Consider the following 261,862-nt stretch of genomic DNA (forward strand, 5'->3'; position numbering starts at 1 on the left):
CTCACAAACACCAGCAAAACCAGGGAGATCATCGTCGACTTCAGGAAGCATGGCGCCGACCCAGCCCCCCTCCATTTCAACGGGGAGGACGTGGAGAGGGTCCACACCAACAGGTTCCCCGGCATCATCATCTCGGCCGACTTCTCCTGGACAGCCAACAGCAAAAAGGCTCAGCAGCGTCTGCACTTCCTCAGGAAGAACAACATCAGCACCGACCTGCTGCCGACCTTCTACCATCATCCATCCAGATCTGCTCACAGAACCAAACTGTTCTGCAGCTGCACCGTGGCGGATAAGGAGAGACTGCAGAGAGTCGTAGAGACGACTCAGGAGATCATTGGACGCCCTCTTCCCACCCTGACTGACATCTACTCCACATGCTGCATCACTAGGGCCCAGAACATCTTTAGGGCCCAGAACATCATCAAGGACAGTTCACACCCCGGCTCTGACCTGTTCCACCTGCTGCCCTCTGGGAGGCGCTACAGAGGCATCAGAAGCAAAACGAACAGACTCAAAAACAGCTTCTTTCCAAAGCCAATGACCATCCTCAATTCTAAACGCACAGATAAATCTGCCAAATCACAGTCCACTTAGGAGTCTACCCAACATCAACAATGTACCTCATTGCTGCCTGTACATCTGATATGTTTGCACACAATTTTGTACGTAATTTTGAACAGAAATCTTGGACATTATTATATTACAGTTTTTATTTTGCACACTGTATATGTGATTTATTTAATATTATATTTTGTTATTCTTGCAATGGAATGGCGATGCTTCAATTTCATTATACAATGGCCAATAACAATAAAAGCAAATCTAATCTAATAATGAAGAATAGTCCGTCCACTCCATGCAGAAACAAGCCCTGATGGAAGCTCCTGGGAGCTAAAGCTAAGCTAGCAAACTCAGAACGACGTCATCGATACCGAACCGGATATACACGCGGGGAATTCTTCACGAGGTTCTGGACCTGCACGTACTTATGAGTGATGAATGTCGCCGTGAAAAACAGACATGAACTCTCCAGCTTGACCTCAAACACTTTGAGAGCGGCGACATCTTGGCTAGATGTCTGTGGCCGCGTTCGCGAAGACCTCTCACTCTGATAGAAATTCCTAGGACCGTCTTTGTCCTTCCAGCCGCTCCCTTTAGGGGGCGCCATAGCGAACCATCTGATGGTCAATTCACTTAAACGCCATCAAAACATCTAATTATACTTCTACAATCTTTGTTTTGATCATTTTCCCCAAACAAGTCAATATTAAACTTTATTTAAGTAGCACTTGTCCATACAGACTGAGATAAAAATGGATTAAATGGATTAAAAGTAACATTTTTTTCTTTACAAATGCCTTTAGCTTAATTTGTTATAGTAATAGATTGTGCATAAATGATCGTTTCCATTAAGGACTGCAATTTAAGGTATGACTGTTACTCTCAGAAAATGACCTTGTAGGGTTTTTTTTTAAATAAATTGTTCAAAACAGACAAAAGTTTCAACTTTAATCAATTATTTCACATTTTAATGCATGTGTGTGGTGGGGGAGGGGTATTTATTTTAGGTTTTCCATCCAATCCTGGAGGTTGATTTATTCCTGCCCATTTTAACATGATCGAACAAATTGAAAATGCCCCCCCCCCCCCCTTCTCACTTTTTGTTGATTTAATTTATAAAGTTTAACACAGATCCTTCCCGCCACTCGAGTTGTAAACTAACCTTCCGCTGACGTTCACCGCCATCTTGGAGTTGGCGCTGAAAAAGCTTCAAACACGCTCAAACCTTTTGAAGTTAAAGATGCAAACACTACTGGCATTTTATTGATGCTGCCTTACAAAAACAATACACAAATTTCGTGAATTTTGAAATGAAGAACGCAACAGGAAGATGCAAATTGCTTTAATAAAACTCAATGAAAGGCAGTGTAACAAAGGAAGAGAATCAAACGAAGCAAGAAGAGAACATTTACAACCACAACAGAAAAAAACTGTACAACTCTGGCTGGAGTCATTTCTATGTCCAGTTTTTTTTTTATTCCAGACAAATGAAGATGAAATTTTTGGAGCGACAGAGGGGTAAAAGAGGTATGAAATGAATTCTTGCCCCCACCCCAAGTACTTGACTCAGAAACTCATATACAGATGTATCAACAATGTGAACCTTTTTTTTTGTTTGTTTGTTTGAGCGCGCTGCAGCCGGCAGGTGCAGCGGGACGATGCAGGCCTGTGGTGGGGAGTGTTATTTGTACAGGATGTCGTAATGGCCGGGTCTGTACAGCAGGAAGATGCGAGGGTCGCCGCCCTCTGGGAAGACGTGGTGATTTACAGTTCCTCCTTCCCCTCTGTCCATGTACTCCACCAGGATGGACACGTTCAGGGCCTGGGCCAAGGCGATGATGTGAATGTGGTCGCTTTCTTTGGACATCGGCTCCACCTCCTGAATCGAGCAGAGCCACGCCCACACCCGGTGAGAGGCGTCGTTCCTCATGGAAACACGAATACGGCATCCACAGCTGCCGTTCATTGAACGAGTGCAAAGATAACCGCGCGAGTGGATTCAGGAACCGCGCTAGCGCAATGCTAACCGAACGACCCTGCGTTTTGCAACTGCGCGGTTGCAATCCGAGCTCCTGCGCGCTCGCTGGGTTTGCAGTGATGTTCAGGGGCGGTGTTTGTCACTTGGGGGCGGTAACCTTCCTGGTTGGTCTGATTGACCGTCAAATCCGGCATGGCATTGGGGCGGGACTTCCAGTTTTTTTGAAGGCTTTAATAGAAAAAAAGACGGCCAAGAACAAGATTAGAAAAGTGCAGTGGGTTTTTTTGTTCTGCAAGTTTTTCTCATGTTAAAATCACATTAATAGTTTATATATACATCTACACTTTAGTTAGGCCCGAGACAGAGCTACTACGCTACAAGTTCAGGAAGCGTGTTAGCATGTGGCTAACAAATGCTAACAATGAAGCAGCATCTCACCCGTGTATTATGAAATGAATCTGCAAAATTGTTTATTTTTGGTTTTAAATGTTGCTTCATGTTATATTATTTTTTCATTTTTGTAAGGTTTATACATAGTTTTATCTGTTAGTTACATAGGTTCATTCATTCATTCATTTTCTTAACCGTTTTATCCCTTTCGGGGTCACGGGGCTGCCGGAGCCTATCCCGGCCACTTGTGGGCGAAGGCAGGGGGGACACCCTGAACAAGTCGCCAGTTTGTTGCAGGGTAGAATGTCCTCACTCACACACCCATTCACTCCCGCACTCACACCTAGGGTCAATTTAGAGTTGCCAATTAACCTATGAAGCATGTTTTTGGATGGTGGGAGGAAGCCGGAGACCCCGGAGAGAACCCACGCATGCACGGGGAGAACATGCAAACTCCACACAGAAAAGTCCCCCATTGATGTTCTGTTTTTCATGTCCCCCAGCCGGGACTTGAACCGGGGGCCTTCTTGCTGTGAGGCAAGAGCGCTAACCACTGCGCCACCGTGCAGCCCTTAGTTACATAGGTGTCATACTTAATTTTAACCATATGCTAACACACGCTTCTAGTACTTTGAGTTGCATCGTAGCTCTGTCTGTAACTAAAGTGTACATTTACCTAATTAAGTGATTTTCACACGAGAAAAACTTAAAATACAAAAAAAAACAGCTGCACATTCTTACCTTGGTGTTGGTCGTTCATTAACGTTTTAATCGACGTTACATCCGCCACGCTGCCTCGCCAGATTTGACATGCAAAATTCAGCCAATCAGATCCACCAGAAAGGTTACCGCCCCCAAGTGACAAACACACCCCTTGAACACTGCTCGCAAACCCAGGAGCGCCGCCCAGTTAGTGTTGCAACCGTGCAGTTGTAAAATGCGGGGTCACTCGCTTAGCATTGCGCCTGCGCGGTTGTAAGGTTCACTCGCTCAGTTCCTTAATCCACTCGCTCGGTTGTCTTTGTGCTCGTTCAATGAAAAGCAGCCGTGGAGCGCCACACACAAACGTTCTCACCTGCTGACAGAATTCCTTGATGGAGCGTCCGCCCTCGATGAAATTCAAAAAGAAGCCGTTCTCGCGCTGCAGGTACCCTGAGGTGAGGAGCCGCAGGTACACGACCACGTAGTCCGACACGTTCTGATCGTTGAAGGAGCTCAGCAGCTCCTGCAGGCTCGGCTGCTTCTCGCACAGTTCAATCAAATCCATGAACTGCGAGAACAAACGGAGATAAGTGAGTCTTCAGGTAGAAGTCGCTTGCGTTGGAAAAATAACCAGAGGTGGGTGATTCTGCAAAGTAGGGTTAGAAGTGTTTTAAGGCTGTAAAACTCCTACATACACGGTTTCTACACTTTTCTCAGACATTAACTTAAGGACGACAGGGATGGAGGTGAGTGACTGACAAAGTCTACAGCCAATCAGGATGCAGAAGAGTATGTGGTTAAAAAACAATAAGACAAAGAATGCAAAAGGAGATACTGTAGACACTCCACGATCCACTGACTAGGACTTTAGTGGACTCATTGATCCACTGGTCAGTGGTCAGCGGATCATGGAGTGTCTAAAGCAGGGGTTCTCAGGATTTTTGTAATGGAGGGCCAAATTTAGAACTCGACATTAGACTGGGGGCCAATTGTGGTGAAGTAAAAAATGGATAAACAGAAAAAGTTGTTTTTAAAAACTTTAATGTCATTTGTACAATTAACCAGAACCTCCAGATGTTTTCCCAGTTGCAGTAGGAGGTTGCTGTCCAGATCTTCTACTCCTCTAGTATTTGTATCATTTGACAGACTTATTGTCTCAAAAACTTTCGGTTGCTCTGGACAATGTCAGCTACTTTCAGCATTCAAACTCTCCTTGCTACGCCGCGGCATTTCTAAAGCCACACCGTAGCTAGCTTCTGATACAGCTTCACTGGATTCAGCCATTTTTGTGAACATTATCTGCTGTGCAGCATAGCCTCGTTGTAGTAAATGGTGCTTTACATCAGGCACATGACGATTCTATCCAGCCCATGAGGTACGACTAAGTAAACATTTGTTCATTCAGCTTGAAAGCACCTTTTCTCCTTGCCAACACAACTGGCTTTCCTCAAAGAAACCCGCTCTGGCTCTCTGAATCCTGCTCATCCTCCGGTTCCACTGCCGTCCTCACGGTCCATCCTTTCTCCACACAGGCAGTGGCATAGAAAATGTTGTCTGCCCTCTTGTGGTAAAATTAATACACTGTACCATTGACACCCGGGTGTGATGATCTTTCTTTCCTGTAGATGTCGCCAGAAACCATGAAGCACTATTTATCCCAAGCAATGGCCCCATTAGCCCACCACGGGCCGCGCTTTGAGATCCCCTGGTTTACAGTGTTTCCTTTCAACATCAGACATGTCCGTCCGTCACACGCGTTAGTTAGACAGTAAAAAAAATCTTCTAAAAACAGCAGAGCTTGTTGGGAAGATATTTAGGACAGTCACCCCGACCCAGGGCTCAGTGGGACACTTACGGTGTTGTGGAAATCTTCAATGGTGAACTCGGTGAAGCCTTCATTAACCAAGTCCAGTTTACTTTTGGCGGCCACCGCTTTGAACCTGCAGACGTGCAACACGCAAAAACGGGAGTTCATTAGAAAAAATGAATGAAACATAAATGAGTTATAACACTGAATCGATGAAGAAAGAGGCTTCCAACTGTTGAGGTAAATGTGTAGCGCGATCCCTTTTACAGGCAGCAAAGGAAAGTGATGTGTATATATATATGCCGATGATCACGATGTGTTAAATAAAGCATCAGTTCAGAGAGAAAGTTCACCTCTTACCGCATGTTTTTGTCCAGAAGATGAAAATTAAGTTTGTTTTAAAGAAACCGGCGCAGTGATACAAACATTTAGGCTATGTGACCGGAACTTTTATTTTAGTCATGGGGTTGTCACTTTTTCATGCACACCCAGCAGCCAATCATAATCGAGAATTCCCCCGAACCATGGTATAACAAGCAAGATTGCAGAGGTCTGCCACCTGCTGGCAAAAACATGTTTCTACACCCAAAAAAAGGTTTTGAAACAAATGTTCCAACCTTTTGAGGAGAGGATTCTACAACAAATATTAGGGCGGGGCATAAAAACCCAGTTAACCAATCACAGAGACTTAGGAGAATGTCAGGAACTCAACTCAAAGAACTGCCCCTGCCAAACTCCCCTTTGGGGCCCTAATAAAGTTATTCCATCTTCTGATTGGTTAACAGAAAGCCCGCCCTAATAAATGTGCAAGGATTATCTCATTGGGAAAGCTTACCACATAATGTGGTGCAGACCCTTTTCTGGTTTGCCACAAAAGCAAATATTTTAACTTTGTGGAGGCAGACTGGTGCACCTGCGGCCGGAAATCTGGGGTTTTTTTTGGTTTTATGCCTCAGTGTTTTCAGATTTAAAAAATCTGAACTTTGGTGAAAAATTTGCGTCAACCAATCAGGAACTCAGTTTTGACCAGTCAAGTGTTGATGTAATCAGTGGGTGGAGTTCAGGTTCTCCTTCTTCTTCTTCCACTTTCGGCTTCTCCCATCAGGGGTCGCCACATGTTTGATTTTATTTACATGGAATCAATAATAAAAAGATCCTTTATTTTTATTCTTCTCTCCTCGGACGAATGCGGGACGGCGAGTTGTCAAACTGGGTGACAGAGACGGAAGTACCGCTGAAATCGCCCGTCGTTCAGACGCCGCTCTTGCAGCAGACAGTGAAGCTCGCCGAACCGGGAGAATCTCTGAATGATGCCATGAATCCAGTCATGGAGACAGAATTACCGATCTTTAAGTAAAGCTCTTCAAAATAAAGCAGCCTGATCGCTAAAACATCAATAGCCGCGGTTACATGGGCAGAATATCTTGATCGGATCAATGGTCGGGTTAAAATTCAACCGTTCACATGGGATCAGAAAACCTTTTTCCGATTAGAACAACTAGAACATGGCTCACACTTTCGGTTGGAATGAATCATTTGGGCATGCGCAGTAGTGTTGAAAAGGACTGAGCGACATTTATTTCTGCTTCCCCAAACTGGCTGCGTGAGCTGGCGGCTCTCCTGAGTCCTTCAGCCGCTAACCCAGAGCGGCGGAACGCCTCGCAGTCTGAATTCTCCCACACATAACAAAACAAAACAAAAAAAACGCACACCGAACAAGCATCCTCCTCCCCTCAGACACGGAGTTATTAACCCAGCTCCTCTGCTCACTCGGGTGCCAGTGTACCGAGTGAGCGTCGGGGGGCACGAAGAGCTCCTTCCCCGTACCTCCCTCGTGAGGGGTGAAAGAGACGGGAGAGCCAGCGGGGCGAGAGCGGTCCCCTATGCGCTCCAATGCTTTTCTCTCAGCGAAACACCGTCTATGCGTGACTTAAACCAGAGCAGTAGTGACACACGATCGGAATGACCGTTTACATGCTCCACGATAGGATAAACGATCGGTATAACCCACCTATCTCGATCGGAAAGAAATTCTGATCCGAACGAGTCTGATCGGGGCAGAGTTTTCTGAATGGCGCGTTTACATGACGCATTTTCTTTCCGATCAGGCGTTCATTCCGATTACTTTTGCCCATGTAAACGCGGCTATTCATGTCTTCTATGCATTGTGAACGAGATAAACAGTCAATGCTTCTGTAACGTTGAGGATTAAAAATAATTGGACAGTAGCTCCTCCCACACATTTTGACAGTTTGTGGATGACTTTTCCTGAGGAAAAGTCAGGTCTCTCTCCTGACGTATTAAACTCTTATTGTTGCTGTTCTTTAGGATGTGCATTGCTCAAAGGAAGCTAGAATGCAAGGCCACACAGTCTTGTTCCTCTGGGTACCTTTTGTTCTCCTGTTTGAGGATTAAATGATTTTTACCTGTCAAATGCTGTGCTTGTGTGTACTAATAAGATCAAGTATCTTGGGCATGTCGTTTCAGAAGACTTGTCAGATGACGCAGACATCTACAGGCAGTGTCGTGTGGTATACAGCCAAGCAAACACTTTTTCTCGAAAGTTTGGTATGTGTACGGAAGGAGTCAAGGTGACATTATTTAAAGCTTTTTGCACTCCTCTGTATACAGCTCATCTTTGGGCGAACTATAAAAGTGCCAGTACGAGAAAGCTGCAGGTGGCGTACAATGATGCTCTAAGAGTGCTTTTAAATAAGCCAAGGAGGACGAGTGCTAGTGAGCTTTTCATTTCTCTCAGAATTAAAACTCTCTGGGCTTGCATGCGCTCGCTTATGTTCAAATTTATCTGCAGATTAAACGCTTCAGAGAATACTCTCATCTTGGCTATAAGCAACATTAGATTTAGTCCCATATGTTTCCGGTCAAATTTATGGAAACACTGGAGGGACTGTCTTTTTATTTGTCATTGTAATTAAGGTTTTTATAGTGTGGTATGTATATGTAATCTTTTTATCTTTGTATTTATTCTTATCATTTTTAATCAATTTATTTTTATCAAGTATTTTTTATTAACGTTTTTATTAACTGTAACTATACACTGTACCTCAACTTGTGTATTCTTGACACTGTGTATTTGTTTTAAATGTAGTGGGTCTGTGTACTCCTTTTTACTGATTGGAGCATGAGTCTGGAATAAATTCTATCTATCTATCTATCCATCCATCTATCTAAAATGTCGGTCCAGGTACTCCTTAGAAATCCGTCCCGGGTTTCTGGGGCCGTTGTTTCCTGTATCCAGTCCCTTTTACAGGGAGTCCGGTCCAACAGTCTTTCTTGTTTTAGAAGATAAGTTCAGTGTTTTCTTTGAAGAGTTTTTGTTTCTTGGTCCGGTTTGTTGTGCAGCAAATTGGATCCAGGTTTGGAGCAGATGTTTGGTGGATGCTGCATCCAATCGGGCTTCCACTGAAACGATGTCGGTCTTTCAGGTTGTGGAAGCGGGGTTGAGAGTTGGAGCCTCTTTCAGTTACCTCCTCTCTGACTCCCATATCCTCTGTCTTTGTCGTTTTAGGTCTCCTTTTTTCTACAACTGATGGCACTCTAATTAGAGGGCAGGCCTCTCCTCTCTGACCCGCACAGGTGAATTTTGTCAGGGCAATATGCAAACTGTCAGATCGGCAGGACATGGCGCGACCGTCACCTTTATTAACCCATTTCTGGAAAGACGTCCAGCAGCCAATTTGGAACTTGTCGTTTGGTGAGAACGCAGCACATCATGAACCCAATGAGACAGAACCGGTCCTTTAGAAAACACTAACCTCTGAAGCTCTTTGCTGTCTTCTAACAGGGATTCGAGGTGTGCAAAACCAAAGGCCCTGTAGAAACAGTTTCCGTCAGGCCGTGTCTTCCGAATATGAGAGTACTTTTTGTGGAGATCCTGCGACGACATCAAAGGGCGTAATTTTAAAATCTATGCGGCAGTTGGAACATTAGTAAACCGAATGTAAGGAGAGCGAAGACGGAGGCGGAGATGCGTGAGCCCACCGACCTTGATCTTGAGCTGATAAACCATGTCGTCCTCCGCATATTCTTTCTGCAGCACCGACAGCTCCTGTCTCTCCGACACCAGGGGGTTCGTGTTGGCGATCTGCACACTCACACAAACACACATCACAGTTTGTGTTTGCACTGAGAGACTCTCTGCAACTTTTACTACAGGTTTGGATTCACACAAATGCTTTTGTTCTACTGTATTTTTCCGCACCATCAAAGAATGGCCTATTTTAAAACTGTTAAAAACAGTCGCATAGAACAGAAATTGGTGTAGTGGCACCAATGGACCGGTACCGGGCCGCGGGACACTTGGCACCGGGACGCACAGAAAGAAAAAATAATTTCCATTTTATTGCTTTTTTTCGAGAGAAAAAAACGTTTTATTTTGAAAAGTGACCGGATTCTCTCTGTTACATCCGTCACACTTAACGCACGTCAAAGTCGCGACACCAAACATCACGTGATACACCCCGCTAAAATTAAACACAAAAAAACAAAATGAGCAAAAAAACAAACTTCTTTAGAAAGTTGCTTTGACAAGGGGAAACGGTCCAATGAAGGGACAGAAGAGGAACCTGCACCCCCTAAAAGAGGGAAATCTGCCTTTAATAGGCAGCGGTAAACGTGCCTCAAACCCCCCCCCCCGCGGTAAACGTGTCTTGCGTTGTACCGGTCCGCGGTAACAAAAAGGTTGGGGACCACTGCACTAGATGATGCTGCGCTAAAGGGAAGGTCAACGAAAAAGTCAGAAAAGTCAGTTTGTCAAACTTTACGAATAGAATACAAACCAACATTCTGACAGCTCGGTTCACTCCCAAAACAAGTTGGTGCAATCACGATACAGTAACTCTTGAAATAGTGGACAGCCAGAACAATAACTCAACGTTGTCCAGACGTTAATGTCCATATTCGTGTCTTGTCATAAAGGAAAGCACCAAGAAGGGCCGCCTCTAAATTCACTGATGTTCATGTCGCTAGCTAGTTGGGAAGTGTTTTCTCTGTTGTGGGAAGATTTCTCCGCTATCACTTAAAAACTATCTAGAAGTTTTAAACAGCAATTCAGACTCCACGCTGACTATTATTATTATTATGACATCACCGATTTCCAGAAGCAAGAACCTCATAAATAAATATGAACAATTAAAGCCTGTGTCCCACAGCCACTATGTACATTGATATAGCCCGGATGAAAACTGGTCACTGGTGATATAAAAGTTATACAACGGTGGTTCATGCATAAAAAGTATGTTAGACATAAGATAAACAGTCGTTGAAAGACACAGATTTGTGTATGCATCTTGCGAAAATCAAGCACAATTATAGTTTATGTAATAATTGTGTGTACAACAGGCACAAACTGTATAATTCTCAAAATTTTAAACTCAAAACCAAATTCACGTAATGATCCATCAGCTGAAACCCTCGACGGACACCTATGCATATCGACAAACGACGAAGGCGAGAAAGAACAACATTTCATACGAGGAAAATGCTCAAAAAGTACTCGGCTGTGTGACACGACCTTGAAAAAGATTTTAATCCACGGTGATGAAAACATGAACAGTTTATAAAAATAAAATTGAAACATTTTCTCTACAAACAAAGAAGCGTTGCACTGTAGTTTACGTTGGCCAATCTTGTAACATCGATGCCTACTAATTTCTCGTAGAAAGAAATTCCAGGGCACTGAAATTTGGAACTGTACATTCGGAATCCCCCACCAATAAAAAAAGTGGAACGCCCTATATAGTGCATCGAGTAGTGCTTCATGAAGGAATTTGGACACCATCTACATTTGCAAATATACACCACAATGCATTGTGGTTGAATGACTTTTCAAGTGAAAAAAAAAGGATCATTTTCACGATATCAAGCTGTGCAATACGCATATCGCGAAAGTCTGCAGAAATTGCGATTAATGGTTACCTTAAACGTGCACAATGGCAGCTTGAAGTATTTAAAGAATCAAATAAATCCCTTCATGCGTTTGACAATCGATGGACGCATTCACGTTGTTGACCAATCGGATAGACACATTCACGTTGTTGACCAATCGGATAGACACATTCACGTTGTTGACCAATCGGATAGACACATTCACGTTGTTGACCAATTATTTGGACAAATTCACGGTGTTGACCAATAGGATGGACGCATTCACGTTGTTGACCAATCATTCGGATGCATTCACGTTGTTGACCAATCATTTGGACGCATTCACGTTGTTGACCAAAAATTTGGACGCATCCACGTTGTTGACCAATCGGATGGACACATTCACGTTGTTGACCAAGCATTTGGACGCATTCACGTTGTTGACCAATCATTGGCGCATTTACGTTGTTGACCAATCGGATGGACACATTCACGTTGTTGACCAAGCATTTGGACGCATTCACATTGTTGACCAATCGGATGGACACATTCACGTTGTTGACCAAGCATTTGGACGCATTCACGTTGTTGACCAATCATTTGACGCATTCACGTTGTTGACCAATCATTGGACGCATTCACGTTGTTGACCAATCGGATGGACGCATTCACGTTGTTGACCAATCGGATAGAAACATTCACGTTGTTGACCAATTATTTGGACAAATTCACGGTGTTGACCAATAGGATGGACGCATTCACGTTGTTGACCAAGCATTTGGACGCATTCACGTTGTTGACCAATCATTGGACGCATTCACGTTGTTGACCAATCGGATGGACTCATTCACGATGTTGACCAAGCATTTGGACGTATTCACGTTGTTGACCAATCGGATGGACACATTCACGGTGTTGACCAACTATTTGGACACATTCACGTTGTTGACCAATCATTGGACGCATTCAGGTTGTTGACCAAGCATTTGGATGCATTCACGTTGTTAACCAATTATTTGGACAAATTCAGTGTTGACCAATCGGATGGACACATTCACGTTGTTGACCAATTATTTGGACAAATTCACAATGTTTACCAATCGGATGGACACATTCACGTTGTTGACCAATCATTGGACGCATTCACGTTGTTGACCAATCATTGGACGCATTCACGTTGTTGACCAATTATTTGGACAAATTCAGTGTTGACCAATCGGATGGACACATTCACGTTGTTGACCAATTATTTGGACAAATTCACAGTGTTTACCAATCGGATGGACACATTCACGTTGTTGAACAATCATTGGACGCATTCACGTTGTTGACCAATCATTGGACGCATTCACGTTGTTGACCAATTATTTGGACAAATTCACAGTGTTTACCAATCGGATGAACACATTCACGTTGTTGACCAATCATTGGACGCATTCACGTTGTTGACCAATCATTGGATGCATTCACGTTGTTGACCAATTATTTGGACAAATTCAGTGTTGACCAATCGGATGGACACATTCACGTTGTTGACCAATTATTTGGACAAATTCACAGTGTTTACCAATCGGATGGACACATTCACGTTGTTGACCAGTCATTGGACGCAGTCACGTTGTTGACCAATCATTGGACGCATTCACGTTGTTGACCAATTATTTGGACAAATTCACAGTGTTTACCAATCGGATGGACACATTCACGTTGTTGACCAAGCATTTGGATGCATTCACGTTGTTGACCAATCATTTGGACAAATTCAGTGTTGACCAATCGGATGGACACATTCACGATGTTGACCAATTATTTGGACATATTCACAGTGTTGACAAATCGGATGGACACATTCACGTTGTTGACCAATCATTGGACGCATTCAGGTTGTTGACCAATTATTTGGACGCATTCACGTTGTTGACCAATCGGATGGACACATTCACGTTGTTGACCAAACATTTGGACGCATTCACGTTGTTGACCAATCATTGGACGCATTCACGTTTTTGACCAATCGGATGGACTCATTCACGATGTTGACCAAGCATTTGGACGCATTCACGTTGTTGACCAATCGGATGGACACATTCACGGTGTTGACCAACTATTTGGACACATTCACGTTGTTGACCAATCATTGGTGCATTCAGGTTGTTGACCAAGAATTTGGATGCATTCACGTTGTTGACCAATTATTTGGACAAATTCAGTGTTGACCAATCGGATGGACACATTCACGTTGTTGACCAAGCATTTGGACGCATTCACGTTGTTGACCAAGCATTTGGACGCATTCACGTTGTTGACCAATCATTGGATGCATTCACGTTGTTGACCAATCGGATGGACGCATTCACGTTGTTGACCAATCGGATGGACGCATTCACGTTGTTGACCAATCGGATGGACACATTCACGTTGTGGACCAAGCATTTGGACGCATTCACGTTGTTGACCAATCATTGGACGCATTCACGTTGTTGACCAATCGGATGGAGCCCTTTCATGTCAATTTCTGCCTCCTATGTAGATGAGTGTCATTTTAAGTATAATGCATGTTGGCCCTTACTTAAATGAACTGTTGCAGTGGAATAGAAATAATGTTTTCGGTTGTTTTGCTATTTGTTCATGTATTGCAAGTTCCATCGTCAACGCAATATAGATCACTAAAATGGCAAATCTAGAGTTTTCCTCATTCCATTTAAAGATTTTCTTAAACTTCAACTCTCTGAAACGTGAAGATCCAGACGTGATCATCACAGACATCAGACCAGTACCGAGCTCAGCATCTGAGCCCGGTCCAGTGATGGGGTTTCCTCACCTCCTGCTGGATCCGGTCCTGCTGAGCGATGATGGCCTCATCATGCGCGAGGCAGTTCACACCTGGAAGACACGAGCGCTTTTAGCTTTACCTGAGAGCAGCAGCAGCAGCCACAACAACAGCACCACAGAACTCTCTAGAACCTAGAGCCACTCCAAAGTACAAAGCAGATTCAAAGATCGTCTCTGCATCGTCCGCTGCACTGGTTGGGAAATAAAAACAAAGTCGGCGCGCGCGTTTTTGGGGGAAAAAAAACTCACGAAACGCGAGTCAAAGGGTAGCAGCACAGGATGCTGATGAGGGTTCAAAAACAAGTTGGATGTCGTCTGAACCCATCAGAACCGGTACCGCTGTCTGTCTGTCTCTGTGACAGACACAGACAGACAGACAGCTAAAGGGTTTAGCTCATGATGATGCTGCGTCAAAACAAAACTAATTATCAACGAAAAGACATCCGTCCTGCAGAGTCTGCATGGGTTCTGGCCTCCGACGGGTCCTCATCGAGCTCTGGCACTGGGGGAGGGGGGCTATCGGTCGGCCGCTGCACTACAGCGTTTCCTTTGTGTGGCTCGGTTATCGTTAGCCGAGCAGCTGCGACCCGTTTACACTTCAGTCTACCGGAGCATCGGGCGGACATCATCCCGCTCGGAGCTCCGGTCACATCCGGTCCGGATGTTCGGCAGAACTGACAGGTCGGCACGCGGGGTTTTTCGTGCCACAGGGGCTCCTCTCACCCTCCATCTCTCCCTGTGATGATTCCTGCTGTTCCTCCGCCATCTTAGCTGTGGAAATCTGTTTCCTCCTTCTTCATGACCTCAGCGATGACGCACTTCCGGGCGGCCGCTTTGCTCTTTTTAAAACACACAAACACGATAAAGTCAACACAAACTGTTGTTGTTTTTTTATACTACACACACAGGAGAAACAACAATAGTGTCACCGGAACAATAACTTTGTCCTGGACTGAAAAGACCATTTTTGTCTCACAATTCTTCCTAAATTTGACCCGCCATTCACTCAAAAACTCTGACAGGTACAGAAAAAATAAAACAAAAATACAAATTATTTTTTACTTGAGGATGTGACGTCCTCACAGACTTGGACTTCTCAAATTATGAAACCATCCGTTTATAAATTGGAAAAAAGGAGGAACCCCCCCCCCCCCCCACTTAATTTATAAAGCTGTAGTCTTAAGGTCGTGTCAAACAACCACCACGTACATTTTGTGCATTTTCAGTGTATGAAATCTCAGTCCTCCGTGATCCATGCGTGATCTACGTCAGTGGTCCCCAACCGTATTCATGCCACGGACCGGTATGACATCACACAAACTTTCACGGACCGGTATTTCAAGTATAGGCGGATGATTATTGTAGCAATACTAGGATGAGGGAGGATCAAATACGTGACAAGACGAACTCTGTGCTTTTAGTTTGACTCGCTTAAAAGTTGACATCGCACAGGTCTCATCATCATCTCCCCTTCCCACACTCTCGTGGTGCAAAAAAAGGTACTGTCTATTAAATTTAGCTTTCTTATTTTGGAAGTTGAAGGCTCTTCTTCTTTCTCCTGGCTGGGCATTTTCCCCTCGGCAAAGAAACTTTCCAAAGACATTTTGTTTTTTACTCATTTTGCTAGTTCCTGGATTTTATTTTAGCGGTAACTTAACACGTGACCGAGAAGAGCGCCTTGGAATGCGTCAAAAATGACATAGACTGATGTACCAAAGAATTGGGCAATTTTTCAAAATAAAACATCTTTCAGATTCCGAAATAAATAAAACAGAAGTAATGCAAGTTATATATTCTTTCTCTGCAGCCCGGTACCAAATGACCCCAAATGACCCCCGGAGCGGGCAGATATCCGGGAGCCCGGGGGTTGGGGACCACTGATCTACGTCATTCATAAATGTTTCTTGCGTTTGTCGATGTGTTCAGATGTCCCTCGAGGGTTTCAGACGACGGGTTTTAACGTGAATTCAGTTTTGTTCTGTTAAAAATTTTTGGTCGGTTGAGAATTACGCAATTTACGTAGTTTATACGCAATTATTACATAAATCTTCTGCAATTACGTGTGATTTTTGTGAGATACACAAATGTGTGTCTTTCCAGGAGCGTTCCACGTTTGTCTAACAGACTTTTCATGCATGAACCACTGATGTGTAACTTTTAGATCACGTACACGGCGCACAGATCACGTTCAGATGACATCATTGATGCCTGAATCACTAATGAACTGCATGTAATTAGCGCAATAATCATTAACGGTTCATGTTCCACGTTGGGTTACGTCTTCTTTGTGTGGATTATACTTTTTTTTCGTGTTTTTTAACATGTTTATTCATGATAAATCTGTGAAAATTTCACGTAAAGACCACGGCTCTGTCCGATTTCCCACCCTAACCCCTAACCAGTGGCGGTTCTACCCTGAATTACTCCCCGGGCGAGACCCTCCTCTGCCCCCCCCCCCCCCCCCCCCCCCATTAGAGTCACTTTGTCCATTTATTGTAACTGAAACTAAGAAATTGATATAAAAAAAAAGATGTTTATCAGAATTCTGCACTGCATTATAACAGTTATAGGAACATAAAAATTAAAAGACTATCAGCATGGCAAAAATACCGTTAGGAAATATTTAATCAAACACAAATAAATAATCTAAAATAAATATTATAAACTACAAATCACACTAATAACACACTAGAATAAATGTAACTGCAGCACTAAGAACAGAAAACACTAACTAAAACCTAACCTTTGTGGCCTTCCTTGATGCAAGTTTGTCAATAATAAATCATATAAAATCTGCTTCCCTACTGAATGATTGATACTAACAACAGCAGGTTAGTGAGTTGCTCCTGAGACTTTGGTGATCTCAGGTATGACTTGATCAACTGGAGTTTTGAAAAGCTAACAGCTGCAGCAGCTGCAGCATCAGCAGCATCAGCAGCAGCAGCAGCAGCTGCAGCAGCATCAGCAGCAGCATCAGCAGCATCAGCAGCAGCAGCAGCAGCAGCAGCAGCAGCAGCAGCAGCAGCAGCAGCAGCAGCAGCATGCTACCATCACAGCTCATTTAACATTATGAACTAATATACAACAGTAAAACACAACAAAAACTTTGTGACACAGCAGACAGACACACGAATCATAACTAATGTTACAAGTTAAGGCAGAGCAAACATTTAAGAAGAAAATCTTAAAAATGACGTTATTTAAAATATTTGGGCCTACTTCAGTTTTGGTCATGATAGACCAAACAAGAGATTTTTCCTCTGCAACGTTGTTGTTGTTGTAGGGCAGGTAGCATTCAAATTTAGAAAACGTGCATCTAGCTATGCTATATTACCCTTTTCTTTGTCTCTTTTCTCCTCTTTTTCTTTTCTTTTCTTTCTAAATTGGGCACCAGCTTTGACCTTTTTTCTCCATATTTCAGATGTTTTTGCATTTAGCATAAATGTCCTCACAAAAGCATCAAGTCTGTCGACTAAACCAACTGTCACCTTAGTGAAAACATTGTTTTATTTTCCCATTTTTTATTTGGGCATTTCACACAAAAATAACCAAAAAAGCATGATTTTTTATACCTGTTTTATACCCGCACTACTTTTAAAATGGCAAATAGGATGTCATCCATTTCAAGAAGTTAAAATCTAATAAATATGAGCGTTTTGCGACGATTATTTATGAGCCCAGAGTCTTCTAAAGATATAAACGTTGATGGTTTATTAAAAATTATAAAAATTGATCCGTTCAATGCATTGAGGGTTATATTCGTCAATCTAGTGAGCATCAATGCACGCTGGTTTTTCGTAGAGACTTCTGGGACATTTCTAGAGCACTGGATTTTGGAATTGTAGATTCGGACAGAACTACAAAATGGGGAACGCGCTAAATAGTGAGTAGAGAAGGAATTCGGACACAACCCACAACCCCTCTCACTGTTTCCACATCTATTCACGCATGACCAATTTTCATCCGTGTAAAATGTGCAAAATGTACATATTAGCTTTATGACACGGCCTTAAAGCTGAATTTCTCAAGACGCTACACAAAAGGTGGGAAACAGGAAACCAAGCTAAAGTAATTCTGATAAACAGTGAAAAGGTTTTGTTTGCTTAAACGCACTTATTTTCTTTAAACAAACAGTTATTCCCGTAGTAAACCCATCTACGAAACCATCGTTTAATAATGGTGACACTATTTATCTGTGCAGTCTGAGACATACCCGCTCACCTGAAATCAAGATTCTTCTTTTAACTTTTTCCTTCTGTTTTTTTTTTTATTAGGCTGCTTCAGGTAAAACTAAAACAATCTTTTTCTTTTAATCTGTTGTTTTCAAATGACTCTTTTCCTAAAAAAGGTAATTTTGGGTTTAAAAAGAGACAACTATCATCACTCAAACATGTTCTACCCAAATCTCTGGCGTCCACCTGAACGCTAGCGTTTCTTTTTGCATTGAGCTCTGAGTTTATCCGGAGGGCATCTCAGCAGATGTCCCTCCCAACTGGATCCATATGGAAGCATTTCTGTAGCATAATTAAAAATAAACGTCAGCAACAGAAATGCTTTTGAAATGCAGCTGCATTCAATGACTCAAAAATAAAATGAAAAATCAATCCACCAAATCAGTTTTCTTTTTCTTCTTCAATACCGCTCTTTTTGTAACTTATTAAAATGATAAAGAAAATGGTTTTTGACATTTCATTGTCAAAAAGTTCTCTAGTAAATGTGTAGCAAAGTTCAATTATAAATATCTATTTGACAATTAAAATGGATCAACAGAAATGCTTTTTCATTTTCACAATGTAACTGCATCAGATGAGTCAAAATAAAAATGAAAAATCAATCCTCCTAAATGCTTTTTCATTTTCCACTTCAACACTGCTTACTCTCACATAATTAAAGCGAAAATGCAAAGAGGGGATTGCATTTTCGTTTTCACATCTCCCCCTCAAAAAGTGTAGGATAATTCAATGCCAGTCAGCATTTGCAGGATGGAGGCAGAAAAACCAGTTTGGCGGATTGATTTTCATTTTAATTTTGAGTCAACAAACGCAGCTTCATTTTGAAAATGAAAAAGCATTTTTGGTATTGACTTTTATTTTTAATTGTGTTACAGAAATGCTTCCATAGTTTCAGGGTTTTTGTGTGACAAAGATGCTGTCGGAGAAACTCCTGCACAGTACTCAGAAATGGAGTAAAAAACTTTATTGGCTTTATTGACCCTTTTTGTTTTTTATGTTAAGGTCCGCCTCCTGGATGTTCTTTTTGATTGTCAGTGCTTCCCATGTTTTACTTTTAGAGCATTGCGAAGGTGGGCGGAGTAACCTCAGGTCAATGTGCCCCTCCCACTTCAGGCTGCACTTTCACCATGCAGATCCATGGATGACGTGTTTGGTCTAGCGTGAGTCTCCATGTCCGGGTGTTGACTCACAGTTTGGGGTTTTGTGTGACATTTTTGCTAGAAAAACCAATTGTTGGCTGTTTTTGCTAACTCTACCTGTCAGAATGCTTATCGTCTACAGTGGGAGGTATTTTCCCTCCGGGCTTCAACTGACTGCTGCAGAGATAGTAAACAGAACAGAAGCCTCCCGTGCACTAAGGGCTCCAGAATCAACGCTTTTCCTCCTCCCACACCAAACACTCACACACCCAGGCAGTGAAAACAAACAGCCGGCCAGGGCAGCAACAATAAGACGCACTACCACTAATACTGTCCAAAGACAAAAAAAAAGACTCCCTCATTTATTATACTAACATAAATACACATTTACCCCCCCATCTAAGCACTCTTTGTGTTTAGAAGCTTCTGAGCTGCGTGCACTCGTGCAGCAACGTCTTTGGTTTAAATGTATAATGGTTTTGTTTTTTTTCCTCTTTGAGGTGATTGTGAGTTAACCTAACAGGAATCACTCAGATGGGGATTTTTGTCAAATGACAGACAGTTCCCTCCAACAGGCCATTTTTGTGAGAAGAAAAATATATAACATTTCAGGTTCATTCCAAAATCCCTCCCTACACACATCTGGGACACATATGGAAACATTTAGATCCTTTTTAACATTTAATTGGACCAAATGGATCATAAATGCTAAAAGAAAAGTTGTCAGAGGAACTAAAAACTTAAAAGGAACAAAGCGCCCACGTTAACCATTGTGCTATCTTATGGGGTCAAAATGACCCCCCCCCTTACATTGATGTGTTTTCCCTACCATGACAAAGGTGGATAAAGGTGGAGAGGATTTCATGTAATCCATGGACACCAGTGAAGATCACAAATCATTCAAGAAAAAAGGTTCAGAGCACTGTCTAGTGGGTCTAGATGACCCCACTCCCAATGTTTAAGTGCCTAGGATAGCACAAGGGTTAAAAGCGCCTGATAATCAGCTATGATCTCCACTCAGAGACAATGTGGACGTTCTTTTTCTTATTGTATTTTACACTTTTTATGTGTCAACTTCTTTTCTTACATATCATTTAGAGATGGCAACAAAAGTTAAAAAAAGAACACTTTCAAAAACAGAAAATTTAAATATTTTTAAGTAGAAAATATTTTCCAACACCTAGATGTCCCTTGAAAAAGCTGAATAAAAAATACAAGTAGTTTAGGGCAGTATATTCCTGTTCACGTGATTTAAATGTAGAAGTTTACAGCAAGCGTTTAGTAATGACTAATATGTATTTTTTCATGTAAACCCAGATTTATTGTTGAAGAAAGGTTTCCTTTTTCTTTATTTTATTACTGGTCTTCAAAGAAAAAATTTACAGTAATTTTCTGCATAATATTAATATGAGGGTTCAAAGAATTGGTTGGCCCTCACACATTTTCACCTCCTCTATTCTGGCCCCCTGCAAAAAGTTTGGACCCCCCTGGTTCAAGGCTTCTGACTGTTCTGGCTGTGCTCACTAGGGGGCACTGTTTCCAACAAATGTGGTGCATCTGTTAGACTCTGAATCCAGATCTACCACCCTGCCAGTGTCTCAGCTCTCCCTGCACTGCCTGCTGCTGGTTACCTGGACCAGGTGTGTTTCTTCAATCAGAATTTGGAGGCACGTGATTAACCCTTGTGCTATCTTAGATGACCCCCCCCCTTCCATTGACGTGTCCCCCCTACCATGACAAAGGTGGATAAAGGTGGAAAGATTTCATGTAATCCATGGACACCAGTGAAGATCACAAATCATTGAAGAAAAAAGGTTCAGAGCTCTGTCTAGTGGGTCTAGATGACCCAACTCCCAATGTTAAAGTGCCTAGGATAGAACAAGGGTTACATGTTTACATAAAACCTTATTAGCCCTTGTGCTATCCTAGGCACTTTAACATTTTATAATTTTTCTTCAATGATTTGTGATCTTCACTGGTGTCCATGGATTACATGAAATCTTTCCACCTTTATCCACCTTTGTCATGGTAGGGGGGACACGTCAATGGAAGGGGGGGGGGGTCATCTAAGATAACACAAGGGTTAAGGCTTGGATTATGTTTTCTTGGTGTCCTTCAGGCAGATGAATTTGATGTAACTGAATACCGACTCCACACAACATTTCACAAAAAAATAATACTTCATATTTGGCAAAAATAAAAATCCTAAATTTATTACTGGTGTCACAGTGCTCCACATCTGAGAGCTCCAAACAACCTCACCATTATTTAACATAGGAACATAAAAAAACTCCCTAAATACATTAGATAACACCTTTTTTTCCTGGGCAAGTTTGACGTTTTGCAGATAGTTTTGAGCGCAAAATTACGTATTTCCGCCTGTATGGTTGGGGTGTGGGTAAGTGGGTGACCCCACCTGGTGAAAACATATGACCTGACAAAATATGTAACACAAAAATATTATTAAAAAAGGAAAACAAAGCTTTCACAAAATAACAATACACAAAGCAGAAGTTTCTGACAGTTTCAGTGCTTCTGCTGAGAAACAGGGGCCTGGATGGAGGGGAGGAATGTCTCTTCCAGGTGTGGCCAGAGGTTACAAACCAGAAAAGTTCAGGATCAGACGCCAAACCTACACGCAAGTGTTCCAATCAGCATTTCTGATGTACCCACTTTCCCACAGTCTGTGACTCCTCCCACCGCGGCTGATTTCCTGCTGGATGAATCCCCTGAGTGCTTTCAGTATCACCTCCCGGCGTGTGCGACACGTTCACCCGTCAGCTGATCAGAGCTTCCAACAAAACATGGGAAACCCTTCCAATGAACACTGCTGTGGAAGTCTTTTTTTTACACTAGAACTGCACAATTTACAAGAAACGAAACATCGCAGTCAGAGTCCAGACTTATAAAGGTCAATGCTCCGGTCAACACTGAGGTGCTAACCCATCTGGGGGGGTCTCAGGGGTGTGTGGACCATCCAAAGACGGGGCGTGTCCTCCTCTATGAGCTGTGAGCGTCAGACACGTGGAAACTGTTGGTCACACTGTCCTGGTCGTCAGGATGCTCTTGGCTGGCCGGACCCCCCAGGCCCTCATCAACGTCCTCCTCATCCACAATACGCGTGTAGTCGTAGCTCATCGGAGGGTTCTGGAGGTTTTGCAGGACGCTGCCCTGTCGTGATCCTGCATCCGATGGGATAACGGCGCCGCCGTTCAGATGCCTGAAGCCATCAGGTGGAGGTCCCACAGTATAGGTGGGTGGGATGTGAGGATGGTAGTAATGGGCCTTTTGCTGCAATGAAACGAAGCAAACCCCGCTCACACATGGTCTAGTTTTCACAGGAAAGCTTGAGATCTAGCATTCCTCGGCCGCGTGAAGTCAAGCACGGGCATGCCCGAACAACAAGTCAAACGTGATGCACTTACCGCGTGAACCGAGCTTCTCACATATTCTTCCACTCGGCACATGCTCTCATCTCTGTGCACATAGCGCTCCCCTCTGGGGATGGCCGGCCTGCCCAAGGAGTCAAACGCAGAGATGGTGGACATGCTTTCACGGCAACGGGCCTGCCCCTGCACCCACAAGAACGCACACAGGCAACTGTTAGCCCAGTTATATGTTTCTTCTTTCCCTTTAAAGACCGCGTTTCTACAGCAAAGGTGACTCTGAGGAAGTTAACAGATGTTTGGTTGTTTATGTTCATCTGTCCTGTACTGGGATGATGGACGACACCCAGAACATTCAGGAATCCTACTTTAAACCAGAGAAACAACTTTTCCTGTTTCACAAAAGCTTCAGATTCAGTAGAACAATACTGCCAGCTGATAAAAGAGCTCAGTGGCCTTGTGGTAGAGTGACCGCCCTGTGACAGGAAGGTCGTAAGTTCAAATCCAGGCCGAGTCATGGTCATGGTCATCAATCCAATCCCTTCAGCATGATGGGGTTGGATTGGGGGGGTTAAACCCCTGCTCTCCCAGGGGAGGAGTCAGATGTCACACATCTAGAAAATGGGACATTTGACTCAAAAAAACGTTGCATTGTGGTCTATCTTGGCCAATCTTGTGAGCATCAATGCATACTAGTTTCTCAAAGGGAGAAATTTCCAGGGCATTGAAATTTGGAACCGTACAGTTGGACCCCCCCCCTCCCCAAAATAAAAAACACAAACACCATAGAGAGTGCACTAAGTAGGGAGATAATGATTTTGGTTAAATGACTGATTTGGTTAAATATCACATGAAAAAAAAAATGCATTTTTAAACCATCCAACTTATGAGCACACAGTAGATTCACTAATAGTCTTTGTGAAATGATCGTGTTTATTGGGTTTTAAACTTCGTAAAATCAGTGACATCATATCTGCCATTGAAAAATGGGTCTGAATTTTTGTAACCCTTGTGCTATCCTAGGCACTTTACCATTGGGAGTTGGGTCATCTAGACCCACTAGACAGTGCTCTGAACCTTTTTTCTTCAATGATTTGTGATCTTCACTGGTGTCCATGGATTACATGAAATCTTTCCACCTTTATCCACCTTTGTCATGGTAGGGAGAACACCTCAATGGAAGGGGGGGGGTCATAGGATAGCACAAGGGTTAAACACTTGATAGTCCAGCACTAGATAGTTTTTTAGTAGATGGCGATTAGGGAGGGAATTCGGACGGAGCTATCGGCTTCCTTATATCTGTGCTCAGCGGTGGAAAAGAAAAAAAAACAATCTTATGGCAGATTGAAGTGTTTAATGAATCAAATAAATCAATTTATACATTTGACCAATCGGATGGATGCCTTCATGTTGTTGAACAATGGGATGGAGCCTTGACTTTTTAAATTTAACTTATAAAAACATTTAAGGAAGATCTGAGTGAGTTTACTCTCAGAATGGTGACCGTTTAGGCCAGGGGGGCTCAAACGTTTTTGGCGTGCAAGCTACTTTTGAGGTGACAAGCCTCCAAAGATGACAACTTCCAAAGTATTTCTAGAATACAAGGCTAGACTAAGCGTCTAGACTAGAATTATGCACCAAAGTCCCTTTATTCAATTTCAACTTTTACTATGTCTTTAGTCAGAAATACTATGTTTATGTTCTAATAACTCAAAAACTACACGGTAAAAGTACACAAATCTTTGTGAGGAGATATCTTTGTCATGTGAATGAACAGATAATGGTATTATTTAGAGAACAGAAAGCAGCAACAATCACGTTTCATGCTCTGCTGCAAACCGTGTTATTGGGGGGGCGGGTTGACATTTCACTTCTGAGCCAACGGCAGCCCCTGCTCCGTGGGCGCATGCTTGAGGACACTGGACAGCCGGCCCGCGGGCCCATTTGACCCGGCCCCCTGAACAATACCAGAGAGAGACTCATGGAAGCATGGAAAACAGAATCCCTGATACCGTTTCCTCACGTCAATAAAGCTTTCCCATAAAGATTTCCCCATTGTGGGAAAAATAAACGTATGTAATCTTTATTTGTATTGAAATGTGAGCGAGGCTGAACATTTTGCTACTCCAACCTCACTCACAGTCATAGGACGTGAAGCCGTGCGGGGCGGGGCATATTAGAGCATGACACTTAAATAAGATAAAATCAATCAATCAAAATCAGTCCTGACTTTTTATGTAAAGAACCCAGAGAGGGTTTTATGTTTTTAACTGATTTCATAAAGAGTCTTATTATATATTTGCTGATTATTTTAATTTTTCTTTTTTTTTTTGGTGAAGAACCCAGAGAGGATTATTTGAATTCAGATTGGGTTATTAATATTTGGGTATATGAGGCCTTTAGTTTACATTTAGGCCCCCCTCCGACTGACTACCATTTCTGTTTCAAACTGACCCTGGCCCCCGACCAGAGGATGGAAACGTCATGTGGCCCTCGCTGGAAAAATGTTGGGGACCCCTGGTGTAAATATTAGCATGTGTGCAGATTTGAAAAAAATCACAACCATGCAGCAGGTTGTGTTTTTTATAGTGACATATTTGTTTGTAGGAAAGTTTTAAATGTCGTTTCATCTGCTGTACCTTTAACAAAAACACTCAAACCACGACCTGGGGCTTATTTTGATGAGTTTTTTTCTTTTTTAAGTCGGACCAAAGTGAAAAACGCCACGGTCTTTGACTCTATCTGCTAAACCGTGTGTCATTGTTTACCACCTTTCACAATATAGCGGCACTCTTCGCATACATCAATTAAAATTAATTTTATTTCTAAGGCACCTCTCATGAAAATAGAACAGCTCAAGGTGCTGTACATAAAAACAAACAAGAACGCAAAAACACTAATCCCCACTCATGCAATAGAATAATAAAATAAGCCCCTCATGATAAAATACACAAACACGAGTTAAAGAGAAATTAATATAAAAAGAAGAGAGAACCCAGAAGGCGCCGTCGGCCGAGGACTCAGCATCTAAGCAACACAACTCATCCCCAGCACCTCACGTCCCACAGCCCCCCTGGACCCGGGGCTTGGGGGACCCGGCACAAGAGATGCCAGAAGACAAGCAGGGCCAAAGCTCTGGGAGCCCGAACACAAACACCCCAGCCGAGGGTAAGAAAACACTCATGAAAAGTCTAAAATGTAGAAGTGATAAATAGAAAGTTAAAATATAAAACTAATTAAGTAATTAAAATAAGTTAATGCATAAAAAAGACCAAAAGACCTGGAATATTAATTGGAAGAAGCTAAGACCGAAAAAGGGACAACTGGACTAAAAAGCATTAAACAAATAAATATGTGATAAAATATAAAAGTGAAATTTTAGATCCCACATATGAGATCTAATTAATTCAATTCAGTTCAATTTTAATTGTAAAGCCCAAATTCACCTCTACAGTCGTCTCGATCGGCTTCGTATCGGTAATTGAAAAAGTAAAACCTAAAATCATAAGGATGATGAATACATAGAGTTCAATTGGAAAATACTAAAATGAACTAACAAACTGACTAAACTAAACTAGACATCCCTGCCCTTAGACCCCCCCCCCCCCCCCTTAATTAAAAGCTAAATTAAATAGAAGTGTCTTTAGTTTGTTTTTAAAAGCCTCCACAGTGGATGAGGCCCTCACATCCTCAGGCAGGCTGTTCCACAGACGTTTCTAGGCGAGGCCTCGCCGTGGTTTTTTGTCCTGACCTTCAGCAGGCCCACGCCTGAGGACCTGCGGGCTTCATAAAGCGGAAACAAGTCTGATATAAAAGATGGACCAAGACCGTGAACACTCTCATAAACTGCTATAAGAATCTTAAAATGAAGCTGATGGGACACCAGGCTAGCGTAGCGTCTCTAGAACTCATTGGGTCATGCTATGTACCCAACAGCACAAACCGTTGTCTAGTCACTAGTAAGGAAGAGGAACCCCCCCAAAGGAAGAAGCCAAGTAACATTCAGCAAATGAGGGAAGCACGACATTCTGAGTTAAATCATCGCCGCTCAGAACTTAGCCCTCTGGCATCTGGACAGTAAAGCCTCAGCCCCCCAGGACCCCAGGCCCGCATGCAAGATGGTTTCTAGACTGACCGCGAGGGAACCCTGGCTCTGCCTCAGGACTCCCGACACTTTCAGGGGGAATTCTTCAACCTGCAGCCCAAAAACACACTGTCTTGTTTTATCTGTCTATTTTAAACGCTCGTCTTTGTTTTTTCATTTGTGTTTGAAATAAAGAAAATTGAACAAAAGAAGATACTAATACACACCCAAATAATTCCCCCCAAAATCTCAGGAGAGAACACAGAGTTTATTTTACAAAACAGCTGACTACACATTTAGTTCTCATATATGAAGCATATACAAAGAATATTTGTGATTGATATTCGATAAGATGGGCTTTAGACATTACCGGTCCTCTGGAGTCCGGGGTGACACAACTTATTCTCCGAACAGACGCCTGTCTGGTCAGAGTTGTTACTTCTTCTCTGCAAAAATCAGAATTTAAAAGGAAAAAAATGCATTATAACATGATTATCCTCTTCATTTTCCGTTTTATATCTTTATTTAACATGCTTCTTTACCAAACCCCCTCATTTATTTGTATTCCTATGTAATCTGTGCGGTTTAATCTGCCCTGTGAGGATTAGATCACCTTCCATTTGAGTTAATCTCATCTTAATTTTGCTCAGAACATTTCTTACGTCTTCACTTTCAGCTCCTTCTTGAGTTTCCTGTTCTTGCGCTTGTGGTAACATGAGACGGAGATGACGAGGATGACCATCAACAGCAGGATTCCAGACACCACCGCCACGATGAGAATCAACGAGCTTTCAGTCAGAAGAGGAGGTTCTGCAGCAACAGATGGATGGATGGAAGCATGAATTTAACATCTGTGTCCAACAGCGAGGGATCATGGGGATGCAACTCCCAGCTCCCATGATAGCTCACAAGGACGTGTGACCATCTTACAAATGAGAAAGGATTCAGAAAAAATGGCGGGCGGTGGCGGAACAGCAGCAGCGAGACAAGATGAGAGTTCAGGACCAACCGCTGATCTGGACTCACAACTACTGAGGACTTAATATTGACCTAAAAGAAGACAATAGTCAACTCAAAGCTGATCTGAAAATGAAGGATGCCTCTCTGTCCAAGCTCATGCTGTTAGCCTCACTTAGCGGGGGGCTCCAGAACACTGCACAATGGGACCCTTCAACAACCGGCCCACAACCTTCCCCATGGATGAAGAAGTGGTTGTCCGGTTGTCCTGAAGGAGTTCTGGTGACTCAAAAGCTGCCACTCCGACTCCCTCTGCTACAATCACAGCGGTACGGACTCAACCCGGACCTGGGATCATCTAGCAGTTTTCCTCGCTCTGCGGATGGAGGCTACGTATGCTGCAACCCGGCTCATGTCCAGAGAAGGACTGGACCCCCCCAACCTCCTCCTGGTCAGTAACACCAACATATTCCACACAGATGTCCGCTATCGCTCCAGGGGTCCTCCTGCCATGCCGCCATCGCAGACAGGCCAGCAACTGCAAAAGGAGCCCACTGCCGCCACCGGCAGAGATGATGGAGACCAAACCTTTCAGTTCTTTACCTCCACCTGAGTCTCCCCCTTTCCCTGTTCTCCCCAACATTGACAATAATTGGGGACTCCATAATTAAGAACGTCCACTCCGTTAACACAGTAACTTATTGTTTCCCCAGAGCTACTGTTGTTCTGGAGAAAGTCTCCGAGTTCATTTGCTCTTTTCCTTTTTCCAGTTAAGGCCGTACGATTTGTGTATAGATGTATCACCAATGAACCACGTTAAAACCACAGAAGAAGCACGAATAAACCTCGCAAAGAACACGTAACCCAACGTAGAACATGAACCGTGTGATTATTGCGTACTATGCAGTGTCCTCATTTGGAAGTGGTCATGAGAATCAAAAAGGACATCATCCTTTCCCTTTTCTGGGATCTGCCTTCTGACGTACATACTGTTGATCGAAAGGCGGGAACACCCTGGACACTCTCTCAGGGCAGATGGATCCAGATCACCCCGCCGGGTCCCGAGAGGCGAGCCGGCGGCCGGACAGAGACCCGCCGCGGGAGTTCCAGCCTGCTCGGCCTTCTGAACTTTATGATAGTTTTCTTATTTTCTTCAGGCCATAATAAAAACGGATCCCCTGACTTTAGTCTGGCTTTTTATTTTTACCCTCTCTGGCTAATGCGGGACAGCAAGCCTTCAAACTCGGTCAGAAAGAGAACACAAATGCGGAGAACACACTGAAATGATTTCTTATTCCATTTGTTCTCTTTTATGATGTATAATGTAATGTAAAAAAAACTCCAAAAATGTGACAGAAAATAACCTCTGAATGATGTCATGAATCCAGACGTGATCTCCGATTCTTTTGCGGAGCATAAAATAAACCAACCTGACCTCTAAACGTGACCCGTGTCCTCTAGGCAGTGACTGGAAACGAGGCATAAAGGCAGAGCCTCCATGAAGTCATGAGGCTAAAATCGTTCAACATTATCTTCTCTCACACGCGTCTGTAGCATGAAGTGTATGAAGAGTTTTTTGAACAAGGGTTGAGCATTTGCTGCGAGTCGAAAAGGAGGCGTGAATGTGACACGTGTGAGCGCAGCATCACGCCAGGCTTGGTGGATTTGTTCAGAAGCGTTGCTCATTTCTCCCATAAGTCCCACTTCCATAGGATTTTATTCTTCTTTATTACGCATTTTTTGGCTGCTCCGACTTATACTCTGAAGCGACTCATAGTGCGAAGAGCACAGTATGTTAAGAAACAGGGAAAAAACTTTACCTTTCAAAGTAACCTCCACCTGAGCCTTTGCCTCCCCCACTGTGTTTGCCGCCGTACACTGGTATGTGCCTTCATGCATGGAGGACATGGGCTCCACAAACTCAAGTCTTCCATCAGGATGTGGCTTTGCACCCATTGGCAGCTGTCCACCCATTCTGCAGGTAGAGAAAACACATGCAGCGCTTGCTTAACAGCGGCAACAGCAAAGATTCTGCTGGAATAAAACACCTGGATGTATAACCATTCTGTCCTTTTTTCACAGAACTTTTCCCATCTAAAGACAATTTTCTGCAACTTCTCACTACCATTCTTTTATAGAGCAGAGATTGTTGCACTGCTCTGTGAGACACACAAAAACATGGTCTTTAAAGAAAAAAGGTACAAGACTAATAGATCCATGTATTTGTTGGTGCTGTACCATTGGCCACAGTGACAAACCACAAATTACAGTCAGTAATTGGTAAATAATTTGATCACTGACAAAAGTGGGAAGGTTTCCATTCAGAAGAGAAGCACAAAGTGAGATGGAGCACGAACATGGAGAGGAAGCTGCTAGACCGCCAGAAGTAACAGAAATGCCCGCTGCAATGATTTTTTCTTCTGGAAAACAGTAAGAAAGAAGCAAAAGTTAGCTCTTGTTTAGCTTTTTTAATCAAATTGTAAACACAGCCATTCAAAAATATATGCTGTGCTTAATCAAGACCATATGTCATCAACATGTAGACGCCTTTCAGACCTCCCCACTCAAAACGCTCGCGTTCTGACGTCTCTACACAAGTTTTAAAGTCAATTTTCCGACTCTACATACCTAAACGGGCGGCCACTTAACTCGCATCAAAGGTTAAAATAGTTGAACTTTGACCAGTCAGGTACTCGGATTTGGTAGTGACGTATGGACGGAGTCCTTTTCAAAACACAAAGTGTCAACCGTTTGAAAATTGATCACGGAGGAGAAATCCATTTCAGCGGTTTGTGTCCAGCTGGAATTCTACAAAACCAAGTCTTTCATTTATCGAGCTGTGAAAGCAGAGGCCTGGAGGGAAATTCACCAGATTTGTTCCGCCTCCACATTTCCAGCTGTGAGTACGCGCGTTAGTATCGACAGCGACAGTCCGGTGTGAACACTGAATGCTTAAAGTGCATTAAAAAAAAAACACGTTTAGCATTTTCTTGAACACGCTTTAAATGTCCGCTGTGTCGGTGACGGGTGTGATTTTTGTTCAGTTTATTTCTGGGCTCCTTCTGTTGGACTGTACGCCGTGAGCAAGAATTCCAAGTCACTTGAACTCCTCAGTGATGAGCAGCAGGTGCGCACCTGGTGGTTCTCATAAGAGCACCATGTGCACAACCAGAGAGACTTCCAGAAGGGGGGAGCAGAGCCAGAATGGGAGAGGGAACCCGGACGGGGGTCACCCGCCTCCTGGAGCCATGCCCGATTGGGAGCAGCTTGATCATTCCTGGAGAACACTGGAGGATTTGGGAGCGATCCACCTTCCAGATCTGTGCCAAACCAGGAGGCGTGAGGACCGGACGGCCTGTCCCCCGGCGTTGTGACAGCCAAAGTGAGGACGGGCCGCCAGCCGAGGACTGCAGGCTGGAGGGGATCCGCGTTGGTACGGAGAGTACTCCTTTGAGAGTACAGAACCGTGAAAGAGGGAGTGGCCTGAATTGGCAGAGGGGTGTGGTCATGAGACACCCCTCTTCAAACTAAGTACCCCTTTCTTGACCTTCCTGATATCGACTGCTATACAAAGCCTTGTTTAACAGCTTCTAGAAGGAGGTTATGTTCAGAATTCCAGGGCCTGTTTCATGGGGTTTTTTGTGTGCATGGTTCTATGGCTTTCATTCTATAGCTTTTCCCTTTTTTCCCCTTCTTTCATGATTTGTTTTTACTAAGAACTCTGGTTCTTTTTAATGGACCTAAGACTCCTCATGTTGGACTCCAACTGTCAGGGGTCGTGGTTGCCCTCGCACACCTGCCTGAGGATCGGGTCACACGCACCTGTTCTGTATCCAATCAGACAACCTTTATTAGTCCATCACGCCCTCCAGCCGTTGTCGGTTCATCTGCTCCTCTATGCAAGAATTCACCGATCGCTGCTGAAGCCAAGCTAAGTCAAGCTAAGCTAAGCCAAGCCAAGTCAAGTCAACTGCAGTCTCATTTAACCCGGCCAAGCCTAGCCATGTGAAGATCTTCTGGAGTCTTCTCCTCCACGCCATCAACGTCCCCCAGGAAGTTCACTCTGGATCTACAGCCCTCCTACCTGTTCACCTCCTCACCAGACCAACCACCTACGAACATTGCCATCCAGTCTTTCATCTCTACGTTTTATTAAACTGCACTGCATCAAACTGAATCCCCGTCTGCTTTTGGGTCCAGCTAGCTCAATTTTTTTTTTTTTTTTATTTACCAAGGCTGTGTCCCACCAAGGTGGGGTAGCCTAGACAAGGCACACAATTTTAGCTCCCTCTGTCTCTTCCCCAAACCCTCCTCCTTCAGTGCGTGAGTGCGTGTGTGCTAGCTCAATACCCGACTCCAATTGTGGAGTTGAAGCTGTTATTTGCCCTGCTGATCTGAACTGTAGTAGTGGGGGCCAGCAGACCAATTGCCCTCCTTGTGATATGTCCTTTGACCTGTCTGCACGTTGCTCTTTCAGTTTCCCAGTCACCAGAGCTGCACAAACACAACAGAGTCATTGAAACGAGCCCATCAGGAAAGACAAACTGCTGTTTTTGCATATCTATCACACTCAGCAGTTATCTTTCACGAGTTCGTCCGTGCTGCATTTGCTTTTGGCTTGCTCTGCTTTCACGCTTCCTGTTCTCTTCTGGTGAAACCGCCTCATTTGTCTGCTGTGGGCACAAGCCGCAACACGACACCGTGACGCGCGCCATTACTTCATCATCTGCTGACAACAGGTTGAGCCACTGCTGCTGCAGCGCACGCCACCGCCTGCTCACAGGCGTGAGTGAAAACGAAGGAACAGCAGATTCAGAGAGCCGCTTTAGCTCGTAGTCAAAGCGTAACCGGTAAACATTACACTCTAGGAGTGTTGCTGTCATGACTAAGTACAACTAATACCATCATCACCAGCTTGACAAAAACAAAACAACATGCTGTATATTTATTCTTCCTTCCTGTATATTCTTGTCATTTCAGACAAATCTGCTGTTTTGCAGAGAAAGTGGGGAAAACTCAAACAAAGATGGAGTTTCATCAAGGCTGTGGTTGGGCTGAACTACTGCATCTGACAGAAATCATCCCTTTGGTGTTTTGGAGACAGAAAATGACAAAGACATCACGCCCATTGACCGGAGTAGGTACCATAACCGTTCGACCTGGAACTTCCGTTCGGGGTCCTTTGACTAATATTGACGTCACATTATGTGATTGGCTGTCCGTTGGTCCAATGAAGTGTCAGACAGTGATTGGTCTGGACAAATTACGATACTACCATAGAAGAAAATATTATGAAGTCTGTTGTAAACAAACGTCCCTTTATTATTGTTATGATTATTATTGAATGCATGTTTGCTTCTAGTCTTTTTAATCCGTGCGCCCAGTGCTTTACTATTGGCAGAATGGACCCGGAAGGACAACATTTTGCCGTGTTAACAACATTTTCAGCCACGGCTGAACTCAAACTGGAATAACAAGCGGAATGTGGCAACATGTCTTTATTTACAAAGAATATTGTCAGACACAATTTATGAGGGAAAATATCTGTAGGTTACAAAAGGGAACGTGAAATGGAAATTTGTAGAGCCCGAGCAGATCTCCACGCTACGTAGTTTGTCCAAGTGGGGTTACCGTAGTGTGACGTTACCTTCAGTCTAAAGGACCCCGAACGCAAGTTCCAGGCCGAACGGTTTTGGTAGCTACACCGGATGTGAGAACTGGACCCCTCCCCCCTGGCGTTCCAAACAGGAAGTTCAAATGATCCGACTTTTTGTTCAAGTAGAATTTACTGAACAGAAGTTAACAACCAGATAATAATCGTTAATGTAAAAACAAAAAGTTGGGTAAAGCAAATACGAGGATGGGATTAAACAATTTATCTTATATTATTATATCATACATGATTATACTTAAGTGTTATTTAAAATCATAAATGAAATATCCCCCGGAAAAACTCAAAATTTTTCTTTCAGAAGAAATCAGCTCTTTCAGAAAAAACTTAACATGGGTCAAATTTAGCCAAAGTTTATTTATTTTGACTTTTTAACTTTTTTTCCCAAATTCATTTATTTATTTATTTTATTTTCATTATTTTGTTTTGTTTTTTTGCATTTTATTTATTTTTCATTATTTGAACTTTATTTTTTCTTCAATTTTTTTTTTTTTACCATTATTTTACTTTTTTGGGGGGGCTGTAGTTAATTGCTGCCAACCAAAATGAACATATTTCAAAATATTAGAGAATTGTCGTACGTTTTGTTAAAATGCACTACAGAAATTTGCTTCCTATAATCACATATTTACTTGTTTTGCAGAGGAATATGGAACAAAAATGTTTCCCCAGCGACCAGAACAAGCACTGTTTCAAGCTAAAACATTGGCTGAGGAACAAGTACGTCGTACAAAGTTCAGCATGAATTCATGTTTTTGTGTAATGACAGCCTTCTTTTGTCATTTTGTAAAAGAAAAAAAGATTTCCAGTAATAAAAAGGAAACCCGAGTCACTCCATGAAAAGACAAGCTCGGCTGGCCTGATGTGCAAAAACAACAAGATGAGCTCTAGAGATTGAGTGTCAAAATAAACAAATAGCTTCTTTTTGTTTCCGGGTTTGGTCTTTTGATAAAACAGTGTTGACATTTGTGTTTACATATTGGCTTTTCTGCCTCTAAAGGTCATCCATTTGTGTCACGATCAGGGAAACGGACCAATCAGGGGGTCGACTCCTTCGGTCTGTGAAAGCTCGCCTCACCTCTGGTGTGAACACGACAAGCAAAACAGCCTCTTGGGGGTATTGCAAACGAACCCTGGGGTGGTTTTGACTGCTTTCAGGTTAGAATAGCCCCTCAGACTGGAACTACATTGATCCAACGGCACTCATTTGGTGGCAGCGCTGACCATCATGAAAAAAGCACGCAGAAGAAAAACCAGCAAATCCCACTGATACCTGTTCTATGATGTGATAACAGGCTCCTACACTTCCCCATTACTTCCTGTTTACCTAAAACCAGTTTAAAGCTGTTGGTCTGTCTTGGCAGGCCCACAGTTTTGTCAAAAACAGTCGTGACATTTAACAAACGAGGGCTAAATTCGCTTTTTGTTTTTAATTCAAGGAGTCAGCCAGAAGAGCTTAGGCATGAGTCCCAACTGCCCTAACAGGTGGGAATGGGGGGTCTGTAAGTTAAAAGGTCAAAACTGTAAAGGCTACAGAGGTCCAAACAAAATCTCAAGGTCATAGACCATTCAATCCGTCCCCCCCAAGTGCTGTTGCATGACATGATAGACGTGCACTCCTGGCGTGCATTTTGACTTTGAAATGAAGATATTAGTGTGGATATCCTACAGGGTCTTAAGTACAACGTGCTCCCCTTACCAACAACAAGTGTGGCGTAAGGTCACCACACGACCAGTACGTCATAAGTGCGTGTAACTTCAATTATCTCTACAAATACTTGGAGACATATAGGCACCCACGACAATGGTACGTTCCATTTTCATGACGTCACTTAAGGTGGCTGTGCGAGTCTAAAGGAAACTGCAAGACTCACTTGCTCTCCCCCCCTTAGGATGCAGCTGCCCCTCTATATGACCCTCCATGGACCCTTACAAGCCAAAAACGCACTGCACTCAAATGGGGCAACCGCCTTACGGGTCAACCGCCATACGGGTCGACCGCCATACGGGTCAACCGAGGTACGGGTCAACCGCCGTGGGGGTCAACCGCCATACGGGTCGACCGCCATACGGGTCAACCGAGGTACGGGTCAACCGCCGTGCGGGTCAACCGCCGTACAGTTCGACCGCCATACGGGTCAACCGAGGTACGGGTCAACCGCCGTACGGGTTGACCGTCTTGCGGGTCAACCGCCGTGTGGGTCAACCGATCTGCAGGTCAACCACCTTACGGGTCGACCGCCGTACATGTGGACCACCTTACGGGTCAACCGCCGTGTGGGTCAACTGATGTGCGGGTCAACCGATGTACGGGTCAACCTCCTTACGGGTCAACCGGCGTACAGGTCAACCGCTGTACAGGTCAACCGCCGTACGGGTAAACCACTTTATGGGTCAACCGCCGTACGGGCCAACACCCTCACGGGTCAACCGACGTAGGGGTCCATGTGGTTTAAGCTGCTTTCACAGAGAACATGAATCACGCTTCAAGGGTGTCCAGCTTCAATGTTAAGTCAGTGTTCAGACCTGATTAGAGACACAAGGTCTGTCTCCCGATCATTGTAAATGAGATTTTCAGTCAATACTTCCATGTAGCGATCAGGCTAACAACCTTTGGCGGTAGCGTCTGGACTCTCGAGTTTATGACCACATTTTTTGACAAGCAAATTTGACACGCATATGCCGTTTGGTTTGAACACACCTATCATCTTTAAACATAAACAGCAGGATGGTCTCTTTGTGAATCTGTAGCTTGATCTACTGTATGACTTACAATCCCTCCAAAACCTTCCAGTGTGTAAGCCTGTGGACTACCGTCAGTGTTTCCTTTCAGACACAAAGCAAAGCAAACCATCAGCAGTTCTTGATATGAGATGAATCCATTGCAATTGATTTTCTAAAAAGGTCAACAGCAGTGTAACGGTAAAGCTAAACGCTCGACATCCAAACAGACAGAAAGAGACGGACAAGCAGTCAGAAAATGCTCCGTTAGAGACAGCGCTGAGAGAGTTTGTACCTGGTCCAGGTGACATTTTGGGGTTTCGGGTTCCCCCCGCTCAAACAATTCAGAGCGACGTTTTTCATTCCAATAAGCCATGAATTGTTGTATCCCGTCACCTCTGCATGTGGAACGACTGGAAGAAGGAACAGAAACATGAGAGCTCTCTTTAGGGAGACGACAACAGACCAGGTGGTGTTTACTAAAAGAAAAGTCCAAGAAATCCGTTATTATGTTTGAATTTAAGGCCCTGGAGGTAAAGGAAAACCTTTCTGAGGAATACTCACAGTGCACCACCAGGTTGTTTTTAATCCTTTTTGGGGCCGAAAAGGCCGGATGCCACACCAGGCAGTCCAGTTTCTCCCCGTTCATGCTCTTCTTTGCGGAAAGGGAAAACTGAATGGAGACCACTCCACCACTGAAGCTGCGATTGTCCGAACTCCCCAGCAGCTCGGTGTCCCAGGAAAGTCGAGGAGCCGGATGTCCGGAAGAGCGGCATGAGGCGGCTTTCTGGGAAGGTTGTCCCTCCACCAGAATGAAGGGATCAAGGGAGGTGATGGGAATGGCTGGAGGAGAATTTCAGATGATTTGAGATTCAGACAGCTGACACTAAAACCATCTCAACTTCATTCTGTCTTATTGTTCGTTTGGTAAACGTGGATTGGAAACAGAGTTCTGCCTCAAGTCGCTGTCAAGATACTAGAGAATGGATTTGGTGACCAATGGGTTTGCCACCAAACCCTACCTTTCTGACAATGGGAAAATGGGCAGGGCTAAGACAGTTGGTGATTGGAGCACGCCCAATTGTTGGCATGTCAGCCTAAAGGCCACGTTCACATTCCAGTGAGCTTTTCATCCCAAACATAAAATAAAATAAAGCTTTTAGGCTCTTAGTGCAGCTGTCAGGGATCTAACCCCAAGGAACAACAGAGACGGAGACTTTCTTGTCAAATGGCAGCTTGAGTCACAGGATGTGAAGACTTTCTGGCTGACAGCAATTTTCCTTTGCCTTAATGTGACTTTAAACTTCTGAATCAACATTTATGTTTGGGCATTCCCAATGGCATATATGAAATGTAATTGTCAGCACAAAGACAGATTTCGACGTCATCACATTCCGGATAATCCTGTCAGAGGAAACAAATTCTGTTTTTCAATGACTTCTGTCTGAAAATGGATGGAAACACAGTTTAAACAAAAATCAAGTCTCAAGGAAGGTTCTCATGGCGTTGTTGTTAAGTTGATTAATGGCATGTAGAATCTTCTTCCTGAAATGTTCCACTAAACAGTTCGAGGAAGAAGACTTTGAATCTACATGCCATAGCTCTACTTGATGACAGCATTCAAATGTAAGAAGGAAAATTACTTCATAAAGACTCACTCCAATGAAAATAGTGTTTTTAACATGTTTTTTTTTTCATTATGAAGAATTCATTTCAAAATTCCATTTCTGACTATTTCTGTATGCAAATTCATCATGAACAGATAAAAAAAAAGATTGTAGGGCGGGGCCAAAGCCTCCAAGCTCCGCCCCTTTCTGATCATTCACCTGCAGACCAACAGATCCATGAACGTCTTTGTTTTCCTGGTCTGAACTGGAATCTGGATCAGAATTGGACGGATGGATAGATCTGATATTTTTTGTTGCACCAATAATGTTATGTTGGGGGTGTAAGCTAGCAGGAGAGAGTGTAAACAAAGGCATGATGGGAAACGTGCGCAGGCTCCCTCTGCGCCAGCAGTCGCGTCCAGAGTTCTAATGAACTCCTGCCGCTCTGCAGAAATCGTTAAAAGAGCTCTTTTGAAGACAGATCAAACGATGATGGGACTGGGACTTTAATAAAATAACTTTCTTGAGTATTTTTTTTCTCTTATCTCTTCTAAAACGTTTAAAAAAGCTTCACCTCTACAATCACTCAGAAACACTTTGTTTCCACCTGTTTTTCTGCACAACTCAACCATAAAACATAAAAAAATGGACTCACTCCAGACTTTCAGAGAAACCTCGGTGTCAAAGTTTCCGTCTGGGAAGGAGACGATGCGGCAGATGTAGATCCCTTCATCGGAGATGTCCGTGGTCATGATGATGAGGGACGAGTTCTGGAGGGGATCCTTGCTTTTGAAGCCAACCCGCTGGGCCCATTTGGGAAAAACTGATGCGAAAGGACAGAGAGATGTGTGAGGAACCTCAGCAGTAAGCAGCCCAGCTGAAAAATACAACCTGTGTTTCACACCCATGTGACTTGATGCAGAATACGCTGCGCTTCCAACAGGAAACAACAGAATTTTCAGTCTCCTGGTCATTTTTGACTTGATTAGAGCTTTAAAAGTTTGTCTTAAGCATAGAAATATGAATGTGATAATAACTGATGTTAACCTTTTGCTGCCTCGTTTTGTTTTTGAGGCCAAAGTCTCTCTTTTCTGTCCCTTCTTTCTCGTTTTCAGAGAAGAAAACAACATTAAGGCCACGGTGTATGACCCGCCCCCTTATGACACGCCTTCCCTGGCTGGCCACCTGTCAACTGCCCCTCACTCCCCGCCTCTGCCACCCCGATCCAAGCTGCATGTAATAAATTAATGCATAAACACTTTTTTCCTAATTGCGGCTTTCGTTTGTTTTTTTTCTCCATAGCAACCATTTTAGTTTTTGGTCTCCTAGGGGTGTCGTACAGGTCTATGTCATTTTTAGATGAATTGGAAAAAATACATTTCAAGATTTCCTTGGCAACAGAGGTTTTTTGTCAACCACGCCCACATTCCTTCTCCATTAATTTCGTATGTCATATTGTTTCATTCAACTTGAGCCAAAAATTCATGAATCAATTAGAGAAACCCCCTCCCCCTTTTGCGAGCTCACCACACTAACGCCGTTAAAAAATGGACACATTTTTTCCACAGGTAGCTTTTCAAGGGTGCTGGCGGAGTCATAGGAAGCGAGAGACCAAAATCCCTAGGAGGAATTTAAACTTGTAGAAGGTACTAAAGGGACTTAAGCTGGCGGCCTGTGTGTGAAATTTAGTAAAAATCGCGCAAACAAAAGTTTTTCTTTTCCCGTGAAAATGGCCAAATTTTTACACTTTTAAAACGGTGGCCTAGACTGCAGCAAAAAAAATAAAAATCAGTAATCGTACAAACAAAAAAAAAGAAACAGCAAAAAAACAGAAACACTGCTGCAAATAAAAGAAACACTGCTGCGAATAAAAAAAAAAAAAGAAACGGATGCACCGCTGTGAGAGAAGGAGAAAAGAAGAACATGACTACGAATTGGAAAACGAATGAGAAAGAAAGTGGGGGCCCGTCAGGGCCTTCAAGGCCTTCTTTGAAGGCCTAAAAAACATCTGAATCATGTGTTAATTATATTTTGTCCATACATACTCATTAAATCATTCCAAATGGTCTGTCCGTTCTCTTTTATTGTGTTTATGATGCTCATGCTGTTTCCAGACAGACGTATTTTCACATTGGAGCATTTAACCAATCACATTTCAGCTGTCCTTTGTTGCCGGGCAGGATAAGGGCAGTCAATATGAGTTCTGCTGACCTCCTAAAAGGTCAGCAAATCACGGTAAAGTGACACATGCCCTTTTGGCTCAGTTGGTGCGGACTTCGAGTGCAGCGGCAAAGGAAAGAGATATCTATGCTGATGATCACGATGTGTTAAACCGCTTGTTTCTGTCCAGATGATGAAGATAAAGATTGTTTTAAAGAAGCCAGCACAGCGATACAGAACAGTTAAGCTATGGAACTTCTTTTTAGGCGTGCGGTTACCCTTTTAATGCACACCCAGCAGCCAATCAGAATCAAGAATTTACCCGGACCATGGTATAAAATGTGTTAATCTGTTGTTCCCTTGAAAGGAACCAGTAAGCAGAAGAAGAGCAATAAATCGTTTCAACAACAGAATTTCTGCACTGAACTGATTCAGGAGGATTTGTGAGAAAGTGCTGGTGTACTCAACCTGTCTGCCCATCGGTTCTGTGTGCCGTGATGATGTTCTCCGGTTGAGCACTGGTGGTCTTCTTCAGCCAGGTGACTTGCACCACACTATTGCCCTGGCCCGGCTGGAACACACAGGGCAGGACGGTCTCCTTCTCCGTCAAAGACTGGATGGACCGGTTTCGAGGAAGATTCACGAAGGTTTGGTGTGAGTCTGCAACCAAAAAAACAGAGGGACTCAGAGCTTACAGGCTGTCAAACCACTGCACACCCCACGCCATAACTGGGTAAAAACGGCAGATCTTCTGTAAAGACCGATCTGAAGGCAGATTTGCATAGTGTTCAACCTGCCAGAGATGCTCAATTTGGTGAGTCAAACCTTTGGCTTAAATGACAAACCAATTCTTAAGTCTGTAAGTCCTCCAACTTATATTTCTAATGAATGTTTTCCATAACAAATTGTCTCCATAGTAACTTGAGTTTCAAGGGTGCTGAGTTCCAGTCTGGACTCTGAAGTCACGTTCACTCCACCCTCACGCGCTCAATCAACCACTGCAAAGTTGAGGTAAACAAAGGTTTATGTGTGTTTCAGGCTTCTGTGTTCAAAACGCTCACATGTGGCTACACACATTTTCAAGACTGTTGTCGTGCTCAATGTACAAAACACACGACCATCAAACGTACGTTAAATATTAAACTATGTCGAACTTTGACCAATCAGGGACTCCGATTTGGTAGTAACGTATGGACAGCGTCCCTTTTAATTCCCTGAAGTGCCAACCGTTTGTAAATTGCTCAGGAAGGAGAAATGAATAATTGTGGTTTGTGTCTGGATGGAAGTATTAACACAAAGGCCGAACCTGAATTCCCCCCCCGACCCGTCAGGATTCTCCTTATTTTTCGCATAAATGTGGATGACCGGCAACTGTTGATGACATCATAGGGTGGTAGTAACGTCCGCATTTGAAGACACTGGTTGTGTACGAATTCCCGCCCTAACCCCTAACTACTAAAATCTATATAGTGCGGCGATATGTAGTGCCCTGAATTTTAAAAGCAATCCGGACGCCACGCTCACTACTTTAAAAAACATTTCTTTAATAGCTAATATGACGTCATCGATTCCATGAAGTTCAAATCTAATTGATATGAGTGTTTTGCAATGCTTATTTATGAATCCACTGTCTTCCGAAGATAAAAAACGTTAATTATTTATTAAAAACATAAATATAAATAGATTTTTTTTGGTAAAAAATTGTTCTGATGTAACGCATTGTTGCCATCTAGTAAGCACCAATGCACGCTGGTTTTTCGCAGAGACTTCTGGGAAATTTCAAGGGAACTGGTTTGTGGAATTGCAGATTCGGACAGCACTAGAAAATGGCAAAAGCCTGATATAGGAGTTAGGGTGGGAATTCGGACATAGCTACTACTTTTTCTATAACTCTGCACTGGGAGGGATAAATGTTGGGGGGGGGGGGTAGGAAGCCGGGGGGGGGGGGGTAGAGAATGAATTCAGATTCGGCTTAAGACTCTTCCAACTGCAGGTAGCAAACATGCGCTAGCAAACAGTAGAAAAACGAAATAAGAAGAGGAAGCCCCGCCCTGCTCATCCAGTGTGAACGCCACGAGCTAAACACGTTCAAGAAGGGGCGTTTAACGTGTTCAAGAACACGTGTCAGAATTTTAAGCTTTAAATATTTAGATTTTCCTACAGAGTCAGAGGAAAATGCTACACCTCGTACTTTTTGCACATTTTCCACGTATGAATGTTGGTCTTTTGTGATCCACGCGTGATCTACGTCATCCATACGTGTTTCCTGCGTTTGTCGATGTGCTCAGACGTCCGTCGAGGGTTTTAGCCCACGGGTCTTTACAGGAATTCGGTTTTGAGCTGTTCAGAATATATGGTCGGTTGAGAATTATGCAGTTTACTTGTATTTTACGTAGTTTACACACAATTATTACGTGAATCTTATACGATGTGTGATTTTTGTGAGACAGACAAATGTGTGTCTTTCCAGGAGCGTTCCATGTTTGTCTAACAGACTTCATGCATAAACCACAGATGTGTAACTTTTAGATCACGTATACGGCGCACAGTTCACGTTCAGATGACATCATTGATGCATGAATCACTGATGAATTACAGATAAACATCACAATAATCACACGGTTCATGTTCTACGTTCTTAGTGTGGTTTATTAGTACTTCTTCCGTGGTTTTAACGTGGTTCGTTGGTGATATTCACTTTCTCACTTTTTCAACATGTATTCCCGTGTGACCAGTTTTCACCCGTGCAATGTGCACAAAACTGTTCAAAGTGGCTGTTTGACGCGACCTTTAGATGAATGATTTTGTGATGGACAGAAAAGAACCACAAAATAACCACCACAAAGACACTCAGAGCAGAACAGGATGTTTACGACAGGAGCTGAGCCCAAAGACAAGATATGTGGCACAACGAGTTGCTCGAGATTGGCTCTTAAATCAAACGTCGAAGAGTTTGACACCATGTCTGGACCAAACAGACAGTCAGAGGGGCCCCAGAAACCAAAAAAAACCCAACTAGTGTCTGCATTTCCAGCTCCACCGCATTGCAGCTTTGTGGCTGCAAACACTAACGGCAGAAACTGCGAGGCCCTTCTGTCTCTCTGCGTGGACGCATGCCGCCGCTCTCTGACAGCACAGATGCGTCTGAGCTGAAGGCCTGTCGACGACCTCACAGGCAGATAAGCTGCTCCTGACTGTTATTAGATTGCCGCTCTTGACATCAGGCTGCAGTTTCTTCTCCGTGACGCGCATTTGTCGCTGCTTTAGTTCACTGGAGAAGTGATCACAGCAAAACCACTTTTCTACGTCTCACTGGAGAAGCTGATCTAGTATGTTTTAGATCGCTGACATTCCTGCTTTCATTTGAACATAACTGTTTCAAACGCATCAAACTATCATTTAGTTACACATATTTAATGATTTTTTTATTTTTTGATGCAGGAAGAGTGTTGAAGAATCCTGACTTTTACACATTTTCACACGAAGTGGCTGCCAATAATTTACCTAACATGACACACCCTGGAATGTTGACGCAACAACTGTCGGCTTTGAGCTTTACTTGAGAAAAGTCAACTTATTTCTGTGATTTAGTTGTTTTTCTTTATTGTTCCAGGTGGATTCTTTCTGTGGGGAGTTTGCATGTCCTCCACGTGCACGTGTGGGTTTTCTCCAGGCACGCCAGCTTCCTCCCACCCTCCAAAAACATGATTCTATATTGTCCCTCATGTGTGCATGTGGTCGTTTGTCTCTGCATGGTTCTTTGATGGACTGTCGAACTGCTCAGGGGAGCCCCGCCTTCACCCAACAGTGGGTGGAATAGAAACCCCACGACCCCATATGGATGGACGGACGGAGGATGGACGGATAGATAGAGTCAGGACCATAAATATTTGGACAGAGAGAGATTCTTTCTAATTTAGTTTCTGTACATTCCCACAGTGAATTTTAAATCAAACAACTCAGATGCCATAGAAGTGCAGACATTCAGCTTTTATTCCATGGGTTGAACAAAAAGATTGCATAAAAATGTGAAAAACTAAAGCATTTTTTAAACACAATCCCTTCATTTCAAGTCAATTGTCATTGGACAATTGACGTCCATGCTATTGCATGGGCAGGTGTGGGCAATTCCCTTGTTATGTCATTATGAGTGAAGGAGTTGATTAGAGGACTTGTGCTGCATTTGGAAGATTTTGCTGTGAACAGACAACATGCCGTCAAAGCAGCTCTCCATGCACGTGAAAGGAGCCATCATTAAGCTGAGAAAACAGAAAAAAACATCCCAGAAATTGCTACAGTATTAGGAGTGGCAAAATCAACAGTGTGGTCCATCCTGAGAAAGAAAGAAAGCACTGGTGAAGTCAGCAACGCAGAAAGACCTGGACGTCCACGGAAGACAACAGTGGTGGATGATGGCAGAATCATTTCCATGGTGAAGAGGAACCCGTTCACAACAGCCAACCAAGTGAACAACACTCTCCAGGAGGTAGGCGGATCAATATCCAAGTCTACCATCAAAAGAAGACTGCATGAAAGTAGATCCAGAGGGAACACTGCAAGATGCAAGCCACTCATAAGCCTCACGAATAGGAAGGCTAGATTGGACTTTGCTAAAAAGCATCTAAGAAAGTTCTGGAAAAACATTCTTTGGACAGATGAAACCAAAATCAACCTCTACCAGAATGATGGTAAGAGAAAAGTATGGAGAAGGCGTGGAGAAGCTCCTGATCCAAAGCACACTACATCATCAGTAAAACACGGTGGAGGCAGTGTGATGGTCTGGGCGTGCATGGCTGCTAGTGGCACTGGGACACTAGTGTTTATTGATGACGTGACACGGGACATAAGCAGCCCAATGAATTCTGAGGTGTTCAGAGACAGACTGTCTGCACAGATGCAGGTGAATGCAGCCAAACTGATTGGACGGCGTTTCATAATACAGATGGACAACGACCCAAAACATACAGCCAAAGCAACTCAGGAGTTTATTAAAGCAAAGAAGTGGAATCTTCTTGAATGGCCAAGTCAGTCACCTGATCTTAACCCAATTGAGCAGCATTTCACTTGTTGAAGACTAAACTTCAGACAGAAAGGCCCACAAACAAACAGCAACTGAAAGCCGCTGCAGTAAAGGCCTGGCAGAGCATTCAGAAGGAGAAAACCCAACATCTGGTGATGTCCATGAGTCCAAGACTTCAGGCTGTCATTGCCAACAAAGGCTTTTCAACCAAATATTAGTAAAGACCATTTAGTTTACAGTTATTTTATTTGTCCAATTACTTACCAGCCCATGAAATAAAGGGATTGTGTTTAAAAATGCTTTAGTTTTTCACATTTTTATGCAATCTTTTTGTTCAACCCATGGAACAAAAGCTGAAAGTCTGCACTTCAATGGCATCTGAGTTGTTTGATTTAAAATTCACTGTGGGAATGTACAGAAACTAAATTAGAAAGAATGTCTCTCTGTCCAAATATTTATGGTCCTTACTATAGACAGATGTAAAGAGCCTAGAGACTACAACACATAAGGATACAGTAAAGGGTCAAGTAGGTGCGTGGTTTGGAGTTTTCCTTTTCCAACCCCCCTTGAACCCCGCCCACCGTACAAGGGGGCTCTTAGTGCTGTCCATGAGATAAGTGTGCGTTCCTTGAGGAAGTGAGACAATCAGGTTGTAGTTTGTGTGGTCGTCCTACAGGCACTGAGACATCAGCATTTGTGCCCGTCAGTAAGGAGCCAGAACTCGTACCTCACTAACGGCTAGAGCGTGGTGTTAGGACGCCGTACAACAGCCTCACCTGTACGTCTTAAGTGGGTGTAACATATATTTGCCCTTAAGAATACTTAACGATACACTTAAGACACGCACGACGATGGTACGTTCCACCTTCACGGCGCTCCTTAAGGTGGTCTTAGAAGCCTCCAGAGAACTGGACCTGCTCTGTCTTTTGAGATGCAGACGCTCCACTATGACCCTCTATGGGCCAGACTCCCCCTCACCCCCACCCCTCACCACACTGTATGGATGCATGTGACCAAGGCTTTACAAAGAGTTCACACCACTTTTTTTAAAAGGTTTTTGATTGTAACAGAGGAGTTTTCGTAGCAGAACTGGGATGTCTGTTATCAGCATGAACAGTAACAACTGCTGACTTGTTTTGTGTTTTACACGGACCTTGGATCTTTCTGCAGCTTGAAGCCTTATGAGGCGTCTTAATGTGTGAGTGACTGGAATGTGATTCATGCATTTTCCATCAGACCTGATGAGTGTGCTGTGCAGACAGATGATGTGTGTTTTTTTCCCATCAAGGTGTGTGAGTCTGTGGCCCGGAACCTAAAGGCTGCTGTGGAATCAGAAAAAGCATTTTCTGGCATCTGCCGTCGTGTTGTTGAGACCTCAGCATGGTAGACGGCTCAAAGGGCTTTACAGTCACACTCACAAACTGATGGCGGCTCCACATGGGCGGGCGGGATCCAATCAGAGGTCGACTGCTTTAACCCAGTGCCATCTAGTGGGGTCCAGATGACCCTACTCCCAACGTTAACGTGCCAAGCCCTCTGCTGATCCCACACAGCCAGAACCACAAATGATCAACAGCAACTTGTTTTTCCAAAACCTCCACCGCCATGTTCCACCCCAGGAAGTGAAGACAACCCGCCTGTTTGAGTGGCGGGACATTTTCACTAAGAAAATGACACAATAATCAGTGTGACAGACCGAGCCTTACCAAAGATGTGTAGGGCCCAGAGACACAGCCAGAGGATGGTCTGCAGAGAGGTCATCCTCCTCCTCGGGAGTAGCTCCAGGTTCACGCAAGCAGAGGGGATTTCAGCAAACATCATCCGTCCAACCCAGAAATGCAGGCGGCACAAGGCGCTCTCATGCCTGGTGCTGCCAGGTCACAAAATTCTTTCCAGAGAGAAGTCCTGCTCCTGCTTTCTCAGGATTTCTATAGTTGGAAGGACATGAGGCTCAGCTCAGCTTGGCTACCCGTTTGGTTTCCACCTGTTTGAGCTCTGTCTCTCCCTCTCTGCTTGACAACCACACACATGTGACAGAAGTCGCCTTTCCGGTTTGGCGAAGCCGACGTGACAGTTATTTTCTCGCCTTTACATGCTCAGTTTGCAGGAGAGGCAGGCCCCAGGAACCTGTTCAAACCACTTTTCCCTGAATCACGACACCGAAACTTAGCGGGCCTCCTCCCTCTGAAGGAAAAGCCTGGCAGCGGCCCTCCCTGAGCCGGACCGGGAGAGGTTCTGCTCCAAAACACCTGAAAAGACTTTGCCTGTCTTTCTTTTTTTTCATGTTTTCTCTGTTTTTCCACATCATTTGACTTTTTCTGAATGAAAATGAAACAGATCTGTGAGTTGGGGAACTTCCAAGCTGCTTCTGATCAGCAGCATTTGAGTGTTGTGGATTCCTCCAGGCCTTTAATCTGCCTCTGCTGCCCCCCTGTGGTGTACGGGAGGCTCTGCTCTGCAAAGCCACCCACGGTTCTGACGCGTTTGAGACCCAAACAGTTAAAAAATGGGGTTTTAAAATGTTCTAGTACCGTTTTTGTACAGAAAATAAAGCTGAAAATCACGTTTCTGAGTATTTCTGTATTCAAATCATGGTAACCAGGAGCAGACGGAAAAAGGCGGTTGGATAAAGCTTTGAGTGACGCAGACTGAAGGCCACAGGTTCCCTCCTCTGCTCCATTCTGATGAACCACTTGACCAGATCCATGGACATCTTCATATTTTTGTTGCAGCTGTAAATTCCGTGTCACATAGCCGCTACGTACATTTAGTGCACATAACACGGATGTAAGCTGGTCATAGCTGAATCTACGTGGAAAAAGTGAGAAAAGTTTTCATCTTTATGTGAAATGTTCACAGATGTATCAGGAATGAACCACGTTAAAACCACAGAAGAAGTAGGAATAAACACGCTAAGAACACGTAAACCAACGTAGAACATGAACCGTGTGATTATTGTGATGTTTATCTGTAATTCATTAGTGATTCATGCATCAATGATGTCATCTGAACGTGATCTGTGCGCCGTATACGTGATCTAAAAGTTACACATCAGTGATTCATGCATGAAAAGTCTGTTAGACAAACGTGGAACGCTCCTGGAAAGACACACATTAGTGGAGGAACCTCACAAAATTCACACACAATTGTGTAAGATTTATATAATAATTATACATAAACTACAGTAGGTAAAATACACATAAACTGTATAATTCTCAATCGACCAAAAATTCTGAACATTTCTAAACTGAATTCACGTAAAGACCCGTCGGCTGAAACCCTCAGCGGACATCTGAGCACATCGACGAACGCAAGAAACACGTATGAATGACGTAGATCACGCATGGATCACGGAAGACCGACATTTCATACGTGGAAAATTTGCGTAGTGGCTGTGTGACTCGACTTTCAGGTTGGGGGTGAGAGGGGCTGTAAGCTAGTGGGAGTGAGTGTAAACAGATGGACCATTGGGAAATGGGGGCGGGCTTACTTACCGACAGTCCCGCCCACAACTCAGAGGTGGATTTCTCATGAACTCCTGCCGCTCCGCAGAAACGATGTTCAAGAAACCGACACAGCTTTATTCATTTAGGCTTAAATGTCGTAATTATGATCAAAGACCGCTGGGATGCTTTGAAAATTGATTAAAAGACGATCAGAGCGGGACTTCAGGTAAAAGGAAGACGCCCCCCCCCCCCCCCCCCCCCCCTCCACAATGCGTTTCTCATTTGACAGTTATTGAAATATCAGAACACTGATTATCACACAAACACACGAGGCAAAATCTAGATTTTTGTGTTGATTCTTAAAAAATATGAGCAAATAGCATAATTTAAATCCATTATACCAAAAATTAAAGACCTACGGATGCAGAAGTTATTTGTTAATATTCTGCAAATAGTTTTTATGGCAAATTTTTTAAAAAAGAAAAGAAAAAAATTAAAAGAAATTTGAAAAACAGACTTTGAAGGAGAAACCATTACAGAAGCAAATTTAGAACAAAACCTAAAGAATGTTGGAAATGTTTATTTAGAAACTGAAATGATACATTTAAAAAAAAAACACAATAAAATCCGATTTGACAAACTTATGGAGCAAAATAACTGTTTCCCTGGAGGTTTGCATCTACTTTAACGGTTTCATGAACACATGTATTTACAGAGGAATGTAAAGGGAATCCTGATCCCCTTTGCTTTGGCAGTTTCTCTGGACTCTTTCTTTCCATTTGCCGAATGAATTTTTCTTCCTTTGAGGGATAAATTACAGAAATCTTCCTGCGTGTTTGCTTTTATTTGTGGGTTTGTGCTTCAGAGCTCTAAATACGTTGTTTTTGCTTGTAAATAAAGGCTTCTGGAGCATCAGATGTTTGTCAGAGGGAAGCTGCACGAGTGTGAAGTAAAATGGTCGCTAAAAGCAGAGTGGTTAATGAGGTTATTAAAGACAGAACAAAACAAAAAAAAGTGGACTTCCTTCCTTCCTGCAGCGTCACTTCTTCATGCCGATGGTCTCATACGTGTCTGTGGCGTGAGGAGTCAGGCCCTGAACACAGACGGAGAGTTTCAGCGTTCGTCCCCACGCCGCATTACCGCTGCTGCGTGGACTTACCGTGTAGATGCCCTCCTCCACGTTCTGACGGGACAAAGCGGGAAAAAAAAAACAACGTTAGACGGAACCCCAGAAGGACGAAAGAGCTCAAAATGACCGTGGAGTCAGAAACTGCTGAGACTGGCGTCTTTTTTCATTTGCCCTCTGAGGTCACATCTAACCGCCAACATCGTTTCCCCCTGCAGACTCTGACTCCCACAGGTTTAACTGCACACTCTGGTAGATACCTGGCCGCCTTTAGCTCCTTTAGCCTCTCTGGCGCTCATAATCTGCACAAGGAAAACAAAACAGGAGAAGTTTATTACAGACGCAAGGTCACAAAAAACACTAAACAAAGACTTGAGGATACAGTCAGCCCATGAAATGAAGGGGTTGGGTTTATAAAATGCTTTAGTTTTTCAAATTTTCATGCAATCTTTTTGTTCAACCCATGGAATAAAAGCTGAAAGTCTGCACTTCAATGGCATCTGAGTTATTTTAGTTAAAATTCACTGTGGTAATGTACAGAAACTAAATTAGAAAGAATGCGTCTCTGTCCAAATATTCATGGTCCTGACTGTAAAAATAAAACCTATAAGTATAAAAACAATCAAATAACCAAGTGTCATAAAGTGAAACTACTGCTGACTAAAAAATGAAAAAGTTTTAAAAAAGGTGACCGTACCAAAACCTCCAAATAGGGGGGTGCTCTCTAAAAGTGCTGTACCTGGCGTTGGTGAGAGTTCAGAGGATTTTGTTATTTGAAATGTAGAAATAGAAATAGAAAAAAGTTCACTCTGAACCTCTTGATGCCGGATTTTATTTCCAGCTTTGAGAAGAAGAGAAAATATTTTTTTATGTTTTTGCTTCCAAGTGGATGGAAAAAGGGTTTGATGCATATCTGCATCAATAGGTGTTTTTAACAAGCTTCAGACTAACATTAAAGTTTCTACACAGAATCTAGAGAAAATGAAACATTTACAACCAAATTATGGGATATAAAATATAAAAGACACAACATTTAACTGTCAAGTCTTCCAAAAGGATGTCTGATGAATGAAATCATCTTTTTCATTCATTCTCTGTTTCTGCAGGATCAGTCAGCTGAACCTGCGTCACCATCCTTTGCCCTCGTCGTTAAATGCTGATGGAAATGCGCCGAACAGACCTTGATCCGGCAGTACAGCGCAGTCAGGATGATGCCGTACAAGAACAGGATGCCGTCCAGCACGTAGCAGATCTCCGGCTCGGAGAGCGCGTCTGAGGACACACAGGTGAGCGTTGAATGTAAAGACTTCCTGTAGCATTCCAAACAACTAACTACAGTTGTTGTGTTGGGATTTTTCCGAGCGTCATTTGTAGAAGTGATCATCTCAGCAGAAAAGAAAGGAGGTATTTCCCTCCCCATGTAACCAGGGCGACCCCATTCTGAGGGGGCAGACACCCCCAGAGCCATTCGGAGCAGAGAAATTGTACTCGGCTCCAGGCGTCTGTTTTCTTTAATGTCCTGTGTTTACAGAATTATCTTTTTGACTCTTTCAGGAGCTCGAAAAGCGGATGCGGTCAGTTCAAACTTCACTCCTTCTTTCTTTGGCCTCCTGCTGAGGTTCCTCCTCTGCTTTTCCTCATCGTTCACACAGAAAGCTTCACATCAAACTCAGAAGAACCACCCGTCCGCCCCTGAAGGTGTTGTTCTGTAGCTATTTTTTTTTAATGCTTTTTATTTAAGTGAGAGAACTAAGAAAATACACTGAAAAGATAAACCTGATAAACAAAGACCAAAAGACAACCAATACAAACGCAAGAAAGAAAGGGACAAAAACAAGTGTGTGAGAGCGAATGACGGCGAGAGAGAGAGGATTCTGTCCTATTACATACTGACAATCATGCATTATGATTATTATATATATATATCTAGGGATACATTAGTAAAGATTCATAAAGATGGGCTATAGAAATATATATAACTATACAGTCATTATATTCTTGATACAGCTATAAAGGCCTTACAGTCTAATTGAAAACGAGTATTATTTCAATCCCGGTATAGATGTCTAATTCTACGGATATTTAAAAAGTTCTGTAGCTCTTTCTACTCATCTCCTGATGTTCACATCTTGAATTTGACCTCCACCTGTTGACCGGTTGGATTTTATAGCGTGAAACCTTCTCTGGCGCGGGGCTTCACTGCAACTGTGTGCGAATGACGATGCGTTTAGTGTCCTCTACAAAACTGCCCTATAAGGAAATGCGGCTGAGATGGTGAGGCATCAACAGGCGTTGCATCAATGAAACAGTTCGGCTCTGAGAAACGGCGTCTGACTTCCTGAAAACGACGAGACTAAAGACAGAAATACTCAGAAATGTCATTTCAGGCCTAATTCTTTCGAAATAAACGTCACAGAAACATATGAGCATGGGATCGGATCTTTGGCGGCCTTCAGCACCTCAACTTTGGAGCGTGTGGGCATTGTTAACTGAGAGAAACCCCGGAATCAAACCAGCAACCTTTCGAGCAGCAAATACTGAACTCCACAAATAAAATGAACAGAAACCTTTTCATTTATTCATCGAGAATCTGTTGTCATGATCGCTGACGTTCGTCTTCTTAAGCCGCTGTGTTCCTTTCGGGGTCGTGGGGTCACGAGGCCGCCAGAGCTCGACCTGGCTACTGTCGGGCGAAGGCGATGATCTTTTTAAAATAAGACACGCTATAAAATGCTATTCCAGTCAGCATTCAAATAGTAAACCCCTTAAAAAACTCCTTAAACTATGGAGTTTGAAGATCCCTTAAAGGCGTTTGCCGCTGCGATATCTGACAACCGACATCAAAAGGAAAATATGAAACCAAGTAACATTACTTAGTACTTTTGCCCCTTTTGGGGGCTACCAGGGCAGGTTCCCAGTCTGTCGCCGAGGGGCATCTTAGAGCACCCAATCAACCCATGAAGCATGTTTTTGGATGGAAGCTGGAAAACCCACGCGTGTGAGTGGAGAACATACATGTTCTGTTCAGGCCCCCCCCAGCCGGGACTTGAACCATGGGCCTTCTTACTGTGCTAACCACTGCACCCCTGAAAGGACAATAAAGCAAACCAAAAAAAAGCCTTTTTTCCTTCTTTGTGGGACGCTGGTTGAAGAATTTAAAGTAAAAAAAAAGAAAAAAAGCAGAAAGGAAGAAGCTGTTACCAGCCAGAAGAGGTTGATGCTAAAGCAGATGTGAGATATTTCTATAAATAGCTGTTGCACAATGTGGCAGAAATATCTCCAGAATCTGAAGCTCCAGTTAGTTCACGGCAGAAAGCTGCATGAGGAAGCAGATACGTCTGATCGAAGACCCGCTTGTCCTCCTAAACGTCCGCTTGAACGGATTCCGTTCGATCCCAGAGCTTCCTCCACGACGGATCCTCAGGTCCGAAGGGGGATCGGCGATTCTTTGACTAGGGCAGCTCGCGCTCACGGGTCCGGACGCCAGACGGCCTCTTTGGGCGAGGCAGCGGCGGGAAAACCCCCAAAGGATGGGAACCGCAGGCCGAAGAACGGCCTCCGAGACATTCGGGGTCAAATCCAGAGTCTGATCACGCCAACAAGGAGTCACAGCGGGCTTCATGGAAGAGAAAAGCCCCCGATTTAACCCACGTGCTGTCTTGTGGGGTCCAGATGACCCCATCCCAACGTTAACGTGCCTCCTAGGCACGTTAACGTTGGGATGGGGTCATCTGGACCCCACAAGACAGTGCACTGAACCAATCTTCACTGGTGTCCATGACATCCTCTCCACCTTTGTCATGTTACGAATAACACGTCAGTGTAAGGGTGGGGTCAGTTTGACCCCCACAAGATAGCACCAGGGATGACGAGAGAGGATGAACTTTAGCAGGTTTCAGTAGTTTCTGTTCGACCAGTCAAAATAAATTAGTGGCCAACATTTATTGATTAGCCCCATCGTCTGTTTGGAGGCCGATTTCCGCTTCAGTCGTGTTTTTTTTTTTCTTTCCTCTCACCAACAAAAACAAGTTTTCTGTTTAAAGCATAAAAAGAAAATGACATCAGCTCTCCAGGAAACACGCCGGGCAGCTCACATCTTTTCAAATTCTTCCCTTTTTTTTTTTTTACATTTTCAGGTCAGAACTGTCAAGGCGAGTCGACCAGCAGTGACTCTTTCTTTCCACGGCCTTTTCCTTCCCACTTTCTTCACTTTATTTAAGGAAACGAATCACTTCTCTAAAAATGTTGAATCACATGACGGTCTCACTTTAGCTGCTCTTTTACTGGACACTTTTGCCGTTTTCTTTGAGATTTCCTGATCACATTTGGAAAAATATTTCATTTTTGAAAAAAAAATGAAATATTTTTTGTAACATTTAACAAAAACCTTTAAATGTACACACATATATATACTATTTAGGAGTATAATGTACCTCAAAGTTCAAACTGTCTTTGTTATCTCACCCCTAACCGTTGCCTTTTGGACCTTTTTTCCGCTTATAAAAGCTTTTTTTTTTCTTTCTTTAAGACTGAAATTGAAATGAAGCGTTGCTGTTCTGTAAAGAATAAAGTACAGGATGTTTCAAAGAGAAGTCTGTGGTGTCATTTCTATACGAACAGCTGAAGTGGCCACAGGATTCGCCATCGGGGTTAAGTTCTCTTTTCACAGGAACTGTGATGTGGCGGCCTGCTTTCTGCCGCCGGTCGTCCGCTCTGACGAGGTTCCGTTCGCCGGCGCTCGGCTGTAAGGGTGAAGGTTTGAATCTAGCGGACGCCAGATCCACCGGATGCCTTTGAAGTGGTTTTTAGGAAGGAAAAGAAAAAGAGAAGCTCACCAGCTCTCCCAAAGCTCATCCCCAGAAGAACGGCCCCCAGGAGCGGGTTCCTGCCCCACGCGGCCATGGCAGATGAGGCTCGGCTCGAGTATCGGGCTCCTGCAGTCGACGGCAAAGCTCGGCAGCTCGTCTGCGCTCTGAGGTGGGTGTTGCATACTTCACAGCTCAGAGGGGAAGTTGTGGTCTGAGCTTGAAGTCCAGATCTCACGATACCCCCCCCCCCCCCCTTCTAAAACACAATCTGAGGGAAGACGCACCGCGGACGCCTTTTATCTTCTGACATCATTTAAAAACAAAAAAAGAGCTTTACTACGTTTTATGACACCATAAAGAATGGAAACGCTTCAGGACGGCAGCAGTGAGGAGAGCTGAAGGCTTTGCAGAGATAAAACATTTATTGGGTTTGTACACGACGAGCGCGGAAAGCCTCACAGAGAACAGGAAGCGCTGGTCTGGAGATGTGTGAAAACAGCGCTTCTTCATTAGCAGCACAACGCTAACGGTCAACCTCGCCAAACACGATGTCCTGGGTGCCTGCGGAGACGTAAACATGGCGGTAAAAACAGGAACAAGCACACCATCACCCTCACTCGCCCTCCCTCCCTCCCTCACCTATAATGGCCACCACATCTGCCAACATGTGTCCTTTGGCCATTTTGTCCAGACCGGCCTGCAAGACAAAAAAACACGCCGCGTGAAGATCCAGATCACGCCAAAGACGTTTCACTGCATTGATGTGAGGGGAGGGGGGGCCAACAGGAAGCAGGCAGATGGTCCAAGAAAATAATGCCTGTAATGAGCTGTTTGTTTCAGAGTCAAGTCTTAAACGCGCACCAGGTGAGCAAATCCGGGGGCTTTGATCTTGCAGCGGTAGGGCCTGCTAGAGCCGTCAGAGACCAGGTAAACCCCGAACTCCCCCTGCAGAAAGACAAATCCCCCCCCGGCTGAGCACACAGCAACAAACGCAGAGATGTGCCAACGAAACGTCACCAGAGTAAACCCAAAACGCCGTTTTGACGGCCTCACCTTGGGGGCCTCCACGGCCGTGTACGTGGCCCCCGGAGGGACCTGGTAGCCCTCCGTGTACAGTTTGAAGTGGTGGATGAGAGACTCCATCGACGTCTGGAGGACGAGAAGAAAAAGAGGTTTGAACGTCTGAATTATTGAATTAAACTCTAATTGTACCACGGTCCGGGTGAATCCTCCATTCTGATTGGCTGCTGGGTGTGCATTAAAAAGTGATATGCCACAGGATAACCGTACAATGAAAAAGAAGTTCCGGTCACCTAGCTTAAATGTTTTGTGTCACTGCACCGGCTTCTTTAAAACAACATCTTTAGCTTCATCATCTGGACAAAAACAAGCGGTAAGAGGAGAACTTTCTCTCCAACTGATCCTTTATTCACGATCAGCATAAATATATCGCTTTAAATTGCCGACTCTTGACAGCAGCTGTGGTGCAGCGCCTTGTCACGGTAACGTGACAAGGCGCCGCACGTAACAAAATTGTCTGCTTTTTGTGAAAAAAATTATCCAAATCAGAAAAAAAACAAGAAATAAAAACTGGTTAATCTTTATTCCCTTTTGTAAGTGGCCATGGTATAGGCAGGTTAATGGTAGACGAAGTGTGCATTATCACTTCTTAACGCACTTTGCAAAAGCAACTGTCAGTTCGGGCTTCCAAGGCGTAGGTTAAAAAGCGATAATGCACACTTCGTCGGCCATTAACCCTTACGTGCTAATCCACGGCTAAAGAAGTTCTGGTCATGCATGTTCTATATCACTGCACTATATATAGATATATATGTATATTTGGGGGGGGGGGGGGGGTATGGGTTTTGGTTTCTGGGATGTGTTTTCCAGTTTCTCTTCCTTTATTCTAGTATCTTCCTCCATTTCTTGCTGCTTAACTCATTCCACAATTTTTCCACTATTTTAATCATTCTTCTATTCAAAAGTTCAGCTCTTTCAGCTTTTTCCAGCTATGACTTTTGGTTTTTATCAAATCCTTGAACTTTTCAAAATATTCCAGGATTTCTGCCTCCATTGAAATACATTGGGAATCCTTGGTGCAGAAGCTCGCTGGTTCGATACCCGGCGCTTGTGCACTGCTGTTTTCACGTTATTTATGGGCAACTTTAATCATTTCTTTATTATTTTTTGCACCAATTATTCCCCTTTAAGTTTCATTTTCATTCAGCGGTACAGCATTTAACCTGCATTTTCTTCTGGACATGCAGCTCTTTCTAGCCGTCATGGTGGTCTTTAACATCTAACCGTGGTTTTACATTTCAGGGTTGCCGTAGAATTAGGACAAACTTCTCATAAATTTTGCACTGGGTGAAGCGTTGAGCCTCAGGATGACGGATACTCGCCTTCATCTCAGACCTCTTAGGCGGGGCCACTTTGGCATCATCCACCTTTATCTCCCCCTCTGGCATCTTGTTGAGCGCCTCGTGCATTATTCTCAGAGACTGCCTCATCTCCTCCACGCGGCACAGGTATCTGGGTCGCACAAACACAGGAAGACGAGCCAAACTTCAGCTTTCACACCATGTTAACGTTACAAAACCCCACCAGAGACCACAAACGTTGACCGATCGAGCTGAGTGGGAGTGGGGGCGGACGCTCTCTGCAAGAGGCGCTGGGGACACGTGGTTTTGAGGTACTCAGAGGAACCAGACCGCATGCAAACAAAGATTTTTTTAAAAGAAAAGCCCTCCCAAAGGCCAAACAACAGAAAGGGACAGAAAATCGCACTCGCCTGTCGTAGCAGTCTCCGTTGCTTCCAATAGGAACGTCAAATTCCACTTCATCGTACTTGTCATAGGGCTGGGACTTCCTCAGGTCCCACTTGATTCCCGACCCTCGCAGCATCACGCCACTGAAAAATGGAAGACAGCAGGAGAAAGGTCAGAGGTTCAGCTCTAGAACTCATATTTTCAAGCTCCGCCCACAGGCCGACCTGAAGCCGTAGTTCAGGGCCTCCTCTGCGGTGACCACTCCAATTCCCACTGTCCGATTCTTCCAAATGCGATTGTTGGTTAACATCTGCAAAAGATTGGTTCAGGAGAAAGAGGATTCATCTCGTTCTATCCACCATGTTTAAATGACAGACATGTACGGAGTCACTTCTGTGCCATTATTTCAAGAGCGTAAAACATACATTTTGTGTGTTCAAAAATATAATTTGCACTTGAAACAGGAAGAAGATGCACCTCAAACTCAAAATTATGTGCAAACAAAATGTTACTCTTGAAACTTAAAATAGGTGCAAAATTGTTTTTTAACTTTAAGTGAAAAATTACAACAGAGTTTTAGGGCCAGTTTACACATTTCTTTTCTAAATTACGACTTTTGAGTCGTAAATTTACGAGAAAAAAAGTCATAACTGTTAACTTACGAGATTTTAAGTCGTAAATTTACGAGAAAAAGGAACAACTGTTACATTTCGAGTTTTTAAGTCGTAAATTTACGTGATAAAAAAGCCATAAATGTTACGTTACGAAATTTTAGGTCGTAAATTTACGAGGGGGAAAAATGGCGTAAATTTCTGAGAAAAAAAGTCATAACTGTTAAATTACGGTATGAGATTTAAATTCGTAAATTCTCGAGAAAAAAAACTTGTTAATTTAAGACTTAAAATCTCGTACATTTAAGAGGAAAAAAGTCACAATGTTACATTACAAGATTTAAAGTCGTAAATTAACGAGAAAAAAGTCATAGCTGGTACATTAAGAGATTTTAAGCAGTAAATTTACGAGAGAAAAAGTCATAACCGTTACATTAAGAGATTTAAGGTCCTAAATTTATGAGAAAAAAGTCATAACTGTTCAATAACAGTAAGAGATTTTAATTCGTAAATTTTACATAAAAAATATTGTAAACTTACCAGTTTTTTTTTGTACATTTACGACTTTAAATCTCTTAATGTAACAGTTATGACTTTTTCTCTCGTAAATTTACTACTTAAAATTTTGTAATGTAACTGTTACTAACCCTGCGCCAGCTTCTTTAAACAACCTTTATCTTCATCATCTGCACAAAAACAAGCGGTAAGAGGACAACTTTCTCTCTGAACTGATGCTTTATTCACGATCAGCATAGATATATCGCTTTATATCGCTGAATCTTGACAGCAGTGGTGGTGCGGCGCCTTGTACGTGTACGTGCCTTGTCACGGTAACGTGACAAGGCACGTAACACGTAACAAATTGTCTGGTTTTTGTGTAAAAAACCAATCCAAATCGGAAAAAAACAAAAATTTAAAAACTGGTTAATATTTATTTCTTTTGTAAGTGGCCATGGTATAAGCGGGTTAATGGTAGACGAAGTGTGCATGATCACTTTCAGCGCACTTTGCAAAAGCAGCAAATGCTTCCACGGCGTGCGTTAAAAAGTGATACTACACATTCTTCAGCCATTGACCCTTACATAATGCACAGTGTTAATCCACGCCTAAAGAAGAGATTTTATTTGGTAAATTCATGATATAAAATCTCGTAAATTTACGAGTTTTCTTTTTGTAAATTTACTACTTTAAATCTCGTAATTTTCTTTTTTCTTTCTGTGGCCCTAAAACTCAGTTGTACCAAATAATTTTTGGAGCGCATAGAATTTTTTTTACGCTCAGTGAATTTTGGGCTTGAAATAATGGCACATAAATCCCTCCATAGAACACGCTTCCCGTGCGTACCTCCTCCACTTCGTCAATGCGTATGGAGAAATTCTTGCACCACTCGTAGATGTCGTCCATCAGACCGAGGGGCATGTCCTGGAACACGACAGAAGCGTCTTAGTTTCAACCTAGGAATGTGGTCAGGCATCACAGACTGAACCCTGACATTTTTTTTAACCCGTTTACTCAATGATTTCTGTTTGAGTGACAGCATGATTTAATTAGTGCTAAAAGTTCATTTGATGCCAAACCACTTAGTAAAATGGGAGTTCGATTCACTTTAAATAAACCTGGACAGGTTCGGCTGCGCTTCAGACTGAAAAGCAGACTTCTGGTACCTGATGAACTCCTCCGGGCCGGACGTATGCGGCGTGCATTCTGGCTCCTGACACCCGCTCGTAGAACTCAAACATCTAGCAGGAAACCAGAAGAAAACCTCAAACGTCTCGTTTCAGATTACAGCGAGGCAGTTAGGCATCCCCAAACTTTGAACAGCTAAAAATGCATTCAATTCTGGACAAGCAATTGTCTAAATACACTACACCAAGATTTCCTGCAGAACAGGAACAGATTTCCACAAAAAAAAAAAACTCATGAAGGCAATAATAATGCACTAAGCGAGGGATGAACTGAAAAACCTTTTCACACTAATAAGACCCCGGAGCTGACCTTCTCCCTCTCCTCAAACATCCAGAAGAAGGGCGTCATGGCGCCGATGTCCAGGGCGTGTGTGGTGACGGCCATGATGTGATTCAGGATGCGGGTCAACTCTCCGTACAGAACTATCAACAGAACCAGGTTTAAGCTTTTTACCCACAAAACAAACCACATATACTATATCTTAACACATCCTTTTTGTTAAAAAACAACATTTTTTTGTTGTTTAAAAACTGAAATGAATAATTAATAATAAATGGAATGTTCCAATTAATCAAGAAAAGATCATTTGAATAATAAATCACGTGAATATATAAAAAAAAAAAGATTCTCAATTCTAATTGTTTGGGGATTTTGTGCATAAAAACTGAAGGGATGAAAATATAACTAGTAACTAATCGTTACAGGAACATTTGGTTTGGGTGAGACAGGAGTACAAAAAGGAGTAAGAAAGTTCTGATGTCTGTAAGGAAACGTGTGGCGAGGGGGCGGAGCACCTCTAATCCACTGGGCCCGGGGCGGAGCTTGGATGTTGAGCAGCTTCTCCACAGCCAGAGAGTACGCCTGCTCGTTGCACATCATGGAAACGTAGTCCAGCCGGTCGAAGTAGGGCAGAGCCTTGAAAAAAACAACACAAAAAAACCACGTCAAACTTTAAAATACCAAGTTTTTATTTCCCTTTTATTCCAAAAGGCAGCGAGGTAGACTGCCAGTTACCATGGCTACATGTTAGCTAACTTCTTCCTGTGTTGTTATTCTCTCTTCATTAACCTGTTTTGGACGGCCATGGCCCGCTTTTTTTTTTTTTTTTTACATGAAGTGTGTGATGGCGTGCCTGCTCCCCCTTCTTGGACCCTTTCCCACCCTTTCTGGGTCATGAGGCGGTCCGCGGGCGCAGCGTTCACTCGATGGTCATCGGTTGGTAACAACAAAATGACCGCAGATTACAGGAGAGAAGCTGAGGAGACGATGATGGTCGGTCCTCTTCATCCTCCTCATCATTGTCCTCTGCATGACACCATGGGCGAACAGAGCAGCGCATTGGGTCGGAGGCTTCAACACCTCCCTGCAGGAAGGAGCGCCTCTGCAGATCGTTCTTCCGTTCAGCTACGAGACTCTACAGCGCCTCACAGACGCCGGACAATCCATGTCAATGATTTTTTGAGTGAATTTTTAGATAGATTGATCGATCTTTACTGTCAATGTCATACGAACAATGAAATTAAAAGTCTCTTGTGGTCAGTGCAACATTCATCCATTTAAAAAAATGTAAACTTACTACTGAAATAATAAATAATACTACATAAAAAGTGCTTCAAAATGTGTTAAAATTGTTAAAAACCGGAGAAATAATAGTAACAAAAATAAAGATATTTTTAGTGTTAATGAAAGTCTATATCTGCTGCTGTTTTTAATGGAGCTATGCTAAGAAGATCATTTCTCCTTTGTGAGATTCTACTCTACTCTATTCTACATTTTATCCATTTAATTAAACAATTTCTAAACAGCTTAAAGTTTGGACTCATGAATTCAGTCAAATTCAAAATCAACAATAGATTTGAGAACTTTTCCTCAAATGAAAGTTTTCATAAAAGCTATAAATGGTTAACAATAATTTCATAAATCAGTCCATTCATGTGTTTAACATAAAACATTGAGACTTCACGCACGACGTGAGCCTCTTCTGTCTCAACGTGCTTCCTCTCACCACTAACGTTGTTGTTGACTTCCTCTCAGTTTAAGCTCCATCAATTAAAACAAAGAAGCCTCCAAAAGATTCCTCTGCAGGGTTCAGCTTCACCTTTGTGTTTGTCTGTGAAAAACGGCGTCCTCGGAGAAACAGCAGCATCTCCCAGACGGCTGACAGGAAGGAGAATCAGCGAGAGGGTGGGCCCTCACTTCTAATCTCCAAACCTGTTTCTCACACCGCTCCGCTTTTCATCCCCCTGTGGGGGGTTTTCGCTGTGGGGTAGGTGAGGCCTGCGTACCTGCAGGTAGGTCTTGTACTCGATGAGCTTCTCGGTGCCGCGGTGGAGCAGGCCGATGTGCGGGTCGCATTTTTTGACGGACTCTCCGCTGAGCTCCATCACCAGTCGCAGCACGCCGTGAGCGGCCGGATGCTGCGGCCCAAAGTTGATGGTGAGGTTGGACACGTCCTTCTCAGCAGGAGGATCTTTGTCTGAAGGTGAAACAAACACAAAGGGGTTTACAAGAAAACAAGGATTTCTGCTCCCGCATTTAAACCCGAGGATAGCTCTTTAAGGGGCGGGGGTGCGTACCATTCCAGGGGGGTGGGACCCATTTCTCGTTAACAGCAGTGGGGTACATGACGGCCCCCGCATACTGCTCCATCCATTCCACGTCTGGCTGCCATTGTTTCTGCCTACAAGACAGAGAACAGGGATTGTGAATAGGAGGCTTTAGTTTGGTAGTGTAGAGTGGAAATATGACCACTTATGCCAGAGACTTTTTAATGACACAGTCATTGATCTCTAATTATATCACTTCACTTGCCCCCAAAAAAATTGATCCGTCATTTTTTTCTAATGAAAAATAATCTGCATATGTTTGACTTTGATACTTGATCTGCATTTGCTATGAAGATTTCTGAAACAGCGTTATGTCTATTTATTCATAATAATTAAGGTAATTTATCTTTGTCATGTGATTTATTGATACTTAAGGATTATTAATGACCTAAAACTGTGTTGGTAAGGCATAGATATCTGATAACCGCTGCTCTTTCTAGCCAGGTCAAGACAGGTGTGCCACAGGGTTCGCTTGTAGGACTCATTTTGTTCTCCGTTCATATCAACCACCCCAAATGCATCATATCATCTTTATGCCGACGACACTGTTGTTTATTGTTGCTCTCCATCAATCTCACAAGCTTTTGAGTTTTTACAGTCTGCTTTTAGTTTTGTTAAATCTCGTCTGCAGTCACTAAAAACCGTCTTAAATGCAGATAAAGTAAAAGTGATGGTATCTTCAGACAAACAAGAATTACTGGAAGACACTCGGGTTCTAAAAACCGAGATAAGTACAAGTACCTTGGTTTTATGCTTGATAAAGAGCTCTCTTTCAAACTGCATGTTGCCTCTTTGATACATAAAAACTAAAAGTGAAGTTTGGGTTTAATTTCAGAAATAAATTCTGCTTTTCAGCCATCTCTGATAATGGTACATGCCGTACTATACCACTTCTATAACGGTTTTCTAGCTTCCTCGAGGTCCAAAGCGCTTTACAGTCACAAGCCCAATTCCCTATTCACACACTGGTGGCGGCTCCGCTGCCGAACACCGGCGCAGACCTTCCGGCAGAGGCAAGGTGGGGTTCGATGTCTCGCCCAAGGACACTTCGAAACATGGTCTCAAGAGTGCCTCGTCCACCAGTCTTCAATCATCGAGTACCGTGCATCACTGAGGTTCGTGACCGGTTCTAGTCGCCTCACTCATCACTGAGCTGAATGTCAGAGCTGAGAGGCCCTCTCTGAGCATGTAGAGGCATACACACTGAATGCCTCATGTATAAGGCGCTTCTTGGTTTGGTTTCCTCTCATCTCTGTTCTTCAAAGAAACACCATTCATCGCGCCTTGTGCTCTTACGATGTCTTTCATTGGTATGTTCCTCGTGTAAGGATCAACTCTATCCAAACTGAACTGAAATGGTCTGAGCTCGTTTCCTTTACTTTTTTTTTGTTCCACCCAGTGTGGCAGAGAAAAAGAGTGTTTTTAATTGAACTTTGTGACTGATAACTAGTGCACCTTGTAACCCCTAAACTTTAATATTCTCGCTTAAAACCATTGCACCTTCTGTCTTACGGTCTACATTTATTGCAAGTTGCTTTGCTGCACTGTAACTTTAAATTGTACTGACGTTAAGATCATTGTTTTGTTTTGTAACTATATTTATGCGACGTGGGCTGCTTGATCTCAGTGGGTTTTATCTGATCACATAAAGGTCAAAGAAAAATACATGAAAGTGTACGACTGTTATGACGTTGAACAGATCTACGTGCACCAGACTGCTGATCACCAAACCAGTTTACAATATAAAAACGTGCGCCGTAAATCAGTGTTTCTCCACCTCTGCTGCCATTGGCTGATCTTATTGGATAGATGATAGAAAAGGATAGAAAACAGGATAGAAAAGATACAGCCCTCACAAAAAATCCAATCAGTCTTCCCTTTTTATTGTAAATGAACCTTCAACGAATAAAATTTAAAGATTACAAATCATGTTCTAGCCTTCACCTTGAGCAGTTCTGTGCGCACAGGGTGAACAATAACGGGTGCGGTTCTCCACCACTTAAGAAAATATTATAACTAGCATAACTAAATACAGGTGATTAGGATAATCAATGCCTGGAGTTTTCATGATACATTGGATGATGATGATCCACCCTGCTGCTGCACTACAGGTCACCAGACAGCCGGTAAAGCCTCGATTCTGACCAATATTGGACACCATCGATCTCTTATTCACCCCATTCGGCAACAAACGCTGACCAAAAGGAAGCAGCAGCAAAATATCAATATTATAAAACACTCGTAACGTAAGCCACTGTCTGGTCTGGTGTCGTGCTAACGTCGTTAGCCGGACAAAACAGAGTTACGATGACCTAAAACTTGGACAGCGGAGAAAATTAAAAGTCCTCTTTTATTTTCTTGTTTTGGTCATCATACCTGCTCTGCAGCAGCGTGCAGCCGGGGCTCAGCACGTTACTGTTAAGTGCTAGTTTTGCTGAAGGACGTCCGAGCCTGCTAAGCGACCTCAGCACCGCCGCCGCCATCTTGGTTCTTAGACAACAACCGCTGTCACGCTTGTGACGTCATTCACATCGGTCTTGTGGAAGGTCTGGGAGGCACGCGGCTGCCCCCTTCCGGGACGTTTGTGAATGAGCGGGAAAAGCAACAACAACAAAAAACGAAATTTGTCAATTCGTGGAAGCGCCTCGCAATGTTTTATTTAAAATACTGGTAAATTCTATTTGTGAGGCTATAGTTACTTGCTATATTTATACTTACGTTTACTTACTAAAAAAACATCAGATATTCTGCTTTTTGCTAAGGATCTTGAACACTGCTTTTCAAAAACACTGAAGACATTTTTTTTCTGGCTTCTAATTAAATGTGGGCTTTTTGTTTGACCGATTTTGTAACCTATGTTTATTTTAACTTAATCTATTTTAATTATTGTTTTATCCTGTTTTTGACCAGTATTGTTTTCCTGAGACATATGGTACACATATAAACCTTGTTTATTTGTATGATCATCAAATTATTTCATTGTGGTTACACAACGTTTTGATTCGATTTGACTTACAACAATATTTTTTGTCAGCTAATCTCAAATGGTCATCAAAAAGTCATTTTTGTTATCATTTAAAAATGTTGATGTAACTTATCATTTTTAAATGAAACAGGAAGTTTTTATAATAAATGTAAACATTTTTACATTAAAATCATTGAACAAAAAGTCATTTTTATGTCTTGAAAGCACAAGAATAAATGCATAGATTTAGGTAAAAGTTAAGACTGATTTAAAGAAACAAGTTTTTAAATCCAATGTTAAAATAAATATCCTAACAAAATTGTGATCTTGTCTGAATCTGTGAGAACTTTTCTTTAATCCTAGTGTAGAATTTCCAACTCTACCTGACAGAAGCACTTCCCTCTCCATTCTCATTCCATCTTTATCCCTAAACCTTAATGCATTTCTTGAAACATTCACCCACTTCATGTCTCTACTAGGCACGGACACGTATAAGATATCTAAGTCATGTCTATTTCAAGGTTTACAGCCACATATATTTATTATGTATTTGATACATATCGATTCATAGAGGTCTATAGACTTTCCCACAGCTAATCGTGTCATTGTCCCATCATGCTTTGTGCTTTGTAAAGTCATTTGGGTAGTTTCTTCCGACTGGGCTCAGGATGACTGTCAGATAATTAATATACATCAATTGTAGATGTCTACTGAACACATCAGACAATTCTATTTTGTTACTCTACTAGAAGTCTACCAATAGTGTTCTGCGTATGCATCTAATCTTTTGGTTTTGGTCAGGAATAAACTAACCCAAATGGCTCCTTCAGATAGCAACAGAAGCAGGGTGCAGTACACCGGTGACTTGTTTAGGGTCTAACTCGCCTTTGCCTGACAGTACCTAGTTTGGAACCAGCAACCCTGTGGCCCCAAAAGAGATTCAGTGTGTTCTGACAATGAATAGATTTAAATGGATGTAAATTTGCAGCGTTTATTTTATAACTGGTAAATGTTTTAAAAAGTTCTTTACTAGAAATCTAAAAATATCCCAAGTTTAGATGTCTACGGATAGATGTGTAGGAGACCTCTATATGCACCTTACATCTATTGTACTTTCTTAACAGCATGCTGCTGACAACGTTTGCACCCTCCAAATGACTGTTTACATAAACTCCCATATATAAATCACTAAGTGACTTTGTTACACCTCACTTTTAACTTTATACTGTAAAACTCTATAGTCATTGTTCTGTTTTATGTTGTAAATATCCTTGTGCTGCTGACCTCTTGGCCAAGTCACCCTTGAAAATAGATCCTGATCTCAATAGGTTCACCTAGTTAAACACATGCAAAGAAATCCAGAACACTATTGTTGGACCTCTAATAGATCGAAAAAATAGAGTTGTCAGAGATGTCCAGTAGACACCTACAGTACATGTATATTCGGTATCTAATAGACATCCAATGTCTAGTGGGCTTTAATTAACAGAATAAAAGTAGTTTTAATCTGAACCAGGACCTTAGAGTTGACATAACATCCATCACAACAAAGTGCATTTTATAAAAAACAGTGCTTTTATTAATGTAATACTGTGGAAAAATAATTACATACCATTTTTAAAAAATATTGAAGATAATGAAATAAAAAAATGAGAGTTTGATAACGTTTGTTGTACATCTTATGAACAGTTTGTCTCTGCTACGAACAGTACGATAAGATAAACATTTTCTAAATTCAAAGACACAATAATACAGGGTACAGTCCTACCAGAGGTATAAAAGTACTGGAACAGGATCGTGAGAGAAATACACTGAAACGCACAAACGTACTGCACACGTGCATCCCAGAGTCACGCAGCGTGACGCCTTCCCCTCCATTCATTCACACTTCTATACAAACACACTGTACAAATCCATGTGGACACCCACACCCCCCCACCCAGCATCTCACTCTCCCTCTCACACACTCACACACTGTCCATCGTGTGGAAAAGTCTTCACCAAACCTCTGCGTACGCAATCTCCTCTGGCCGTTTCGAAAGACAGACGATGAGAAATGATTCTAACTGGAAATGTATGACATGTCCCCTCCCCCCAATAAGGCCTCTCCCATCTGTTTTCTCTGTCTGTAAGAACCAGGCTTTCAGTTTTGGACAAAAAGGCCTCCAAAGTGGACTCGAGCCCCTTCCCCAGCCTGGTGTGTAAAACAACACCCGCCAATAGGAAGGAGCTTGGTCTGAACAAGTGAGGTCTACGGTGAAGAACAACATGGCGACTTGGCACAAGCACTTCCCGGATTGAGGCTCCGCTGTTGGCACACTCCCCTTCTCCCGCTCAAACGTTTGGTCCGTACGTACGTTACACGTGTAATGTTACAAAATAGAATACAAAGCTCTAGTCTGTTGTGCAAATAAACAGAAGACATAACAGGGATATAGATGTCCAAACATTAACGAATGCTGTGGATGTGAGGAAGCCTCTCCGCTCCACTCAGTCCAAAGGAGGCAACTGTACACATGGTTACTCATGATGTGCTTAATGATTCACTCAGTAAGACAACCAGCTAAAAGAAAACTAGAAAAAATGTTGGCCAGAAGGATTTGACCGGCTGAGGTTTATCTTCTAATCAGCGTGTTCCATGTTCAGGTTCAGACTCTCTTGTCGGTGAACAAAAGGCTAAGGCCTCCACAGCTCTGGGATGTCTCATCTTCAGGCCTACCCCCCTCTTTCCCAGTCTTGATTGTGACTTGCGTTGTCTGCTCTTTCAGAGCGTAGACGTTCAAACACATGGGGAGTAAGGGAATTCCACCCAGGCTGGAATTTCCCTTCCCCGTCTCTCCAAAACTCCCCTGTTCCTCTGCTTTGCTTCTGAGTTTCTCAAGCGCTCCCTGTCTCATGGATTTTCCGTCTCTGTGCATGAATGTGTGTGGGATGGATTTTCTGTGTGTTCTGCTGCGTTTGTGTCCGGCGTGGACTTGTGATTTCGTGTGTTTTTAAGCTATTTATAAGACCCCCCCCTGCTCAGCGGAGACGGCGAGCTGCGTCTCTGTCTCACACGTGAGTCTGCATTCTTTGCGTATGTCGACTGTGGGAGTATTCAGAGTGCTGCGAGGTGTAGGAGAAGCGAGTGGAGCTGCCGTATTTTCCAAGTCCGGTGTCCGATCCGCTGGGAGCTGGGCCCCCTGGGCTGACCCCAACTCCAGGGCTGCTGACCCCAGATCCCACTCCATACATCTCATAGGAGGGGCCGGCCTCCAGAGGAGCCAGGCTGGACGGTGCAAAGCCCATGCGGTAGGTCTGGTAGTGCGACGGGTATCCATAGTCATAAGCCAGTTGGGAGGTGGAGTCCAGGAGGCTGCAGTCCGCTGGGAAGTCGCTGGCTGTGGAAGCAGGATTGGCAGCTGGGGGCTGTTGTGTTTGCCCGCCGCGGGTGAAAGTGTTGAACTGGGCGTAGCTGATGTGCGACAGTCTGGACGATGGCCTGGGGTCATAGCAAGCCTGTGGGCGCCCCGGGGACGTGAGCGGACCAGGGGCCCCGGGGGTTCCTCCACTGGCAGTGGCTCCAGAGCCACCAGTGCTGCTGCTGATTGACGCCGCGCCCCCTGGTGTCCCTCCAGGGGAGCGATAGTCAGAGTAGTGCATGGTGGGGCGGGAGGCAGGGTGGATTTCGTCATGGGTGGAGGCCCGCACGTTGTAGTATCCATTGGTCGGGTCCTAATGAGAAAAACACAATCAAATGTAAAAATGAAGATGAAATCTGCATTGAATGACTGTTTATCCCAGACCAGTTAGGAAGATGTTACTTCCTTGATTATTGTACTTTGAATTCCAGATTGGAGGCAGTTTAAAAGCAAAAGTGGCCATTTTCTCAAATGTCCTCTAAGTGGCTTTTTACACAAGACACTCTTTCCTTTGTAAATGGCCCACTCCAATGAAAATGGTGTTTTTAAACATTTTCTTGTATACAGAGCATGTCTTCTTTAAAGTTCCACTGTCATGTGATTTATTGATATTAGGGATTATTAACGACCTAAAACTGTGTTGGTAAGGCAAAAACACCAACCGCCTTCTGATCATTCTGATGATGCCATTTTTAGGCTAAATCTAAAAATGATTATATAAATCTTAAGTGTTTCTTGCATTCGTCATTTGTCAACATTTGTCGAGGGTTTCATTCTTTCCATGAATGCAGTTTTAAGCTGTTCTAAATTTTGGGGAATTACGCAGTTCATGATTATTTTACGTAGTTTATACGCAATTATTACGTAAATGTGATACAATTCTGCCTAATTTTTGGCGAGATCCATCCACTAATGTGTGTCTTTCCACGTTTGTCTAACAGACTTTTCATGCATGAACCACTGATGTGTAACTTTTAGATCACGTATACGGTGCACAGATCACATTCAAGTGACGTAATTAATGCATGAATCACTAATGAATTACAGAGAAACATCACAATAATCACACTCATGTTGTAGGTTGGTTTACATGTTCTTTGCGTGTTTATTCCTACGTCTGTGGTTTTAACCGGATTGAATCCTGATACGTCTGTGAAAATTTCACATAAAGACCACAACTTTTCTCACTTTTTCCACATAGGTTCACGTTTGACTCACGTTTGACCAGTTTTTATCTGTCAAATATGTACTACATGTACGTTGTGGTTGTGTTACACAGCCTTGATGCTTTGTATTGACAAAAAAACGGCCCTGTTACTTTGTAGTTTGTTTTTCTTTATTTTTGATTTGCTCTGTGCAGTGGTGGCTTTAGGCATGGGTGTACGGGCCAGTGCCTGGGGTGCAAATTTAAATTTAAAGGGGACGGGGGCTTAGTGCTTGGAAACAAACCAACAAAAAAAAATCTGCGCCACCATCGGTTTTCTATTATCTGTTATATCAGAGGTTGGAACGGCCAAAACCTGCGAATTGGCGCCCCCCCCCCCCCCCCCCCCACAGCTGCATGTGCTCCTGTCTTTGAGAAGCCGCCAAAAATGTTTGTGAAGAAAAAGGGGAGGGGTGCAGGGCACCAGGATCATGCCGTGCCTTTAGCTCATGCTAATAATGTCATTCTTTATGAACTATTGTAGACATTTTGATGACGTGTCTTTATTTTCCATCAATGTTTTCTTTGTCTACCTGTGGTTTAGTTGGTGTCAGTATTTGACATAAAGACAGCAGGTAATGCAGGAAAGCAGCTGCACTTTATGACATCATAAATAAACTACAGATTATTTGTCTAGAAGAGTGTTGAGGTTTTTTTTAGAGGATTTTTACTGTTGGTGTTGCACAAAATTAGGAAAATGCCAAATATTTTTATAGAGAGCATAATATCATAAGTAATTTAAGGTTTAACTTGATTTATTCTGGATTAATATTCCTGTCTATCTTTATTCATATTTATGTTAAAAAAACATGAGTTTTAAAGGTTTAAAAGTTGAGCTTTAGTGTGTTCAATAAATGTTTATCTCGTTGCGCGGGGGGATTTAGACCCCGCCGCGCAACTGAGTTTGACCCCCCTAAAATACACGTTTATAAAATTCATGCATTTTTGGTGTAAAATGGCCAAATAAAAATAGGGAACACAAACGGATGTCATCAAATTGTGTGTTTGCTAAGAACCGCCACTGGCTCTGTGTGGGTAAATAATAATGACTTGATAACACGAAACAAAAAAAGAGTACAAAAAAAAAAAAATGCCATTTTGAGCCTAATTTCCTTTATGCATGTCCTTTATACATGTTAAAACACCCAAACCACAGTTTTCATCAGAGTGGGACTTTCCTGCTCCACCTTAAGCAGACCCCTTTATTCCAGCAGATATGTTCATTTCGCAACATTTTGGGGTAAAACATGTTTTTTTTTCAATGACACTTGAGCTGAAGCAGCGAGAAGCCTTTCCTCTTTGCTCAGAGCTTTCACGTGTCGTCCTGCGACCGTCCAGCGGGGTGAATCCCCGCCAGCTCAAACACAGGCTGGAAAAGCAGTGGGCTCCCAGCTGAACACTCATAACCCCCCTCTGCCTCTCCTGACAAGACTTTAACTTTCCCAGACTCTTCTTCTATCCAGTTGTGTTCTACTTTCTGTGCTCCTTCAGGCAGAGGAGGGCGGAGGAAGAAAACGAGCCTGGCAGAGGGAGCCGCCGGGGGATCTAACCACCTCCTGGGGTGGATTCATGTCTGTGTTTCCTCAAAGCAATCCAAGGCAGCGATCCAGCCAGAAGGGTGGGTTTGTTTGCCCCTCACAGATTATTCATGGAGGGAGACTTTCTGGAAGCTGAACTGGTGTGAAACACATGCATCACTTCGACCCGACCCAGCGGTGTCAGAGTTAAGCTGGGGTTGGTGCCGGCACGGGGGGCCGAGGACGCTTTCACCAAAAGCAAACCAAGAGCAGAAAAAACCCGCTCTCACCTTCAGGTCGTACTCCTGGCGGGTGTCCAGGGTGTCGCTCCGGAGGTCAGACTTGAGCTCTATGTCGTCTTTAAACGGCTGATTGGAAGGAGAGAAGGACACAGAGGGGAGAAACTAAACCATCAAACAAAAAAAGGAGAAAGAACAACGAAAAAAAAAGGAGGGAAGGAGGCGACAGAGTATGAGAGGAGAAAAGAAAATTGATTAAAAAAAAGGTGATTCGAGAGGAAGTCAGTGTTTGCTTTAAGTCAAAAGGTGCAGCGCTGCAAAGAGAGGGTTTTTCTACAACTACAGGCTGAGAAAACAAGAGTCAAGCGCTAACACAAGCGTCCCGCCGCTCACCGAGTACACCGCTTTGACCATGCGTGAGGCTGTGGACACGCTGCCCGAGTCCTCCTCCAGGCTGTGCGTCTCCTTGTTTATTGTCTCCACCTTGATGTCGGGTTTACCCAGCGTGACCCCGCGCCGGCCTGGAGGAGGAAAAAAAACAACCAAATCTTTTCTGTACAGCAACGCGAAGAGCGTCCGAAACAGTGCTGCAGCACGCGGAGCAGGACTCACTGCCTTTGCGCTGGCGGTAGAAGATGAGAACCAGAACCAGGAGAAAAATGAAGAGCAGGATGGTGGAGCCCACTGTTCCAACGGCTATAATCCCCACTGGAACCTCCTCTGTGGAAGAGACACACGGTTAAAACAGACCATCTGTAAAGTCAAACCTTTTCATTTTTTCATTTTAAAGCAGTTTATGGCAGATCTATTAGGAAACAACTATTGCCTCAGTCACATGCACCTGTGTGGAGGATGGCCTGTAGACGGTCAAAGACTCGCATCTTAAGCGTCGGTGTGTTTTGCAGCTCCCTTCAGGCTCATGCAGCCGCCTAAGGGACCTTCATGGAAATGGAACGTACCATTGTCCTGCTAGTATTTGTAAAGTTAATGGAAGTTACAGGCACTAATGACGTACGGGGGATCCTGTTGTACGGTGTTGATATGCCACACTAATGCTGCACGAACTGGGTGTGCAGGTGATGCGTCTGTGCCCAGAAGACGCCTGTCATACGTCCAGAAAAACTATTCTCTGACTGACTAATTTCCTTAACAGTCAGGCCACAGCAAGGAGCACACAACCAACCTGGACGGAGTCTGCATTTATCACGAGAACTTCAGGGAAGTAAAAAAAGAAAAGTCTGTGCAACACGCCTCCACCTCACCTGTTTCACCCTTACGTGTTGCGCAAGTGTTCGCCATGACCTGTCGCCTGTAGCATGCCCGTAGAAAATATGTGTATGAACAATCTTTAAAAGTTTCCTGCGGGTCATCTGTGTACAGGTTTGCCCATTTTCCCCCCGCAGACAGCAGTTGGGACTAAGGCGTAAAGTCCTGCTCCCTGATCCGGGCCTGCCACAAACCTGCCAGCCGTCCAGCAGTGGACTGCTTTTATTAAGGAAGTACGGAACCACAAAAACTTTCAGGGAGGCCACTGAGGATTTGTTACTGAAGAAAACAACTTTAAAGTTCTTTCCAAACACAGAGACTGCAGCAGGAGAAATGTGAACCTCTCCTGACTGCAACTGAACAATCCCAGCCCAAATGACATCAGTTTGTTATTTGTACTTTGGGATTAGGTCCTCTAAAATATCTGTGGTATTAAACAGATGGCTACTCTACAAATATGTTAAATGCATAAACTACAGGAGGAACTCACTTTGAAATGTTGAAGTAAATCTGCCTCAAAGGTAGAACAAAAACCCAAACAGCAGAATATAACAATCATTAGCAAAAACAACAACAATTACCTACAGTATTTTGGCATTTGGTCATGGTTTGATTAAAAGCTTGGGGTGACTTTGGTGTTATCCAGCTGTTTATCAGTCATTGCAGAACTGCTTTATGGTATTATGTTTATGGATCATGCGTGGCATTTTTAAAGAAGATATGTGATTCTCTATTCCACTGATAGAGCAGCGTGTCGTCTGCATAACTTTAGATCAGAATAACCAGAGTGCCTCACATAGTCTTAAGGTTTGGTGCCAAAATAGTAACGTAAATCCTGGAGGAGAACGTTTCCACACCTTTCTCCTCCAGCGTGATGATCATGGTGCCCGGGCCGAAGGAATTCCAGGCCGTGCAGTTGTACGTGGACAGGAAGTCAGACTCCATCACGTTGTTGATGGTGAGGGTGGAGAGGACGCCGCCGCCCTCGGCGGACAGTTTGCTCTGCTCCACCGTGTACCTCTCCTGCAGCGTCCCCCTCTCCTTCTCCCACACGTTCTCCTTCCAGGCCCACACCTGCAGCACAACAGGCTCTGTGACGTCACCATCCCACACTCATTTATTCACATTCAGTAGTGGCAGGTCTACAACCGAGGTTCAGTACTGAAAGTAAGCTCATACTAATGACTAAACACAGGGGCGGAGCTAGAACATTTTATTTTAGGGACGGGAGGGGGGCAGAAGACTTTGGAAGGGTGGCAAAACACCACAGTGGGAGGCAAATAAAAGGATCAAAAAAATGTATTTCTGACAGTTATTTTTGTTAAGCTTTGTTAAGCTTTTATTGATGATTTCTTAATTTAATTTAATTTCTCAATAATTATGCTAATACTGACTCAAAAATTGGGGGGGGGGGGGGGGGTAAGTGCAGGGCAGAGCTTTGCCCCCTGTAGCTCCGCCCCTGACAAAACATGACATCCAATGCCTACATGGGGACAAATCGGGATCATCTCAACGTGAATGAAATAAGAACAAATATTTGAAAATTCAAAGACGGATTAAACTGAAATGTACATTTCCCCCCATTTTTTAATATTTCGTTTAAGTTTACAATGTGTACTTTTGAGTTTACAGCCGTTTTCAAATTTTAAATATTTTTTTCAAATCTACCATGTCTATTTTTTACAAGTACAATCTGGTTTTTGTCCATTGTCTTTGGGCTGATGTTGATTTGAACCCATAAATGATTCCATGTACTTTGACGCATTCTCTCTCCAATGGCAAAAGCGGAAAAAATTTTACGTCTACCAGGGGAAATTCAAAAATAAATAAATGAAATAAACTTTAAAATATTTCCGCACGCTGTCTTTTGTGTGTTTTGGACGTGAGGGTTTTTTTAAGACACGATATCGTTTGTCCGGTACACGGTTGAACACATTTAAGTAGTGATGGGTCCGGCAACACCGACGCGTCGCCTCACGTGTGGAGCTCCTAAAGTTCAACCCCGTATCGGTGCGCGTATCGCTCCAGGAAAAGTCACATGACCCATACAACCACTGTGTCAGTGTGTCACAGAGGAGCCAAACAAGGAAGCGCGTCTACCAGCAGTGTCGCCAGATTCTGCGGTCTTCCACCCAGTTGGGTCATTTTGATTTTGCGGGGAAAATTTGATTTAGGCGGTTGTATCAGTTTGACTGGTTTTAGTCCGTTTTATTATGAATCTAAGCTATCTTAGGGGGGGTTGATGTGGGGTTGATGTGCCCAGCTTCCAGCTGTTGAACGATTCTCGCGCCGCCGTTTTCCCCGCCCACCTGTGTTTGACGTTTTATTTTACTGAATGGTGTTGAATGTGGTGTTTTGATGAGGTTTGTGGAATTATTTAATAGTTTTAATAGGGATTTTGGCTTTTTGTTTCTCCACTTCCTCTCAGTTTCTGCTTGATGTGGTAGAATACAATTCCATTTCAAACAGACTCTTATTTGAATTGAATCCTTTTATGTTTTGGAGGTTAAATGTGGCATTTGTTATGCAGAACTGTCAAACTTAAAAGCACCTCCTCGATGCTGGGGCGTTATAGAGACAGACATAGGAATGAGGAACTACAATGGCAAATATTGTAGTTCAGAGTTTCTTTATGCGTTTCTTAACCTGCAATGACGTTTTTGGTCCAGCAGGAGTCAGTATTGAGTGACACAGTATCAGCAGAGTCTCCATACAGTTTGGTCAATGTGCCGAAACGCTTCACGAGGCCTCATCTAGCCATGACTACGTTTAAGATTGTGTGTGTATTTTGGCTGGCAGAGGGAAGATGTGGCAGAAAGTCATGTCAGTCCCACTCAAACACAGCGGTCCACACTCATGCACACTGCATGACTTCCTAAAAGCAGCAACAGTTTTGCAGTCAGGTGGCACGAGGCGGACTGAGCTGGCGCAAACGTTGCTCCTTCCCCACCTTTAGAGCCGCTAAATGCAGCTCGATTATGCAGCATTGAAGCGCTGGACTGGCGTACGTGAATTATGCAAAAGTCCACATGTTCCCATAATCTGCTCACTTAGACTGCAGAGAAGCAGAACCTTGTGGCGTTTACGGGGACATCCTCTCTGGTCCTTTTATATTTCATGAAAGTCTTTTTGTCCCGACCCCCTGCCTCGCCGCTTGCATTAAGGGGGCGCACGCTGCGAGTCAGGATGGATCAGTCATGGAGGCATGGTGAGCAGAGAAGCAAGCACTACAAATGTGTGACGCAGAGCTAAAAGCGGACCGGCTCCGTGTTCGCGTCGCTGTGTCTTTGTGACAGGGTGGAGGAGAGTTCGAGGGTGAGTCACCACTCAGAGGAAGAGGGGAACGGTGCCGTAACACATTTACCAGAAATGGAGCCATTTAGGAAGAAGTAGTGGTCCCGACAGCGTAATGTCAATGGCTGTAGGACTAAAAGCTACAACATGGGCTCTTTGGGACCAAAGCCTTTCTCTGTCCGGCACCGTTTTTGTGTGAATAATGATGTATACTTATATTTGGACTTACTATCTTATCAGGAGGGGGGGTGCTGGCGATGTAGCACTTCACCTCTCCTCTCTCCCCTCTCACGGCATACTGGACAGGGTCACTGGAGATGATGGGGGGGCCTGTGGGACCAGAAATTCCATGAAAAAACAAAAAGACATGACAAGTATCTACTTTTTTTCCCCCCAGCCTCCTTCTGAAGTGAGGAGCAGCAAAAACACGACACATGTGCACTATTTTACATTTCCACCCTTTTAACTTTGACATCATCGTCATTTTTGCACAAACAAAAGCTTTTTCTGACCGTTGACGGTGAGCGTGACCTCCGTCTCTCCCACTCCGATCCGTGGGACGATGGCCTTGCACACGTACTGGCCTGCATCCGCCTGGCTCACTGACTGCAGATACAGCTGGTTGCTGTTACTCAGAACCTGTGGAGGAGTGAAAAAAATCAACAAAAAAAAGGCGAACAAAATAAAGTCCATGCAGAAGAGATGTGAGGAGGAGTGTACGCATCTTCTCTACTTTACACGCTTAAAAGACTCCATGTGATCTACTACAATGACCTTACCTGCCTAACAGTGAACGCTTGAGAAGTAGTTTGGAGTTGCCAAGCAACCACATCGCTCAGCAAATGAGATGTGGGAACATTTTTGGCTTATTATGAGATCACCAAGAGACGGGAAGCCCCTGATCATACAGATGTTGGTGTGAGCCAAGTTAATGGTACTTTTTTTAAATTATAGATTATTTTCATTGTGCTGCAGCTGTCTTACGAATGATTCCAAAAATATTAATTAAAGCCACGCGCGGCGTTGTATGGTGGCCCTCAGTGTCTGAGCGGCTGGGTCGGGCCCCTCACTCGCCCCTTCTGCTCTGGTGGTTAGACCTGGTCAGACCAGCCTAAAAAACACACCGTTTTCAAAATGGCGTCTTTTCTGTTGATTTTATCTCCATAGCAACCATTTTATTTTTCGGTCGCCTGGGGGCGATGAACAGATTGATGTAATTTAAGAAGAATCTGCAAAAGTACATTTTTGGATTTCCTTGGCAACAGAGGTTTTTTGCTAACCGCGCCTACATTCCCAATTTGTTCATGTTGTGTGTTGAATAGTTTTGTTCGGCTTGAGCCAACGAATCATGTCTTACATTTTCACAATACTCAAATAAAAAATGCGCAAGAAACAGGGAAACTGCACTTTCGTGAGCTCGCCAAACTAACCTAGTTCAAAATCTACTAATTTTAAAACCAACATATGTCCCCAAGTAGCTTACTAAAGATGCTTGTGGAATTAGGGAGTGATAGATCGAAATCCCAATGAGTTTGAATTTGTACTAAAGGTAATTGTTGGTCACTCGCCCAAGTCAAAGGTCAACAAAACTTCAGCGGTAGTTGTACATGTTTTTAGGAATCTTTAAAGCCTGCTCAACCAAATTGTGGAGCACATTTTAAAAAAACACCTTTAAAGTTCCAATATGATAAATCTTACGTAAAATTAAGAATAACATGTTATTTCTTTATTCAAATTGTGGTGAATCAGGAGCAGATAAAATATGCAGTTTGAAAAAGATCCTGAAAAAATGCTGGGCGGGGCCACAAGCTCCTGGCTCCGCCCCTTTCTGATTATCCACCTACAGACCAACAGATCCATGAACGTCCTTGTTTTTCTCGTCGAACTGGACGGCTGGATAGATCTGATATTACTCGCCAAATTTTTTAAAGCAGTGGCGTTAAGTTGGGGTTGTGAGGGGCTGTAAGCTAGCAGGAGAGCATGTTAACAGAGTTCTCAGCAACGGGGAGGGGAATAGGGGGTGGGGCTGCTTCACACCCGACATTTTAGTGTGAATTTCTAATGAATTCCTGCCTCCCCCTAGACAATAAGCAATAGCAGAAAACCTTCTCTATCATTTCTCGGTTGGATTCACTAAATGATCTGCTACTTACCATGTTGGAGCCCTTTTTGAACCAGGTCAGAGTGAGTGGGGGGTTTCCAGCCCATTTGCAGTTGAGCGTGACGTCCGAGTTGACATCAACTGTTTTTGGCTGTGGTTCCACTAACAGGATCGGCCCAACTGCAGACAGAGGAGGGAGAAAAAATGCAGTCTTTTTAAGGAGGTCAGAATGGAATCAGCCGCTCTGAGAGACTCAAACGTGGCTTTGGTCATCCTGTCACTGATATGTGGTAAGGGTACATGAACGCCACGTGACTCACACTGAACGTCTACTAGGATGCTGACGTTGGTCTTCCCCACAGCATTGAAAACCAGACAGGACACTGGCTCAGTGAAAAAGGAGTGGTCCGCTTTGGTGGTGAACACACTCTCCCTGGCGCCCTGGAGCACCACGCCGCCTTTCGCCCACCTAGTGTTGACATGAGAACATTGAAGGCTGCAAGGATAACTCGAATGGACACCTATCCCATTCCCATTTAGACTTTAATTTGAAGCTAGAGAGACTCAAAGAAATGAGAGGACACTGACCTGTAACCCATTATGGGGGGGTTGGCATGAGCCTGGCAGGTAAAAGTGACTCTGTCTCCTTCCAGGACAGAGCGCGGCTCAATGGACAAGGTCACTACTGGTGGATCTGAGAAGGTTGACATAACAAAGGCCTCATGACACAGTTTTTCAGGGAATCATCTGATGTCAGCAGGAATGCAGAGTTTACGACTGCATGAAGGATACGAGCATGATAAGATACGAGAAGAGAAGAGCAGAAAAGGTAAGGTACGATACGGTACGGTACGGTACAAGATAAGATATGATAGTCCTTTATTCGTCCTGCAATGGGGACATTTCAATGTTGCAGCACTACAGATCGAAATAAAATAGCAGGATAAGTATGTACAGATAAATAAAAAGAGTAAACGTGTCGCATATTTACAAAAACTTACAGTAAGAGAAAATATATATTATAATAAGTAACCTGTTTCCTAAACTTTCCAAAGCTATTACTTTTTGGTGCATATACAGTACATTCTGGTATAGAGAAGCAGCCTTACGATGCACGTTCAGGGTGACGGTTGTGCTTTTGCCGGAGGGCACGGCCAGGTTGGAGGTCACACAGCTGTAGTTCCTCCCAGTGTCGGTGTCTACCGGGTGGATGGGGAGGTGGCTCTGTGTGGTCACCCTCTTCCTGTCTGCCAGCACCTCCTGCTGAATGACGAAGACCAGTTAACACACACGCAGGGAGGTTCACTGTCAGAAAGGGAGTCAAACTCGCCGTGATGCTGACGGCGCCCTCCACCGGGAGCCCGTCTTTAAGCCACTCGATAGTCGAAGGCGGTTTGGCCCCCCGAGACACGCAGCTCAGATTGTAGGACTCTCCTGCATTCAGCAAGACCTCCGGTCCCCCGTCAATCACAGGATCATCTGGAGGGACTGGAACCGAAGAGGAGGGTCATCATCTCACGTGCACTCCTCACAGATATGTGCACAAAAGCTTAGACCTACTGAGGACGGTGAGTTTGGCTCTCCTGGACCTCAGGGCGGCATCGGGGGCCTGACATTCGTACACAGCGTCATCAGACAGATCGGCTGACAGGATCTCCAGGTTGTACTGACCCGACTCCTGGACCCGCAGCACACGGTACCTGGGCCAGGCTGGAACACAAAAACATTTGGAAAACAAGCAAAATAAGAGCCTGCAAGTTTATTCAAGACCGAGTTTTTTCCAGTTACCAGGGATAATGCTACAAAGCCTTCAACCCATTGTTTTCCTGTTTTTCTTTTATTCTAGTATCTTCCACCTTTTTTTGGCACTTAACGTCCTTCCACAATTTTCCACCTATTTTAACCATTCAACTATTAAAATGTTCAGCTCTTTCAGCTAATTGCTGCAATGACTTTTGATTTTTCAAATCCTTGAACTTTTCAAGATATTCCAGGATTTTTGCCTCCATTGAAATAAATGGGGAATCCTTGAAAACCTTTGTTTCTTTCAACCATTATAACTTCAACATACTTTTAGCTAGAGACACCATTCAAACGTTAAACTGCTCACAAGACTTTAGACTACAACATACGTTTTGATATCATTATGGGATGGCGACGGTTTAGCAGCCATTTTGTGATCTTCAAATTTTTAACTATTCAGTCATTTCTTCAGCAAGTTCAGCTTTCATTCAGCAGTACAGCATTCAACCCTGCATTTTCTTCTGGAAATGCAGCTCCCTATAGTTATAGTATCTTCCTCCATTTCTTGCCGCTTAACTCCTCCTACAATGTTTCATCTATTTCAACCATTCAACTATTCAAATTTTCAGCTCTTTCATCTTTTTCCAGCTGTGACTTTTGGTCCTCCAAATCCTTGAACTTTTCAAGATATTCCAGGATTTTTGCCTCCATCGAAATACATGGGGAATCCTTGGTGCAGAAGCTCGCTGGTTCAATACCCGGCTCTGGCATTTTTCACAAACATATCTCTTTTGTTATAGTGCTGTTTTCACTTTATTTATGGTCATCTTTGATAATTTCTTTCTTTATTATTTTTTTTGTGCCAACTATAACCCTTTAAGTTTCATTTTCATTCAGCAATAGAGCATTCAACCCTGCATTTTCTTCTGAAAATGCAGCTCCTACTAGTTTTTTCAGCCTTTCAATTGAAACTTTCAAATAACAAGTAAGCGTAGATCACATGCCCGAAGTTGCCCCTCTGCCCATGTGGTCTAAGACACCATGCAGCTTGTTACAGCTCCTGCTGATTAGAAAACAGCGGATCTGTGTCAGGAACAGGGTAAAACCTACATCCGCCTGAAGGACCGCCGGCACATGCGGCCACATGATGCGACTGATGCGCGCCCAAATAAACTCTCCGGCACAAACACATTTGCACGCACAAAAACAAACTCCGCTCATCCCTTCCCTCATCCAGCGCCCAGCGGTCTCCCTAGAATTCACTCCGTCAGGGGGCGCCCATGCAGCAGGGGGTGGAAAGATGGATGCATTCTGACGGCGGCATTTATACGGGACTCAGAATGTGCAGAATGCATGTTTGCTGCCTGAATTCCATGGGAAGCTCTCCACTGCATGTGCAGCCGCTGCTGCCCGCCTAAACCTCCACGTCCTGCTGTCTGAATGCATCTGTGCATGCGTGTGCCTCTCGTTTGAGTGCACTTGCATGTAAAAATGTCCAGGGACAAGACCGTGCACGAGTGTGGGGTGTGCACGTACAGAGGGGACTGTGTTCATTCAAATGTTTTTAAAAAGCTGAGGCTGGAAGAAATGGGTCATTATGGTACTAATATGATTAAAGCAAAGTTAAGAGAGAAGGAGAAAACCACACTAACACTAAAAGAGAAAGGGCAGACAAGGACAGGCAAGAGGAGAGGAAGAAGGGACATGAAGGTGGACAAGGTGGACGAGTTAAAAGAAGACTATGACAGAAGACTCAGAGCGCCAAAGGTAGACGAAGAACCGGAGCAGGAGGGACGGATAGAAACACGGAGTATTAGATAAGGAAGTCACTAAGGACTACTATGAAAGATACAGAAGAAAAGGCATGAAGACCTTTCAGAGTAGGACACAATCCTGCTAAATAACCATAACAAGTACTAACCAAACAGTGTCACCAATCGAGCGCCCCCCAACCCAGGGGGGGGCAAACTTTTTGACCCCACAAAGGGTTACTAATAGGCCTGCACAATAAATCGCAAAATGATCGCAATATCAAGCTGTGCAATATGCGTATTGCAAAAGATGACGAAACTTGAAATAAATGGTTAACTTAAATGTGCCAAAACAGTCTTCTGGCAGCTTGAAGTATTTAACAAATCAAATAAATCCATTTATGCATTTGACCAATCGGATAGACGCCTCCATGTCATTTCACCACCAATTACACCACTGGGTTGATGTCCTTCAGGTGAAAACGCAAACCTAGAGTAATGCGTTCATGTGCTGTTGCAATGATTGGAAAAATGCCTGTCCGACTTGAACGACACACATAAACATCGGCAAATATATTTGCTGACATATATTTGTTATTTTCCCACTAACAGCCGGTTGTTTCCCCTGAACAACCGCCAAAGGGCCGTCCACAACCAACATGGAGGAGAATCTGATCCTTCTACTCCTGAACTTTATGATATTTTTCTTATCATAAGTCGAGAAATCATTTTTCTTATTTTAATTATTTTCTGTCCTCTGACTAATGTGGGACAGCAAGTCAGAGATGGGAAGTACCGCTGAAAGCGCCGTCATTAAGAAGTACTATGCCGTCATTAAGAAGTACTATGCCGTCATTAAGAAGGTAAACTTCAACGTACAAAATAAAAAAAAAGACGGAATGATCTCATGAATCCAGACGTGGAGACGTGTTTACTGATGCTTTTGTAGCACGCTTCAAATCAATAAACCTGCTCTCTCAACATCATGTGTGTCTTCCATGCATTGTTAATGAGACGTACAGTCAATGCTTCCATACCGATCAGGCTAAAAAGTTGACGGTAGCTTCTTCTCCCACCAGTGTCTACTTCAAGGAGGGGCAACTCCAGGCCTTGAGGGCCGCATTTCCACATGTTTTCCAACGTACTGCTGCATGAGTCCTGCATGTTTTCCAACGGCCCCTGCTTTGGCATGGTCTAATTGGTCATCAGCCATCATTGGTCATCACTGGGCTTGGATATGTGGAAATCATGCAGACACACCGGCCCCTGAGGTCCTGGAGTTGCCATCCCTGGTCTAGTTTATGAATACATTCCTGGACGAGCATTAAGCATCAGACTTGATGCGTCTTAGGAGGCACCAGACTTGGCGGATTTGCTCAGAAAAATTATATTCTGGTTTTCTTTTCTTCTTCTGCATTTTTTTGATCCAACAATGTAAACTCCCTGGGTAATTGGTTAAAAATGACGCCTACAAGCTTGAGCAGTTACTTCAGATGCTCGGCGACAGGACGCTCGACTCAAAACAAGTTCTGTCCAACAAAATCCAACCAGAGAAGCCCCGAGGACTAAAGAGGGCAACAGTGCGGTCAGCACAGTTGGGGCCCTCCGCGGTGAAGTCTGAGCACGAGCTGATGGTAACACGGCCTTCAATAAGTATTAGCCGCCTGATGTTAGCCGCTGGTTTTCTGTCAGATGAGATGAAAGGATGCTCCTCAACAGAACTGAAGGGTGTCAGTTTGCACATCGTGCCTGCGGGGCTGACACGCTCCCATCAGACAAGTGCACTGAATGTGGGCAAATTTAGCACCGACTTCAACGTCTGCATGTTCGGAATGAGGAGGCATGTGCTGTCTCTGTGCGAGGAACGTGACAGCCGTTTATCTGACCTCACGCTGTGTTTACTCTCTTCAGCTGCAACTGCAATGTTAAGCTGCAGGGACAGCCTTCTACCTGGAGAGGATGGAGAGATTCTGCTAAACTGCAGGGCAGCTGTTGGGCACTTTAACGTTTGTCGTAGTCTTTTTGAACTCTGCACAGGGGCAAAGATGCGTTGGGATGTGTACGCAGCTCTTCTCGCAGCAGGAGCAGCAGCGCCGCTTCTGCAGCACTGTGGCCACACAGGCATGAACCTCCATTATCAACATGTGAAGCCAATGCAGAAGAGCCTAAGGCCAAAACACTCTGGTCTCAAAGGGCACGCATCAAAACAGCCGGCCCAATTACTTTGCATTATTGAGGCAGAAAACAGTGGTCCTTGTGGCTCTGCTGCCCTCATCAACCTTCCACCCCATCCGACAGCAGCTACGTCCACGGTACTGTGCCTAATAACAGGAGAATTCCTCAAACAGGTGAAGAAAAGCAAAGAGGGGGGCAAAAATCTGTCATTTGGGTGAAGCCAAAGCTTAAAAGCACCAACCATCAATTAGTAAGTATAATTTGTAACACTGCTTGTTATCATCTTTTCATCTCCAGATGCATAGAGGAGCTTTAGAGACAGGTTATCTGGAAAACATAAGACAATGGGCCTGCAGTTTAATATCTGTGTTCTACTAGAGGTTCAAATTAATAAGTTGAGTTTGGTCTGTATTATTCATCATGATAGATACCCTTCAAATCTAAGAGACATGCGGAAAAAATCCAATTGTTTGATTTTTAAATAATTTCTTGGTATAATGGAGCTAAAATAAATATTTATCTTCTGCAAACAAACACGAATCCTGCTCCTCACAGACATGTTAGTTCATCTTTAGGAAGCCCTTGTATCCTCCACTGGTTACCTGTATTAATGTCACCTATTTGAACTGGTTACCTGTTAAAAAGACACCTGTCCACACCCTCAAACAGTCTGACTGTGACCTCAACCACGAACAAGACCAAAGAGCTGTCTAAGGACACCAGGAACGAGATTGTAGGCCTGTTCAAGACTGGGATGGACTCAATCAACAATTAAATAAACAAGTAGCCTGATGAGAGGAGTGTTGGAGCAATTAATAGAAAAACGGAAGAAACACAAGATGATTGATAATACTGGTCTTCTTCATTGATCCCAAACACATCGCACGGACAACCAAGAAGTGGCTACATCAAAAGCCTTTTAAGGTTTTGGAGTCTCTGAACTTCAGTCCAACAGAGAATCAGTGGAGGGAGTTGGACGTCTGTGCTTTCCAACAACAGCCCCTAAACATCACAGCTCTAGAGAATATCTGCATGGAGGAATGGACCAAAATAGCAGTTACAGTGTGCTCCAACCTGCTGAAGACCTACAGGGAACCTTTGACCTCTGTCATTGACAACCAGGGTTATTTCCATAGTACTGTCTTGAAAAGGAGTCACGTCATCTAGAGTTCAAATCTTCCTCAGGCGGATGAAGACACAAATCCAGATGCCATAACTCAACTTCAAGACGTCACCTGGATAAAGGAGAACCTTCACAAAGACTAAAAATATTGAGGTTAACTTTGGTTGTTGACCAAATACTTGTTTTCTAAACTCTTATAAAAAATACATTGGTTAAAACTCAAACAATCTAACATTTTTTATCTGTGGATTCTCGTTAAATTTCATTGTTTTCGGTGTAGATTAACAAAAAAAAGTCTGAAAATCCTGAAAAGAACCAGGAGATAACTTTATGATAACATGGTTTTTAGTTAGCAGCTGCTGACCTGACACTGAACTAAGATCATTTATTTATCTTGATTAATTATACAAAAGCATGACTTACATTAAGGCCGCTCCATCTCCGTTCAGTAAAGTTAGGCAGTCCTATAGACTAAATCGTCTGTGGTTTAAAGGTAAAGTCAGCTGGGAGTTTACATTTAAGTCTGCTGATTTTGTGGCTGCAGATGCTGACAAATGCATTTAAAGTATATAGGGCAGATTCTTCGGTGCGTGGGAGATTTTTCTGCTTTCATGAAGCTAACCATCATGACGTTTGACGTCAGGATGGTGGCAGAAAACGGTCCCACTCTGACCCTGTGCTCTGCAAAAACAGGAGACACTGAAATCCTGTTTCAGCCTCATTCTGCCGTGGAGTAAACAACCTCAGACATGAACGCCAGAAATAGGAGGGGGGGAAAAAGGAATCTGAAAACATGAAAACCATCTCAGTCACATGCTCAGAGGCTGAGGACGGCCTCTGAAGTCTTACCCCGGAGGTCCTCGCCGATCCCCAGAGCCAAGCCATCCTTGGTCCACTGAACAATGCCGGAGTAGTTGAAAACAACGCAGGACAGGATCACCCTCTGGCCCCGAACCACCGACTGGTCTGCCGGCTCCTGGGAGAACCTCGCCGTCCTCACTGAGGGGATTGGGAGGAAGGATGCGTCAGAAAAGGTTCTCGGCGTGTTCACATCACAGCGTCAAAGCCCTCCAGCCAATGATTGCATTTGTTTATTTTCTGTGGTTAATTGTTTAAAACCCGCATTGCCCCAGCAGCGATGGACGGCTATAATTACCACCTCAGTGGCTGGCGGCCGTTAACCGAGCGGCGCAGAAAGAACAGGAGAGAAAATCGCCACAATAAAGGAGAGACGAGTTTCAAGCTGACTCAGCAGAGGCCGGATCAAACGCAGAGCGCCGGCCGCAGGGTTTGCCCGTGGCCTGCTCCGCATCGGCCTCAGAACTCCTCCCTCTCGTCTTTCTCCTTCTTCATTCCTGACTGTGAGTCATCTCGGAGGCCTCCATTCCCCAACCGGAGCTACAGGGGCTGTCATTGTCTGCTAGACTCTCTCGCTCCGGTCTATGAGCCACCCCAGGCCCGTGCGAGCCCACCGACCACCCGACACCAAGGGGGGCAAAACGTGAAGAAGAGATGACGAGTTGTAAGTAGCCGTCCCCGGAAGGGACGACGCGCGTAGAAGAGATACAAGGCGATCACTGGAGAGGAGGTGCTTGAAACGTTCATCCTCCTGGTGATTCAGGGAAACTTAGGCCTCTGGATGTCCTCTACCCAAAATGCCTTGCTTCTCCCTCTGCCTTTGCAGGCTATATGTATGCATCCCCACTCGCCTCCTTCACTTGCTGCCTGTGAATGTCCTTTGGCCCGTACCTCCCCCCTCCCCCTCCCACAGCCTCCTCCTCTCTATATTCATATATAATGCCGTCCGTGTATGTCCTTTTTACCCATCATGCTTTCTATTTCTGTGCTCCTCCTGCTCGCTGGTTGGAAGGGGGTTAGAGGCGGACTGTCACAACTCATTTATCACATTAAATATCACCCCTCCAGCATCCCCCCCTCCCTCCCCCATTCCCTGATCCACCCATCTCTTACCCCCGTTTGCTGTTTCTTCACCTCTCACCATTTACATTTCTCACTTGTCGTCTCTACTTTTTTATCGCCATTTTTAGCCGTCTGTTTCCCCCCACACTCTGCCCCCCCCCCCCGCCCCAGTCTCTCCAAAGGTTCCCATCTATATCTTTTTTTAAAACCTGCCATATGCCTCCGCGGCCCCGTCCCTCATTCTCCCCGACGTGCACTTTCTCTGCCGCCACGTCACATTTTTCAGGATTTATAAAGGTGCAACATGGCCGCTATGAGAGAGGAAAGCAGTCAAGCAAAAACATTTCCACAGCAATCACAACCCTCCGACAACGTGGCGCATTAATATTCCACAGATAAAGGAGAATGCATGGGGGGGGGGGGGCACGTCGCTATCGAATCAGTTCATGGAACAAGAAAAAAACACACCAAAGCCTTCATTTGTGTCCTGAGGAACACCTAAATTAACCGAATAAACAAATGAATTCAAGTCAACAAAGTCTAGAGTATTGTAAAAACGATGATGACCTGTAAAAAACTCAAAAGACTACCAAATGTGCATTCAGTCTTTCTAAAAATGATTTGACATTAATGAAAAAATTGTTAATAATGCAGTGTTTTACAGATATCAGACACATAGAGTCCCCAAAATCCTTTTACAGGGAGTTATCGTCTGTCGTTGTCAATCAGAAATGCACCGTTTTTCTTCTTCCACATGTGACTGCTTTTCTTTTTGTGTTTCTGTTTTGCGTTCACAGAAATTAAGGCAGCATTGAGTTTCCATGCGTCGTACTCCCACTGTGTTCAGATGAGGTTTTTTGGGGTTTTTTTTCAGATTGACACCGTTTCTGTGGAGAAGTTGGAACCTGAGCGACGCTTCTCCTTTAGCCTTTAACTTTAAAGACCCACTCTGCTGGAAAATTGCTTTTTTTAACATGTTCTCCTGGCATTTTTCTGATGATGGAGCACGTATTTAAAGAAAATTAAGCTAAAACGAGAATTTCTGAGGGTTTCTTTATTCAAATTGAGGTGACTCAGGTGCAGATGAAAAAAATGCAGTTTGAAAGAACCTGTAGCTCTGGCGTAGAGCAGGGGCGTTTCCGGCCCGACAGATGGCTCAATCCGGCAAAGTCAGAGAGTAAAAATTATAGGGATGTTTACAAAAAAGTACGTTTCTAGTCCATTCCTGTGGCGAGTTATGATTTTTTAAAGAAATAATCGAAAATGCGCAGTTCTGCCACTAGGGGGAGCAAAGGAAAGCAAAACAGGTGAAACAGCATAACTCTGCACGTGCCACAAGGGAAACCCAACAGCTCTGTGTCTGGGTACGATGTAGTTTGGTTCCTCGTGAGCCTCACCATTGTTGCCACCATTGCTATAAGAATAATCAGTAGTGACGCCCTAATGACCAAGACGTTGTCAAAAAGTAAAAAAGGTTGAAGTAAAGTGCTGAGCTTCATGGAGCAAACATCAAAACCATTTTCAGATGGTGAACTTATGGGAAAATGCTGAAGGCTGGAGAAGTCCTGTTCCCCAAAAAGCAGTTGATCTTTGCCAACATGACTCTGTCAAGTGTTACAATTACAAATCCAACATATATAGCTGTCTATAGCTGTGTAGCTTTCCACAGAATCCGGTGTCAGACCGTGGAACAAGTGAACAAAACAATGAAGCTCAGAGAAGCCAGTCTGTCTGCCATCACTACATCTCCCATGATGCATTGGGTTAAAGTGAAAGGGTCTCTGCACTACAATCAGTCTTCCCTGTTAAACGTCTTGAAACCACAACGAACACATCAAACCGTTTTAAAATCTCTTTGATGAAATCAGAGGTCAGAAGTTTAGTTCTCCTTCAAGGTTTGTGTTTCTTAACAGCCAAACATCCCAGAGTTTGGTCCAAGTCATCTTTCTAACTGAAACATTTTCTAATGACGTCTGGATTATTTATTATGCTAAATTTAAGAAGAAGTAATAACAAGATTGAAGAAACAGGATTAAGGTGAAGTGGCCAACAGACACAATTAAACTAAATTGAAACAATTTAATCATCTAAAAAGAAATATAACATTTTTTGTTAAAGTGTTCAAAGACTTCATCTTTGATTAAGATAAAAGAAAAACTAATAAAACTTCAACATGTTCACTTTTTGTGTAGTTGCAGAAAACATAAATATAATGTTAGTTTTTTTTGTGTAAAATTTATCAAACATATTGTGATCATATAATTGTTCAAAAGTTACAGTTGCCTTTGCACCAACATTGAAAAAAATATAATAAAAATAAATAAATCACTATTTAGAAAGAATATATCTGGTTTTGTGAGGTTACATGAAATTACATGTTGATAAACTGGAGGAAAAAACAACTACCAGGGTAAAATGTCAAATAATTGAGTTGAAAAAGATTTCTGAAAACTAACTTAACTTTTATAACTAGGGGTGTGTATTGGCAAGAGTCTGGCGATACGATACGTATTCCGATATTATACCGAAACACATTTTCTTTTTTTTTTTTAAACATGACTTTGAAAAAACTCTACCTTAATTTTAATATGTCTTCCACTGTAATAAAATGGTCAAATTCAGTTTATTTAATGATCATAATGTCAAGCACTGCAACTGTATAACATATATAAGTTGCATTTACCAAAGCAAATTTATAGTGCTTTTATTTTGGTAAGTTAAAATGTAGAAAGGAAACAGTCAGTGTAAGAAAAAACAAAGAATGAATGTTCTTTAACCAATAAGTTTCTATTGGGCAAATAAAATTCTGTTTACTCTCAACATTGCTTAATGTAGCTTCTCCAGTACTTCTAAACGGTTCAGGAGCCTGAATGGTGCTTCAAAAATAAAGGGGGGGGGGGGGGGGGGGCTTCAAAAATAAAGGGGGGGGGGGGGCTGATTCTTTCCAGAAACAATAAAGTGTGATGATGAGGCAGCATGACAGAATGAAGGAAAGTTGCTTTAATGATAATGTGACAAAGGTGCTTTGTTTGCTATCAGTCTTCTCTGCCTGACTGCTGCACCTTTGCAGGCACGCTTCTCACACAACTGGTAACGCTCCTCGCCACGATGTCGGCCTTTTTTCAGAGCGTTGTACACATCCCTCTGATCCATAAGGTCACTAAACTTTAGAATCTATTGCTGGGAGGTTCGGCAGAACTCCTTTGCCGATAGCATGTTAGCCAATGCTAAACGCATTAGCCTATTAGCCGCTTCACTCGTATTTATCTGAGCCGCTAAAAAGCACAGCAATCATCGTTTTCATATCTTACTGGCAGCAACATGGCTCAGAGTTTCTGTTTGGTATCCATCCCAAGTAAAAACGAAGTATTTCATGTCTCATAACAACAGAACCAGCTGCCTCTGGCTGCAGTCTTCCTGTTGTCTTGTGTGGTGTGTTGCTGCTCAAAGAGGCTCCTTGTGCTCTGCTGCTAACTAGCGGTCGGAGGGTGAAGTGGAAAGACGAGTCAGACACTGAAGGACGCTCAGAAATAATTAAATAAATAAAAAATAAAAAAAATTAAATAAATATCGTCCCGGCAGCATTTTGAATCAATACCAGTATTGCCAAATGAACTATCGCGATATTTTGCCGAATCGATTTTTTCTTACACCCCTATTTATTACATCTTTTAGAAAAAAAAACATTGTAAAGGAACTACACATCATTACAGACTATGAGTTTCTCCTTTTTTCAATTTTCGGATGCTGGTGTACCACAGGATTTTTGTCTAGGATAAAGTGTGCCTTGGCACAATAAAGGTTGAAAAACACAGTTCTAGAAAACAACACAGGTGTTTTAATTTTGTCTAAAATACGCCATTATCCTAATTAAAAAACCAGATTGGGACTTGAACCTGTTAACATGCACTTTGATGACATCACATTCTGGATTACATCACTCCAGTAGTTAATTCTGCTTGACTGAAGCTCTGTGACTCTGTGTGTACTGCATATATCCTATAAGGGCCTATATAATGCTAAATCAACTTTTTAAGTGTTTTATACCGTCATTCCTCACTATAAACAACCCCAAAGCAGTATTTGGATCCATTCACACCTTACTAAAAACCCGCTCTCTGAGCACCAGCCCCTCCCATTTATCATTCATTGTCGTGACATCATGAGCCAACAGAAACGTTCTTTCTTTTATTAACAAATTACAAAAAGGATTTGTCTACGTTATTGGTGTTGTCTTGTAAAACACAAAAACAGTGAGCCAAAAATTGAGGTTTGGACTGAATTTTGGGGAAACTGAAGAAGCTAAAACAAACTAAAGACCACCTGAGGCGAGACCTTTACTCCTCAGAAATGTCGACTATTATATGGGGGGGGGAGGCATCACTTGACATTACTGTAGATCTGTCTGTGTTCGTAAATAATGGTTTATCCCTGCACCCAAAAGAAGAATGTATAGCTCCCTTCCATCCCGCTTTGGCTAAATGTTCTTCTCATCAAAGGCTGAATCACAAGCACAGAGTGGAAAATGAAAAAAAAAAGACACATTTAACGTACAACTTTTACTGATTTAAAGCATTTTGCAACCTTGACAGCAGCCCGAGGGCAAGCAAATCCTCTCCTCCAACACCTGAGAGGTGCTAACTAGAGGAATTCCCCCAACTGCCTCCGTAAACCGTAACAACATAATCCAAGCTGAAGGCTTCTGATCGCAGGCTAAACAATCTGCGAAGAAAACAGCCGTGCAAAGGCTAAAGACTGATAACACTGACTCATCCCAACATGTGCTCATCGCCTCCCAATTTCCATATTAACACTTGTCAACATGTAGGTGCCTGAGTGTCTTAAGACGGCGATCCACACATTGCAGAGCGGCCAGAGTGCGGCAGAGAGGATAGGGTGCACGCCAGGGCGCTTGCATTCTTTTATTATGTGGGTTATGCTGCAGTGACATATTTAGAGTGTGTCCTGATTTCCTCCGGTCCTTCATATACCGCCGGGAGGCTCTCAGCACCCTGTCCACACAAAGACTATGGTCACTGAGGGCTTTGGCCACGACCACACTAAGCATTTAGCGTCGACAACCACGGTAACACACAAACACACAACCACGCTGGCCCCCAAGCGTGTAATCAACACACAGAGGTGGTTTCCTGAACACAACTGCGGCGCGAAGCAGCAGGCCGAGCGGAGCATGTTCCTTTCCGTTGAGGAAGGGTCTCAGTTCGGTCCAGGATTAGCCACGACCCTCATTAAAGTTTGGGAAGGGATTAGGATTATTCTGGGACTGTGGCGAGCGGCGCTGGCAGACACTGAGGCATCAGCGGCCGCGTGTCGAGGCAGACACAAAGCCGGGAGGCGTGCGCACACGCCGCCTCGGAGAGTGACTCACCCAAAGCCCAGGCGCACGCCACCGTGGTGGGAACAGCCACGGCGACTCAGCCCCCCCCCCTGGCACCACTCGCACCATGTGATAGCGTTTTAATAACATGGTAATGAACCGTCAATTTGTTCCTGAAAGGGTTTATGCATGCAGCTATTTTTAGCACGTGCTGCAGAGATGCCCTCCATTTCTTTTTTGTTACACTCTACTGTGGGTGGTGGGAGGGGGGGGGGGGGCACCTTTATAGTGCAGGCTCGCCTCTCCTGGCTGTTTGGGGCCAAAAAGGGACATTCCCTTCCCGACGCCGTGCATGTTTCAAGACAAAACTATGGAAATACGCTCATCCATCCCATTCCTGTGCCTCAGGCCCCCTTCCTGTACTCTCCTGTACCCCGAAGCCTCAGTCTCCCTCGCTCCCGTTCAACCAATCCCCTCGCCACGGCTGGATCACAGCCTTACGTCACCATAGCAACAGCTGACGTATAAGGTAATTACCAACCCCCCCAAAAAAAGTTTGTTCAACTAAGGGGTGTCTGCGAGCGCACCCGTGGATTTGCATCTGTGTCTGATGAAACCCTCCCTCCTGCTTGGTACATCCATTTTCCGGAGGAAAGAATGAAAAAATAAAAGAGCTTTTCTCAGTCAGTGACCTCATCCTCCCTCCTATGAATCAATTAATAGTCCAGCAGCCAACGCCACCGTCTCATTATTTCTCTCTCAGCCTCTTTTCACTGTACTCAATCTGCTCCAAATTGATTCCCTTATCTGCCTAATTCCACATCGGCGCTGCGTGTGGCCAACGTGTCGGCGCTATGGAGGGCGGCTCGCGATGAGATGCAGCCACACGGAGAACAAAGCCAGATCCAGCGGCGCTCACAAGTGCGACGGAGGATTACGTCATTGTTTAGGGACAAAGTTGCAGCCATGGCAGCGGCTGACTCCTGTGTCTGCGTTTTTTTCCTGTTTAGTGTGTGCCGCCGTGGCGGCCGACGGATTCGTGCAGGCGTCTGCTCGGGTCGGGATGACGTTCATAAAGTGGGTTTCAGGTTTGTTTCACTTGAAACGGTGTTTGAATGGACAGAGATGTCTTCAATTCATGCAGACCTGATGTACTCTGGCATGCCGAGCATTAGCTGCGTTTCCATTCACTAGGAAATTGCACAAATTGGATTTGAGATACAGTAATAAATTCTCCGAATGGTAGATAAAATTTGCATTTGTCAAAAAAAGAAGAGTTTTTGTGCTTGGAGGAAGTGGTTTTTGAGCTGTATCTAAATGGACATACTTCAACTGCAAGGAAACACATTTTTCAAACTAGAAGGAGCCGCATTCCCAGAAGAAACTGCAGCGTTGAATGAAAATGAAACTTAAAGGGTAAGACTTGGGACACAAAAAAGAAAAATCAAAATTGGCCATAAATAAAGCGAAAACACCACAATAACAAGTTTGTGAAAAATATCTACACTAACTGACGACCCTGTGCACCACAACACACATAACACGCCACTAAGCCACCAACCAGATATAGTGTAGAGGACAAATAATGGATATAATCCATCTTGAAAAGTTCACGGATTTGAAGGACCGAAAGTCATAGCTGGAAAAAGATGAAAGAGCTGAACATTTCAATAGTTTAATGGTTACAATAGATGAAAAACTGAAGAAGGAGTTAAGCGGCAAAAAATGGTGAAAGATGCTAGAATAAAGGAAGAGAAACAGGAAAACAAATGGGTCATCTGTAGCTCCTCCCACGTGTAAGGAGCTCGCCGCTTTATGGTCTGTAGAAGACGCCAACGTCTCTTTTGATGGATGATGATGAGCGCTAGCGCCGTGGCGGAAATTTGAATGTTTCTGCTGTCAATCACATCCGTCGCCGTGTTTTTTTGTTGTTTTTTTTAAACATGTCCTGTCCAACAGTGGAGCAAACAGATGACAGCTGAAAGCCTCTTGTGTTGGACATATTTTACTGGTACAACAAGGTTTATGAATCTTTTGACACACTAGGTGTTTATTTACATAAACCCCTTTTGTAATTTAGGCTAAACTTTATTCATATAACTTATAATTGTAACAATTTCATTCAGTCACGTAAACTTGTTTTTGAAGGACGTATCGTGTGTTTGTTGTATGATTTGATGGAAACAGTGTAATTGTGAAATTGTGTTAATTCAACATTTCAACAATTTCGACAAAGTTTTGTGCATATGTATGATGGCGACACAGCTACTATCATCCACTACCTCTCCATCACATTTCCAAAGCTCAGCTCCAAACCTGTAGATTACCCAGTAGCTATTACTTTAACCCTCAAATACCTCAAATAACAGCTGGATTACAACACTCATTAGATAACTAACCACCAGGATGAACAAAAGCAGCAGATTCTCTTTTATTTTTTGCCCCTTCGCCCTTTGGAAAAACTCCACCTGTGACTTTTTTCACCGCAACAACATGGCCGCCCGGCCCGGCCCGATGCCCATAACAAGCCGTCTCCATGGTTACAGCGCTATAGGAATGAGCAGGAGGCACAGACCAAGCGGCTGAGGCGGTGAAAAGGGGCGACCCACTGAGGTTGCTGACACCGTTGTCAGTCAAACACAAAGGTGTCTCTTGGAGGTGGGGAGGGAGAGGGGGGGCAGAGAAAAGACTCCAATACCCCTCTCTTTGTTTGCCACATTGTCAGCCCGCTCAATCCTGCTTCTGTCATGTTACCTTGCCATCCTCCCCCTAGCTTGCAAAGAGCGACCCCTTTCATTCTTCCTCTCTTATGGCTTTGCCCCCCCTCTCAGTCTCTATTCACCGGCTTTTGTCCGGCTGGCATCATACTTAGAACTACCCTTCCTCTCCCGCCCACCTTTGACCTTACCTACCTTCAAGAGCTCTCTTCCCCTCTCTTTATCCCTCTCTTTATTCTCTGTCTTTTTAAAAACATGGCATGGCATGGCGGAAAAACGGCATGTTTGCAGAGGCTGAGAGGGGAAATGTGTTCCTGTAGCGAGTCTGTCCGTTCTGATAGCATCACGAGTGCCTCTGTGGAGGTGTGCGCACCTATTTTCCATGAATGTTCATGGAGAGCTCCACTCTCTGAGGCTCCCCTCATAATAGCATCTGAAGAGTTTTATTTGTAGTCAACCTCTGTTACATTCGGTTGCCATAGCTACAGCCAGTGAGGATCACTGATACAGTGATAGACATCGTTGGCTTGGCAACCCCAGGATTGGCGTTGGGTAATGTTATCAATCGTGAGCGGCGCATGTGACACATGTGACGGCCACAAATATGCTCAATCTCTGGAAAGCCAGCCGTTTGATGGTAATCCACAAACCTTTGTGTCCCCAGCACGCCGAGCAGTGGACAAAGAACGCTACTGTGTAACCAAGGGCGACCACGCTAACAATAGCTGTCCTCTGGGTAAGCTTGAACAAGGGGATACAATGCATCTGCTTCTCATGGTGTAACCTGCAGTCACCACTACTTTCAACTGGCACAATCAATTTCACAATGAATCCATAATTTCCAGCGGAGGCCCCCTTTCCCCATCGGTTGTGGCAGGTGGTGACCGCACACGGCGCGTCGATGCGCCTTCCAGCCGCACCTCCGTCTACATCAGGTTACATCGCGGCACAGAGATGGAATCCGGTGGCACTGTTTCACAAGCAGCGCCCCAGCGATAAATCACCACTTCCAAGGTCTGCTCTAATTCAATCCAGTGCAATCCCATTTAATTGGTATGTAGTGTAGCTTCTTGCAATGTCATCTGTCACAAAAGCCATCCCATAAAAGCTTGGGGCCTTGACCTCCTGGAAGGCACAGATACATGCAAGCACTGTCAGCAGCAGGATCATATGCCTCCTTTTAAGGTTGTAAACACCTGAGAAACATGAATCTTAGAGTTTGCCTTGTGGTGTTTTTATTTTATTTCAAAGTTGGTCTTTAAATATTGGTGTGTTTTTATTTTCTGAATGTTAATAGCTTTTCTGTATTTACATATGGTGAAAAAACCCTCAAAACAAGAATATTTCTTTTGTTTATTTAGGTCCAGTGTGAGGTTCATAATTTATACCACTAAAGGCCGTGGCCTACGTACATTCCGTTTATAAAGCACGGATGAAAACTGGTCATGTGGTCTTCACGTGACATTTGTCACAGATGTATCAGGAATGAACCACGTTAAAACCAAGGAAGAAGTAGGAATAAACCACCCAAAGAATACGTAAACCAACTTAGAACATGAACCGTGCGTAGGCTGTCTGGGGGTGGGGGTGGGTCCACCATCGGTACGGGACCTTTGAGGTCTGGTGGGTTGGGGTCTCCACTGAGGCAATCGGTGGTTGTCCTAACTGGTCGGCTGCCTCGGTCCCATCGGCACCTGACCAGAGCTCTCCCAGGGGTGACGCTTGGGGGACCTCTGATCTTCTGTCCCTTACCCCATCCCTGGTGGGTGGAACCAGGCCCTCAACAACAGCGGCCGTGGTGCGGCTTCTGGTCCTATTCCCTTGAGCACCAGCCTTCTCCAAGATTCCAACAGTTTGAGTGACCGAATGAAATGTTTTACATGTTAGTCGGAATGCATAAGTATGCCAGAGCGAAGGGTAGTTGGACTGTGTACGTTTTGACATGTTTATATGGGAAGACTTTTGGAGTCAACAGGTATGTTTGTAATATTTGAGAGTGAGTCTGGACAGGCCCCGCCCCTTTTAGATCTGTTATACATCTACACCTGACTGTAATGATTATCAACATCCAGCAACTTGTTGCTTTATGATTGTACCCCCCCCACCCCATCTAATCATCCTCCTATCCCTCCTCCTCTCTAATATCCCTCTCTCTCTTCTTCCCTCCTCCTCTTTTCCGTCCGGTCCAACAAAAAACTGTTACCATTGTAAGTTATATGAATAAAGTTTAGTCTAAATTACAAAATGGGTTCATTTATATATATACCTTGAGTGAACCGTGCGGGATTATTGCGCTGTTTATATGCAATTCATCGGTCATTTGTGCGTGACTTCCGTAATCCTTTATATTGCCGTATATGGGATGGTTCATGAGTAAAAAGTCCTTTAGACATACATGGAACGGTCGTAGAAAGCCATAAATTAGCGTATGCACCTCGAAAAAAACACGCACAATTGTGTAAGATTTACGTAAAAATTGCATATAAACTATGTAAAAAAGGCATCATTTGCAAAATTCGGAACTGACTAAAAATGTTGAACTTCTCAAAACTGAATTCACGTAAAGACCCGTCGGAACTCATGAATGACGTAGATCAGGCATAAATCCGGAAAGACCCACATTTAATACGTGGGAAATGCGCAATATGTACGTCGTAGATGCGTGACATGGTCTTAACATCTTGGAGGTTTTGCCCCGCCCTCTTAATTGAGGTCACCTAGCAAATGTTTTAACCCACAGGAACCTTGACAGGTAAGGCTTTCATAATCATAAAGTCTTTGTATTCCCATGTCCTGCAGGTGTATTTGACAAAAGCCAAAAGCGAAGGACATTTTGCCCAAAAAGACTTCCTTAAATAAGGCTTAGTTTGTTAGTTAGTTTCATCGAATAGTTCATCACTAACAAGATGCAATTATATATATTTATGAACTATATAAGTGAATTTCCTTTCAGAGAAAATTATTTTGTTTGCTTTTCATGCAAAAAATGTTTGTGTTTTACTGTCAGAACACATAATTTACAAATGAAAAAGCTTCCTTTGTTCAGTTGTTACTCTAAAAAGATGAGAAAACAATTATGGAATCATTACAGATCAATCAATATACAAATCAACTTTTATTGAATTGTAGTTCTGATCAGTTCCTGAACATGTAATGGAGACATTTGGCAGGGACACCCCACCGTGTTCTTTGCATTTCCTTTTGAAAAATGTACTCAAGGTGCCAGAATTCTCCATTTGAAACCAAACTGTATGTTGCACCACTGAACCAAACCACAGGGTAAGTGAATCGTTGCATCTCTACTGGATTAAGTCTACTTTACTGTTTTAAAACACGCGTTGTGCTAAGTTAATGAAGCTCATACTATTTACTGTTTCATTACATTACACCAGGCTTAGTATTAACCAACTGAACGGTTGTTCCTCATTGTCTCTTGCTGATAAGCACATTTTTTAAAAAAAAGGATTTTTCTGAATTTTAAGTTTGTTTGATTTCTGTTATTTTGTAAAACACAAATCCTAAATGCTTCGGTTTGGAACCAAATCGTTGGGGAAAGTGTATGGTTGCATCCCTGACTAAAAATGCTTCGGTTTGACCAGACACTTTCCGATAAACAAGTGCTGCCAATAAAAAAACGGAACATGCCATAAAAGCATTTTACAGTTATAAACACTTTAAGGTTGTTGGCTGTTTCCATTGGAGATCTTCCAGAAAATGGAAGCTCAATCTCTAGTTTAGGCTGAGAAAACATCAATTTAGACGAAGCGAAGCTTGGAAAAGTTTAGTTTTTGTAATAAATCTGTGTGCAAAACCAAAACCATAAAAATTGTTGTGTTTTTTGTTTACGGGATTTAATCAGGGTCTAAGATTGTGACCTCAGATCTCTTCCTTTTTACCATTCATTCATCTTGGGCCGTTGCTTATTTGACAGAATCTGGCCGGAACTGGATCGCAACAGCAGTGGAGGCAACAAAATGTTACTCTGCTGCTTTTAGCGTGTCCTTTTCAAAGTAATCATGTTTTAAACAGTAAAAGCCGTAGTAGCAGGAAAAAAATACCAACATGGTTTCCGGAGGTCATCCGTCTTTCTGCAATCCAGGTCAAAATCAGGTAAAATCCTGTCAAACGATAAAATCTCAGTGACATGGATGGAGAGAAACCTGACGGTGGGAAATAAGAACAAACTAGAGAAGTCACATTTACGTTCTTATTGACTTCTGTATCAATGACGTCTGGAAACGATTCTATAACACTCTCAGTTCTTCTGAAGGGATAGTTTTTAAATTTCCAAACTAACCAATCAGAGGCCTCACTAACATTCAAAATGTTTGATTGACAGATTTCATGTAGGTAGTTGTAAGGGTGTGGACTTCCAATAGGCTCACTCCTGATTGGTGAGAGTGGTTGCCTTGGAAACGTCGACACACACCAATCACAGCTTGCTGACGACATCTGGCTCAACATGGTGCCGTTCGTATTGAGAAAAAAATGCCGAATGAATTGATTTCATTTGGTTGGAGCCAGAAGTAAACCGTATCCAGTTCTCAGATACAGTAGATGGTTGTGACACATTTACACTGGCACGACCGGTTCTGGTTTGATCTGGTTCTCATTCTTTACTTTGTTTGTTGGTTGTGACCTGAACTCGGGTCCTCTTGAGATCCAGGGTAAATGAACTCTGGTGCAGTCCACTTCAATTTATCGTGTCAGGACGGAGTCCTGAGACTTAGAGCTCAGCCCAAAATCAAAGGCAGGGCTGCCCAACCCTGGATCTCTAGCTCTACGTCTTACCTTGTTTCCTCTCCTCCCTCTGCCCTACTTGCTGCTAATCAATCAGAACCTGGTATTACACGACTCATCAGAAAGGAATGAAGAAAGCAGTCTAGAAGGACCAGTAAAGCAGCCTGAGCCTGCCTAGCCTGGGTCTACCAAAATGTACACGATTTGCATAAAATGTTTGCAGAACCAAACTCCATCTGACGAAGCATGACATATGGGGACCCGACAAGCTCCTGTCCCGTCACGGGGAGTAACAGTCCCACTCAGCAACCAAATGCAGACAGTCCACTGACCTTTGGGTTCCAATTTAATCCGTTTGAGTTGTTTTCATACAGAACAATGGAAGTTTTCAACAAACTTTGCCTCCAGCTTAAAAGCATTAACTTCACAGCTGCCGTCATTGGGGAAAACAACTGCACGCTTTTGTTTTAATGATGACCATTGATGATTAAAAGATAGCTACTCGTTATTTGTAGACCGCAGCCATGAGGCCCGCAGACGGACGAGGGCACGCGGACCGCTGCGCCGCCGTCTTAACCGCTTTAGTTGACCCTAATGGTATTATCATAAACGCAAGATGGATGGAGCAAGCCAGGAGTCTCTGTCGGAGCCCTGTCCCCCGCTCAGGGGCAGAAACAGGGAGAGCGCAGAAATGAAGTGACATCATCAGCGCCGGCCACATTCCTGCAGAAGAAGGGGGCGAGGAGGAGGAGGAGGAGGAGGGGGGGAGGAGAACAGCAGGAGGAGGACAATGTCGCAAAACCGTTGAGGTTACCGGACAATCGGCACCTCACAAAGTCTGACATGCCCCCACCGCCGCATGTTCTCCAGGACATGCGTGTCACAGACTCTTCATTATGTACTCTATGTTTTAATTCCTGTGCGTCTCCTCCAGTCCCCCCCCCCCCCCCCCCCCAAAAAAAAAACCCATGCAGCCTCTCCAGCGGCCCCCTCCTCTTCTCTCCAACGACCAGAGGAATGCGAGAACCACATCTGGAAGTTATTAGAGAGCTGCAGAGAGAGGAAGGGGTAGATGGAAAGAGAAGAAGTGATGGTGGTGAGGGATTCCAACTGGTGGGGGGAGGGAGGGGGTCCAGGAGGGGACAAAGGGGGAGAAAGAATGCAGTTTGGTAAGCAGAGAAAGGATCTGCTGTGGAGAGACTCAAAGAAGTGAGGAGGGAAGTTAACAGCCCCACCAATTAACGGTAATGAAGCTGGAAGGGGAGAAAAGGGGGGGGGGGGGGCTCCGCCTGCACCTCTGATGAAGAACAATTCCCAAATAAATGACGCCTTTGAACCGGCTGGGGCCAGAGAGCGCCTGACTGACCCTCGCAGAGGACGGTGGGCCTAAAAAAAACTGTTCCTTTTCTCCTGCAGCATCTCTTCATCATTCACTCTTCTCTTCTTCGCTCAAAACTTGCTCTCGATCAAGTTTCCCTTCCCCGCAGTCATACTTTTACCCCCATCCCCATGTGGAAACTCAAACCATTCCTGGAAAATCTGGAGTTTGGGAGAACCATCAGATTGTGTCAGCTTTCCTCTTTGTGTCGGTCCGTCCCGTTCCAACAGTTAACCCTTGAACACCGGAGATGTCACCGGTGACACCGAAATAAAATACCCTCTTTAACGTACGTAACTTCTTCGTTCACGCGAACAACGTAAATCGGCAACATTTTGAGGCGGAGACACGTTACAAAGGCGTTGCACATCGGCACAAACACAACTGCCTCAGCGCGGTGAAGAGGCGTCGACCGAATCTTTCAGATTAGCATATGCAGGACCCAAGGCGACCGAGATCGCCAGATTCTTTCAGTCATCCCTGGACCACAGAGTACCCGCAGATGGTGGCAGTGAGACAGCAGCACAGGGGCAGGGGGGTGGCTGGAAGGTGGCAGTCTGAACTCGGCTGATCATCAGACAATTTTGGGGACTTTGGAGACCGTCCTGTCAGTCATTGATGGTGCCTCTGCCTTCCTGCCACCCGCCTGTCAGTGGATTGCCCCTGCCCGACCTCCGAATGCGTCCAGGCGCACGTCTTGTAATTTGAACTTTTTCTTAAGGCCCGTTCACACCGGGACGAATTTCGTCGGCGATTTTCGCCGACGTTTAACGCCTCGTGACTAAACAAAGGGCCCCAATGAGAGTGTGCACACCGACGCGAAAAAACGCCACGCGACAAAGCGTCAGAAAAAAAAAACGCCTCGGGTTCGTTTTTTTTTTTCGACGCGTCGCGTCGAAATCTACTCGACCAATGAGAATGGCGCTTTTGCTCACGTGTCTGGAGCTTCTGAAGTTACAGTAAAACACAACTTGGGGGCGCTCAAACACAAAACTGCCTTGCTGAGCACACATACCAGCGAAGAAGATAGACGCCAAGTAGCGTCTACACTGCCGCGAAGCAATAATGACGGACATTCTAAAACATCCCCGAACCAAGCACCAGTTGGAGCTACTGGTGCTTGAAATATTCATGTTTTCTTTGTATGATTCTGACAAGCGTGTAAATACTTGCTCTCTTCTTCTGAGTGAAAAGCGACTTTAAGAAGCGTAAAGTTGCGCAGCGCCACCTTGTGTACAGGAGTATTTCTGTTTTACATTAAGCGCCATCTAATGTCAGGGAATGAAATTGCATGTTCACTCCACTCATCGTCAGCGAAAATCGCCTGGGTGTGAACACAAAAAACGTGGCGAAAAACGCTGGCGAATAACGCCTGGCGAATATTCGTCCCGGTGTGTACGGGCCTTAAGAATCACCACACGGTGCATAAAAATGCGACTGCCGCCTCCTGATTACAAATGCCGCCGCTGGTGAACTTGCTGAAAAACTTGCACTTAGGTCACTGCGCTGTGGCATTGTGGGATCCGTGACGTAGGTTTAAGCAGTTGAAGAGTTATAGTAGTCAAAGTGTAAACACTGGAGCTAAAGAAGTTACAACCTTTTGGAATCCACATACACTGGCGTATCCTTGTACTTGTCTGACTCTATTTAAGCACTTTTCAACTACACACACATTCACACACTGATGCCGGCTCCGCTGCCAAACACTGGCGTCGACCTATAACCACCAGGAACTATAACCACCCACACGCAACGTGGGGTCCAGTGTTTTGCCCAAGGACACAGTTTAACCTGCAAGTTTCCGATCAGAGGCCGACCGCTCTACCCCCCGACCACGGCCGTCCCACACCTTACTGAGCATGCCCGAGGGAAACACTCCTGACTGATCTGATTAGGCGCCACAAGTCTGACACAGGAAAATCGACCTGAACGCCTGTCTGAGGTTCCTCCAGAATCACCTGAACGCATCGGGCAGCTCTTCAGAAGGAGAAAGCTTGTTTGAAGTTTAAAGAAACGCTCTTAAACAAACACTTCAGCTCCGGGAAGCAGTCGACACGTCACACGCTGACAAACACCCGCCAGGACAGCCAAGCCACATTTTTCTCAGCTGAACGGAGCCCAGTAGGGGACAACGGGCAAGGATGTACATTGCATGATTACAGAATCCATGCCTCCGTGCGGCCTGAGGCCATGTTCACTGATTACTTTCAGTCGCTAATGTCAATTAGAGAGGCTTTTCTGGAAACGTTCAAACACCGTAAAAACCGTGACCCGAATTCCCATATTAATGACGGGCTGCTGAAGAGCAGCATCTCGCTCGCTCGCTCGTGTTTAAATCAAAAACAGGCGTCTGCCTCGCCACATGTGTCGCTCTGGATCTACACTCGCAACTGGACGAGGATCCGTTCAGCACCACCATTGTTTCGTAGCAGGAATCTATGGCGCAGTGGTTGTTCAAGCCCTTCTGTAGGAAAAAGATTGACTCGGGAACTTCCATAGGCAGAGGTGGCGTGTATTTATTTCAAGGATAACAGAAGTTTCTGCCGCTAAGGGTTAACCTCTTCTCATTTTATGGTCTTCTGACAGATAACGCGACACCAAAAAAGTTGAGGGTTTAAACGTCATTCTCTGAAGAGAGGCTCTTGTTACCCAACCTCAGCTCTTGAGTGTCTGCCCCTCAAAGAGGCCATAAAGCCTTCAGCTCTGCTGTAAATATATGAGTCAGGAGCAGAGCATTCAACATTTGGAACTGCTTGTTTTAATAAGGAATCAAATCTGTGGGTTGACAAGAACTATGGGACTAAACACGGTTGGACTGCGAAACCCGTCTTTGTACTTTTTACTCCCGTTTGGTTCCTCCAACGGGAGTAAAATTCCTGGGCTGGCCATTGACTGTATATGAGAACTGGACCGAGTGAGTGACGTCACCCATGGAAAAGGATTTACTTCCAGCTCCAATAAAAATGAAGTCAGTTCCGTCGCCATTTTTTTCTTGATGCGGACGTCTTCCCGTGGGAACCGCTCCCGCCAATCATTAGTGAGCTTGTTGGAAGCTCACACCCCTAGTGCTCGAAAATGGTGCCGCACAAAATCTGTCAATCAAACGTTTTGAATGCTTGACCGGAAACCACCTACTTTTAACGAAGCATCTGATTGGTCGGTTTGCAACTTGAATACCTTGGACTACAGAAAAAATATCATGGAAAAAAAGAGGATGTATCAAGAGGACGTCTCAGATCCAGAACGGTTCTTCTGACCAATGAGTAACAGCTGTTTATTTCTCTATAGACATCTATGGTACTTCCTGTTTGGAGCGCCAGGGGGGAGGAGTCACTCAGTCCAGTTATCACATACAGTCAATGGTGCCGGTGTTCTAACGATCTGTCCTACCTCGTGAGAGTTTCCTGACCTGTAGCACAAATGCCTGATACACCGAAAAGCAATACACGATTTTGAAACGTGCTCTTTTAAATCGTGAGCGCGGCGTAGGATTTGAATAAAACCTTGGCTGAGCGGTTCCGTTCCAGCATAAATTCACCTGGAGTGGTTTGAAAACAACTTAAAGAGTCCCAGAAGTTAAGTAGTGAGCTATAGCGTAAAAGGCCAGAACTAAGTCGACAGGTGTAGCATCGCGTTGGTCGCATTAAGCAACCAAACGTCACAAAAACAGCAAAAATCAGTACAGTAACCACAAGATGGAAGAGGCAGCAGAGATTTATGGGCGGTCCGCTGAAACTTGAAAATCCTAACATAAGTTCGGACTACACGTGTGCAGTGAGCGCTGGTAGGAGAATCTCACAGGTAGAAAGGATTTATGGCAGCGGCAACGATGGTTGACGTCCCAGATCTCCACTAAAGCGACTGAGGCCAATAATCGGTCACACCTGCACCGCAGCCTTTGTGCCAGTCAGCAGCTCAGAAGAGGGTCGGGCTGCAGGGCCAGAACTTCAAGTCCAGAACTGGTTCTTTGGACCCAGTTTTCTGCCATTGATTATCACCACGTAGCAGCGTTTAAACGGTGGACTTGTGAGTAGATCCCATCCTAGAAGGCTAAACCAATGGCTGCTAAGCTTCTGCTAGCACAAATCCACAACAACCAGTTAGAGCCGCATCTGCATGATTGACTGGAGACATTCTGATAAAGCTAGTTACCTTTCTGACTAGTGAACACCCAACCGCTACCAGCCACACATAGTTTGACCTTAAAAGGCAGCCGGGAGGGAATAACAGGTGATAAGAGCCTGACATGGGTCGGAGTTGGTCCTCTGAGCGCCAACGTTACATCATTTTAAATCTTATGGAGCAGAATCAGCCCCACTTTCAGCCCGCTAATCTTTCCTCAGGAAAGCCTTTGAGAGCAAATGTCTTTGTGTTTGACGGCACAACGCTAAAGGATTACACAGCTGTGGCGGCACTGCCAAAGACAATGGGGACACATGTAAAACGGGCTTTGTCCGTGTGACGGACGCTCCACCACAGGACGGAGAGGGCTGCGGTGACGTTTGGGCGCATCCCGGGGTTTGTTGGCGGAGGGGAAAGGTGTGTGAACCCTTCGGTGGGAGGGTGTGAGCCCACAACATCCGCCACAAAGCCAGGCAGACAAGGTGACATCATCCTTTTTCTATACCTTCCCCAAACACCCCCCCTCCCCAACAAAAAAACCTATGATGGAGGGGTCGGCGGTGCCGGCAGACAGCCGTGCGCGCTCCCGGTAAGCCAAGGTGAGGGTGGGTACGGTGGGGGTTTAACGTGTCTGCAGCCACACAAACAAAGATGCACCTCAATCGAACAGGTAGCATCCTCTCCTCCTCCTCCTCCTCCAGCCTCCTGTCTCCTAGCAACTCAGCCCCAGCTGTGATTAGCATAAGCCAATAGCCTACCTGCGACCCCACAGGTACAGGGGGAGGGGTGGGGGGCTCTAAGAGTTGCCTGAAAATGAGCTGTGGGTGAGGACACAGGTAGGACGAGGAGACGGGGGGGGGCAGGGGGGGGGTCTGCTGGCATGCACAGCGGTGCAGGTCAATCACTATCATTCCCGTCACGTCCCGTGTGCGCGCATCCCCAAAGAATAACGACTCCACACACAGACACGGGCATGCGCAGGAAACAAACACTGTAAATTTAAACCAGAAAAAAAAGAAGGAAAAAGTGACGGTCCAGTGCTGCGCGCGCGCGCGCTGTGACATGCGTGCACGCGCTTCTATGGTGATCTATTGCTGCGGCGTGCATGGGAATGCTGGAAGCTCGCCGCTCCTTCGGCCCGCGCGGTGCCCCGGTTGGTCGGTCGGTGTGGTGGAGGAGACCTTACCGGTTGGAAACGTGAGCGCCAGACTGAGGAGCAGCAGCCTCTGCATGGTTCAGCCCGGTCCGTTACTGGCTCAGAGCGCCGTGAGGACAGCATGAAAAAGCGGGACTTCTCTGACTTTGACAGTAATTTGACACACGCACGTAATCCTCCGCCTGTGATGTCCTCTGCCGGGCTGCGCGCGCGCGCCACTTCACACCATTTCACTCCTTTTTCTCCTTCTATCTGCCGTTTCTTGGCTCTCCACTCCGTTTTCTACTACGCTCCGAACGCGAAAGCACGCGGAAACGCAGTGTCCACTTCCGTTCCGGACCTTCAAAATAAAATTTGATGCTTGAAATGAAAAACCGTCTCTTTCCTCCTGTAAAACCACATTAAAGATTTTCTCATTACATCATTTTAATATGTATTGCAAGTGCATCAAAAATGAAATGATTCATTTATTTGAAAATAATAGAACACTCACATTTTTTATCATATCGACAATATTATTGATGGTTTATAGAAAATTACATTTTACATTTTATTCTAAAAAGGATTAGCGGAAGCTCAAAACATGAATGAGAAATAATGTTTTAAAAACATTTGGAAAGAATTATGCTGAATGTGGTGAAGCTTTACTTCCGGTGTTGTACTGACTAACTCTGGCTTGACGTCATATTCTCATTAACGGAGTATCCCTCTCTCTCTCTCTCTTTTACGTCAGCAGCATCACAGCCCTGCCCCCCTTTTTTCCCTCTCCCTCCCTGATCAAATTCTGGTCCAGAGGCGGTTCCACCGTGGACAAACCACCCCACATGCCCACATGACACCCCCCCCCCAACCCCACCCCAACAAACACCCATGGGAGAAATATAGCTAGTGGTTTAAGGTTGAAGGGTTTATTGCCTTTTGTACATGAAAGACTTTTTCTTCTGCAGCTCTCGGGTCGGGGTAAATACAGAAGGATGACAAAATAACAAAACTAACAAGGTTCATAAATAAGATGAGGACAGAATTTAAGAAAGAGAAGAGTAGAGTAAAAAGAAAAATATAAAATAAAAATACAAAAGTACAAATCTAAAATATTGCAGCGTCCCAACCTCTTCACTATTGCACTTTTGTCATGTGTTTGACATATTGTGGTAGTTAATTGTTCATTGCACTTAGTGTGTCCCAGCTGGTTAGCATGTTGTGTGGTTCAGTCCAGTCTTCCCTATGTCCTGCATTCTGATTGCAGCTGGGAAGAAGCCGTTGTGGAAGCGTGTGGATGGATGCCTTCAGGCCTGAGGTTGTGGCCTGAGTCCACACACTGGATCCGTGCGTGGGCGGGGTGGTGTCTGTCCCTGATGATCTTCGCCGCTCTCCTCCTGCTGTGTTGTCTGTAGATGGTCTTGATGGATGGAAGGTTGCGACCGATGATTTTTCCCGCTGTGTTGATGACCCTTTGCAGCATCTTCTTCTCTTTCATGGTGGTGTTTCCAAACCAGGCTGTCAGTCCGCTGGTGAGAATGCTTTCCACAAGCCCCCTGTAGGCTTGGGCGAGGGTCCGGCGCTTGAGTCCGGCCTTCTTCAGCAGCCTGATGAAGTACAGCCTCTGCTGGGCTCTCTTCATTGTTGCAACAGTGTTTATTTCCCAGCTGATGCTGTCTGTGATCTGCAGACCCAGGAACCAGGAACCGTTGGTCCGCTCCACCACAGTCCCATTGACGGTGAGTGGCTGATGTGGCAGGGCTTTCTTTCTATAGTCCACAATTATTTCTTCATATCACGTAGCACAAGTGCTGAAGAGACACAGTCTTGTCAATGTGTGTTATCAGAGAAAGAGTCTTGCAACTGTAAAGAAAATGCACAGACACAGCAATTGAAGAAAAAAGAGGCTTCTGCATTGATTGCACACATTAAAGCTGCTCTCTCAGCTGATGGGCCAACTTATGACAATGTTGAAGATTTGTTTGGATCTGTTGGGTTAAACCAAAGCACATTTGAAACTGCATATAACTGTTGTGCTCGGAAAACCCATGTTGTGCTGAAACGTCAGATCAATGAAGTTTGGATTAATCAATATAGCAAGCCACTGTTAAAATGCTGGAATGCTAATATGGATATACAGTTTGTTGTCGACGCATACGCATGTGTTGTGTACATCATTTCTTACATCTCTAAATCAGAGAAGGAAATGGGTTTATTATTGCAGTGTGCACAAAAGGAAGCAAGCAGGGATGGAAATGTTTCTGCCAAAGAAAGTCTAAAAACATTAGGCAGTACATATTTGCACAACAGAGATGTATCTGCTCAAGAAAGTGTTTATAGACTGACAAATGCACATTTGAAAGAGTGCTCTCGGAAAGTTGTGTTTCTTCCTGTTGGTGAAAATACTGTTAAAATGAGTTTGCCGTTAAAAGTACTTAAAGAAAAAGCATCGAAGCATTCTGTTAGTACAGATGATATGTGGATGACAAGCATTGTGGATAGATATAAGAACAGACCTAAGAGTGATGATTTTCCTTCAATGTGTTTAGCAGTATTTGCTTCCGAATTTCGTGTGTTGTCAAAAAATGAAAGTGCTGCTAAGCGAATAAAGTTGAACAACAACACTGGATATGTTGTGAAAAGAACCCGCACACTACCTGCTGTTGTACGTTACGTTAAGTTCTCTGAAACAAAACAGCCTGAACTGTTTTATCAAAGCAATCTGCAGTTGTTTTTGCCATACTACAGCAATAGCCAGCTGAAACCTCAAGGTTTTGAAACGTATCAAGACTTTTTTCATAAGGGCACGATAAGACTTGGTAATTCAGGTCTGCAGTTGGTAAAGTCCGTGGTAACATTAAACAGAAGTAAATTTGAAATTGATGGTGATAAATTGGTTAATGCTCAGCAAGGGATAGATAATGCTGGTGTAGTTGAAGATGCCTGGTGTGAATTATGCCCTGAGCAAGAATTGGAAAGACTTGAGTGTCAAGAGTTGTTGCAGAACCAAAAAAGTGTCGATGATGAACAGGAATTTGATATTCCTGATTTAAGAGTTTCTGCTCAACATAGCCATTTCTTTCAACTGAATAACACAAAAATGCCTCGTAGTGATGGCTTGGCTTTAATTCGCTCTTTAAATGAAATTCAGATGGATATTTTTTACCAAGTGAGAAAATGGTGTGTGGAAAAGGTTTTGGGAAAAAAGCCAGAACCATTCCACCTGTTCATAACAGGAGGTGCAGGGACTGGTAAAACTCACCTAATTAAAGCAATACAATATGAATCAAATAGACTATTGTCTCCTCTTTGTCGTCATGTAGATGACATCTGTGTTTTGTTGACGGCTCCCACAGGAATTGCTGCGTTTAATGTACAAGCAAGTACTATACACAACACTTTTTGTATTGGTAAAGATGTCCGCTTACCTTACACACCACTGGGTGAGGAAAAATTAAATTCTTTACGTGCCATTTACAGCAGTTTACAGATTTTGATAATTGATGAAATATCCATGGTAGATCATAATTTATTAGCATATATTCATGGGCGTCTGAGGCAAATAAAGCAAACTGGTAACTCTGCATTGTTTGGAAATGTTTGTATTATTGCAGTTGGGGATTTCTTTCAATTACCTCCAGTGAGAGGAAAACCATTGTATGTAGAAAATGTGGGTATGGATCTTTGGTGTGGTGTGTTTGAAATTGTTTGCCTAGAAACCATTGTACGCCAAAAAGATCAGGAATTTGCCAAATTACTCGGCAGAGTTAGGACACGATGCAAAGGTACTGAAATGTTAAAAAGTGATATCCAACAATTGAAGTCACGTGAAACGGGAGAAGGCAGCTCTGCTTTACATATTTTCCCAACTAATGGTCAAGTAAATCAACATAATTTAACCCATCTACATTCATCCTGTCCAGAGTATGTAACTATTAAAGCTCAAGATTATGTAAATTGTAAGGAAACAGGTAGACAAGTGTTACTAAGTGGTAATCATTCAAATGCTAACAATACTTGTCTAGCAGAAAGACTTCTTTTGGGGAAGAATGCACGTGTCATGCTCTGTAAAAATGTTGATGTGGCAGATGGTCTTGTCAATGGTGCATGTGGAATTGTGACTGATATTGTCTATAGAAACTCTGACTTTCCACGAATTGTTTTTGTGAATTTTGATAATAAAGACATTGGAAAACAACGGAAGAAACAGTATGAAAATCATCCAGGGCTTGTCTCAGGTTCTGTAGCCATTGTTCCAGAAGAGGAACGAGTCACAGGAAGAGGTGGTCTGAGACGTCAGTTTCCTCTAAAACTTGCTTGGGCTTGTACTGTTCATAAAGTTCAGGGTCTTACCATTGATAATGTTGTTGTGTCTTTGAAAAAAACTTTTGCTCCTGGGCAGGCTTATGTTGCATTAAGCCGCGTAACAAGTTTGTCTGGTTTAATTATTCAAGATTTTAAGGAACAGGCCATTTACTGTAACAAAACAGTTTCTGAATATGTGGCAAACATGCCTCAATATCTGATAAATAAAGAAAATCTCACTTCTAGTTCATGTGAATTCAGCATTTTCCTCATGAATGTGCAAAATTTACAGTGGCATGTAAAGGACTTAGCTTTGTGCACAAAACAGTTACATGTTAACTGCATAGCTGTAACTGAAACATGGCTTCCAAATGCACCTTTAACTGATGCATTGAACATCAGTGGGTATAATTTTTATAGTATGCCACGCTCACTGTCTTATAGTGGAGTAGATCCTAGACTGAATGTGATTAAAGGCTTAAAACATGGTGGTGTTGGAATGTACACCGTTGAAAATATCCTGTTTGAACATGTAGAGATACAAAATGTAGATATTGAATGTTTAGTGCACAGATTTATTACATCAAACATAGTCGTGGCAGTTCTGTATCGTCCACCATCATATGCCATTTCATTATTTAGAGAGAACCTTAAGAAATTAGTTGATCTTTTGGAGCCCCTGGGTGATACCATTGCTATAATGGGTGATTTTAATGAAAACTTAGTAAACTCTAAGACAATAACTGATTTCATGGCACATAAAGGTTTCATTCAACTGGTTTCTGAAAACACAACGTTAAAAAATACGATAATCGATCATGTGTACTTAAAAACAACAAACTATAAAGTCGAATGTACAGTTGTACAAACATACTTTAGTGATCATGATGGGGTTCTTTGTCGTTTTACACATGTAAGTGACTGTTGATGATTGTGGCAAAGGAGAAAGGGAGAGATGGCGACATCTTTATCTCTGTTAAGTCACAAACGTCTGACTTAAATTAAAACGTCAAATGTTTAACCAAATACATGCTGGTGTCAGTTGTTGTGGCGAAGGAGACGGGGAGAGATGGTGACATCTTTATCTCTGTTAAGTCACAATCCTCTGACTTTATGGAAATATGGTTTCTTTTCCTGCATCATGAATACATATAAGGCATTACAAATTTACATTTTTTTCTGTAGTTAGCAATTGAGTAAAGAATCAAAATCCTTTTTTTGCATATTTCTAAATTTCAAACCATCTGATTTACAAACATATTCCAAGTACTCAAAAAGTACTTCAGAAAGTAATTGAAATTTATGTATCTATTGCATTCCTATGGCCTAGTTATTCATGATGCAGGTTTTGCTTTCCTTGCCATGTGACTTCAAAAAAGCAAAAGACATTGGTAATGGTACTCCCAGTTACTGGGATGGGGTTCGATTCCCTACAATGTCCATGTTCTGAGGTCACATAAACATTTTTTTAATGTCAGTGCATAAATGTCTTCATGAATTAACTTTTTTAATCAGAGAAATTTCTATAAATCTCGCCATAGGAGAATCCCCACAGCACCCACCCAGATTAGAACATAAACGGGGTCCACTTCACAGCCGTGAGGCTGCAAAGTTAAACTCCAGCTTCCCCAGAAAGGGCAACAACCACAGACCAAGCCGACAAGCCCTGGCAGAAAAAATCCGCACAAGAAACACTGCAGTCTGTTCCAAAAAAATATAGTTTTGCCACTGCCTTGCAGATCACAGTAAAAGTGATTTAGTTTTCCAGTAATGTCAGTCAAAACTGCAAGTTCAAATTTACCATATTCATATTCACCATATTCAGCAGACATCTCCTCTAATAGCACCTTGAAAATCCTGTGCTGTTTTGCTTTGCAGCTGAGGTTTTTTATGATTTTCACAATAGGAGTCTTTATGTGTCCAGAACCAATCACTTCTGCACATAAGGCCTGCTGGTGAATGAAGCAGCAGTAATGCAGACATTTTGGAAAGTCTGGGTCAGCTTTACAGTGAGTAATGAAACCTGTTTGTCTATTGATCATAGCAGGAGCCCCATCTGCAGTCACTGCTACCAGCTTTTCTAATTGTACCTTTTTCTGCACAAAAACTCCTTCACCGTGTTATACATTAAAACTCCTTTTGTAGTTGTCTGTTAGGGCAGTTGTGTCAATCATGTTAAATGTAGCTTGCAGCTCCAGAAACCATAAGGAAGAATGAAGCCAAACGGTTCGAGCAGGGCGTTGCTCTTGGGGCGGTCGCCCATGCCAGGCGGTCGCCCGTGCTCGGGCCCGCTAAATGCTACTTGTAGCTTTAATTTCTTTTGTTTTTTCCACCCTGGGAACAAGGTGGTTGACCTCACCGTAGTTGGTGATGCTGTGCACCAGGTCTCTGTAGGCGGACTCGTCCCCTCCTCTGATGTGCCGAGGACGGTTGTGTCGTCTGCATACTTAATGATGATGTTGTTGGAGTCGGTGGAGGTGCAGTCGTAGGTGTAGAGTGAGAAGAGCGTTGGACTGAGGCGGCACCCCTGTGGTGCTCCGGTGCTGACTGCAAGTTCTGCAGAGACCTTCTTTCCCATCCTCACCACCTGGGGTCTGTCCGGGAGAAAGTCTAGAATCCAGTTTCGGGTGGGTGTTGGTACTCCCAGTTTGGAGAGTTTTGCAGTCAGCTTCCAGGGCCTACTGGTGTTGAAGGCGGAGCTGTGGTCCAGGAACAGTAAAGTAGTCAGTGAAGTGAAGTGCCAGGGCCACCGCTTCTTCTGCTGATCTGTTCTGATGGGGGTCTATTGATTCGTCGACCAAGGAGTTGATGTGTGTCACTACCAGCTTTCCCAGAACATTTCATTGCTACAGGAGTGAGGGCCACAGGTCTTGGGTCATTCATCGTTGTGATGTTTGTTTTCTTCGGGACCGGCACGATCACTGAGGACTTGAAGATTCGGGGGAACCGTTTCCTGCGAGAGGGAGAGGTTGAAGATGTCTGTGTACGCCTGCTAGCTGCTCCGCAGGCTTTTAGAACTCTTGGTGACACGTGGTCCGGTCCTGTCGCCATGTGTGGGTGCAGTCAGAAATAAGGAAAAGAAGCTCAAAACACACTCGTACTGGTAGCACTTGTCTGTGTCTGTTTTGTTGTTGGGGGACTGCAGATGGAAAACCAGACACATCTTGGAGGTTCAGGCTGTGTGAAGAGGGACCACAGTGGCTCCTCATGTTGAGGTCCACTTCAATTACACTTAGAGACAGCCAACACCAAATTTGAGGTAAATTATCGAATCTTTTGCTAAATTATTTGGGTTGCTGTTGGTTAAATAATCCAGTTAGATCCAGTTATCGCACATTTTCAACACTAAATAGTGGCAAAAAAAGTAGCATTGGATGTGGATTTGGTTTATTTCAAGCAATCAAAACAAAAACAAAAAGACTAATGCAAGAGAGATACACTGACCGGCCACTTTATCAGACACATCTGTCCAAATGCTCGTTAACACAAGTTTCTAATCAGCATATCATATAGCAGAAACTCAATGCATTTTCGGCACGTAGACATGGTCCAGACGGTTCAAACCGAGCATCAGAACAGAGAAGAACGGTGATTGAAGTGACTTTAATGATTGTTGGTGCTAGACAGGCTGGTCGGAGGATTTCAGAAATTGCTGATCTACTGGGAATTTCACCCATGACCACCTCTAAGGTTTACAGAGAAAAAGAGAGAAAATATTTAGTGAGCAGCAGTTCTATAGGTAGAAATCTCTTGTTGATGCCAGATGTCAGTGGAGAACAGGCAGACTGGTTCCAGCTGATAGAAAGACAACAGGAACTCAAAGAACCACTGGTTCCAACCGAGGTCTGCAGAAGAGCATCTCTGAAAGAACAACACGTCCAACCTGGAGGCAGATGGAATACAGCAGCAGAACCCCACACCGGGTACCACTGCTGTCAGCTAAGAACAGGAACCTGAGGCTACAATTCACACAGACTCACCAAAACTGGACCATAGAAGATGGAAAAACTTTGTCTGATCTGATGAGTCTCAAGTTCTGCTGCCACATTCAGATGGTAGGGTCAGAATTTGGGGTCAACAACAGGAAATCATGTGCTGTGTCCCAATCCCCACTCTAAGCCGTAACTACTAAAAAACTATATAGTACAGGTCTATGTAGTGCCCTGGATATTAAAAGCAATTTGGACACCATGCTCACTACTTTTTTTTTTTAAACAGTGGATATGACCGTCATCAATTTCACAAAGTGAAAATCTATTCCAACTTTTTTTATAGAGTTTTTAAAACACATTAACATACAGAGCATATTTTTAAAAGGTAAGCGTATTCAAACGATAATACAACTCTGTGTTTCCCCACATCCCTCCCAACCCGAATACAGTTCCACATATCCAGGACATGTGTTTACACACCAAAAAGTGAAAATCTAATTAAAATGAGCGTTTTACGACGATTATTTTTTATTCCACTCTCCTCTGAAGATAAAAACGTTGATGGTTTATAAAAAAAATATCTTTAAATTCTAAATACATTTTTTGGTCAAAAATTGTTCCAACGCAGTGCATTGTGGTCCATATTCGCCATTCTAGTGAGCATCGACGCACACTGGTTTTCCGCAGAGACTTCTGGGAAATTTCTAGAGCACTGGATTTTTGAATTGTAGATTCGGACGGCACTAGAAAATGGGGGAACGCACTACAGTAAACCCTTGTTTTTCGCGGGGGTTACGTTCCAAAAAGACCCCGTGATAGGCAAAATCCGTGAAGTACAAACCTTTATTTTTTTAAACTATTATTAAACAATTAAATCCTCTATTATACATTGAAAAGAAAGAACAAACCAATTTGCAGGCTCAAGCATTTGTTTCACAAATAGAAGTACTTTAGAAACCTTTTTTTCAACAAATAACTCTGTACTGTACTGTCAAATAATAATTTTAATGAATGTGAACAGAAGGCTTCAAATCGCGGAGATTAGCCCCGCCCACCGCGACCCGAGTATTGGACTAAACGGGAGAAAATTTAAAAATGATTATGAAAAAAATACAAAGTACAGTTGGACAAATAGTGACTCAGGTGTAATTCACTGCTCTACAGACTGAGCCGCTGCATCCTGACTCCGCTCTGCAGTGTTTTCTTCTGTTGAAGCCCGCGGTGCAGCTGTGTTTGTTCGGGAGAAGAGCAGTTGTTGTCGCTCTTTTTTCTGCTTTGCAAAAAGATCCTTATACACCGACATGCCACCATCAAGAGAATTTGTACATAGTAGTGAAAATTTGGCAAGCTGATTTACGTACGTGCACATATTAAACTGCAACGTTATTGACGCACAGGTAGAGAGGAAGCGGAGTGACTTTTTAGCCAATCAGAATGCAGAACACAATGCACGATGCAAATCCGTGAAGTAGCGAAACCGTGAAAAGCAAACCGCGTTATAGCAAGGGATCACTGTATATAGTGCAGTATTTAGTGAGTAGGGAAGGAATTCAGACACAAACATGGATCCACCCTGCTTTGTATTATCAATGGTTCAGGCTGGTGGTGGTGGTGTCATGGTGTGGGGGATATTTTCTTGGCACACTTTGGCCTCTTAGTTTCAGTTTAGGATGATTCCAACACCACAGCCTACCTGAGTATTGTTGCTGACCATGTCCATCCCTTTCTGACCACAGTGGACCATCTTCTGATGCTACTTCCAGCAGGATAAGGCTCCATGTCATCAAGCTGGAATCATCTCAGACTGGTTCCTAGAACATGACAATGAGTTCTCTGGACTCAAACGGCCTCCACAGTCACCAGAACCCAATAGAGAACCTTTGGGATGTGGTGGAACGGGAGATCGGCATCATGGATGTTCAGCAGACAAATCTGCAGCAACTGATGCTGTCATGTCAACATGGACCAAAGTCTGAGGAATGTTTCCAGAACCGAGTTGAATCTATGACACCAAGGGTTGAGGCAGTTCTGAAGGTCAAAGGGGTCCAACCCGGTTCTAGCAACGTGGACCTGATATAGTGGTCCTGAGTGAGCATCATGCTTAAGGTGATTATCATTTATGGATTGGAAAAAAATGACAAATTAAAACTAAAAGTGGTAAATATCCATATATCCACATGTAAATGATAACATTATAACCACTCTAATTCATAAATAGACATATTTAAAAGTATACATTCAGTACATGACACAATGAATCCATTAAATGTAAAGTTTGTGAAAAACTGTTTTCTGAAAAGGAGTGGAAGGGAGCCTACTGGTAAATTCCCAGCGCTATCATGCTTAAATTATTGATTAATTGCTTGAAAGATTAAAAACATTAAACATGATTAAAAGCATAAAATGGCGCACTTAGTATACTAGATTGATTTTTTTCCATTTTACTCTTCACCTTTTGTCCTAAATGAATAGACGGATTAGCTTTCTATTGTTTCCATTGCAATGTATGCCATTTATTTTTCAGTGTCACAGTCAGCCGTTCCTTCTGTTCTCCTTCCAGCATCTGAGGTCTTTTCTTCTGGTTTTTAGTCAATCAAAATGTAAACAGCTACGTATTGTAGAAAAAAAACTAAAACTAAAATTCCTGAAGTGATAAAGCCGACCAAAAAGCAAGAAAAAACGGATTATATGATTATATTATTGTGATGTGATCAGGATAAATTGACGTAAACCAGCAGAACCACAGAAGCGGACCCGGTCCACATTTCTGACACAGACTCAGTGGATGGGTCGGCAGCCGTCTGGGCTCACTGGATCCTCACTACGGGTCTCCTCAGTCCATCCATCCTGATCCCAGCCCGGATTAGAATTAAATATGTAGTATTTGGTCTCTATAAATATCAAAATGGATGTGAATTTGGGATAAAAATACCTTTTTTTCCCAGTGTATTTTATGTTCACAAAAACACGACTATAGCCCACCACTTCAACAATGTCAAAAAAAGCTTTCCTTCATCCTTCATCGCCTGTACCACAACGAGAAAGCAAAGCTGTCCTACAAAACGCACACTCAGACCCATCGCAAAACGAAAAAGACACGCAATCCTGCGCGTGGCATACAGAGTGACCCATCTCTGCCGGGACTCGAACCCGGAGCCTCTGGATTAGAAGTCCAGCGCGCTATTCCATTGCGCCACAGAGACTGCGCCAGGATTTCGTGACGTTGTTACAGTTCATATACTGCGCAGCCTCACATATCTGCTCATCCCTGCAGCATCAGGACCACAGTGAGCCTACTTGTTGTCTTTACCACCGATGACCACTAGAGGGAGCCGGTGTTACGCTCTTTCACCAGACTGCGTTAAGTTCGCAAGTTTAACCGGAAGTACAGTAGAAGTACAGGAAGTCGACTTTAAAAGATAAAAGCAGCCTGAAGACCATTCGAATTTAAGCTTTTTATTTTGAAGTCCATTTAAAAATCATAATTTTATTTTAAATAGCTTAACTTTTTTCCCTGACGGTCGATAAACCCTTGTTGTCATGATGTGTATTTTGGGCGGGGGACAAATATTCGGAAGAATTAAACCCACAGAACGATGAGCCGTTTGATTTTTTTAATCTTCGCAGAGATCAAACATTACGGGCAGCACTCGTTGCATCATGAGACTGGAATTAGATTCTGAATCAGCTTTTTTTTTTTTTTTTGCACACAGCTTTATCGATATCCGCTATCTGCGGCTGAGATGGGTCGGTTAGACTTTACATGGGTGTGATGTCTGATACTGCGACTGAGTCAGATCCTTAAGTAGCCTTAGATTGTGTGCTGGAGACTGAAGATTTAAAAGTTTTCCCGAAAATACCAGTAAAAAGATGATAAAAAGCCACCAACTGACAGTGAAATCGGTTCACAGACGGTTCGCCCTCTACTGGTGGAGAAGTATAACTGCAGGGGGAATAGATTTTCCTTTTAGGTAATAAACAATGATGAAACATTAAAAACATGATGATGTTGTTGTTGTTTTTTTAGTTTTGTGGGGATTTTTTCGTCAAACAAGAAAGAGCTCAAAGCTGAATCTTAGTGCAGTCTCACCTCCACTTTGACCTTTTCTGCTTCACCTATAGAGCATCTCACCACCGTCTACCAGTGTTCTTCTCTGTTACTTTCTCTCCCTGGATCCTGTCATTGACTTTCTCTAGATATACAAAAGCACGGTTTAACTCTGTCTGACCATCTCCAGAAATATGCTCACACCCAGTATTAGGTTCTCTCCCCTTTGCGTGAAACAAAACTGTTGTCCACAAATGTCCCTCTTGACATCAGTCTAGCTTCCACCCCTCTTTCCCATAATTCAGTGTGTCTCATCGGTTTTTATCCCTCTGTAGTTTCTCTGCATGTCTCCCTTTCTCCTTCTCTGCTCACCTCCTACCTGAGGAGTAAACCCACAGAAAACATTCACCATCACGGTCTTCACCTCCAGAAGATTCTTATCAAACTCCTCTTGCAGGATTTATCCTCCGTCGTTCCTCTTTCCATCCTCACCATGACAAAACATCTCCTTCTAATCTATAAGCTTTGTTCTCTTTCCATCTGGTCTCTTCTCCACCTTTCTTCAGCCCATCACATTGTCCAACTCTGAAGTTTCCTGTCAGTCATTCGAAGTTGCCTCTCCTCCTTCTCCTCTTCTTCTTCCACTGACACACTGTGTATCAACAGCACCAGAGGCGGTAGCTGTTAGCATGACTGATCCAGTCTGAAAGTTCTGATGGTGGTTCCATCCAGTTCCAGACGCAACCCTTCAATGCGGTCATAAAAACTGTTGGATTTATTGTAGATTTGACAGTACCCCCCCCTAAATGTTTCTTTACGGATGCAAAAAATAAGAAAATCATTTTTCATTGTAACAGCACTACTTTTCTGTTCTCCCAGAAAATTAACATAATGAAACTAAAAGGAATCTATTCACGTTATCCAGCTGCTGTTGGGTGAAAGCATGGTGCACCCTGAGCGGGGCCCCCACCTACTGCAGGGCCACACACTACCCTAAAGCCAATTTAGAGACTAGCCTGTGAAGCATGCTTTTGGACTATGGAAGGATGCCGGAGTTCCTGGGGAAAAACCACAAAAAGGACCCAGTCAGGATTTAAGCCTTGTGCTATCCTAAGCACTTTAACATTGGGAGTTGGGTCATCTAGACCCACTAGACAGTGCTCTGAACCCTTTTTCTTCAATGATTTGTGATCTTCACTGGATTAGCTATAGGATTAGGACTTGCATTACTTATGACCCCCCCCCCCACACACACACACACACACACAACCCTCAATCTTCTTCTTTTCTTTGAAATCTATGAAGACAGCAAATACAGTTTTCCACAGAGTAACACCATTTCATAGAAAGAGGAATCTATTTTAGTTTCATTTCTGGGGGGAAATCCTTAAATGTTCAACATTTTGCAACTTCCCACATTTTGTTTTTAATTCACCTTGTGTATCGCTTATGACAACTGTTTTTTAAAAAAAAAAAAAAAAGCACAAGCAGAGAGCTGTCAGTTGTTGACGTCGTTAAAAGGTAATAGTTAATCTTTTCACTGCGGCATCGATCACATCAGAGGCTGACAGTCTGGCAGAAGTGGCATTGTGTAACATTCTGTCACAAACTTTCATCACAGTTCCTTCTTTTGGCTGTGTCCGTACGGCTACCAAGCATGTCTGCTCTGTTTTCCTGTGGCCTGTGGTGGGGTCTGAGGTTAGACTGTCATGTCAGTCTGTGGACTTTTCTTTGCTTTGTCATGCGTCTGGACTTTGTCAGTGGCTTTTGGGGGTTTTCTCCTGTTTTGATGTATTCTCTACTGTGTCATGTTCTTCAAAACTGCACATGTTTTGATGTAATCTGACTTTATGCTGAAATACTGGACAAATGAGGAACGTACACTCCTGCCCATGATATTGCGGCATATGAAGGAACTTAACAAGTGGAACATTTTACTTCAGCTTGCTTATGGTTTTGCCACGCTTTGCCGCAAATCGGTTTGGCTCACCTGTTGCAAATTACAAATAAGGGCCACCTGTGAGGACATGAATTAGTTGATGACTAATGACTTTGTTGTTTTAAAAAGCTACCTGTTATTCCCTCTCAATGTGTGACAGTGGTAAAGACAAAAGAGCTGTCTGAGGCAAGCACGGGACTTCTACGGAGTATAAAATCATCTCCAAAGACCCCTGTCTCCCTGTTTCAACAGTTGTCAAGCATAAAACTGTCAAGAATCTCCCTTTGGGTGGGGAGGGGTTGATGACAGAGGTCTGGAGCAGTCCGGTACAATTGTCTCAACACCCACAGCACGGTGAAAAAAGCTGGGGTTTATGAACGGAGGCCAAGGAAGACCCCATTGCTGAAGAAAAGACATTGACAAGAAAAGATTGATCTTTATGAAAGTCAACCTGGCCTTGATCGCATCACAGGCATCCAGTAGTTCTATAGGGAAATGTCCCTCCAACTTGGTTTTTAGACGACGGTCATGGGTCCTCCACCAAGATAAAAACCCCAAAGTGCACTTCCAACAGCGCACGGGAGTGCTTGAAAGGAGAAACATTGACTGATTTAATACAGCCACCAATGAGTCCTAATCTGAATCTCATTGAAAATCTTTGGGGGGAGCTAAAATTGGTCATTTAGAAAAGTACCCAAAGAACAGGAAAAGGTGCCAACAATAGTGAGCAGGACTGTTTGATTCTGCAGGCCGGTAGTCCTGGTAGAGGATCCAGAGATGACAAGTGTTTGAACAAGGAGTTGGGCTGAAGAAACGGAAAGTTAGAGGGATCTTCCTGATGTTCCAAGGAAAAATCTGCATGGTTGGAATGTAACAAAGTTTTCTGTAAAGTTAGGCCGGTCACCAACTATGACTTCCAAATTGTTTGCAGAATTTCCTGGAAAACACATTGATGATCCAACGCTGATGAAGAAACTGTGACCACTGGATTTGGGAACCCCTATTTCCTAGGTTAGTGTGGGTGGAAAGAATTTGGAGGGAAAAGCCTCCATCTGGTCTTGAAGGAGCTTGTGAGTGAGGAGTGGGTGGAGTTTGAGTTAGTTTCTACCCCTAATTTGTCCGTCGTGGGTTAAGGTCTTTATCTACTTTCTGCCCTGAACATTCAGGTTCTGCCGTGTGAGGGTTTGTAACGGACACGCTCTGCTTTTGTCTCCAGATCGCCACATTTCCAGCAAAACCTCTGCCTCTTTGTTTAATGTGGCTTTGGTGAAGAACCGATACCGTTGTGATTCGCGGTCCATCTGTAAATGTTCTGTCTTTGAACGGCTTATTTTACAGAATCCCTGGTGGTTTTCACCAAACCGCCTTAGATCTGCACATGTTAGAGCTCTTCGTCAACGATTCAAGAGCTGATGCTCTGGCAAAGAAAAAGGAGGGGAAAAAATCTTGATTTAAATGCACAACAGCTTTATTTAAAATCAGAATGCATGACAAAAATGAGACACATTTACAGCTGCCAAGGAAATGTTAAACATTACAGGTTTTGAACTCTGAGAAGGTTTCATTGAGTTGAATGCATCATTTTGTTGATCAAACACAACCCAATCCGGAACTTTTGCTCATGCCCATCGGCGTTTGAGGTGCACAGATGTTACATTTGACTGCCATCACCCACTAGAAGCACAAGACACAAACCAGGCCTGCAAACATCAACGCTGCTCCCTGGAGCTGCACTTCTACCTTTGGTGAAATCCAAGAAAAGGACGACTGAGACAACCAAGGAAACCCAGGAAAGAAGGGGAGCCACAGAAACATCACTGTCCTTCGTAAGTGTTGAAGCATCTTCAACTAACAAAGTTCCTGTTCCTTTTTCTAACCGAGCAGCACAGACTGCTTCCTCCCCGACGACAAAATGGGAGAAGTTGGAGAAAAAGTCAGACCTGGACTCTGTAGTTCACCCAGAGAACAGACTTCTGGGGTAAAAATGACCCGATGACTGAAAATCTGCACGGATGCTCTGATGTGGTTTGTGTCAAATCGATACTCTGCGCCTTTTTCCAGTTCGATTCTTTCAGTTTTTTAAGAGTTTTGTCCAGTGGGTCCTATAAGGCGACATTTCTTAAAACAAAAAACAAAAAGAATCAAACAAGAGAGTGCAGTGAATTTTCAAATGTATTTACAGTCACACTAAATGAGTCCTCTGAGAAACAATCCGCCCCAACATAAAGGAGGGGAAGCCTTAAAAACACACCAGCGGGATAAGCAAATTCTAAAACGAACGGCACAGCTTTTCTGCTGAGGCTCAGACAAATGAGGACATGTGAGCGAGGAGTCTGTTCCAGAAATTTACATCCATGCAGTGACGCACAAACACCTCCACGCTCCTCAGCAGCTTCAGTGGATGCAGTTCAGCAGCTTTTGTGCAGTCAGGTCCTTCCGATGGCCTGCTGCAGACTCACAAAAAAAACAAAAAAAAACAAGAACTAAGATCCTCACACTCCCAAACTTCCTTTTGAGGTCTGCTCTGTACCCACAAGTCTGCACAAACGCTTTATTCTACACGCACAGCAGTCTGATAAGCAACAAGACTTCAGTCTCGAGTCAGCAGTTCTGCAGCAAACCTTACTTTGTTTTCAGTTTCTGGGTAAAACATTTATATGGAAATGCTTGACTGTGGTGCGTCTCGGCGCACAAACACTCTTCTGTCCTGCACACCTGTACATCCAGCCGTTACCACTCCCCCGAAATTCCCCAAACTCCTGTTACACCCAGACCCAAATGGAAGTAAACGTCATTCTTGACCTTTATAGGACTCTGTGCAAATCTCAACAACCCCCCCCCATACACCAGCAGGAAGAGCAATGGACCAACACCTCCAACCATGCTGTAGATGTTTTCTCTTTGCCAGCCTTAGATTCACATCAAAGGACAGTTTTCAGTCAATTTCTTTAGGCTGAATTCATTTGGAGTCTTAGAATTGGAGTTTAAAGGCTTTATGGAAACCGCAAACATTCAAAGACAATAACGTCCACAAAAAAGCTGAAACATTTCAGGCCAGAAAACAGTAAAGACTTTCCTTCCTTCCTTCCTTCCTTCCTTCATTAAAGACTCCGGAAACGTCATCTGCTTTTGTGCAAAAAGGATTTCGGATCCTTCTGGTGGCACGCAGGTCACAGTTTGCCTGCACCAAGGCAGCTCCTCACGTGGAAAACTTCTCTGAATCATCAACTTCCGGTCCCGGCAGTTTCTGTTCCAGCTGCTGCGGGACTGTTAGGAAAATTACCGCTGGTTGCCTCGTTTGCATGAATCCTCCTCAGCCTGGGAACTGAACGGACGTGCACCCGATTACCCTTCAGCTCCTAAAATACACATCCAAGGGTCCGAATACAACACTGAGAGGCCATTGTATCGCCAAATCCTCTGAGGACGACCCTTTAGCAAGGCAGTAGTCTATTAAAGCGCACTACAAGTAGTCTATACTAAAGGTGATACCTGAAGTTTATTGTGAAATTAGAATGTTCCAATTTAGTCTGAAGAAGTATTCAGTTACTTCCAACACTACATGTACTTTGTCTATGGTACAGGAGCTATACTTTTACTCAAGTATACTTCATAAGTGAACTGCTTTTTGCTACATTTTCACAAACAGAAATGGTTTTGATGCTTAATCCATGAACTTCTCTATGATCAGCAGCAGCTGATAAGAAAAAACACCTCCCGCTGGTTAAATGCAGGATTCTATGTTTGAAGCAGGAACTTCCACACAGCAACCGCTTTTCTGGTCCCTTTTTTGAGCCCAAGTAAGGGTTCGCTTTCTTAAAAAAAATAACAGAAGTACTTTGGCCTGGTGACATTTAGAAAAGTGTGAAGTTCGACTTCAGCTGATGGAGTTTGTTCACAGACATTTGGCCGGTTGGAGACGCGTCAGCAGTGCGGTTCGCCAGCCTGCTTATCTATGAGCAGATTGATTTGACAGCAGCGCTCTTCCTCAGCTGGGATGTACAAGTTGCTGAAAGTGCTCTGAGCGACAAAAGAAGACAGAGAAAAAGAGTCAGAGCAGAAAAATGGATTTAGAATAGAATGTCTGTCATGCCTCAGTTTGCATTCGTTAACAAATGAGATGACAGAGATTAAAAAAAACAGACAGAAAACAAACATTTGTGACAAAAAGCAGCCTGACAGCTGCTCGGTTTAAGGACAAACATCGCTAAGTGCAACTACAACCCCACTGGAAGAGAAAAGTTACCTTATTGTTGTTGTCTGTGATGAGATCCCGCGGCTCTGGGACCTTTAGGAAGATCTTGTCCTTGTTTCTGCACAGAGCTTTCAGTATGAGCCGAATGTAAAGCCTTAAAACAACATTACATCCCAAAAGACAAAAGGGAGGAGATTTTTACGCACTTTGTGCAGCACACAAAGGTCAAGGTTGCCACAAAAGCCACCAAGACAGGGATGGTAATGGCAGCGTACAGCAGCCAGTTATTCTCTGCATCAGCCTCTGAAAGAACAGAGCAACAAGTGATGCAGCAGAAAAAAAACAACCAAACATTTCCAAACAACGCAGTTTGAGGGGAAATTTGTCTAAAGACACAGATGGAAATGCTGTTTTTAGTGTTTTAAACATGTCCTTTTGGCATTTTTCTGATGGTGGAGAACACGAATAAAGAAAATTAAGATGAGTGTTTCTGTTGTGAATCAGGGTCAGATGGAAAGAAAGTAATGCTTTTGGAAAACGCCTGCTGTAGCTTCCTGCTCCGCCCCTTTCTGATCATCCACCTTGCAACATGAACGTCTTTGCTTTCCTGGTCTGCGCTGGAATCTGGATCAGAACTGGACGGATGGTTAGATCTGATGTTGCTGCCATTTTTGTTGCACCGCTAATGTTAGGTTGGGGGTGTGGGGGGGCTGTTAGCTAGAGGGAGAGAGCGTAAAAGATGCATGATGGGAAAGGGGCTGGCTTTACTGCACCTGAGTCGTGCTCCCACCACAACCCCGAAATGAATTTCGGATGAACTCCTGCTGCTCTGCAGAAACTACGTCTAAGACACAAAAATAAAATTGGGGGGGGGGGCTCACATTTCTGCATTCGTCTTGTTCTCGCATGACTTCTAATAAAAACGTTTATTCATTTTCAGCACCGCCGATTCCATGTGGAGCCAAAACAGTCCGAGCCGATTTGTGTGTTTGTAACGTGTGATACATTCTGTGGAGAACTGTGTGTCCTTGCAATTGTGTGTTCACATGTACAAAAAAATGACAAAATACGTAAAAAAAAGTAAAAATACACAACCCAACTGTAACTTACAGCAGCTTAAAACTAGCTACACATACAATCTTTAAAGTATAACACTATAAACACACTAAAACGGCATTTACTCACGTCCATACGTTTTGGTTGTAAATGATGCGTTCAAATGCTGCTAGGATGCTGGGTCATTAGAGTTTTCCCGTAAGCCATTTGAAACTTAGATTGTGAATAAAACCTTGTGAAACTCTCGACATTTTATCCACTTTCATAAACAGATACGCCATCATATAGAACACATTTATGTTCAGGCACATGTGAATACACAACTGAAAATACACACAGTTTCGCACAAAATGTAGTGTCAGAGTTACAAATCAAAAATGATGCGCAGACAAATGGGGGGAGACTGTTTCGGCTCGACAATCCCAGCTACCGTTGGGTGAAGGCGGGGTTTACCCGGAATGGGTCACCGACCTGCCTGTTAAGGTGCCACACACACACACAAATTTACACACACACATTTACACACACATTCGCACACACACCTAGGGACAATTAAGAGACACGCATGAACCTATGAAGCATGTTGGGAGGAAGCCGGAGAAAACCCACACAGGCACAGAAAGACCCAGCTGGGATTCAGACCAGTGGCTTTTGGCTGTGAGGTGCTGATAAAAATGTCCGACTTTTATGGCGGCATCCATCACTAAACACTGGAAAACACGTAGCTCTTCGTGATTTTGAAGAAGAAAGCTTCAACAGTTCACGGGTAGATAAAGAAAAGCGGTTCACGCACCAAAGCAGGCCTCCTGGCTGGTTAGGGAATTCCCCTTACGGCTCTCAGCTCTGATCGTCATGCAGTAGGCGCACTGACGCTTCACACCCAGCACATAGGACGTCTGTGCTTGAACCCTAATATCCTGCAGTACACACATGACATGTCAGATTCACTGTAAAAAAAAAATCACGGCTGTGTGCAGAGATGCAGACATGTCTCACCTTTTTTTCGCCACATTCGGTGAGATTTATCAGGAATTTCCACTGCGTCAGGCTCAGGACGCTCGGAGGAATCCAGTGGATCTGGAAGTTTTTTCCGCTTTTTGTGACGGTCCAGTTGAGAGGAGGAGGTCTCACTGCAGAGAGACACAGATTACAGGCATCCGAAGACAAAAAAAACAACAGCTTCTGTTTTGACTGAGGCTGCGAATCATGGACGACCAGGGCTGCAACGGATAACAAAAAATGAGATGTCTGCGACCCGTTGCAGCCCTCACATTCCATCTTAACCATTACAACATTTCAGAGAAGAAGCAGCTTTACTCGGAAAGGCAGAACAATCACGTACCAAGCGTGTAGGAATGCCACCCAAAGCTGTTCCTGACCGCAGTGCTGTTCAGAGTCCCATTAATCAAGATGAAGAACTCTTTGTTCTCTGAAATCTGCACATCGCAGCCTCTCTTCTGGTCCTGGACTTCGCTGTACGACGAACATTCTTGGAGCGGCGAGGAGCCGGGAGCGTTAGTCCTTTAGGACATGAGGATAAACACTTTTTATTCACCCAGAACAGATCGACTGAAAGCTTGAACAGTGGCATTTCCTGCAGCAATTCACGTGAATTCTGACAGATCATGAAGCTGGACATGGAAGACGCTCTTCTGGAACGTTTTTGAAGTCCCACTCGGACCGTCTTTTGGTCTGCTTTCAAAGTGTCCTTATAAGTGATGATGATGCCGTTTTTAGAGAAAATCTAAGAGTTTTTAGGACATGGTGTCTGCAGGAGTTCATTTCAAATTCACCTCTGGGCTGTGGGTGGGACTGTCTGCACGGAGCAACCCCGCCCCCCTTCCCCTCCTCTCAGAGCGTATGTTCTACGTCACAAATATGATCTTTTTCAAATGCCATTTTTTCGTTAATTCCTGATTCACCACATGTTGAATAAAGAAATACTCAGAAATGCAGTTTAATCTTAGTTCACTTTCTCTAAAGCATCATGTTAAAAACAGCAAAAACACAACTTTTATCAGGTCTTTAAAGGGTTTTAGACTTTACCCAATAACTTTAAGTAATATTTTTAAAAAGTGATTAGAAAGTACTAGAAAGTACAAGAAATCGAAAGAAGTTTTTAATGATTTGATACCATAATGGCACATAAAAGATTCTAACCAAAAACCTCTCAAGCGTTTCCACAAGACAATGAAGAAAATCCCATTAAACAGAAATGTGACCGTGACATGATGCATGTTTTTCTGGAGTGGATTCCCATTGAATCTCTCTGAAGTGATACTGAAATTGATTTAAACTCCAACAGTCTCCTTAACCTCCGTACTGGACGACGTTCTCCAACAAGAACAAAACATTCTGAGCACCATGGAAATCCTTCCATCTTCTAAAACCAGGACCTCACTCACATGTAGGAACGACGAAGAACGACCAGCTGACCGACGAGGATTGTGTGTGTGGGAGGAAGTGTCCACATACAGACTCCGCACACGCACGCGCGCACACACGCACACACACACACGCACGCGCGCACACACACACACACGCACGCGCGCGCACACACACACACACACACACACACACACACACACACACACACACACACACACACACACACACACACACACACACACACAGTGGTGGGTCTTCTGACCGAGAAGCCAAGCTGCTGACCGCTACACCTCTATGCAAACTGGCATTTCCAAATTCAAAAGGCCTCTCCTCTTTCAGACGCACGTCCTTCCAGATCCGCCTGCGTTGTCTTTGGCAGAGGACAAAACAGTCTGGATGACAATCGGGGGAAACGCACAACTCTGGCATTTCAGACGCTCACTCACCTATCTAGTCAAATCAACCTTTATTTATATAGCACTTTTTCAACAACATATGTCAATCAAAGTGCTGTGCATAAAATACAATACAATTTTAAAACAAGATAACAAGACAAACCGTGCGATAAACAGTGCGACAACCCCCCCCCCCCCCAAAAAAAAAAAAAAAACCACACACACACACACATACGCACACCACGATAAAGAAAAATAAATAAATAATCAAAAAATGATAAAATGATAGAATGTAGAGACCAGGCTTTGTCCTGAAGTGGAGAAACGATATTTTGGGGACATGTCCACATCAGCGACCCCCCAACCCAAGTTCACGGAGAACACTACCACAGAACCCCCCAGATCCGATCAAAAGAGTCAGACCCAGGAGATCCCACTGCAGCGACCCCGCTCACTGAGAAGGGTCAGTCGCTGATGTGGAGGATCCCTCAGAGGAAAACACTGGAGTGTAATAAAATGTAAAAGGAATAAAATTAGAATATATTTAAAACATGAACAACAAACAAATAATTACATAAACCTTAATAGGCATATGAAATGGTAAGAGTGACTTAAAAATAAATAAATGTATTTACATACACATTTAAAACTAGTAAAAAGAAAAAATAAATAATTAAAATATCAAATAAATTCCTAAAATTCAACTAAAAGCTAAATTAAAAAGGTAGGTCTTAAGCCTTCCTTTAAAAACATGAACTGTCTCTGCAGCCCTGAGGCTCTCTGGGAGGCTGTTCCACAGGCGAGGTCCGTAAAAACTGAATGAGGCCTCGCCGTATGTTTTTGTTCTTACTTTTGGAATAACCAAAAGGCCTGTATCAGAGGACCTCAGGGTCCGCGAGGGCTCATACTTTAAAATCAAGTCAGATAAATATGAAGGCCCGAGACCATAAAAACATTTGTAAACCAATAAAAGAACTTTAAAATCAATTCTGAAATGCACAGGGAGCCAATGTAGCGATCTTAAAACTGGTGTAATGTGTTCCCGCCCCCTGGTCCTCGTCAGAACGCGTGCCGCTGAATTTTGCAGCAGTTGAAGATTTGCTATTCTTGTTCTGGGAAGACCAGAGAGCAGGGCATTACAATAATCTAGTCTGCTGGTAATAAAAGCATGCATCAGCACCTCTGTACTGGCAAGAGAGAAAAATGGGCGGACTCTGTGACTAGTGACCACAGCTTTCCTGCTGCGATGGTGACCCTACTGTAAAAAAGCAGCATTAAAACGCTGCTTTTTTTATGAAATAAAAGGCTAGACTGTGAAAAAGTCTATTTATATTTATAGAGTCAATGGTAAAATATATTTTGCTGAAAAAGAATTTGTTGTAATTTGTCTTTTAGAAAGTGACTGAATGGTTTTTTGTTTGTGTGTGTCATATTTCTCCTCTCTTCTTAACATTGTTTTTTTCTACTTTTAATATTATTTGAGCTGTATAAATCCTAAAGTAAATAACTTGAGGTAGCATCCATGATGTTGGGGGGGGGGGGGGGTATAATGACATGAAAGGGGGTTCACAGCAAGTCTTCATCGTGAAGGTGTCTCTCTGCAATAAAAACACGGAACAACGAGCACCAACTCCTCAACAAATAGATTCAAGTCGACACCAAATCCTCCGAGCTTCTTCTTCTGCAGCTCTGTGGTCACGTCGTCCAATTCTCTCAGTCTGGGACTTAACGTCAGGACTTCCCGGTTCGGAGGAATTTTCCCAACTCCCCTTTTTGAAGGTGGTGCAGAAGCGTCTCTGTGGTGAAACAGGTCCAGGTCCGGGTTCAGGAGGAAGGAACGGCCTCTTTGGTTTGATCACTTCTACATTTCTGGCTGGGTTGCATAATGCAGTGTTGTCCCTTTTCTCCTGTCCTCGTCAGTCACAGCATGCTTATCAGGTACTGTTCTATGTTCATAAAGCCTCTGCAGCTTTCAGCGCTCGCTTTCTCAACAGCTTCTATTGTTGAATATTGTCCAGGTCATTGGATTAATAACCCCATGTTAAAGGAAGTAGCTTCTTCTAAAAAGGAAACACTTGAAAACAAGTGAAGGAGTCTATTTGGACTCTACTTTCTAGGCTTACTGTGGACATGGATCTGTAGATTTAGATACCTGAGAGATAAAAAACAATTCAAAGATGACCCAAGACCGTAAAAAAGTCTGTAAAGTAACACGTTCTCAAGCTGGGGATGCTTTTTTCTTTTCAAATTTCTAAACAATGTCAGTATGTGTCTCACTATTTAACGTCTACATTCATCTCCAAAATGCAAACATTGAAAAAAATCCCGTCAGCCGGTACATGAAATAAAAGCACGAAATAAGGGATCGAAACTTTAGAGGAACTTGACTGTTGCAGAAGGAAGTGTTTCAAAGCAACACTGTCACTTTCATCATTACCGGAGTAAACGTGTGTGTGTGTGGGTGTGCGAGCGATTAGCTGCAGGTCCGTACCAGAAGAACGCCACGTCTGGAGCGTCGGCGGCCGGTGACCAGGAGCACTTCATGATGGCGGCTGTGTAGCCGTAACACTGCAGGTCCTGTACCAGCTCTGTCAGAAACAACACATTCATATTTACTCACCGAGTAGGAAAAAAAAAGACCCTTTAGGGGTTTAAAGAGTTACCTGGCTGAGTAACTTCCATGACGGCCTCCTCGCTCTCACGGCCGTCACAAGACGTTTTTACGGACCATCGCAGAAATCCTCCGTCCATCACAAATGGGTCTGCTATCATTTTCTGCTCGTTAATATTCAACTAGAAAGACACAAAAACAGCAGGGAGACTATTAACGTGACTGTGAACAACAATTCTAACCCTTGTGCTATTTTGAGGGGTCATCTGGACCCCTCAAAATAGCACAAGGGTTAAAGGGAAACATTTGAACTTACAATATTTTCTCCGGAGTAATCAGGCTTTCCTCTGTAAAACAGGATGTAGGTGCAGTTTGTCACCGGGTGCGGCGGAGGCTCCCAGGAGAACTCCGGTTGGAAGGCGTTTATCCAGCGCACGGACAGGTTTCTCGGCGGCAGAACTTGTGCTTCATGCAGAACAAAAAAAGAGAGAGAGAGAATTCCTGAGAGCGTTCAGGGTGCCTCTGTGCAGCTCCCTGAGATCCCTTTTATGTTTTTCTCCCCGTGAACAGATCCGATCTGCTGCATCATCGGTGCAGCCGGAGAACATCACATCATCAACATAAAGTCACATGTTTCAAAATCAATAAAAAACATCAAATCCGTTTCAGGCGCCATTTGTGACCTTTAACAAATATTTAGGTAAAATTTCAAATTTAATTTGCAAACTAAATGTTTAATTTCATCAAAATAAGTTTGGAAACTAAATATATAACGAAAAAATAAATATGTAACTTTAAATTCAATGTTTAACTGGCAATTTCAATATTTAGTTAGTTGTTGTGACATTCATAAATACATTAACTAAACGTGAAAATATGCATTTGAAAAATGTAACCATAGTTTGAATCAGTGGCCTTTAACGCAACTGCTTTGGCAACAACTCTGGCCAGAATCAGTTCAGAAATCGAATTTTGATTTTGGTAATCCACATCCGCTTCATTTGCTAAATATTAAGCTCCAAACTAAATATCTAGTTAAAAAGCTAAATATTTAACTCTAATCTAAACAGTTAATTTTGGCTTAAAGGGCCTATATCATGCAAAATCAACTGTCTGGATGATATACGCAAAAAGTTGTTCATTCCTCACAAAAACAGCCCCAAACTGGAATATTTATCCGTTCACGCATTTCTGAGAATTCCTCTAAAAACTTGCTCTCTGAGAACAACAATCAACAAAAACTAGTAGGTCCTCACTTTGTGACATCACAAAGTGAAGAACAGCCCCTTCCAGGAAGAGTCTGCACTGCCAGCCCCGCCCCCAGGCTAACAGACACACCCACTTTCTCAGTGGAGCTAGCGGCTAACCTCTTTCCTTATATACACACGCTGCCGAGGCTAGCTCCAGGTTAACATCATGAAATGGGCGGCACCCACACCAAGAAAAAGGCGGAGCCTCAGAGATCCAGTCGTCTTACTTCCGGGTAGGTAAATGAGCAGAAAATAACTCATATTTCATAAAAAAAATGTGTTCTTCAGTGTGCCAAAGGTCATATCTTATATGGATAATTTACTTTGAAAGTGCAGGATATAGGCCCTTTACATTTTTATGTAACAAATATTTAGTTATGAAGCTTAAATGTTTGGTTTGGAGAAAAATATTTAGGTCACCACCTAAATACAAAAATGTTTGATTTTATAAAATAATTATCTAGTTAAAAAAATAAACATTTGGTTTGTCAACTAAATATATGTGTAAAAAAACACATTTAAATTAAATATTTAGTTTGCTAACTACTAACAATTATGAAAATGTGACTAAAAGGTGAAAATAGTTAAAAACTAAACCTGTTTTTTTTCCTAATAAAACAGGCTTAATAACCACAAATATTGCTGTTAATATTCGCCTGTCTTACTTTACAAACGGCAGTCGTGCCAAGAATCCGCATAAATGCTAAAAACCATCAAATGTCTGCAGATTGCTGCCTTCAGGCTGAGTTTTGTGATCATCAGCCCTGACTTTCTTTGCCTTTCTGGGATGCGTCATGCGGACTTCCTGCCTCAGACGTTCCTACTTTCTGGCTCCTCCGCCGCCGTTCGTCACTAAACGAGGCTGCGGGGCAAACTCGCTCATTTTCGGTTCCCAGAGTCCGTGGAAGAACCGCGCGTGACGCAATCCAAACCGGAGACGCTCAGCAAAAAACGACTGAACGGAAAGTTTGTGGGATTGTTTTCTTACCTGACGCGGACACCCAGACCCCTAGAAGAAAACTGGAGGCGATCCATGTCAGAGCGGGAGGCACCATGTCGGTCCTGTCGGAGGTTCGAGTCCGGGCTGATCCGCGCTCTGGCGCACGAACGCGAGATCCACCAGTCTGATCTCCACCGTCCTGCTTAGGCTCGCTGTGTGGGAGATCAGGGGGTGGGTGTGTGTCACCCGGGGGGAGGGCAGAGGGGCGGGATGGTTGTGATGTCTGTGACCTTACGTCCTGTTGTTAAAGAGTTGCTCCAAATGTGCACGCGCACCCAAAAAACGCGACTTTTTCTGAATCCAGCCTCCCTGAAAGATGTGACTTTACGTCCCAGCAGCACTGGATCAGCCAGAAAAAGACGATTTGTTATAATTTGTGAAAATAAAAATAAAAAACACATTAGAGAAACTAGAAGGAGCTGCATTTCCAGAAGAAAATACAGGGTTGAATGATGTATTGTTGAATGAAAATGAAACTTAAAGGGTAACAATTGGCACACAAAAAATATGATAAATAAAGATGATTATTATGAGGATCTATAATTTATTGGAAATGTATTTAACCACAGCGGGACAGACGTTTGAAAGTAAACATACATTTAATTTACATACAAAAAGTGTATAAATATACCCCCTAGAAAGCCCAGTCCATCAAAGAATTGACAATAAAATTCATTATTAGGGGAACTGATGGAATCTACAATCAAAATGTTGGAAATACAGACAGTATCAAAAATGATATGTTGGGTGATTTATTAGTTTTGTTGTTTTTAGTTTATAAGGTAAAAATAGTGTTCAGGGGGAAAAAAGCACCTCATTTACTCACTGTCTCAAATTTCAGCCACACATTTCTAACATTTAGACCATGGTCGGGGTGAATCCTCCATTCTGATTGGCTGCTGGGTTTGCATTAAAAAGTGATAATCCACAGGGATCATGCACGCCTACAGAAGAAGTTCCGGTCACCTAGCTTAAATGTGTTTTGTATCTCTGCTCTGCTTCTTTAAAACAACCTTTAGCTTCATCATCTAGACCGAAACAAGCGGTGAGAGGTGAACTTTCTCTCTGAACTGATGCTTTATTTAACGTGATAACCAGATAAATCCTGGTCAAATGCTTCCCAGACTCGAGCCGCACACTATCCCCACGGTCGGGCGCACCTGAGTGTGGGAGCACAGCCAATCCGCCGTGGCGCTGCACTCCACTGACAACAGACAAACAGCAATCAGTACAATTTGTTCTGCAGGACATACATGTACAGTCATGCTGCTGCAGCAGGAGAACAAGGAGGAACCTTAAACCGTGTCTTTAGTCATCAGAGAGAACTTTCGTTACTGCCATTTAATATTATTTACACAAACACATTAGTGCAAAGACACAGAGGCACATATGTATCCTGCTGCACGTCTGAATGTAACAGCTGAAGTGGTTTCACTGTGAAAACAGTGACTTGGTGTAAAGACACTAGTCTGACCTGCACATCCTCCCGTCACACTTCTTAAGAGCTTAGTCATCCTCACAGCTGAATGAAACACATAATAAATAAAGAAAGAAATGATCCAAGTTGACCATAAATAAAGTGAAAACAGCACAACAACAAAACAAAGAAAGGTTGTGAAAAATGTCAGAGGCAGGTATCGAACCAGCGAGCTTCTGCACCAAGGATTCCCCATTTATTTCAATGGAGGCAAAAATCCTGGAATATCTGGAAAAGTTCAAGGATTTGAAGGAGCAAAAGTCATAGCTGGAAAAAGCTGAAAGAGCTGAACAGTTGAATAGCTGAATGGTTAAAATAGATGAAAAATTGTACATAAGTGTGTTTGCAGGTCTTTGATAAAAACATTTTTCGGGCTCTAAACACACTAATACATGGTAGACTTTGATTTTACCTGAAAAACAATGTACACAGTGTACATCCCAGTACTAAAACAACAGAAGAATTTACTGTATACAGTCACAGTAAAACAGCAATGCTGCATCGTCTCCTCTGCTGCGGTCTGACCACAGCAGAGCAGGCCTGTGGACACGTACCATGTCCCAAATGAGGACGTACCTGAGCCCTCTGGGCCGTCTACCTGATCTGGTGGAATGAGAGTGTTGTGTATGGAGGTCAAGGACTGTGATCAGGCGGTGTTGTAGGGTAGCGCGGTGATGGATGACGCCGTGGCACATGGTGACGTTTCCTCCGCGCTGGCTTTGGACTTCAACAATGGCCGGTTCCTTCCCCTCTGGTCCTTTCGGGAGGTTGAACCCAACCTCATCAACGAAGATGAACCGGTGGCTGCGTGACTCCCTGAAACACGCATGACGACATCAGAAATAGACATGCAGTGGTCACTGTTGTGCAGCACGATCATAATGATTTCAATGTACAAATATGTGTAATTTACTGGAAACAGTGGTGAGCGTGTGCATCCATCGTGGGACTCACTCCCACATAGTTATATCGCAATCCTTTGACTCTTTCTGAAGTGCGTTCAAATGGCAGAAGTATAAATAATAAAATAAATAAATAAATATAAGAATGTAAAAAAATACATTTCAATATATTAAAAAAAAAAGATTTTTTTAAATAAAAAAAGCACAAACAGAAATAAATAAATCAATTAAAGTAAATAAATAAAAATGTATAAATTGTTCATGAGACAACACAGGTTATCTTTCGTATTTTACTTTTTATTTCACTTAGGAAGAAGTAAATGAAAATGCACATGTTCAGGATTCTGGGGTCATCAAAGGGGGGGGGGGTTCAGCAGCAACAGGGTCGTTTGGGTGGAACTGCTGAGTGTCTCTGAGTAAAACCAGGACTTCCTGGGTTGTTGTGATATAAAAAGTTAACAGATTCCTGACCTTTTCATGACAGCAGTGGATGCAGTTTACTTTTTTATGTACAGAAACATGAATGGGGGGGGGAAGGGGGGTACAGAGACAAAATTTAGAAACATGAAAAAATAAGAGTCATTAGTAAAAAAAAACATTTGGGATATAAATATGAAAAAGTAAAGAGGCTGCTATGATACAAACCCTTTTATAAATCTTACATTTGAAAGAAAGAACTGGCTAAAAAGGAATTGGAGAAACTTTACAATTAAACACTAAAAAAGGAGCTAATTTATTTTGAAAATGAGAAAAAAAAGCAGTAAATTTAGACTTTTTGGAGTCGCAAAAATCTTTGAAAAGTCATACATTAAGTATGTTTTAGACTTAATTTCCTTTTTTTTTTAAATAAAACTTAAAAGTAAACTAGAAAATGGGTGGAAAAAGCAGTACATTTAGATAATCCTTGAAAAGTCACACATTAAGTATGTTTTATACCCAATTTCTTTGTTTTTTTTTTAAATTATAAAGCATAAAAATAAACTTAAAAATAAATGGAACTTAGTAGTCCAGCCACAGTTTCAGTAATGCTGGATTCAGAGGTGTTTTTCTGTAATGGAGCTGCACATCAGGAAGGCTTAAAGCAAACACAAATATGCAAAGATTCAGGGTGGAGGCGACTCGGTTCACGTCCTCCTGACTGTTTCTCCCTTCCGTCAGCAGGGACACAAAAACAACACTTATTTACACAAGCTGCAGCTTCCACACACTCTGGAAGTCAAACATACAGGACTAAAAAAAAGAAACAATGTCTTAATAAGATCTGCAAAAGTTATTGCAGAAATATGTGTCATATATTTGAGGAACAACAGAAAATATCCAGACGTGCACTACAGATAGCTTAGTACTGGAAATAAAGTGAAAGTGTCAGCTTCTTTTTCCAAGATAATATATTCCAGAGGATAACGTCATAAAGTCCTGAGATGTAAAACCCGAACAAAACCTCCAGCGTTCTCTTCACCTTTCACCTGAATCCACCAGGAGGGGGCGCCACTTCACAGCAGAGCCCCCTTCACAGAGAAAGTGAACGCAGTTCCGTTCAGAGGTTTACCAAATGCAGATAATCCAAAGTCAGCAGACTGAGCGGCAGCGTTCATTGCCGTGTGCCCGTAGAGCAGCTGCCAGCGTTTCCAGGAAATGATGAATCGGCTGCATCCAACCCCAGCATCCGCTCCGCCTTTCTTTAAGGTAGCAGCAACAACGTAGCAGTTCTCCCTTTTTCGTGCTCTTCATCCACACTTTTCTAAGTACCTCCCTTTTTTGTCCCCAGAGGTTAAAGTTCAAGGCTAATCATGGCGATTGAGCCTCTTGCGGGGCTTGACCTGCAGAAGACGAAGCTGTAGGCCTCGCTGGGATGTTCCTCTGTAAACGGGATCCGCTTAAAAGTCCGGCTTCATCGAGCCGCCCGTCAGACGCTCTGCGGACACGGTCCGTCGCTGGCGAGGCAGATTTGGACGTCGTCGACCTCTTCCTGGTTTGGGGTGGGCAGAGTGGTGGGCTGAGACAGAAGAGCAGAGCTGCGTGTTAATGGGGAGAACGACAAAAAGCCAGCAGCGCTTTTGTTCCAGACGCACCTTTAATGGATCCTTGGTTCCGTTCATCAGCTCCTTCAGCAGGTTGGAAGGGTACGGGACGTTGGGACAGATGATGTCCCTGTGCCTGCAAGCAGATGCAACGCTATGAGTCCGCTCACATTTTAGGTTACAATCCCAACAGTGGTACCCTTTCACGCCCGATCTTCCACTCTAGTCTTTACATTCTACCGTGACAAACTCAAGAACCCGCATTTAGCCCACTGTGTTCACACTGGACAAGCAGGGAGGGGCTTCTTCCCTTCCTACTTTTGACTTAGAGGTAAGAGGTTTGGTGCTAAACGTCAAAGAATTTTTTTTTCCGTCCGGTCCAACACCAAAGATTTTCAAATACGATTAAAATGAATAAAGTTTGGCCACGATTACAAAAGGGGTTTATTCAAATACATCGTTTGTCTGAAGATTCATAACCCCTGTTGTTAAAGTAAAATATGTCCAACACAAGATCTGTTTGCCCAGCTGTTGGACAGGACAAGTTAATATAAATCTGGTGAAACTTGCTTTTTCTTTCACAGCTCCATTCATATATATGGAAACAAATTGCAATTATTGATCAATTTTTATGCGGTTGTTCCTTCTGTGAACTACAAGGACCGTCATCCATGCCTCGCAACCAAATCCGAGTCCCTGATTGGTCAAAGTTCTCCTGGTTTACCTTCCAACTCGCGTTCAATGGCTGCGTGTTTTGTACGTAGAGCCACAGTTGTTGCTGCATCGGTGAAAGTTCGTATCATAAACGAACTTGCGTAGCTATGTGTAAACGCGAGTTTGGAACGTGCATTAATGTGCATTTACATAGACTTTTTATTGGAACCCGACGCTTGAACGTGCGTTGCCGAGGGCGGTGTGACCATTGACTGCATCTGAGAACTGGACTGGGTGGCTCCGCCCCCTTGCATTCCAGACAGGAAGTGGCTCCAAGAAGCCAAAATCCCATAGACTTCTATAGAGAACTGAACAGCTGTTACTCTGTCATTCTATTGGTCAGAAGAACCTACAAAATGTACTTAGAATTATATTTATTTCATTACATTTTTTCTTAATCGCAAGTTATTCACATTACAAACGGACCAATCAGACGCTTGCTGGCCCCTGGCTCAATGTTTAATTGACAGATTCTCCTGAGCCGCTTTCAGTGGAAGGGGGTGTGGACTTTGAACAAGCTCACTCCTGATTGGTCACAGTAGTTGCCACAGAAACTCAGACCGACTCAGACCAATCACTGTCGTCTGGCTCCGCCCATACCACGGGAAAAACGGCGACAGAATTTGTTTCTGGACATAAGTCAGTTTCTACGCCCGCTCAGTCCAGTTCTATATACAGTCAATGGTGTGACCGCATCTGTAAAGGCTTAAATTTATGCAGAGTTGTTCCTGAACCAGCCACTAGATAGCAGTATTAGTCAGCCACAGGTACAGATGTTGTCTTTTCATACCTTCTGAAGCAGTAGATGGACAGCATGACGCAGAAGAACAGGAGGATGGGAACAACGATGGCCGCCACGAGGCCTGCGTTGTAACATTTTGCAGAACCTATTATGGAAAACAAAGAAAAAAAAACTTCAGATATGAAGACAAATTCTTAATTTTGCACCAAAAATATCTCTGAAAGTCTGTGAAGCAGTTTCCACAATGTTTCAGTGAGCACAAAGAGGAATCCTGACGACAGTTTCCTTCCTTTTATTAATTAACCATTTTTCTTTAATATATTTGAAAGGTCAGAATTTTGGGAATGAAGTCGAAATGAATGAAAAAAAATCTCTTTCTCAGATTATTTATCAGATTATTTCTCCTCTTTTTCAGCTCCTAACTCAAAAGTCAGAGCGTTAAAAAATATTCTACAGTATTTAAGAAAACAGACGCATTTTTTTGAGAATTCTAACTTTTTACTCCTCATTTAATGTGAGAATAGAATCTAAAATATGACAGAAGTCATAAATGTGTTAAGAAATTATTTGTTTGCTTTTCTTTTTTCTTCATTTTATCTTATAGTTTCTGTTGTGCTTCAAACAATAAAAAAACTATATTTCCTTTAAACAATTTTAGGGTTTACTGATGTCTGCATACAAAAAAAGTTTGTGAACAGCCTTTAATACTACTTTTCTTTTATCATTATGAAAATGCATGTTTGTCCTGTTTAAATAATTTCATTTGCATGTTTGATTCTACTAAAGCATAACTTCTAATTATTTATATCTCAAACAGATTCTTCTCTTAACGGCAGTAATTAATCTTTGGAAGTTCCTGTTCAGCGTCAAAAGAAGCTTTAGGGAACAACACTGCCCTCTAGTGGAACAAAAGGGAACTACAGAAACAGCCTCAATCATTCTATTTCTAAATAATTTTAACCCTTTTCAAAAATCTGTCGTTAGCTTTGAATTTTTTAACCCTTGTTTCCAGTCATCCAACTGTTTGGATTTGGATCGAGTTTCCATTTGGAAACCACAAATATTGAACCCGGATCTATCAATGAATCTCTATCTATGACCTTTTTTCTTAGCTGCATGATATTTTTCTCTTTGTTCTGTTTCATTCCTTTCGTTCCTTTCATGAAGAGTAATGGAAAACATTAAAATATTCTGTACACAACATACGTTTGCACATCTTCATAACAGGAATGGACAACAAAAATTCGTATTTTATTTCTATAATAAAGACCCACTCATGAAAATTGTCATTTTGGTGTTTTTAACGTGTTTTTGAAGCATTTTTCTCATGATGCATGAAGAAAATTTATATTAAACTTCCATTTGTGAGTATTTCCTTATCCAAATCATTGGGATTTTCTGGATTATTTTTCCATTTTGCCTCTCATAGTTGAGGTTTACCTATGATGAAAATTGCAGGCCTCTCTCATCTCATTAGGAGAAAGAATTTGCACCATTGGTGGCCGACTAAATCCCTTATTGTCCCGCCGTACCACCGGACTGAAAGTCAAACGCCAGTCACGTGCGCACGCTGTGACCTCCGGGAACCGGGAGGAAGACGAGCTCCGTTAAGACACAGGTGGAAGGTTTCCAAAGGAATTTCTCTGGACACAACCAACAAACACTGAAGCCCAAAGAAGGTTGTGTGAGGATGACAAACGGCGCTCCGACTCACAACCTCCACCAAACCAATTATACGCGTCCCAACTCTGTTACTGCTGACGGAATAACAGTTTGTCCAGATGAACATCAAACTGTGAGCTTTGACCTTCACGCCTGCGTTTTCGTCCTTCACCTGACCAAATGTCCATCCATGGAGGGAGAAAAAAACCCAACAGCAGGCCACAGGATGCTGAGCCAACCTGAAAGTGAACCAACTCTGACCTCAAAGCACGCCGCTGGAAAAGCTGCAAGGAAAACAAACTAACAAACAAACACAAGCCTCATGAAGCGGGACAGTCGGCTGCAGTGACGTCCGATCTCCAGTAGGTGGAGCCACAGCACACAAACACGCCAGCCTCAAATGGAAAAGCAGCAGCTACTGCCTCCATGAAGCCAATTAATGAGTGAAATCTGCTTCATGCCAATCTGAGCATCAACTCATGTTTATAGCTTTCAGGGCTTCCAACCAGGTCAAGCCGCTGGTGTTTCTGCAGAATCAGATCCCACAAATACCGACAACACACCGAAAGTCTGAAAGTGCAAAGAGGAAACGTGCCTTCAATGCAGGAAAATGCCCTTTGACGCACAGACTGGAACTACTGAACGCTCCTCTGCAGATGTCGTTCTCCTGTGAGGTTCTTTTTTCAGGACAAGGTTCTGGTACCAGGACCACTTGGTTTCATGAGTTGGACTAAAAACTTACAGGACGGTCACATTTAGTGTGCAAAAGCCATTCGGCCCACCGTGAAGCAGAAATAAAAGCAAAGTGGGGTCTGGATAGTTACCGTATGTCTGCACAGAGCTGTTGACGCTGGATACATAAATGAGTTCGGGGGGTGCATACACTCGGTAATGAAACTCGTAGATGCAGCACGGGTCATACGAGATCCTTTGCGTGGGGATGCTTGATTGCAAATACTGAATGCAGAGAAAAAGAGACAGTCAGTGGAGCAACAACCGCTTTGGCAAACATTTTAGACAGCACAAAAGAAGTAACACACAGAACTGAAAGGTGAAAGCGGCGTTTGGAACATGTTCTTGTGGCATATTTCCGATGATGGGAGACGTGCATCAAGAAAATTAACATCAAAATTCCCAAATCTATTTTTTAATTCACATTGTCGTAAATTCTGATGAAAAAGCCTATGTTGGAAAAAAATGTTCTTTGTGACGTTGAAAACACGGTTAGAGAGCCGGCAGCTCTCGTCTGAGCTGGAGTCAGGACAGCTCTGATTCTGCTCGCCATTTTTTCTGTCACCGCCAACATTAGCGGTGTTTACGGATGATGGGAAGTGGGGCAGGCTTACTCTGCACAGTCACAACTCAGAGGTACGTTTCTAATGAACTCCTGCCACTCTGCAGAAACTACGTTCTAGAACACAACAGATTTTTTTAACAGGACATCATCCTGATTAAAAACCCACTGGGAACACTCTGGTTGTCCCAATTCCTTCTCTACTCACTATATATGGAGCGTTTGTCATTTTTACAGCCGTCTGAATCTACAATTCCAAAGTCCAGTGTCCTAGAAATTTCCCAGAAGTCTTTGCGAAAAACCAGTGTGCATTGATGCTCACTAGATTGGTGAATATAGACCACAATGCATTGCGTTGGAACAATTTTTGCAACAAAAAAAAAGTAATGCATTTTTTTTATGAAGCATTAATGTTTTCATCATCAGAACACAATAGGCTCATGAATATCCGTCGTAAAACGCTCGTATCGATCAGGTTTTCACAAAATGACCCTTTTTTCAAAAACGTAGTGCTTTTAAAATCCAGCCACTAATAGTTTCATGGTTGTTTGGGACTAGAGAAGGAATTTGGACAAAAGATTATCTGCTTTTTGCACATTGTCCACGTATGAAATGTCAGTCATCCGTGATCCATGCGTGATCTACGTCATTCATACGTGTTTCTTGTGTTCATTGACGTACTCAGATGTCTGTCGAGGGTTTCAGCTGACGGGTTTTTTACGTGAATTCATTCAACATTAATGGTCGGTTGAGAGTTTGAGTATTTTACGTGGTTCATATGTAATTATTACATAAATCTTGTACAATTGTGTGTGATTTTTGTGAGATGCATCCACTAATGTGTGTCTTTCCAGGTTTGTCTAACAGACTTTTCATGCATGAACCACTGAGGTGTAACTTTTAGATCACGTATACGGCGCACAGATCACGTTCAGATGACATCATTGATGCATGAATCAAACACGGTTCATGTTCTACATTGGTTTACGTGTTCTTAGCGTGTTTTATTTGTACTTTTTCTGTGTTTTTTGACATGTTTCATTCCTGATACATCTGTGAACATTTCACCCAAAAATGAAACTTTTCTCACTTTGTCCTCGTGGATTCACGTATATTTTCATCGAAAACGTACGTGGTGGCTGCGTGACTTCACCTCCATCAATCATGTCCTCGTCTTCAGTGCTGAGTCATTGATCAGCTTCATCATTCCTGACTGAGCACGTTCTGGATTTTTACAATTCCAGCTTTTTATTTGCAATGCTTTTTTTATTTATTATAAACTACATGTGCGGTCCTGTAACAGGCGGGTGACCCGGTCAGGGCGTTCGCCGCCTTCATCCAACAGCAGACGGGTTGGCTCCAGGTGGGACGGCAAACCAAATGTTTACATGTTTTCTGCTTCAGAATTCCTGGTGTTTTCCCTGTTTTTTAGTTTTACTCCACGCTGTGTTGCCTCACGACTCTGCACAATGACACGTACCTTGGATGTATTGCATTCTTTGTACCACAGGTCAAACACCCAAACTGATCGGACCTCTGATGGCGTCCAGGTCAGCAGGAGCTTGTTTTTATCCTCTGTGATGTGTAGCGGCGGCACGCGCACGGCTGAAACAACGACAGAGAGCGCACGGTGAGGTGAACGGCACACGTCTGGAAGCCGGGCCGATCCGGAGGAGGCGGCACCCACCGCGCTCAGCTCTGAAGGTGTAAATCTGCGTGTCCGTCTCCACCACCACACACACGTCTTGAGTGTCGTTCGTGTCGTTCAGGGAACAGGCGTACTCCTCGTCACTCGGCGTGCACTCCTTCAGTTTTTCCTCAAATCTCCCACAATGCCTGGAGAAACAGCGAGAGCTTTAGTTAGGAGCATCGCCTTCTGCTTCCCACCGTTCCCGAGCACTTTCATGTCGGATTTGTTCTACTCCTTTAAGGCATCAAACCAACATTTGATGGCAAACTCGATTCCTTCTGACCTGTATTGAATCCTCAGTTTCTGAGTCGGGTTCCAAGTGCATTTCTTTGGCTGGTCCTCAAAGCATTTGAAGTTCTCCACGATCGGCACTGCAGGAAGCGGGGTGTTACTCATCGTCGCGTCTGCGCTCATTGTGCTGCTCGTTCCTCGGCGCGCTCTTACCGTGGGGCTTCTTTGTTTGGATGGTGATTTTTGCAGCTTGGCTTTTGCGTTGGGGATCGGAGCACTCCGCCGCCACGCTGAAACTCAACGGACCGGATCTCAAGTCCTCTGAGAGGTAACGCTGGCTGTAGGTCCGGCTCACATTCCATTCCACTGACCCTTCCATCGACACCTGTGCATGCTGGGAGACGCAAGACATCAAAGTCGGAGGAAGAAAAGACGTCTGCATGCATAAATATGCTAAAAGGATGTGCTGCGTCGCTTCAAATCCATTCATTTCTTTGCAAAAAACAAAAAAAAAGGAAAACATTTCTGATGAATTGGGCAAAATTAAAGCTGTGAGTCCAATTCATCCGTAATTAAACGATCAAATTAAAAAGTAACTCTGACATCAAACTCTAAAAAATTAATAGAATTATCCTGCACTTTGATGTACACTATATTTTCATGTAGAATTTATTATTTTACCTTCTTTGTCAGATCTTCAATCCAGAACACAGGTTTGCAGTCGGGGGGCAGACCGGCGGGTCTTTGCCAAGACCAGGTCACTTGCAAAATAAAAGGGTCGAGCCACTCGTATCTAATGTTTGTGGGTGCAGGGAGGAAACCCGCTGTAAGGAGGAAGTCACAGCAAAAAGGAATGAGTCTCACATGTCCCACCGGGCCCTAAACACAACAGGGCCCCCGTTCCTGAGAGTGCAGGGCTCTGGAGGCTTTCAAGAGGAACCGAAGCTATTTGACAGCCACAGTAAAAGTAGGATAAACAGGTTAGGATGTCTCAGACAGACGGAGGAGTCCAGCAGGTTTTCTCCCGCTGACTGGGAGAGCTGCTTTTTACTTTCTTTTACTCTCCGAATGCCTTCTATTGGCCTCACATTCCGTTTTTTTTGTTCCTTTAATTTAAAAAAAACGATTTGAATCAAACGTAAACTGAAGAACACGTAGTTTATGATGATTTCCCCCAGTTTTTCCTCAAGTTTTTTTTAAAGCAGTGCGAACGTCAAGACGTTTTTATTTTTTTTTCTGTTTTGCTCTCATCGAGGCTCCATAGATGGCTCACCTGTACTCACATTCGGGTTTTTTCCCCCCCAAATTCTTCCCTGAACCCTTCAGACCTCCTGTCCCATCGACGGGCAGGTTTCTCTATAACATGTTTTCACATTCAGCTGCAACCAGATTAAGAACACAATTGCATGGATGGATGTTTTTTTTTTTAATCCATGGATTAGCTTCAAGTGTCACTTGTTTTGTTTTAGGCTGTTTCCTGTCAAGCAATAATTTGCGGAAGCTGAAAAATGTCTGGGGCTTTCATGACTGCAGACTCTTTCGACTAATTATGATAGAAAAAGGCCTGATTGTTTTTAAGAAAATGATTCAAAAGAACTGCAGGATTTGGGATTCCTTATTTCTAAGGATCCATTAGTAATTATTTCACAACATAAAGTTGTTTAGGGGGAAATATATCTCATAAAAGTTGTTTTTCTGGTCTGTTTTAAATCTAAATTTCACCAAATAGAGCAGAGTTCAAATGATCTGAAACACTTGGGTTTATTTTATCCTAGATTTAGACATAATAAACAAAATCACAATTATTTAATCTATAAGGGATCATTCTGGCATTTCATAAAATAAAAATCATGCTGCACATACATTTCTGTTTACCTGTTTCGCTGCAGGTCACCGTAAAGGCGATGAATAAAAGGAAGAAAACACCTCCAGGATAATGATCCATAATGCGTCAAAGCGCGGACGCGCGTCAAAACCCACGAGCGCTCAAGAAATCCCGGCGACGAGGCAGAAAAAAATTAAGAGGATAAAGGAAAAATATTACACATCCAATGAAATAACAAGAGGTGGGGTCCAAAGAGCATAAAAATGTGAAAACAAGCCCCAAAACGCGGAGCGGACAGATTTGGATCCGCGCTCTTCGGTGGGTTGGAAGCGTCTGCCGGGAAGCACCCACGGAGCCGGAATGGGCGGAGCTACGGGGGCGGAGTTAAGGAGCCAACCTGGCTCCAGCGAAAGCTGCGTGGGAAGCGGGCTGCTTTTGAGGTCTGCCAGTGGGCTTAGCCCCAATTACGCATGCGCAGATGCAGCGTGACTTCATAATTGGGGTAGACGGTGAGAGGGCGCGTGGCAGGAATTTTCTGGTAAACCACACGTTAAAGGCACGTGCATGTTTGAATGACATCATGGTAAAGCTTCTGTTTGCACCTGGTCTGGTCGATCTGATGGATGTTTCTGTTCATTAATGGACACCAAAAAGTAGTCTATGTAAGTGTACTACAAGTATACTAAATGTATTCTTTATCTATACTACAAGTAAGGCAGTACACTTAATGTTTACTCATATTGTAAAAGAGTATTCAGTTAATAATAATAAAAATCATAATTGATTTGATTTATTTGCGCTTTTCCAGAGGCTGAAAGTTCTTCCAATGTGTCTGTTATTCATTCCCTCCTCATTCATACTTGGTGATGACGGTTAGTACTCTCTCTACACTACATGTTCACGGTCTATGGTAGACTTTCTATAGTTACGCTCAAGGATTGGCTAAATAAAATAAGTGTAGTACTTTTTGTGGAGGGATAAGGTAGACTTTAGTTTTTGAAAGTCGTTCATTTGCACGGACAAAATAACTCTGCTCTTTAGGGTGAGGGACAGCGAGCCGCCGGGTGTGTAGGTGGGCTTTCTAGTCCTGGTCCATGTGGGAATTGTTCTGTTGGCCTCGTGGCTGGACACTCCTCTGAAAAGCTCAGACTTTTCTGTGGTGAGAAACAGTTATTTATCCCCCACTTTATGCTGATGACTTGGTGGTTTTCAGTCCCGCAGCAGTCTTTCCATGCAGCGAGTCTTTATAAACTCTAAAATAGCTTTTTTTAATTTCAGTTTTTGCTTATAATCGTTATTTCCATGGAGTTAGGAGCTAAAATAAATGAGCTAGACAAACTACAAGTGTGCAGGAAGTAGCCGGGTCCTGAATGAGTCTGTGTGGTGATGGCTTTATGCAGCAGACGGGTCGAATGCAAGCCGATAACAGCAGAAACGGGGATCGGATGGGGCTCGTCCTGGCAACATTCGGTTCAGTTATGGCACCGCTGGATGTGAAAGTGATCACAGATCACAGGTAAGAAGACCCGGCAGCTTCTGGATTTGGGGTTAAGGTTGCACTGCAGGGGTCCAGGTGAGCCCACAGAACATTCAGATTCTCGTCTTCATTGGAGCCCAAATTCAGACGTTTTCTGTTGACTGGGAGGAAACAGACTGGCTTCCTTCCAGCTCTGGCAGGCGTGGCTCCAGCAGCTCTCACAGGTGAACTCTGAACACCTGACGCCTGGAATGTACGGCATTCGTCACAAGGCGGCCAAAGGTCACATTTCCGATCCCTGCGGTATGTCTCCTTTTGGCTCATCTTCATCTCTGATCCCCTGAAGAGGAGCCCATGTTCCCTCTGAGGGGACAGAAACTTTGTGGCTGGTGCCCCCCACCCCCCATGAAAAACAAAGTGAAGTGAAACCAGACATTGGTGTGGTTTGACATGTTCCTGCAAGGCTAAACAGCCGCCTGAGAGCTCTTGAGAAACTGAGACCAGACAAAAAGGGTGCATGTGGAACCGGTCAGAGGGGCCGTTCACTGCATCCGCCGGCTCTCTTCAGGACTTCAAGATCTGACGCGGAAAGTCCAAACGTCTTCTTCAGGATTAAGGAGCACGCACAAACAGATTTTTGAGAGATTTTATTGGGAAAAAAACGGCTTTACAAAGTAAATCTGACGGATAGCTGCACCTCTGTCATCACTGCAAAAACAAAAAAATCTCTGCAAAGTGGAGTTTTGATCTGAGCAGGGATTCAAAAAAAACCTCCAGATATACATACATTCATTTAGTATCATCCATCCCAGCAGAAAACTCCACATAGTTGAATACTGATCTGCTTTTTTTTCAGTGTAGCACTTGGGAAATACTTGTTTTACCAGCATAAGTCGTTGTTTTGAGGCAGAGGAAGTGGATCAGGAGGCAGAGCACGAAGGCACTGGTTTGAAACCCAGAGGGGCGGCACGCTCCGGCCGCCGTCCGACCGCTGGGATCAGACCTGAGGATGGCGAGCAGCCTGGATCTGGGGTCATTTTTCTGCTTTGACATGACTGATTCCCTCTGAAATGATGACTTCATCCATGAAACTCTTCAGAATGAGCTCTGCTCTCTGGCGCTCTGCAGCGGCACAGGAGGCCTGACGCGCTCGCCCAGCGCCGCTCTAACGTGACTTATCTACCTTATCTAGACGTTTGCAGGAATTCGCCGTCTTTAGATAGCAGCAATCTGCCACGCAGATCGACTCGGGTTCGTCTGGGGGGGCGTGCTAGAACAGAACCGGTTTTGGGTGTTTTTTTGTTCTTTTTTTCCAATGCCGGCCTGGCACAAAGAGCCGAGAGTTTTGTCTGAAAAAAGCTGGGAGGGGGCAGGAAGGGACTTTCGTTGGAAGGTAACTGCTGAACAAGACAAAGTGCGTCACTTCCTGGCAGAACCCTGGCCTGACATGCACACGATCAGTCCGTGCTGCTGCAACACATTCTCATGACACGGCTTCTCTGATGCATGCTTTAGATATTCATGCTGCAACGCCTTCAGAGTTTCTGCAGACACAGACGCCGGATTTATGTCCCTACAAGGCGATGGCGACGGACGGCGAAGATGGGAGGCGGGAGAGGTCAGCTCCGGTCGGTGGACGTCCCACTGATGGCACGAAACACGTGGAGAGAGTTCTGCAGCAGCGAGCGCATCATGTCCTCCTGGAAGATCTGCATGCAGAGCAGAAGAAAAACCATGAAGACAGCGAGCGGCTGTGGGGCTACGGGAACCTCTGAGGGTCCATTCACACAGAAGGAGAGCGTCCCTACATCTGACACAGGCGATGGTTACGCTAGTTCAGAGCAGGCAGCCGCAGCTGCAGCGCAGACACCAACGCAGACGTCGGTGTTTACAGCTGCAAAGTCTCACGATGAACTACGCAGCACGTTTGTGCCGCCAAAAGGCTGGAGGAGGACCTGGCTGCAGACGACAGACGGCGCCGACATCATCGACCGGAAGCAGAATAGACTGAACTTTAGGCGCTTTGGGGTTTTTTAACGCCTTAAATTTTGATTTATTGGTTCTGAAGTTAAGAATAAAATAATCCAAACTACTCAAGCGAATTATAGTTCTCCAAATAAAGCATGAAACTGTTGAACGCAACGGAAGTTTTTTTAAGGCAGACCTGCTCTTTGCTGAGGACTTTTGCTCCTAATCACATCTTTTTTGAATGAATTACAGGTTTTCCAAAGTTGAAACAACAAATGTTTGGATCATAACAAAAATATACAGCAACAGGAGGGAGACTCAACGAGCTCACGGCGCGATTTCAGATCCTGTGCCACTTCAATTTAATACCTAAAGGTAAATGTTTCAAATTGCAACCAAGGCCAAATCAGTGGCCTTGTGGGGGAGTGTCCACCCTGAGACTGGAAGGCTGTGGGTTCAAATCCACCGTTGAGTCTTACCAAAGACTAAAAAAGCCTTCCCGGTCAGCATTAAGGGGTTGGATTGGGGGGTGGGGTTAAACCGCCAAATGGTTGAATACGACTGTGTCTGCACCTCACTGCAGGGGGGGGGGCGACAACCACAGGTTTGGTGACCCCATTTGCTCTCATTTTAGTGCCAATTGCACCATCTATTTGGTAAAATAAAACATTAAGGATTATCAATGTAATTTATTCCAGATTAAATTGTTTGCCCCCCCTTCTTGGGCTGCCCCACCCCTGTGTTCGGATCTGGCCAATGATGTCGTCTGCAACCAGGTGGTGTTGAAAGGCTGGTCAGTCTCTTGACGCCTGCCAGTCAAACATTCATCCAGCCTGCGTCCTCCACATTATGTCGGGGCCTCCCAAAGGTGGGAGTGGTCCCACTCTGAGGGGAGATGCTCTGTGGGGGGGGGGGTTTGGCTTGTGAAGCAAGCGTGAAAGAGGAAAATGTTGACATGGATTTTTGTTGGACATCATCACCGATGGAAGATTCCAGTCTAGCAGGAACCTGAAAGTCAACCAGCAAATCGTCAGCCGCCAAATGTTTGCTGAGCTTCTGAAACAAACGTTGTTTTTACAAACCTGTTTTAGATCGAAGCGTTTTATTTCTGCACCACTTTCCATTATCTGCTGTGGTTTACACACGGATAAACCAGCATCCACCGTTTTTCTTGGCACTGATGCCGAGTACATTTAGCGATCAAGTTTCTGGGTCGAGCTCGTGAAAAAAAAACAAAAAACTTGAATTCTTTTAGCAAAAGTGGCACAACTGAAGATCCCATTACCTGTTCCTCCTTAAAGCTACAGGACAGCATTTTGGAGAAAAGAGAGGGCTTGGTTAGTTCCACAGCATTTGAGGGCAACACAAACACACAATGTTGTTGTTGTGCTTCAGCAAAGCGACATAAACACAAAGGACAGCTCTGCACACAGACACCATGCTTGTTGGAGGGTTTTCCTTTTGCCTCCTCGTTTCTGTGTCTGGCTTTTTGCAGGAAACGTTGCTCATTTTGCCCAAACGTATTTGAGCTTTCACGTGTTTTTAGACTCATATGAGTCTTTTTTTTCACACCACTTCAAAACCTGGGAGACCAAAAAGTGCAAAGAAGAATAAATCATTTCATCACGATTTATGATTATAATGGGGACACTAATGATTTAGTTTAACTTTATGAATACAATCCTGTCAATCCCAGTTAACTTTTAGAAAATTTTACAAAAATGTCAATGAAGACATTTTAAAATCTCAACTTTCCTTCAGAATAAAATGTGGACATCAAATGACCAAAGGGAGTTTTGATTATTCACTCATTTTAGGGGCAATAGCTTTAATTTAGTATTGACCCTCCTTCTATTTATCCTATTTTATATATTATATTTAAATATTTATTAACATTTATTTTGAAATCCAACAGGTGAACCAATAATGGAGGTTTTCCAAAATATTAAGTTTCAAGAATATTTTGAAAAGACGGATTAAAAGCTTTTCAAGACTTTTTTTTTTTGTCACAAAGACGTCACTAAAGATGAGGAATATCTGTTTAGGTAAAGGTCAATCAGGACATTTTATTTTGAAAGGTTGAGCAGACGGACAAATGAGGATCTGGATTTCACGTGTGGACACGTGCAGTCGTCCAGAAAAGGGAGGGACTCGCTCATCTAGCTGAGAGGAAATGCAGTTTTTAATGGTTACAGTGTTTCCTGCTGCAATCACGAATCACTCAACGTCTGATCATGAGCGGCGATCCTCGTTAGGCCGCCGCCGCACCACGGAGAACGGCGGAAAGATGGGCGAAGGCAGCCGCCTCCGTGAGGAGTGAGGTCATGCCTGCAGGAGTGACGCTCCCACCAAACACCATAAATGCGCTGAAAACGCCGTCTGTGGGCCACTTTAGATCAGCGTTTGGTGAGAATAAGGAAACGGTTTCACTGAGGCGGCGGTTTGCCCCCACACTTTCAGTGCGGCCCCCCGCCCTCCTGCAGCCCGGACAGGGACGACGGATGCTCACTTTCATGAACCACACAACGCTGATGGTCTTTAAGTCCACAGCCGCCTGCCGTGACAGGCTTCCCCTGACCCCCCCTGCCCTATCCTGGGCTGCCCCCTGGAATCTGTGGAGGTGGTGGGTGTTCTTTAAGGGGTCACCGATACTGCACCCCAGCTCCCACCCGCTGCATGAGAGCGCCGATGCCCCTGAGCAGCTCCTGCAGCCGCAGGAAGGAGGCAGCTCACAAATGCAGCTTTAAAATCGGTAAAAATGTAATTTTGTTTTGGCGCCCTCCCTTAATTTTGCACGTTGATGGTTTATGTTGTGAAGCTGACATGTACCCATACGGGGGCTGACCTGTACAGGTGCTGCAGGTTTCTGGGTGAATGGTCCAAGGCGCTTCACGGTCTTAGGCCAAACACCAAGAACACTTTGACACATGGGCGGGCAGGGCGGGAATCGAGCCTGCAATCTTCCAATCGGAGGTCGACCACCCTACCACCTCACCACGGCCGCCCCCAGGTTAGTGGAGGGTCGTAGGGAGGAGCAGCCGCACCTTTAGAGGAGCTCAGGTGCGTCTTGGAGTTCTCTCCAGGCTCGTACCACCTCAAGGGGACGTCATGAAAATGGAACGTACCACTGTTGTGCGTGTGGTAAATGTGTCAGTACATTATACTACACACACTTATGACCCAGGAGCGTGCACGTGTCACGTGAACAGAACTAGCACTAAGAAAAAGGTTCGATGACCTTGTTTGTGTTTGCGGCTTCAACAGCTTTGCCCGTTTTTCACCCAAAGAAGATTAAAGAAGATTAAAGTTTATCTGATCTAAACGGTTTATATATTTTTAGAATACAGATTTCCCTCAACGAACCCTTTTTTTATTTTTATTTTTTTACTGAAGTACAATTTTCTCCCCTTTGCACAGCAGTTATATCACAGCTGGTCGAGTTGACTTAAATGAAAACCTCTAAACTCTAAAGAAACATGTTTGTTTTGGTGTCAGAAGGATAATCCTCCCAGTCAACAGTTACAGTGAATTAACTCTTCTGCTCCAGGCTTGAGGGTTGAACCCCACTGTCACATCAGCTCCTAACAGAAATGCAGATCTCAACCCCCCCGGCGCCAACAGTTGCTAACAGCAGGCCCTACAGGTGAGTCTGTCAAGCTCTTACACAACAGCTCCACCTTCATTTTCACTTTTTTTTTAAATAAACCCCCCATTTTCAGTCTAGAAGTTTAAAAGTTCTCAAAGGAACTTTGGTTGATCCACCTTTTGGTCTTTAGAACAATCAGAAAATGCATGCAGAGGTCAGAACAAGGACAGAAATCCAAGCTAGAACCAAATTCAAGCTGGAGGGAGTGTCAAAGTGAAAGTCATTCTTTCTGGGTTAGGGTTGGGCAGGCAGGCAGGTAGGTTTACCTGTTCATGGATAATGTCTGACAGCTCCTTCACCATCTCTTTAAAGTTGGACTTGAGCCCCTCGTGGTACTCAAACTGATCCTCCTTGATGAGGCGCTCATTGATGTCCAGGGCTATGCTGCACGCCTCCACGAAACGCCTGCATTTTTATTAAAAAGAAGAGAGAATAAAGGTCTGTGAGGTCAAAAACCCACCATGGGGATCTTTCTTGAGTTAAAAAACGTACCTGAAGACATCCCTGAGCTCTTTCACTTTCTTACTTCCAAACTGGTTGGTCTTATTGTCATCCAGGAATGCCCTTGCGTAGGCCATGGGGCCTGCGTTCACCTGCAGAGGAACATGTCTGAGGCTGTTGCAAAGACACTGGAGCCATGGCTAAATAACACAGGGGCTTCCTGGCTCCAGGCGCTCTGCTGCTACAGCCTGCAACCACGCTGCAACGTCTAACTCATCCATACGGAGGCTTTGAGTTACAGCACTGCATTCTAGAAAATATGATTTATCGCAGACTTTTCTGAAAACCATTAGAGCCATTACTAGCATGCTTTTAGTGCAATAAAGCAAAGACTAACACTTTCTACAGAATGGAAACAAATGATGTTGTGATGAGGATTCATTCATCGCAGGTTTTCTTTCTAATTGAGCTAAAAAAAAAAGAAGACTCAGAGCTTCAAAGATTGTTGACATCGATCTCAACAACACAACTAGAATGTGTGTAGTTTACATGTTAAAGTCGTGTCCCACAGCCACTACGTACGCTTTGTGCATATTACACGGATGTAAAGTGGTCATCCGTGAATCTACGTGGAAAAAGTCAGAAAAGTTGCGGTCTTTAGGTGAAATGTTCACAGATGTATCAGGTATGAACACGCTAAGAACACGTAAACCAACGTAGAACATGAACCGTGTGATTATTGTGATGTTTATCTGTAATTCATCAGTGATTCATGCATCAATGATGTCATCTGAACGTGATCTGTGCGCCGTATACGTGATCTAAAAGTTACACATCAGTGGTTTATGCATGAAAAGTCTGTTAGACAAACGTGGAACGCTCCTGGAAACATACACATTTGTGTTTCTCACAAAAATCACACACAATTGAATGGGTTTGTTCAAAAGGCGCCCAAGTCCAAGAGGTTTGTTTTTCCAGGAAATGATTGTAATTGCATAGCTTAAAGGGAGGCTACACCAAATGATTCATACTTTACCCAGATTTAGCTCCAGTTCATAGCTTACAAATGCTATAATATGAAGAACCTCACTTTTATCATTTCAGAGGACTAGCAAACTAAAGTCTCTGGACTTGGGCCCTTCTTGAATTAAACAGGGGCGCTGCCATATTGGATAACTAGTGCTGCCATCTATGGGATAAAGCTAAACCCATGCAAGAGATGCCCAAGTCCAGGAATTTGCATCAATGCATTTTAAATGTCAAGCATAGTCAATACATTACAACAGACTTGGGACTTTTTTGCACATAATCAGAAAGCTTTTCTTCTGAAGACCATAGAACATATAATATCTCTATTTTGAAAAAATTGTAGACTTGGCCCCTTTTGAACTAACCGGTTCAATTGTAAAAGATTTACCTAATAATTGCATTTATACCACGGTCCGGGTGAATACTCGATTCTGATTGGCTGCTGGTTGTGCATTTAAAAAGTGATAACGCACAGTTATAACCGAACGCCCCAAAAGGAAGTTCCGGTCACCTATCTTAAATCGTCTGTTTCACTGCTTCTTTAAAACCACCTTTAGCTTCATCATCTGGACAAAAACAAGCGGTGAGAGGAGAACTTCCTCTCTGAACTGATGCTCTATTCAACACATCGTGATCATCAGCATAGATATATAACTTTATATCGATGAATCTGGACTGCAGCAGTGGTGCGGCGCCTTGTCACATTACCATGACAAGGCGCTGCACCACATCCAAATCCAAAAAAATAAAAAACTCGCATTAGTTGTGCTGTTTTCTGACAACATCTAAAATCCTGCGTCGTTTTCTAAGACATAGTTTCTGCAGAGTGGCAGGAGTTCATCAGAAATAATCTGTATTTTCTCCTCTTAGCCTCAATATGGAGCTAGTTTTGTGTTCTCTCTCAGCCTCCAAACAAACTTGCGTGTCGGCGTCCAAGATAAAATCAACACGAGTGAAGCTTGTTTACAGCCTGGAATGCCATGTTTGGATGAAGACAGACACACTTTGGAAAATGTGACAAACGCAAAGGAGGATCTGTAACTCAGCAGGGGGGCGGAGCTTAGGAGGGTCGGTCAACCTTTACCTGCACGGACACGCAGCCCTGCAGCTTGAGCTGCAGCTGAATCATGTCCACCTCCAGGCTGGAGCACAGCTTGGTCAGCTCGGCCGTGCGCGCCTTCATCTCGTCTATGGCCACGTCCACCGGCTTTAGCTCCGCCTGCTTCTCCCCCACCACCTCCACCCGCTTCTTGACGTAGGGGAAACTGCTGGAAGCTGGAAGGAAGAGAGCCGCGTGAAGCCAGCGCTGCTTTTAGACTTAAAAGACGTGCAGCCCAGAGGGGTCGTTCCAGGCCGTGACAGGAAAACGTCGCATCCTCAGCACACAACATAAACTCTGTGCATATTTCTTTTTGTTGACTTCTCGTGTGCTCTGCAGAAAAGTTGTGTCTGTCTGGAGTATTTCTCTGCCAAATCTGCTGCTTCTCTGTTGTTATTTTTTTTATCCCCATTCTGAACCACTGCAGCTGAGAGGTGAAAAAACTAAAACTTACATGCTGCTAAAAAGAAGCACAAATGATCTGATTCTAGAAATATTTAAACCAAAAACTGAAGGGAATGTGCATGAAGTCAATAGGTGACGAGGAACTACTTCCTGCAGCGTGAACGACAGGAGCTCGACCCAAATTCCAGGTGAGATTCCAGGTGAGATCATGAGATTGGTTTTGCTTTTTTCCGTGAAAGCGTTTCTCGTTCATCAGTCACGCCTTTATTTGGGCATTTTGAGGCAGAAGATCAAACATGCCACTGTAGAATCATACGGACGCCGTTCCAGTGACCGTCTGTTGCTCGCCGTTCCATCTGACCTGGGGGGAAAAAAGGCTTTTCTGCCCCCCCCCCCTACATGGAACACTCTACAAAAAAAAGCTGGACGTGAAAAGAACTCATTCCTCTGAATAGTTTTAAATCCAGGCTGCGAACGGAAGAGAAAGTCACTTTTAACTCTTCCTGTTTTACATAAACTCTCATTTTTTAATTTATTTTATTTTGTTTTGAATTTTTATTGTAAATGTAATTGATTGTTTCCTCCTAGCCAGGACTCCTGGATGGAAGCTGAAGGGGATTCATGAGAGGAGAGAGCGTCTCTGAGGTCTGCAGACAGTCGTCTTTTGGTCAAATGAAGCCGTCAGGTTAATGTTTACTGAAGCTTTGGGTGGAATAAAAAGCCACGCAGCCTTTGGAGGCAGAACAGAGAAGAAAGAGTGAAAAAAAGAGATGGAACAGAGCCGTTTCTCTCCTCCTCTCACGTACTCAGCAGCACCGTCCTCCTCTTGCACTGCTCCTCCACGCCGCCGTGCTTCTTCCCCGACAGCGTGTACGGCGTCTCAAACACAAAGTGCTTGATGTTGTGGTTCTTCTCGAAATCCGTCTTTTTCTCGGGCTCCTCCTTCTCCTCGAAGAAAGGCTTCACGAACGTCACCTGGATGTACGCAAACCTGGAGTCCAGCTCTTTGGGATTCACCTGTGGGGAGCCGGAGCAGACGGTCAGAAGAGCAACACCAGGCGTCAGGAGGAGCGCCGGATGCAGCGCACGCTGATCTTTTTAATGTGAGGTTTTCCGCACAAACACACTCTTTCTAAAAGGGCCTTTGGCTGCAGCGGTCCGAGCTCACCTTGTTTGAATCCTGGATTATCTTGACGCTTTCCGGGCCAAACTTTTCCCCGTAGAGCATCAGCAGGCGCTGCGAGATTTCCGACAGGCCGGTGAGTTTCGGTTCTTTGTAAATGTACTCCTTCCCGTCCTCTTCCTCGAAGAAGCCCTGCTCAAGAGGTCACATTTTCAAAAAGTTCCCAAACTTTCCCTTTTCTTTGACAAAAACCAAACTTTTTTTATTTTATGTTTTACTCCATGGACTCACAGAAATACAGATGCAACCACAACAACAGATGTACATTTCCACAGCCAGCAGCTCCACAGGTGTGTTTGTCCTCACCTGACCATAAAACGCCACCCGGAAGAAGGTCCCCAGCATTCTGCGGCCGGACTGAATCACCTCCATGATCTTGTTGTACGCTCTGTGCAGAGTCTCGTACAGGCGACTTAGTTTCTGCAAAAACAGACGTGCGTTTGCAGCTTTGTGTGACTGAGCTTCAACACAACAACACAAAAGATAAGCAAAGATCGGGTTCAGGTAAAACATAACAAGCATCCGCTCGCTGCAGAAACTCTTTCCAGCTTGTTCCGTTCTTAGTCAGACTACCTCATGGCACGTGGTTTTTATTAATTGTGAAAGGGCCTCAATCCTGCAAAATCAACTTTCTTGAGCTTTTAAACGTTTTATATTGTTAATTTCTGCGGTATTTCGATCTGAGTATTTCTCTAACAACCTGCTCTCTGAGCACCAGCCCCTCCCAATTAACATAAACGTGTCGACTCTCACATTGTGACATCACAAAGTGAGGAACAGCCCCTTCCAGGAAGAGTCTGCACTGCCAGCTCCGCCCCCAGGCTAACAGACACGCCCACTTTCTCCATGGAGCTAGCGGTGATCGGCTAAACGCTTTCATTTTCAACGCACAACATGTAAACCCTTTTTTTGTGAACGTTTGGATGTTGTTTGTTTTCATGGGAGAAACGCAGACAAGCTGCTCAGGTTGATGTCATAAAATGGGCGGTACCTCCAGGCAAAGAAAGGCGGAGCCTCAAAGATCAAGCCGTCTTACTAAAAGATAAGCTGTGAAAATATCTCATAATCCGTTTTTTAAAAATCGTTCTTTTGTGTATCAAAGTTAAGATCATATATATGGATCTAGTTAACTCTGAGAGGCTTAAGAAGAGCAGAAAGCTGTTGTTGAGGATAATGAGTCAAACTGAGTCATCCAATCACCACTTCCATCCTCTTCTGATCTATTTTCAAAGCGTTCCCAGCCGTCTTTTAACGACGATGATGATGCCGTTTCTAGACAACATCCAAAATCCTGTGTCGTTTTCTAGGACCTAGTTTCTGCAGAGCGGCAGGAGTTCATCAGAGGTCCACCTCTGAGTTGTGGGCGGGACTGTTGGTACAGAGTGACCCCGCCTTCTCTTCCTGTCATCCATAAATGAGAGCTCTCTGTTTATGTGCCCTCCTGCTAGCTTACAGCCCCCTTACCTCCAAGCTAACGTTAGCGGTGCACGAAAAATCAACATCAGATCCATCCATCCGTCCAGTTCTGATCCAGATTCCAGCTCAGACCAGGAAAACAAAGACGTTCATGGATCTGATCAGAAAGGGGCGGAGCAGGGAGCTTGTGGCCCCGCCCAGTGTACTTTCTACTTAAATGTAATCTTTTCTAACAGATTTACACCAATTTGAATAAAGAAATACTCAGGAATGCAGTTTTAAGCTCCATCATGGCCATTTTCATTGGAGGGGTCTTTAAAGGAGGCTGTTGCCCTGAAGCTGCAGGGGAGCAACAGCTGAAAGTGTTTACGTCTATTAATGGACTCAAACTCAGCGATGATGCTCCTATCAGCTGTAGCAAGAACGCCATCAACATGACTGCAGACGTTTATCGTGTTTAATCAACCACGATGGAAAACAGCAGGCCGTGAAAGCAGGAGACTTGAAATCAGAACAACAAAACGAAAACCGGTTCTCCATCAAGATAAACACGGAGACGTGCCGACTGACATCCCCATGCTACTGTGAGTGGGGGGGGGCTTAAACAGATGAAAGCTTTTTCACTTTTCTCTGTCGTCTTTTGACTGTGAGCGCTTCTGCTGACGTTATCTGTGGGGGGGTCATCCCTGGATAAACTGCTTTCTTTTCGTCATCAGCTGCGTTTGTCAAAGCGACAACGAGACACCCCCCCCCCCCCCCCCCCACAGCGACTTTTGATTGTCCCACAACTCCTGAGGGGGAGGGGGGGTCCCCTTGTGCTCAGACACTGCCTTGGAGAGAGGAGAGACTAAGGTTTCACAGCCACATGACCCAGAACTGGTTGGGCAGGTAGAGGCAGCAGTTAGGCTGAAAGGGGGGGGGGGGGGGGGGGGGTTGCAGGAGGAGTCCTGGTTACCTCGTATTCATGACGCCTCTCGTAGACGGGAACGAGGAGCTTGGCGATGTGAGTGATGAGCTCGTAGCGCTCCGCCTTCCACAGAGCATCGACGCACACCTCCAGGTGCTCCACCAGCACCTCCTGCACGGACAAGCGCCCGCCTTCAGTTAGCAGAGACCGAACAAAGCTGCCGCGCTGAATTGACTTCTTGTGTTTGTGACAGAAAAAACAGCAGCTATGCCACACCTCGGTGTAGTAAACGTCCTGCATGCCCACGTCTTCCTTCATGGCGGCCTCTTCGTCGATGTTGACGGTGACCTTCTTAAAAGCTGACAGACCGCTGGGGAACAACTCTGACGAAAGACACACACGAAGCCGACGGGATTACGATTCCCACCCAGACCACGTTGATTTGAACAACACTGCAACGGTGTCCCTAAAGTCCGTGTCGCACAGACTCTACGGACATTGGATCAAAGAAAACGCCCTTCAAAATAAAAGCAGTTCAGTTTATCTTCATTTTCATGTTGTTCAAAAATATAAAAGTTAGATGAGAATCTTCCAAATGTGAGCTGTAGTTGCTAAAGCCCGTGTCTTACAGCCACTACGTACGTTTAGTGTGTATTACACAATACTGTGCGCATATTACACGGATGTAAAGTGGTCAGACGTGAATCTACGTGGAGAAAGTGAGAAAGTTGTGGTCTTTAGGTTAAATGTTCACAGATGTATCAGGAATGAACCACGTTAAAACCACAGAAGAAGTAGGAATAAACACGCTAAGAACACGTAAACCAACGTAGAACATGAAGCGTGTGATTATTGTGATGTTTATCTGTAATTCATCAGTGATTCATGCATCAATGATGTCATCTGAACGTGATCTGTGCGCCGTATACGTGATCTAAAAGTTACACATCAGTGGTTTATGCATGAAAAGTCTGTTAGACAAACGAGGAACGCTCCTGGAAAGACACACATTTGTGTATGTATCTAGCAAAAATTACACACAATTGAGTAAGATTGACGTAATAATTGTGTATAAACTACATAAAATACGCATAAACTAAATAACCCTCAACCGACTAGAACTGAATTCAAGTAAAAACCCTGGACGGACATCTGAGCACATCGGCGAACGCAAATAACGTTTATTACTCTTCCAACTATAAATCATGTTTTTAGTTAATGATCACTAAATTAAATGGAGCAAAAAATGTGCATTAAATTTTTCTTTCTGCTTTTTTTTTAATCCATGCATTTCATCATTTCTGTCACCAGTTTGATAAATCCGTGAGAATTCTTCATTGCTTTGACTACAGTGCTTGAAATAAAAACCAATCAATCAATCAATTCTGAATGAAGTAGACCAACATTCCATATGTGGAAAATGCAGAAAATGTGGGGAGCGGCTGTGCGACGCAGCCATAGGCGACAGACGTGCGGTGAAACGTTCTCAGTGACATAAAGGGCAGCATGACAGATCTGCTTTGCATGTGGCGATAAAGACGGTCTTTGAAGAGGATGAAGTCCCACAGCAGTCTCGAAACTCTCGAAGAATAAATGTGTTCAGACTTACTCTTCCTGTGCAGGTATTCTGCGATGAGTGCAGCCACGTGCACGTGACACATGGCAGCCTGCAGACACACAGAAACCTGGGTTAGCGTCCACGCACGCTAATGTGCACCTTTAGATGAGGCTGAGCGGGACCGCTGGTCAGACACCTGACAGGTCCTTCTCAGCTTTCCCTTTTTTTCTTTGGATCATAAAATGAAATGAGACTTTTCAAAACACTAAGAATGTCAAAGTAAATGTTTGACTGTGATTCAGCGTTCTGGAATACAGTCTTTCCTGTTAGAGTAAAGCTTTTAACAAGCTGCAAAAAGCGGAGACAGTCTGGGTTTGGACTGTCAAAGTGCCTCCTTATCAAACAGTGTGACTAACTTCACAGTCAGCATCGCTCCCCCTTATTGACAGGGACAGACATTGTTAACATATGGGCGCAACCCATAAATAATTTAGTGAGCAATCAGTCTACTTATCTGTGCAGATGCTTTAAGAGGTTCTCAAAAGTTCAGAACCTCATTGAATTTTTATCTTTTTATGGTTTCATTCTTACGGTGGCCGAGAGGTGCAAGACACGCTTACATTTAAGATACAACAACAAATCCCAGTACAAATGATATTTATATTGTTTTTTTACGTGTTTCGTGCATTATGAATGCACGAAACAGTCCAAAAGCTTTTTTTTAATTGTATTACTACAATAAACATTACAACAATGTTTAGCAAGGTAAAGTTTTTGCATCCCTTCCGGTACTAAGGGTATTCCCTTCTGTTAGCAGATACTTGCTTTTCTTAACGTTAAGAAAAAGGGAATAATACCCTGAATACCCGAGGGGATGCAAAAACTTTACCTTGCTACACATTTTTGTAATTTTTAGTGTAGTAATACAATTTAAAAAATGTTTTTGGACTGACTCATGTACCATATTTTCCGGACTATAAGCCGCTAATTTTGTCATTTGCTTTCGACCCTGCAGCTTCTTCGATGATGCGGCTAATTCATACATTTATTTGGCAGCCGCCAGGAGCGCTCAAGCAGCCTCAGAGGGGAGGCTGAATGCATAATTCTATTTTCAGCATCAAACCCGTTTATTTAGACACACCCACAAGCAGCCAAACAGCATGGACGTCACTTCTGCTCTTAGACCCCTCAGTCATGGTGCAACAAAAAGAAACACCCATGCTCAGCCACATCCCACAATCCTTTGGTGCCATAAGACCCAACGTGCACGTGATTGCCGCTACAATATGACGCAGCTTTCAAGTTAAAAGCAATTGTTAAAAGCAGTGTGAAAAAATCACCAACGGGTTTGGAAAAGCTGGTCTGCTGCGTGACAGAGAGGACAGAGCAAGCTCAGGAGGGAATTTACCTCAGAATGACACTGACAACTACAACCAAGGAGAGACTAAGAGAGTGCGGTGAAGAATGTCTGACGCTATTCCAATCCCACACTGAGGAGGAAGACTTCCATGGTTTCAGTGCACAGGAGGAAGATGAAGAAAGCTCTCAGTGACTTTTACATCCATGTTTTTTAAACCAGCCCTGTTAGCGCTGTGTTACAGTGTGTCACAGTAGTGGAAGAAAACTTCTGGCACAGAGGCGGGTGCTTATAAGCCACTGCTGCTCTCTTTTACTGGTATGTTTTTTTAACCAGCTCTGTTGCTACCATATTGCTGCCGCTGCAGCTCCCTGCACCTTCTTAAACACGCACGCGTTTCCAGCACATAAACATGCTCAATCTACAACACAGTGTGGCGACCCGGGGGTTAGCCCCGCCTTAAACCCCTAAGACTCATGGGAAGTGGGGAATCATGGGTGTTAAGTTCCCCACCATGACTGAGGGAGCTGTGAGCAGAAGTGACATCCATGCCGTTTGGCAGATGAGTGTGTGTTCAAATAAATAGGCTAAACTACTGGTTACTCCTCTCACTCTGAGACCGATCATGGTCGCACAGTGTTAGGGTCAGGGTAATCAGTGAGGTCCTACCTGATCCTTTCAACATGCGGCTTATATACAGGTGCGGCTTGTACATGTAAGAAGTGACTTATCCTCCTCAACTTGGGTGGGTGCGGCTTGTCATCAGGTGCGCTCTATAGCCCGGAAATTATGATACTTAAAAATGTCCACATAAAGAAAAAACAGTAATAAATACGTTTGAAAAAACCTTTAATATTACGTCACTTCCGGGATTCAGGACGTTCTCTTCCTGTTAGAAGCCGTAACTCTGCTTTGGTTGTTGTCTATCTGGATTTATTCATTTGTACCGTGATTGTTTTGTGTGATTCGGTATTTTGCTTTTGTGTTTCAGGACTTTGTAATTTGTTCCGAGACGCTTGGTGATATGTTAGTTTGTACTGGGATTTGTTGTTGGTTGTTTCTTAATAATGTAAAAGGGTCTTGCACCTATCGGCCACCGTACATTGTAGTAGATTTTAATTTACAATTTAATATTTTATGGATTTATTACATATTTTACTATTTTTAACAAATAGATTTTAATATTCATGGTTTTTATGGCTTTTTTTGTTTATGTGATGAATGCAAGCTGCTGGCCGCTTTTTCATTTCCTTCATGATTAATAAATCTTCTTCTTCTTGCAATAAATGAATTAAAGAAAAACAAGACAGACAGGCCGGACCAGAATGCACTTCTTCCACCTGTGGTTAAAGGAGGAGCATAAAAGTGAAAGGTGACAGTCACACCTCAGACAGATCTCCGTTCTTCAGGTGTGCTCTGGCCATGCTGTCCAGCCAGGTGCGCCTGAGCTCAGGTGTGCTGGCGTAGGAGCGGGCCAGGCTGTACTGCAGGTCCAGCAGCATCTCGGGGTCTCTCTCGTGCTCCCTCATCTGCGCCGTGGCCATCAGAACCGTCCGGATCCGCTTGGTCAGACCTTTCACCTCTGAGGGGAAGCCTGTGGACTGCCGAGACATACACTTTGTGCATTTAACACGTATGAAATGTCAGTCTTCTCTGATCCATGCGTGATCTACGTCATTCATACGTGTTTCTTGTGTTCAGATGTGCTCAGATGTCCATCGAGGGTTTCAGCCAACAGGTCTTTACGTGAATTCGGTTCAAAGTTTTTGATCAGTTGAGAATTACACAGTTTATGCGTATTTTACGTAATTTGTACACAATCATTATGTAAATCTTACACAATTGTGTGTGATTTTTGTGAGATACACAAATGTGAGTCTTACATACGAAAATTTCACCTAAAGACCACAACCTTTCTCACTTTTTCCATGTAGATTCATGACCAGTTTACATCCGTGTTATATGCAGTAATTGGACGTAGCAGCTGTGGGACACGGACTTTAGCAAATACAGCTCACATTTCAAAGCTTCTCATCTAACTTTTATATTTTTGAACGACATGAAATGAATCATAAACTGAACTGCTTTTGTTTTCTGCAGCTCTGACTTTTACAGAGATCAGAGTTTCTGAACTATTCTGTACTACCTAAAAATAAACGAGGGCTGACTCTGACGGAAGGGAATGAGCTTCAATGAAGACGTTTAATGTTCAAACGTGTGTGAGTGCTTGCTTTTCACATTTCTCTACCTTCATGGTCTTGTCACTGTTTGCAAAGTTGTTGATGATGGAGAGGGACTCCTGGAAGCGGGAACTGCCCGTCAGCGCCACGTCGGAGATCAGCTGACTCACTGCGATGATGATCTGAGGGGAAGAAGGACATTCTGCGGATCAACCTGCAGCTTCTCTTCGCCCGTCGGAGAACGCCGTTTTCTGTCTGCCAGAGCCGAGGAGGCGGTCTTCCCCGTACCTGCAGGTGGGTGCGCAGGAAGGTCTTCCTCTTGGTGAACTCGAAGTTGTTCCTCATGAGCAGGTAGAGCAGCGCGGCGGCCTCCGCCCTCAGCGAGCTCAGCTTGGAGACGCAGCACTTCAGCACCTCGCAGCACAAAGCCTCGCACAGCGTCACGCGGCCCTTGAAGAGCGCCGGCGGGAACTGGCAGGACACAGACATCGACTTCATAAGGCTTTGAGGTACTTTTGAGGCCAACAACAGGTTTTTGTCAGGATCCTGTTGCGGACTCAAATGCAGGAAGTTTAGATAAAGTCTTTAAATTCAGCACTGAATGAAAAACCAAGGCTGGATGCTCGCGAGACTCAAGAGGAAACACAAAACGATCTCGCAACAAGTAGGGGGAAACACACAGATTATACAAACAGGTGGAGGCATGACATAATTGGACACAGGTGTAGTCATTACAATGACAGCTAAGACGGAAAAGTCACTGGAAGGAAAAAAAACAGTAGACGAGGAGCCGCAAACAGAAGGTTACAACAAAACTGAAACATAAGAGCAAACCCCACCCCAAATACCGTACAATACAGTTGAACCGATCCGCTTCGGTACGGCTGTAGGCGGGGCTAACCCCCAGGTCGCCACTGTATTAACTTTGCGTTGAGGTGGAAGTAATGTTAGCCGTGAGTTTCCTCTGAGACGCTGTTAGGTGACGGACAGTTAGCATGTCAACATATGGCTAATGCAGACGCCAGGCCAGAGGTGAGGACCCCCCCCCATCTCCTTACACTCTCCTGGAACAGTACAATTCTCAGATCAGAATGAAATTCCCAAAACTATTTGTTCAATCTTCACATCATGATGTCACTTGTGCACATCATATAAGCAGTTTCTCACTTCTTTGAACAAGTTCCAATTGCTTTGGTACATCCATGCAAATGATTATCTACAATTCTCTGTTCTTTGCTACATTATCAATTGTTTATGTCATGTTGATTAAAATGTATTATATGGTTCACTCTGCAATAGTCTTACTCCTCAAAACACCTAGTCATTAGTTCATCGTCTAAGTCATTAACTGCAAAATGGTTGACCAAGTTGTCATGTGTCAAACATATTTCACTGCATTGCAAGAGAGGATATTCACTGTGATGTGGATGAGAATTTGTGGTCTAACATACAGGAACGACAAGAGGTGTAGGAAGACCACACCAATTCCTACTGCACTGCCTGTACTGTTGTACAGAATATTGTCCTATCTTTTTTTCCCTTTGTGTTACTGTTTGCAGTGTTTTTTTTCTATGTTGGTATGACATGGTCTGTCAACAAATTACTATATGAACGATAAAAGAGAAAAACTGTAAAATGTTTTTTTCAGACCAGTGTTAATTATCCAGTTTTTGGTTCCTGGCAGCTAATAGTTTTTCTTATTTTGTTAAGCAGATCACCTACATAGGTCAATTTTATGTATTGTTATGTAAAACCAATAAATGCATTTTGTAAGTAATTTTTTTCTGCCTTATTTGCAGACAGACAGACAGATTGATTGCTGTTTTTTCTAAAAGTTGTGATAAAAGTTAAGTTAGTTTTCAGAAATAATTTTCAACTAAATTGTTTGACATTTTACCCTGGTAGTTGTTTTTCCCTTCAGTTCCCTTCAGCTCAAAACTGTCCGATACCGGAAATCCTTCCTACCAAATCCATTAACACCGTAACAATAATTCACAGCGTAGCAGAAAGCTTTTGCACATTTTTGCATATCTTTGCTGGTTCTGTCTGTAAATAGCTCTTTAAATTATACAACCTTATTTGTTTACATTCATGTTACATTCTTTTGTTTTTTATATTCTATTTTCTCTGATGTCCACTATTCTTCTTTTACTGCTACGGTAACAAAAAAATTTCCCACATGTGGGTTAAATAAAGTATTTCTGATTTATTAACATGCAATTTTATGAACCCTCACAAAAAAACAAATATATTTTTTCTAAATAGTGTTTTTTTTAATATATATACAGTACAGACCAAAAGTTTGGACACGAAGTGAAAGAATCATCAGAACTGGGAGGGTCAGAGAGTCTTTTAACGGGTGCTGCTGACAGCGGATCTTCTTTCATTTGATCATTGGATTTGATTTGATTTGCTTGCATTTTAGGTGAACTTTTTGACTAACTTGTCTATGCCTTCATTATTTTGTTATCTGTTATTTAAGTGACAACTGAATTTCTCTGTATGGTGATTAAAAAGACCAACAGTCTCACTGTGAACTGCCCTTTGAGAAGAACCTCCTCCTTTCTTCCGTCTTTCACACCGTTGGACTTTGTGAAAATAGAACATCTTCTCCTGCATGACATGACTCAATGCAACTGGACGTTCTGGACAAACGCTTTCAGAGCTACCTCCATGACAACTTATTTAGAAAGGATGCTCTAAGATTAAAGAAATAAATAAAAATGACAGGAAAAAAAGCAAAAATGAAATAAAAAGCAGGGTTTAAGAAAATCCCACAGAATTTTTTTGGGGTATTTTAGGAGTTATAAACTCTGTCGCACCTTCCTTCCGTCTTCTTTTGACGGCCGTTCTTTTCTTTAAGTCTCATTACAACTGTTTTTTGTGTCGTGGGCTCTCCCCGTCAGCACCGGCATGAGGAAAACTCTTGAGTAGGTCACCTGACTTGTTGGCTTGCTGCGTCTGGATGCTCAAGGAATTAGTTGAGCAATTACAGCAACTGACAAGAGGAAATAAGTGGAGCTGTGGAGAACGCAGGCGTGCATCTGCAATAAACAGCTGCAACCCCACTGTGAATGCGTCCAACAGTATTGACAATAGTACTACAGTCCGTGCATTTGCATCCTCCGTCTGCAGTCAACCAGAGTCAGCAGTTAACAGGCGACTGCTTCTCTCCCGTGGAGTCTCGAGCGCCCAACTCGGCGGGTATTTACATGTCATTTGTTTCTGCCGTCACACAGAGTCCTACACAGCGGCTAAAAACGCCACAGTGAGGGTCACACAGTAAAGTTGTGTTTGGATGTGAAGGGAGGAGGACGAGCTGGCAGGGAAAGGGTCAACGCGTCAGAGCGCCGTCTCTCCAGCATGCCGCTGCACGCCGGGCTGAATACTTTAGCGTGAAATTACATGGAAGGAGCGGCAACAGTTGAGGGAAACTGTGACGAACGCAACGTGCGTGAGACGAAAACACGCTAGCCTGCTTGTTACTTCCCTCAAAGATGAATAGGAAACACGTTTCTTTTACTAGTTCCTACATCTATAGCACTACAATCCCTGTCAGAGCTGCTGATTCATCACAAAACCACTCGATACTGATGTTTTGATGCCATCTATTACCCAGCTTGGAAAAAGAAAAAACTGAGTGCTCTTCCTCTGGGAACTGCCTGGGTTCGTTTGCTGATATAAAGTCATGTTGCAACTTCTTTTGTGAATGAATAGTTGAGTCACAGAGACATCATGCCTAACTCCGAATGACCAGTTTTGGTGCAAAGTCCTGAAAAAGAGAGACTGTTTCCAGTTAAACCGGTCGTGTTCAACTGGAAAAGCCTTCATGAACACAGCATTTTGGGTTTTTTTAAAGATAAAAAGCATGTTTTTGGTGTTTTTAACATGTTCTGGTTGTTGGAGGACATATTTCAAGAAAATTCAGGTCAAAGTATTACACGTCTGAGTTTTTCTTTGTTTCAAACGGTGAACTCATTTGTGACCTTTAAATGTTAGGTTGGGGGCTCTAAGCTAGTGGAAAAAGCATGTATACAGAGAACTCTCAGCCATGGGTGTCGGGAAGGGGGGCGGGGTTCCACCAACTCCTCAGAAACAATGTCCTAGAAAATGACATGTTTTTTGGGGGGTATTTTTGACTAAAAACGGAATAACCATCAATGAAAGACCACCAGGAACGCTATTATGATAGATGAAAAGATGATCAGAGAGGGACTTTAAAACCCCCAATCTAAGATTTCCTGCTTAACCCCCCCCCCCCCCCCCCCCCCCCTAAGTCTGCACGACCGCACACACCCACCTTGTTGATGAAGGCGCGCAGCGCGGCAAAGACGTGTCTGATGGCTGCTTCCGACTGGCCGACTTTGAGAAAAGTCAAGTAAACATCAAACACCTTCTTCATCAGCGGGTTGTGGCCGTCGCTGTCCAGCAGCTGGGTCTGACTCACACACACACACACACACAAACATGCACGTTTGGTTTCACTGCGGCAGGAACAAAGGTGAAGGTGCTGGAGTCGGTTCCAGTTTGTGGGTTTACTTTGTAGCACTGGGTGAAGAGAGCCAGGACGTCCAGGACGCTCAGGCTCACCTCGGTGGAGATGTTCCCCTCCAGCAGAGCCCAGTGGTGGACCTCTGCCTCAGACGGTCCGGTCCCTGCACCACAGCACACACATCAATGCTAAGGGGCGGCCCAGAAGATACAAGTCTCTGAAGCCCTTCCTAACAGCTTTCCTGAGGCTGAACAACAAACGTTTGAATAAAAGAGCCTCTTCTGGATTCAGTTCCCTTCTCTACCCCTGTGCCGGTTCCAAGCCCGGTTTGAGAAGGTTGCGTCAGGAAGGGCATCCGGCGTAAAACATTGCCAAGTTTACCATGCGACTTGTTCGCTGTGGCGACCCCTGATGGGAGAAGCCGAAAGAGCGCGTGCAGCCTCTTCTGGATTCAATGTTCTACAGAAACAACACGCTGATGCACTACAGTGCATTGATTTGATTAAAACAATATTCAGAAAATTTTAAAAATTCCTTGCATTTACTCACTAAATATGATATATAATGTTTTCAGTTCAAACAAGCTTTAGTCATTTTGTAATCTTGTATTAATTTCCTTATTTAAAACAACATTTCAAACCAAAACATGTGTTTCATCCACAAAATCAGGCTTTCAGTTGAAGTTTCTTTTGCATCAGGAAGAACCTCCCAAATCAGAACCTTCACAGATAAAGACGTTTTTATCTGCTTCTATTTAGGTAAAAACATCGCTTGAGGGAGATCTTTTTTTTTCTCTTCAGATATTGAGGAAAAGAATTCATTTATGCTTTTATCCCCGTCAAAATGGATCGGTGCAGATCAGGTTTGAATTTAAATGTTATAAAACCTCTCCAAACTTCAAAAGGACAACATCCCAAAGACTGACTCTCTAAACTGTGGGTGGGACTATTGGCACGGTGTAAACCTGCTGTCATTTCCCATCGTCCCTTTGTTTACACGCCATCCCACTAGCTTACAGCCCCTCACAACCCCAGCCCAACAAAAATGGCGATCAATACTAGAGCTGTCCAGCCGTACAGTTCTGATCCAGATTCCAGCTCAGACCAGGAAAACAAAGTCGTAAATGGATCCATTTGTCTGCAGGTGGATGATCAGAAAGGGGCGGAGCAGGGAGCGTGAGGCCCCGCCCGTTGTAGCTTCTGTGTCACACCCACAAGCTGTGATGCGTTTGCTCCTCAGTCACCACGATTTGAAGAAAGACAAACTCAGAAAACGCATGTGATTCATGTTTAAGAATTCGCTACGGGCTGGATTTTGAACGTGTTCACACTGGACCAGCAGGGAGGGGCTTCTTTCTTTTTCTACTGTTTGCTAGCGCATCTCCAGCACGTGCTAGTACAGCTAGTTGGAAGAGGCTTGGTGTGAAAGGTCAAAGCTCTATTCTGAGCTATGAAAGACTTGGTGTCATAGAATTCCAAACCGCAATCACTCATTTCTCTTCCATGATCAATTTTGAAACGGTTAGCACTTCCGTGAATTAAAAGGGACGTCATGCAGACGTCACCACCAAATACGAGTCTCTGATTGGTCAGAATTCTCCTGGTTCACCGTTTCGTACTTGTGTCCATCGAAAGGGCAGAGGTACAGTGGTCAACCTCCTTTTGGAAGGTCATAGGTTTGGTTCCCACGTGCGGAGGTGTGCTTGGGTGGTCTGTTGGCACCTCGTATGGCGGCAGAGGTCAAATGGTCATTTCTACCGTAAAGAACTGAGCTGTGATAGTTCAGTGGTGAGCAGCGGCGGTGCAGGGAATTTGTTGGAAGTTAATGGCAGCCTGTGTATCGCCGAAACTCGGTCCGCACACAGGACGTGTCAGGAGGACCAAAAGCAAATTCTCGATTTTCTATTACAGCTGCTTTTCAGCAGACTGATTGATTAATACTGATTAATAGCTCTATTAATGCTCTAACACCCCTTATCCAGGTAATGACCGGACAGGGTGGTACATCCTCAGGACCGGGATTGGTCTAAACGTTTGACAGATTTTGACTTTACTAAGGGTGACAAAAAGAAAAAAAAGACTGGAATAGACGAGTCTGGGTGAAAGACTCACAGGAAACATTTCTAAAGTCGTTCTGTGGCAGACTTAAGAAAAGACTCACTGCTCACTGAAATATTATGTCTACATGTGAACTAAACCTTCAATACCATCCATACTAGACCTCCATATGTGGTGGTTTTCTTCACCAGCTCTTAGTGTCATTGAACCTTCTAACTTGCCTGCTTTGACCAAAGAAACTTCATCTCTGGGTTTTTATTCACTCTGGAACTCAAACCCACATCAAGACCTCATGTATCGCTGTGGTCTTTGCCTGAGGATGAGAGGACGGCAGCTTCAGATTCCTTAGAAAGCTTAACGGCCATCTTTTTATTCTGCATCATCATTCATTATGTATAAAACTTATGAACTTTATTAGCAGATATTTGATTTTACTACTAATTTAATGAACTGTAATTTAATTGAACTTTTCAATCACTGTGCAGGCCGTGTTTGAAATTTGAATGAAAGAATCTTTTGTCCTTTTAGATTTGTTTATCGTGCAGCTTCAACAACTTATGTCTGCGGATGGAAAATGATCTAGAATTATTTAAATTAGCATAAATTTTCATGTATTAACTCTCAGCTAGTTCAATAAAGTTCATAGTGTTTGTACATGTTAACAGACTTCCGTCGTACATGTAGGGTACATGAAAAAACACAACCGTGTCTGATAATAGAAGAACCTAAGAAGCCAATGAACTGTCAGCATTGGCTTTAGTGAGGTCGTTCACCAAGAATTTTAGATTCATGTTTTTGTCTCCAAGCAGAAACTTCAATTTGACCAACTTTTTGATTAAAAAAAGTACATTTGTTTTACTGCATCTTATAAACCCACAATGACTGCATGAGGCAGAAAGACATTCAGAACCACATAAAACAGATCCCACTGCTAAATGAAGGGAGATTTGCTTTTAAGACATGTAAAGCATGCTTTGATGTCTCTATGAACCTTTAACTCATCCTGTCAAGTATTATGTGTTATTAGCTACTAGTAGAGGAAAATGACCAACGATTGAATTTTTTTTCTGTTCTTTGTAAAGCTTAAAAGTATTTTTAAAGGTTTTTTTTTTTTTACTTTAAAATTTAAGATTATTTATCAAAAATTCCAAACATCCACACAATAGTTTCTCAAAATGTACAGATCCTGCAAATGCACACATCACATGATGAATTTAATCCCACTAAAACTTTACCTGCAGCCTTTAACAAGTTACACCATGACCAGCATGACGGTGCCGGAGATAAGAAAAGACCTTTGTTAGCGACATACTTTGTGAGTAACTTATTTAGTGTACCAAAGGCTAACGTCCTCATTGTGCCATAAAATCTCCTTCCAAGAAGCTTTCTCTATCAGGTGTCCCACCAGTCAAATTGAGAGTTTACACACAAAAAAGCAGCTCAGAAAATGGGCGTGTATTTTTTTCTTTTCCTCTCGTCTATTCTTGATCATTTATTTATCATTTAGTTCTCCATGCCTCTGTGTGGTGCAGTGCCATCCACCTGGTTGTGGATCCTGCCTCCGGCTTGTATGGTGCCCCCAGTTGTCCCCCCACTATATCTGGATGAAGCCCATGTAGTTTTAGAGTTAGATAAGCTAATTATTCTCTAAGAATCGCCTGTCCGTCCTGGGGGAGGATCCCTCCTTCATGTGGACACCCCTGAGGTTTCTTCGTTTTTTCCAGAATCTGTTTTTTTTAGGAGTTTTTCCTCCCAGAGAAGGAGGGTCAAAGGGCAGAGATGCTAGTTTAGTCTATTTAGTTCAGTTTAGCAATTTCCTATTGAATGCTTTGACTTTATGTTCTTTAGGATTTCATGTTTATGGTATGAAGCCCATTGAGACGACTGTTGTTGTAATATTAGGTTATATCAGGGGTGGCGAACAAGTTTGACACCAAGAGCCTAATTTTTTCACTTTGAGAGTCAAAGAGCCACACCATACACTGACCTGCCAAGACGTACACACAAACACGCAATTAAAGCCGTATTATTTTCCATAAAACACTCCTCTCCCAACAACACAACAGCAAGTATTGTACTTGTGTTTATTTCCAGGAAAGTGTCCACCCTCAATACACACATCAAATGCAGCTTAGCAGGAGTTAACACAGCGACTACCCTGGAGGTCAGATACCCCCTCCACACACACACACACACACACACACACACACACACACACACACACACACACACACACACACACACACACACACACACACACACACACACACACACACACACACACACACACACACACACACACACACACACACACACACACACACCCCACGCGCAGCACGACTGCAAACGGTCGCAGAGAGGGAGAAGTGAGCAGAGGATCACATAGTATATTCTCCTCGCCGTTATCGACACTCACTCAAACACATTCTCAAACAGCCAAACAGCTTGGCCGTCACTTCTGCTCACAGCCCCCTCACTCACGGTGAGGAACTTTACACCCAAGATTCCCCATTTCCCATGAGTCTTAGGTGCTGAAGGCGGGGTAAACCCCAGGTCGCCACAGTGTAATGAGACACAAAGATCCGCAAATGCTTAGTGGCCGAGAGCAGCATGCGGCTAGAGAGCCACGTGTTTCCCACCCCTGGCCTATATGGATAAAATTAAATTGAACATGTGGAAGGAATAAATATAGAAGTCCTCAGCTGTTCTGCAGGGAATGCACCACTTAGCATATGAAATGTTGAAATTTCTTCCCTGAAAAAACAATTGGGCATAACTTTGTTTGTCAAGTTAGGTGTGCTACAGTTTTTAAAGCAAACAGGACTAAAATGATGTTTTGAAAAGGAACACTGAATCTATAAGGAGTCACGTGTTCAGCACAGGCGGAGAAACGGCGCCTTGAGTTTGTCTGCAGTCCTTCTTTCCAGAGATGCATCAAGCAGCTGAAGCTCCGCAGAAATAGGATGAAGCTTTAAGAACGGAGGCAAAAAAAGAAACATCTCTGTGTTTTGACCAAACAATGACTTGCTTTAAAAAGCTCCGGCTACAGTTTTTGCAAATAATTAAATAACATGTAAATATGCGTGAGAACTAGGCACTTGGCTCACAAGGAAACTCATCTGCTTGCATTTGACATAACATTTATTAAATACTTTCAATAAATTCAAAACCTTCAAGATATTTGGGTTTAAGTCATTTTACTTCTCGTTTCCAAGCTTTTCTCAAAATGAACAGGGTTGATAATTGTATTCTCATTAAGAGCTACTATCTAGAGATGAGGAACTTATTATTAAAATGAGTGCAAATCATATTTCTTCCAAACTCTGACGATAAAAATATTTGAATAAAAAAAAAAAAACAACTCAAATTTCACTGTAGTTTTTGGTTCAATTATAAGGATCTTTTTTTAGAGTTAGATAAATGTTTGATAAGTTAGACTGGCGTTCAATATCAGTATGATTGAAACAAGTGTTGCTTTTAGATTTTATGAGGATTTATTCTCATTTAGTTTATATATTGTATATATATATATATACATATATATATATATATTTTATATATATATATTGTTTACTGTTTTGCCACAGTAATCAAAATAACTACAATTAGGTTCATAGAAACTTCAAAAATACAATCCATTTGGATAAAACTAGATTTAAAAAACTATTATTATTAGGCTGTTTACCATTTAATTTAATAGTAATTCAGTTGAACAGTTTGTTTTTTTAGCTTATCTTTCCCCTTTTTGAACGCTTCCGTAGAGCTCCTCGTTTCTAAATTCTGATATCTTACCATAAGAATTCTTATAAAAGGATCTACATAATCCAAAATCAAATATTTGAGCTTTTAAGTATTTTTTAATGTAAATTTCTCACAAAAAACAACCCAAAACCGGTATTTTGATCCATTAACACATTTCTGAGTCTTCCTCTAAAAACCTGCTCTCTCCTCACATTGTGATGTCACAAAGTGAGGAACCGCCCCTTCCAGGAAGAGTCTGCGCTGCCAGCCCCGCCCCCAGGCTAACAGACACGCCCACTTTCTCAGTGGAGCTAGCAGTGGTCGGCTAAACACTTTCCTTTTTTATGAACATTATTTGCAAAAGTTCGAATCGTGTTTGTTTTCGTGGGAGAAACGCTGACACACTGCAGAGGCCGACTCTAGGATGATGTCGTGAAATGGGCGACACCCACAAGAAGTGAAAGGCGGAGCCTAAGAGATCGAATCGTCTTACTTCCGGGTAAAAATGTACTGAAAATAACTCATATTTCATGAAAAAATGGTTCTTTAGTTATTATATTATAACATATATAATATAATTTACTCTGAAAAGCTTAAGAGAAGCAGGATCCAGCCCCTTTAAGATTAGTGTTCTTTTCCCACGTTTAGGCTAGCTCTCTCTGAAGGGCATCCTGGAGGGCAGACGGGGGCCGCGGTTACCTATATTGAGGGTGAAGGAAGCCTCCATGGAGCTGAGCTGGTGGAACTTATTCTGCATGAGGCTGGCCCGGTTGCAGCGCATGGCCGGCATGGTTTGAGACTTCCGGTCGGAGGAGAAGAGCTTGGACACGTATAATTCCTGGCTCCTGCAGGAAGAACAGAAGGAGAGCCGCCTCTGATCATGACCGAGAACAAAGAGGAGGCTGCTTGAACGGATGTCGAATACTGTCAAGCAGAATAAAGGTTGCATTTCAAGAAGAATTCTAAAAGGAGAAGACAGCTTCTAATCAAGCATTTTAAATGACAGTTTTCCTGATCCGTGCGTGTGATCTACGTCATTCATACGTGTTTCTTGTGTTCGCTGACGTGCACAGGTGTCCGTCGAGGGTTTTAGCCGACGGGTTTTTACGTGAATTCAATTCAAAAATTGAATAGTCGGTGGAGAATTATGCAGATTACGTATATTTTACCTACTTTATAGGCAATTGTTACATAAATCTTGTGACTTTTGTGAGATACACTAATGTGTGTCTTTCCAGGAGCGTTCCTCGTTTGTCTAACAGACTTTTCATGCATGAACCACTGATGTGTAACTTTTAGATCACGTATTCGGCGCACAGATCACGTTCAGATGACATCATTGAATCACTAATGAATTACAGAGAAACATCACAATAATGTGCTACGTTGGTTTACGTGTTCTTTGTGTGGTCTATTCGTACTTCTTCAATGGTTTTAACGTAAATTTCACGTAAAGATCACCACTTTTCTCACGTATGACCACTTTCCATCCGTGCGCTACAGGTGGCGTTGGGACACGGCCTTGCGGCAGGTCTGACAGGTTGGAGGCTTACCTGCTGATATTCCTTCTTCCAGTGTACCGCAGCTGAACAAGACAGATCCTGCCACAACAACAAACACATCAGTGACCCGTTACAAAAGCGTGATCAGCTGCTTTTGAAATATGCTGAAGGTTTGGAAACACTCGGTTATTTTGAACAAACTGCCGGTTTACTTACTCCAGCATGCTGAGGAAGTTCATGACGTCCTGGGGGTTGAGCTTGTTCCAGTACGCCGTCAGAGTCTCTGCGGGGCAAAAGTGACGTTTTTCTGGTTCATGCTGACGGGTTTTAACGTTTCTCACAGCTGTAGACGACTACTGACCCTCCGACAAGGTCTTGACGATGTGCAGGAAGCAGAAAAGGAGTCCCTTGATCTCGTACGCTCCCAGCCTGCCGTGGGGCGGCATGGGGCTGCTGCTCATGGTGGATCCTCGCCGCTGCAGCTGCAATACACGGAAAGCGCAACCGTGTCACGCCGACATTTAAGGTCACGATCAGAAGAGCCTGATATGAGTTATGCACACACTCAAACATGATTGCTAGGTTTTAATGCAGCAAGGAGAGCTGAAGAGACTTATTCTCATATTTAAACACCTGCCGTTCTGCCTTTTCTTACATTTTCATGAACATGTCAAACTCCAGGCTGCTAGAGAACGATCTGGTGGTTTCTATATGTTCACAGATACACTGACATTCTGAGGAACTGATTGTTTCTCCCCAAACTACAAGAGTTTGACATAAAAACAGTCTAAAACAGACATTTCCCACATTTTATCCTTTGACCTCACAGACTTTTTTTTAATTTTTATTCCAAGCACGACTCTCACTGTTTTGAGCGTAAAACTTTAGTGTCCTCAAAAAATTATTTTGCATTCGAAACCAAAAAAAAAAAAAAAATGCGGTCTTGAAACTTAAAATGATGTACAATCAAAGCATTTTTCACTGGAGAGAAATTAAAATTGCTGCGCCACAAACGGCAGCCAATGGCAGAAACGGACATGAAGGTTGATGCACACTTCCCACCTAATGAAGTCGCTGTCTTTTCTGGAGGATGTTCTGATCATGAAGCCTTTTTTTACTCATATCTTAGTGTTGGTTGAACATTTTGACAGCTGCTCGTCCGTTTGAAACTCAAACTTTATTTATTTGTTAGGCTCCTTTCATTTCGTTAGAAAACATGCAGCGCTTTACATAAAAGCAAATAAAATAGCTAAAGATATTAAAAATTATTTAAAACTGAAAACACAGGACAGTCAGACTACATTGGCACCCCTCCCTCACCAGATTCCTCCCTCCACCCACGCAGTTCCCCCAACATAACCCAGAACAGAAATGAAGAGCTGCAGCTCAAAGAATCAGTCAGGCTCGGTTCTGCTGTGAGGAAACGGCGAAACGGTGATCCGTTCACCACGGGGGGTCATCACCACGGCCCCCGCCCAACACAGCAGCTCAGGGCCCGTTCTACGACTATCACACCACAGAGCGGGACCCCCGCCGGCCCAAACAGAACGGGCACAGCAGCAACAGCACCCCCTACAGGCGGAGGCGGTAGTGCCCCAGAACAACGGAGTAAGAAACATCAGAATATAAATAATAATAAAAATAGATACAATAAAATAAATATAAGATACAACAGTAATAGAAATTACAAAAGTAAAATCAATAAATACATTTTTAAAAAGACATTAAAAATTAATAAAGCATTATGAGTGTAATAAAATAAATAAATGATAAATACTAATCTTAATAATAACAGTACTTAAGATTCAAAGGGTTTATTGACATTTGCACAGTAGGAAACAGGTTTCCCTGCACAATGAAATTCTTACTTTGCTCTCTGCTCCGAGTTTAGTAAAATAAAGTAAAGATCGGAGTAGGATATATACGTTTCCACACACGTTTCCTACTCAAACATGAATTAAGTAGGTAAAATAGATAAATTAATAAATCAATTTTGTGTAAAATAAATCAGATATTCCAAAAGTCATGTAAAAGACAGATCAAAAAGGTTACAATAATCTAAACAACTCAAATAAAAGTATGCATTAGCATCTTTGTGGTTGAAGGAGAGAGAGGAATGGGCAAAAACTTTATATAGTTTCAAAAATAAAAAACTTAGGAGACATGGAGCTCATGGTTCAGCAATACATTTCTATCCAAGAGGGTGAAAAAGAAAAGTAAAGGTCAAGTGAAAAAATAAAATTATAGTTTATCATCTATTATCTTTTATCGATTAAAGTCATTTAGTTCGATAACAACAAGGAGATAAAAGGTGTGCGACGCCTGACAGCAGTGAATAAAGCGGGTCTGGATGTTCCACGCTGTTCGTGCCGACGCCGGATGGAATCAGACGTTTCCAGCCCTCAACACTGGGGCAGAGGTTTTTGTTTAGTCACCGTCAAACAGTGAAGCGCTGTGAATGTGAAGCCACCTCACTGGAAGCTGTGTGCCGTCGGTGCCTCCATGCAAATGCCGTCGAGCCCGGCCTGGGAACCGCTATGTGGGCGTGGATCCGCTGTTCTTCCTCTAGAAACCAACCAGCTGAGCTTCAGAAACCGTGTTGGTCAAAGGTCACCACAACTATTAGAGGAGCCTCATGCTGGTCAAAGGGAAACTACTGCAACCGTCCATCCATCTCCAGAACCCGCTGAAACCAACCCAGCTACTTCCCACCCTGAGCAGGGTCGCCCCACACCCACACACCTGCACACCTAGGGGCAATTTAGAGACACCACAAGCCTGTTTTGGCTCTGGGCCTGGCCGGGATTCAAACCGGGGGCTGTGACGCAGAAGTGCTAACCACTGCCACGCTGTGCCGCCCACAATTAGAACCCCAACGGAATGGAAACGTCCTTAGCAGAAACTTTTTTAATCAGAACAGAACGATAATCTTTCTGTCAGTGAAGAAAATCGGCCTTTCCACAAATCTACCGTAGAAACGGCGTCCCGGCTGCCAGAGGGTTCTATCAAGGGTTCTGTTCTTCCGTATTTATATCTGCTGCATCTTGTTCTGTCATTGCAGAGCACGATGTCTCGTTTAACTGTTACGCAAATGATCTGCAGATATATCTGCCAAAAAAAAAGAGCTCACCAAACATTTTACCGCAGTGCGTTGACGATGTAAAGCAGTGGTTGAACCAGAATTTTCTGCATTTGAACGAGTCAAAATCGGAGGGAACTGTTTTTGGGGACACCCCTACAGCTGTTGGAAATCTGACAATGTTGTCAAAATGAGCTGTTATCACTTTATTCATTCATTCATTCATTCATTCATTCATTTTCTTAACCGTTTTTCCCTTTCGGGGTCACGGGGCTGCCGGAGCCTATCCCGGCCACTTGTGGGCGAAGGCAGGGGACAACTTGGACAGGTCGCCAGTCTGTCGCAGGGTTATCGCTTTAGCTAAAGCTAAACCTGCCCTGTCCACGGCGTGATCACCTCCGGCATAGATGGCTGTAACTCTCTGTACTTGGGTGCCGCCCGGCGACCACTGAACCGCCTCCAGTTAGTCCAGAACGCAGCAGCACGGCTGTCAACATGACGAGCATCACTCCGGTCCTCAGTCGCCTCACTTCAGACTTTCCTGTTGGTTTTTAAATCTCTTCACGGTCTCACAGCAGGCTACTTCACGGAGCTTTTACCGGCCTGCAGGCGTTCTAGAGTCTTACGGTCTGCTAACCAACATCTGCTTGAGGTGGCGAGGTCACGGCAGAAGCACCGGGGTCACCACGCCTTTTTCCATTGCCGGCCTTCCGTTTAATAACACTCATGCAGAACTGTGCATTAAATCTGACCTTAACAGCTTTAAATGCGTATTAAAAACCTCTTAGAATGGCTGTTCGTGCTCAGTTGATGGCATTTTACTTTCTTTTTTATTGCATTCTTTTTCATCTTTTATGTATTTTATTGCTGATTTTTGCAATTTTATGCTGTTTTTTATTGTTTGAATGCTATAAATCCTTCAACCCATTGTTTTCCTTATTTCCATTTTTTTGCCGCTTACCTCCTTCTACAGTTTTTCTTCTATTTTAGCCATTCAACTATTCAAATGTTCAGCTCTTTCAGCTTTTTCCAGCTATGACTTTTGGTCCTTCAAATCCTGAAGGAGTCGTAAAGCGCGGTTTCAACAAAGCTTCTTTCATAAATAATTTTAGGTGGCACTTCACAGATCCAAACACGTCCAAAAATGTACATCCGGGTGCGAGAGAGCTCTCCTCAAGAGTTTCTTTCTTCATAGCAGAATAAAGTAGTCCTCCCAAAATGCAGGACTGCTTGTGGTTCCTAGAATTAGTAAAAGTACGGTTGGAGGTAGAGCGTTTAGCCACCAAGCCCCTGTCTTATGGAATAAACTCCCAGCTCATGGAAGAGAGGCCGACTCAGTTTCCACATTCAAAGCTAGACTGAAAACATTCCTCTGTGGACAGGCTTATTGACAGACTAGTTAGTATTCAGAGATTATTTAACTTAATTAATGTTAATGTGTTTAAATTAAAATTAATAACAATAACTATTTGTTTTAGTAGCTGCTAGAAGTTGAAGCTGGGGTAACTATGGTGCTCTGGGGTTCTGTCCTCTTTTCTCTTCTACTTCTATCCTTCCTCTCCTCTATTCTTGATCATAATTTATCATTTAGTTCTCCATGTCTCTGTTTGGTGCAGTGCGATTCATGTATTGTCCCTCTTTCCCCTCCTGGGGAGTGGGAGTGCTTCCAGACTCCAGTTGGCTCATCCGTGCTCCAGTTCCTGACCGTTTACCTCGTCTTTGCTCCTGCTCCTACACCTGGCTGTGGTTCCTGTCTCCGGCTCGACTCGCGCCCCTGACTGTCCCCCCAACCACAGCTGGATGAAGCTCGTCTGCTGGACTTTTATATATGTAGTTGTAGATTTAGATAAGTTAATTCTTCTCTAAGAGTTCTGGTAAATCGCCTGTCCGTCCTGGGGGAGGATCCCTCCTTCATGTGGGCACCCCTGAGGTTTCTTCGTTTTTTCCGGAATCCCGTTTTTTTGGGAGTTTTTCCTTACCGCGAAGGGGGGTCTAAGGGCAGGGATGCCAGTATAGCTTAGTCAGTTTGTTAGTTCATTTTAGTATTTTCCTATTGAACTCTTTGTATTTATGATCCTTTTGATTTTATGTTTAACTTTTTCAATTACCGATACGAAGCCCATCGAGACGACTGTTGTTGTGAATTTGGACTAAACAAATAAAATTGAATTGAATTGAATTGAAAAGACAGAGGATTGAGGTTAGGAGGCCAACAGACACATTGAACCAATTAAACTTTCCCATAATAATGAAACATTTTTACAAGTTTTACTTTTGATTTAGACCAAATAAAAGAACAATTTAACTAATAAACATGAAAATAAAACTGCTAAAATGATAGAATTATTCCAAATTTACAGTTGCTCTTAAACATATATGATCACTGTTTAAAAAAGGAATATCATTTTGGTTTTTGTGACGTTACATAAAACTACATTTTAATAAACTGGTGCTTTAAAATGTCTACATCCTATTCAGCCTTTAGTTGGCTGTTAGTGACAACAATCGCAACGTTTAGGAAAAACTGCAACTAAGACAAAAGCAACGTGTCAAAAGGGTGATTTCTATTTTGTTTCATGACTCCTTCATGTTGATGAAGGAAGGTTTGCCTCTGAAAGGAATGTATTCACACGGCGGTCTAACCTCAACACACAGCACAACACAACAACAACTGTACACCAATTATATGCAATATTTAGCAATTCAGAAAGTGCAATAACGGTTATGTGCAATACGTGTGGTTGTCACCAGCTTGTTGTGTAATTTCTGACATCTTCTGCTCACTGAAGAAGAACCTATTGCCTCTGCACGGTCACCTCCTCATGAAAACATCCTCAGGTTAGTGACTCTGCGTGTGACAGCAAGAACTGGCCTCCTTTGCTAAAACAACAGAAAACTGCATTTACAGAGATTGCATCAAACCGTTTAAGGCTCCTCCGCCCAACTGCCATCCCCATGGGCTGTTTTGCAAACAGAAAATGTTGACTTTACCTCTGAGCCGCTATCTTCTCCATCCTGAACCGTAAACGTTAATGTTTGACTCCAGTTTTACTGCGAACCATCTGGGATGCAGCGTGCAGCCTCTTTTGCTAGCCCCCAAAAACCCACACGGAGTTTTCAGCAGAGCTGAAGGCGGCTCAGCAGTTAAAACGCTTGTAACAACAAAAGCATCGCTCCTTAAAAACACACCTGGAGGGGGGACACTCTGCAGGTGAGACGCCAACGACTCGACGAGGAAAAAAAAGTGACATCTCTGCCAGCGAGCAGGAGATGTCCTCTCAGTGTCCCACCCACCCTTTCTAACGGCACCCTTTAGTGCACACAACCCACGACAACACACACCCCACATCTGATCTACTGTCCCCTACCCCATCCCTGGAGGGGGGTACCAGCCCCTCTGCATCACATCTGAGCCCAGGGGTGTCTGTGTCCCTGTGGTGGGGGTTCTGGTCCTTGTCCTTGAGCGCAGGCCCTCTCCACAATTCCAACAGGGGGTGAGCCTGGTCGGGCCACGTTTACAACGCCCCTTCTCTAGGGGGGGATCATCCTTCTGGGCGGGGGACCTCCCACAGGTGGGTGAGTGGTTGCCAGGAGAAGGTCTTCTTTGGGGGGCCCTGGCTCGTGCCTGGGGTTGGGGTAGGGGGTGCTTTAGAACTCCTGTGTGTTGGTGGGCCGCGCATCTGGGGCTGGGGGTTCTTTCCCGGGGTGGGGCCCCCTGCGCTGGGCCCTCCAACGCGGTGGGGGGGCTGGAGCTTGCACTCTCTGTGCCACCCTGCTCTCTGGCGTGAGGGGGGGGGCTCCTCAGAAATCCAAAAGCTTTTGTTTTTCTGCTTTTTATTTTATTAAACATAGAAGCTGCTCTAATGAGACTAATGTTGCATTTAAGGGTTCAGTAGTTCATGTTTCTTCCTAATCAGATGTAGTTTTCTTCATATTTTTGTACTTTTTTTCAGCCATCGTGACATTGTGTAACAGCAAACGTGTTTTGAAGCTTGACTGACGTGAGGTTGGTTTTTCCTCCATAGCACGGCCTGCAGGCCTGAGGGCTTTGGTTGGAGCCACTGCCCCCCTTTGAGGCTAAATCAGCTGTCGGGAACACCGGGGGGGCATCCAAACATGCACGTCTGGTCCTAAGCTCGTCTCCACAGGTCGGCTTGTGACTTTGACAGGTGTGAAAGTTCACCTGCGCTGTGGTTTTTAACGGACGTTTGAACGCAACAGCAGAAACAAACCAAAAGGCTACATACGCGTCCTTCCACGTGTCGGCCTTTCCTGTCCACACCATCCACCAAACTGTGGCGATCATGCGTGCTGCAGCTCTCTTTTCTTTATTCTATCTCACGTTTCGGTGCAGGTTTTGTTTTATTAGAAGCAAAAAAACAAATAACCCATCTGTTCACATTTGCAACTGGAGCTCTGATTATTTCAATGTCACCCAAAGACACAGAAATGCCTTTAAGTGTCTCAGTGAAGCCTCAGGATTATCCCCAGTACTGCTGTTGTTCTGATTATGATCGCACACAAACTGCTCCATTTTGCAGCCCGATTGTTGGTTTTAGACAAATACAACGTGAGAGTGTGGGACGCAGCCTCACCTCAAGGCTATCAGGAGTGCCGATGTCCATGAACAGAGAGCTTCTGGAGTCCTCCCTCCTCACAATGTGGCCGTTCTGAGCAGGAAGACCTGCAGCCGGAGAAACACATCAGTTCACGTTTCAACTTTTCACACTTAAAAACAAAAAAAAAACAAGGACTTTTCCAACCGAATCTCAGTTTTTCTCAGCATCAGCAAGTTGGTCTGACATGTCAAGTCTTGGGAGACAGAAAGTTGAGTTTGCGGCCTTCCTAAACCAAAATTGGACTCAGACTTGTTTTTAAAACCCGCTTTAACCCTAAGGTTTCCTGCTTTTTGTTGTGTTTTTCATCCCACATTGCATTTAAGGTCAACCAACATTAGACTGGTCCTCTGTTGATTTAAAGGCCCACACTGATGGAAACGGGGTTTTAACGTGTTTTTGTGGCGTGTAGATTCATATGTAAAGAAAATGAAGCTCAAAATTGCATTTCTGAGTATTTTACGTTGTGAATCAGGAGCAGATGAAAAAATGCGGTTTGAAAAAAAGCTTGTAGCTGTGACAGTCTCCAAGCTCCGCCCCTTTTGGATGCATCCACCTGCAGATCCATGAACGGCTTTGTTTTCCTGGTCTGAGCTGGAATCTGGATCAGAACTGGACGGATCTGATATCACTGCCATTTTGTTGCACTGCTAATGTTAGCTTGAGGGCTGTAAGCTAGCAGAATAGAGTGTAAATAGATGGATGATGAAGGGCAGACTTACTTACTTAAGTGCAGAAACTTTTCCTAGAAAATGACACAGATTTTTTTTCTTTATTTTATCCAGAAATGACATAATCATAATTAGAAGAGCACCAAAAGATGATCTTAGTAGGACTTTAAGGGTAAACTGTATTAAAAAACGCAAAGCATGTGTGCATGGATCTATGGCTACTGGTTTAAAAAGCTGGTTATTGTCAAACTTTTCCTGCAGAATTCAAATGATTAGCTCATTAATTTTGGAGGATAATGAATCCTGAGCTGATGTTTCAACGTTTTGCTGCTTTGATTCGCTGCTCTGTTGTGCTCCATTAAACTGATTTATGGAGACATTATGAAGAAAAGCTTTCTCAAAGATTTCACTCAAATCTATAACACAGCAGACGAGCTGGATGTCAGAAAACCACACGACCTCCAAATGCACCTCCTCCTTTTGGTATGGCTGGGATTCTGCTCGGACGCCTCCTCCATCTAAACATCGCCACTGTTGTGTCCCAGGGAGTGATGCACAAATTAAGAAGTCATCAAAAAGGAAAACACTAAAGCTAGCACTAATCCTCTCTGGCATGTCTGCTCCACAGCTCCAGCTCTCAGACAAAGTGCTGCTAATGGATGAACCGGCGTGAGGCGTAAACAACGCCGCGTGCAGCCGAAGGGCGCTGCGGTGACGACCCAGCAGCGGCGGTAAACAGGAAGAGGTCAAACGGCCCCGGTTACCGACGCACCGTGGTCCCTGTCGAGTGCGGCGCTGACTCTCCGGCTGTCTATGGAGCCGCTGGAGATCAGGTCTTCTCTGGAGCTCTGGGGAGCGACAAACACAAACCGAGCGCTTACGGCTTGAGTGTCATTCATGCCAGCTGGTGCAAAAAGAAGGTCAGACGGAGGTCATCCGGACAGGGCCGGAGCAGACCACAGGAGGGGGGACTCACATTGAGGGCGAGGCCCGAGCTGGAGCTCTGCGGCGGGGCAGACAGCTGCTGCAGGTTCTGGTAGAGCAGCTCACACAGAGGCAGGTAGAGCAAGCAGATCCGGGCCTGCTGGTTCTGAGGAAGACAAACGTGAAATTCACAAAAGCAGTTTGCTGAAATGAAGCTGCATCACGCGCGCCGGACACCGGGAAGACGCACACACACACCGGCTTCATTTTTTCTCCTCAAGTTAACCTTTATTTTGTGAAGTTTGCCATTATGCGACGGCTGAAAGAGAGGATGGAAGCAGTTTTCTCACGGTTTCTGTCTCTATGAAAATAAAGGCGACATGCAAAGAAGTTGCAAAGTGCAGACGGGACTCATGAGAGTTCAGTGCAAGTTTACAAAAGACCCGACGCTATCACGGCAGCCTGCATGCAAATAGGAAGCCTGTGAACATGGCAATGTGACAAGAAATAAAACTCATTTGTTTGCACACCAGTTCTTTTAGGAAAATATCATCTGTCCTCGACCACAATAACAGCTTTGCATTTCCCCTTTGGAAACAGTCTGAGCCCCAAAATATAAACATCCTAAAATAAAACAAACTATGAAAGGCTCAAATCCTTTCAGTTTGTAGTAAAGAAGAAGCCGTTGATGACTAACGAGCTGCTGTAAAAAACCCTCAGGGACGTTGGGTGATAAAACTAGTAGGATAAAAGCACATCTGTAATATTGTTATATAGTTATATATGCAAATACCCAAATAAATTCAGTGAAAGCCAAACCTTCAGTTTCAGGACGACTGAAGGAGCCGTTTTGAGACTGATGCCCCTAAAAGACAGCCCTATGGCAGTGGGAGTATTATGGTCTGGGAGTGGTCACAGATAAGACCACAACTAAAAAGGGGGATCTTAATTTGATTTTATGTGTTTAATCCTATTCTCAATTTTATGTTTATATATATATATACATATATATGTCTTTCATTTTGGCATCTTTTCATGATTTTAGCGCCGGTGTTTCTTGTGGGAACCTTTTCTGCCAGGACTGGTCCATCATGAGAAAACACAACAAGAACAAGTTAAGAACAGCCGTAAACATTTACTTCACGTATTTCACCATCCGCAGGTTGTTTTTAGAACGTGATAAACGGGGGAACATGTGTGTGACATTCTAAAATGGAACCACAATCCAGGCTTTTTTTTTAAAGTTCTGGATAAATTTGGGGTCAAGAAGATTGTGTTTGACCTGATCTGTCAACAGCATAAACAGGGGGGAGGGGGTTAAACTCTCAGTCCTGCTCACCTTAAAGGCGGTGTAGCGGTCATCCATGGCGTGCTTAATCAGCAGGTTTTTCAGAACGCTCACGGCCAGCTGTCGGACGTCGGCGCCCTGCTGCAGGGCCTCGTTCACTTCCCTCAGCAGCAGGCCCACCAGGAAGTGGTTCCGGCAGTACTCCTCCGTCAGGCTGAACTCCAGGCTCTGCTCTGCTGAGGAAGCATCAGTGCGTTAGTTAGGGCCAGGCATCAGCTCATCCTCCCCTGGCTCTGGTGCTCACGGCTAGTGTTGTGAGTTTAGTGTTCAGGCGAGGCTCACTGAACCACTGGACCACTGATGCTCTATGGCAGGGGTCTCCAACCTTTTTCAGGCCACGGACCGGTTCAATGTCAGACACGGACCAGTCCAATGTCAGACACGAACCGGTTCAATGTCAGACACGAACCGGTTCAATGTCAGACACGAACCGGTTCAATGTCAGACACGAGCCGGTTCAATGTCAGACACGAACCAGTTCAATGTCAGACACGAGCCGGTTCAATGTCAGACACGGACCGGTCCAATGTCAGACAAGGACCGGTTCAATGTCAGACACGAGCCGGTTCAATGTCAGACACGAACCGGTTCAATGTCAGACACGAGCCGGTTCAATGTCAGACACGGACCGGTTCAATGTCAGACACGGACCAGTTCAATGTCAGACACGAACCGGTTCAATGTCAGACACGAACCGGTTCAATGTCAGACACGAGCCGGTTCAATGTCAGACACGAGCCGGTTCAATGTCAGACACGGACCGGTCCAATGTCAGACAAGGACCGGTTCAATGTCAGACACGAACCGGTTCAATGTCAGACACGAACCGGTTCAATGTCAGACACGAGCCGGTTCAATGTCAGACACGAACCAGTTCAATGTCAGACACGAGCCGGTTCAATGTCAGACACGAACCAGTTCAATGTCAGACACGAGCCGGTTCAATGTCAGACACGGACCGGTCCAATGTCAGACAAGGACCGGTTCAATGTCAGACACGGACCGGTTCAATGTCAGACACGAGCCGGTTCAATGTCAGACACGAACCAGTTCAATGTCAGACACGAGCCGGTTCAATGTCAGACACGGACCGGTCCAATGTCAGACAAGGACCGGTTCAATGTCAGACAAGGACCGGTTCAATGTCAGACACGAACCAGTTCAATGTCAGACACGAACCGGTTCAATGTCAGACACGAACCGGTTCAATGTCAGACACGGACCGGTCCAATGTCAGACAAGGACCGGTTCAATGTCAGACACGGACCAGTCCAATGTCAGACACGAACCGGTTCAATGTCAGACACGAACCGGTTCAATGTCAGACACGAACCGGTTCAATGTCAGACACGAGCCGGTTCAATGTCAGACACGGACCGGTTCAATGTCAGACACGGACCGGTCCAATGTCAGACACGAACCAGTTCAATGTCAGACACGAACCGGTTCAATGTCAGACACGAACCGGTTCAATGTCAGACACGAACCGGTTCAATGTCAGACACGAGCCGGTTCAATGTCAGACACGGACCGGTTCAATGTCAGACACGGACCAGTTCAATGTCAGACACGAACCGGTTCAATGTCAGACACGAACCGGTTCAATGTCAGACACGAGCCGGTTCAATGTCAGACACGAGCCGGTTCAATGTCAGTCAAGGACCGGTCCAATGTCAGACACGAACCGGTTCAATGTCAGACACGAACCGGTTCAATGTCAGACACGAACCGGTTCAATGTCAGACACGAACCGGTTCAATGTCAGACACGGACCGGTTCAATGTCAGACACGGACCAGTTCAATGTCAGACACGAACCGGTTCAATGTCAGACACGAGCCGGTTCAATGTCAGACACGAACCGGTTCAATGTCAGACACGAGCCGGTTCAATGTCAGACACGGACCGGTTCAATGTCAGACACGGACCAGTTCAATGTCAGACACGAACCGGTTCAATGTCAGACACGAACCGGTTCAATGTCAGACACGAGCCGGTTCAATGTCAGACACGAGCCGGTTCAATGTCAGTCAAGGACCGGTCCAATGTCAGACACGAACCGGTCCAATGTCAGACACGAACCGGTTCAATGTCAGACACGAACCGGTTCAAAGCGGGGCCGAAGTTTGCGTTCAATATTTCTAATCTTCTGCAAAAAAAAAAAACGATTTTTCAAATTAAAATGCTACTAAAAGGAAGAAAAGTAGTTTTAAAAAATCTGAAAGTAGTCAATTGTTCTATTTTTTACAGGTGACAAAGATTCAATGAAACAAAGTTGTTGATTTGTAGAAGTTGTTTCTGATTTGTAAAAACTTCAATAAAAGCATCATTGCAGGCTTTCTTTTCTTAATAGAAGACCATTATAACACTGAAAACTCAGTCTCAGATCATCTTTCAGTCCAAAAAGATTTTCATATTTTGCTTTTACGTAAATCATGTCTTATTGTGTATTTTGTGCCAAAGTTTCTTAACAGATGCCTGCCTAAATCCCCCTAACTGTGGGAAAATTCAGAAATGTTCCTTTTCCGAGTTTCCACAAATCAGAAGCACCTTTATTTGATTGAATCTTCATTCTCTGTAAAATGTTTGCGGCTTAGACTCAGTGATGAAGAATTTCCCTTTTAGCGTCACAGTGGTTGCAAACAACCGGACGTCACCTTAAACCGCAAAAAGCAAAATAAAATGACAACCGTTGTAAAAACGTCGTAAATATAATGTAATAAATCCGCATTTGGAGGAAGACTCCTGGTTTTGTCTGAAAATAGACGCTTTATTTTCTTTTAAGTTGAAAGCTTTCCTTCGTTTTTCTCACAGACTCTTTTCTCCCCAGAGAAACTTTCTAAATACGTTTATTTTTTTGGTTCTTATTCACTTTTAAGCTTTGGGCTACTAACTTAGCTTAAAGTCAAAAGCTTGGAGGATAAACCAAACGGAACCTAAGTTAGCGCATGAATTTTTTTCTTCCTGCGGCCCGGTTCTAGGTGAGCTACGGGCCGGTAACCGGTCCGCGGCCCGGGGGTTGGGGACCACTGCTATGTGGGATACTGAGAACATCAGGTTTAAATGTACATCATGAAGCGGCGCATTTCATCACAAAAACCAGAAAACGGCTTCAAACGAAAAGCATCGCCCAACCACAGAAAGAACAACCCAAACTCAATCAATGCACGTGGCTGTTATGATTTGGTGACTGTATGTGGGTTGCAGTGCATCACAGACCAGTTTCAGAGTGCAACACACGTCAATATGCAACACAAATCCACACAAGAACAGAAAACAACACACACTAGTTCATTCAAAAATGACAAAATGAGAAAAACGTGATGCTGGGAATATTTTTTTTTAGAAGGTGTCTGTTTCAGCGGCAGAAACATCAACGATGCCCCTCTCCAACAGTAACGTGTGAAAAACTGAAACAGGCGTCCGTCTGCAATTATCGTCTCCAATGACAGGAGGCGGAGAGCGGCAGGCAGCGGAAAGAGGCTCGAACAGAGAGAGACGGAGAACCGCAGCATCAAGAGAGATGAATTTATCTACTGTTTACAAGTGGAGAGTCGATTAGGCATTAGAGGGGAAGAAGGGTCAGTTGATTCCCATAACAGCCAAGCCCCGCCCCTCAGTGCAGGCGCATTAAGCGGTGGCCCGGCACCATTCAGCGTGAGTGGGAGGAAATGAGCGCCCCGTGAGGAAGAGGGGGAGGAGGGGCGGTTGACGGCGGGCAGGTTAATGTCAGTCAGAACAAACGTGAGCGGTTTGCAGACACGGGGGGGGGGGGGCGGTGGGCGTCACCTACCTACAGGGCCAAAAAGCTCCGTCGCGTATGGAATTAAATCTGACCACAAGCAAAAACACACAACAAACACACACACACACAAAAAGAGAGGGAGGGAGGGGGGGTGAAAACAAAGAACAATCCACGCAGCATCGCCGCAAAAAACAAAAACAAAAAAAAAGCTCCTCGGTTAGCCGGACTGAGGACCAAAACATCAGATCCTAGCAGGAAGCAAACCCGCAACCTGAGTGGAACATGGAACGACAGCCGTGCCACCACATCTGTGTGCGCTTATTTATACCACGGTCCGGGTGAATGCTGCATTCTGATTGGCTGCGTGGTGTGCGTTAAAAAGGGATAAACGCTCGCCTAAAAAAACGTAGTTCAGGTCACGTCGCTTAAGTGTTCTGTATCACTGCGCCGGCTTCTGTAACCCTTGGTCTATCCTAGGCACTTTAACATTGGGAGTTGGGTCATCTAGACCCACTAGACAGAGCTCTGAACCTTTTTTCTTCAATGATTTGTGATCTTCACTGGTGTCCATGGATTATATGAAATCTTTCCACCTTTATCCACCTTTGTCATGGTAGGAAGAACACGTCAATGGAAGGGGGGGGTCATCTGGACCCCCTAGAATAGCACAAGGGTTAAAAACAAACTATCTTCATCATCTGGACAAAAACAAGCTGTAAGAGGGGAACTTTCTCTCTGAACCGATGCTTTATATTCACACATCGTGATCATCGACTGCAGCGACAAAGGAAAACGACGTTTTTATGCCGATGATCACGATGTGTTAATATAAAGCGGGAAGAGGTGAACTTACTCTCTGAACCCATGCTTTATAGTAACACATCGTGATCATCAGCATAAAAACGTCGTTTTCCTTTGTCGCTGCAGTCACGGTATGCGCCGGCTGAGCCGCACCACCCAACAAAAAGTCCTCTTTTTGTGAAAAAAACGCGATCAAAACCGCTAAAATAACAGGAATAAAGTGCTAAAAACTGGTTGCATATTCATTTCTTTTGTAACTGACCATGGTATAAGCGGGTTAGTGTGCATTATCAGAAATCAAGTCCACACTTTGCGGTACGGTTGCTTCTGCGAAGTGTGGAGTTGATTTTCTGATAATGCCCTCCTTGTCGGCCATTAGTCCCTTTCTTATTTGTTGACCTGAAACATGGATACGATATAGTTTCTCTATTGTTCTTCCTGTAGATCCAGAACCAGATCTGTCCCTCCTGCTGCAGCGCGTTCATTCATCCGCACAGATATCAGCTTCTTCGCCGAAACTGACAGGTTCATCTTCTGACAGCACTTTCACAATAACCAGTAACTAAATCCCCGAGCTTTTGTGTTGACCTGAATGCATCAGGATATGTGAGCGTCCCCGTCGCTCAGCACGGTTTCTGAATCCATGTCGATCGTCCCTTTTGTGCCTCTGCTCCCACGATCTGGATGATTAAGGTTTAACTTGATTAAATCATTAAGGCTTACTGGACACTTTTAAACAAATGTCTGCCAGTTTCCTGACACGGGGACAGAGCGCTGCATCATCTGGAAACCAGAGAAATACTGCATCTATGAGGGGGAAAACTGATGACCAAAAAGGGTTTTTTTTTGTTTTCTGACCAAAAATATAAATAAGCTAAAACAAAACGGATGTTAGTCTGTTCTGAAGCAGGATATCCTTGTAGAATGAAAGGAAAGGAAAGTACAAATATTGAACTCTACATGATTAAAAGAAGTTTACTTCCCTCCACAGATCATTGCTTAAACAGAAAGGTGACCTAAACCGTCCAGTTTAGGTCCAGATTCCAGCTCAGACGGGGAAAACAAAGACGTTCATGGATCCGTTTGCCCGTGCATCACAGTGGAGTCAAGACATTTCTGATGTTTTTTACTTTTTTTTTGTCTGCTCCAACTATTTGAATTAAGAAAAACTCTGAAATGAAATTTCAAGCTTAATTTTCTTTATCCATGTCAAGAGAAAAACGCTCCCCAAACCCCATTTTCCATCAGAGTGGGTCTTTAAAGGTGAACTCTGGATGAGGTAACGGTGGAAATGGTGTTTGCAGGAAAAGCAACGGCATGCTTGTGTGGGGTTCTTTTCCAGCAACAGCTGTTCCTCCAAAACATCACATGTCTAGGTTTGTGTTATCCTCTCTGTTATTCTGCATCATTCACACCAGCGACATTTCTGACAAGTGGAGGCATGAGGCCTTTGAGCAACGCTTTCACCAAATTTAGCCGAAGATTGGACATTATCAGTGTTTGCTGCTGGAAAGGAACCTGAAACCATCAGAACACCCGATCCATGCTCCATCATGCGCGTTGTCACTGACATTAGGGGATTTGTATTCAGAATAAAAGCAAAATTATGTCTAAGAAAGATTTTTTGGGAGAATTCTCTCAGTTGGAACATGCAGTCAGGTCTTCTCAGTGTTGTGGTCTTAAGCTAACGCTGGCAGGTTTCCCACCTGATGACCCCGCCGACCTTCTTGCCCTTTTACACACACAGTGTTGTGCGTCATTTCAGAGTGAGGAGCATAAATGTTAGTTAGGATGTAAAACGGCGCTGCATTTCAAAAGTTGTCACTAAATAGTTCTTTTTTTTTGTTTGTTTACTTATTTTTTTTAACCTATTTGCTGGTTTGTTTGTTAATTTGCACATCTTTTTTAAATTGTGACCTTCTGCTTTTTCAGAGAAAACTCAGGTTGTGTCCGAATTCCTTCCCTACTCACTACGGAGTCCGTTCTCCATTTTCTAGAGCTGTCTGGATCCACAATTACCAAATTACCCAGAAGTCTCTGCATAAACCAACGTAAATCGATGCTCTCTAGATCGCCGAATATAAACCACAATGCATTGCGTCCGAACAATTTTTTTTTTACCAAATAAATGTTTTTAAATGTATATTTTTAATAAACCATCAACGTTTTTATCTTTAGAAAGCAGTGGACTCATAAATAATCATTTTCAATTTCAATTTTTGACTTCGTAAAATCGTCATATCCGCGGCTTAAAAAAAAAAGTAGTGAGTGTGGAGTCTGAATTACTGTTAAAGTTCAGGGCTCTACATAGTGCCGCACTATATAGTGTTTTAGTAGTAGTTAGGGGTTAGGGGGGACACAGCCACAGTCATGGAGCTCAGCACTGAGCATGCTCAGAACCCTCCTGACAAAGGATTCAACAACTGTAGCAGCAAAACATCTAATGAAAGTACTGAGTGTTGGTCGGGCTGGTTTGTCTTAACCCGGAAAATGGATCGGGTGTACCAAACACTCAAAAACAGACCGGGGGGGCGCAGACGTAGTTTCATGACGGCATTTGTAAACACGTTTAAATCAGGTCAGAGCAGGAGATCAGGTGATCACACACATCCTGCATTGCCTTGCGCTCACCTTGAACCCTCTGCAGCTTGGTACGGCCGAACGCCATGGGCAGGTTGAGCGGGATGAAGTGCTCGTGGTTACACACCGTCATCAGGAACTCAAACTTCATCTCCGTCAGCACCTGCAGGTGAAGCGCCGGCAGACGTGAGAGCCGCCCAGCCGTAGAAAAACCAACACAGACAAGCAGGATGTTCGTCTGGGCAGCCAGTCGGATGTGCCGGTTATCATAACAAAGTAAGACAAACACGCTGGACCAAGAAAAACACACGAGACGGCGATGCTGTTGAAGGCACATCATTCTGATGACGCCGTCCACAGAAAAGGTTGGTATCTAACAAAATAAAAGGACTTCCTGTTTGGATTTCTGTTTGGCTCAGGAACAAACACGTTCTTCAGCCTTCATCTGTGACAGAAATCCACACATCGAGGGTCCTTTAAAAACACTTTTTTTCTGGTCAATTCTTGAAATAGTTCATGATAAAATGATCTAAACTCTCAGAAGGACAGTTTCCATGCTAAAGGAAAAAGCTCCATGTCTGCTGCTGAAGCTCAGGACTAGAGGAGGAAATGAAGGCAAAACTGTTTCCTTTTACATTTTGATTTAAAAACAGCGCACCTTAGGATCCTTGAAGCCAAAGTGACGCATGTAGTGGTTGATCAGGCCAAAGGCAAAGCCTCGGTTCATGAAGGTCAGGCATCTCTGAGGAGAGGAAGAGCAGAAGATCAAACAACCTTTAGGTTAAGGTCGTGTAGTACAGCCTCTACGCACATTTTCCACATATGAAATGTCATTTTTTTGTGATCCATGCGTGATATACGTTCCTCGATGTGCTCAGATGTCCGTCGAGGGTTTCAGCCGAGGCGTCTTTACGTGAATTCAGTTTTTAGCTGCTCAACATTTTTGGTTGATTGAGAATAATTCAGTTTATGTGCATTTTGCGTAATTTATACGCAATTATTACGTAAATGTCTTACAATTCTGCGTGATTTTTGTGAGACACTCAAATGTGTGTGTTTCCAGGAGCGTTCCACGTTTGTCTAACAGACTTTTCATGCATGAACCACTGATGTGTAACTTTTAGATCACGTATACGGCGCACAGATCACGTTCAGATGACATCATTGATGCATGAATCACTGATGAATTACAGAGAAACATCACAATAATCACACGCTTCATGTTCTACGTTGGTTTACGTGTTCTTAGCGTGGTTTGTTCGTACTTATACCACAGTCCGGGGGAATACTCCATTCTGATTGGCTGCTGGGTGTGCATTAAACCTGATAACCGCACAGTGAAAAAAGTAGTTCCTGTCACATAACTTAAATCTTTTGTATCACTACGCCGGCTTCTTTAAAACAACGTTTAGCTTCATCATCTGGATAAAAACAAGCGGTTAGAGGAGAACTTCCTCTCTGAACTGACGCTTTATTTAACACGTCGGGATCATCAGCATAAATATATCGCCGGATCTTGACTGCAGTGGTGGTGCGGCACGCTGTCACGGTACCGCACCACCTAACATATAGTCTGCTATTTGTGAAAAAAGCAATTCAAACTATAAAATAAACAAAAAATGTGTTAAATATTTATTTTGTTTGTAAGTGACGATGGTATGAGCGGATTAATGGCCTTCAAAGTCTGCATTATCAGAAATTAACGCAACGGTTGCTTTCACGAAATGCGTTGATTTCTGATAATTCAGACTTTGTCGGCCATCAACCGGTACTTCTTCTGTGGTTTTAATGTGGTTCATTCCTGATAAGTCTGGCTGTGGGTCCCGGCCTTTAGTGAAAGGTTTCATCTGGCGGGGGGAATCGAACCTTGATTAAATGAGCAAGGCTCAGGTTGATGCTCCGCGCCTCCTCTGGGACCTCGGAGTGTCGGATGATGATGTGAGGCATGACGGACAGAACCAGGGACTGCAGCGCCTGGTGGAAGCTCTCTGGGAAGCGCTGCGGCCGCGGCATCTGGAAGGACGCCGGGGGAAGATACCATCTTCAAAAGCTCCAAGGCGAAGCTCGGATTTGATGTTTTCCAACATTACAGGGGGGGTAAGGCCTCACATACAAACCTTCATGCGGTTTTCCTCTTGGAGGAACTGGGCCATGGACTTGGCCATGATGTCAAAGAAGAACCAGGAATACTGAAGGAAAAGAGGGAAAATCTCAGCCGAGTTCGGAAAACTTCCAAGAGTTCTGAGTCCAGGTGAAAAAAAAAAGCCAGGAAGGAATCATCAAGTGGAAAATCTCTGTGCAAGCAGCCACATGCCCTGCAGGTGTCCCTTTCTGAACCCAATGCTGCCCCCTGCTGTCTGCACACAGACTCACCTTGAGCAGCTTATTGCTGGTGTTGAAGTCGGCCGTCTGCTTGAGGACGGCGGTCACGGTGGTGGCCAGCACCTCGTGGCTGGTCGCTGAGTTTCCCGGAGCCGGGGCGTTCGCCACAAAGACGTACTTTGGGAGGAGGACAGTGAAGATGAGGAGCGCGTTCTTCATCTTTGATCTGATCGTTTTAATCCTGGTACCTTGACAAAAGAGCGCAGGTAGTGCTCCAGTCCTTCCTCGTGACATCTGGAGACGATGTGAATGACCACTCTGAAGGAGGAAAACAGAAAAAAGAGCCTTCACTTTAAACTCCAATCCCTTCCACGCCGAATAGTGCTAAAAACGCGATGGGAAGAGGACTTCAGCATCGCTGAGAAGATATGGGAAAAAGCTCTAGACGGAATATACTCTTCCTCAATTTGTCACATCATTACTCCATTTAAAATGGACTCAAAGCAAAACTTCAAAGGTCATTCCAGACATGAATCCATTTACAATCGGTGTAAACGATCAACAGCCACCATCTCACGTATGTTTGGTCCGGTGCAGAATGAAGCTGCGTTTGGCCGTCAATATTTGAAGGATTTACAGATTAAAGCTTCTGTAATTTCTGCAACATTTGGTGTAATCCCACAGGATCTTCATCTCAGCCACAGAGCACAACATCTAATAATCTTTAGGACTTTTGTTCTTCTCAAATAGAAGGATCAATTTCTCTCTCTGACATTATTTGGTTTTGGAGAAATAAATGTGTTTTTCTGCCACACAAGATTTTTGTCCCAGTTGGAGTCCCTTCTTAAATTATATGAAGAATTTAGACGTCACTGCTGATAGAACATTTAAAGATTGACTGAAATGTGCAAGTGAGAGGTTTATTTTCTTTTGAAAACTTATGTTTAACAAAATATTTGCAGTTCGAAAGCGTGGTCCAGTAACGGGAGGGTTTGTGGAGGTTCTGTTAAGCTTTTATCTCTGTACCCTCTGTTTAAATGTGAAATACCAGTAAAAGGATTTGGTGTAATAAATAAATAAAAAAGCTGCGGGAGCATGGGCGGAGCATGGGCGGAGCGTGGGCGGAGCGTGGGCGGACCGTAGGGCGTTGACCGTGGTCTCGTGGGCCTCTTTGGTGGTGGCTGTCAGCACCTCAAACAGCTGCATCAGCACCGTAGGCAGGAAGGTGATGATGACCTGAGTCTCCACGGCATGCAGGCACTGCAGGGGAAGCAACAGGCAGACAGACAGACAGACAGACAGACAGACAGACAGACAGACAGAAAGACAGACAGACAGACAGGCAGGCAGACAGACAGACAGACAGACAGGAGGTTAGACCTTCAGAAACGTCTGGGTCAGGAGAAAACCGTCAACTGGACTTAGTGTATCTGGAAGTGATGGAGACATTTCTGCTCATCTCCTCTTTCAGTTCAGAAGTAAGTGGAATAAAGACACCTTTAATATTTACGAGTTTATTTATTTTTTGGTTCTCTTCCAAACTCAAACACCTCAGAGTAACAACAACGTTCACTGTTTCGATCCGTTGTGCCTTCATTCTTGCATGTGTTTTGATGTGTCTGACTGGATAAGTGACGTGTGAGGATGGAGCCTTTTGTGACACAAAGCTTGAATGAAAAACTATAAAGCAAAATAAAGTGGACTCGTTCTGCTAAAAGCTTCTCTTTTTCTTTCGTTGATGTGATTTCATTTATTTTTCTTCCTCTGAAATGAAGCTGCAGCTCCGACGAGACCAGACGTCTCCTCTGGTTTGGTTCTGAACAAAGTGCTGTTTTCCCACAGAGGTATGTGAGCAAAAAGCTGCACTTCAACTCTTTACTTCCCAATCCAAAGCTTTTCATGTAGATTTGTCATGGCCACCATTATTATTAATGCTTATTATGGGTTGAATACTATAAATCCTTCAACCATTCTTTTCCTGTTTCTCTTTCTTTATTCTAGTATCTTCCACCATTTTTTGCCGCTTAATTCCTACAATTTTTCAGCTATTTTATCCATTCAACTACCGTATTTTCCGGACTATAAGTCGCACCAGCCCAAAAATGCATTATAAAGTAGAAAAAAAACAGATAAGTCGCACTGGACTATAAGTTACATTTTGACGGGAAATTTGTTTGACAAAATCTGAAACCAAGATACAATAAGTTGCACAAACTCATATGACACAATCATAGCAGACTGTTTATCTCATAATTTCACAGAAGTTCTTTTTCATACTTATTTATTTATTTATTCCTTTCATGAAGCATCATTGGCCAACTAATACTCTGTTTTCATCCTGTATTTGTAGAAACAGTTGTCATTTTTATTGCATTTCTGAAACTATGAAATCATTGGAAAATAGAATATTATGTTTTTAGCCTTCAAGATCTTATTGTAAAAAAAAGTTTGCTGATTCTCTGTGTCACTTAACATACTCTTAACATGCCTCATACATCAAATTGACCCAGGAACATCATCTCTGTTCCTCACAAATGAACATAACAGGAGGGTTAACAATGTATTATTTTAATTTAGTTCTAATATAAGTCGCTGCGGAGTATAAGTCGCACCCCTTGCCAAACTATGAAAAAAAGGGCGACTTATAGTCCGGAAAATACGGTATTCAAATGTTCAGCTCTTTCAGCTTTTTCCAGCTGTGACTTTTGCTCCTTCAAATCCTTGAACTTTTCCAAATATTCCAGGATTTTTGCCTCCATTGAAATACATGGGGAATCCTTGGTGCAGAAGCTCGCTGGTTCGATACCCGGCTCTGGCATTTATCACAAACACATCTTTGTTTTTATTGTGCTGTTTCCACTTCATTTATGGTCAACTTTGATCATTTCTTTCTTTAATTTTTGTGCCAATTGTTCCCCTTTAAGTTTCATTTTCATTCAGAAATACAGCCTAAAACCGTCCAGTTTCTTCAGGAAATCTTTCTAGCTTGTATTAGTGCTCTGGTGTCAGCAGACTTCCCTTTTTCATAAACCTGAAGCATAGATTTGTCTTAGCAGAGTCTGCAAAGAGGTCAAAGTGGAGAAAAAAGTTGTGATGCTAAACCTACTGGTGCCAGTCCCTCCTGCAAAAAGCTACTTCAGTACCAAATGCAGTTCTTGGAAAGGTAAATGATGCAACCAAAATGGCATCAATGAAAGCTTTGATGGGGAGTCAGAAGACCCCCGTCTGGTGTCTGTTCGCACTAAAAGGGTGTTTGTGTCGTTCAGTGGATCCAACAAAAGGACTGAAAGATCTCCAGACCGAGCAGCTAAAGTGGAAAATCTGCTCTCAGTACAGGTGCAAACGACCAAATGGGGGTTCTAACCTATGAAAGGTTCACTTTGACTCACTAAGAAGGACAACAAAGACGATGGACGCCGCGGGCGGCGTTGCATTGCCCCGCAGGCGCTCCCCAGCCCTCACTCTCCCACTCTCCCTGCCCCTGCCACCCTGGTCACACAAAAACACTGACATTTTTGCTATTTTGATTTCCTCTCCATAGCAACCATTTTATTTTTTGGTCCCTTGGGGTGTCGAACAGGTCTTTGTCATTTTTACAAGAATCTGCAAAAGTACATTTTTGGATCGCCGTGGCAACAGAGATTTTTTTCTTAACCACGCCCACATTCCTAATACGTTCACATCGTATGTCATTTTGTCTCATTCAGCTTGACACGGGGATCCGTGTACAACACTTTTCACAACATCCTGGTTAAAGAAAAATGTGTGAGCAACAGGGAAACGCCCCTTTTTGTGAGCTCGCCACGCTAGCATTGTTTAAAATCTACAAACTCACACTTTTCCCCAAGTTGCTCGGGGAGTACGGAGACGACAGATCGAAACACCTCGGAGGAGTTTGAATGTGAAGCTGCTACTAAAACGTACCAGGGTCATTTTTTTTAATTCAAGATGGCGGGGTCAAAGGTCAACAAAGCTTTTGTTGTGGTTGTAGTTTTAAGCTGGTCTGTGAAATTTTGTGAGGATCGCTAGAAGAAAGATTTTCTATGTATATATATCTACAGCATGTCGAAGCAAGCTGGTCCTGTGGCCATCCCATAATAATTATGAAAGTACTTCCTGTTTGAAACGTATTTTAGTTTCATTGGAGGATTTTTAAAGATTTACCCCATCATAGATTTTGGCCACATTCACTTTTTTTATGCTTTTTTTCTGCTATGACATCATCGGGTTGTTTTGTTTTTTTAGGGGGGGGGTTGTTCACTATGGTCAAAACTGCTTTTCACCGGCTGCCAGGTGCATTCACATCTGGTTGAAGCAGAGCTTTACCCCCCCAGCGGCTTCACCTTCAGGTACTTGATGAGGTCTGCCGGGTTGCCCTCTGATGTCGTCCTCATCAGCTGGCAGTGCTGGAAGAACTTCTGCAGGTGGGGGTCCTGAGGGGGCAGAAAGAACAAAATCTTTACCATCCTTCCAATCCCAGCAGACTCTCCTCACTGGGCCGTGAGCGTGCTCAGAGGAGTACCTGAGGATAAATGGTGGACGCTACGCGCATCCTCACTCTGAACAGCGTCTTTGCGTTTTCCACCCACTTGATATCTGGCTGAGACTGAGCAAAGCAGACAAAACTTTAGTATTTATTTGCCAACAAAAGGCCTTGTTCAAAGAGTGAAACCACTAAAAACCTGCTGTTGTTCTACCTTCTTGCTGTCCTGACAAAGGTAGCCGGCAGGCAGAGTGGCAGAAACGGGTAACTGCAGCTCAGACGACTGCATCCTCCCATCCCTCAGCAGAGGCATCCACGCGTAGCCGACTGAAACACGCCCGACGTTATGGGGGGGGGGGTTTGTTCTCCCATGCAGGGGCAGAAATGTGAAGACCTACCCAGCGACTCCACGCCGTCCTTCTTCTTGCCGCTCGCCTTGCTGCTGGACTCACAGCTGATGTGGTAAAAGGTGAAGAGGATGTGGTGCTTCTCGTGCACGTGGACCGGCAGCTCAAGTTTAACCTGGACACAGTCAGGTGACACCGAAATATCCAGGCATTTAAAAAAGAAAAAAAAAGTTCTTTAAGGTTTTTGTTTTTCAGGGTCAATGTGGTGCAATGCTACTCTTGCCCTCTAGAGGGCAGCCACTCATTGCTCCTGATGTTTTTTACAAAAACCAGAGGTTACTGTGTATATTTATAGCTATTCTTCTAGAAAACAGAGTAAACTAAGGGAATACGTTCATGAAACTAAAGATTATTACTTCTAAAACAGTTTTTGAAAGACTTTACAGGTGTGATTCACAGGTTTGAGGAGAAATCCTATGAAGCTGAGGCTGTTTGACCCCAGGATTGTTTAAAGTCATATGGACCTTTTCTCCTGCAGGATTGACATGTTTCTGAAGAATAACATTAAATCTCCGTGCTGAAAAAAACTTTATGAGACTTTTTCCAGACGCAGGAGCAACAAACTCCAGCGACTCAGATAGTTTATGAAACTGCTTTTTTTGTGTGAATTCATGACTTCACGTAGCCTCGGTTTAGGTTCCGTTAGTCACGTGACTCCCACATTCCTGTGAGAGCTGAGGTGAGAAGCTAAACGTCTCCGGACCTCGTCGTAGAACTCCGGGCTCTGGTTGTGGTGCAGGACGGCTGCACAGGTGCTGCAGGTGAAGAGCGAATCCCCCGGTTTGCTGTAGATGCACTGAAACGCAAACGCAGACACATCATGGGTGAGAAGCATTGAGTCCTCACAGGTCTGTGGCTGCAGATACCAGAGCAGAACATCCAAAAACCTGTGAAAATTCAAATGGTTTTTGGATCAAAATAAAAATCACCCGATCAAAGAAGTTTTAATACAACCTGAACACTTAACTTTGTTCTCATCCAACCCTTTCTTAAGAAGAGTAAGACGAATATCAACTCGGCTAGTTTGTTCCGTGGGATTTACAAGTAAAAGAAGCAGCAGAGGCAGGACTTTTGTCAAAGGAGAGAACCATCACACTGTCAGCAGAAGAACCATCATCAGGGATCCTACTGAAAGAATTAATTATTCTAAAATATTTTTAAAGGGTTTGTTCAACTATTTACTACTATTTTAAGGTGATGGAGATTTCCCAAAACTGTCTCTGAACAAACCTCAAGGCCTTAAATAGAAAAGATGCAATGCAGCAAAATGTCCAGATCTTTGACTGTATATAAGGCTGGAAAAACCGTTTTGGATCGGATACCTTTTACTTTTTTTGTGTTCTAGGTAACTAATTTATTTTCATTATATTTTTTTCTGTAGTGCAAGTTATTCTAGTTATAAGCCGACCAATCAGATGCCTCCAGCAAAGCATGTGGTGCCTGCCCCCCCCCCCCCACGTCCGACATTTAAAACGTTTGGTTCTCCCGATTCTGCTTTCAAGTGTTAGGGGGCATGAGCTTCCAACAAGCTCACTCCTGATTGGTAAGAGTGGTTGCCATAGAAACGATAAATGAGACGGAATAGGACCAATCACTGCTAACTGACGATTCCTGGTTCCAGCGTGGGGAAATCCGTTCAAGAAACAGTGACTTTCTTTTGTTTAGAGTCATTTTCTTTGGGGGACGTCAGTTCTCAGTGGTTCTGATGCTGACTGTTGAGCACAGAGGTGGAGTGATCATGATGTGGGCTTGTGCTGCAGCTGTTCTAAAGTCCATCAGCTCTATTGTACGTGAGCTAACGGCAAACTCATCTGTGTTAGAAAGTTTGGGTTGTTGTTTTTTTCAAACTCGACTCCAATGATCCAAATATAAAAAGCAAAACTGAGTTCAGACTTCAATGAGATGCTCTGATGAAGTGATGTCAAGCATTAGAGTAGAAAATCTAATCTGCCTCAAATAGAACCGAATCTAGATCTGTTAAGTCCGGTGAGAAGAGGCGGCTTTAAGAATCCGACCTCCACGGTGCATCTCTAAAGAGCAACCATAGATTGGGTCACAGCTCTTCTGGTACCGTTGGGTTGCTCACATCCGGGTCGCCTGTGAAGAGCAGCGCTGGCCTGAAAAAAGGAACAGCAAAGGCTGCGACATTCTGCATGTGGGGGGGCCAAACTCCAGCACAGGGAGAGAAAACGGCTACATTTAGGACGTGGCGTTCAGTCTGCACCCGCATGGAAACGCGCCTGACAGGAGGAGCAGTGAGGATGGGGGTGGAGATAAGCGGATGCAGGATGGGGGAGCAGGCGGTGCCCCCCCCCTATTTAGTGAAAATCTGAGTTCACCTCGTCTTTGAATCTGTCTCAGTTGTTGGCATCTTTCTTCCGGAGGATTCCCTGGACCTGCTGTCTTCATGTGGGAAAGCCACAGAGATTGCTCCCAGAATGCAACACGGTCCCACGAGAGCCCGCTGTGCTCCTTGGATTCTCTGAAAGCGTGATTGGACTAAAGAACGAGGCTTTTAAGGCCTTATTCCCCAAGAGCATTTATGCAAAGTTGCAATAGATGCACCTAATTATGTTAAGGTTTGATTTATTTTGCTCCTTTGTGGAAATCTTAATCAAATGTAAAAGGATTTATGCTAAAGTAACAAGCAAACATGTTTTCTATAACTGTAAAAAGTTATAATAATGAGTTATTTAACATTAAGGAGTAGTTACATTAGTTTTTCATTACATTTAGTTACATGTATAAGTGATATCTGGCCCTTTGAGGACAACCACTACGCTGAGTGAAAATGAGTTTGACCCCCCTGATCTACAGAGAGGGTCTCTGTCCCAACGGAGAACACAACAAAACATGAGTTTAGATTAAATCACATGTGACCCATCAAGCAGTGAGCTGCAGACACAGCCGTGCTTAGGAAGCATTTTGGTGGATTTAACCCCCCCCCCCTTAATGCTGAAGTCTTTTAAAGTCTTTGGTATGACTCGGCCTGGGTTTGAACCCACGACCTTCCAGTCACAGGGCGGACACTCTAACCACAGAGCCACTGAGCTGAGGTTCAGCAAAAAAGTTTACAAGAAATGATAAAGTAATAATTGAATCTGCTGTTTCTGCTCCGTTTTGTCCAACATCAGAAGAATATCTGCGTGTCCGAGGGCTAAAAGAGGATTTCTCATCTGGTTTTGCACCCGTTCCACTGGGACACATAACTCACCTTTAGAGGCGTGGCACCCTCTTCGTCTGAATCTCTAAACTGCATGCAGACTGCGATGTTCCGCGCCTGATGAAGACGAAACAATAGTGGGCTTTTAGAGAGAATGAGCAGATTCTTCATCCTCCAGCTTTGCTGATCCCCACCTTGGTGAAGGCCTTCTGGTTGTCGTATTTGAGCTGCAGAGGGTAGAGGTAAAGCTGGTTCTTGTAGGCGGTGAACGGGTAGTTGTATTTGGCTTCATCGGGCAGGAACTCCTCGATCTCCACCGAAACCCGCTGACAGCCGTCCTCGAAGGGTTTGACGGGGACGTAGGAGGACGTCACCGTGTCTGAGGAGCAGAGCGTCAGGACGTTAATGTACGTCACAAAACAAGACATTTTTCACTTCTATCAGGCAAACGCGATTAAAACGGCTTCACATCGCCCCTCCCTCACTTTTATCTTGGACCGGGTCCTTTTAGAATTGGAGGACATTTTTCGTCCCATTTCAAATAATCCAAATACTAAAAAATGTGGTTTGTAAGTAAATGTACTTGTCCTGAGAAAGACTCATTTTAAGAATATCAACTAAGTCTGGAGTGCCTCTTTAATGTTCCCTAGTCCCGCCCCTCTTATGTCAAAATCATTAAAAGAAACGTTTTTGGTTTTATTAATTGCTTTTTTTGCGTCTCTTGTAACCGACGGAACATTTGTTCAAAATATGATGAATGGAAAGTGAGGCATGCAACCCTGTCACCATTACCTTTGCATCACGGTAGAAGAAAAATCAAACAGGAGATCGATCACATGATGTGCTAGACCAGCCCCCCCCCCCCCCCCCCCCGCCAAAAAAAGGGTGGAGCAAAGGCATTTACTCTCTTCTATTTGTCATATTTTTATATTCTCAACCTGTACAACCCTGATACCCATAACAACCAGAATAAGACAATTATTTATGTATTTATTTATGACTTATCTACAAAAGTGCGTTTGTCCTCTTGGTCATCTAAATCAGTGTTTTTCAACCTTTTTTGAGCCACGGCACACTTTAACCTTGACAAAAATCCTGCAGCACACCAGCATCCCAAAAAGAAAAAAAAAAAGCAGAAACTCATAGTCTGTATTGATCTACAGTCCATCCATGTCACGTGCATTTTTGTGATAATTGTGGCAGAAAATGCTGGAAGTTGCAGCTGTTTTTTCTAAAAGATGAAATAAAAGTTAAGTTAAAAGATTTAAAAACTGTTTGATGTGTGTTCGTTGTTGTTTCAAGATGTTTAAGAAGTAGGACTCATTGTGCGCTGAGACGCTGTCACTTTAACCCAATGCATCATGGGAGATGTAGTGCAAACAGCCGCTGAATGCAGCTTCAGTGGTTTGTTCTCTTGTTCCATGGTCTGACACCGGATTCTGTGGAAAGCTACACCGCTAAAGACGAGCTTTAGCTGGTATTTTTGTTGGAACTGAGCGACTCTATGAGCAGAAACAGAACAAGGAAGTGAAGACTTTAAGCACTTCTGATTGGTCAGACTGGTGACATGTGATGACATTTTTCATCTTGGAGATGGAAAATGATTTTAGATCAGTTAATGAGGGTAATTTCCCACGGCACACTGGTTGATAAACATTGATCTAAACGACCAGCTTCTACTCCTGTTAGCTGCAAAAAGTGGTAATAGAGTTGCACCAAGTTTTCCATCCATCCGTTTCCTTAACCCGCTATGTCCCTTTTGGGGTCACCGGGTCACCTTGTTGGGCGGAGGCGGGGTCTATCCTGGACAGGTCGCCAATTGGTTACTCTAAGTTAGAGTAACCAATGTTAGTCCTGTTTTTGAACTGCGAGGGACTTAATGAGCGTTTATCAACCGTTATTGATGAATATGCAGCAGAGAAGCGTTTTGCTAACTCCTCATGTCCTCCAGTTCTGGAATGATCCGCCCAACTGAAGCCATCTCTGTCAACTCTGAGAGGGAACAGTCAGGTTTGTAGCCCATACTTAAGTGTGTAAAGTGATCAAATGACACTAAGAAAAAAAACCATTTAGGCAACACTAAGAAGGAGATTTCTTTTTGCTTTGCAGCTTCTGCTTTTAGTCTCTTCAGGAGTCAGATGTGAGTCTTTCTGACAGCTGAGACAAAACGACAAATCGACAGCAGAGCGGCTCAAAAAGGAGACAACAATCTGCAGATGCCTCTGACCGTCCACCTCCTGTGCACGCCCTGGACTCGTACGCTCTAAGGTCCGACACGGGGCGCATTCGTCTGAAATGTTCCCGGATGTGGAGGACGAATGCGATGAATGTCAGGGATCACCGCGTCGCCTCAGTCACATGTCGCAAGACGTTTTTGGTCTGGTCATGTCTTGTGCACAAAAAGATATCACAGCATTCACATCTCAGTCATCTGTTATGACATTGGAAATGTCTATTTCTAAATCTAATTCCAAATGGCTTAGATGATGGGATGTTTCTTTTTTAAGTTAAATACACATTAAATACATTTTACAACAAATGGAAATGTTTCAATGACTACTTTTCATCAATTGAGTGTGTGCCTGTGGTCTATTGATCTATGTCAATATTATTTTTATACTCTTTACTCTTTCTGATTGAGATGGGGTGGGTGGTTTGTTCCATCCACCTTAATCTGAGGTTTTATCTTTTTCTATTCAAGTGTGTTGAATCTTGTACAGACAAAATGGTCAAATGTATCTCTCAGCTGGATCATTTATGAATATGTTGATAAAATATGTTGGGAAAACCTCCCAAAAAGCTGCAAACAGACAGCAGGAGGTCGTACGCTTTTGAATTTGAGCGTCGGGGTGTCAGGAGGAGACAGGAATGACCACATACTTGAGAAATCCGGCGGGACGCACTCGATGGTGACGTTCAGCTGTCCAGGGATGCTCTGAAGTTTGCTCTTCTCAGGTCTGCAAATGATTTTAAAAAAAAGAAACCCACAGATAAAGAGGAAAACTAGATGAAGCCTCTCGTGTTCAGGCTACAGTTCCTGGATGAGGACGATGTTTCGGAGGGAGCTGGCGGCCGCGGACTCACTTCCTGATGTCCGCCAGCAGCTTCATGAGGTCTTCCGTGGAGATTTTGCTGCTGTCCTGCCGGAAGAGCGGAGAAAACTTGCCGTCCGTGTCCAGGCTGCCCTGAGAGTCTTTGAACACCTGCCTGCAGCAGAACACAAACTCCTGCAGCACAGCTCGCTCACACCTGTCACTCAAACCTTCCCGCCTTACTTTGCCGCCCAGGCGAACGGCATCCTGTACTTGCCCAGGCGCTGGCACGTCTGCCTGGCCGCTTTGAGGACCTTTTGCGCCGACTGCAGAAAACCCCAAAATTTGCTCAAATCCAAGATTTTCCCGTCAGTAAACGCGACAAATCGGAAATTTCCAAAGACCTTGTTCATGTCGGAGGTCTTGATGTATGGTTCCGCACAGTGGGTGATGCCATTTTGGAGAACCTTCTCCACACGGGCCACCAGGAAAATATCTGCATGGGGGTTTGTAACCGAGAAGATCCCCTGTAGAGAGAGAGCAGACCTGAAACGTTAAAACTTTCTCTGAACATGGTTTCTGCTCAGCAGCAGAAGAGAAATTCACCTCTGAGCTGTGGGCAGAATCGTTGTGAAGCAACCCCGCCCCCTCTTCCCCGTTGTGGAGTGGAGCAGGGACCTTGTAGCTATCTCTTTTTCAAACAGCATGTGTTTTTGTTTTCACTTGACTCACAACAATTTGAATAAAGAAATGCTCAGAAATGACATTTTAATCTTTATTTTCTTTACAAATCATCAGAAAAATGCTACAAGACATTTTTCATTGGAGTGGGCCTCTAAACAAACCAAGGTGAAAGCGTGAGACTGAACTGTTCTACATGTGCTGCGACTATGGAAGCATTTCTGTAGCATAATTACAAATAAAAGTAATACTAGAAATGCTTTTTCATTTTGAACATAAAAAAGCATTTCTGGTATTGACATTTTTTTTTATTTATGCCACAGAAACACTTCCGTACTGCGACAGGCCGGAGACTCGCAGATTTCTGGTACGACGTGCAGCAGAGGAGGCGGCTGGACAACATCCCGACCAAAGCAGAAACACCAGGATCATTTCAGAACCACAAGTCTGTCTCCAGAGAAGCAAAGTTAAAGCACGAAGCAACAGTTCTTTCCCAATAAAACAGGAAACCTGAAACATCTATACTTCATAGATGAAAAAGAAACCGAAAAGATTCACAGTTTCTAACCCAAATCCTGCAAATGACAAACATGGAGGCAGCCTGAGGCCTCATTTCTGAACCAGCGTCCCAAACTGCTCATTTATGAGTAAAAGTGCAGCAGCTCTCCCACTGGCATCCGTCTGCAGAGCTGAGGAGGGTGGAGGCTGCGTCCTTGAACCAAACCCAGCTGAGCTAAATAAAACTGCGGTCAGCTGAGCCCTAATCACTGCTGTGGGTGTGTTTGTGTCCCGTCTGTGCCCGGCGCTCCCAGGTGCTGCCGAGCTACCATTAGGCACAAGCAACGCTTGGGATTTGCTTCAGCAGCTTCAGGGCTAAGGAATCGTGACCCGACCGACCCGGCGGCCCACTGCTTCATCTCCTCACGCCTCGTGTCACAGAAACGGTTTCTGGGAAGCGCTAGGACCGCACAGCCGGGCCGGGAAGGCGGGCTCCCACCTGAGGCCGGAGCTGAGCCGGACTCACACAGAGAAGACCGGAAATAACCGTTGGAGGAAGTTAAAGATGTGGGCAAACGCCACAAGAACCTCGGATTGAAACCCCGAATGTGAGCTCGGCCAAAGCCTTCCTGATTGTCCCCACGCCACGTGGACGCGCTTCACGTGCACAGAAACGGCGCTGCAGAGGCCGCGCCAGGAAGACGTCGCCAAGCACAGAGCAGACTGAAGAAGATTCAGGCCGACAGGGATTCCTCATTGTTGATTTTTGACGTGTTTCAGACACCAAAGGATGCTTCCATTCAGTTGAATCTTAGATGCTCCTTTTATTTTAGAAACTAAATTGTTTTGTACTCTGTCTTATTTATCTATCGATTTGTTCGTGTTTTACTCTTTGAAGCACCAAATGCAGACGATACCCGAATTTACAACAGATATAACAAACCAAATGTCAAGGATTAGTCATTTATCTTTTCCTGAATGTATTTTTTTTGTTTTTAAATTAATTCCAGTGGGTTAAGATTCCAAAGATTCAGATTTATTGACTAATGCAAACATTTTTATTTTAATGTTGTAAATGTTTAGATTGGCTTCTTTAATGACACAACCGGAGAGTCAAAATCCTCCTGGATAAATTGGTATTACAATATAAACAGAAAGGATTTTCCATCATTTGAAGATTTGCTTAAAAAATAAATAATAGGAAACACAGAAATCCAGGATTTTTAAGGATGTAGCAGAAGTGAGAACGACTCACAAACCTTTGAATAGATTCAATTTAGGCTCAAAAGCTTAAAACAATTATTGAATTATTTTACTTTTTTTTTTATTCCATTCAAAATAAAATTTTAGTTTGCTAAAAAATCTTATTTTTTATTTAAACTGAAGGTTAACTTCTACTGATTAAAATATATATATTCAATAATAAAGCATAAGAGAGATGTTCTTGTTTAAAAAAAACACAATAAACACTTCAGAGGAATATTCACGTTTAGATTTCAGAAACTGATTTGTTAAAACTTTACTGCTTTCAGAGGAACCGTGAGGCTAACATGCAGAACTTTATCCTCTTATTTTCTTTAAAACGTTGGTGTTTTTGTGACCCGAACGGCTCTGCAGACGTTCGTACCTGAGTGGGGAAGCGCAGTGGAGCTTCAGACACTCTCTGCAGAACCGGCAGCCCGTTCCCTCGTTCCGATTCTCCGTTCGCCGGGGGCCCCGCTCCTCCTCCTCCACCCTCCTCCCCGGCGCTGCCTCCGCCCTCCGAGGACGGAGACGGCGGCCCCGAGGCGTCCGTCAGCATCTCCCGGACGCAGGCCGGGTTCAGGTCCACGTGGAAGTCGGCCGAGATCTTACAGCTCTTGGAGACGTCGAAGAGCGCGAGGCTGATGAAGAACGGCTCCACCTGGGAGTCAGGAGAGAATACTTTTATGAGCTGGTTAGGGGAAACCCCAAAAGAATTAAAAAACAGAACTTTTCCCTAAATCTCTTATTGGAAATACATGATATTTGGTAGAAATCCAGCTTAAAGAAGCTGCTGCTGTCTGTTTAATCTGCAGCAGTGCCACATATTTTCCACTTTAAGAGCAACAACTGCATGGAAAAGGCTTCATCTTCAGCCTTTCTGTTCACTTGAACCCGTCTGAGACTGGATGGAAAGAAGCAAGGGAGAGTCAGGGGGGCGTGCGACGCCTCCAGACCACAAGTATGACGGCGAGACTTCGTCGTAGCAGCCGCTGCGATGCAGGAGGAGGAGGAAAAGACTTTCATGACCGCGGGCTCTGGGACAGGCTGAGAGCTGCTGGTTCATGCAGTCAGAGGCCAGCATGAGTCAGGATGTTCCTGATCGTCCTTCAGTAAGTGAACAGGATCGGTCTGGCTCAAGAACAGCTTCGGCTTGTTCTGTTCACATCGGTCTAATGGCTTCTGGAAGACCAGAGCTCCACATGACGAAGAAAAACAGCAACACTTTTGTCCAAATGGTGGCTTTTCTGCTGGTTTTATCTCCATAGCAACCATTTTAAATGTTGGTCGCCTGGGCGTGACCAACAAGTCTATGCAGTTTATAGGAGAATCTGCAACAGTACATTTTTGGATTTCCTTGGCAACGGAGGTTTTTTGTTAACCACGCCCACATTCCTCATGTTATTGCATTTTTTACAATATTCCGGTGTTTACTATGCCCAGAGTTCATTTAATACGTTTAATTTTGCCGCGTGTGTGTGCAGCTAAACAGAAAAGAGTGGGTTTAAGTTAGAGGATTTGTGTACATTGGTGGGCCCGCCGTCCGCCTTCTCGTTAATGCAGCCCTGCAGACTGAAGGCGAGGTCGTGGCAGCTGACCATAATCCGCCGGCCGAAACGCTCCTCAAAAGGCTTCACCTCTGGCTCGATGCCTGAAAAGTCCAGCCTCTGGGTATCAAAGAGAAGACAAGACGGTTCATCAGACGGAGAATCGACCCGCTGAGACATGAATCCATCCTGAGGAAAGCAAACATTCAGAGAAGAATCCTTCTTTACCTGAGTTTCTGGGTCCAGGCAGAAAAGCTTTTGTCTGCTTTCACTTCTGTTCATCTTGTTCAGCTGGTCTGTCTCTCTGGAAAACTGAAGGAAATCAACAAGGGAGTGTTAAAAAAAGAGGTTTACACCCATCATCAGAGGTGTCATCATTTCTACGCTGCCAGCTCTCGAGTAGCAGAGAAGAGGGTGAGAAAACACAGATGGTGCCCTGACCTCTGTCTGCTGAGAAACCCCGAAAGAGAAAAACAGACTTCAAACAGAGAGCAGAGGAGCCGAGAAAGTGGAAAAACCAAAGCCTCAGGTCTGAGTGGACGTGCTCAGCTCCCTCTGAGGCCTGCAGACAGACTGCAGCTGCAGCAGTGGCTTCAAGCAGACAGACTGCAGCTGCAGCAGAGGCTTCAAGCAGACAGACTGCAGCTGCAGCAGAGGCTTAAAGCAGACAGACTTCAGCTGCAGCAGAGGCCCAGAGCAGACAGACTGCAGCTGCAGCAGAGGCCCAGAGCAGACAGACTGCAGCTGCAGCAGAGACTTCAAGCAGACAGACTTCAGCTGCAGCAGAGGCTTAAAGCAGACAGACTGCAGCTGCAGCAGAGGCCCAGAGCAGACAGACTGCAGCTGCAGCAGAGGCCCAGAGCAGACAGACTGCAGCTGCAGCAGAGGCCCAGAGCAGACAGACTGCAGCTGCAGCAGAGGCCCAGAGCAGACAGACTGCAGCTGCAGCAGAGGCTTAAAGCAGACAGACTGCAGCTGCAGCAGAGGCCTGTAGCACCCAAGCTAACATTAGCGGTGCAACAAAAATGGCACCAATATCAGATCTATCCAGCCGTACAGTTTAGATTCAGATTCCAGCTCAGGGAAAAAAGACCTTTAGTGATCTATTTGTCTGCAGGTGGATGCATCAGAAAGGGGCGGAGCTTGGTTACTGTGGCCCGCTGATTGTAGTTTAAACGTAGCAACCACAAACTTTTTACAACTGCCATTTTTTGCCAGCTTCTGATTCACAGAGTGACTATTTGATGTTCTCCATCATGAGGAAAATGCTACAAGAACATGTAAAAAAGACAAACACACAATTTTCACAGAAGTGGGTCTTCAATATAAACAATTTGAAAAATTATTTGAATAATGAATTATTATTCTGCTATTGTGATTTCACCATTTTATTGGGCTTGTGGTAGAGTGTCTGCCCCGAGACTGGTAGGTTATGGGTTCAAATCCACAGCTGAGTGACACCAAAGACTAAAAGGACCCAAAGCCTCCCTGCTTCACACTCGGCATTAAGAAGCTTAAATTGAAGGAGAGGGTCAAACGTGGAGATTTTCACAAAACCCGGTGTGAGAAAACTAACTGGACTTTAATGTTAGTATCACAAACTCATAAACTACGTAAAAACTACATAAAACACGCATAAACTGTAATTCTCTAAACTAAATTTAAGTAAAGACGCGTCTGCGGAAACTTTCAACGGACATCTGTGCACATCGACGAATGACGAACGCAGCAAACACGCATGAATCACCAAAGACCGACATTTCATATGTGGAAAATGTGCATAATGTACGTAGTGGCTGTAAGACACTTCCTTTAATTATAACTAACTCAAAAGATGCAACACAGAGTTAAGATTAAAAATTAAAAAAATAAAACTACGGTAAACGGTAAGAAGTGACGTCTGTAAACCAGCCTGCTGTGTTTAAACTGGGTTTCTGTGCGTGTTTGATACCTTTGTGAGTTCGCTGTGTAAGCTCCTCCCCTGGCTGTCAGGTGGGTTTTCTCCTTTACCCTGGCTGGAGGTGTCGTCCTCTGACGAACAATGTGGGTAAAAAATAATCAGGAATTAATAAATGCCACATCTCTCTCTATCTCATATTAAAATAAACTGGGGTTTTTTGGGTCTAATGGTACTGTGTATTTTGGGACTCCCCCCCAGCCTTTCATGGAGATGGAGGAGTCAGATCTGCTGCAGCATCTTAGAAATCGTTCCTTCAAACAGCTGCAGCTCACCTGCAGCACAGTCCGGAGCCTCCACCCCGTTCTTCCTGTCCTGACCCGCCTCAGAGCTGCTCTGCAGCGCCTGCTTGAGGGTGATCACCCAGTCCTCCATCTCTGCTTCCGTGTCTGCAGCCAAGAAGTGGCTGTAGCGATCCTGCATCTTCAGCTCGAACCCGTTACGCCGCATCCTCGGACTCTGCGGGAAAAAACAAAAACAGATTCATGGCTCTGATCTGATGTGAGATCTGATGAGTCCAAAACAGGCTGAAAATAATCAAATGACTTCATGGCAGCAGAACAACCAAAATACTCAAATTAAGAGGTTTGTTTTTTGCAAAAATTCCATTTAGTATACAATGCAATATTAAAACATTCATTTATTCTTTATTTTTTTTTATCAAACAAGCTATATTGATCTGCCTTTATGAGTAATAATAAATTCTGTTTCTCCAGAGGGAGGCAGACAAACAGACTTGAGTCAGGACCAAAGTTGGCTTTTAGATGGAATTCATCAAAGACGTAATGTTACTGAAAAGTAACTAATTCCAAAGTACTGTACTCTACTCGGAAAAGTCTATATTCAAAAGAGCGATTTCATATGAAAGGGTTCTGAGTTAGAACTGGTGCGGATCAGTGGAAATCCGACTGTTTATCTAAAAGGAAGCGTGGCGTGGGAACACGGTGGGAGCTGACCGTGGTGCTGACGTGATTTCTGCACAGGGCAAACAAAAACGGCAAAGCAAAAGAAAATTCAGGGTTTACGTGTACCATGGTCCGGATGAAGTCTCGATTCTGATTGGCTGTGATATACCACAGTGATACTTAAAAAGTAGTTCCGGTCACCTAGCTTAAACCTTCTGTATCACTACGCTGGCTTCTTTAAAACAAACTTTATCGTCATCAACAAACAAACTTTCTCTCTGAACTGATGCTTTATTTAACACGTCGTGATCATCAGCATAGATGTATATATTGTTTTCCTTTGCCGCTGCACTCGAGGTACAGCCAAGAGCCGCACCACCTAACAAATAACCCATTTTATGTGAAAAAACGATCCAAACTGAAGAAATAACAGGAATTAAGTACTAAAAACTGATCAAATATTTATTTCTTGGTTTAAGCAGGTTAAAGGTTGACGAGGTGTGCATAACCAGAAATGAAGGCACAATGTGCACAATGGTCGGTCATTAACCCTTACTTCTTCATGGTTGTAGCGTGGTTCATTCGTGATACATCCGTGAAGAACCACAACTTTTCACACTTTTTTAAAAATATATTCACATTTGACCAATTTTAATTCGTGCAATATGCACAAAATGTACGTAGTGGCTGTGGGACACGGCCTTTAACTTGAGCCTGTCATGACATAAAAACAGGATAAAAATATCAAGTGATCACTCCCACCTACCAATGAAAATCTATTCAGAACATTAATAACTGCTGGTTATTGGACAATTGGAAAGACATTGTAAATGAAATCTGTCAGATGGAAAGACTAACCGACTCACTTCGGATAGAGATGCCCAAATCTTTGAAGATATGGTCACAAAGAATATTTTATGTTAATAATTTACAACAAATGGAGGTAATGATAATCAAGATGAATGTTTTATTTTATTTTATTTTTTTTTTTTTTATTTCTTATTTTAAACTTCCCTCCCTCCCTAATAATGCATCCGCTGTTCCCTGTTTTGTGTCTTGTTAGATACTAAGTTATGTTACTGAAAAAAAGAAAAAGAATTGTTGAGAATGGAGATATGTCATGGGTTCAAAACTGGCCCTAAGTGAATTTAAATGTACTGTTTTATAACTTTCTCAATGCTCATAAATAAAATTTTGAAAAAAATATCAAGTCATCATTATGAGCTGAAAAGGTGGCATCTATAAACTGTTGAAGAGGAGTTAACTTTTATTCTAAAATATAAGAAACAGTGTGGTCTGTTGTTCTATGCCAAACTTCCCCTGAAATACTAACTTGCAATAAGAGGAAAATATAATATAATCTATATAGATCTAAGGCAAAAGAGTAAAAAACAAGATAACAAAAGGCAAGTGTACTGAAGAACATGAAGGTTAAATGCAGCCTAGCAGGCCTGCTTTGCATTTGAAACAACACTCCAGATCAAACCATTAAGCACAATGGCTGCTCAGGCCTCCTTCAAGGGCATTAATAACAGTAAAAGCTTCCCGGCAGGACTGTGGGTGGTAGGTTACCATCCTGCGCCCTGAGCGAGCACGGCGGCAGCCCTTATCGTCTGCAGTCTGAGGAATGCTGCCGTCAATCTGTCCAATCAAAGCCTCCTGAGCGTGCAGAGACTTGGAGGACGCCCGGGTCGTGGAAGGGACACACATGCTGAAGATGGGAGCTTTTTACCTGGGTGACATCGATGCAGGAGTCCAGATAGATGGAGCCTTTGGTTTCCTTGCAGTTTTTCTCATCTTTGTAGGAGTTGAGGATGTAGGAGCCGTCGGGGAGCTGAGACAGGTAGAAATATCTGCGCTTGAACACCTGAAATTCACCGGAAAAAAAACGTCAAGAAGCTCTAAAAAGAGAAAATCGATTGGTTTCTGTGAATTGAAATGATTGTTTTTGGATTTTTCTTCTTGTGTGGAGGTCAGTGCTGACTCACCCTCATGGAGACAGACAGGCTGCTGTTGAGGTTGGCTTTCTGAAGCCAGCCCTGCTTCAGGACGCCCCCCCTCTGAGAGCAAAGCGACGACGAGTCCTGACAACATAGGGAATCGGTCAGCACAGACGTCCTTAACAGACATTTCCTGCTTCCCTACTTCAGACACTAACTAGTCAAACGTCAGACAGGAGTCGGCATGCAGAGCCCTTCCCGCTCTGTCACACGCAGACCGGCTCCAGTCTGCAGGTTTTCTGCAGCCACCGTCTCCCCAGGTGCTCCAACCCTTCGTACCTCAGTCAGCCCCCCCCTGACCCGCTTGTTTACCGGAAGCCTGGCTGGTGATGCTGATGTTTAGAGAAACAAGAGCCATGTAATCTCTACAATGGCAGCCCTTTTTTTCATCACATAAATGTGTTTTCCAAGTTTATCTCCGTGCAGCTTGATGGGAGGGGAGGGGGGAGCTATTTATAGGATGGATACGGCCTCTGTTTCAGCGTCTGCAGCTCTCTCGAATGGGGAAGGGGCCCAGGGGGGTAACGCACTGACAAACCATAAGTCATCCAGGCTCACGGAGCAAAGCTGTGCTGCTATTGTCGGAGCAGCAGCCATGCTGACCTGAATGACTGAATCTTTTCAAGTCGGAAAACGGTCGGATCGATCTAATTACTAAGCATCCCAGAAGGCCGCGGTGCTGCTCGTCCAGACGGCCGAGTGCCGCCGTAACGGCCGACTCATCCTGCCTGCAGACGTCGATGTCTGCGATGCAACGACACGCGAAGCGTCCACGCACCTCGTCTTTGGCGTCTTCATCGATCTCGAACACGTGAGCCGGCAGCTTGTCCGACTTCAGGCCTTTGCTGCCAAAAACAGAAATAAAGTCAGTAAATAAATCAGCTTTTGTCAGAGGTGAAGTCTGGTGGCTCAAGGCTAAAAATAAAAATATTTTCTGAACAAACATTTAATGTCTCAGCATCTAAAGAAACAGAAACATAATGCATTGAGGCTAAAACCTCTGAATGACATTTTTGATCAACGTGAACCTATTTAAAAAGCTGAAACCATGTTGAATAATTTAAGCTATTTCTCTTTTGAAGCTGATCGTCGTCTATAATAACTGATGGTTTATGGGAGGATCTTATGGAAGCGTTTCTGTAGCATAATTACAAAAATATATTAAAAAATTAAAAGTAAAAAACAAAAGTCAATTCCAGAAATGCTTTTTTTCATTTTTCATTTCTGGAATTGACTTTTGTTTTTAATTATGCTACAAAAATTCCTCCATATGATCCATCCTTCCCACAAACAGAGAACGTTAAATTCAAAATGCTCTTGTCAGTCCGGCTCAGCCTTTATTTCTGCACCCGTTCCTTTACACAGCAGCAGCAGAAAGCCACAAAAACTCCAATCCCTGACACCACAACAACAGAAAGGTCAGTTTCTATGTTTGCTCATCCGATCCGGTTCTGGTTTTACCCTCCATACCTGGGCAGCATGCGGAAATCCCCAGAGTACGCCTCATATTTGTAGTTGATAACACGCCAATCCGAGTTGTACATCTTGATGCACTGTCAAAACAAACACGCAGAGATGGATTAAGACACAGATTAGATGGGATATTTGCAGACTTTTCAACCCCAAACATGTCTGCAGAGCAGCTGAAAGACACAGAGGTGGAACGTTTCCTGATGAAGTTTAGCTAGTTATTTTAACACCATGATGTCAGATGATGCTGGAGGATATTTCTGCATCATCTTGGTGATTTAGCAGAAAACCTAAGCTTTAAGTCCGTGTCACACGGCCGATACGTACATTTTGTGCATTTTCCACTAATGAAATGTCGGTCTTCGGTGAGACACGCGTTTTATACATCATTCATACGGGTTTCTTGTGTCCATCGAGGGTTTCAGCCGACGTTTTTTTTTCGAGAATTCAGTTTTGAGCTGCTCAACATTTTGGGTCGGTTAGGAATTACACAGTTTATGCGTTTTTTACGTCGTTTCTACCGAATTATTACGTAAATTGTATGCAATTGTGCGTGATTTTTGCAAGACGCATGTGTGTCTTTCCATGACCGTTCCATGTTTTCATGCATGAACCACCAATGTATAACTTTTAGATCACGTATACGACGCACGGATCACCTTAAAATGACGTAATTTAAATACAAATCACTGATGAATCACGCACGGTTCATGTTCTACCTTGGTTTACGTGTTCTTAGCGTGTTTATTCCTACTTCTTCTGTGGTTTTGACGTGGTTCATTCCTGATGCATCTGTGAACATTTCACCTAAAGACCACAACTTCACTTTTCCACGTAGATTCACCAGTTTACATCCGTGTCATATGCACTAAATGCACATAGCGGCTGTGGGACACGGCCTGTAGGTCAGGTGAAAGAGATTTGCTTTGCCATGAAGGAGGCAGCTCCTTTTCTCCGAAACAAGCAGCAGAATTTTCTTCTCACCTCCTTGGCAAACAGACTCTTAGCTTCCCGGTCGGCATTCTGAGGCACAGCGGGAACAACGGTCCTCCTCTGCCGGGGGATCTGAGATTCCTGCGACAAACAAAAGACGCACACGCATGAACCTGACAGGACAGGAAGATCGCCAACCTTTACACAACAATCCTTTGTAGCCCAAGCTGGCAACTCTGCCGCACTAAACATTTACTGAATCGGAACAATGGAAGTAATGGAAGTGATTAATAAAAGTGCTGAGATTGTGGAGAAAGAGAATCATTATTTGGACCAAAGAGATTTTATTTTTGCGGACTCCAGCAATAAAGAAGCTTCTGTCAGCTGGGCACCGAGGACTAGAGAGGACTTTGTTGAGTAGTCTAGGCTAGCTCATCTTCAGACTTTTGAGAGGCTGTTACTCTGGCGGCTCAAACCTCAGGTGGAGGGGGCGCTGGACAGAGCAGCTGTTCTTCCTGAGAAAGCTAAGCTCCTTTGATGTGTGTACCCACATGTTGCTCCTCTTTCATCAGTCGGTTGTGGCGAGTGCTGCCTTCTAAGGGGTTGTATGCTGGGGTGGCAGTATGACCACAAGGGAGTGCAATCAGTTGGACAAACTGATAAAGAGGTGTGCATCTGTGATCAGGAGGAGGGTGGACTCTGTGAGATCTGTGCTGCAGAAGAGGATGAGGGCCTTGACGCAAAGCATCCTGGACAATCCCAGACATCCTCTGCACAACACGATGTCTGGTCAGAGGAGTACACAGAGTCATAGGCTCCTTTCACTGCACTGCAGGAAAGAGCGCTTTAAGAACTCATTTGTCCCTTCAGCTATCAGGCTGTTTAATGAACCTGCCTGATATGAACTGATATTTTCTTTTATAGACTGTCATTTTATTGATATCTATCGTGTGGTTGTGTGTGTTTTGCTGTTGGACACCTGAATTTCTTCCTTGGGAGATTAATAAAGTTTTGTCTGTCTGTCTTTCTGTCTGTATGTGTCTGTACGACTGTCTGTCTGTTTTTCCGTCTGTCTGTCTTGGCACAGCGGGATGAAAGTTGGACAATGTTCCTGAGAGAGATTGGAGAAACCTCGTTTCTGCCGTTTGTGCTTCTTCAATAATCAGATTTTTTTATTGTTAGTGTTTCCATGAAGAAGGAATTCATTTTTTTGGGATGAGGTCTATTGATTAGTCCGGTACGGTGGCCGACAGGTGTAAGACACATTTACAGTTAAGATACAACCAACAACAAATCCTGGTACAAACTAACAAATCATGAAGCACAAAAGCAAATCAGAGTGTAAGGGTTCCTCCAGAACAACGGAGACTGGTTCTATTATGGACCCGCTTTGGAGGTTCTGAGGGTCCAAACGGGGAAGTGAACCCCCAAGGAAGACCCGCCTTCGCCCCTGGAGAGGATCTCCCCTGCGTTTGCCGACCACGGTCAGAAAGAGAAACATCATCGCAGGAAAGGTTCAACCACGGGAACGTCCTGAATCCCAGACGTGATTACATTTATTTATTACTGTTTTTTTCTGTGGACATTTTAAATACACGAGTCTGTCCAAAAGCATGTTTTAAATTGTATTACTACAGTAAAAAATACAACAATGTTTAGCAAGGTAACGTTTTTACATCCCCTCCGATATTCAGGGTATTACCTTTCCGTTAAGCTTGCACTGGCCGGCCGGCAAAAGAAGGAGAAATAATCAACATTAGCGAGCAGCTTCTAACAGCTATCATGATTTGCTGTTGTGTTTCAGGATTTGTTCATTTGAACCGGGTTTTTTTGTTGTTGTATCTTAAATGTAAGCGTGTCTTGCACCTCTCAACTCACCGTAGTCAGGGCTTTAAACTCAGAAAAAGTGACACTTGAAACATCACATGATCAGTCATCGAAACGGTTATGGAAAAGATATTTCTGAACGTCAGACAGGGTCAGGTCTCGTTTTGTGAGCTTCATAGTGTCATTAAAACTTAATTAAACCCAGAAAGATCTCCTAACACTAGAAACTAGGTCAGAAAACAGCAAAAGACAATGAAACATACTTATGCAGTACAAATTATGTTTTTTTTTTATCTTTTATGCCATTGGTATGTTTAGATAAAATCACATAGATCTAGAAAAATGATCCTGTAGATCCGCCTTCAGCATCAGCAACGGGAAGAAACAGCTGACAAATTTGACTCGTTGTTAACCCGCTACTAATGATTTAACACAAAAACCACACAACTGTACATGACGGTGTGACGCCTAAAAACTAAATGTACTTTTATTCACTTTTCTAGATTTTCTAGATAGAAAGATGGGAGACATGGACTAGCGACATAACCACATTAGAGTACTTATAAATGGATTATGTTATTTAAAAAAAACCTGCAGAGCTTAAGGCTTTCCAAGGTATTTCTTATATTTTGTTCTTTTGTTTTGCTTTGTAAACCTATTTTTACTCTTCCTTCTGCTTTTTTCTTGTATGCTTCAACTGTGTGTTTGAATAAAAAGAAAATAAGAAAATTCACAACATAAAAGGAAACTAAAGCTTCTGCAGCTCAGCATCACCGAGAAGGAAGAGGAGGGAACGCCTGCTCGGGGGGTGAGGAGGGGCGGAGACTCACCGAGACGTCATCGACGGGGCAGAGCAGCAGGTCTCTGTGGGGGTCGCTGTGGATCTGGGCCTTCCGCTGAAACACCACGGCCTCGTAGTCGAGCGGCTCGATGATCTTGGGCTGCTCCTGAGGACGGAAAACGCTCGGCACTGTCACAGAAAAAGGCCGCCGTTCTGCTCCCCGCTGCTCTTTCAGAGCCGTTTCTCTCAAAGCAAAACCACAAACGACAGAAACGCTGAGCTGCTGCTGCAGAGGGCCAAGCAGGAGTGAAGAAATCCAATTACTATTTCACTGCTACGAGCACTTCCTGTTGGGAGTCTCAATATGAAATCAACCAAAAAGGCTTCAAGCGCTTCCTGCTGATGTGTCTGCGAATAAAACCACTTGAACAGATTCTGGTTTGATTCCAAGCGGCCACTTCTTTAAGCCGAGGCTCAGCAGAGAGGATGAGGACGGGTGGCTGAGCCATTGAGCCCCGGCAGAGGGGAAACAGGGCTTGATGGGCGTCTGGCACGCCACGTTTCCGTGGGAACGAAAAGCTGCCCGGCTCTGCAGCTGGGAGAGAAGGAGGGTTTTTTTCCACCGTGCACGTCAGCGTCGTGCAGCTGCAGGTCTCAGAAAACAAGCTAATGCTTCAGTGCTGGAAACAACTTTTACAATCAGTCAAAGCTCTGCAACGCTGAGCCTCTCAGCAGCATAAAGGAAGAGAAAACCTCCTGATGACAGCAGCAGAACAGATCTAGTGGAGGGTTTTCTAGTGTTCTGCTGCTTTGCTTTGCTTGAACACGTAATTATTTCTATTTAAAGGAAAGAAGAAGTAAAGGGTTCAAGCCTGCATCTTTGAAAAAAAGTGCTTTGTTCAGCAAAGACAGGAGGGAGCGTGAAAAATATTGAAGGGAAGAACAAAGGTACATTTCTTGCGAAATAATCTACAGATCATTGCGATTTCTTACTGAAATCTGTCATTTTTTTCTGCTATGTTAACCTTCATCCTGGCCTGACCCTTCAAGCATCATATCCCTTCATCTTCAGACAGAAACACTGCCGTCACACCACAGCAAAGCTTCTCCCGCTGCTGCGCGTCTGTGCTTTTTAATGAGCTTTGTGTCATTCATGAACCGATTCCTGCTTTGTTTCTGCTTCAGAAACGTGGATTCAATTGCAAAATGATGCTACTTCTGATAAACACGAAGCCCAAGCAGCAACAACTGTTGTCTCTTCTGTCTTTATATATATATATAACACGCCAAAAACACCAAGAACTCCGTTTTCATCGGAGTGGGTCTTTAAAGTCAATTACTGTAGACGAGACAAGATAAACCTAAAAAAAAGACATTTGGCATTGAAGAATGTTCCATCCTGTTATTTACTGTAAGTTATGAAATGATTGAGTAAATTATCCAACATTAAATAAAAAAGTTGTGAGAGAAAAGATATATCCAACATTAAACAACAAAAAAGTTTACAAAATCACAGACAAAAGTCAAAAACGTTAAAAAGGAGGTGCAGACAAAATGAGATCTATGACAAACCCATCATTTGACATTTCCAGTTCTCCTTTTTTATTCCACCTATAATATTTAAAAAAACACCTCCAATCTAAGCACAAGAGTTTAAAATCCACATGATCTTTTTACAGTCTGCAGAAGCAATTTGTCGTGGCTTTCCGCCCGTGCACAGCCGCTCTGCTTCCTGCCATGAGCGGCTGAACCGCAGCGAGCGAGTCAAGGTGACAGTCTGCAGCGACGCCATTAAAAAACGAAGGAGAGGAAGTAACCATGCAGAGAAGAGAAACCAAACGACAACACGTTCTGCTGGCAAGACGAGGAGGAGGAGGAAGCTGCAATGTCACTGATAAAGTGAAGCCAAAACATGAGGAAGACGAAGCAGCATGCTGGAAAGTGATGAAGACACGTCACTGGCCTCTGTGTTTGGGCTATCAGTGTGTATGCAGAACACCAGAAACCTCAGTGTGGCTGAGGACTGTCCCTGCTGCTCTGACGACGGAACACCAAACAAGTCACATACGGAAAAGACACACTCAGCTGTCCCTCAGCTGATCCTTCTAGATTCAAACAAGACACGTACGGAATAAAACCGCTCAGCTGTCCCTCAGCTGATCATGCTAGAACCAAACAAGTCGCGTACGGACTAAACACGCTCAGCTGTCCCTCAGCTGATCCTTCTAGATTCAAACAAGTCACGTACAGAATAAAACCGCTCAGCTGTCCCTCAGCTGATCATGCTAGAACCAAACAAGTCGCGTACGGACTAAACACGCTCAGCTGTCCCTCAGCTGATCCTTCTAGATTCAAACAAGTCACGTACAGAATAAAACCGCTCAGCTGTCCCTCAGCTGATCATGCTAGATTCAAACAAGTCACATACAGAATAAAACCGCTCAGCTGTCCCTCAGCTGATCATGCTAGAACCAAACAAGTCGCGTACTGACTAAACACGCTCAGCTGTCCCTCAGCTGATCCTTCTAGATTCAAACAAGTCACATACAGAATAAAATCGCTCAGCTGTCCCTCAGCTGATCCTTCTAGATTCAAACAAGACACGTACAGAATAAAATCGCTCAGCTGTCCCTCAGCTGATCCTTCTAGATTCAAACAAGACACGTACGGACTAAAGACGCTCAGCTGTCCCTCAGCTGATCCTTCTAGAACCAAACAAGTCGCGTACGGAAAAGACACACTCAGCTGTCCCTCAGCTGATCCTTCTAGAACCAAACAAGTCGCGTACGGAAAAGACACGCTCAGCTGTCCCTCAGCTGATCCTTCTAAATTCAAACAAGTCAAATACGGAATAAAATCGCTCAGCTGTCCCTCAGCTGATCCTTCTAGAACCAAACAAGACACGTACAGAAAAGACACGCTCAGCTGTCCCTCAGCTGATCCTTCTAGATTCAAACAAGTCACATACAGAATAAAATCGCTAAGCTGTCCCTCAGCTGATCCTTCTAGAACCAAACAAGACACGTACGGAAAAGACACGCTCAGCTGTCTCTCAGCTGATCCTTCTAGATTCAAACAAGTCACATACAGAATAAAATCGCTAAGCTGTCCCTCAGCTGATCCTTCTAGAACCAAACAAGACACGTACGGAAAAGACACGCTCAGCTGTCCCTCAGCCGATCCTGCTGGAACCAAACAAGTCACGTACAGAATAAAACCGCTCAGCTGTCCCTCAGCTGATCCTTCTAGAACCAAACAAGTCGCGTACGGACTAAACACGCTCAGCTGTCCCTCAGCTGATCCTTCTAGATTCAAACAAGACACGTACGGACTAAAGACGCTCATCTGTCCCTCAGCTGATCCTTCTAGATTCAAACAAGTCACATACAGAATAAAATCGCTCAGCTGTCCCTCAGCTGATCATGCTAGAACCAAACAAGTCGCGTACGGACTAAACACGCTCAGCTGTCCCTCAGCTGATCCTTCTAGATTCAAACAAGTCACATACAGAATAAAATCGCTCAGCTGTCCCTCAGCTGATCATGCTAGAACCAAACAAGTCGCGTACGGACTAAACACGCTCAGCTGTCCCTCAGCTGATCCTTCTAGATTCAAACAAGTCACGTACAGAATAAAACCGCTCAGCTGTCCCTCAGCTGATCATGCTAGATTCAAACAAGTCACATACAGAATAAAACCGCTCAGCTGTCCCTCAGCTGATCATGCTAGAACCAAACAAGTCGCGTACTGACTAAACACGCTCAGCTGTCCCTCAGCTGATCCTTCTAGATTCAAACAAGTCACATACAGAATAAAATCGCTCAGCTGTCCCTCAGCTGATCCTTCTAGATTCAAACAAGACACGTACAGAATAAAATCGCTCAGCTGTCCCTCAGCTGATCCTTCTAGATTCAAACAAGACACGTACGGACTAAAGACGCTCAGCTGTCCCTCAGCTGATCCTTCTAGAACCAAACAAGTCGCGTACGGAAAAGACACACTCAGCTGTCCCTCAGCTGATCCTTCTAGAACCAAACAAGTCGCGTACGGAAAAGACACGCTCAGCTGTCCCTCAGCTGATCCTTCTAAATTCAAACAAGTCAAATACGGAATAAAATCGCTCAGCTGTCCCTCAGCTGATCCTTCTAGAACCAAACAAGACACGTACAGAAAAGACACGCTCAGCTGTCCCTCAGCTGATCCTTCTAGATTCAAACAAGTCACATACAGAATAAAATCGCTAAGCTGTCCCTCAGCTGATCCTTCTAGAACCAAACAAGACACGTACGGAAAAGACACGCTCAGCTGTCCCTCAGCTGATCCTTCTAGATTCAAACAAGTCACATACAGAATAAAATCGCTAAGCTGTCCCTCAGCTGATCCTTCTAGAACCAAACAAGACACGTACGGAAAAGACACGCTCAGCTGTCCCTCAGCCGATCCTGCTGGAACCAAACAAGTCACGTACAGAATAAAACCGCTCAGCTGTCCCTCAGCTGATCCTTCTAGAACCAAACAAGACACGTACGGAAAAGACACGCTCAGCTGTCCCTCAGCCGATCCTGCTGGAACCAAACAAATCACATACAGAATAAAAACGCTCAGCTGTCCTTCAGCTGATCCCTCTAGAACCAAACAGGTCACATACAGAATAAACACGCTCAGCTGTCCCTCAGCCGATCCTGCTGGAACCAAACAAGTCACGTACAGAATAAAACCGCTCAGCTGTCCCTCAGCTGATCCTGCTAGAACCCTTCACTGTGGCTCTATGGCTTTACGTTAAACTGCTAATGCTTTCAATAAACAATAGATTATTTCAGTTTTGTCATTTAGATTTAGATTTTTAAACAGAGCTGATCTTACAATAATAAGACATGTAGGTTTTGTTGTACTACTGATGACATTACACTGAAATCCAGAGGTCTGGGGAGCTTTTCCCTTCCTCGTGAACTCAAAGATGTCAGATAACTCAGATAAATAATAGTAAAAAGGTTTCATCTACTGTCGGAGCTGTTCATTATTCGAAAAAATTAAAGCAAATGTTATTGTCTGCTGCAGAACTGTGTGTAGTTGAGGTTCAGAGGCAAAGATCTTGAGGTACATAAATGTATTTCCATGTATAGTTTGTTTTATTGGACTTTACTGTACATTGATGTTGTCATGTTAATATTAGTAAATAGTAATCCAATTACTATAGTAATAATAGTTAATACTAAAAGGAGAAAAGGTCACATCAAGGTCACAATGATAGAAAATACCACGTTTGACTTGCTTGCATTCTCTATTCAAGACGATCTGCTGCAGCAGGAGGATCTTATTTGGGTGTATTTTATTTTGAAAGTAACTTATATGTACCCCCATATGAAGTAAATTAAGTTGAGACACTGTAATAATTCAATTACAGCACATATTTAAATGGTACATTTTAGGAACAAATGGCTCAACTGTCACAAAGGCGTATTTTTCTTAACAAGGTGGTGGGACTTTGTGGCTCTCGATGGGTTTTAGTCTGGACCTAATGGCTCTTTTAGGGTTAAAGGTCGCAGACGGAAGAACATGTGGCTCCAATAGTGCGTCTGTCCCAGTTCCAAACCCGCCTAGTCTCTTCCAGGTTCATGGGGATGCTGGAGCCTATACCGGACAGTGTGGGGTGAAGGCGCGGCTCAGCCCACGTGTGCTCCAGGAGAACACGCAAACTCCCCATGGGAAGGTCCCAGCCGGGTTTTGAACCAGGGCCTCCTCGCTGTGAGGCAGGTGTAAACCACTGCACCACCTGAGCCTACTGCAAAAGTCGTTTTTGTCGTGTTCAGAAAAATGTTTTTGTTGTTTTTCGAATCATCCCCATGGTAGTCTTTCCAAAAGCACACACTGACCTTTTCTGCTCTAATTGGGCTGAAAAGTGTCTGTTTTTCCCCCAAGCTGCCCTGTTTTTGCTCTGGTATGATCGGCTTATAGGACTCACCGTGTTTCTAATCTCCAGAGGAATTCCAGCATTACGGCTGAAAGGCGTGTGTGCGTAACCACGGCCGCTGGCTGTGATATTAGCTCTCCCTCTGCCAGCAGCAGCACTTCACATCCTTCGTTGAACCGCAGCTCGGAACATTGGTGACGTGAAAACGACTGAATTCAAACTGAGCATCAGGAGGAGGAAAAGGGGCGAATAAACGTACTCGTTTTAACATTCGCTGGGCTTTAACCAGCGGTCTCCAATCTTTTTTCAAGCCGCGAACCGGTTAAATGTCAGGCAATATTTTCACGCCCCGGTCTGAAATGTTTTTCATATTTTTTAGATTCCCTTTCTATTTGGTTTCTTTTTGTTTTCCTGTTTCTCTTTCTTTATTCTAGTATCTTCCTCCATTTTTTGCTACTTAATCCTCCTACAGTGTTTCATCTATTTCAACCATTCAACTGTTCAGCTTTTTCCAGCTGTGACTTTTGGTTTTTCAAATCCTTGAACTTTTCCAGATATTCCAGGATTTCTGCCTCCATTGAAATAAATGGGGAATCCTTGGTGCAGAAGCTCGCTGGTTCGATACCCGGCTCAGGCATTTTTCACAAATATGTCTCTTTTGTTAATGTGCCGTTTTCACTTTATTTATGGTCATCTTCGATCATTTATTTCTTTATTTTTGTGCTAATTATTACCCTTTAAGTTTATTTTCATTAAGCATTATAGCATTTAACCTGCAGCTCCTTCTAGTTTTCAAATTAAAATGCTACTACAAGACATTTAGTTCAAAAAATATAAAAAACTGTAGATTTTTTTTTGTAGGATTCGGTGAAGGAAAATTGTTGATTAACAGAAGTTGTTTCTGATTTGTAAACATTTGTACATTTTTTGTTTTTGTCATAGAATGTCATTACATCACTGAGAACTCGACCCAGTCGACTGTCTGCCCAGTTTGCGGCTGGTTTCAACTCAGACTTTGTGATGAAGACGTCATCGTGGAAGACTAACCACCGCGTCTGCGTCTTTATTATCTGTGTGGGAAACATTCGAGTATCAGGCAGAGCGGCTTCTGGCTCGTCAGAACAACTACCTCAATAAAACTCCTGTTTTGGTCTGTAAGCACCAGCTTTATTTTTCTGTGAAGTCAAAAACTCACTGAATCTTTTCTCCTCAAAACAAACTTTCCAAACTCGTTTTTTTATTGTTTTTTATTAGCTTTTCTGCTCTGGGAGCTCTGGGCGACTAACGCATCAAGACAGGCGGACGGACGGATGTGATGAACAGAATCCGCTAGCTATCCAAATTAAAACTTCCTTCAGTATCAGAAAATAAACCAAACAGTTCTGTTTCTGTCCCGGCCCGGTACCAAGTGTCAGGGGATTGGAGACCACTGTTGGGTAAGACCAGTTTATCTAAAACTACAGACCTTCTGGGGTTTCCAACCAGAATAGTGTGAAAACAATGTGCTAGATTGATTTTAGAGATCAAGAGACTTAAATAATCGCCTGATCCTTTCTAAGTGGGCAGAATGTCTGGATGTATTGGAGGTGAAACCCGAAGCTGAAGATCTACTGGTTTGTCAGCTGAGAGCTGGAAACTGGAAAACACAAGATCTGGTGTTCCAATGAGTTTGACTGACGTGAAGATAAACCAACGGCCGGAAAGATCCACTGGATCCACAGCAGCTTAGGATGGTGGTGATATAACAACGTGAGGAACTCTTTTTGGCACACTTGGCCCTAGTCTCAGCTGAGCATAGTTTGAGCCCCACATCTCCACCCCACGATGTGTTTTCTGTTATGAAGCTCAGATCCTCTCCAACGATGAGTTCACTGACCTCTACTCAGCTAAACACCTGAACACAGTCCAAAAGATCACCTTTGATCTGGATGAGAGATTTATGGTGAAAAGACAACAGTCACCGAGTGATGCTGTTACATCGGTATCGACCAAAATCGATGAGGAATACGTCCAACGTTTTTGTTTTTCTTTTTTAGAATCCATGCCCCAAGATTTAAGGGAGATCTGGAAGAAAACGAGGTCCAACCCAAAGTCAGCACTTTTCAGGGCTGATGGTCCAACGACAGACACTTTACAGAACAAAGAGACTGAATACATCAGAGTGACTTTTCATAAGGGGTGTAACGATTTGATTTAACTGATTTATAATCCAACGATCCAACCAGATCAATCGCATCGACCTAAAACATTATAAAATCGTTTCAAATGGAAATACATTGATCTATAATCTATATAAGGTGTGAAGCATTTTTTCAATTTTATAGAAAATCTACAAAAAAAACAACTAAATACAACAACAATGGCTGAAGGTTCTCCAGATGTTTTCAGGAATGACACCGGTACCGAGGTCCTTTGTTTGCCACGCCTGGTGCCTTGCAGTCACTGCAAGCAAAAGGGAATTCAACCCTCAACTCAATCCTGACATTAAGCTACACTCATTGATGCTCAGTCTGTTCTAGCATTTAGGTTTGATTCCTCTTGTGGGGGTGAAACCATGAACGGATTTCTGTTCCTACGATCCAACCTGATGGATCCGTCTGGGGAAAGTTGTTAATCGAATCAAAGTCGTAAAAATCATAGAAATAAATCGCTTATGCGGATATTGGAAAATACCATTTGGATTGAGGTTTATTTTCCTATAACGTAAAAACGACCAATCACAGCTGACATTACACGTCCAATGTGTGGACAAACTTTGAATAAAGTCATGTGACCATCCAGTGTCTAGAATGTTCTAGGAATGTTCCCTTTGGATTCTTTGGATGTGGAAAAACAACAGTGGTGAACTTTAGGAAACTAACATGTGAATGGATTTGACATTCATTCTAGTTTACTTGTTGGTTTGGACACAGATTTCATTTAACTTGATGCTCTGGAAGAAATCCAAGAATCTGGAAAAATGTTCAGTAGCAGGAATTTCTGTCTGAGTCTCACTGCTGGAAGTTTGGATCAAGAGGATCTGGATCCACTTCAGGTCAGAGGATCGGATCGTTCCTCATGAACAATTATGGACTATGAATCGTATCGTCAGCCACAAATGATGACATGAATTGAATCGTTGTTTTCATGTTTCATTTGTTGCGTCTTCAGCTCTCAGTATTATGGCGGGTCTTTCTTTTTCTGGTCAGTCTGATGCAAAACAAGTTTTGGACGATCCGGATTGAGGTCCCACCCGGCTGTGAGATTAGGGTCACTTGTGGCTTCTGTGCTGATGTTTGTCAAATGGGACATCAGGGAACCAGCTGCTGATTTTCCTAAGAGTTCAGTCCCGTCTAATGAGCTGTTCCACATGCTAAAGGAAATGTCCCCTCATCAGGTTTTTGGTTGAAAGGCTGGTGGTTCTGTTGGTTGCAGGGAGCGCTGCTCTTCTGGATGCAGCACTTCATCAGTAACACAGATTTTCTTTGGGTTCTCTGCAGAATCAGAGAACTGCCGTTTAGAATGATAGAGTCCACACATTTTCACTCAATCTGACACAAGTTAACTACTCAGTTTTTTTATCTAGAATCCAAACATTAGACTCGTAAGATTTAGCTACCATTCATCCAAATTGGTGCACGAACAGTAAGAGACGCAAAAACAGTTTGACTTTTTTCAGTAGATGTCTTTTTGTATCGTTTACTTTCAAAGAATCGCACTGACTTGTGTCTTTAAGTGCGGCTGTAAAGTTTCCATCAACCATAGCTTGATGGAGATAAATCAAAGACACGTCAAAGAAGATTTAGAGCTTAAACTTTCGACATTGGAGCCTCAGGCTGAGCTTGAGCTGCTTAGATCGACTTACTGAGCTATAGTGCCAAAAAGAAATGCTAACAACCTGTTCAGGCAAAAAAAGTGTAATTTAATTATTTGATGGCATAACCTCTCCTTTGATAAAGTATTGACGTTTTAGGTAGCAGACAGCAATGCTGGCAAAGTGGGAGCGAATTCCCAACGGGACCTGCAGAATCAGGTCCGCTTGTATCCACAGAATATTTTGAGACATAACTTTAGCAAGACTGTCAGACACGGAGAAGCCTGAGAGGTCGATCCTTTGCTGATTTTGTAGGTTTGGCCTCATGAAAGAAGCTGACAGTCTGTCAACCTGAGGGTTGGTTCGTCTGAACAGGGAGAGACTGAAAAATGACATTGATATCCTAGTTACGAGTTCTGGTTTCCTTTGAGTGGTTTAAAGGTAGAAGATTGTAGACCTGCACCAGACAGGAATGGACTACAAAACCATCAGCAAGAAGCTGGCGGTTACCATGACAACTGTTGGTGCAACATGACCATCAGTCCACCTGTAGGTCTGGGGCTCCAAACCAGATCTAACCTGGTGCGGTTTCCATGATCATGAGATCTCAAAGCAGTTGGAACCACAGTCACCAAGAAAACCATTGCTGATGCTTGACGGTTTCCCATCATGCAGTGCTGGCAAAGTCGTCCTGCTTAAGAAACCGGCTGAAGCTTGAACTCCTTCATGACTTGGAGAGGGATTGGGAGAAGGTGCTGCGGTCAGATTAGACCAACGTGGAGCTCTTTGGCTTCAACTCAACCCATCTGCTGCCTGTGAACCCAAGAACACCATCCCCACTGTCAAGCACGGAGGTGGAAGCATTATGGTTTGGGGCACAGGGTTACTTCACCGTCTTCCCAAAACCTGCAGCCAAGACAACCAAAGAACAGCTGAAGAAGAAGCAGAGCAAGGTCATGGAGCGGTCCAGCCGGTCTCTGGACCTCAGTCCTATAGAAAACCTCTGGAGAGAAATGAAGCTCAGCGTTGCTAAGCAACAGCCACCAACTCTGAATGATTTAGTCATTTGGGAAGAAGGATGGACCAGAATTCCTCCAGATCTGCAGAAACCTGATCATCTAGAAACGTCTGACCTCTGGGCTTGATAATAGGGGCTTTTACCACAGATTAGGTCTTTTTTCCCCCAGATAGAGGCTTCAAATACTTATTTCCTCATCTGTACCATTTTCCAGCAGAAGGAAAGAAGTCCGAAGTGAAGTAAAAGACAGAGGAAGTGTGGTCACAGCGTGCCGGAGGGAATCCCCATGTGAGGCAACGCATGGCCGTCCCTCCAGCACAGAAGGCGCTTGTTGTCTGCTGGCCCAACTCAGCACTCAATAATCCCAGCGGCCTGCAAACGCACCAAGACTCGCAGCACCTCCATCCCAACTGCAGACCTCATCACAAGATCCCAAGAGCGGGAAACTCTATGCGTCACACTCAAGATGATCATCACGAGACCAGGATGTTTGGGTTTTTTTCCAGACAGGCCAGCATCTCTTTTCTGAGCAGCCTTAAAAAGCCGCGTGGATCCTGACACGCGTCTCCACGCACAAAGTGCCGCATCAGCAGGATTCTGAATGCATCCACGTCCACAGTCCTGATCCCTGCTCGCTGCTGCAGCTCCGAGCATCACCTTCAGTCGCGTTTCCGCGTCCTCTTTCTGCTGTCAGGCTGCAGCAGAGATGAGGGAAGGCGCGCGGCTGCTCACACACAAAAGGAGCCATGTGCGCGCGCCTTCTTCACAATGTCACCCTGTGCAGCCAAAGAGACACAAAAAAAGACAGAAACGCCGCTGGGAGACGGGAAACGGCCGCACAGGTGCGCTCTGCGTCCCCGAACGCAGCAGAGGGAGGAGGCGCACCCCCCCCCCCCCCCCCCCCCCCCCTGAACGACCCCTCCACGCACGGGCAGCTTACCACCAGGTCCGCGGAGCTCCGCACAGCCTCCGAGACGCTCTGCCGGACTTCCGCGGCCGTGCCGGGCTTGCTCAGCCTCTTCGTGAATTTTCGCACCTCGGACATCTTCCGGTTAAATTCAGGTCGTGGCGAGCCGCTACGGGTCGGAGCATGCCGCGGCGGGGGCGTTTCGGTGACCGGCGGCCAGATGTGCGCAGCGTCGGAGAAGAGAGGAACCAGCCAGCGGTTCACGGCGAGCGGCGAGGCGGGGCTGCTGCCACGGCTGACATCCCAGAGATCGATTATCACTGCGAGATGCTTCACTCTCACTCACTTCCGATTCTCCGCGGAGCCAGACAGCCTTACAGCCTTAACAGAGATCGATTATCACTGCGAAATGCTTCACTCTCACTCACTTCCGATTCTCCGCGGAGCCAGACAGCCTTACAGCCTTAACAGAGATCGATTATCACTTCGAGATGCTTCACTCTCACTCACTTCCGATTCTCCGCGGAGCCAGACAGCCCTAGCAGAGATCGATTATCACTGCGAGAGGCTTCACTCTCACTCACTTCTGATTCTCTGCGGAGCCAGACAGCTTTACAGCCTTAACAGAGATCGATTATCACTGCGAGATGCTTCACTCTCACTCACTCCTGATTTTCAGCGGAGCCAGACATCCCTAGCAGAGATCGTCAAAATTAAAGGTTATCGAGGCAAACAAAAAGCTTTACAGTGTTGTTGGTAGACACACACACGGTGACTTTATGGAACATAATGAAACGTTTCTAGCAGAAAAGTACGAACTAGTCAAATAATTTCAGTACAAGAGCTGCTGAGGGCCATCAGTGGTGGTGGCACACTCCCACCTTGTGGTTTCGCAACGAAACTCACATTTCCCATTCGGACTCAAACGTGCTTATTTTATTTTATTATTAGAATTACTAGGGATTGTCAAACACCACGTTATCTTCAATGAAAGTGGACAGTTTTCTTGCATTTTTGTTTTTCATAAATTTCAGTGATTTAAAATATAAACATTTTCCAGATTTTAATAAAGTATTAAATGCCAAATCAGATAAATCATCACCAGACACTACTCCAAATATTACAATGTGTTTTTGTAATTGAATAGGAAACATGAACTTTGAATAGCACCAACAACAAAAAATATCCTCCCAAAAACCATTACATTCATAAAACAAAGTGTTTCTATATTTATATTGCAGAAAGAAGAATTATTTACTGGAAAACTAAAACGTACATTTAGTGGTTCCTTTCATGGATAAACAGTATTAATGATTTTTAAAGGCATTTCTTTGTATTTTGGAAGATTTGTTTTCCTTCTTTATTAACCAAATGTCCTTTTATCGTAAACTAGGTTAAATTATCTCTAACCTTTTTAAAGAAGCAAACATGTCACTGTGGTGCAGAATTATAAAAAGCGTGTAAAAGGAGCTACTTTGGGGGGTAAAAACATTATTTGAACAAGTTTTAATACAATAATCTTTATTTTTCAAAAAACAGTTTCACACATACAAAAGCAGGAAAAGATGGATGTTCAACTATAACTATAAGAAATATGGTCCAAAGACATTAAAACTTTCATTTTATTTGGATCTATCCAGAATATGGAGGTTTACTTTTAGAAACAAAGTTTTGTTCTGAAAAGCAAACAATGGTTGTTGGCTCCACAATGAACAGAATCTTTAGCTTTTTACATGAGTTAACTCCGCCAAAGCCCATTTTTTGTTCTCTATCTCGCTCCGTAGTCTGCAGTACTCGTCGGCGAGGGCCTTAAACTCTTTCCCTAAGATCTCAAAGGAGGTCAGCTTCAGCTCTGCGGCCTGTTTTTCTGCCCGGCAGGCCTTCAGTTCGGCCTCCAGCTTCTCTCTGTGAGGGAGAACAGAGTCAAACTTAAACACAGACTTCCTCCATACCTTTGTGTGCTTTTCGAAAACACTGAAGTGAAAAAATACTTTTAGCATTTATTAAAAATGTAAAAGAAAAGAAAAACTCCTTCCTGCCTTATTTTTCTGTGAGCAGAAATCGAGTCGGGCGTGTAAGTGTCCAGCTGAACTTCCACCGTCTCAGCCCTTCAAAATAAAACACATGTGCAGTTTCAAATGTTGATGAATAACTGCAGTTTAATGGTATTTCAACGTTACTAGAATTAGCCTCTGTTGGAAAAATGAAACAGATTTATAAATACAGAATAATAAATTTTAAAAAAGCTTACTTGAGCTTCTGTAAGACCAATTCACATTTGCCTTCAAGGTAATCTAATTTACTTCGATCCAGATCGGTTTGGATCTTCAGTCTGTGGTCCAGGATCAGAGTCTGGAGAAGCTGGATGCACTTCATGAGCTCCTGGACGGTAAAAGACAGAAATCAAACGCAGTGAACATTAATCTAAATATCAATTTCCATCTTTTACTTTGATCAGTTATTTTACTTAGAAATCCGTGTGGCATTTAAAAAGTGATTTTTTTTTAGATATAAAGAACAAATAAATAATGAAGGAGGCATTTATTCTAGATGAAATGTAGTAGTTTATAGGGTTCAGGGTTTTAGTTAATTAGTTAGAACACAAAATGATTGCTCTAAAAACTCAAAAATCAACCCGTTTTTCTTCCTTTTAAGAGTTCTGAAGGTTTTCTCAGAATTGACATGAAGTTTTTAACTTTTTTTAAATAAATCCGAGTTAAATGCAGTCATTTACATATGAAAAGAGGGGTAATTTAATGAGGGAGGGTCTTTTAAAATATGTCAGGACATGTAAGGGTTATTGGTGGACGAAATGTGCATTGAGTATCCGGCAGTTCGCGGAGCCTCGTACTCCCAGAAGGCTGCGGCCCTCAGACAGCGCATTCGCCGTTTTCAGGGAAACGCTGTCCGTGTTTTCAGACGTAGCCTTTAGAGCGCGCGACGACGGAGGATCCGAACCTTCATTGATGATCTAGACACATTCCGAGAGCAGTTTGGGTACCTCTTCCAACTGGTGGCCAGAAACAAGCGTGGGCAACACAGTCGAGGAGAGGGACGTGCGCGGAGCCGAGGTGATCTCCGGTCGCATCTACACTTCTGACGGTCAGTCACTCTACCAGGTGGTGTCTTCTTGGAAGGCTCGCGTTTGCCTCTTCTTCTCATTCGGCTGCCGAGAAGAGGTCGTCCGCACGTTGTGCGCCCTGGCCCTAGGAGACTGTGGGCTTGGAACACGGTTCGCCTTGCGATGCGTGCTGCCCGGAGAAGCCGCTGTCCCCCTGGACCTGAGAGACCTGGAGCCGATGTATCCTCTGTTCGCGGGGCCCATGAAAGGCCCCTGTGCTGGTGGGATGTCGAACCCTCACAGGGAACTCGACGGAGTGATCAAGACAAACTTCCTCACAGTTTCTGGCCTGGAGGCTCTGGAGGAGGTGATCTCCACGCCACTGGCATTCTCTGTACTCGCGGAAAACGGCCACGTCGCTGTGCTGAGGCACCTTCTGAGGGACGCGCTGGTGATCGTGCCCAAGTCGAGGCAGAATGTGGGTAGGGATGGCGTATCTTGTGCTACGAGTAGCACGAGCGACAGGAGCGGAGACGTAGGTGGGAGCAAAGGAACAGGAAGGCAACCCGAAGAGGCTAAGAAGGAATGGAGAAGGAGGATGGGGACAGTAGGAAGAGTCCCCAGCGGACGACTTACAGAATGGTTTCCCTGTGGGCACTCTGTGCTAGAGATCGAGACGGCTGCACCTGGGGTGCCTCGCTTGCTGATATCCTCGCGCTTCGTTCGAGGGAAAGATAGGTCGCCGTCTGCAAGCAGGACGCCCACCCTGCGCGTCACCAGGAGCCCCCGATACGAAATGGTGGTGCCGCAGGGCTGCAGGTCAGAGGAGTACCTATTCGACCGAGCCGTATGTCTGATCCCTGGCACGATGGATGTGATCACGCCGGCTCAGTTTGACGGCGCAAGCTGCACGGCGGTGTTGTACGCGCTGGAAACCTTCTCAAGGCTGGTGGGCCCGGACGTACCAACAAGCCTCTGGTTCTCGGATCCCTTGGGGCAGGCAGAGGCGCAAGCACTGATTCTTTGTTACCTCAGTGTGGAAAGTATGGGATTTGGGATATGGGATCCCTCCACACCTCCATGTACCTTAAGTCCGGTTGCTTCCGCCTTAATTTCTGATAATGCACATTTTGAAGGCCATTATCCCGCCTATACCATGGTCACTTACAAAATAAGTAGATAAGCGACATATATGCAGATATTGTGTTAAAGAAAGCATCAGTTCTGAGATAAACCGTTTGGTTTTGTCCGGATGATGAAGCTAAAGTTCGTTTTAAAGAAGCCAGCGCAGTGATACAGAACATTTAAGCTAGGTGACCGGAACTACTTTTTTTTTTTTTTTTTAGAAGCGGAAAAAGGAAAGGAACTCACACAAAGGTAGACCTGGCTCTGTCTCTGCAGCAGAACCGCGTTTTCCCGGCAGGTTCCTCTCAGACTTTCTGCCCTCGTCTTCTCTTTATCCAACAGGGCCGACAAATGAGACAGCTTGACGGTCTTCAGACCCTCGCTCTCCGTCTCTGAAAGGCAAAACACAACAGCGTGCTGCACGTGGTGTCGAAAAAAAAAAGACGTTTCAACTTTGATAGAGGTTTCTACCACATTCAGGCTGGTAGTAGGAGAGCAGATGAAGACATTTCTGCCTGAGATGATTCTCCAGCTGTTTGGGTAGAGCTCGTCTCATTCTCTGGACGTCCTGGGAAAAACCGAAACGGTCGACTTCTCTGATGAGAAACGTGTTTTTTGTATGTAGAAACAGAGCGGGAGCTTCCACAGAGTCTAGTTCTGTGACTGACCTTATCTGGCGGCGTGAGTTCCTTCACGTGTCGGGGCGTCAGGCCGAACACAAACGGCTGCTCCTCGTTTGTGGCGCTGCTGGGGTCCAGCTGTCTGACACACTGAGCCACCAGCAGACACTTCTCCATCGTTTCGTGGAACTGCAGATCAGGCGTGGTTTTGTTCACAGGACGTCTGAAACACTCATTAGGAGGTAACCCACTCATCCCATTTAAAATGAAAACAGCAATCCTTCATCTCAATCTGTTAGCTAAAGTTCGGTCAATCAAATATTTTTAATCAGTGTAACATATTGTAATAAAGTTATTGAAACAAAGCTTTAAAAATCACTTTTTTCTGTCAATACTGCATGTAGGTTCTGTGCCACTATGTTTGAAAAGTACCATGTTCTGATCAGGGGGTTCAGTGACGTGAGCCTTCCTGACGTGGTGGTCCTGGATCATCTCCTGCAGACCCCTGTGCAGGACTTCGGTGCGAAGCCACTGTCTTCTCTGACTCTGCAGGTTCTGTTCCGTCTGCAGGAAACACCAGCAAAAGCACAGCTGATCTTATTTTTCTGGATGAAATCCGAACATCATGTTCGATTTGGCCGTTTGTTTTGAAGAAAGTACAGAGGCAGAAACCTTTTCCAGCTCTGCCTTTAGTGAGGCTGTGAGGCCGGTTCTGTCCATGTGCTGCGCCAGAAGGACCAGTAGTTTGCAGAACCGAGGGTTTTGGGTCAGGTCATCCTCTGTCACATCACACAGAGGGAAGGAGGCCAGAACTGTCAAGAGAAAGCCAAACAAATCATCTCAAAAGACTGGTATTTATAATACAACAATCTGAATAGTTCAATGAAATACATTTGGCATATAAGGCACGTGACTTTTTTTTAAATGAAATTTCCTATGACTTAAAAATAAGCAAGACAACTTACAATAATTTATGCCAAAATATTTCTATATATGCCTTTTATTTAAATGTAATGTCCTAACAAGGTGTTTATAATATTACAATGATGTCATATTAATTACACCAAACATTTCAGCCGTATGATGCCTTCTTACCCTGCTGGTGTAAATTAGCCTCCTTTCCGAGCAAATTTACGGTTGTCTTTTCGGTGACGTTAGACATTTTTCCACTAAAATTGTCTCGAACTCGAAAAAACTTGAACCATTTCAAAAGTGCTGGCGCTTTCTCTTCCGCCACTAGGAAAACAGGGACTGCAGCTTCCGGAATCGAAATGCGCGCGCGCCCGAGAGAAGCCTTCCTATTGGCTGATCAGGCCACGTGGTTTTTGGAGGGCTTGATGGGACGACGAATCACAACAGCGGTTTTCCTCTGGTGTGAGCGCGCGGGAGCCCGCGGAGGCGCGCATCTCAGCAGACAGAGACCAACATGACTGATTTGAGACAGACGTTTATCAATCAGGAATAAAAACAAAATATAGTTTACATTTAGACGTTTTGACATGATGAACTGTTAACGAGTGAAGTCCTGTTCAAATATTAACATTCATTTATCATTATTAAGCTCGGTTTGACATTTGAAATGTGGTCGTTATGACTCAGTCAACTTCTTTTAGCTATTTTAAAAAAATTAATAAAGTTAAAGTGAAGCATAAAATACGTTTTTGTAATGACTTGTAAGGTAAATGTTAAAGTCCCACTCCAGCTACATTTTTATAAGATTTCCCAATGGTCTTTAAATTATGATCACAAAGTTTTTTGACAAAATAAAAAAATCTTTATTGCTTTCTGGGACATAGTATCAGCAGAGCGGCAGGAATTTACCTCTGAAATATGGATGGGACAGCTGGCGTGGAGTAAGCCTTCCCTCACTTCCCATGATCCCTTTGTTTACACAGTGGGAGAGAGATTGTAAGTAAGTAAGTAAGTTTTATTTATATAGCGCCTTTCACAGATAAAATCACAAAGCGCTGAACAATAAACAATATACAACCCAGTAAAAGCAGAAAAACAATCAATTAAATATAATGTAAGCAAAACTAAATTGAAGAAAAATAAACAGAATAAAAGTAACAATAAAACCAGTCAGCTAAAAGCATTTATGAATAAAAGTGTCCTCAGTTGACTCTTAAAAGAATCGACGGTGTCGGCCACACGAAGGGACAGAGGGAGGGCATTCCAGAGTCTGGGGGCTATTCCCTGGAACGACCGGTCACCTCTGGTTTTGTACTTTGTCTTAAAAATCTTTAAAAGATTTTGATCTGAGGATCGGAGGGCACGGCTGGAAGCGTAAGGACAGAGTAAGTCTGATAAGTATTTTGGGGTCTGTCCATTTAAAGCTCTATAGGTTAAAACTAGAATTTTAAAATCAATACGCCACTTGATTGGGAGCCAGTGCAAGGAGGATAAAATGGGGGTAATATGTGCCCTTTTGTCGGATCCTGTTAAAAGCCTTGCAGCAGTGTTTTGAACTAACTGAAGACGGTTAAGAACAGATTTATTAAAACAAATAAAAAAGAGAATTACAATAATCTAAACGAGAAGAAATAAAAGCATGGATAACCATCTCTAAGACTGAGTTACATAAGAACGCCCGCAATTTTGCCATGTTACGTAAATGATAAAAACAGTTTCTAATTAAAAGGCTGGAATGATGGTCCAAAGACATTGACTGGTCAAACCATACACCAAGATTTCTGATACAGGGCTGTACAGAGGAGCTCAAAGAACCAAGATGCCGGGAAATTATTGGGATTTTGTTTTCTGGGGCAACTATTAGTGTTTCTGTCTTTTCTGAGTTTAGCTGAAGACTGTTACTCGTGAGCCAAGATTTAACACAAGCAAGGCAATCTAGTAGTTCTGTAAGTTTGTGGAGTTCTGTGTCATTGAAAGAGCAGTACAGCTGAATATCATCGGCATAGAAATGGTATGACACATTTTTAAAGTTATTCAAAAGCTTTCCAAGAGGGTAGATGTACATTAAAAACAAAAGAGGTCCTAAAACAGATCCCTGGGGCACACCATGTAGGAGTGGAGCGGTATCAGAAAGCATGCCATTTATGTAGACAGAGAATGTTCTATTAGTCAGGTAGGAGGTAAACCACTTTAAAACAAACCCAGCAATACCAAACTCATTTTCTAATCTGCCCAACAGTATTTTATGATCAACAGTGTCAAATGCAGAGGATAAGTCCAAAAGAACCAAAACTGTATACTTTCCAGAGTCAGCAGCCATCTGTATATCATTTGAAACTTTAAGTAAAGTCGTCTCCGTGGAATGCATCTTTCTAAAACCAGATTGGTATTTATCGAAGAGTTCATAGTTGCTTAAAAAAGATGTTAACTGTTCTGCCACTATCTTCTCCAAGACTTTTGAGAGTATAGGTAATTTTGAAATTGGCCTATAATTGGAGGGTTGTGATGGATCCAGGTTGGGCTTTTTTAAGATGGGACTTATTGCTGCTTGTTTAAGGAAGTTTGGGACAGTACCAGTGGAAAGAGACAGATTAATAATTTTAACAAGAAATGGGGCAATTAGGTCGATAACTTTAAAAAACATAGATGATGGCAATATATCTAGGGGACATGAGGATGGCTTCATCTTTTTTGATACGACCATGATATTGTCTATTGAGATGGCAGAAAAGTTAGTCCAGGAGTAGTTTAAAGAGGCTACAATAGTGGTATTCTCATTGCATGATTTTAGGTTTAATTTGAGCTCATTCACCTTATTTACAAAATATTGTAAAAATCTGTTGCAATCGTCAGTAGTGTAAACAGGTACAGGTGGAGCTGAGGGTGAAACAATGTTTTGAATGGTATCAAAGACAACTTTGGGATTTCTCTTGTTCATATGTACTAGGTCAGAAAAATACTTAGATCTGGCGAGCTTAATCATATTATTTAATGTCCCAGTCATCTCCTTTAAATGTAGTCTATGTACTTCCAGGTTAGTGGACTTCCACAAGCGTTCTACCTGGCGACATGTTCTTCTGAAAGCAGCAATCTCTTCATTTAACCAGGGCTGAGGAGAGTTGGAAGATGTTTTAGTTTTAAGCTTCATGGGTGTCACTATATCCAAAACAGTCAGGCAATGACCATTAAAATGATTGATAAGGATTTCTACATCGTCACAATAATCAATAAGATTAAGATGAAACAGTTTTGAAAACTGTTCAACAACAGTTTGATTTATAATACGCCTTTGAGATACCACTTTATGGGAGTTATTGGACACATGACTGGATATGTTAAAATAAACACAGAAATGGTCAGTCGCATGAACATCCACCACATTCAGAGACCGTATATCTAGGCCAATGGAAAAAACAAGATCTAAGGTGTGACCTTTGTTGTGTGTGGGACTAGAAACATGTTGCTTTAGGCTAAAAGAATCAGTGAGTGTTAAAAATTCAGAAGCTACTTTACAAGATGGGTCATCAACATGCAAATTAAAATCACCATGAATTAAAACTTTTTCAAATTTGATAAGAATAGATAAAAATTCAGAAAATTCATTTAAAAATTCTCTAGCAGAACCAGGGGGACGATAGACTAAAATTCAATAAAAGAAAGAAATTGTAAACAAAGGGAGGGTTTGGTATGAAGCCCCCAGGTCTCAGTGGTTAAAAAAGAAAATCTGATAAACCGTGCGCACGGATTAATCAATTCTGCTCGTACTGTTGCGCAATCGTGAGCGTGCGTATTTTGCTCGGAGACTTATGTTGGGAGTTTGGATTCATACATGACCGGCGTAGGTACCAAAACTGTTCGGCCTGCAATAAGTGTTCAGGGGTTACAGACGCGGCCGGACTCGTAGCTTGGTGTTTGCAGGCAGGGGAGGGTGCTTTGTTACGGAGGACGCTTCAAACCACAGTCCGTCCGGCCGCTCTGTGTGAGCGACTCAGGAGAACCGGGTCTCCTGGGAGCTTTGTATCTCCAAGCAGTGGAGCGGCTTAGGGACGGGCGGAGGCGGCTTTTGAATGAACAGTCCTGAGAAACCGTGCAAACAATCATGTGAATTTGTGTTATCAGTAGGGTCCAGACAAAAGAAAGGTGGTGGTTCCTCCAGTTTCAGTTCATTCATGACTAAATGCTGTTGTTAGCACGTATTAACCTTATCCTAACTCTACTTCCGGGTCAGTTCTGCCAATAATGAAGCACTAGCCGCAAGGATTTAAAGATGCCATTCATAACAATAATAACAATAATCAACGCCTAGTTAGAAGATCACCTCACTCTACGCCACAGCTTTGTTTGTTTACCGTGCACACAGATTACCAAACCGTGCGCAGGGTTTATCAGATTTTTTTTTAACCACCGCCACCTGGGGGGCTCCGTAGTTTGGGAATAAGGGAAGGTTTGCTGCGGTGAATTTCGGAGTGGGACTTTAAAGGCCAAGAGAGGTGCAGACATATGTCTTTGCTCACCTTGGATATTATGACTACAGATGTGTCTGGTAATAAAGGCATCTCAATGGAATTTCTGCAAAGTATTTCTCAAATTATGTTGTTTCCCTTTCGGCTTTTCCCATCAGGGGTCGCCACAGCGAACGAGTCGCATGGTAAACTTGGCAATGTTTTACGCCGGATGCCCTTCCTGACGCAACCCTCTCAAGGCAACCGGGCTTGGGACCGGCACGGAGGTAGAGAAGGGAACAGGGAGCAGCCCGGATTTGAACCTGGGTTTCACGGACGGAAGGCGCCGCAAACCAGTATATACTGTACAGTATTAAATTCTCTGCATTGAAATTGGTAAAGAGACATAACATCTTTGAATCTACTACCTTTAACTGCAAAAGAGCCATTTGGGCCTGTTTCTTACTGATCAATTCCTAGTGGAAACGGCAACGTCTTATTTTACCCTTTCAAATTTGACAGAAGGGCCAGACCAGGAACAGATCTGTGGCTCGTTTTGCTGATCCACCTGATAAGAAAGAAAAAATGAACTGGAAAAACCTGCTTTAATATTGATTGACATCAAATGTATATATTTTAAAACAGGACATTTTGGAATTTCAAAACTGTGATTTATTTTTCTCAATTTACTGCCAGTCTCACTGATGGGTTGATGTCCCTCAGGAAAAAACACAAACTGAGGGGAAAAAAAGCTGTGTTCGTGTGCTGTTAGTACGATCGGACTGTCCTACAAGGAAAACACACATGAACGTCAGAAAAACAACAAATCTTCCAACTTCACCTGAATGCAAAATAACTTTTATGCACCTAAACAAAGGTACATGTATTTGTAGTGCACCATCTTGGGACTCACCAGAAAATAAAACATTAATCTTTCTGGCGAGCCGGATTTAATAGTTTCATGGCTGCATGTGAAACCCTTGGGGTGTAGTTTGCTCACCTCTGCTTTAGGAAAATGTGATAGTATGTATTTATTGTTTATTTAAAAACTAGCATTTTCTCTAGTGTGAAATTGCATTTTTACTATTGACAGAAGCTGCTTTCAAAATAAAAGACGCAAACAGGATCTTCTCAGTGCAGTTCGTGTACTTCCATGAAAGGTTTTTCTCCAAGGAATCTGAGGTCGGCTTCACAAATACTGCAGACAGTGATTCAAACCTAATCTTTAGCCGCAGATCTTCAGAGGAGCAGCACAGACATCAGTAGCAGACATTGCATTAGGGGCCGATACGTGGCGTTTGCGCTATCTGTGCGGTTTCCCCTGCTGGTCCCACAGCTGCCTCCTTGTCCAAATCTGGATATCTTCTCATTCAGCTGCTTCAAATGCCCCAGCATTCTGTTACATTTGTAGTGAATGGGGGAGGGGGGGGGCATCTAGGGGGGATATTAGGAGCATGTTTTATATGCATGAACGTTTTCTTGCAGCTCCAGCATGGTGTATAGTATATATAGTAACCTGTGGTGGTGGTGTTTACACAATAAGTGGGGGTCCTCGCTCATTCATGAGTGGGCTAACCTGGACATGGGAGCCAGTCCATATGAGTAAATGTTTGATTGACACGAACAATCAACCAATGAATGACGTCGGTAGGCAACTGTCTGGATTTCATTGGCCCCTTCGCTGGACCAGCCCTTATTTGCTAAACCAATTAATGGGATCTGGAAGTGATTGTTGACCGTTCTGACCAATCAGAAGGCTAATAGGGGGCAGGACGGGCGGGGCTTCACTGGGAGGGGGCGGGGCCTTTCAGGTCATTCAGTCCCTTTGCGATTCAGTCAATCGGCGTGTTTGCGGGGATTGGTGGCTGCTGTGAGGAGTTGCCGGGCGGTGGTGCTTTGAAAAACGCCTTTGTGAAGAAGAGACGCCGCTGAGAACCACGCCACCGACCGAAGACACGGCCGCCCCGGTGACGACGCGCGCGAGACTGTTCCGCGCGGAGATTACGCCACACGCACGAGCCCTCAAACGCAGCCAGGCTATCTGACTGTAGCATGCTAGCACTCCCGAAAACAGACGCTAGCCTCCAAGCTAATTACCCATCAGTCATCGTCCTCCGGCTCCTTGGGCATCGTTAGCTCGGTTCTGCTGGTGCCGGCGCCTTTGTTGTCGTCGCGAATTCTCCAGAACCGACCCAAAGAGAGCGCTGTTCTCCCCCCTCAGCTGGCAGTGGCAGTAGTAGTCTGCGTCGCCGCGGTTCAGACATCATCCCTGCCATCGGTCCGGACCCGTCACCTCTCTCTGCCCCTTCTTGTCCTCCACCCGGAACACTGGAAGTCCACAAGCGGCCGGATAGCGGCGAGGGGCCGGCGAAGCTGGGGGCGGGAACGTTACCGGACTCGCAGCCGCAGGGAGCCGTTACGCCAACGGACGACAAGCAGCAGCACAGCCGCGCGGACTCACCGGCGACGGGGATGGACGGGCTGGCCGTGGAGGTTCGCGGCTCCAACGGGGCCTTCTACAAGGTAAGCGGGGTTTCTACCGCCCGCCTCAAAGTCCGGCTTGGCCAGAACCGGCTTCGGAGAGCCAGAATAATTGGGGCCCAGCTGAGCCCGAGTCAGTTAGCTGCGGGTTTGGAGCGGTTCGACCGGGTCGGGTTAGCTAGCTTTGGTTAGCGGGGTGAAGCTAGGTCCTCCTACTCGTCGTCTTCACGCGTGGCCCGTTTGGGTCACGTTGGCGGGACAGTTCGGTTGAATTCGGGGTGTTTGGTGGGAGGAAGGCTCGGTCCTGTGAACGGGGTGGGTTTCGATGATCCAGACAGCTGTCGTGAGGTCGGTGAGGTGATGCTCCGTGAAGAAGCGGAGTGACCTCACCGCCACCATCATCATCATCATCATCATCAGTCCTGCTTTGGGCTGCTGATGCCTCACATGAGGAAGGGCGACGGTTTCTGTTTCAGTTCTGGCTGATCTTACTGAGAAACCAAACCTAAGGCTTCCCCCACCCTCTGTGCTTCCACTGAGGGGGGGTTATTATTGTTATTATTCTATTTATTTCAATGGAAACGAGTAGACTCCTCATCTGCTTCCACACATCTGAACCGGTTTGTCCCACAGGCAGACATGGGTCTCCAGTGGTCTGGACTTTGGTAACTCGGGGGTTCCATGTGCTCCATCTACCCCCCTCCCCCTGGGTTCAGTGATGGTCCTAAATTTACTCCTGTGCAGCTTCACCTGTTGTGTGTCTTACTGGTTGTCAGTGCGCCGTTGGCATGAATGACGGTTTTCCACTTTAGCGTGAGGCTCTGACCGCCACAGAACTGCCTCATTATTCGCATTTTAAACAGCAATTAATCCAAGCATTGACCTCCAAACAAAAGGTATTAATCGGAGATGCAACCATTCACTTTCCCCACGTCTCTGTTCGCGTGTTACAAATAGGGCTGTAAGAATATCACTTGTGGTTCCGGTTTATTCTTGATATCTTTTCATTCTGATTCTCTGACCTGAAGTGGATCCAGATCCTCTTGATCCAAACTTCCAGCAGTGAGACTCAGACAGAAATTCCTGCTACTGAACAGTTTTCCAGATTCTTGGATTTCTTCCAGATCATCAAGTTAAATGAAATCTGTGTCCAAACCAACAAGTAAACTAGAATGAATGTCAAATCCATTCACATGTTAGTTTCCTAAACTTCAGCGCTGTTGTGTTTCCACATCCAGAGAATCCAAAGGGAACATTCTAGCACAGGGGTGGGCAAACTCCGGCCCGGGGGGCCACACGTTAAAGGATCTGATCCGGCCCGCCAAACTGGGAAAAGTTAAATTGATCATCCTTACAAAGGTTTTATTTTTCCTGTAATTCATAAATGGTGCTCTGCAGATAAAGTGAGCTTTACTTTGGTGTAGAAAGTAATTCAGCACTCGTGTTGGAAGATCTGTTGTTTTTCAGATGTTTCTGACAATTCCAACCGCACCTGAATGCAGCATTTCTCTAATTTGGCTTATTTCCCCCCTGAGGGACATCAACCCATTGGCTCTAAAATGAGAACAAAATCATCCAAATATGTTGCGTTTTAAAATAAAATCATTTTTTATTAGTTCAAGCATGTTTTCATCCAGATTCCGTGTTATTTCTTTCTCTGACGAGGTGGACGACACGCCACGCATCAGCTGCTGGTCCGGCCCTCGGCGGCCCACGAGTCCCCGCCGTTGTTTAGCTCACTGGATGGTCACATGACTATATTCAAAGTGTTTCCACACGTTGGACTGGAATGATAGACTGATCCGTGTTTGCTGATGTCATCCCATGTGTTGTCAGCGGTGATTGGTCGTTTTCAATCCAAATGGTATTTTCCAATATCAACATAAGCGATTTATTTCAATGATTTTTACGACTTTGATTCGATGAACAACTTTCCTCAGGCGGATCCATCAGGTTGGATCGTAGGAACAGAAATCCGTTCATGGTTTCACCCCCACAAGAGTAAACCAACCTAAATGCTAGAACAGACTGAGCATCAATGAGTGTAGCTTAATGTCAGGATTGAGTTGAGGGTTAAATTCCCTTTTGCCTGCAGTGACTGCAAGGCACCAGGCGTGGCAAACAAAGGACCTCGGTACCGGTGTCATTCCTGAAAACATCTGGAGAACCTTCAGCCATTGTTGTTGTATTTAGTTGTTTTTTTGTAGATTTTCTATAAAATTGACAAAAATAACTACATTTGACTCTGGATAGTTAAATCAACCCCTTTTTCCATTCTTATTTAATTGGTCTGGGACTCTTGCAGCCCTTTGGGTCCACAGTCAGACCCTGTTCTGATTGAATGGGCCTCCACTTGTGTTTGGGAATCTGTCGGTCCTCCACTCCGACACATCCACGCCTTTTCAGTCACTCCTGCAGACGCGGTTCATGCATGACAGCGAGGCCTTTGGTGAAATCTGCAGCTAAACTGTGATGACTCGAGGTGTAAGAAGCCACACGTGTGACAAACCAGATGTGGATCAGGCGCCACGCCCAGCTCATCCAACGTGCACGCAGTTACAGTGTCACGTTCAGCTTTCTGTGCAGGTGTTTTTCCTGAGCTGAGCCCTTCGCTGAACCCGGCCCAGCATTTCCAGCCGCCTGACCCGTCTGGTTCCTAAAGGGCAGCTTTTGCCGGGCTGAGGGGCGTCTGCTCATGAAAGCTTCGCCTTGCCGCTGTCCTCTTGAGCGGCGTGGTTTGGAAGCCTTTCCCGCCGGTTTACAGCCAGAGAGCGAGCACTTGAACGCAGTTTGTGTGGCAGACGGTTTCTCCTCACACTGCTCAGCGCTGAACCCGCAGCCAGAGAACGGCGTCGGAGATGTGATGCTCCTTTTTACAGCCGCTGCTCCAATGCTGCAGCCCGCTCTAAAGGGCTGCTGGGAAATGAAGTCCGTCACTCTCTCTCATCGGCACTTTTTCTCTTTTCTTTCAGGGTTTTATCAAAGACGTCCATGAAGACTCCCTCACAATCGTTTTTGAAAACAAGTGAGTTTTTGTCTCTATGACCCCGTGGGTTTGATGTTTGCTTAAATGATGGTTGGAAGTGGACGCTGGGCCTCAGGAACCCCCATCAGCAAGCTGCCCGTACACGCCTGCCCGTTTTTTAACCGTCCCTCCTACACAGGAACGGTGGCGACTCCTCGCCCCTTCCACTGTCCTTTTCTATTAACCACACCTCTGCTGCCGCACTTAGCCTCACTTAGCGTGGCGCAGGGCGTGCAGCGGGCGCCTCCTAAAAATAGGGATCAGAAGTATGCGAGGTGGGGGGGGGCTTCTCTTTTTACTCTTTAGGGCATGTGGAGGTGCCGCTTTTACAGCAAAGTGCAAGAAAGATGCATTTGTTTTGACAGACATACGGATTTAAAAAGAACGTTTAATCTTTAAATTCTATTTCTGTTTATAAGATGTGAATAAAATGACAAAATAAGTGTTTCCGGCCTCGTAGTTGTAAAAGGTCCAATAAAAAGAGCAGCATTCGCCGATGGGAAACCCGCAGCATCACCAGATCTGGTGACCCGGTGCGGTAAAACCGGGACCACCAACCTTCTCTGTTGTTGGCGGGGGGCTGACTCTGCTTTGTGTCGTCCCGCCACAGCTGGCAGCCAGAGAGACAGTTGCCCTTCAGCGACGTGCGGTTGCCCCCCCCAGCCGACTACCACAAGGAAATCGGGGAGGGTGATGAGGTGGAGGTAAGAACTGCTGCGCTCCTTTGATTCTCCTCAGCATCACATCATCAAGACCGGCCAGCGTCTTGGCGTGTGATCTCTGCTTTCTGAATCCACGCCTTTTTATCAGCCTGTGCAATACGCCTATCGCACAACACGGCGTGAACGGTTGGCTTAAATGTTGTTTACCTGCACGCCAAAACCATCTGTTGGCATCATGAAGAGTTGAATCAATTAAATCCTCCTCCTATGTACACGTGATATTATTATTTAAAGGTTTATTTACAGAAAACACTTGCAGTCAAATGGAAATGATGGGCTGTTTTGCTATCTGTTGATGGATTGGAAGTCATGGCCGTATCGATCACCGATCACGAGTGTTTCTCCTCGTTCAGCTCTGACACCTTCATCTCTGATAAAGTCCCACTCCAATCATCTTTCCATCTATTTTCAGAGCCTTCTTTCCAACATGACTAAAATCCAAAAAGCTGAGGTTTCCTGGGACATTTCTGCAGAAACTGCTTGTGACCCGTTCAGCTTTCTTCTTTTTTTGTCTGCTCCTGATTCACAGTGATTTGAAAAAAGAAATGCAATTTAAATTGACTCTATGTCCGTCATCGTGAGAAAACCATGTTAAAAAAACCCTTTTCAGTCAGAATAGTTTTTTTTTGATCCGGTGGGTGACGGCTTGTTTTTTCCCGGCAGGTGTACTCCAGGGCCAACGAACAGGAGCCATGCGGCTGGTGGCTGGCGCGGGTCAGAATGATGAAGGGCGAGGTGAGTTTCTGCCCGTCGTGACGAGGAAACCTCATTCCCGGCGTCTCCTGTGGCTTTAGGGTCTGTTTCTGTTGAGTTAATTCCAACACCGTGGCTGGAAGATCCGGCGTGGCGGAAGCTTTTAGGCTGAAGGAGATGAACCCGCCGGAGGTTTGGATGAAGGAACTCCACACCAACGTCTGTGTGGAGTTCTGCTGCTTATGCAGCTTTAACTGGGAGTTAGTCGGCCGTCTGAGCTGCAGGTTGAGGATGGGAGGCGGAGTTCTGGAAAGGGCAGATCTGCGCTGATACGGAGCCTGGAGAGCTGCTGCAGGTCTGCTGCTGTTATTTGGAGCAGAGTGATAAGAGCCTGCAGGAATGTCCAGCGTTGACGGATGACTTTAATTCAGCTCTTTGAGCCTGGAGCTGTGGGGGAGCGGTCACGCTGCGTCTGTCTCAGCTTTTATTTTTGATCGATGCCCAGCTGTTAAATACCTGGATATTTATATATTTTTTTCTTTACGACCTCAAACTCAACTTTATTTAAATAGCACTTTCATACAAAAGCAGCCGACACAAAGTGGTGAACACAAGAAATAAAAGAAAAACACATCAACCACAAGATTAAATATAGAAAGATAAAAACAATGACACTATATGAGTTTTCAAACGGGTTTTGAAAATGGACGGTGATGGAGTTTATGAGCAGCGGCAGCAAAAGCTGTGTCCCCTCTGAGCTTCCGTCTGCACCTCGGTACCTCTAGAAGCAGCTGATCAGCTGATCTGAGGCACCGGGCCGGCGAGTAAGGAGAGGGAAGCTCTGAGAGGTACAGACCCTGTAAAGATTTAAAAAACAAATCTCAGAAGGAACCCTAAAATGCGCAGCCAGCTAACAAGAGCGACGCTGAAATCGGCGTGACGTGATCTCACTTAGGTCCTCCAACCAGAAGCTGCATTTCAAACATGTTGGAGACGCGAGGACGACTGGCGGCGTCCAAAATACAGAGAATTTCAGTCATCCAGCTGTGCCGCTGTTCAAAAGGGGTTTACCTTTGCAATGTATGAGCAAAGGGTGTTTTAGCTTCTCTCTCTGCTGCTTCCAGTTCTACGTAATCGAATATGCGGCGTGCGACGCCACATACAACGAGATCGTCACATCGGAGCGGATCAGACCGCTGAACCCCAACACCCCTTCCTCTAGAAACACTTTTTACAAAGTCCCCATCGCCGTCCCAGAAGACCTGAGGGACATGTGAGTCTGCTCGCTGCATGAGCGTTCCTCCCTCAGCGTGGAACCATTCTGCCTCTGTTTTCATAAATGATGTCTGCATCAAAGCGGGGTTTTCCTTTTTGACAGCTGTGCAAACGACAACGTTCACAAAGACTTCAGGAAAGCCATCGGAGCAAACTGCATCTTCTACAGCGCGCCAACGCACGAGCTCATCGTGTTGGTGAGTTCTGCCGGCGAACGCTCGGCGGCCCGTCTCGCCTCCGTTCCTCTGCCAAACCTCTTTGTCTCGGCAGTCGACCAACGAGACGACGGTGAAGCGGGCCACTCTCCTGAGCGACATGCATTTCCGTAGCATCCGCACCAAGCTCATCCTAATGTCGCGAAACGAGGAGGCCACCAAACATTTGGAGGTAAACCCCCCTTTACCCCCCATCCCAGTCAGTCTTTCAGCCTCCCGCTGGGGCAGTCGACCCGGGACGGTCAGCCGGGACAGAAATGACTCTATTGTGTGCCGTCCGCCTTTTTCCAGACCAGTAAACAGCTAGCAGCCGCGTACCAAGAGGAGGTCAGAGTCCGAGAGGACCTGATGGGCCTCGCCATCGGGTCTCACGGCGCCAACATCCAGCAAGCGAGGAAAGTTCCTGGTGTCACGGCCATCGAGCTGGAGGAGGAGAGCTGCACGTTCAGGATCTACGGAGAGGTAAGCCCCATTCCGGAGGAAATCGGGGCTCATTTGTCCCGGTGAGGGGCGTCATCTCCGTCTGCTGTGCCACAGACCCCCGAGGCGGTGAAACAGGCCCGAGAGTATCTGGAGTTTAAAGAAGACTACTTCCAGGTGCCCAGGAACCTTGTAGGTGAGTGAGCGCCATGTTGGTCGGACTAGAGGCGGGTTTACCGGTCACCTCCGCTCGTCCCGCACGGATGGTCACGACGGCTTCGGCCCCTATCTCTGCCACACAGGCAAAGTCATCGGAAAGAACGGCAAAGTCATCCAGGAAATCGTTGACAAGTCGGGCGTGGTCCGAGTCCGGATCGAGGGAGACAACGACAAAAAGCTTCCCCGGGAGGAGGTAGGCAGGCAGGGGGCCGGCAGAGACGACACTGCCGGCGGCGGCAAAGAGGTGAATGCACCGACCGACCGGCCTCCTAATCGCTGCTCTCCACTCAAAAAGCTCTGTGGCTGCAGAGAGTTTTTGTGTTTTTGTGCTGTGTGTTTCGGCGCCGTCCCATCCTGCTGCCGACCAGCCGTCCGATCGGCTTTGCTGTCTGTGACGCGTCGGCGTTTCTCGCTTTTACGGAGGCTCTGCTTTCTGCTCCATCAGGGGATGGTGCCCTTCGTGTTTGTGGGAACCAAGGAGAACATCAGCAACGCCCAGGCTCTGCTGGAGTACCACGTCTCCTACCTCCAGGTGGGTTCAGTTTGCCCCAGAAGAGGGCACCGCTGCCACCGCTTTAGCCACATTTACCCCATTTATACCCCACGGTTCAACACACGGCTCTGGCGGCGATGCCATATGTGAAAGCTGCTGAGAGAGCCTCATTTTGCCCTGACCTCATGTGCTTTTATTAATAGCCCCCCTCAGGGGGGTGGGGGTGAAGGGTACACCGGAGTATAGATTACCAGCTATCTGGACCCTTTAAAAATAACATCAGGCCCCCTGCCCTGCCTCTCCTCCTTCGCACCTCCCCTGAGCTTCAGCTGTCATTGGTGGAGTCAGCTGTCATACTGTGAAGCAGGACCCCCACCACCCCCACCCCCACCCCCGCCAAGAAGCTGCCCCCGTCCACCGCTGCCATAAAACCCTGCTGCTCACTTCACTCATCTGAAGACACGTGAATCTAAAGACAAAACCACAACCCCAAATGACAGAAGTGCTCCCTGTAACCGTCTTTTAAGCCCATTTGTGGGAGGGGCTACAAGGTCACGTGTCATCCTCAGACAACCAGCAATGTAAACATCCGAGCTGCTTCTCCATACAAACAAAATTCATTTTTCTCTCTATTCATTCATTATTATTCCTTTATCATTCATTCAGTCAGCAGTGACGTCAGAAAAGTAACGGTTCTCAGCTCACTGAGTCTGAGCGTCAGTCTTTACCGACACCTAGTGGTAGAAAGGTGAACTGCATGGCTTGTTTTCTGACCCGTCTCACTGCATTTTTGCAGCGCTGCATTGTTGTGCTGCAACGTTTTGGTAAAGGTTGTTTTAAGCTGTCGTCGTTTTCTGTGATAATTTCAACTACAGGCAATAAGTGGACAGACGCTTTTTAAAGCATTTCTTACCCGGTTAACAAAAGTGCGGTTTTACTAGAAATTCACTGGTTTGATGAAATTCCTTTTTAAACTCTAACTTATGTAAAAACAAAACAAACCTTTTTTTGTCAGGTTTGTGCTGGAGCCTTGGTAAAACTTGGAACACTTGTATGCCAGCAGCATTCTTAATACAATATGCACAAAAATGACATATTACATTTATGTGAAAAAGTTATAGTTTCACCAACTGAAATTTATTGATTAAAAAATGTTTTAGTACCAGGAAAGCAAGGACTTTCGGTTCAGTTTTATTTAAATTTGAGGATTTCTCTTAACTGTAGCCTTGATTCCTTTTTCTGTTGGGATTTCACATTTAATCTGAACTTCTATTTTCTTTGTGTTCTTTGTGTCTAAAATTGAATTAATCATCAACACGTCATTGCTAGAAAACAGCTGTTTCAGTTCAATCACTTTGACTAAACTCTTGTATTTTCGTCTGTGAACAGAACAGATCTGAATCCGAATACTTAACTGAATAAATTATATATTTATTGTCCGTATTTCCTCGTCTTTATCAGCATCGTTAGTCGACTCTTGACTGCGATGACTTGTGTGGCTTAAAAAAAATATTACCAATAGAACCTGAACTTTGTTTTGTTTTTTTAACCCAGTAATGGGAAATTCACGTACACAGTAAATCCACACATAAGATAAATGTTCACACACTTGTAAATTCATGTTTACAGACTGGATAAACTCACATCTTCATAGGTTATTTCACTGCAATCACAAAGTCAGGTTTACAGACGGTAAACCCGCATTTACAGACGGTAAACTCGCGTTTAAATGCGGTAAACTCGCGTTTACAGACGGTTAACCCGCGTTTACAGACGGTAAACCCGCGTTTACAGACGGTAAACCCGCGTCTACAGACGGTAAACTCGCATGTACAGACGGTAAACTCGCGTCTACAGACGGTAAACTCGCGTCTACAGACGGTAAACTCGCGTCTACAGACGGTAAACTTGCGTCTACAGACGGTAAACTCGCATGTACAGACGGTAAACTCGCGTCTACAGACGGTAAACTCGCGTCTACAGACGGTAAACTCGCCTCTACAGACGGTAAACCCGCGTCTACAGACGGTAAACCCGCGTCTACAGACGGTAAACCCGCGTCTACAGACGGTAAACTCGCGTCTACAGACGGTAAACTCGCGTCTACAGACGGTAAATTCGCGTCTACAGACGGTAAACTCGCGTCTACAGACGGTAAATTCGCGTCTACAGACGGTAAACTCGCGTCTACAGACGGTAAACTCGCGTCTACAGACGGTAAATTCGCGTCTACAGACGGTAAACTCGCGTCTACAGACGGTAAACTCGCGTCTACAGACGGTAAATTCGCGTCTACAGACGGTAAACTCGCGTCTACAGACTACATCTTCATGCCAGCATCACCTTTACCAAATAAATATGACGCATGTTTGATGAAAAATGTTTGAGCCTTTAAGCTTGATTTGAAGCAGTTTGATGGTGGCATGACTACACTACCCAGAAAGCCTAGAGGCAAAGAGAAGGGATTGTTTAGATGGGTTGGTGGGTTGTTCTGTATGCTTTCCAGCGATCTGTCAGTATTTTTATTCGTAGGCGTATATGAAAGCTTCATAAGTAGAGATCGGGCTTCCCGCCTTTTCGCCTGCTGTAGCTGTGCTTTGTTAGAAGAGAGTGAAACTTGAACGTGAACAAACTTGTTCAAAACGTTTGCCATGGTTGGAAATAAAATAGCTGGACTGAGAAAAATATGCGGGAATCTCCTTAGGACCGAACATGGTGGTTTGTTATTCTATTTTAACTTTGTGTTTTCTTGGCGTGGAAGCGAATCTCTTTAAGTTGCCGTCCAGGTTTACCTACATCATTTCCTAAAAGTAGATTTGCTGCTGTCCTCTCCTGCAGGAGGTGGAGCAGCTGCGCCTGGAGCGCCTCCAAATCGATGAGCAGCTCCGGCAGATCGGAGTCGGGTACCGGGCTGCTCCCGGACGAAGTGGTGGCCCAGGACCAGATCGCGAAAAGGGCTACCTCACGGATGAGAGCAGCAACTCGCTGCACGCGTCTCGCACCTACGGCGGCCGTGGCCGTGGACGCCGAGCCTCCAACTCCCAGTACTCCGGATACGGTGAGGAGCCCAAAAATCCGCCGTCTGTTTGTGGCGAACGCCCCGAACGACGTTCTGAGCTCCTCCTGACGTTTGCAGGCACCAACTCCGAACTGTCCAACGCCTCTGAGCCGGAGGATGGCGCCGAGCGAGAGCAGAGGCCCAGAGGGTTGGGCGGCGAAGAGAGAGGCTCCCGGCGGGGCGGCAGGGGCCGAGGCGCCACCTCAGGGCGAGGGCGAGGGGGGCCGGCGGCTAAGCCTTCCAGCACCATCAGCTCAGGTAGGCCCCGCCCACTCCCTCAATGATCTAGGAGCGTCTGAAAGCAACTTTTGCTGCTTCCAAACCAATATTCAACATTTCTCTGTGGCGTCTGCAGTTCTGAGGGACCCGGACAGCAACCCCTACTCTCTGCTGGAGGGGGAGGGAGAGCAGGCCGACGCAGACATCGGCGACGGCGCCGGAGGAGAGCGCCGCAGACGCTCGCGCCGCCGCCGCAACGACCAGGAGCCAAGCGTGATGGATGCTGCCACGGAGTCTGACGGCCAGGCAGCCCCCAGCGAGAACGGGCTGGGTGAGGATCCCGCTCTTTTTCCGGCGCACAGCCACGCATCCATCCAAAAGTTGCATGTAGTGTCTTCTGATTTCTGCCAGACGAGGACGCTCGACCTCAGCGCCGCAACCGGAGCCGCCGGCGCCGCAACCGTGGCGGGCGCCCAGAGGGAGGGTCCGGCAGTCGTGACCGGCAGCCAGGGGAGAGCGGTGAGTCCCGAAACGCGTCAGGAGTTGTCGATCACTTGGGTCGTTCTGACTAACGGGTCCGATTGATCCCAGTGACGGTCGCCGACTACATATCCCGGCCCGAGTCGCAGAGCCGGCAGAATCTTCCCCAGCAGGAGAACCACGCCGAGCCCAAGGTACCCGCTGGCCGCGTTCCGTCCCCGTTTACACCCGTGGAACCGCAGAGTGCTGATCAACCCCCCCACCGTGTATCTCCTCAGGAAAACGGCACCAGCGCCAAGAAGGACGAGCAGACGCCCTCCAAGCGCTCCCCCAGCAAAGGCGTGAGCTCCGCCGGCGACAGCCTGACTCTGGTCAACGGCGTCTCATAGAGCGACGGCGCCGGACCCTCACCAACCCACGTCTAGAGCAAGACTCCATGGCAAACTCTGTCCCTGCTTGCATTAACTTAAACCTTTAACAGACGAGTAACGACAAAATACCTGAGTTCATACTATGACAGTGGAAAAAGTACAAAAAAAAGAAGCGACAAACGCGTCTACTAAAAAAAAACAGGAGAAAACGGTGTATGCTATTCTATCTATCAGTACTTAGTGCTTATTTAAAACACAACTAGCTTGCCAAAAAGAGCTGGTGGACGTGACTTGATTTCTAAAATACTGAGACACAAACGGGACGAGACACTATTTCTTTCTTCCCTCTCTTTCTCAAAAGGTTGTGTGTAATTGTGTCCTTTCTTTTGTTGATTGCGTTCATTGTTGATCACTGGTTAGAGTCGTCGGTCGCTCTCAGCCAAAGCGGACGCGTGTTGGTGTGAAGAAACCAACCCTGAGGGGGATTCGGGTCGTCGGCAAAGCTTAGCGGAAGTTCAAACACTGAACCTCGGAGTGAAGATGGACCGGTTGCGATTTTTGACAGATATTGTGCCTTGAATTTGAAAAACGAAAAAATAAAAAAACCTGAGTTTTTCCTTTAAGGTTGCTTTTGTTTTATGACAGGAAGGAAGGTGAGAGAGGTACTGAGAATTATGATTTTTATTTTCTTCCTTCTTTGGCTTGAAGGAAGGAAAAAACCTTTCCGTTAAAAAAACAGAAAAGGATCCAGGAAGACGGATTGGCCGGCCAACGTGAGGAAAACCAGGTCTGGTGCCAAAATGTGAAACAGGGCGCTCGTCCTCATCCCACGTAGAGTGGACGGCGTGGGGGTCAGCGTAGCGCGAGGGGGGGCGTACACGTGCACCATCGAGACGTTTCGCCGCCAGAAAACCAACACGGGGAGGGGGCGACGCAGCGACACGACGAGGGCGGTGGCTTCTAGCCCCAATTTTTGGTCTTTCAAGGGTCCAGGGCGCCACGTGTGAAGCCCCCGACCGGGACAGGCTCAGACCAGGCAGACTTGAAATCTAGATTAAGACTTCAAACAACCGAAGCGTGCCTCTCTCTCTGCGTCAGAGGGGGGGGGCGGCGGCTCAAGCTTCCAGCCACACTAGTGTCTTGATCAACCGCTGCAGCGGGCGGCTCGGGGGGGCCTGGAGGCTGCAGACTGTGGGAGTGGAAGAGCTTCAAATGAACTGAGAGCCACATGACACACAGCCACACGAACCAGGCAAACGCAGCAGGGGCGCTAGTCCACGCCGAACAGGACCGGAGGGGGCAAACCCTAGCGGGGTGTCCGTCTCGTACCCGGCCGGCAGGTGGGAGTAAGAGACGAGACTGGAAACCCTCAGTGGCTCTCTGCTCATGTTGTTACTGTTGTCTTGGTTACCGCTCTCAATCTATTTTTGTTGCTATTTCCACATCTTTAGTAAATATGAAATAAAACATTGAAGTGAAATCCGCCTCTTCTGTGGAGATGAACCTTGATTTCTCCGTCTCGTCTGTTTTTCTAACTTGCATGGCGTTTAGGCGTGGTGCCTGGTCCTGTGCATGACGTGCTCATCTGACTCAAAAGCCATCGTTTCATTCACTAGAACTGCTGCTAACGTACACGCTGAATGTCCTAATGACTAACGTAGAGCCTCTGCCTTCTGGGGGGGACGACTTTATTCCCGACTGAGTCCACGCGTTCGCCCTGCTCACCTGCGCCCGACATCCCACGGTTTCTGTCGGCAGTCGGGGTCCCTGAAGGACCCTCTGACCAGTCATGTCTGGAGTCTGGCAGTATTAAAACCCCGAACAAGTGTTCACATGACCAAAGGTTGGAGAGGTGGATGTGTGGGAGGACGGTCGATGCTGCTGCAGTTGTACATTTTTGCTCATCTGTGTTGTTTTTACCGAACAAAGGAGCACTTGAGGATTTGTACCTTGGTTCCGTTGCACGTGTGTGAGTGGAGGACGGTGTTGTGCGCTCGTGTTTGCCTTTATGCCTCGCTGTGTGAGCACTGTATCCCCTCCTGTGTCTGTGTGTGTGTGTTTGGATGCTGGTTGTACAGATGACCCCTCACTATGTCGGATTTTGGTCTCTGGTTTTCTCACTCATGTTCTGAAGGCAATAAAGAACTTTTCATTGTTTGGTATACATATTTTGCAGCCGTTTGTTCTTCGTAGCGCGTGCATCAAGACTCATCACAATCTGATGTTTAAGTGACTCACACATTTTCAGGATGGGGGGGGGGGGTCTGCATTGTGGTGACGGAGACGCCTCCTTCAGTGTTTTCCTCATGATGGTCTCAGTGTTCAGGTACTTGTTGGAACCAAATTCTAACCAAAAACCTTTTCCGTGTTTCATCAACACTCTGTGGGTCTAAACAGCTGATTTAGTCTTTGAGTCGTTCCAAGTTCCAACAGCCACGAACACAACGCCGCTGAACGGCGAGCAGCTCCACCCGACCACAGCGCCTTCAGGTTGGTGGCAGACAGTCAGGTGCTGCAGGTCAACTTGTCTCCAAGTGTCATCAGCAGACTTGGATCAAGACCCAGAACTACTGTCAGAGTTTGGGACAGACCCAGGAGAGGAGCCCCCCCCCCCACAGTGACAAACCACCATGACCAGAACCTATGACCTCTGACCTGGTTCAGCAAACGCCACACAGCTGCAGGCCCGTTTACCAGATGGGAGGGGTACTCGGGTTTCCAGACTAACCATTCAGAACCGCCTCCCCCCCTTTGACTGGAATGACAGACGACCGCTGCAGGTGACTCCACCCACACCAAGACACCGCCGTGAACGTTTGCAGTTCAGACCATGTGACCTGGAGGATGCAGGGGGGTATTCCAGGAAGCATGTTTAAACTAGCCTGACTTTAAGCCTGAACTCTGGCTGAAATCCGCCTGAACTTGCTTACTCTGGGTATGTCGGTTCCAAAAGACCGGATGTGAGTTGGCGTAATTACGCTCGACTTGGTAACCCTGGGTTAATGCACGGTACATAAAGACATTCTCAATAGATCGCCGATTTCTGGAGTCACCATGGAAACGCGTGGAGAAAAAAAAAAGAAAGCGCGACACTTGAGACGGAAGTGAGACGGAGTCTGAGATTTTAATGACGGCGGATAGAAATTATAAGTCCATCAAAAAAGTAACACGGCTGAAAAATAATTTAGTTAAATTTATTCAAACTCAATAATTGTTTATACAACTCAAATTTACGTATTTATCTAACTAAATGTCACATTACTTCATTAATCTTTTTTCCATCTTAATTACTTATATTTCTTGAACTTTCATATGTCTAAGTTTGAGCCGCCAGATATACTAATTTTTATAACAATAAAAAGAACGGAAAAAAATGCACGGAGTGCAAAAACTCAACATAGAATTTTCCGTCACTGTCATAACAGGTTTGGGTGGTAGGGGTGCTATATAAAATCATCATCCTCTCCTTTACTCTCACTCATGGTGCAGAGACTTAAGCATTGTATGACAAAATAGCTCGGCAAAACTCGGTGAAACACAGTAAAACAGCTATACAACTAAACACATTTTGTAAAAAACCCACACTTAAACCCAAATCCGTCCGTTCAGACAGGCAAAGGGAATGATATCCCAGAATCCCTTGCGGTGCGATCTAACAGCAGCATCAAAGTTACACCTACTTAATTGAATTAATTTGAACGAAAGGAAAATAATTGTCTGAAAACTACGTGTTATTTTTAAGGTGACCTAACAAAAAAATGCTTTATCTTAACTGAAGCAAATAATTAAGTTAGATCAAAGTAAAAAAGTTTATCTTTCCAACATCCATATGTGGTCTTATCACCCTCTCATGGTGGAAAAAGTATTATCTGAGCTTTTTCATCCACTAAATCATCTTCAAATGGACACGCCATGCTGTTTCACCTCTCTGTAAACAAACTAATCTTAAACTAAACCTGCTCCGGACCAGGTTATGCTCAGAGCATGAGTTGCCATGGTAACTTGACCTACCCTGAAACATACCTCCATTTCTGGAACCGAAAGCTGAGGTTATCAACTTCCTTAGCCTCAAACTTATCGTGGGAGCTAGCATAACCTGCTTTCTGGAATACCCCCCAGGTCTACCGTCCTGTTCACGGATGAGGGTCACTGTGCAGAAATGATGGTGGTCAGCGTTGATGGAGAAGGCGGGGTGAGTGATACGCCAATGCAAGACAAACCAACTAAGACCTGGTTTTGTCTAAAACACATGTTTGAAAATCCTCACAAAATGATGTTTTCAGACTCCTACCAAACGGAAGGGATGATCATGTCAGAGCACCTCTGGTTTGATGACAATAAAGGGAGGAAATATTGACGTTCTGGTTTCCAGATAAACCCTTTATAAGCATGTTTTCAAATAGAGCTAAAAGTGCCATTAGATCTGATTTTGCTGCATGTTGTCTGTAAAGCTGGACAGTCGACTATTACCAGCAACGTTTTGGGCTATTTTGCCTTTTTATGGAGAAAAAAGAGCAAAACCGAAGGCAGTGGACCAAAACGGCATCGCCTGTCCACCTCTGGTGTCAAAGACTTTTGTTAAAGGAAAAGTTTCCTTCAAGGTGGGGGTCCAGCAGGTTGGACATGTCTGGTGTCAGAAGCACAAGGACATGCATGGACCCCGACTCGGTTCAGAGATGAGGCAAAATCATTTCTGTTAGTCGGCAAGTTCATTTGCATGATAGTTAAATGTTTTTCATTTTGAAAATGAAACGCATGTTATGTTATTATATTTATTACATCTGCATAATACAAGTATTACCTAAATGGTGATTTTGAGACACCTAGCCTGCAAATTAAAATCTATTATGTTCTGTAATTTGCTTAAGAAATTCACATAAGACATGGGCTTTTAAGTAATTTAAAGAAATCTTCCACAAAGGTCTTCATTTTTAAATCCA

The 261,862-nt window shown here is 44.1% G+C and overlaps 11 protein-coding genes and 1 non-coding gene across 24 annotated transcripts in view; 1 reads left to right on the top strand and 11 right to left on the bottom strand.

The window, feature by feature from the left end:
• Positions 1 to 1,122, bottom strand: part of cskmt (citrate synthase lysine methyltransferase) — a 3,860-nt gene extending 2,738 nt beyond the window's left edge. Inside the window, exons 1-3 of one of the 3 annotated variants that reach the window (XM_020711804.2) lie at positions 990 to 1,073; positions 217 to 482; positions 1 to 146 (exon numbers count right to left, since the gene is read on the bottom strand). The exon at positions 1 to 146 is cut by the window's left edge and continues 190 nt beyond it. Coding sequence is in view for 1 of the 3 variants with exons in the window: in XM_004080051.4 (XP_004080099.1) it covers positions 990 to 1,068 (79 nt within the window). In the remaining 2 variants the exon portion in view is untranslated. Of the gene's footprint in view, positions 483 to 989 lie in introns of all 3 variants that reach the window. The other 2 variants (XM_023948852.1, XM_004080051.4) reach the window with 2 other exon arrangements.
• A 767-nt stretch (positions 1,123 to 1,889) lies between these two features.
• Positions 1,890 to 14,986, bottom strand: otub1 (OTU deubiquitinase, ubiquitin aldehyde binding 1). Its single transcript, XM_004080052.4, has 7 exons — positions 14,883 to 14,986; positions 14,149 to 14,210; positions 9,448 to 9,546; positions 9,218 to 9,336; positions 5,490 to 5,574; positions 4,008 to 4,202; positions 1,890 to 2,443 (listed from the first exon to the last, which is right to left on the bottom strand). Exons 1-7 carry the CDS (start codon positions 14,923 to 14,925, stop codon positions 2,246 to 2,248), a joined length of 801 nt encoding a protein of 266 aa, XP_004080100.1. The 5' UTR covers positions 14,926 to 14,986; the 3' UTR covers positions 1,890 to 2,245.
• A 6,730-nt stretch (positions 14,987 to 21,716) lies between these two features.
• On the bottom strand, positions 21,717 to 47,470 carry LOC101174954 (nectin-4). Of its 2 annotated transcripts, XM_011487769.3 has the most exons (11): positions 46,843 to 47,470; positions 40,585 to 40,776; positions 38,612 to 38,779; positions 36,914 to 37,192; positions 36,645 to 36,762; positions 29,778 to 29,932; positions 27,663 to 27,810; positions 27,371 to 27,446; positions 27,052 to 27,111; positions 22,956 to 23,102; positions 21,717 to 22,821 (listed from the first exon to the last, which is right to left on the bottom strand). In XM_011487769.3, the coding sequence occupies exons 1-11, from the start codon at positions 46,955 to 46,957 to the stop codon at positions 22,531 to 22,533; spliced, it is 1,749 nt and encodes a 582-aa protein (XP_011486071.1). In that variant the 5' UTR covers positions 46,958 to 47,470; the 3' UTR covers positions 21,717 to 22,530. The 2 variants fall into 2 exon arrangements, with proteins under 2 accessions (XP_011486071.1, XP_004080130.2); XM_004080082.4 differs by lacking the exon at positions 27,052 to 27,111.
• Positions 47,471 to 49,144: 1,674 nt separating this feature from the next.
• On the bottom strand, positions 49,145 to 54,725 carry LOC101168326 (high affinity immunoglobulin epsilon receptor subunit gamma). Its single transcript, XM_004080054.4, has 5 exons — positions 54,544 to 54,725; positions 50,889 to 50,980; positions 49,969 to 50,010; positions 49,742 to 49,765; positions 49,145 to 49,675 (listed from the first exon to the last, which is right to left on the bottom strand). Exons 1-5 carry the CDS (start codon positions 54,608 to 54,610, stop codon positions 49,622 to 49,624), a joined length of 279 nt encoding a protein of 92 aa, XP_004080102.1. The 5' UTR covers positions 54,611 to 54,725; the 3' UTR covers positions 49,145 to 49,621.
• Positions 54,726 to 54,925: 200 nt separating this feature from the next.
• Positions 54,926 to 64,695, bottom strand: ndufs2 (NADH:ubiquinone oxidoreductase core subunit S2). The gene is made up of 14 exons (XM_004080055.4): positions 64,564 to 64,695; positions 62,158 to 62,261; positions 61,867 to 62,057; positions 60,376 to 60,496; positions 59,891 to 60,003; positions 59,560 to 59,634; positions 59,240 to 59,317; positions 57,509 to 57,594; positions 57,308 to 57,427; positions 56,919 to 57,048; positions 55,570 to 55,665; positions 55,378 to 55,461; positions 55,156 to 55,213; positions 54,926 to 55,077 (listed from the first exon to the last, which is right to left on the bottom strand). Exons 1-14 carry the CDS (start codon positions 64,668 to 64,670, stop codon positions 55,040 to 55,042), a joined length of 1,401 nt encoding a protein of 466 aa, XP_004080103.1. The 5' UTR covers positions 64,671 to 64,695; the 3' UTR covers positions 54,926 to 55,039.
• A 2,009-nt stretch (positions 64,696 to 66,704) lies between these two features.
• LOC101168819 (kin of IRRE-like protein 1) lies at positions 66,705 to 106,647 on the bottom strand. 2 transcript variants are annotated; one of them, XM_004080056.4, is made up of 15 exons: positions 106,368 to 106,647; positions 85,816 to 85,965; positions 79,735 to 79,884; positions 79,505 to 79,662; positions 79,284 to 79,434; positions 78,763 to 78,868; positions 78,495 to 78,643; positions 78,227 to 78,354; positions 76,586 to 76,712; positions 76,303 to 76,403; positions 73,637 to 73,853; positions 72,126 to 72,233; positions 71,907 to 72,034; positions 71,565 to 71,642; positions 66,705 to 68,866 (listed from the first exon to the last, which is right to left on the bottom strand). In XM_004080056.4, exons 1-15 carry the CDS (start codon positions 106,411 to 106,413, stop codon positions 68,204 to 68,206), a joined length of 2,460 nt encoding a protein of 819 aa, XP_004080104.1. In that variant the 5' UTR covers positions 106,414 to 106,647; the 3' UTR covers positions 66,705 to 68,203. The 2 variants fall into 2 exon arrangements, with proteins under 2 accessions (XP_004080104.1, XP_011486072.1); XM_011487770.3 differs by having other exon boundaries at positions 71,565 to 71,678.
• An 11,035-nt stretch (positions 106,648 to 117,682) lies between these two features.
• On the bottom strand, positions 117,683 to 117,756 carry trnar-ucu. Its single transcript has one exon. It is a non-coding gene; the product is annotated as a tRNA-Arg (tRNA).
• A 4,230-nt stretch (positions 117,757 to 121,986) lies between these two features.
• Positions 121,987 to 133,603, bottom strand: LOC101175200. Its single transcript, XM_011487771.3, has 10 exons — positions 133,424 to 133,603; positions 131,502 to 131,650; positions 131,238 to 131,367; positions 131,066 to 131,162; positions 127,134 to 127,312; positions 126,788 to 126,921; positions 126,585 to 126,708; positions 124,942 to 125,038; positions 124,787 to 124,853; positions 121,987 to 124,560 (listed from the first exon to the last, which is right to left on the bottom strand). Exons 1-10 carry the CDS (start codon positions 133,488 to 133,490, stop codon positions 124,465 to 124,467), a joined length of 1,140 nt encoding a protein of 379 aa, XP_011486073.1. The 5' UTR covers positions 133,491 to 133,603; the 3' UTR covers positions 121,987 to 124,464.
• A 2,487-nt stretch (positions 133,604 to 136,090) lies between these two features.
• LOC101175438 lies at positions 136,091 to 147,578 on the bottom strand. The gene is made up of 10 exons (XM_004080084.4): positions 146,044 to 147,578; positions 144,850 to 144,992; positions 144,382 to 144,562; positions 144,221 to 144,308; positions 143,935 to 144,083; positions 143,728 to 143,852; positions 141,778 to 141,910; positions 139,340 to 139,436; positions 137,887 to 137,971; positions 136,091 to 137,810 (listed from the first exon to the last, which is right to left on the bottom strand). The coding sequence occupies exons 1-10, from the start codon at positions 146,111 to 146,113 to the stop codon at positions 137,721 to 137,723; spliced, it is 1,161 nt and encodes a 386-aa protein (XP_004080132.2). The 5' UTR covers positions 146,114 to 147,578; the 3' UTR covers positions 136,091 to 137,720.
• A 524-nt stretch (positions 147,579 to 148,102) lies between these two features.
• Positions 148,103 to 233,547, bottom strand: LOC101175686 (dedicator of cytokinesis protein 11). 5 transcript variants are annotated; one of them, XM_023965827.1, is made up of 55 exons: positions 233,125 to 233,547; positions 221,512 to 221,628; positions 218,906 to 218,995; positions 217,922 to 218,004; positions 217,230 to 217,296; positions 216,440 to 216,535; positions 216,184 to 216,318; positions 213,822 to 214,005; positions 213,541 to 213,620; positions 211,818 to 211,901; positions 211,569 to 211,709; positions 210,428 to 210,703; positions 208,026 to 208,148; positions 207,865 to 207,947; positions 207,674 to 207,796; positions 207,470 to 207,546; positions 204,784 to 204,968; positions 204,641 to 204,706; positions 202,130 to 202,222; positions 201,418 to 201,541; positions 201,234 to 201,346; positions 201,059 to 201,142; positions 200,880 to 200,969; positions 197,675 to 197,796; positions 196,785 to 196,854; positions 196,588 to 196,713; positions 196,332 to 196,403; positions 196,081 to 196,227; positions 194,873 to 194,956; positions 194,266 to 194,377; positions 190,882 to 190,920; positions 187,081 to 187,265; positions 185,794 to 185,907; positions 185,590 to 185,665; positions 184,126 to 184,214; positions 176,813 to 176,933; positions 176,668 to 176,734; positions 176,503 to 176,550; positions 175,649 to 175,794; positions 169,199 to 169,314; positions 168,960 to 169,097; positions 164,948 to 165,130; positions 164,728 to 164,841; positions 163,865 to 164,080; positions 161,174 to 161,231; positions 159,841 to 159,947; positions 159,613 to 159,735; positions 157,548 to 157,661; positions 157,227 to 157,373; positions 156,865 to 157,075; positions 155,639 to 155,829; positions 153,577 to 153,677; positions 153,351 to 153,489; positions 150,724 to 150,739; positions 149,069 to 149,179 (listed from the first exon to the last, which is right to left on the bottom strand). In XM_023965827.1, the coding sequence occupies exons 1-54, from the start codon at positions 233,227 to 233,229 to the stop codon at positions 150,734 to 150,736; spliced, it is 6,201 nt and encodes a 2,066-aa protein (XP_023821595.1). In that variant the 5' UTR covers positions 233,230 to 233,547; the 3' UTR covers positions 149,069 to 149,179; positions 150,724 to 150,733. The 5 variants fall into 5 exon arrangements, with proteins under 5 accessions (XP_023821592.1, XP_023821590.1, XP_023821594.1 ...); XM_023965824.1 differs by lacking the exon at positions 150,724 to 150,739 and having other exon boundaries at positions 148,103 to 149,179; positions 187,081 to 187,262; positions 233,125 to 233,544; XM_023965822.1 differs by lacking the exon at positions 150,724 to 150,739 and having other exon boundaries at positions 148,103 to 149,179; positions 233,125 to 233,544.
• A 1,048-nt stretch (positions 233,548 to 234,595) lies between these two features.
• Positions 234,596 to 239,241, bottom strand: haus4 (HAUS augmin like complex subunit 4). Of its 4 annotated transcripts, none has more exons than XM_023948898.1 (9): positions 238,993 to 239,241; positions 238,570 to 238,709; positions 238,330 to 238,488; positions 237,946 to 238,128; positions 237,749 to 237,845; positions 237,524 to 237,669; positions 235,343 to 235,473; positions 235,131 to 235,199; positions 234,596 to 234,996 (listed from the first exon to the last, which is right to left on the bottom strand). In XM_023948898.1, the coding sequence occupies exons 1-9, from the start codon at positions 239,057 to 239,059 to the stop codon at positions 234,813 to 234,815; spliced, it is 1,176 nt and encodes a 391-aa protein (XP_023804666.1). In that variant the 5' UTR covers positions 239,060 to 239,241; the 3' UTR covers positions 234,596 to 234,812. The 4 variants fall into 4 exon arrangements, with proteins under 4 accessions (XP_023804666.1, XP_023804667.1, XP_011486074.1 ...); XM_023948899.1 differs by having other exon boundaries at positions 237,946 to 238,086; positions 238,993 to 239,230; XM_011487772.3 differs by having other exon boundaries at positions 234,602 to 234,996; positions 238,330 to 238,461; positions 238,993 to 239,223.
• A 5,831-nt stretch (positions 239,242 to 245,072) lies between these two features.
• LOC101154983 (fragile X mental retardation syndrome-related protein 1) lies at positions 245,073 to 259,086 on the top strand. 2 transcript variants are annotated; one of them, XM_011487773.3, is made up of 17 exons: positions 245,073 to 245,774; positions 248,705 to 248,757; positions 249,368 to 249,461; positions 250,143 to 250,214; positions 251,297 to 251,445; positions 251,551 to 251,644; positions 251,718 to 251,834; positions 251,954 to 252,124; positions 252,200 to 252,278; positions 252,385 to 252,545; positions 252,747 to 252,833; positions 255,633 to 255,852; positions 255,931 to 256,110; positions 256,208 to 256,402; positions 256,483 to 256,590; positions 256,663 to 256,745; positions 256,830 to 259,086. In XM_011487773.3, exons 1-17 carry the CDS (start codon positions 245,724 to 245,726, stop codon positions 256,938 to 256,940), a joined length of 2,025 nt encoding a protein of 674 aa, XP_011486075.1. In that variant the 5' UTR covers positions 245,073 to 245,723; the 3' UTR covers positions 256,941 to 259,086. The 2 variants fall into 2 exon arrangements, with proteins under 2 accessions (XP_011486075.1, XP_011486076.1); XM_011487774.3 differs by having other exon boundaries at positions 252,385 to 252,494.
• The last annotated feature ends 2,776 nt before the right edge of the window (positions 259,087 to 261,862 follow it).

The sequence above is a fragment of the Oryzias latipes genome, chromosome 18 (genome assembly GCF_002234675.1).
Source record: "Oryzias latipes chromosome 18, ASM223467v1".
Lineage (NCBI taxonomy): Eukaryota > Metazoa > Chordata > Actinopteri > Beloniformes > Adrianichthyidae > Oryzias > Oryzias latipes.

What these genes read in the sequence shown, in the direction of transcription:
- otub1 (XM_004080052.4), bottom strand. Translation starts at nt 14,925, where the DNA reads ATGGCGGAGGAACAGCAGGAATCATCACAGGGAGAGATGGAGG. An exon ending in ATCACAGGGAGAGATGGAGG is followed by an intron (nt 14,211 to 14,882) that starts GTGAGAGGAGCC and finishes CGTGTCTTCCAG; the next exon opens with GTGTGAACTGCCTCGCGCAT. An exon ending in GACAGCAAAGAGCTTCAGAG is followed by an intron (nt 5,575 to 9,217) that starts GTTAGTGTTTTC and finishes GCACGTCTGCAG; the next exon opens with GTTCAAAGCGGTGGCCGCCA.
- LOC101174954 (XM_011487769.3), bottom strand. Translation starts at nt 46,957, where the DNA reads ATGATGTTTGCTGAAATCCCCTCTGCTTGCGTGAACCTGGAGCTACTC. An exon ending in AAGGAGCTGAAAGTGAAGAC is followed by an intron (nt 27,447 to 27,662) that starts GTAAGAAATGTT and finishes TGATTTTTGCAG; the next exon opens with AGAAGAAGTAACAACTCTGA. An exon ending in CCCCGGACTCCAGAGGACCG is followed by an intron (nt 27,112 to 27,370) that starts GTAATGTCTAAA and finishes TTTGGGCTGCAG; the next exon opens with GTTGAAGAATTCCCCCTGAA.
- LOC101168326 (XM_004080054.4), bottom strand. Translation starts at nt 54,610, where the DNA reads ATGGCCGCGTGGGGCAGGAACCCGCTCCTGGGGGCCGTTCTTCTGGGG. An exon ending in GATGAGCTTTGGGAGAGCTG is followed by an intron (nt 50,981 to 54,543) that starts GTGAGCTTCTCT and finishes GTGTGTCCTCAG; the next exon opens with ACGCGCTCTCCGAGCCGGAG. An exon ending in CGCTGTACTGCCGGATCAAG is followed by an intron (nt 50,011 to 50,888) that starts GTCTGTTCGGCG and finishes TTCCTTGTGCAG; the next exon opens with ATTATGAGCGCCAGAGAGGC.
- ndufs2 (XM_004080055.4), bottom strand. Translation starts at nt 64,670, where the DNA reads ATGGCGGCGGCGGTGCTGAGGTCGCTTAGCAGGCTCGGACGTCCTTCA. An exon ending in GCATTGACGAAGTGGAGGAG is followed by an intron (nt 57,595 to 59,239) that starts GTACGCACGGGA and finishes AATCTTTTGCAG; the next exon opens with ATGTTAACCAACAATCGCAT. An exon ending in CCCCCGGATTTGCTCACCTG is followed by an intron (nt 55,214 to 55,377) that starts GTGCGCGTTTAA and finishes TTTGTCTTGCAG; the next exon opens with GCCGGTCTGGACAAAATGGC.
- LOC101168819 (XM_011487770.3), bottom strand. Translation starts at nt 106,413, where the DNA reads ATGCAGAGGCTGCTGCTCCTCAGTCTGGCGCTCACGTTTCCAACCG. An exon ending in CGTCACCCTGAACGTGCATC is followed by an intron (nt 78,869 to 79,283) that starts GTAAGGCTGCTT and finishes CAACCTTCTCAG; the next exon opens with ATCCACCAGTAGTGACCTTG. An exon ending in TCAAAAAGGGCTCCAACATG is followed by an intron (nt 76,713 to 78,226) that starts GTAAGTAGCAGA and finishes ACTCCTCCACAG; the next exon opens with GTTCTGAGTAACAGCAACCA.
- LOC101175200 (XM_011487771.3), bottom strand. Translation starts at nt 133,490, where the DNA reads ATGGTGCCTCCCGCTCTGACATGGATCGCCTCCAGTTTTCTTCTAGGG. An exon ending in GGTCTGGGTGTCCGCGTCAG is followed by an intron (nt 131,651 to 133,423) that starts GTAAGAAAACAA and finishes TTCTGCATGAAG; the next exon opens with CACAAGTTCTGCCGCCGAGA. An exon ending in GTGGCATTCCTACACGCTTG is followed by an intron (nt 126,922 to 127,133) that starts GTACGTGATTGT and finishes GTCTCTCTGCAG; the next exon opens with TGAGACCTCCTCCTCTCAAC.
- LOC101175438 (XM_004080084.4), bottom strand. Translation starts at nt 146,113, where the DNA reads ATGGATCATTATCCTGGAGGTGTTTTCTTCCTTTTATTCATCGCCTTT. An exon ending in CAGCTCTGTGCAGACATACG is followed by an intron (nt 139,437 to 141,777) that starts GTAACTATCCAG and finishes TTTCCATAATAG; the next exon opens with GTTCTGCAAAATGTTACAAC. An exon ending in TCCATCTACTGCTTCAGAAG is followed by an intron (nt 137,972 to 139,339) that starts GTATGAAAAGAC and finishes ATCTGCTTGCAG; the next exon opens with GCACAGGGACATCATCTGTC.
- LOC101175686 (XM_023965822.1), bottom strand. Translation starts at nt 233,229, where the DNA reads ATGTCCGAGGTGCGAAAATTCACGAAGAGGCTGAGCAAGCCCGGCACG. An exon ending in GCCTGTCTGTCTCCATGAGG is followed by an intron (nt 216,319 to 216,439) that starts GTGAGTCAGCAC and finishes GGTGAATTTCAG; the next exon opens with GTGTTCAAGCGCAGATATTT. An exon ending in AGAATACCTGCACAGGAAGA is followed by an intron (nt 159,948 to 161,173) that starts GTAAGTCTGAAC and finishes GTCTTTCGTCAG; the next exon opens with AGTTGTTCCCCAGCGGTCTG.
- haus4 (XM_023948898.1), bottom strand. Translation starts at nt 239,059, where the DNA reads ATGTCTAACGTCACCGAAAAGACAACCGTAAATTTGCTCGGAAAGGAG. An exon ending in GGCTAATTTACACCAGCAGG is followed by an intron (nt 238,710 to 238,992) that starts GTAAGAAGGCAT and finishes TTCTCTTGACAG; the next exon opens with TTCTGGCCTCCTTCCCTCTG. An exon ending in CTACTACCAGCCTGAATGTG is followed by an intron (nt 237,670 to 237,748) that starts GTAGAAACCTCT and finishes TTTGCCTTTCAG; the next exon opens with AGACGGAGAGCGAGGGTCTG.
- LOC101154983 (XM_011487773.3), top strand. Translation starts at nt 245,724, where the DNA reads ATGGACGGGCTGGCCGTGGAGGTTCGCGGCTCCAACGGGGCCTTCTAC. An exon ending in CTCCCAGTACTCCGGATACG is followed by an intron (nt 255,853 to 255,930) that starts GTGAGGAGCCCA and finishes TGACGTTTGCAG; the next exon opens with GCACCAACTCCGAACTGTCC. An exon ending in CCCCAGCGAGAACGGGCTGG is followed by an intron (nt 256,403 to 256,482) that starts GTGAGGATCCCG and finishes GATTTCTGCCAG; the next exon opens with ACGAGGACGCTCGACCTCAG.